This window comes from Podarcis muralis, chromosome 10 (genome assembly GCF_964188315.1).
Source record: "Podarcis muralis chromosome 10, rPodMur119.hap1.1, whole genome shotgun sequence".
NCBI classification, from domain to species: Eukaryota; Metazoa; Chordata; class Lepidosauria; order Squamata; family Lacertidae; genus Podarcis; species Podarcis muralis.
In genome coordinates this window covers 54,546,231-54,830,134 of record NC_135664.1, presented here as the reverse complement: position 1 = coordinate 54,830,134, position 283,904 = coordinate 54,546,231, and the positions used below count along the sequence as shown (strand labels likewise).

The following is a 283,904-nucleotide window of genomic DNA, read 5'->3' as shown; positions in this document are numbered from 1 at the left end:
GCTCTTGCTGCCCACTGACCCCCCACCCCCCGCTCCTTTTTCTCCCCCCTCTAGTCCCACCCCCCTTCTTCCGCTACGGGTCGCGGTTGGGGGCGGCCGGGTCGTCAGGGGCGACACGGCTCCCCCTCCCCTCCGCCCCCCTCCTTGTCCTCCTCCCCCCTCCTGCCCCCCTCCCCCTCCTCAGCGCTTCGATCCAAGATGGCGGCGCTGAGCAGCAGCAGCAGCGCCGAGGGGGCCTCGCTCTTCAACGGGGACATGGAGCCCGAGCCGCCGCCGCCCGGGGCCTGCTACGCGGGGGGCAGCGGCAGCGCAGGGGGAGACCCCGCCATCCCGGAGGAGGTGAGGCCCGGCCGTGTGGGGAGGGGGGTGGGAGGCCGGCCTGGCATCCTACGGCGCCCCCTTTCCCTCCTCGCCCGCTTCCCTGCGGAGGGTCCGGCGAGGGGCTCCTGCTGGAGACTTAGGCCCGGCATCGGGCAGTGGGAGGCAGGTCGGCTGGCTGGGAGACAGGTGGATCAGGGCCCCCGGGCCGCCTCCCCCCGTGCCAAGGCGACGGGGCCAAAGGGAAACCGCGAGGCCGGGCGGCGGGTTGAGGTTCGGGGGTGGCCAGCAAAAGCCGCCCCGGCCTCCTCCTCCTCCTCTGGCAGCAGGTGAAGTCCCCCCCCCCCCCCCGTCGCGGAGGAGAACCCGGCCCCCTTCGCCTCTCCAGCTGCAGCGCCGGCGGTGAGGTTGGCAGCCCCAGGAGGGATGGGGGGTGTTGAGGTCGACGGCGGGACTCCTAGCAGGGCGGCTCTCCCCGTCCCCCTCGGGCCCCCATCCCGTCCCAAATTCCCTTGGCGTGCCTCTGAGGCCTTGTCTGGTCGCTCCCTCGGTTTGCACAGGGGAGGCAGTGCCTGGGATTTCTCCTCCGCTTCTTTCTCTCCCTCCTCGTCTCTGCTTCTCCCGATCTGCACGGTCGTCAACAGCAGTTACCTGCCAAGGGTTAATGGAACTGGAGCAACACTTCGTCAGCTCTCCACCCCCCCCCCCTTCTCCCCACAAGTGCAATAGGGACTCCCTCGGGCCCCAGTTGCGTGGCCGCGGAAGGCCAAGGGAGTTAATTCCGCGAGTGCCGGGAGAAAACGGGGCACCTTTTGTTTGTTTTTATCTCGCTGTCTGTATCTGAGAGAAGGGGGGGGAGTTGGGCGCCTGTGCTTCGAGAGGGCCAATTTTGTAGAGCTGAATTATGAGGGTTGGGTTGCCACCCTTTAAGCCAAGCAGTATTAAAAGCTCCCAGCAGATTGCATCAATATTATTAAAAACAAACACGGTCACATGTGCTCTGTGAACAGCACCTTGGCACGGATGGGGTAGGGCTGTGGGTTTGCTAGGTTCTTGGCATTTGCATCCTTTTTGGGGGAGGTAGTGGCAGTGACAGATAATTTTCAGTACTCAGACTCCAGTATAGAAAAATGCACAAATCAGTGATGCTGCTTTTTTTAAAAAAAAAACCAAGTGTAAGTAAGTAAGACATGGTTCATGTCTTCTATAAGTAATTACTCCTAAAATAGCTGAATTTTTTTTTTTGGGGGGGAGGGATGTATTAGGAGTACACATGATTAGAAGATACATGCATACATGGCTTATTCAGTTTGCTAGGTAGTGCTTGCTTTCTGAGTACCTCTTTAGCGTGAATCCCACGTTCAATGCTTATCGGTCACTTTTGTGTTGTGTTACAGATTGGAAGCCATTTGAGGAGGACCAGTGTAGATTCTGTGTTGCATTGTCAGCTATGGTTGGCAAGACATAAGGATTAAGTTTAAGTCTGTATGTGCGATTTCTCCACAGTTATTGGAGTTTGAAGCTCATGTCCTCCCAACACAACAAACAAACAAACACCAGGCTGATGGTATGGTTCTGTAGGGCTAGATGATATATTCTTAAACTTGGCACAGTTTGTTAGGTATTGCAGCAATTTGCAGCTTTCTCTTACATACTTTATATAATTATTTGTTGTACACCTGGCATTTAGAGAAGACATCTCCTGTCGGACTTGTAGTGTTCAGTGGGCCAACCTCTGGTAAGTTGGTTTATGATTGCAGCCATCGGTGTCTCCTGTTGGCCACCATATCAATAAATTTTAGATAGTACAGATGGGCAACACACACCATGTTTTATTCTCTTTTTCTTTCTGTAACCGCAATGAATTTCTAAGGAAGATACAAATTTCTCTTCACTGGGGCAACCCGCTAGATCTGCTTGCAAACATAGTAAATAGAAAGAGCTGATTTAGTGTAGTGACCAAGATTGTATTCCCGCCCTTGCTAACCTGAGAGTAAGCCCCATTGAATTCAATAGGACTTAGCTCTGAATATCTATGGTTATTATTATACTGTAAGAGGCTGAGCTGTGAATCAGGATGACCCACTCTGTATCTCTCCCCTGCCATAGCTACCTTATATCATGGCCTCCCTTCACATGCAAATCCCCAAACTGTAACATAGTAATAGTAACTTACAACATCATTGTTGTAAGGATTCCAACAAGATAATGTATGTGAAATCCCTTAAACACTCTAAAATACTATCTAAATGCTAAGCATTACTATTAGCTTACTAGGCTTTGGAAATAAATCTGAAGCTTTCAAAAGGAAGGGTTGTAGCCCAGTGGTAAAGCACATGCTTTGCCGTCAAACAATCTCCGCTTCAATCGCTGGCATCTCCAGGTAGGGCAGAGAAAGACTTCTTTCTGGAACACTGATGAGCATCTGTCATTCATTGTTAAAAGTAGTACACTACATGGACCAGTGGTCTGACTTGGTATAAGGAAATGCCTTATATTGCACACGGAAAATAGCTCCTCTGAAGTAAGCGCTCTAATCCATGCATTAATATACTGTATGCATGAATGCAAGTAAATACTTGGCCATAGCAGTTTGCATACTGATGAATAGGTGCTCTGTTGCTGTTTAAGAAATAGGGCCTTTGCATATAAATATATATGGCTAGGTCAGATCAAAGGGCTTTATAGCCCAGTGCTATTCTGTCTCTGACAATGACCAATGGCTTGAGAATCTCTTAACATTAAGTAACAATAATTACTATTGTAATCCAGGATATTATGTCAGCAAATAAATATATTTAGAAAGAAAAAGGTGAGAATATACAGTAGTAGATTGATAGCAATCAATGCATCTATCTTTTGTGGCTATCTTCCTTTGTCTTGCACACTTTGCTGTTCAGCAGATCATCAGGAAAATATGCTTATTGCAGTCTAGTTGCAGTTCTTTTGAAACTCTGAGTTAAGGATAATTAAATGGAAATGCTGTGAATTTTCTGTCTCCTTACTTTGCCTTTCAAGAAAGTTCAGCTAAGCTTTTGTTTTGATGCTGGAGATGGATTGTTTGGACAGCGGGTAAGGATGCAGTTGTTGATTTTGATCATGCATATGATTCCAGCCGATTTTGTTCTCTCGATGAAAGTTTAGGCTTATGTTATGTGTCTGGAATTTGGCATGCTTAATCAATAGGGCGTCTTCGCTGGATAGCATGAAATGTAGTTTTAATCTGGCACTTTGGTTGTGGTCTATAAAGGTTAAAAAAAAAATCTGTGACAGACTCACATGGCTAATGATCCACCAGACTGCAGTCTTCAGTCACGTAATCCGGCCTGTCAAGTGGTTGCCATATTCCCCTTTTTCTGTACCCCCAAAGCCAGGCTTTGCTTATTAAGGCCTCTGCCCCCACTAAGCTGCTATACAGAGCTGGTAGACTTCATTCAATTTAGTGGGTTATAAATTGTTCAGGCAGCCTGGGTGTTGTGGTTACTTTTGATGCCTAAAAGAGAGTGCAACTGGAAATGGATCAATGGATGCAAACAGGCAAGTGTTGAAGATTGATAAACTCCCCGCAAGCAACCTGAAGAATGTTCGGGCACTCTAGCAAAGTTGTAAATTGAAAATGACATAGTTTGCCAACTCAGCTTGAAAAGGTAATGTAGGATTTTTTTGAAAGAAATGCAAGGTTAGTATAATCAATGTGGCTGGGGGGCTGGGAAGGTCCCTGCATATTTTCCCAATTAATTGCAGAGGTTTAGTAAATAATAATTAGAAAAAAGATGTACTGTTATGATGTACATGTTTATGCAGCGATAGCAGACAGGGAAAGTCTTCTTTACTAGTGAAAGAGTTGGACAGTGCTTAATAAAAAAAGAGTCTCAGTTTGCAGACTCTGAACAATTCAATTTTGTTCAGGTTTAAAATCAATCTTGTCAGTTAGAAATATAACCTAGTTCCCTGTAATAAAAAAATAGATGAGCTGTATCACTCACTGGCTCTACATTTTAATACAGAGAACAGAACATATATGAATACTAACACTTTTGGTCACTTTTAAATTGATCCAATTTTGGAAGGGAGGATTAGAGGTACGCAACTGATAGTATTCACTTGTGAATCTGCTCCGTGAATGCTTCCTAAGAATGGTGGCCACTGATTTTAATTGATCTCTTAAAAGTGAATACTTTCTTAGAATTCTATAAGAAAATGCTGTAAGTGGTGATTATGTTTGTATTATAGATGTTTATATTGTGTTTTTCTAGTTGCTGTAATTGAAATACTTGCATTCAGAATTTCTGACCCCTTTGTTTGAAGGAAGCATAGTTGGTCCGCAGAAAATAATTTTTTGTAGTTGTCTGTGAAACACTTCAGGTTTGTAATGGAATTGGGACTTAATCCAGACATGACAAAAGTGTTCTAGTGCTGCAAAAGTGCTGATCCAGTGGAAAGGTTCTAGCTTATATTGAGAAGGACTTGTGCTCTCTTGAAAAATCTGGTGCTCCTGGATACCTAGGGGCATGGATGTATGACCTAGAGTGTATGCTGATGTGCCAACTTTGCCACTTCCCCAAAAAGGCAGCAGGCTTGTGAGATTCTCAGACATTTATGTCATGTTGAGTTACTGTAACACACTCTACAAGGGACTGCTTTTGGAATGTGAAAACTTCAGCGGATGCAAAATACATGAGTTTCAATGGGACTGACTTCTGAGTTTATAAGCATAGTGGTGTTCTGCATTCTGTTGTGGGGTGTGCATGTGTTATGTCAGCACTTGCATATTCTACCCAGAAAGCCGTAGAGAGCTAAGGCATTGGTGTCCTGTCATGATTGCTGTGGGCAGTGCAGAAAACCCTCATCATGCCAGGTGTAAAGGTGTAAAGAATAAGAATGTGCAGAGGCTCAGTCTTACTGGCTGTCCTCTCCCTTTGTCGATAGTGAGTTTGAGCATCTTCATCAACCATTGTACGGTAAGTCCAGTTTTCTTGTTTTTGTTTTTTAGAATGGGGAGTTTAAAGACACAAGCTTTTTAAATGGTACAAGTTGGATTTGCAACAAAACTCTTAAACATATCACTGTCTTTTAACAGAAGTGCTGCTGTATATGTTGTATCCTCTGCTAGTCATATCCTCTGATATCTACCTTCCCTCTCTTAGTTTTCCACTTCATTTTGCACCTGATACTTGCCATTTCATGGCTGCTGAGCTTGCTCAGTCCTCATTGAGCTTACTCTCTTGGTTTTTGTTTTTGTTTTAAGAGTTTTTCTACTTCTCCAAACCAGGGTGTGCTGATGCCTTCCTTTTGTTTCTCAGTGGTCCTGCTTTGGCTCCCATTTGTCACCACCTGATTTTAGAAACACAGGAAGTAGCTTTATTAATCAAAGCTTTGTTCTATATTAGTATTGATTACCTTTTCACACACTTACCCCATAAGTAGTAACACTTGAGGTTAGCACCTGGCATGTAGGCCTGTAGGTGTAATCTTCTCACATGTTATTATACATAGAAGAGTGCATTTGAGACTAACTTTTCAAAAGCTTTTATAAAATGGCTTAAACCTCTGATGGTGACAGATAATGAGTTGGATCTGAAAGTAACATGGAAAAGTTAGTTAAAAGCTGACCTAAGAGTAAACATTATAAGGTTCTTAGAGTGACAGGTAATAGTGTTAAGTTATGTGGAATTTTTATAGTGGAAAAATAAATCATAATCTTTGTTAAGCCATTTGTTAATACTGTACAGTCAAATTTCTTTATAAACTCCTGTTCCACTGTTTCACATTCCATGCATCCTAAGAATGGTAACTCTTAAGGTCTGCAACTTAGGTCTGCAACTTAACATGTTCCTGAAGATTTAAATGATCACCCACTGGTTTCATAGCATTCTTGCTTCTCTAAGTATAATTTGTGCCCATTGAGCCTTGCCTTAAAAATGGACTCGTTCACAATATTACATAACAGCCTTCCTTAGGTCTTGCCAACATTTCACTATGAAGTTCAACAATGAATTCATGGGGTTTGCAGTATAAATATCTAGATCCTTGTAACTTACATGGAGAAAGCAGCTTTATAGAATGGAATTTATACTGCATTATTTGTGAGGGAAGAGTACTTAGGGGTCTCCCCAATGCTCTGTCTAAAGAACCCAAGCGTTCATAATTTAGTTCTGCAATATAAACTCGATGTAGAATTTCGCAGTGTAATAACGCTTAGATTTTGGTTACGGTTGAAGAGGGGGAAATCTTTTCAAGCAGTCATGTTGGTTCCTGGGTGAAGCTGACTAGCACTGTTTTCCACAGACAGATGGCTAAGTCTGGAGGTGATAAATGTACTGTAGCTTTTTTTTTTTTTTACAGGAGGAAGTATTTAAATTCTTAGGTGTTGACTTTTTGCTAACTGTTACTGTTACCCTTGTGTGTCTTCTATAAATAGTTTCATGCTTAGTACCAGAGTAGTGTAAACTTTTAATGATACCTTACTGGGAATCTCTGGGATGTGTTCACAGGCTTGTGTGTCATTTTGACAGGTTTGCACATGGGCCACCTGTCACACATTCATTTTGTGCGCTCTGTGGTGGGTGTGCACAGACCCGCACTCCACAGCCTGTTGTTCTTTGCTGGATTCATTTCTGCGAGCCAGCGGAAGGCAGGGTCGATGATGTGAATTGAGTGTTGCATGTGTCATGTTGTACCAGTAGGGACAGGTAGACTGCACCTTTGCCAGCAGAGAGGAGTGCTAATGTATCAAAGGTGAACTGACCTTCAATATTTCTCTGAGGTGTATCAACTATGGGCTTAAAACTTTCCAGCGTGCTTGTTCAGGCTTTTTTTTGAAACATATGCCTGTTTATTTTTAGGTGTGGAATATAAAACAAATGATTAAATTAACACAAGAACACATAGAAGCCCTGCTGGACAAGTTTGGAGGAGAGCATAATCCACCTTCTATATATCTGGAGGTAAGTGCTGAGTTGCAGGTGTTCCATATATGGTTATGAAATAATGTATCTATTGGTTAAGAGACTAGGAAATGTTTTTAGTTGTTTAAAGTATTTCTTAATGTAGTTTTGCTTACACACACACACACACACACGAGAATATCATCACCTGCTCTGTGAAAAATCGACACACCTTGTTATAAGAACATTTTGGTCGGTGGGATTTAAATCCATTGTCACACAGTCCGCATTGTAGCTGAAGAGCACCGTTGTACAGGTACTGCCTGCTTAAAAGGACTTTGCCTAGCTCTGTAAAGGAGAGGTCATGCTTAACAAATCTGATTATCTCCTTTAAGCAAGTGACAATGAAAGCTGACAAGGGTGAAGTAGTACACATAATCTATTTAAACATTCAAAAGGCTATTTTATATTATGTCTCAGAAGCGGACAACTCTGCAGCACTTTCTGGATGGTTGTGCAGGTTAGGACTGATAACATAATCTCAAATAGTGTTTGATTTTCTTCAGTCTTTAAAGAAAGAAAAAACTCCAGTGGGAGCATGTTTCCAGCAAAGAAGAAATGGAATCTCTCTCTCTCTCTCTCTCTCTCTCTCTCTCTCTCTCTCTCACACACACACACACACACACACACGGGGGGGGGGGGGGGAGAGAGAGAGAGAGAGTGTCCACTAAATCAGTGGCTAAAAGGATTGGAAATGTGCCGCACGTTCCGCCCTCTCCTTTCACATGAGGTTTTTCTCTTCATGTCCTCTTTAGCATCAGCCATAGTTTGTTCTGACATTTGAATCAGCAGACCATGGTTTCTGTTTCTAGTTTTGAGGACAAGTTTGTTGAGTTAAACATTTCTGCAAACTCTGGTTAGTGTTGGAACAGCTTAAGGAGAAAGAAGCTGTGAGAGGGAAGCATGGCGCATGTGAGTGGGTGGCTTATTTATGGTCTTTCAAACAATGGTTGCGAGGAGTGTCTGACTTGAACCATTGTAATGTTTGTTTGCAAGGGGGTGGGGGTGGGATTGTTATTCAATAATATGCTCCAAGGAGAACTTCCCTGGACTGTCACACAGGCTGCCCACAGAGTCAAATATGCTCTGGGGGTTTGTTCAACCCTCTAAAGTGGACTTGGGGAGGGGTGGTTCTGAGTGTTACCCAGGGAAGTAGTCCCACTAGTGCAAGGAATTTTGCCTGCACAATGGAACTTCATTTCCGCCCCGCCCCCCCAATCATCTGTTCTGGGTTTTACCTGCAGCCACCCAGAGGCAGTGTGGGGCAGGGGTGTGGAGAGGAGAGGCAGGGAAAGTTCCATTAGGCAAGTGGAAGTTCTTGTGCTAAGAGAAGTACTTAATTGGATCCTACCCTCTGTTTTGTGAGTGGAGGTTATTCGGCAGAACTTTGTTATATGCAGTACAACCCCATGTGTTGTCCTGTCTGCACAAGCAATACTCAGAAACATATCTTTTCTTTCCACCTGTTAGAAAACTAGAAACAACCCTTAGGTTAGCCATTTTAGGCATGCACAAGTCTTTTTTCACAATTACGTCTGAGATACTGTTTTTATTTTCTCGAGTTGTCTGATGTCCTGCTTTAGCATAAAGCAATTTCTTCTTCAACAAAATCAGTATAAGATTACAATAACTCCCTAGGCCTGTCTCCCTGTATTTTGCATAAGCCACTGGGTTTGTGATAGTGGTCAACAGCCAGGAAACAGAAGATACTGCACCTACAATTCTGAATATCCCTTTAGTGTTTCTGACAGTTTCTTCTGGTCTCTGGCCATTGATGTAACAGTCCAGGTTTTAAGGCCCTTCACTCCATAGGGATAAGCTAGAATGACCTGTACAGACAGACTCTGGCTGGTTGCTGGTAAACATACCAACCCATAGAAATGGCCCCTCTGATTTTAGATTTGAAGTGTTGTGGAAAGTATCTAAACTTGGTCTTGAAACTGGGTTAAAACATTGCACAAACATTTTGCAAAATACATATCAAGCCAAAAAGAAGAACATATGGGGAATAGGGAAAGGAATATTGACAAAATGACCATAATAGCTTGCTACTCTGCTTCTGATGTAATTGTCTTTCTTAATTACTGCATCGGTTCTGTGCTCACTTATGCATTCCTGCACACTTGTTATTTCAGAGAAACCTGAGCGTGCATACTTGGGTGCAGGATGACAACATTTTCATGAAAAGAAGAATGGGGAGAGAATCCTGTATTAGAATTAAAATACCACATTTAAAATATATGTTCAAAGTCAAATTCTGCCGTAAATCTATTTGGACATAACTCTCTTTTAGATATTCATATTCCTGTCACTTCTCTCAGTCTCTAAATTTCTGAACTCTTCCCCTGACCTCCTATTAATTCCTCATTGCAAATCTCTCTCCAGCCTTGAGTTATATTACGATGCCTTGTAAACATGTAGTTCTGCTGCAAAGAAGAAGTAGAGCTGTTTATTCATGATCCTTCATGGAATTTCCCTTGAAGGTTATCGTGACACATGTATGGACAGTGTGGGGGCAGAGGCTTAGTACTAAAACGGTTGTTGAATGAATAATATTGGTTCCATCATTTCCTTCTTTGTTAGAAACTGTGCTTTTTTCCCTAGAAAAATAAGTGCTGGCACTCACCATGAAGTTGTTACAGTAAGTGCCACACTTTTTAACAGCAACAAAAATGAGATGCCGGTACTGCATACCCTTGAGCACCCCTGAAAAAAAGCACTGGTCATAAATCATCCCTGAATGCGTTCTTTGGAAGGTTGGGTTGGGTACTGTCCCAGTGATCGTATTCACAGTGCTTAAGAGGCTATAAATATCTCAAAAGTGTACATCCAGGTTATCACTGTTTTAAATTAACTTTTTCCTTCTAAAGGCCTATGAAGAGTACACCAGCAAGTTAGATGCACTGCAACAGAGGGAGCAGCAGTTACTGGAATCCATGGGCAATGGAACTGATTTCTCTGTCTCCAGTTCAGCTTCAACAGATACCGTCACATCATCATCATCTTCTAGTCTCTCTGTAGCACCTTCTTCCCTCTCAGTTTATCAGAACCCTACAGATTTGTCACGGAATAACCCTAAATCTCCACAGAAGCCTACTGTTAGAGTCTTCCTTCCCAACAAACAGAGGACAGTGGTAAGCACATCTGTCAGAAATTTACTTTCTGTCCCCTTGTCAAAGGAAAGTGTGTTATTTAAAACAAGGGGAAAACAAAGAAAGGTATAGTATAATCCTTATACCGGGGTAGTCAACCTTTTTATACCTACCGCCCACTAATGCTTCTTTCTTGATGGTAAAATTTCCTTACCGCCCACCAGGGCTCGATGGAAGGAGGATTCAGCTTGTGCCGTAGAACCCCCTACCGCCCACCTAGAATCCTGAAATGCCCACTACTGGGCGGTAGGGACCAGGTTGGCAACCTCTGCCTTATACATTGCCACAGCATGATACACTAAGTAGTGGAGTGAGCAAAGTGTTTTATTTGAGGGATCCTGAATGCAGAGCTTGACTACAAATGCAATTGAAGAGTCGCAACACAGGCTTATTTTGCCGCTGTTGTTCTTGCGAGACGCAACCTCTTTTATGAGAGTGGGGGGGATTACTTCTGTTCAGTGGTTTTTAATGCCAAGTTTATGCCACATGCTGTACAGAATGTAGAAATGACTTGGAATGTGTTCGCGCTCTCCATGCGCAATGGGCTGGGTAGTTGGGCTGCAGCCATGTTGTGTGCACAGCAGTACACGATGGCACAGAAGAACCTGAAGCCATCTGTTCCTCCCTTTAGCACATGAAGTGTCTGAGGTTCCACTTATTTGCACCGTGCCTGCCAGGAGCAGAAATGAGGAATTGGGGGCCTTGTGGCTGAAGCTGTCATCGCTGAGTGGCAAACAAGAGGAGAATGCTGGCCCAGCAAACTCCTCCTCCTCCCAGCGCATGGGGTCTTTCTGCAAACAGAGCAGCTTTGCAGCCCATGCTTCTTCTCAAGGAGCCCAAGAAAGTCAAATGGAGGAGGAACATGGAAAGCAAATGCGTAGACAGGCAGTAAGAATTGGGCAGGGATCACCAGTGTTGGAGAATTCTTGAAGTTTGGTGGGGAGATGAGCTTTTGCATAGCGTGCAGGAAATTATTTTAGACAATAGGGTGCAGTATGGTGCGAGGGAGTCGAAAGAAGGGAGAGAGGTTCCTGGACACAGGTGAACTTTTAACAGAGCAAGTAAGACGGGTATACAGTTGTACCTTGGTTGACGAATGCCTTGCGATTCAAACGTTTTGGCTCCTGAACGCCGCAAACCCAGAAGCAAGTGTTCCGGCTTGCGAATGTTCTTTGGAACTCAAACGCCCGATGCAGCTTCAGCGGCATCCGATTGGCTGCAGGATCTTCCTGCAGCCAATCGGAAGCCGAGCCTTGGTTTCCGAACGCTTTGGAAGTCGAACAGACTTCTGGAACAGATTCCGTTTGACATCCGAGGTACCACTGTAGTAAGGTGAATTGAACAGGGTTATCCTTCTAGGGTCATGGGTGGCGGGGGAGAGTCATTTGCACACAATAAAATACTGTAGGCTTTTTTAAAAAAGATCCTAGACTTTGACACTGGACCTGCTTTTGGTACACAGAGAATGCACATTGCTAATCCATCCCCCTTTCTAGAAATTTTCTAGTGCACATTTAAGGCTTATTGTTGCCAAGGAGACCATGAAGGCTAGGAATGAGAGAAGAGTGAAGACGTGCTTCCTTTTGGGGGGGCAGGCTACATAAAAGATGTGAGGTGACAAGCTGAAACTGTAATTACCAGTGGTTCAGACAAGGAAAACAGTGGTATTTTAAGAGCGGAGACAAGACAAAAATGAAGGAGCAAAATAGAAGGGGCATGGCTGGGGGGAAAGGAAATTGAGTTTAGGGCCACTTAGAGTTTAATTTCAGTTATAGGGTAAAACCTAGTGAAGCCAAAGGACTTTTAGTTCTGATTGCTTTCAGTGAGAGATTTAAGCATGTGCTTAACTGCAATATTGTGTATGTCTAAGGCTGCAGTCTTCTGCTCTTAGTGAAACCAGTGGTACTTAGCAATCTTAATGGTGCAATCTAATATATGTCTGCTCAGAATTAAGGCTGAGTTCAGTGATAGTTATCCCAGCTATGTGATTACAAGATTGAAACCCCATTTTGACTGGTTTGACACCTGTTGGTTTTAATTTCTAATTTGACTGGTTTGACACCTGTTGGTAATTCATTCCTACATAGTACATTTTAACAAAATATTTCTAATTTAATATCAAGTGTCTCTTCTTTTAAACAATATGCTTGACTTTCTTTTTCTGGTTTCATTTTTTAATAGATAGGTTATAGCAAAGATGCTTTGTGGATTGCCTTAGTAACCTAACCTGCTTTCAAGAATATATTGCTTTTAAATATGAGAAGTATCCTAGTAGGGACATTAATAAAGTTGAGCAAGATTTGTTTGCAGAAGTCACTTTATGCATCTAAGAGCCTGTATGGCTCTTAGCTACTCATGCGGGAAATATTTTGCTGGTTGTGGGAAGTGTCAGAGTGTTATCTGGGGAATCGAAACCTTGTTTTCCAGTCCCTGGGAATCTTGCTCAGATCTGTCTCTGACTTCTGAGATTTGACTAGGCAACCATCACACACTACAGCTTCTGTACATCTGCTGAACTTCTATCTAATTGCAGACGTGCTTCAAAAGGTTCTGAGCAGCACACTGTCATAACATAAAGAGACTTTTTTCAAAAAATTAAGGCAATGAGGAAAGTTGGTCTCCTACGTTACGTTAATTAAAACACATGTGCCCAAAGAAATTACAGCTGGCTACACAGGGTGAGCTGAGGTTGCTGTGTAATTGCACTATGTAATAGACCTAACACTTCAGCATAGAAAAGCTTTGGGGAATATAGTTCATAAGGGAAAAAGTACATGCAACAACCCCTGTAGCACTGCCTCTTTAATATTGCATATATCCCTACTCTTGCTGCTGGTCCCAAGCCAGGATTCCCTCCTCCGAGGGGCGACCAGCTGGCCGTTGTTGTAGCAGCTGAATCATGAATTTGCAAGGGGCGGATGGTAAGAACAGAGCAAATGGAACACAGGATGGATACCTATCTCTGAGGGAAGTCCGTGAAGAAGAGTCCTGTTTTGCTATAGGAATCTATTTTCTAGGACCCAATTTTGATTTTCTAGCTTTCTAAGGTACAGTGGTACCTCAGATTACAAACACTTCGGGTTACAGACTCCGCTAACCCAGAAGTAGTACCTCGGGTTAAGAACTTTACCTCAAGATGGGAACAGAAATCACGCGGCAGCAGGGGGAGGCCCCATTAGCTAAAGTGGTACCTCAGGTTAAGAACGGTTTCAGGTTAAGAATGGACCTCCAGAATGAATTCAGTTCGTAATCAGAGGTATCACTGTTGTGTGCCTTTTCTGGTGCATACGCAGCCTGGTTTGGGTGGATGTAAACAGAGGGTGTGGAATGTACATATTCAAGACAGTCCCACAGAAGCTGTCTCAAGTAGCCGAAACTTCTTCCATCCTTTGTATTTGTTAACTGTCCTGTGCAGGATGGGTGATATCTGCAGCATGTGCTCCACACTTTACTTGCCTTGCCCAGTATTTGTATGCAATCCTCTCCCAGAGGTAGATTTCTGAAAGCCCACCAGACTGGAGACATTTCTCTTACATTGGACCTGTGCATCCTAAATAAACTTCTTACAGCTGGATCCTATGCGTGTTTTACGTGGAATAAAGGTAAAGGTACCCCTGCCCGTACGGGCCAGTCTTGACAGACTCTAGGGTTATGCGCCCATCTCACTCAAGAGGCCGGGGGCCAGCGCTGTCCGGAGACACTTCCGGGTCACGTGGCCAGCATGACATCGCTGCTCTGGCGAGCCAGAGCCGCACACGGAAACGCCGTTTACCTTCCCGCTAGTAAGCGGTCCCTATTTATCTACTTGCACCCGGAGGTGCTTTCGAACTGCTAGGTTGGCAGGCGCTGGGACCGAGCAACGGGAGCGCACCCCGCCGTGGGGATTCGAACCGCCGACCTTTCGATCGGCAAGCCCTAGGCGCTGAGGCTTTTACCCACAGCGCCACCCGCGTCCCATCAGGAGTGCTTACTTCCTTGTAAATATACATAGAATCGAAGCCTTAATTTTGAGATCCTCTCAGATTGGTGAATTTGCAGGCCAGGAACTTCTCCCCATGAGGTTTGCAGTTAGCACGTGCTACTGTGCGGTTTAGGCATCAGAGAATGGGGGAATTGAGGAGGGCATATTATCTCAACCACATATTTCCATCTCTAGTTTTCCTCCTCTAGAGATGGTTGTAGTCAGCAGAAGATTGCTGGGTGAGAGTTGGTCGAAATTCATCAGAGCATATCAGTCCAAAAGGGCCTATTGATGGAATGATGAAGTAAATGTAGCCTTGCAAGTTACTATCCTGCCATATTTAAATTTTAAAATGGCTTTGATGCGGGGAATTCTGGCCTCGGGCTTAAGAAAACACTGTTGTTGCTGTGTATGTTTAAAAAAGACCTCTTCTGGGATTGCAAAATAGCGTTTAGAAAAAGCCTAAAAGATGGGAACTTTTAAAAAAAGAAACCCCATGATGTTTCTTTGAAGCAGCACAAAGAAAAATACGGGGGGGGGGGGGACAAAGGAACTTTTTTTTCCTCACTTTCCTTCAGATTCTAATTGACCAAAGGCCAAACAAATTTCTTTTTGTCTAAACTGGCAGGCACCTATTTACAAGAAAGCTGTGCAGCACTTTGCAAGGATACATGCCTCCTCCCTTCTTTATGTTGAGCCAGGGTTTGCTAGAACTTAGGCTCAAGCCTTTATTTTTAACTGCCAGGGCTAAGTCCAAGAAGGACGAGCATTACTCAAGTTCCTCATTCTCTAATGGAATAGTCCAGTATATAGTCTGAAGGCATATGTAAAGCAATGTAGAACTGGGCCTGGATCAGTGACTGCCCGGGAGCCCCATGTGCACCAACAGGACATAAATGTAAAGATGACTATGGTTAATTTTACATAGTTCTCAGACTTCATACAAAGGCAATTTTGAGACTGTTTTCTCTTAATAAGATAGTTCAGACATGCTGCTGCTTAAGAAGATGCAACTAGCCAGTGAGCACATGAACACTTAGCTCTATGACTCAAGCTCGGAGCAAGGAAAATATAAACAGGAAGAGATAAGATCTCCTTCCGAAGAAACATGTGTCAAGCCTAACAATCTGCTAACTTAGCTTAATTTATTGAGTATTTATTAGGCACGGAAAGCATACAAGCAGCAGTACTCTCTTGCAAAAGGCTTTGCAAGAGGCTTCTGACTGGGCACTGACTAAGATGGGTAATTGCAAAGGCCAATCAATGCAGAAATGACCCATGTTTAGATGACTTTTTTTTTTTAAGTGTTGTACTTCTTGGGAATGTGGTATAAATAAGGGGCTCTGAGTCACCACATGGTTACCTGAGGACAGCTTCCAGTTGCCAGTGGTGACCAGGCTCCTTCTTAACAACAGTTGTCAGTACTTGGGTATAAACTGTTCTGCTGTCCCTTCATGACTTAAGAAGAAGAGAGGGCAGTGTGAGCTTACCTGAAAGGAATTTGAAAATAGTCACATTAAATGTCAACCGTACAACTTTTCTTCATGGGTGCACATTGGGAAGAGGCAAAGAACTTCGGAAAAATTGTATTTATGACCAATAACATTCATTTACTTATTGCAGAATACTTATATCCCATTTTATAACCCCCAAAGGTGATCTAAGCATTTTTTAAAAGATTATGAAAATAGAATACAGTGGTACCTTGGTTCTCAAACTTAATCTGTTCTGGGAGTCTGTTCGATTCCCAAACTGTTTGAAAACTAAGGTGCGGCTTCCGATTGGCTGCAAGAGCTTCCTGCACTCAAGCAGAAGCTGTATTGGACGTTTGGCTTCTTGTTTTTATCTGTAAGCCACCCATCAGGGGGAAAAGCAGGGTATGTAATTATTATTATTATTATTATTATATTAATATTATAATGGGGGTGCAGGTGGGGAGGACTCATCCTCTTTTCCTGGCAGTTTTGAGGCAGCAGCTAAACTCAGCCCACACCAAAAGGCAGGGCAGGAGTTAGAGAAGCATTCCTTCATGTATTACCCATGGAAACATGAATCCACTGCCCTAAAACGTGCTGATAACTACAACCTTAGATCCCTTGGAAAGGGTTTAGAGCAGAGCAGGAAGGGCAACCCGTGACCCTCCAGATGTTGCTCACCTCCAGCTCTCGTCAGCCCCAGCCAGCAGAGGCAACGTTCGGGGTGACAGGCATTGTTGTTGACCAAAAACATACAGAGGACCGCAGGTTCCCATCCCTGGTTTAGACTAATTCGTGAAGGGTCTATCAACAGCTGTGATAGCTAGATGGATGGTCCATATTTAGAGGCAGTATACCATTGAACATCAGCCAGTCGGGTTCAGTAGAGCTTTTATTTATTTACAGCATTGATTGAGGCTGCCCAATAACTGTCTCTGCATGATTTACAAAACCTTTCAAGACAAGACAGATTCACACCATGGCCAAAAATCACCAGCATATAAACAGCGGGTTACAATTCAAAACTTTAAAATCACAGGTTTTAGACTGCTAGGAGAATTTTTAAAAATACCTTATCTGGTGCCCAAAACAACCAGGTGAGTCTTGCTAGGGAGGATATTTCACAGCTGTGGTGCCGCAACTGAGAAGCCTCTCTTTCTCTCTTTCTCTCTTTCTCTCTCTCTCTTTCTGGTTGCCATGTCTCTTTATTTGATGTTAGGGGCGCCCAGAGCTGGACCTCTGAAGTAGATACTCACATGGATCCACTTGTAAACTGCAGCATGCTTTTAAGGCTTCAGAAATACATTAAGCTGAAGTAGTGCTAATGGTTTGATTTTGATTTCGCAGGTTCCAGCAAGATGTGGAGTTACAGTCCGTGACAGTTTAAAGAAAGCTTTGATGATGAGAGGTCTCATCCCAGAGTGCTGTGCGGTTTACCGAATACAGGATGGGTATGGTTTGTATGTAGTATGGCTTGGGTAGGGGTGGAAGAGGGAACGATTGCTAAAGTGATTGTTTCTGGGTGTTTTAAGTGCATGAATAATCAAGATAAAAACAATTCACTTCATATTTTAAACAAATTGGTTTCCAAAGCATAGGTTAAAATCTCACTCTACACCCCTTAGCAGTGGTTGTGGGTTGAGGGTCAGAGAGAATCCTTTGCTTTGTTCCTGCTAGTAGATTTGCTCCCAGTGCTCTATCTTCTATACCAGCAGCCTTGTACCTGGTGTTTCTCAGGGTTTCTAAGAAACCAAAAACATGTGTGCAGTTTTGAAAGGTTCAGTCCACCCTCTTGATTCAAAACAGTACCTGTTCGTATCCAAACATAGGAGAAAACCTGCTTCTTGATCTCAGAAATTATCATGCAATATTTGGTTATGGCATCTTAAGAGGTGTCCAAATGCATAGCAAACAAACAATTTCAGAAAATATATAGTAGATAGTTAGCAGCTTCCCAGTTGCTTCCCTTTGTTTTTTCTGTATAAACTGTGCCCTTCTCATTAACTAAACTTTTTGTAGACTTTTTAAATTGTGGAGGCAAATACCCAAGAAATATTCTTTACCTAGCAAAGCAATGAGGTTTACTTTAGGTTCTGGAGCTCAAGAGCCATCCATTCTTTAATGCTGTGTATCAGGGATGGGAGACTTGTGGTCCTCCAAATGTTGTTGGTCTCCAGCTTCTAGCACGCCTATCTAACATGACCAGCAGCAAGTGGGATGGGAGCTGTAGCCATACCAACATCTGCAGGGCAAAAAGTGCTTCATTCCTGCATTAGATCTTGTGATCTGAATTGCGGGAGAGAGTTAAGTCTCTATCTTGTAATTTGCAGCACAGTTAATTGTGATAAATCCATTCTAACTTCTTGCCATTTGAAGCTTCTAACGATGGAAGGCTTAAAAACAAATCCAAACTACTGTTCTCCACCCGCCCCCCCCCCCCCATATCTGCTCATGGAGTTCATTTGCACTGCAGGGAGAAAAAGCCCATTGGCTGGGATACAGACATTTCCTGGCTCACAGGCGAAGAACTGCATGTGGAAGTCTTGGAGAATGTACCTCTTACGACACACAACTTTGTAAGTATTTTCCTACAACGCCTGCTGGTGTTGCATCTGGTTTTATTAGGTTCTGAAAAGAAAAATTGGCAGCACGAGAACGGGCCTTTTCTGCAGTGGCTCCCCGTTTCTGGAATGCTCTCCCCAGGGAAGCTCGCCTAGTGCCTTCATTATGTATCTTTAGGTGCCAGGGGAAAACATTCCTCTTCTCCCAGGACTTTGGCTAATTAAACAGTCTATGGCCTTTAAAACAGTTATATATTTTTGTGTTTTTTTACTGTAAACTGCCTTGGAATTCTCTGTTGGAGGACAGTATATAAATTAAAAAAAATTAAAAAAAATTCACAGAATAAATAGCTGTGCCATGGGCATAGACAGCTGCTGCTTTTGAGCAGAATATTTGTGTTTTATACAACACATTTCCCCTTCGCTACAGCCACCTTCTTACATGTGTACACACCTGATAGCTATTTGTACATTTTAGCAAACTCAGTATTAAAAAAAAAAAAAACTTTCCCCCCATATACAAGTTTGTCTTCCTAGTCTCCTAGAGGCAATTCTCACTCACCACAGGCAAGCAGACAAGTATCTTCTTACAAGCCTGGTTAAGCCACATTGTGAAATGCAGGCTGGGGTGAATTGTATGCAACGTTGTACTTATTGCTGAGTGGAGGTTCTACCTCCAGATGAATCTACAGTACTTCTAGGTGAATAATGGTGAGACTATAAGCGTAATCTGTATGATGAGGGTAAATCAATGGCCCAAATGTATTTAGAATCTTGTTTTAAAGTAGGATCTGGACGAGATGACCTTTAGTTCATTTTGCATGCTTATTTTAATCATGCAGTCTGCTTCCATATCATTGTAATCTCAAGGCTGAAGCCATAATTGCAGGAAGAATTATGTAAATTGTCCATGATTGAGAGCAATTTACTTGTCATTAAATAAAGTGTGGCTCTTTAGAAATAGCAGCATTCTCATGGGGAATTTAATAAAATGCCTATGTGAACCAGATTTTTAAATACACCGGAGCATGAAAGAGCAGCAAAAATCTGCTTGTTATATATTATTGTGTTATGAAAAGAATGTGTTTGGTGATCTCCTGCTTGCTGCACACCAGCAGGCAACTAATAAACCTGTTACAGAGTTGTGCTGGTCACATCAGTGATGCCAGCGCTGAGAAACAACCTGACCTAAGGAATGACAATTTAAGTGGAATCTGGTGGAAGCAAATTATCTGGATGGCTTTTTCACCAAAGGACTTCTGTCTTAGGTTTATTATATGGAGAGGCATTCTTAAAAATACAGCTTTGGCACTTCATTTTTGTTTCATTCACTGGAACCCAAGGAGGATAGTTGCATAAAAATGCTCTGGATAGCATCCTCTTAAAGTATTTTGTCTATTTTATTTGCTTTAAGTAGAATTTGCTACCTAACCTGCCTTTCGCATTCTACCAATTTTAAATCTTCCCAGATTCTGCTAAATAAAATGTGCAGATCTCTAAACCTTTGATACAACTTTTCTACTAGAGTACTTCAGCTATAATTTTTAAAAGAAACACATCGTCATTTTATTGTTTGATAAAAAACAAAAGCAGTGCCCAGAGCTTAGATAGAACTTGGCAAATGTGCAAGTGTTAGTTGCTAGCTATGGTAGGTGGAACTATGCTAGAGCAGGGAGCTCCTCCCTCCCCTTGTGTAGCTAGAAATGGGGAGGCTTTGCCTGGTATGGTATTATATCATTTACATGGACCTTACTCTTCACAAGGGACGCGGGTGGTGCTGTGGGTTAAACCACAGAGCCCTGGGCTTGCCGATTGGAAGGTCGGTGGTTCGAGTCCCCGCGAGGGGGTGAGCTCCCGTTGTTCGGTTCCAGCTCCTGCCAACCTAGCAGTTCGAAAGCACGTCATAGTGCAAGTAGATAAATAGGCACCGCTCCGGCGGGAAGGTAAATGGCGTTTCCATGCGCTGCTGTGGTTCGCCAGAAGTGGCTTAGTCATGCTGGCCACATGACCTGGAAGCTTTACGCCGGCTCCCTCGGCCAATAAAGCGAGATGAGCGCTGCAACCCCAGAGTCGGCCACGACTGGACCTAATGCTCAGGGGTCCCTTTACCTTTACCTACTCTTCACAAACTGCTCCAGAAAGAAGACAGATTTCACTAGGTTACCTTGCATGTGTGATGGTTCTCTGTTTGAAAACTCAGGAGCCATTTTCTTTCATAAACTGTTTCTTGGTAAAATTGCCATAGAAACGTGAAATGTAAAGTTGCATGAAGGCAGGCGCAAAACAAGAAGGGGCAGATCTCCTGGCATCAATGAAAATTGAGTTACTGCTTTGTAAACACAAATGTGTATTAAAGGTTTTGTATTGCACTTAATATGCACTAAATTATTATTACACACAATAGAACTGTGGGGGTTCTTCTGTTAGTTAAATTAGCAAACCGTTTGTCAGGATTACAGCTCTCTTTTCGGTCGTAGGGCTTTTAGAGTAATACCTTCGATGTAACTTAAAAGGAGCTTGAATCGGCCCTTTTCTGACGAGATGACATTGCAGTTTTAGCGGGCGCGAGAGGGCCTTGTTTCTCATGCCTGCTTTCTTGATGGCGTAGGTACGAAAGACGTTCTTCACTTTAGCGTTCTGCGACTTCTGTCGAAAGCTGCTTTTCCAGGGGTTCCGTTGTCAGACCTGTGGATACAAATTTCACCAGCGTTGTAGTACAGAGGTGCCGTTGATGTGCGTGAATTACGATCAGCTTGAGTAAGTAATCAAAACTCCTCTGCGGTTTCAAATGCTCTTTCTCTGAAGCTGCACACATAAGTGGTCACAACAGCACACAAGTATATTGCCGCGGTGGCATCCTTTGTAGGCAAAGGAGACAACTCTCCACCTAGGCTGCCTCTTCCACAGAATTAGACAAATGTGACTAGTTTGTCCTGTGCCCATAAATGAAAGTTTTAAGCATGACCTACACAGTCGATGACAGTCACAGTTATCGCAGTATAATGTGCCTGTGCTTTAAATGCAGTGTAGGCCAAGTTATGCGTTAGGGTGTCTGCCCATGAGTCTTTTCACTGTAGCCACTGTTTTTCTTTGCTGGCACAATATGACCAAGCCATTGGTTGTCCCTTGAAGCTTTCTGTGTGAACGAGGATTACCTTTGGCAAAAGTAATTCAAAAGTTCAAGAAAGGAGTCTAAGGCAGTAAAAGTGTGGTGGGAGACCTCACGGGGTTTTGATTTGTTAAAGAATAAAATACAAGCTTTAAAAACCAGTTCAGCTACTGTACTTCGGTCCCAAAGGGGAAGGATTGTGCCTCAAATTCATATGTAGACTCTTGTACTTGACTATAGAAAATGAAATCAATTATCCTCATAAAGTAACTGACTATTTGTTTTGTTGCTGCCAAGTTGGAAAACAAAACTTTCAGTAGCGTTTTTTCTGCCCCATCTATAAACCATTTAACAAAAGATTTTCTACCTTTTGTTGGATACTGACTGTAGGGTAACCCACAAAGTCTCTCTTTTTGGCCTAGCAGCAGTGAAAATCCGGATGAGTTATTAAAGAGATTGCAGTCGACTGCTTTGAGGATGTTCTTATTTAGCCATAATTGTTCTTAATGGCTATTTTTTTAATCTGTATTAAATTTCACCCTTTCAACATGTGTTATATATACTGCATATATATACTTATTCAGAATTTTTAAGATGTAGGTGTTATACATGATTCTAGGTAGTAATGAGATTTTATGCAGTATTTTATACTACTGGTTTGTGTACTGTACCCAATCCACCTTATATGTGAACAGCCTATGGCCCAAGCATTGATAAACTGCTGCACAAGGCTTTTCTCTTATTTAGTGATCAGAGATTGGCGAAACCATTTAAAAAATGCTCATATGGCAAAGAGATCTTTGAGATGTATTGTTTCCGAACAGATTTGCTTCTTGCTTATCTCCATATTTTTGAGAAACGACTTCTGAATTGCTTGTCTGCATTTAGAAGCCGCTTCTTGATATGCTTGAATAGCATTTCAAAGAATTGACTGTATGTTAGTGTAGAATGTAGATGTTATGCTTTGGGCCACAGACCCAAAATGGCAGCCCTGTTTGAAGCCAGCCCCTTTTCCCCCTCCAAATAATCCGGCATACTTAGCCAGGTTGTGGTGATGTCACATTGTGTTCTCCTGATAGGAAGAGGAGGTGGGGAAATGCAGTTTTAAGTTTATTATAGTGGCAAATGTGCCAGAATGTTTTGGGGAGTACTGGAATAACTGGACAGGGAGCTGCCCCCCCCCCCTTTTTTATAGCAAAATCCCTGTTGGAAGTGAAGCATTGCAATACATGGAAAAGCAGGACACAGCTTAGACCTCACAGAAGTAAGTGTCCTGCCATTATATTACAATGCTAAGAACTGATCTAAATAAAATGTTTCAAATCTCTGACATTTGACTTTCCTGCTTTACTGTTACAAAACTGTAGTGTCACCTTTCAACGTCTTTTCTCTTGGAAACATGTAATTTAACCTATGGTGTTTTCTTCCTCGTACGTTTTACGTTGTGAAACTTCTGGGTCTTGCCCAAGTTAGGTTTTTCTTTGTTTTTGCCTCACAGTTTGCTGTTTGTCTCCAAGTTCTTTGAACATCACCCAATACCGCAAGAGGAGTCCTCCTTAGAGACGACCCCAGTATCCGGATCATACACTTCAGTGGCCCCCTCAGATTCACCAGGGTATGCTCTTAAATCCTGCTGTTCTAATAATAATGTGGGTTTGTAGTTTCTGAAAGGGAGGCTTGGGATTCAGGGGGAGGGGAACTGGGTGTCTACACCCATTTATATCAATATAATGAATAGAAATTAAGTGATTTTTATACAAGGGCTTAAGAAAATAACAATAATAATGAGGAAAACTTTGTGAAGCATTTATTCATCCTTACTCATCTGTTTGTTCTGGCCTCGGTTACAGTACTGCTGTTTACTGCTTGCTCTAGATGCTTCAGCTTAAACAGTTTGCTCAACAAAGGTCAGCTTTGGCATGAGAAACCTCTCTTTCTTTCAAGGGGATCTGATTTGTATAAGCAGAAGTTGTTGGGAGGTTGCTATTGTAGCATTCTACATTGGCCCAAAGTGGAGCTTGAGTGCTTTTCCTTCCCAAGTTTTGTTTGTGAGTAGATTGCTCCCCTGACACAATGGCTGTGTTCACAAATCACGGTTTAACATGACACGCATGAACCACTGGGAAGTTCAGGAATGCTTCACCTCTGCCGTCTACTCCTCCTCCTTAGCCAGGAGGACAATTTTGGAAGCATTTATTTCTGGTTTTAGTTAACCTCAATTCCAGATCCAGACACCACAGAAAACTGGTTTTAGCTTAGGTATGTACTTCTGTATGTGATAGGCCTGCCCTCTCATACAAACCTTTTGCAACTGTGTCTTTACTTAACATTTTGCATGTACCCTAATAGGGTCCATATTTGAGGTGCAGGGCTGATGCCATCATTCATCTTTCTAGTTCATCATTTTGGACACCTTGAATGGTGTTGTGTGTGTGTGTTTGTAGACTTATTTTGAGGTAAATTTCTATCCTACCTTTCCATTTCCAAAGAAGTGCTCAAGTTGACTCACCTAAATAATCAGTAAAACAATTTATAAAAAAGCACACTCAAGAGTAAAAAATAATTCTTCTATTTATTGTCTTTATCAGATTTATGTTCCACCCTTCCTCCCATTGGAGCCCAGGGCAGCAAACATGTCTGAAATAAAAATGTGGCTTAAAAAACAACAACAAAATATTTGAAACATTTAAAAACTGCTAAAAACAACAAAATACAATAGCACCTGTAACCAAGCATGCACTTCAATAAAAACAGAAACGTTTTAAGTAGATGTCTGGAAGAATACAGTGATGGGGCTTGCCTAATATCAGTTGGCAAGGTGTTTCCAAGCACTAAAGGCCTGACAGATGTAGAACAAAGATTGTGATGCACTTTTAGAAGCACAAGTTCTACGCATCAGAGTTATACCTGAAGTAAACTGGTCCCAACCTGTTAAGGGCTTTATATACCAATGGTAACCCCTTGAACTTGGACCAGTGGTGATCTGGCAACTAGTGCAGATCTTTGAGCACAGGGGTAATCTGCTGACACTCTCACTCCTATAAGTGATTGTATTGCAGCATGTTGCACTAACTTGCCGTTTCCAGACTGAGCACAAGGGGAGCCCCAGTAGAGTGGCATTGTAGTAGTCCCATCTTTAAGCTACCGATGCCTGAACCGCTGTGGTCATGCTGCCCCCAGTCCAGGAACAGTCACAGTTGTCTTCCTAGCTGAAGCCTGTGGGGAAAAAAGAAGTAACAAAACAAAGTTCTTACAAAGCATTTAAAGTAGTAGAGAGCCACAGATTTGGTCTCCAGCCGAGGACAAAATACAGGTGAAGAGAAGCCAACCAAGGAAGCCAGTTCCGTATTCTGTGATATCAGTCAGGGTTGGGGCAGGATTTGTAGCAGTTGTCGGAAGCGCAGACAGCCATGGCATGGCCACCATTTTAGATTTGCAGTGCTCTGTTACAGAATCAGTCTGGAAGACTGTGGATGTCTTAGCCTTGCACCAAGCAATATAAAAACTAATCCTAGGATGGGGGGGGGGGCAGAAAAGTGGGTAGGGACCATCTTATGCCAGGATCAGCACCCACCAGATCTTGGCAGCTGCCCAAAGTGTCAGATGCTGAGGCCAGGCTTACCTCAGAAGGTGGCAGGTGGCATGGAAGAGCCACACATTCTGATTACTGCAATAAATTATACATAGGGCTGCCTCTGAAGACTGCTTGGAAACTTCAGCTAATGCAGAATTAAGCAGCCAGGTTGCTCACTGGAACAAGACAGTTTGAGCATACTACACCAATCCTGGTCCAACTGCACTGGCTACCAATTAGTTTCCGGGCCCAATTCAAAGTGCTGGTTTTGACCTATAAAGCCTTTAAACGGCTAAGGATCGCAATACCTCAAGGACCGCCTCTTTCCATATGAACCTACGCAGACCCTGAGATCATCTTCTGAGATCCTCCTTTGTGTGCTGTCTCCTCGAGAGGTCCAGAGGGTGGCAACATGAGAACAGGCCTTCTCTACAGCGGCTCCCCATCTGTGGAATGCTCTCCCTAGGGACGTTCGCCTGGCACCTTCGTTATATACCTTTAGGCGCCAGGCAAAAACGTTCCTTTTTAACCAGGCCTTCGGTTGACCTGATTGACACCCTATACCCTTTTAAAATGCGGCTCTTTTTGGGGGGGGTGTTATTGGGTTATTGTTTTTATTTCAATTTTATATATTGTGATCTTTTCTGTGAACCGCCCTGAGACCTCCAGGTATAGGTTGGCACAGTGGTACCTCGCAAGACGAATGCCTCGGAAGACGAAAAACTCGCAAGACGAAAGAGTTTTTCGTTTTTTGAGTTGCTTCGCAAGACGAATTTCCCTATGGGCTTGCTTCGCAAGACGAAAACGTCTTGCAAGTTTGTTTCCTTTTTCTTAAAACCGCTTGAAGAGGTGCAGTTGCGACTTGACCGTGCTTCGCAAGACGAAAAATTCGCAAGACGAAAAAATTCGCAGAATGAATTAATTTCGTCTTGCGAGGCACCACTGTATATAAATTAAATAAATAAATCTCAGTGGGCAAATAGATTCAAGTGGGTGCAGATGGTCCCAGTTCCATCTTCTCTGCAGTAACTAGGGACCCTGGCAGACCTTAACCCTTTTTTTAATGCCTTTACTTTCTCAGCCCATCAGTTCTCCCTGGTCCTTCTCCTTCAAAATCCATTCCAATACCCCAGCCTTTCCGACCAGCAGACGAAGACCATCGGAATCAGTTTGGTCAACGAGACCGTTCCTCATCTGCCCCCAACGTGCACATCAATACTATAGAGCCCGTCAACATTGATGTAAGTTGCCGCCTAAGCTTGATCTTTAGAAGCCGAACGTTTCTTTTCCTTTGCTATGCTACTTGAGGAAGGGGTGGGCAAACAATGGGTCATAGGACTTGATAACCTGGAATAGTCCTTTCTCCCAGCTTATGTAGGAGAGTCTTCTTGCCACTACCACCTGTTCTTCCAAGGGTGGAGGAATAAGTGGGTGTATAGGGTTGGAAAGAGAATTAAGACTGTCTTTTAACTGTGTGTGTCCATTCTTGAACTCTTTGGAGGAGAAGGAAAGGGATATTTGTTAATCGGCTGCAGATTCTGAGCCATGCATTGCGTTATCTCTGACGATCAAACTCACATACACAGTGATGGATCTTAATACATCATGCTGCCTGAGTTTTCAGTCCCCATGTATAATATCAGGAATTGGTGTTATGGGCAAGTTCACATATTCTATTTAAGTGACAGCCAACCCTGTGATAGTCTGGCAGACTGTGTCCATGACTACATAAATGGGTGAGACGCTATTGTTTGTTACCCACCCAGAGCCTTCAGAATGGGGAGGGATAAATACAGAAAAAATAATCCTTTCCCAGCTTGGCTGCCATGGCTGGGTAAAAATAAACAATTACGATGTGATTTCACACTATGTGATTTCCAACTATTTCACACCCTTTGATTACAGCTTGGTGGTTGTTACTAAATGGAACAGGTGAATGTGTTCTAATGTGTTCTAATACATGCTGTGTGCATGTTCATGGCCTGAACAAATTTTTGACTGGAACATTTTGTCCCTAATTATTTAAATTTGTCTAATGCAAAGTCCAAGGTGGGTAGTGAGATCTTGTGTGTGCGGTCCACAAAAGCTAAAAATTACTGTGGATGACAGCCAACCATGGTGATCTAGTTTCACAATGGACTTCCCTTTCCACTCCTTCTACCTGCAGCACCCACATCCTCAAAATCTGCTTTGGGGGGTAGTGGGAGGAGAGGAAGGGCCATCACATCCACTGGCATGACGTTGAATATAGCCCTGAGCATACATGCGCCTGCAATCCATTGGTATTACCTCATGCTATTCTCCTAGGACATCCCAAAACAGAATTAGTTGCCACTTCTATTTTGCTTGATGAATCTGTATTAACTCAGAAGCTTGCTATTTGTTTGTAGTGGAATTGGTCCATAAACTTAACGCCTTGCCTATTTAACACTGCTAATTGATGATCATCGTTCTCCTTGTAGTGTCAATCAATAGTCTTCATTTTCCCTTGCTCTTTTAGAACAATATTTTAAGACTATCTGTTAGAGCAGAACATGACTCTGGCGTCATTCTCCCAGCTGCTTCTTGACCCTATTTGCTAATACATTTAGCTTGCCATACCCAGCAAAGTTCAAATGGCCCTATGCGTGGGCAGGTATTGGCAGGCAAGTGACCATTTTGTGTACAGGAGGAAACATATTCTCTATCTATGCAACTGTTGTCAGTTGACATTTCTTATATTTGTGTTACATCACCGTAATTATGACAAGCAACTGAAGTAATGCATTAATAAGATGCATACAGCTTTGTTTTTGATTTGTAGGAGTTGATTAGAGATCAAGGGTTGCGAGGAGAGGGAGGTAAGTGATTTTGTTCTCTTGCATAAAAAATGCATTGCTTTGCCCCCTCCCCTTTGTTCCACCTTCTTTTGCCAAATACAGACACAGAGAGAAATGTAAACAGAACAGTGAAATTGAGCTGCACTTGCTTGTCCCATGACCTTTGAGTTTGTTTGATGAAAAGTTTTAGTGGTTCACTCCCATTGTGGGCGAAGAGGAGGGGAGAACATCATGCAAAGTGGTAGCCAGTGTTTTTCTAAAGTGGGTTATCAGATGGGAATAGTAGGAGGTAACTGACCTTCAGTAAAGTTATCCTTCTTTACCTTCCTTTTATCTTAAAAAGGCCAAACGTGCCACCCATCTATCTTGATATACAACCAGAACACCTACACAACAAGGACTCTCTAGGGGCCTGTCAGCCAGCACAATTTGTGAGCAGAATACTGAGCACTGTTCCTCTCTAATTTTACAACATGGGAGCATCCTAGAAAAATCCCCATGGTATTCAGAACCACGAAGGGGCTTGATCTGTGTGACTGTTGAGAATGCAACAGTCCTTAGCATATCCATAACTTTCTTGGTGGTAGAATAGATCAGATGTACACATATTTTGATATATTTTTAAAACAAGCTCCCAATAAACAGGACACCTGGCTTTAATGTTACACACACACACACACACACACACACACCCCCTTACAAATGCAGCCTAAAGGAAGCATACCCTTCTATGTTGTGAGAGACAGAGTTGAGGAAGGAAGCCTTCTGCCATGACACATGTGCCTTGTCTGAGAGCAAGGTATGCTTTGGCCTATAGATTGATTGATTTTGTTCCCGATTGCATATTTATACCAATTTAAGATGGATGTCAGGGATGGGCAGGAGACTGAGGGACTGGGCAGAGGAGGAAGATGCAGGGTAAGCGGCCAGCGATTTCTGGGGTTCTGGGCCACGTGTGGCAGCAACCAGGGGAGGGGGAAGAGACGGGGACAGGGGAATAGGAGGCGGAGGAAGTTCTACAGGAGGTCTTGGGAGTCTGAAGAGCCCGCAACAGCCCCGAAGAAAGTTGTGCCTTTAGAATCCCCTCTGCTGTCTCCATTCTCAAGGAGGGGCTTGAAGTGACAAAGCTGCCATTAAGGAGGGGCTGTTGCACGAGTGCACCGCATCAGACAAGGGTGGAAGAAAGCAGGGGTGACAGGGCCACACTGCCACTCTCAACTGGGCCGCGGAGGGAGCTTGCCTAGGCAGCTATTTAAAAGGGAGTGGTGTGTATATCCAGTGCACCATAGGAGCGGATGTGCCAATACAGAACTAAACATCTAGCTGCTCCTCCTCAGTCTGGATGCATCCAAGACAACAGGTATGGTGGCTAAGATGCTCCCATGCAGTAAAAAAGTAAAGCAGCCTTGAATTGACTTCTCATAAATGGGTCCAACTCTTGAGAGTAAAAGCCAGCGCTGTGTGTTTATATCCTTTCCCCACCTTGTAACAAACGTGCTTATGGCAGCTGCAGCTGCTGCAAAACCTGTTTGGGTTAGAGCTCCATTTGCTAACTGGCTGCCAGGCTTCACATTAAGGCTTTGACTTGGCTCGTCATCATTTGAGTGCACAGTATGGGCTTTGCCATATAATGCAGGAGAGCATGTGTCCCTAATCAGCCAGCCTTTTCGCTTTCCATAGCTTCTTTTATGTCCCACCCACCCCCCACCACCTCCCTTTCTTTTTATCCCATTTGCAATTTACGACTTCAGCGTTCAAGACAAACCTTGTTTCAGCCAGGATTTTCTTCTTCTTCTTCTGTTGGTTCCATCTGACAAGCTGGCTACTACTTTGCAATTTTGAGTTCGGAGGTGTGAATTAATACCGTAAACCCCACCAGTTTAATTACATTGCCCGTTTTGACTATTGTGTATGTCCAGGTAGCTGTGGCTTTTGAACAGTTTTGCCCATTTTGTCCCAACATTTAAATGTTGTGTACTATGATGTCATTTTAAAACTCTGGTCAATAAGCTCTCTGCTGGGCATCTGAGAATATGTAGCAATTCCCTGCCATTTGAAAGTATGCTGTTCAGGGTTTTGTTTTTGGTTTTTTTGGTGTGTTTTTTAAAACAAAAAACAAAAAAAAGTAGAAATATGGGGTTCTCCCCTGCAAAGTCATAAACGATCTATGCCTAGGAGTCAAAGCACCTTAGTTATGTCCCATGACTTTCATTTCTTCTGTGTGTCTGTCTTCCTGTCTCTGCCTGCCCGTCTCTTTCTCTCTAACAGCCCCTATGAACCAGCTGATGCGCTGCCTTCGGAAATACCAATCCCGGACTCCCAGTCCCCTCCTCCATTCTGTCCCCAGTGAGATAGTGTTTGATTTTGAGCCTGGCCCAGTGTTCAGAGGTAGTTGGGCTCTTCTTTCTCGTTTTCACCCAAATCAAACTAAATAAAAACCACAGATGCTGTTTGTGCCTCACCCTCACAGCGTGTGTATGTAAGTGTGTGAGTTTATCAAAACACTGTCTTTTTTTGTTTTTGTTTTTTGGGTTTGTTTGTGTTTTTTTGGCTTGGCCTGGCTGGAATGCTTTGAATGTGCTTTTTCACCCATTTTCACTCACCCTTATTAAACTCACAAATTACTCTGCGTTGGATATAGAGCATTGTAGAGGCGATGTTTTTTCCATGCTGCCTTTCAAAAAGTGTTGCTTGTTGCAAGGGTCTCTAGTTGCAATGGAAATGAGGGTAGGAGAGGTCCTGCAAACGCTTAACATCTGTACAAACTATTTTGCACTCCAAGAGATTCCTCTATTAAAGGCTGCCAACTGACCTCACCCACCCCAAAGAAAACAGCCTAGCCTACTCCTGTACCTTTAACAATAGGTTGCATCTGCCAAAATTAACAGGTTAAGCCTTTTCTTGGCAACAGATCAGCCTGCTTTTAAAGTCACAAGAGCGAAGGTTGGTAGAAAAGTTGACAACCCTACCTGGGGTTCCAGCAGAACCATTCTTGTTGTCTGTCTGATGTTAAGGCTTTGCAGGATTTTGGAGGAGACTGATATTCCTAATTTCCTTGACTGTCAGTTTCAACTTAATGCTTGAGATAGAGCTCCTCAATTAATAATTGTCTTTCAGAGAACTGTTGCAAAGTACTAACAATTCTGCTGACAACTCACTTCAGTATATAATTAATTACCTTCTAGTATAATTTATCTCACTGATGATATGTTGGGGCTGTGACTAATCTGGATACTAATGGAATATATTACAGAACTCTGCAGACATCAGTTGAAATCAGGTTCGGTTTGTGTACTAAAGCACAAGCAAGTTCCATTTCGACTTAAGTCTGTAGATATTTGGCTGCCTCTAAACAAATTCTGCTAAGCAAAAGCATCAGGGCTGCAATCTAGCACAGAACTGGGCATGCTTAGTGATATTTTTCTCTCTCTACTAGATTGTGGCCCAGATGTTAAACTGAAGCATGATTCTGATGTGGCAGTGCACAGCCATAAAGCACATACAAAAATAGCGATACACAATTCTGAATGTTTCCAATTTGAAGCAATAGGCAGTTCAACTAGTAGTGCTCTGTAAATAATAATACTCCTATTTAATGCTTTTAGGATGGGGTGCTGCTTAAGGTAAATGAGATAGTGGAGCAGAAGGCATCTTCTGCTTGTATACCACTTTTGTGACAGCTCCTTCACAAGCCCAGCAGCAGAACAAACCATGCCCCCCACACTGTGTTATTGCAGGGCTCAGAATCCCTGAAGCCTCGTAGAGGATTCAGCACAAAATCCATTTGTGTGTGGCTTCCTTGCTTTTGTGTCCAGGCCAGTAACATCTTTTGCCCAGTTATAAGATACACTTCAGCCGCTTGAATTAGTTCCCTTTCAGGTGGCATTATAAAGTTGTGTAGATTTAGGCCTTTTTGTGGCTCTTGTGTTCATCTCTTTACATGAATATCTCCCTTCAGCTTCAAGAGCTGTTAGCTATGTAGCGTGTGGGGTGGGGGAAGCCTAACAATTGAGGAGGGGAAGCATTTCATAGACACTATTAGGTTCACAGAACTCACTTTACAGTTCTCTGGATCTTGGCCTCCCCTTTTAATATTCTTTCCATTGAGTCCAAGTTGGTTTCATGCCCAACTGTAGTCAGATTCTCCTAGGGCAGGGTTAGTGGTAGCAAGTCAGGAAAGCCAGCAGAATTAAACAAAATATAAAATAGTCTAAAGTTTCTCTTAAAAACAGGCAAACCAAGTGCACAAAAACGGTTTCACTTCGTATCTTAGCAGCTTAAAGAAAGGATGCGTGCAGCCCAGAACAATCTAAAATGTGCTTCAGGTTCTTTGATTAAGGTGGGCCTTAAATCTTTAAGCCCTTTAACTCCTTTTGCACTCATTTTAGAGGCCCAGTCCCCCTTTCACATTAGTTTAAATCCATAGTTGAATATGAATGAGCAACACGCAGGTCCACATTGCTCAAAAGTTCCCATGGTGCTACTTTCCCACTCCTGATTCTGCTCCATGGACCAAATAAGCCAGAATCTGGCTTGTCCAGTTGTCAAAACCCGGGCTCATGGTTTGTCTCCTCCAGACAAACCACAAGCTGTAATTGAGGCTTGCTCTTCACTTACGACTTGTGGTTTGTTTGCAGAAAACCAGTCACAAATCAGCGTTCAGACAAGATAACCGGTCAGACTCTTGATTGTTTCATCTTTGGAGTGGCAGGAGCAGGGGAGACGCTCTGGGGAAACTTGTGAGCATTGAGCAGCATGTTGCTGACTCGTAGTGCACCAAAGAGTGTTTTAAACTATGGCTTAATGTAACATGTGAGCTGGTCCAATAATTAAGCAACTAATTGCAACTGGGCAGTTTGCAGTGATTGCTGTTGAACAAGCTTGATCTTTCCTCTTTTGTGAATTAAAGGCACAATCCCACAGAAACCAGCAGATTTTTAAAAACTGAATTTAGTGTGCTAGGACTGCAACCTGAAAATGTATGTTAAGTGCACTTGTTTCGTAAGTCTTACCTCTTACTTTTAAATGCCTTTTATGTTTGGAAATATTGCATCTTAACTGCAGTTTCTGCACTTAACGATTGTGTGAAACAAGCCTAGCAGGGAATGTTTATGTCTTTAGAAATCCAGAAGTACTTTTGACTTTTAATCTCAAATACAGGCTCAACCACGGGTTTGTCTGCCACGCCACCTGCCTCCTTACCCGGGTCCCTCACCAATGTGAAAGCGTTGCAGAAATCCCCGGGGCCTCAGCGAGAGAGGAAGTCTTCCTCCTCTTCAGAAGACCGGAGCAGAATGGTAAGTCCAAAGCTGGTTTATTTAATTGGCAACCAGGCTTTACCACATTAGAGACTCAGTGTAGATGTTGTGCTGCCCAAACTTCTAACTGTGGTTAGAAAATCAGGAGTGCCCCAAACACTTGGGCACTTATTCCTCCCCCTCCTCCTATATGCCAATTCCCCCTCCCCTTCATTTGCAGAGGTAAACTTAGTGTAGCATTATGCACTATGGCTGCAAACTATGGGTTGTAACTACTTATGATTAGCAAAAACAAAATATGAAACACCAGTGTAGTTGTAAGGCTTTCTGTGTTAGGAAAACATATGGATGTATTACTAAGGTTGCTTTTCTTGCAGAAAACTCTTGGTCGGCGAGACTCAAGTGATGATTGGGAAATACCAGATGGCCAGATCACAGTTGGACAAAGGATAGGGTCTGGGTCATTTGGAACAGTCTATAAGGGAAAGTGGCATGGTATGTAATTCCTGCACCAAACCATTTTTTATTTATGAGTTGATTTTTTTTTCTATTTTAAAGCGTGTGACACCAAAACCTTAGCAGATTAAGCCAATCTCAGTTTTGTTAATGACTTTGAGGCCTCTTATTCTTTGTTGTCTATGTAAAAGCTCTCCCAAGTTTGTGTGCTAGAGTGAGAAGAGTGTCTTTTGAAGGAAAATGCAGTAGTTGGGGTCCAAATCCTGTGCAGCCAGTTCTATGCACCCAGTGGAGCTTTAGTCTTGCAGTTTTTTTGAACAGCAGTGTTCTACGCTGCATAGCAGATCTCTTTCGAAAAGGAGGGCTCAGGCATCGAAAAGCAGTTTGTGACACAGCATGACAATAGTAATCAAAAGGAAGAAAAGGCACATTTTGCACCTAGAGCACCACATAACAATATCTGAGTTTTGCATTCTGCTTTTTGAAAAGTTGAGCAGCTGTATTGTACAGCTGATATTCTTTAAAATTGCTTTTTCAGGTGATGTTGCAGTGAAAATGTTGAATGTTACAGCCCCCACCCCCCAGCAGTTACAAGCCTTTAAAAATGAAGTAGGAGTGCTCAGGTAAGGTTGTGTTAGTTGCATTTTGATGGCTTGACGTCCCTTGAGAAGCCAGTGAGCTTGAGCCGTTTGTTCAGAACACTGTGATCCTCCCAGTCCTTCTGCTGAAAGGCAGTTTGTGTTTTCCTGATATTTTCTGGTCCTGTGTTATCCCTTATAAACATGTCTTCATGCCCACACAGTGAGGGAATATTGGATGCTTCTGCATTGTCAATCCACGTTACCATGAGAGAGAAAGCAAATCTTTCCTGCACTTCCTTCTCAGCCTTCATGGATCCTTGTTTTCTCTGGCTCTGCTCTGCTTGATGACCTTTCCCCCATCGCTCCCTCTCATAGTAAATTCACGTGCTGAATGCCAAGAACTACATACCCAAAATGGAGTCATTGAGAAACAAGAGGGATGTATCGACATGCTTGGGAGAAGCCCAAGTACAAAAATAATTTTTTTAAAAAACCTATAGGGGCACTCCCCCCCCCCCCAAAAAAAAATAGCTGGATGAGCACTGAGTCTCCTCAGAAGCCCGAAGAATGCTAGGTGTCAGTAGAAAAGAACAGCAGCAAATCCCAGGTCAGGGAGAGAAAAGGTGACACGATGGTTCCCCGAAGAGGTTGTGGCTAACTGGAACTCTGAGCCAAAGCATTCCTGTCGTGAAGCAAGAATACCCTGTAACATTGCAGGTTCCCAGTGTCTTGTCAGATGCCAACTGTGAGCCTTCTAGGCACAGTCTGTGCTAATTCTTCAAAGTGTCTGTCACAGTAGACAGAAGTTTTACTCCATCTTTCAGACTTCAAGTCATTCAATTAAATTGATTGGCAGGAGAATCTGTACAGACAGCAATTATTTCATATGGGGTTGTATCCAGTTTTGCCTTTGCCTTTGCAGAAAGCACTTCTGCTTGCCCAAGTCATCTCCCTTGCTCCCTGAAAACCTGTTCTCAAGGTTTAGAAGACCTTTCATATCAGAACAGGATATTGGGCAGAGGGCTGCAGTAGATGGATAGGTGACAGTTGTGTACCCCAGCCTGAGTGTGTAGTGGCAGGGAGAGGTAATCTGAGGTCCTCTAAAGAGGATGGCCATCATCTTTGGTGATTTAGCTGTACAGCTGAGGGCAGATGGGAGTTGGAGTGTAACAACATCTGCAGGGCACTAAGGCTTAACCACCATTGAATGCAACCCATAATGCAAAACAGCAGCAACAACAATTTTATTATTTATACTCTGCCCATCTGGCTGGGTTTCCCCAGCCACTCTTGGTGGCGTACAGAATATATAATGCATTTAATGAAATAGTTGCTACAGGATGTGGCAGTGGTCACTAGCTTTAGATGGCTTTAAAGGGGATTCGATAATTTCAGCCATGATGTCCATATGGAATCTGCACTAGATGGACCTTGGTCAATCCAACAGGATTCATCATATAACAGGGCATTCATTGTTAGAGCCCTTCAATCCATCAAAAGTGTTTTCAGTGATTTTACGCACTCCTTTCTTTCCACAGGAAAACAAGACACGTGAATATATTGCTTTTCATGGGTTATTCAACAAAGCCGCAGTTGGCTATAGTTACGCAGTGGTGTGAAGGCTCCAGTCTTTACCACCATCTACACATCATTGAGACCAAATTTGAGATGATCAAGCTGATAGATATTGCACGGCAGACAGCACAAGGAATGGAGTAAGTATAGTACTATATACTCAATAGGAGAGAGGGAGGGAAAAGAGAGTTCTCCACACACTGAGCTTTGTCGGTGCATGTGGCAGGGATAGACAACCTGTGGCCCTCCAGATGTTGTTGGACTACAGCTCCCATCAGCCTCAGCCAGAATGGCCAGTGGTCAGTGATGATGGGAGTTGTAACTATCAGCATCTGGAGAGTTGCAGGTTCCCCATCCCTAACACATGAAGTTAATATGGCAGCGTCATAGAATCAGTGGGGAGGTATTCTCGTAAATTCCTCCAGATACTTTGTCTGGTGCCAGATACTTTGTCTGGTTTAAAGATTTTCATCATTTTTACTTTTTACTGAAGACAGCTAGAATAAAATCTCTTACATTTTTCCTCCAGCTAACTTTAGAGCATGATGTTTTACAAGGGCTGACACCAAGCCATCCGGTGTCTTGTCATAAAACACCGTAACAGCTGTAAAGACCGATCAGTAGCTGTATTTGGGTGACTATCACAGGAGAGAAGCTCTTACCAAGACATTTTAAATATAACTGTATTTGTTCTTAATGTATGGTGCTAAGGGAGTTTATACCCAAAGCACTGCTTTTCCGCGAGGGGGAAAAAATGAATAGGTTTAGCATTTTAATTCCCATTCCTGATAACACAGAAGGGCTAAGCTGGAAGGGCTTAGAATGGAAGCTCACATTTTTTTCTAGTGCTGCTTCCTGGCATATCTGCATAGAAACAAGTAACTGAGCTGCATTGCCTTCAGGCTTCCTCCAGCATGCATATGGCCTGCTGTGATATGCCCTCTTCCCCAAGTCAAGCCTTGCTGCAGATTGGCATTCATGTAATACCAGCAACAGTCTTCCCAGTAACAGGAACAATGAGTGTGTGATTTGTGTTGCTCTACAGTGTTCTGATATAAAGGAGAATGATTTCTCATCTTCCCTTTTCTCCTAAAACATTTCAAGTGGGTGTGAAGAAATTGGCAGCAGTGCCTCATGATACTAGAGGGGTGGAATATGATGGAACCATAAATGTCACTTAGGCTAATAAATATGAAGCTGTCTTATAGCTGATATGTTCCGGCTGCCCAATCCTAAGCTTGTCCACTTGGTTTGAATTGCATTAATTTCCAGGCAACTTACTGCCAAGTGATTTGTTTTTATATTTTTACCTGCTTTTCAGCCCGGATTGGCACCCAAAAACAGATTGCACTGAAAACCCACTATTAAAATGAAATTTACAATATATTAGATAGTAACCTTGGCAAAGCAATTTTTTGAACAAATTGTGGGGTACTCCCTAATAAGCAAAGGATTTTAGGTCTGCTGAAAACAGATCATTATTATTATCAGGCAAAAATGACAAATATTTAGTTGGGGGGGACGCAAGGGATGGGGCCACGGACCCCCTGGGTGCGTTCCGTGGACCCCCAGCAGTCCCCAAACCCCTGATTGGCAACCAGTGTATTAGAGAGATTAGGAGATGTTTGGGCCCTGACAAAGTCTAAGCTCCAGGCTGTTCCTCCCAAAGGGGAGTGGGCAGAAAGAGCTGCAGATTTGTGTATGGTGTGTAGGTTTGCAATTCAGTTGTCTTAAAAAGCCGGGGAGTTGCAGGTGCTGATAGGTGCAAGCTGACATAGCAAGCTGACTCCTTGAAGGAAGAATGGGAGACAGATGCAGTAAATAAACAAATGGCTTAGACACTATACAACTTAGAGACCACCTTTTGCCATATGTTTGTGTCATCTTTGAGATCATTCAGCTTCACACAGGCTCTTGGTAAGCAGAAATATATAGTCAACTTTCTATCTAATATTTTCTTGCTTTCCAGTTACTTGCATGCCAAGTCAATCATCCACAGAGACCTCAAGAGTAATAGTATCCTTTTTCTAAGAGACCTGACCTTTATTGTTCTTCCTCCCCTTCCCACATCCCTAAAGTGAGTATCTGTTCTAAAAACATGAGAGAAAAAAGTGTGGTTAGGTGAGATCAGCTGATGATCTGTGGGCAAGGTAGTTGTCCCACTCAAGGCTTTTTGAAGGGTTTATGCCTAACTGGGGGCAGTGGAGCCAGAAGTAAGGATGTACATCCTAATTCGTATCTTACTGAAAATGTGAAGTGTGAATAAATCCGTATCTGCATTCTGATTCATATTTTAGTTTATCCTTGTAATTACTAGTCCAGCAGGCAATATGCACATGGTTCTCCTTTCCTAAATCAGAGTGATTTGTTCTTTGTTGCATGATGACATCAAGCCAAAAACAAATCAAGTCTTGATTGAAGAAGCATCATGCACACAAGTGATGTAGTTTATTATGTGACACCATGGAAGCACTGTGCTGGCTTCCTCTCAAACCAACATTTGACATGCCAGAAACTCCCACTAGCCTTATCAGATTTTGAAGACTCCATACAGTCAACCCAGTTATAGAGACTCTTCCTTAGTTTGCTTATTGTTCTTACTATTAGATAATAGGAGCACTGTTCAAATTTCCGCTTAGAATCTATAGGTAGCAACTAGATAATAATGCAGGCTTATGATCTGGGCTTTTGTAGTAGTTGAATGGGCACAATATGTACTCTGATGGGAAATTCGGATTGCCTCTTTCCCTCCTTTTTTTCTTTACATCCTCTGTTCAGATATATTTCTTCATGAAGACCTCACAGTAAAAATAGGTGACTTTGGTCTAGCAACAGTGAAATCACGATGGAGCGGGTCCCATCAGTTTGAACAGTTGTCTGGATCTATTCTATGGATGGTAAATAAAGGGGGTATTCTCTGAACTATTTTTTGATCCACCCGATAGTTGACACCATCTCCTGTGTAGATGTATATTCATTGTGCCTCTAAGATAGGGATAGCAACATTTATAAGGCACCGTAATAGAGGACTGCACGCCGCTGCACATGGAACCTTCTGCTTTTTGTATGGTATTGCAAGGGAGCTGTCCTTTCTCCTCTTTCTGGAGGTGAAATCCCAATGCACAGGTCCCTTTCTGTACTTTATCCAATAGGAGGCTCTTATTTTGCAGTCAACTCTGTGTTCATACAAAATGTTAGCCCGGTAGATTTCCCTATTATCATCACTGAAAAGTGATAATAAAGGTAAAGGTACCCCTGCCTGTACGGGCCAGTCTTGACAGACTCTAGGGTTGTGCGCCCATCTCACTCAAGAGGCTGAGGGCCAGCGCTGTCCGGAGACACTTCCGGGTCATGTGGCCAGCGTGACAAAGCTGCATCTGGCGAGCCAGCGTAGCACACGGAAACGCCGTTTACCTTCCCGCCAGTAAGCGGTCCCTATTTATCTACTTGCACCCAGGGGTGCTTTCGAACTGCTAGGTTGGCAGGCGCTGGGACCGAGCAACGGGAGCGCACCCCGCCGCGGGGATTTGAACCGTCGACCTTTTGATTGGCAAGCGCTAGGCGCTGAGGCTTTTACCCACAGCGCCACCCGCGTCCCTGAAAAGTGATAATAACTCTACTTAAAGCAGTTTATTACCTGCATACCTGGGGAAATGATGGATTAATTTGTATTAATGAGTGCCAAATGAGTAGGCTAAATATGTGGCTATTATAGACATCTTACATCCATTAAAGGCTTTTATGTCTCCCTTTCAAGAAATGGAGTCTCCGGGGTTGGTGACGTAAGACATAAGAAAATAGCTTTTCAATGCAACAGAATAAAGCAGTTTTCTTCTCTTCTACATCACAGGCTCCAGAGGTAATTAGGATGCAAGATAAAAACCCATATAGCTTTCAGTCAGATGTGTATGCATTTGGGATTGTTCTTTATGAGCTGATGACTGGGCAGTTACCATATTCTAACATCAACAACAGGGACCAGGTAAGGCATTCATGGCTTTGGGGAAGCTTGGATTTTGTTGGTGCTTTCACATTCTCATCACTTGTCATTGTCTGAAATAATTAATGAGTGGTTTAAATTTGTAAAATGGTCTTTGGCATAAGTGCCTTTTTTCCTGCTTCAAGTAGACCCTAATTTTAAAAGGTCATATATCAAGAAGTAGAAAAATGCAGGAAGTGTTAAGGACATAGACTTGTGGTGTCTTCCCCTAGGCCCTCACTTAAGAGCCAGTGTTGTGCATTTGATAGTATTGGGCTTGGACCAGAGAGACATGGGCCATGTCACCTTGGACAAGTCATGCTTTGTCAGCCTAGCCAACCTCCCAGGTTTTGGGGGATACAATGGGATCACACCCACACACACACCCATGTACATTGACCTGAATTCCTCAGAGATAAGGTGGGAGATGACTGCAATAAAAAATAAACTTTGGCATCAGGTAAAATGAGTGAAGTGCTCTAGTAAGAAACCCAGAGGATGAAATGCCAAGTTCCTAATTTGATTTTCTTTTATCCATACCACATCCTTGAGTACTTCAATATTTGGGATATTTTTGCCCTTTTTGATGAGATCTGGTTCTGCACAATTGTGTATCACTTTACACTGAACAACTGGCAAGTGAGCAACGTTATGGTCAAGATTCAAAGAATAACACAAATAATTTAGGGCTGAGGGTCTTTGGGCTTGGGTGTTTTTTTCCCCCAACTAACAACCTCCATGGTTTTTGAAACTGAGAGGGCTTTCAGACTCAGCTTGTGTTGTGGCACCTAGTCTTCTTTTTAAGTAAGATTAAGAAATCCCACTGGGTGTGCTCAACCACATGGACATACCTAAAGTAGATCTTTGGATCCTGGCTATCCCTGCAGAACAGGGTGACTGGCTATTTCTTGAGTTTTGACAATATCCAGTGGGCTGGCAAACAGCTTGCACAGAACGAATATTAAAATTGAGTTGCACTATCTTAGATATTTAGTGACAAGTCTCGTACTTAACCCTCCCTTTACCTGAAAGGGGGCAGGACATAGGTCAATTTAGTGTCTACCTTTGGGTTGTCTAGCAGGCAGCATAATTTATTCAATACTGATGCCACATTGCAGATATGTGTGTATATCTGAGTAATATGTATTCATATTAATTCATTCCAATCAGAATATAACTGGGTACCAAGCTACCATTGATGAGTATGTTGCACACCTTAATGTGAAATTACTGTCACCCTCCAGTGTGAAAAGAATTTTAAATATGGCTTTAGAAAACCTTTGAAATACAGTATGGACTGAAAGATCACAAGTTCTGTGCAAGCCTGGAGTTCAGGGTTATTATTATTATTTTACATTAACACTTCCCCCTTGCCCAGTTTAATGTAGAAAGTAGATGTTTGCTGGAACCTTCTCATTCCCACTCTTCTTTTCCTCCCTGCAAACAAAGATCATTTTTATGGTGGGGCGAGGATACCTCTCTCCAGATCTCAGCAAAGTGCGAAGTAACTGTCCCAAAGCAATGAAGAGGCTAATGGCAGAATGCTTGAAAAAGAAAAGGGATGAACGACCCCTCTTCCCACAGGTAAGAAATATTCCTAATATTTGACTACATTCAAATTGGACACATTCCTTGCTAGGGTCAGCAAGCACCAGCTGAAAGGACTATGCCAAAATGACCTCCCCAGTGCAATTCATTGCATCCAAGGGCACAAGGCCATTTCTTAGGCTTTCGGGGGGCGGAGGATGAAATTGTTTGGGTAGTTTCATGGCCCAGGATGGGATGCTTCCTGTGGCTACAGTGCTGCTGCTTTTCTCCTCTCACTGTAAAAAAAGAAGAGCTGGCTGTTCTAACAGAAGCCTTATGTATTTAAAATATTTATTCCTCACTCTGGGACCAGCTTTCACATCAGTAAAGACAGCAAAGCCCCTGCCCTTGGGCTTACAAGGCACAACACAAAAAGAAAAAAGGGATGGGAAGGAAAGATGAAAACAAGCAAACTTAGTGTTACAAGTAGCTATAATAACCAGCTGCATGGAAGTAGATTGTTCGCCATTCAAAGACAGGCCTTGGCAGGGCCCTGAGGCCTGGTGACCTGGCCTTCCCAGAAGTGTCTGCAATTCGGCCAGAAGTTGTTGACCTCACAGTGTGAGGCCTTGTAGGCATAACTGGAGTCTGCTGGCTTCTTGTCATTCCTTCTGCAGCAGTTATGGGTCCCAGTGCCAAAAACCCCATAGCAGACGATCCTGTCGTTCTTCCTCACAGGGTAATTGCTTCCAAACATTCTTAGGGGTGACAGTGGAAGGAGGCCTTCTCTGCTCTGGTCACCCCATCTCTGTCCTGAACAGCTTGGAAGATGTTAGCAGTGCAATGGCGCTGGGTGATGCTAAGGTTGCAAGCATCGTTCAGGGGCCATTGTTCAGGGAAGTGAAGTGGCAGCCGAAGCAGAGAGCTCCGGCTGCCAAAATAAATGGAAAACCCACTGCTGCAGCAAGTGGCATGTTTTCCTGCTGCAAAAAGTAATTTTTAAAAGCCAGCACTACGTTGCTTTATTAAAGGTCCTTCTTCATCCACCCTCAAATCGTTCTCAGCCCTCACCGTGGTAGCTTTACCTTTGCAATAAAATGGGGAGGAGAAAATTCATATTTCATTTAGACTGGCTCTAAGGGAGTCTAAATGAGTTTCTTATCAGAAATGCATCTTCTTTTAGAGCAGAAAATGAATGGCTTGCCCTTTGGCATGTACCTGCCTTGGGAATCGCATAATGGTAATAATAGCCTGCTCTGCATGTGGAATAATAGAATTGTTGCTAGAGACGCACTGGTTTCTGCCTCTCTTTGTCTATGTGACTGTCTCCATGGAAGTATTAGCACCATGGGTCTTTTAAACATAGTCTGTGAAATAGCTGCAAGTTCCGTTTTCCTGCTGCAAAACACTTCACCATCACCGCCTTTGTTGGTTTTGATTTTTCATTCCTCAGGGCAGCTTCAGATGATTTTATCAATACACAACAACAGTTAGGGGACGTCCCTATTGTGCATATCATCAATACTGAATGATGCCCAACTCTTTCCAGTGACAAGAAATCAGTAGAGTTTCAGCATAAAGGCCCACTGGGTCCGTTTAGTCCAGCAGTTAGCTAGGAGAGAGTCTAAAGCCCTTTTTCAATCTGGGATTCGCTGTTAAGCCTAATCTGCATTGTGGGACCAACTTCTACCTTTTTAGCCTATTGTGTCTGCACTTCTTTCCCCCCTCTCCTCTCCCCAATCCCTTTCCAAAGGAAAACAAAACGGTGGGGCTAATGGTGTTACTGGTACAACTCGCATGAAATCTGGACATGAGTCAGGTGGATCACAACCTGCTGGCCGAAGACTAGTAAACAGGGAGATTGTACAATCCCAATAGAGAGCACGGCCCATCTCCCATGCTGTCAACCTTTCTGAGAAGATTGGGCAGGGGCTGGTACAAAACATGATGAGCAATTGCAGCATCAATGCTCTTAAGAATTTACTCCAGCACCATCATTTCAGTGCTTAAATGGCAGTGTTCCTGTTTTGCTTTCTAGTAGTGCTTAAAGCAGCAAGACATTTCTAAAGCCTTTAATTCCAGCATTGCCTCTTAAACAGAGAGTGCCAAATCAAGCAGTTGCACTGCCATCATTGTAGGAGGGTCATCTTTAAGTCCTGAAGGGCAGTTTCTCTCTCTTACTAGGTTTCTCAGTGAACATTGCATAGGTACGTAGGAAGCAATCTCTACTAAGTCAGATCATTGTTTCATCTAACCCAATATCGCCAACCGTGGCAGCAGCTCTCGGTGGTTCCAGACAGAATTCTTTTTCAGCCCCACCTGGAGACACAAGGGATGGAACCTGCATGCAAAACAGGCGTTCTACTACACAACGACAGCCATTCTCAGAATTGACAGAATTATAATTCGTTGAGAATTAATTTGTTCCAGTTTGGAACTGCTCTGTTGTCTTCGCTCCGCAACACCCACTCTCTCTTTTCTCTCTTTGTTTTCAGATCCTCGCCTCTATTGAGCTCCTGGCCCGGTCGTTGCCAAAAATTCACCGCAGTGCATCTGAGCCCTCCTTGAACCGAGCTGGTTTCCAGACAGAGGATTTTAGTCTGTATGCTTGCGCTTCTCCAAAAACACCCATCCAGGCAGGGGGATACGGTGGGTTTTCTGTAATCTGAAAAGCTGAAAGCATGTGCCTGTGTGCTTAGTGTGCCCCCCCCCCCCCCGCCTCCCTTCATGTGTGCATATGTTTCACATTCCAATGAGCTGGTTCGCTTTGTTTTTGGGGAAGGTGTACTGACTGAAAAAGAAACTCACCTTTTAAACTCAGTCTTGTATATATTCCCAGCATGGCATCTGTTGCTGGCGATGGATGGCCTGGCAATTGCCAACCATGAAAAGCTGCTCAGTAGAAAAGGGAAAAGGTCGTTGAAAGTAGCTAGCACTCTCTCACACACACACACACACAAATGCATCTCCATTTATGTTTGGATTGTAGGTCAAATTTCCTTCTCTTCTTTTGCCATCTCTGCTGCACAGGTAGCTGGTAGAGTTTTATTTTTGCGTTTTAAGCTGCCTGTTTTGTCCCTTCAGTCAGTGTCATGTGGTAGCAATCATGTTAGCGTCTCAAGTCGGCAGCGTTGCTGACAGTGGGCAAAAGTAAGACAAGATGAACTTGGATTTAAAAGGCCAGCTGCATCCACCCTCGTTTCAGTGAGCAAAGGTGAACAGAACATCAAAGACTTAGGCAGGGAGTGGCTTTTTTCTGAACTTCCTGCTCTGAAAATGGTTGCTTACTTGGAATTGGAAGTCTCTTTGTGTTTTTGTTTCATTTTATTCTTGGGTTTGTTTGTTTTTGTCCTTTCTTACTGCCTCTGTTCTGGCACTGCTCTTGCTTAACACCCCTTTTCGGCTGTTTAAAATCATTGCTGGACCCATGCCTTTGCGCCGGTCTGCTTCAGGCATGTTAATAAGCATTGCTCGACTTTTAACAGGTTAGAAGGGACATTTTTTAAAAAGTGAATATTGCTTTTTGTCTGTGTGGCCATGCTTGAAAGCAGTGATGCTCATAATAGGAGGAAATGGCCTTGTAAAAGCAAGAGTAGTAAACTTTAAAAGTTGTTTAAAGGTGGGGAAAGAAAATTTCGCCACCAGCTCTCTTACAAAGTCAATGGCTTGCTGCTAATGCTCAGCTTTACATGAGTTGATATTTCTACTCAGTTCTCCTTTATGTGGAGAAAACGTTTTATGCTTGTGTATAGAATTTGTCTGATTAGATCTCCAGTAAGGTAATGTGGATGCCAACCTAGCAGTTCGAAAGCATGTCAAAGTGCAAGTAGATAAATAGGTACCGCTCTGGCAGGAAGGTAAACGGCGTTTCCGTGTGCTGCTCTGGTTCGCCAGAAGCGGCTTAGTCATGCTGGCCACATGACCCGGAAGCTGTACGCTGGCTCCCTCGGCCAATAAAGAGATGAGCGCCGCAACCCCAGAGTCATCCGCGACTGGACCTAACAGTCAGGGGTCCCTTTACCTTTACCTAAGGTAATGTGGAAGTCAAGGACCCGGAAGTCAAGGACTTTTTACATTCCCAACCTTCCTTTTTTCCACATTGGGAGTATCTACCTTGAGCAGGTAAACCTGCTCTTCATTGCTTCGTGCTACATTCACCTCTGGTGACAAGTATTTAAATAATAACCTTCATCCATATCTATGTGTCAAGCTTTTTTGTCTAGGTGACAATGATCTTGCTTGCTCTGTTATTCCTGATCAATTGTAAACTGCTCAGCATGGTTAGTGTCTCAGACAAGCTGTGGGCGATTAGAAGTTTTCAGGAGTGTTCTTGCCATTCTTTGTTGTTAGATATATAGAAGTAGGGAAATTCCCCTGCAAGCTAGTACGCAGCTGATTGAGTTGAATGGTCACCATTTAAATTCCCTGAAAAGCCCGTAGGTAGCAGAAGTGCAGGGGCTGCTGCCTCAGCACTATGAGTGCCCATGGCTTATCTGAATCGACTTGCAGCGTCCAGTGTGAACTGATGAAGCCAAGGCTTGTGCCTGCTAGTCCATCATCGGTCACACGCCTGCACAACGTGAAGGCGACAGCTTGCCTAGCTCCTCCTTGTGACTTTCTCTGGTTTGTGGGTATCAGGCGTCCCTCGCCCTTGATCATTGCCCAGCAGTGGCTGCCTTTATACCTCCAGCAAGCTGCCTTGTGAGCAGTTGCAGGCTTTGCATCCAGGACAGGGCAGAAGGTTTTGATGGGCACCTTACTAGGTTATGTTGCTTCTGCATAGTGGCTCCGTGGAGGTTCTCCGTTGAGAGAATCAGAGAACTAAATAATTCTAAGCATTTGTTTTTCTGCTAGCTCACAGAATTTCAGGATACTACTGTCCTGATTGTTTACCACCACCGCCGCCTTAAATTTAAACTTTCAGATGTTTTGAACCTGATACCGATGACTGTGAATTCTAATACGTCTTAAAATGGGCTTAGGATTTTTTCCCTCTTTATGTTTTGCATAGCTTGGGGGTGAGGAAGACTCTGAGCGAATGCTCTTAGTCTATGGCTAGATGGAACGTCTAGCGGAGCCCTGCCTTTCCAAATTAACACATTTTTATCTTCACAATCCTGTGGCACCAATTAACACTCCAAATGATAAGCTGAATCAGGAAGACCAGAGGATCAGTGGGGATGTAATTTCTTATTTACAGACTAGCCAGCAATCAGTGTTAAATGGACTGAAGGTGGTAACCAAAGCCTGTAGTTTGGAATGGGTGAAAGAACATGAATGTTCTTAAAATTAGCCCCAGAGCACAAGGTTTTGCTTTTTCTGCTGCAACAAATGGTGAAGCTGTTAGTTCGCCCAGGGCCTTGCTAAGATAAGAGACCAGAGACCTGTGTAATAAGCTGGAGAAAGTAGAACCCAGCCGTACCTGCTTTTGACATCAGAGCACAAAATTTCTCATTTGGGTAGCGTTAATAGGGTGTACATATATGCTAATAGTATGGTATTTGGTTAGCCTGCTGCCCTGAAATAGAGCTTCTAGAAAGTCTACCTTTTAAAGTTTTCCAGAGTGTAGCTTCTTCAGATAAACTCTTTTAACTCAACCATGTGAAAGGAAATGGAAGCTCCATCCATTCCCTGTCTCCTAAATCAGTTAGGTAGCCGTGTTGGTCTGACGCAGTCAAAATATATTAAAAAATTAAATAATTGTCCAGTAGCACCTTAGAGACCAGCTAAGTTTGTTTTTGGTATGAGCTTTTGTGTGCATGCACATGAAAGCTTATACCAAGAACAAACTTAGTTGGTCTCCAAGGTGCTACTGGATTTTTTTCTTCTTCTTCTAGATATTCCTAAATCAGTATGGGGGTTTGGAGAGCAGAGAGCCATGCCAATAAATCCTTGCTTTTTTGACCCCAAGAGAGCAGCTGCCATTGTGTAAAACGTGTTGAGAATAATCTTACAAATGTGAACGATGATAAAACTTTACATTTGCACATTCTTCATGAGAGCATACGGGCTCTTAATACCCTGCCATATGGTCCAAGTTTGCTTTTTGCACCTTTTAAAAAACCCATAGTTAAGAGATTTGGGGAAAGTAACTTTGTCTTCTGTCTCTGCCAATGATATCCTTCTGTACATTTAATTATTAACAATTGCATTTCTCCTAACACCTGCTGCACCCGGTATATAGTGTCAAATTTATGCTGGATAACATTTCTGTCTTGCTGATGAATGAAACCCAACTTTTTTAAACTCAGCTCTTGTCCTCCCTCTACAGGCGAATTTGCAGCGTTCAAGTAGCCACGGCAACATTGGCAGCAAATCCACTCTCTCATTTTTTTTAAAAAAAAAAAGTCTTGTGTTCCTACGGTTTCTTTTTATAACATCCAGACTCTCTTCTGCCCCTCCAAAAAAAAAAAAAAAAAAAAAAAAAGGAAATTTAGAGGAAAGAGGTCTGTACACTTAGAGGAAAGCAGAATGGAATTACCAATCCAACTTTGGGTGGGAAGGGAAAATCCCTTGTTAAGAACCAGAATCTATGCTGCCTGTATGTTCACCTCCGGTCTAAACGCCATGTGCATTTGGAGACCCCCTTCCCCCACCCTGTGGCTGCCTGTTCCATTGGCATCATTCCCAGGAGAGAGGAGGGCTCGTGCTTTGACTTTCTGGTGCTCTGGCATGATGAGATTGGAACTCCTACTGCATCATTGGCTTGGGATGGTCTGCTGGTCGGCTTTCTCCCTCTAACAACGAGTTATCAAAGGCTGAACATCTGACGAGACAGAGCTAATCCAAACAATCATCCTCGGGTCTGATTTATTTTTTTGCTAGGGTTATGTGTGGTCTTTTTTTCCTGGTGTGCTTACCAATCAATGGGATAAATGCAGTATATCCTTTTCAGCTGAAGGAGCACCCGCTCTTTCGGGTAAAAAACACAACAACAGGAACATGGCCAAATTGGCAGATATGTGGAAGGGGGAGTCTGAGAAAGGATTCATTTGAAGGAAAAGGGGATGCTGCACCTTCTCTTTCCAGAATTGCTCTTATCTCTTGTTCAGAGTCACCCTTTCCCCTATCTTTCCTTTTTGTACACTTTCAGAAAGGGTTGGGAGGCTTTTTCCCCCTCTCTCGTCAGTCCAGCAACAAACGTTTTTACAAAATTACATCGAAGTGTTAAAACACGTAGCTTCTTTTCATTTTTTGCTGATATCATTTCACTCTGTATGTTTGTGTGTTGCCTTTTTTTTGGGGGGGGTATCCAAAAAGTCTAATGCAGACTATGAAAAACAAATGTACCTATTTTAAAAGGTGCAAGATAATGTCAGGTACCTAACGTTTCATAAACGGGAGTTCTCAGGTTGAACTGAATATGTTTTAAAAAGGAAAACCCATCCGCAGCCCCTCTCTGAAAGAATTACACATTCCAAAAATTGTGCTTTGGTACTTTTTGAAAAAGAACTTTAAAACATGTTAAATCTGCAAACTCAGCAAGTGTGTGTATGTTTTAATATGCAGTAAGTTGTCTTAAAGGGCAGTCTGCTAGGAAGGTTTTGTTAAGAAATGGGACTTCCTGGATCAACATTGACATTTTTGCTCACTCTTTGCCTATCCCCAACTTTTTCTATGTTACTCCTTTCTTGCCCTATGTCTTGTGGCTTAAAAATGGTGGCGATTGCATTTTGCTTTCTCTTTTTGTCTTGCTCTTAATCCTCATTTGCAAAATGGGTCCTAATTCTTATTTTTATCCAGAAAAGGGGGGGGGGGTCAAAGTTACCTCTAGTTGGAATCAGAATGCTGTCAGTTAGCAGAATTCTTTGCTGTGTTGATTAATATAACATAGATTTATTTTTATTTTATTTTATTTCTTTTTGTTAAAGAGGCAACTTAGATGCCACTAGAAAGAAGCTCATCGTCCACCAAAGCCTTGACATTTAGTGCATTTTTGCCCAGTTCCAGAAGATAGGAGGCTGGAGACAACCTCTCCTTCACTAAACATTTCTAGTGGAAGCTGGTCGTCTGATGAGAGAGTTTAAGCAGTGATTGATAAATACCTCAGCTCTGTTTTTAGGAAAGCTAAGAGAAAGGGAACTGTCTTTCTCGGAAAGAAGGTATGTTCATGGAAAGCAAGCATACCCTGTTGTGGTCCTTGTTCTTCAAAACCAAACAAGTGTCATTTCATTGGATTGTTAAATCTTGTTGAGCACCAGGGTGCGTAACAGAAATTAGACCAAGAAACAATTGAAATATGGGATATAATCCAGGTAGCAAGAGGAAGTGGTTAGAAGTCACTGGGTCACATTTCATGCCTTCTCGGCACAAGTGCTACTGAAGCTATGGAAGTTCTTGGGCAGTTCCTTTTCACTTCTGTGGCTGGTTGTGCTAGAGAGAATTCCAGTGGATGTGGGCAGTATAATGACAATAAAGCAGCTTGTGTGGGTGTACAAAGAGTGTGCCAGACCTACGATAACGCTAAACCAGAAAAGCACAATTTTGGTTTGCTGTGCTTATCTCAGCTGTCTTTGTGTGTGTTGGTGTGCAGATTTGGTTTGAGAGCAGTGTTTCTCAAACTTTCTGAATATGGACCATTCTTCCAGACTTACCTTGCCTCTTCTTATCACTACTGCCACCACCCAACCGCTGAACCTGGAGCGGCAAGAGGTCTGTTACAGAGATGAACTTAGGAGATCCTTGCAATTGCTCATGTGTGTGCCCACTACAATGCAGGGAGACTTTTGGAGTATGCTACTACTGGCATTAAGAGGAAAATAGCAGGACGTCTCCTATCATCTTAAAACCATGCAAGACAAATAAAAACCAAGCAGTAGCTCTTTGAGACCTGTACATTCCAAATCGCATTGGGGTAATGGGGCAGTGAATATGCAAGCACACCCATAAATCCAAGACGAATCAGTGCAAATTTCTGCCAGGGAACATTTAGTCCACCCACATCCTAATTGGTGGGGAGTGAAGGCACCATCTGCTTCCCATACTTTTTGGCTGTAGAATTTTCCTACATTAGTAAACCTCATTTTTGTTTCTCGGGACTTGAGTGCTGGCAAGAATGGGTCATTTAGAGATGTTTGGTAATTGCAAGAAAGAGGATGTGGGTTTCCCACATGCAGGTTGTAGTGCTTAACTTTCTGATGTGCAAGCGTCCTAGATCAGATTTAGAAAATGCCTAAGCATCCAGGTTGTTAGGGCTTTTAGAGATCTGTTGCTGCTGTTTAGGATGTGGGGATATTCCAGCACTAGCCTAGGCAAAACCTTAGAATCCTCTGGCATTTCCACTTGTTCTCCACAGTCTTGTAGTTCTGTTGCCCCTTCTGCCTAGCCTGATACTTGTTGAGCATGTGACATCTTTCATGCCCCTACAGTCATACCTCAGGTTAAAGTCGCTTTGGGTTAAATCTTTTCAGGTTGCGTCCTGCGGCGACCCGTAAGTAATGGAACGGGTTACTTCGAGATTTCACCGCATGCGCAGACGCTCAGAATGACGTCACGCGCATGCACAGACGCGGCAAATCGCGACCTGTGCATGTGCAGACGCGGGTTGCGTTCTGCTCATGATGCGAACGGGGCTCTGAAACGGATCCTGTTCGCATCCAGGGGTACCACTGTAGTTTTCTTCAGAGCAACCAGTCACTCTGGTGCCTATTCCCTCCCCCCCCCGCCCCCCAAATTACAGCTCGAATGTTGACTGCTGCCCAATCCATTGCACGTCACAGCTGGCCCACCCTTTCCTCTTCCTCCTGATGTTTGCAGCCATTGGCCCGTTTTGTACATCACATTAAACCATACTTGTATACCAAGTCTGCCTCAAACCTAGCCAGACTGTTGGTCCCTCTGCTCAGTATTTTTGATGCACTGACTGGCAAGGGCTCTCTAGGAATTCAGATGCAGGATGTTCCTAACCAAGACTTGCCTGCAAAATAGGTGCTCTGCCACTGAGGTATGGCCCTCCCTTATGCTCAAAAGACCATGCTTCTCTCCTCCTCTGCCTTTTTCAGCATACTGTGGAAGAAACATACCACACAACAACAACAACATACCCACAACAACATACCCTGCCCATCTAGCTGGGTTTCCCCAGCCACTCTGGGCGGATTCCAGCAAATTATAAAAATACAATAAAACGTCAAACATTAAAAACCTCCCATTAGAGGGCTGCCTTCAGATGTCTTCTAAAAGTTGTGCAGTTTTTTAAATCTCCTTGACATCTTTATCTCCTTGACATCGTGGCTAACAAGCCATGATGGTAAGCCAAGTTTTCTTCTTGACTTACCATCATACTTTGTTAGGAGTAAAATAAACAACAAGTTCCATTTCACACATAGTAGCAAGCCAGTGTCTGTTGTTTCCTTCCCAGGGCACTGAAGGAAGGAACAGCAAGAGCCTGTGGGGATCTTGTGAGCTGCTGTATTCCAGTATATTGCTCCTTAACTTAAAAGCATTGTTTTGCTTAAACTATGCTTTAAGGTGACGTGCAAACAAGGCCTATCCCATCTTTCATTGTTCCTGAACAGCAATAAGAAGTGCCCTGAAGCAACATGAGGAAGCAACAGCCCCTTTGCTGCTCTCCAAATATGCTGCCCTTCTAAGGTCTGCTAGTGCTAAGGCCAGCCCTGCTTCTCTGCCAAATTTTGAATCATTTACGGGAGACCAAATTATGCTAAGTTCTATCCTTACCTGCTTAGTTCATTGGAAATACTAACTGAAAATACACAATTCTCTTTGGGCTTTTAGAATGTGGAATGTGTGTGTATCCTGGATTGATTGTATTACAACTTCGTTATTCATTCATGTGCAGTAAGCTTTTTTTTTTTTTTAAATAATAAAAATATATAGATAAAGCAGTAGGAAAAGGGTCTTGTTCCCACAAAGCACTTTAGAATGAGCTACATACGCTTTGACTTTTCTCCACTTGCATCTGAACATACTGTAAGTCATGTGGCTACTGCTTCAGTAGGACATTTATGCTGAAGCTTCCTTTTTCTCCTTCTTGCTGTTGTCCCTGAGTCACCATAATCTGATGAAACATAGTGCAGGTCACTTTAATTCTGTGCTCTCACTTGCTTGAAATTGCCCTTAAATTTGAAAATGAAGAATCCGCCTTGAGCTCTCCTGAAAAGATAGGTAGATAGGCTCCAACAGCGGGTTTGTTTTTTCTTAGACGCTGTTGCCCCATGGTCTAACTGCTAAATTCCTCAACAAAGAAGGCAGCAATGCACACATGAGACTTGATGCCATCTTTGTACTGGCATGACACATTGTGCATTAGCACCATCCTTGCATTGGCACTGGGAATATTTATGCAAAAGTTGTTTTCAGTGCTGTGAGTTGCTTCGCCGCCTGGCTTGTTTGGCGGGTTTTTTCAATGCTGGGAGACAGTATGGGTAGCAGTTGACCCAAACCTAGTTTAAGATCCACCTTAACCTACACCCTGCTCATACCTGCTATAAGTGTCTGCTACTCTTTGTGAAGGGCATTCTTATACTGTAATTTCCACTGTGGAACATCGTTATGTTTTGATCTTCTGTGAGGGAGCAGTTGCTTCTGGTTTGGTTTGGGGGGGTTGTAGCAGAAGGCTTATTGAACGAGTTCTGGTATTGGGTATGTGTTTGCAGGTGTGTTACACTGAATTACTTTTTGGACCACGAGTGCAGCATGTGTAGCACAGACAGTTCATAGTACTGTAGCTAAGTAACTTTCCGTCCATTGGAAAAGAAAAGGAAAAATCTTGCCTGAAGGGAATGACCCCATTGAGCCTTGTGGATGTTCTGGATTCACTCTGAAACAACTTTGGCTAGGTTAGCTTTGAGATACGAAATTGCAATTTGCCAAATGATCTGTGCCTTTTGTGACTTTGAGGGAGATTCTAGAGATACCTGTGTAGGTGCTTTATCGAACTAGAGCAGTGGCTTTGCATTTCTTCCATTTTCAAATGTGGGTGGAACCGATTCATGGAACAGGATCTCCTGGCCACTGAAACAAATGGCACTAGTAGACCTGCAGCATAAACGTCATTTTATCTCAGTCGAGCTTTTTCTGGTAAGAAGAACACGTATCTTGTGTTTCCAAGTTGAAGTGTTCTCTCCCCAACACCCCCATATGTTGTTGAGTTGGAAAAAACACACCTTCAACTAATTATATAAAAAGAACCGATGGCATTTGTAAAGGAGGGAAAAAATGGAGACACCATTGCCTCTTCTGAGAGCCAAACATTTTAAAAAAGGAATTTTAGCATGAAGGTGAAGAAGAGTACCTTTTTGAGACTTCACTGTAAGGGGGGGGCGGGGGGGCGGACCTGTTTGATTGCTAATATTACTGGAAAAGGAGGGGGTGGTTATGCTTGTAACCATAAACAGGATTACAACCCAGGATTGCCAAGACCCTTTTCTCTGATTGAAAGAGGTGTCCGATCTTCTTCAGGCTTCCTATTGTTACAGGTAACCTGTCTATAAACCCCAACCAGTTTTGTCTGGCAGTTGAAAGATTATGGATAAATAGCAGAGAAGCCGTCAATGGACTAAAGTGCTGAAGTTGTATCTTCCATAGTGATGCTGTCTTCCATCCACCTGCCTAGGAAAAAAGTATGAGTTGGATTTTGAACTGGCTTTTCCAGTTTCTTTCCTACCCTTTAGGTTCTTTGGCCACTATTATGATTTATGTAGAAGCGGCATTAAGTGTATGAATTAGGATAGAAATGCAAAAGCCCAGATAGCCCTGAGATAGGTCCCTTTCTTAAAAGAGCACATGGGTAATAATAACACACGAAGCTGCTTTACAGTGAGTCAGAACATTTTGTCTGTCTTAGCAAGAATAGTCCAGTCTGACTGGCAGCCAGCCGTCCCAAGATTTCTCCAAAACCTGCAGCAAGGGATTCTGCAATTGAACCCTGGGCTTCCTGCCTGCTTAGCATGTACTGCACCACTGAGCTGGGGCCCATTCCATCCCTCCAAAAAAAATATTGTCTCATGCAACACAATCATATGCATAATTACACGGAAGCGAGTCCCACTCTGTTTACTCACAGCTAGACTTGTACAGGGTTGCAGCTTTAGTTGTCTATTTCAGACCCCGTTTTTGGCAGCTGGGGTGGGTTTGAGAGCATTCTGAAACTTTCTAGGCATTTATTTTGCAATTGCCAAAGCAATATCCATCTGTTCCATTCAGCCTCTGATATGTACTCTTTCTGCAATTACCTTGGAACCGTAATTAAACAGAATTACTCTACCTCCCCCTTTCTGAACTAGGGAAATGCAGAGCGGGAGACTGTGCCATTTTTCGGATTATGGATTTGTCTGGGGGTTTGTTTCTTTTTGACATCTAAGGTATTGTCCTTCATTTGTGCTCTGCCTAGTTAATACCCTTCCACTGGTTTTATGCTGTTTGGAGGATTCCAACAAGAGCGTTAGGACCTACAGGCTTATGGGCAGGGGAGGGTTGGAGGTTGGAAGGGCAAGCATTCATTTAGGCATGTATTGAAGTAGGAGGATAAAATGGACCAATGCAGGAAGGGGAGGGGAAATGTGGGAATTGTTGTTTAGGTTGAGAGTATAGGGCCGAGTCTGAATAACTTTTGATTTAATGATTAAATAAAAAACAAAAAACCTAAGTGCAATAAATGTACTCTGAAATTCAAAGCTGTGAAAGGTTCAAAGAAACACACCTCATTCCTTCCAGAGCCCAGCTTGCACGTATCCCGTAGATTTAGCCCCAACCCCCAAACCTTGGGCGGGTTCCCATGTTCAGTTTACACAACGACCAAACAGAAGCTCACCCTTGCCCCAGCTTTCTTTTTCATAACGTAGACCTGCAGTTTGTTAGAATTCTGTTATAATTGACCCGACAGCAATTTTACCCGTTTCATTCTCACAAAATAATTCCCTTGCCATGTGACTGATGTTGGCCAATGCTTATTTTGCTCCTAGCTCACGGCACCCTGCATTTTGAGTAGGGAGCACATGGGAGTATATTGTGACCGAAGAACGGAGTGCCAATTGAAAGCTGAGCATTGCTTGCCCATCCACTGGACTGCAATAGCCCTTCTAGCCTGAGTCGGAAGTTTATGTAACCAGCACCTCTCCTGGCTACTAGGGACCAGTGAAGGGCAAAACAGTTGTTTCTAAGCAGCTGAAAACAGTAGTCAACATCCTTGCTTTCTGTTCTCTCTGAAATACACACAGGCTTTTCCTTTCATTGCTCCCATTTCCTTTAGGAGATTTTATAACCACATTTGGTTACATGTGCTGTCCTTTTTCTCCTAGACCACACTACTACTTTCCAATGAGATTGGGAAAATGCACTGTAGTTGATCATTCTCTCCATTCCTTCAACAATAGCATTCCAATCTGTTATTTCATTGTAACACTAAGAACTAACAGGTGCCTACCCGCAAACAACTTCAAGGGTTTGGCTGTTGCAAGGGAATAGGCAGTTCGTAAGGTTGTTGCTTTTAATGGCCCCTATGCCCATCTTTCTCTGCTATAGCAACCAGGACTCTAGTTATCCCCTGCAATCATACTTGGTGTAAAGACAGATGAGACTGTTGATGCATTGTGGGGCGGGGGAAGCTGCCACTGGTATAAACTTGCTGTCATTGTGTGCTCCCCACCTTTATAGTGATGGGCAGAGTCTTTCGAGTAGAACTTGCCAACCCTAAGCACTGTACAGTTAGACCCAATGGAAGTGATTGCGCAAGTCAGATGACAAAAAAAAAATGTTTAAACAGTTACTCTAGAAAGGAGAAATGTGTATAGTGTTTTTAATTAGTGCAGTGAAATTCATATCCCAACCCAGCATTCCTTGAAGCTGTATTTGCCACAAGATGTTTTGAGCCTCCACAAGTCTGCAATTTTTAAAGTCTGTTCTTTCTTCAGAAGACAATTGATATCCATAGCTTACTTTTTAAAAATGACAATGGAGTAACTAAATGTTTAAAGGCCTGTATTTCTAAACTCATAGGAAAATGTTTATTTTCAGCTTTCTGTCTCATGGATCACTGCAGCTTTTCCTCCCTGCCTCCAATTTTTTTTTCCTTCTCCCCTGTTATTCACTGTAAATGCTGACACAGATTAATTTTGGTTGTTTTCCTCCCATGTTTAACCCCTTAGCCTAAACTCCCTTCATTTGTATTTTGGAGCTTTTTTCTCTCATGTAAATTTGTACAGTGGGAAATATTGTCCAGTTTGGTTTAGAAAGCATGGAGACATAAACTAAAGTTTGATAGCTGAAAACAGAGATTGAAGAACTATTTGTGTAAAGTTATTTAAAGAACTCTGTATTATATAAAAAGTTCTATGTATTTGATGTGAATACTGCTATAATAAAGATTGACTGCATGGAGTCTGTGCAAGAGTGTTAATAAAGGGGGCTAATTCGCAGCTGAAATCAGAATTGGATGGGTCCTTGTAAGCCACCTAGTCCAGCCCCTTACTCCAGGAGTGGAGAAGCTTTGCCCCTCCGGGTGTTGGTGAACTACAGCTTCTATCAGTACTATCAAGTGTGGCCAATGGCCAGGGATGATGGTAGTTTTGACTACCATCTGGAGAGCCAAAGGTTCCCCTCACTTGCTTTACTCTCCAGGAAACTCAGAGCTAGAGCATCTCCAACAGATGGCTGTCCAACCTCTGCTTTGAAGACCTTCAATTGAGGGCGAGTCCATCACCCCTCTAGGTCCCTGCTTCCATTATCAAATTGCTGTTACCATCAAGAGGATAATTCAGATTTCCAACTGAGATTTATCCTCCTGTAGCTTCAGCCCATTGGATCTAGTTCTGCCATTTGTGGCAGCGGAAAACATGTCTCAGCACTTCTTTAAAAGCTGAAGTCCGAAGAGGGCAATTATATTCTACCTACCTGTCTTATTTTAAGTATTCTATAGCACCTTTCATAAAGTCATCACATATTGTCTTACAACGAAAGTAACTGAAAATACATTCAAGTAAATTCAGCAGTGTTTCCTAAAGTCAGGACAAAAATTAATTTGAGATAACTGTTAACAGCAGATTTGTATGCAATGGGCAGCAAAAGCTGAGCACAAAGGAGTTTTTAGTAGGTGCCAGAACATAGTGAATCTCTTCTCTAAGCTACCTGTACCCAGTTTCTTCCATCTTTCTTTCCAGAATTGTTTTCCATACTTCTAAACATGTTCAAACTTGTCTGTATCCTTAGCATGCAGGACCCAGTACTGCTCTCAATTGTATATAGCTCAGCTGCAGCTGAAGAGTGCAAGTGAGGAGCAAGATGCAAACACCTCACATGTAACCAAATGGCTTTGCTCTACACGGGAAGGACCATAGCCCAGTGGTAGAACACCTATTTTTTTGTGTGCAGAAAGGCCCAATCCCTGGCATCTCCAGGTAGGGTTGGAAGGGACTCCTGCCTGAAACCCTGGAGAGCCATTGTGAGGCAGTGTAAACAATACTGAACAAGATGGGCTGGTAGTACAACTTGGTATAAGGCTGCTTCCTCTGTACAATCCCTTTCCTAGTCAAACCCCTAAATAAGTGTTTCTGGAAGAGAACATGCAGCCACACTAAGCCGCAGCAGACCCTTAGTTCTGACTGTTATTATCTAGAAGGTATATATGGAGGTCCGGGCTTTTACACAATTGAAGTTCTAGTACCAAATGCACATGAGTTTAAAGATACAATACGTTGTAAACACACACACACACCACCCCGCTTTGAAAACATCAGCACTTCCTCAAACAGCTGTGATCTGGTTAGCTAATTTTATTTACAACCTGAATTAAAGTCTCTGTAAAATGAAGCCATTTGTAGATCTCCCAGGAGCCTGCAAGCGGTAAGGACAGATGGTTAGTTGGGCTGATTTGCTTCAAAGTGCACAAATCTTAATAACTAGAAACAAGAAAAATAGGCCATGAACAAGGCAATCGCATCTTGCCACACTGAAGTTTCTTGCTGATTTTTCAATATAGAAAATGGGAAAGATTAATATTTCAACTGCATGGTGGGGGGGAGTGGTATTCAGTGCTGCACATACTGTTCACACAGTAGGACTTCCCTGCACACCTCAAAATCTGCTCCTGAGATGGACTTTGAGGGTGTGCAGGGGGCTGGAGAGATGAGCGGGAAATTCTGTTGTGCAGAACAGCTGTATTGGACAGGACCCAATGTCTGCTCTATGACCTTCACATAGCTTCATTAATTGCCAGTCAATTTCTACCATAAGTGAAAACTAATTTGTTAATCTAAGACAGCACCATCAGTTTACATAACATCTTGGATCCGGAGAAAAGCAAATCGTTTGTGAGTTCCTGGGGGGCCAGGAACCTAAAATGGATAATGGGGAAAACGGAGATAAAAGTGGGAAAGTGCAATGACATGTACCTCAAACATGCTTATACTGTAACTGGGGATGGGTATGAAGGGGGTAAGTGGCAGTATTCCAGAGCCACTTCATTAGTTTAGCCTAGGAAGTGATAGTCATGTAGAACGTCATGTAGAAGTGCCATCATACCTAAACTTACTTAGAACAAACTATTCAAGTTATTCATCATCATCAGGAGGGATTCCCAGCTCTTCATCTGTCCACTGAGAAGCATCTGGATAAGGAAAGTGACCCTGTTTGGGATGGGAAAAATAGAAAAGATTGAACACTTTACACCACCAAGGATAAAGAAATGTGTTTTGGGACAAAGTCTGCCAAACACTCTGGTTTCTATGTAAAGAGACAGATATAACTACAACAGAGTCTCAGCTAATGAGTAAATCTTTAAGCCAGGAGTACTTTAGGTATACTTAAAAGACTTTTATGTAACCTCTCTTCAGCAGCAGCCTTTAAAAATGGTTATGAATGAAACCTGATGTTCCAAAATAGGGCCACAATATCCTTACCTAGGACTTGGTCTTTCAATCATATTACACCTGTGCTATGTCAAATGTAGTGGCTTCCGGTCAGTTTCCAAACCCAATTTAAAATGCCAGTCTTAACCTTTAGAGACCATAATGGTTTGAAGCCAGGTCACCTAAAATATCACCTCCCATATATACCAAGATGCTCTTCAGAGGCCCTGCTCTGTGTGTCCCCAAGGGAAGCAAAGAGGGTGGCTATTAGGAAATGAGTCTTCTTGGAGCTGACACCCAATCTATGAAATATCTTCCCTAGAGAGGCCTGACTGGAACCTTCTTTGTGATCTTCTCAGCAGCAGGCTTTTTCTGTACAGTAATCTCAAATCTATCTCGTGCACACAGCTAGGTAACGGGACATTATTTTTCAATCACATTCAATACTTCTTCACCTCACTAGAGAAGATAACCCTGATGCTACTGCTCTATAGTCTTTCCCAGCCCATTCAAGCTCTCACCAGCACAACATCAGGATCATGCCAGAAGTTCCACAGGATCCAGAACCACATGAGCGCACTGAGCACTTCCCCCTTTATCTGATGGGCCGGCGGAGGCTCTACATAGTGGCGGTACTTGAAGACGTGCGCCTCTCCACTTGCGCTGCAGGACAAACACATGTACATAGAAGCAAGCAAGTGTCATAAACAATCAGGGCCAAAGAAGAGCAGAAATTGTGCAGAATACACTGGTACCTCTGGTTAAGAACTTAATTCGTTCTGGAGGTCCGTTCTTAACCTGTCTGTTCTTAACCTGAGGCGCCGCTTTAGCTAATGGGGCCTCCCACTGCCGTGGCGGCGCTGGAGAACGATTTCTGTTCTCATCCTGAAGCAAAGTTCTTAACCCGAGGTACTATTTCTGGGTTAGTGGAGTCTGTAACCTGAAGCGTCTGCAACCCGAGGTACCACTGTATGGTATTGGGATGCCAAATATGGCCTTACAAGCCACTCTATTTGTCCCCCAGAACTCTCTCCAGGGCACAAGCTCCTTGTGTGCTTTTGCCTCGTTGGAATGCGCACTTGAGCTGCCATAATGCCCCATGTTTGCCTGGAAGGAGGATGGCGAGATGCGGTTGTTCGCGCGCCTCTGCAGAAACCTCCGACTTTTGCACAAGGGTAGCATAGGATGTGGACAGGCTGCTTGGACGAGTGAAGCCAACCACCTGTCTCCTGGATCCTTGCCCATCCTGGCTTGTAAAAGCTAGCCAGGAAGGACTGGGCGATGGGCTTCGTGGGATGGTGAATGCTTCCCTCCGTGAGGGAGCCTTCCCAGACCCGCTGAAAGAGGCGGTTATTAAACCGCTTCTTAAAAAACCATCTTTAGATGCGGCCACGATGGCCAATTATCGCTCAGTCTCAAATCTACCATTCTTGGGCAAGGTGATTGAGCGAGTGGTTGCTCCAGGCATGCCTGGAAGAAGCGGACCATTTGGATCCCTTCCAGTCGGGATTCAGGCCTCATCATGGGACTGAAACTGCCTTGGTCGCACTGGTTGATGATCTCCGGCGGGCTAGGGACAAAGGTGAGAGCTGTTTCCTAGTTCTGCTGGATCTCTCAGCGGTGTTTGATACCATCGACCATAACATCCTTCTGGACCGTCTTGAGGGGCTGGGAGCTGGGGGCACTGTCATACAGTGGTTCCGCTCCTTCCTCCTGGGCCGTGTTCAGAAAGTGGTGGTGGGGGATGAGTGTTCAGACCCCTGGGCTCTCACTTGTGGGGTGCCTCAGGGTTCTGTCCTCTCCCCCATGCTTTTCAACATTTACATGCAGCCACTGGGAGAGATCATCAGGAGGTTTGGGCTGGGTGTTCATCAGTATGCGGATGATACCCAGCTCTACCTCTCTTTTAAATCAGAACCAGTGAAGGCGGTGAAGGTCCTGTGTGAGTGTCTGGAAGCGGTTGGAGGATGGATGGCGGCTAACAGATTGAGGTTGAATCCTGACAAGACAGAAGTACTGTTTTGGGGGGACAGGAGGCGGGCAGGTGTGGAGGATTCCCTGGTCCTGAATGGGGTAACTGTGCCCCTGAAGGACCAGGTGCGCAGCCTGGGAGTCATTTTGGACTCACAGCTGTCCACGGAGGCACAGGTCAAATCTGTATCCAGGGCAGCTGTTTACCAGCTCCATCTGGTACGTAGGCTGAGACCCTATCTGCCTGCAGACTGTCTCGCCAGAGTGGTACATGCTCTGGTTATCTCCCGCTTGGACTACTGCAATGCACTCTACGTGGGGCTACCTTTGAAGGTGACCCGGAAACTACAACTAATCCAGAATGCGGCAGCTAGACTGGTGACTGGGAGCGGCCGCCGAGACCATATAACACCGGTCTTGAAAGACCTACATTGGCTCCCAGTACGTTTCCGAGCACAATTCAAAGTGTTGGTGCTGACCTTTAAAGCCCTAAACGGCCTCGGTCCAGTATATCTGAAGGAGCGTCTCCTCCCCCATCGTTCTGCCCGGACACTGAGGTCCAGCTCCGAGGGCCTTCTGGCGGTTCCCTCACTGCGAGAGGCCAAGTTACAGGGAACAAGGCAGAGGGCCTTCTCGGTAGTGGCGCCCGCCATGTGGAACGCCCTCCCAGATGTCAAAGCGATAAACATCTACCTGACATTCAGAAGACATCTGAAGGCAGCCCTGTTCAGGGAAGTTTTTAATATGTGAAATTTTAGTGTATCTTTCATCTTTGTTGGAAGCCGCCCAGAGTGGCTGGGGAAACCCAGCCAGATGGGCGGGGTACAAATAATAAATTATTATTATTATTATTATCTATTATCTATTGTATGAGTCGCACCTACAGATCGGGCCCAGGCCACCTCTGGCGCGCGGCCCCCAGGAATACCTCTACTCAATGTTTTAGTGATGTATGGAAGTGAGAGCTGGACCATAAAGAAGGCTGAAGGCCAAAGAATTGATGCTTTTGAATTATGGTGCTGGAGAAGACTCTAGAGAGTCCCATGGACTGCAAGAAGATCAAATCTATCCATTCTTAAGGAAATTAGTCCTGAGTGCTCACTGGAAGGACAGATCCTGAAGCTGAGGCTCCAATACTAGGGCCACCTCATGAGAAGAGAAGACTCCCTGGAAAAGACCCTGATGTTGGGAAAGATGGAGGGCACAAGGAGAAGGGGATGACAGAGGATGAGATGGTTGGATAGCGTTCTCGAAGCTACAAACATGAGTTTGACCAAACAGCGGGAGGCAGTGGAAGACAGGAGTGCCTGGCGTGCTCTGGTCCATGGGGTCACGAAAAGTCGGACATGACTAAACAACATGTAATGTTTGTTTAGAACCGGGCTGCAGGCTGCACGTATTACTGGGGCGACCCTATGTTGCGACGAGCCTACCATGCGGGGTTGTTGCGTCTTGTAGCTCCAGAGGAAGAGTCCCCGAACATTCCATCCCTCCGTTCCACTGCTTTGCATAATTTGTCCCGCCCCCTGGCACGCGCGGTGCGCCGCCCCCGCCCTCCCCCCCCCCCCCCCCCCGCTTACCGCCGGACTCCCGTAGTCGCGCCAGAACCGCTTTGGGCACGTAGGACCCGGGCGGCCAAGCGCAACCTGCCGCCCATCCGCCACAGAGACCCCGCCATCCTGGCTGCCGCCGGCGGAGCCCTTCAACCCGCCACAATGTCACTCTCCGCTACCGGGTAGGCCTCGGCTCCCAATAAACCGCGCTCTGATTGGCTGCCGTAGCTCCGGCTCTCTTTGGCGCGTTCCAATTCTAGTCACGGAGAGGGGGAGAAGCAAAAGGAATCACCGTTAAAATATTCCCGCTAGAGAGGGTCAACATACATTTCCCGCTTCTTTTCCCGCGGATATATATTTTGAAAAGCTGAAGAGAAGCGCGAGTTGTCCTTCCAGAGCGCCCTACACCTTTCAAGCGATGCTTTCCCCCCCTTCCGTAGAATGGACCAGCCTGGAAAGTACCAAAGCTTTTGGCTAGGGGAGGGGTGTGTACGTGGTTCGTGGCTGTTTTCTCCCACAGAGCAGTGGGCTTGTTTCTCACATCCGAGACGCAACAGACATGCCCCTGTCAGGAAATGTAAGGCCTTTCATATTATTTGAGGGCTTCGTAAATGAAAATAAGAGTTTCCTTCTCATCCCCCCTATTCAGGTGTTGAAGATGGTTCCGTCTGTGGTATCTGGTTGCCTGGCAACAGGCTGAGACTTCAGTATCCTACAGGAGAAGGAGGGGGGGTCAGGTGAGATGCGGGAGAACAAGACGAAGTGCGGGGCGGGGGGAGAAATAATGTATCCTATGCGGGAGGAGAAATAACAGTCAGTCCCACTGAGGTCTTGCAGCTTCCACATGGGACACTCCCTGAAATGCTTAGAATTGCAGCCTCAGTAATTCGCTAAGGCTGCTTTAGTAGTTCCTGGTTATTTATTGCATGAAAGTTCAAAACACTGAAAAAGATCAAAAGTTTATATGTCCCTGAGCCAGTAAACTTTGGCACACGATGTCTAATATCATAAGCAACAATAACCAACTTTGGCATTGTGTTCTCATTCCCAAGGAGCCCCCGAATCCGAACCCAGTGCTAGTTCTGCTCAGTGTAATCAACTCACTAAAATGACTAGCCATTGCTGACTTCACCCCATTAATTTCAATGGCTCTACTCGGAGTAAAACTTAGCTGCATGCACACACTGATCTAGAGCTCTGCCTCTCCCTCACTAGTGCTGCCAGAAGTTATTATTACCATAATTATTACCGTTATATACCCCAGTTAGAAGAATTAAGGGTCTGCTGAGCAGAAGGTGCCCCAAACACAACTAGGCTGGCTTATCACATATTGAAGTGTGTAAAGTAGTAACCATAGTAATAATGATGCTGGTGCTGTTGTTGTTTGTTATTCAGAAATGTCCAGAATGTCCCATCGCTGTTCTAGTACATTACCCTTGTTGGCTGACATCCACGAGCAGAATGTGGCCTTTGTGCTTTGCACCTCAGAAACTGAGACCACTGGCCTATGTATCTTGAAAGAACTCCTCATAAAGACTCTTTTTTCGCTGGCTCACAAACCAACAGATTCCATGTTTGGCATTGTCAGCTGTGCCAACCAGCAGGTAATGGAAAAATTATCAATCAAGTGGTATAGAAAAACCATGCCAATATAGGTATCTGTGACTCTTCCCAAGGATATTGAACGCCAAATTGCCATCAACCCTGGCCAGCATTCCCATTGGAGTCCAACAACCTATGGAGGGCCTCAGGTTCTGCATACCTGTTCTAGGGGTACTTTCCACAAGCAGCTTTGTGAGCAATTGACACTCTGAATCAGAACAACAATAATAAGTACACCACATATGGACTCCTGGAAATGTGGGTGGGTGGACTCCCGGAAGTGTGCAACCTTCTTAATTGTACTTCAGCCTTTGTTTTCAACCTTTCATTTCCCCTCCAGGTGTTAAAATGGCAGAAAAGTTTGGTAGAATGTTCCCTCCGCAGTGTCACTGAAGCAGCTGCCTGGATCAGAGCCCTTCAGAGCAGCAGTGGGGCCAGTCCTGTGATGGCTGTGGCAGCAGCGCTGGAAGACCCCTTTTGCCAAGCAGTGTACCTGTTCACCAGTGGGCTACCTGAGCATGCTGTGAAGGAAATCAGTAGTCATCTTAAGAAGGCAGAACAAGCGCACCCAGTGCACATAGTATACTTGGTAGGAAGCAGAGGGGGAAATGAACACAGGACACAAGAAATAATGGAGGAAGTGGCCAAGGCGTCTGGTGGTTCCTTTCAAGCAATCGGCCTCAGCTCTGATGAGGTAAATGAAAATTGGATGAAGCAACGTTGACTCTGAGGGCTCATTCATACATGCCTGGGCACCGCTTGATTTTTCATCACTTGATGTGTCAGTCTTCAGTTAGCCAAATGTGTGAGCTAGTCTCTATTGGAAAAAAGTGCACTCAGAAATACTGCATAGATCTTTTTGTGGCTTTAGATCTATGATGACTCCTTTAGACATGCAAGTCATCACTTGATATGTTAACGGTCAAATGATGGACATACATGTGCGAATCAAGAGAATCAAATTGTTGGAAAGGATGGCATGATGTCCTAACAATGCAAGTAATTGTAACAGATCTTTCAGATCCCTTACTACTTTGTGATTCTGTATTTCCGCAATTTTCTAGGATATTCCTGGCTGCAGTGAAAGCATTTGCCACTCTGATTGTATGTGCAAGCAGCCCTGTTCCTCTCTGCTGATAGGCCATCATGCTACAGCACGGTAAGTTTAAGGACTGTGGATCTTTTAGGTTAATAAGTCCTTAGAATGGCAACTGAATCCGTATTGGCTTCCATGTTTCTTCAGCCTTGATTTGCATAAGTCTGAGTGATCCTAATCATCTAAAAGCAAAGTTATATGTAAAAAGTAAAGGTGCCAGTGCTGGTCCAAGAAAAAGTTCAAAATCCATCGTTGGGCAGTACGAACCTTTTTATTAGGGCAACCAAAATGTCACAAAATAATGAGTAAACTTTTGGGTTCTGCAGAACCCTTCGTCAATCTTGTCCCGGCACATGTTAGTTTTCTATACCCGCAGATTTCCTTCGGATGCTTGGAGCCCAGTAAAGGAGGATTTTGTTGACTGGTCTCCAGAGGTTTACAATTTGCAGAGGGGGGTTCAAGTCCTCGCCAGAAGAGAGACAGATGGGTTTTACTATCTGGGTCACATTGTCCAAGAGGTTAAGGTGAGCTCATTTAACTAAAGTAGTGCTTCTCAAACTGGGTTTTAGTAGATAGTTTTGCTCACTCCCTTCTAACCTTATTCTCTAGAATCTAGATGTCATGCTTAAATGCTGCCTGCTATATATAAAATAATAATGTTAACTAGTGAAGTGGTATCCTTGCATTTTCTGTTGGGGGTGGGGGAGTGGAGTGGAATGGGGCTCAAAAGATAAAGTAAGATTACAAGCAGTGAGTTTTTTGTGATGGTGCTCACCAGTACCATGTCTGGTTGCCCTCAAGACCACGAGAAGGGGAAGTTTAACTATTTCTTTATCTATGCCATCATATGAGATCCTTATTTCTGTGCCTCCTCCACGAGAGGGCCAGAGGGTGGCAACACAAGAAAAGGTCTTTTTGGTGGTGGCTCCCCATTTATAGAATGTTCCCCCCAGGCAGGTTTGGCTGACACCTTCCTTATACACCTTTAGGTACCAGGTGAAAATGTTCCTTCTTCAACCAGGCCTTTGGCTAATTAAACAATCTATGGCCTTTTAAAGTGTGTGTTACTATATTATGTGTTTATATATATATATATATCTCCTTGGATGAAAGGTGGTATAGAAATTTAATAAATGAATGAATACGTGGCAACATTGCTGGCTTAATCTTGCAGGGCTCCAGAGAACACGTTCTGATTGAGTTCCAAAGATCTCGGCAGTCCCGGAAAGGCAAGATCCTGTGTCAGATGCAAGAAACACCCCTTTACGATGTCATCCATTATGAGGATGCCAGGTGGCAGCCCTTAGCTCCAGGAGATGCAGTCCTGGCTCCGTGGGACAAGAAAGGTGAACGATACGGTCCAGGCGTGATCCTTCAGGTTGCAGAGGCTGGGCCTTCTCATTCAGGTGCTGCTTGTTTTGCGCCCTTTCCTTTTCCTTTCCTTTTAATTTAAACCTTTTATTAATGACAAAACACAACAAAAGAAACATCTGGCAAAAGAAACATCCAAGTCTGAAAAAGAGCTAACTCACAATAAAGGAAAACATATCTCAGGAATATACAACTATTTATTAGAATGGGAAGTGAAAGAAGAGCAAGTTAAAGTTGTAATGGTGAGATGGGCACAAGATATTGGATATAATAGCCACATGGAACAATGGGAAAGATTATGGAGAAAGCATATAAAATTCACGGCGTGCTATAATCTTAGGGAGAATGTAAAGAAAATGCTTTATAGATGGCACCACACTCCAGCAAAACTTGCTAAAGGTAGATCACCAATGTGCTGGAGGTGCGAAAAAGAGACAGGGGCATACTTACACATGTGGTGGAATTGCACAGTCATCCAGGAATTTTGGGACAAATTATATAATGAATTCCAAAAGCTATTCAGATTTACATTCAGAAAAAGACCCAAAGCCTTCCTCCTAGGAATAATGTCAGCGGAAATCAGAAAAGATATAAGACCATTGTTTATGTACGGAACAACAGCAGCTAGAATATTAGTGGCAAGAAATTGGAAAAATGAAACAGCACCCACGATAATAGAATGACAGACTCTTATGATTGAATACCTTGAACTGGCAAAGATGACGGAGAAAGTAAGGGGGCTCTCAAACCAGAAAGTATACAAAGAATGGAAAATATTTAAAGATTACCTAAAAACATATTGTCCATAAGCTCCTGCAGCCAATCAAAAGCCGTGCCTTGGTTTGGTTTGGGGAATACAACTGCTGTCCCAGCAGAGTGGCATACATTGTGCTTGCTTCTAAAATATGGTTTCATATGTATTTCTGTTTACAGCCTTTAAAAACAGCAAAGTGCTGGTGAATTTCTGGAATGGGCAGACTAAGAACATGTCTGCAGATGTTGCTCTGAAGATCCCTCCTTCTTTGAGTGAACGCATCGTCCTTGAGCTTCAGATGCCATTAACCGCCAGGCAGATGTTAGTGGAACAGAATCCAGATTATCCCTATGTTGTGCCACCTGGATACAGAGCTTCAGGGCCTTGCCAGCGGAGCTATTTAGGTGAGATGCACTGGCAAGATACTCCAAAGGACTGCTGTGTTGGTGCTGGCTGCAGCTCTGCCCATCACCCGCTTTGCCACTGCTGCTTCCAGGCTTGGGAGTCCTTTAGGTCTCCCATTTGCACAGTGCAACGAGATGATGCCTTGATCCCCGGAACCCAACTGACAAAGGAAGAACTGAGCAGGAAGATAGAGGAGCAGCTTTTAAAGGGAAGGCTTCCTATTTCAGGAAGTAATGAGAAGGAAGAGAGCAAGAAGCTGAAGGAAGCAGATGATGTTGCAGATTTAAAATCACGGGAAGAGATGGAAAGCAAGTTTACAAAACCAAACAAGGTATGTTGTCATGTCTATGACGGCTGCAAAAGTATTATAGTCCTTGGTCCCTTAATCTTGGGTAAGGATTTGTTTTCCCCCAGAGTCTGGTCACACAATGTTATAAACATTGTTGAAAAGACCAAGGATTCACTATCATAGATCACAGGCAAATTTCCAGGTGAATGTTGCCTTTATAATGTGCTATGTACCTATGTGATGATGCTGTAGAAACTCAGCACAGTACAGTAAGCTTTCCCAGCCCAACCACACAAAGTCAATTAGTGTTTCAATCACTGTCACTCTCCTGTGTGCTCTTTAGCTTTTTATTCTTTATTGATTTTACAGGACCATTCGAGAGAGGAAGTGTCAGAAGCTTCACAGGAAGGCCCTGGCACCAGGGTTGATGTAGCCGTCAACACAGACAAATGCTTAACTCAGCATAAACAGCAAAGACGAAGAGGTAGGCAGCTGTGATGAAGGCAATCTGGGGTCTCACAGTGACTTTCCAATAGGTATTGAAATATAAGTGTATCAGCCGGCAGATTGACATAATCAGATTTATTGTTGGCACATCACATGCTCCTTCCTCTTTCCTGTTTGCCAACTCCCAGGCTGCTCCTTGATACACAAACCAGCAAGTGCGCATTCAGCTTCCTCCTGCTAACAACCAGAAGAGCCCTCCTGCACCAGTCAAAGGCTGGTCTAGCCTGGCATCTTGTTTCCCACAATGATTGACTAGTCACTTTCAGGTTTCTGTAGATTCAAGCATTTTCTTGAATGTGTCTCATCAGATCAAAGTCTTCTTATATCTGTGCCGTTATTTTTAATGACTTGCCTCACTCTAACATGGACTTTTTCCCCATACGGTAGCCCGTTCCCAGTTCAACAAAACCCCACTTTCTGCCCAGCCATGCCAAAGGAGTCCTTCTCGGAAGACGTACGCCGCAGATCCTTCCCAGCTCCAGGCAATCTTTAACTGGGTGGACCAGTCACTGAAGGAAGACTATTCTGCTGTGAAATCGGTTTTGCCCATAAGAAGAAGCCACAGTGCACCTCCCATACAGGTGAGGACACCCCTCTGTCTCGGCCTTTCTATGCAAATGACCAGACCTGACTTACCTGAAGCAGCATTTCAGTGTTAGTTTGGAACAAAAGCCAATAAGAGATTAGTCCACTCCAGAGAAACCCATCCCAATATGATGGAATCCCTCATTCCCTTTCAGAGAATAGGGACAAAAGCGGTGACTCGAGATGGTCCAAGAGAGATGGGCATCAACACAGCCAGGATGGAGTTCAAACGTCAGAAGATGGAGCAGAGGAGGCTTAAGGAGGAGCAGAGGCGGGAGGAGAAGAACCTCAGAAGAGAACTGCTGCTTGACAACAAGAGGTAATGAAAGGAAAGGGTTAAGGGAACCTCTTCCATCCTAGAGGGGCCCCAGAAGCGACTTCAGTCCACATTGCTTAAAATTTTGGGGCCTAAGGTAAAGGTAAAGGTACCCCTGCCCGTACGGGCCAGTCTTGACAGACTCTGGGGTTGTGCGCCCATCTCACTCAAGAGGCCGGGGGCCAGCGCTGTCCGGAGACACTTCCGGGTCACGTGGCCAGCGTGACAAAGCTGCATCTGGCGAGCCAGCGCAGCACACGGAAACGCCATTTACCTTCCCGCCAGTAAGCGGTCCCTATTTATCTACTTGCACCCATGGGTGCTTTCGAACTGCTAGGTTGGCAGGCGCTGGGACCGAGCAACGGGAGCGCACCCCACCGCGGGGATTCGAACCGCCGACCTTTTGATTGGCAAGCCCTAGGCGCTGAGGCTTTTACCCACAGCGCCACCTGCGTCCCATATATTTCAACAATCCCAACATTTGAGAGTCAGTAGCACAGTTGATGTAAAGGTGTTGAAGTACCGTGGTACAGCAATTTTAAGCAAAATCCGAGATGTAGTAGTAAATTTGTTTTTAAAATGTGGTAATCTGTTGTGGAACCCTATTGAAGAAGATGACAGTGGGTTACCCAGACCTCATTGCTGGTCACAAAGCCCCCCACCCTGTAACAGTCCAAGCTTCAGGGCCCCCAAAATGTAGGTCCGCCACTCCTTTAGGCAGATCCTCTGTTTTATGTAACAGGCTGAGCATGACAGACTAAATGGCACTTTACTTTCTCTGGAACTTCTTAAAAATAGGCAGAGGTCACTCCAGCGAACCTTGGAAGGCTCTCAAAAGCAGCAGGAGAACATTGGGAGCTGGACCAAGTGGCATACAAAGAAGCAGCTGCAGGCTGCAAGAGCAGAGACAGGGAGAGGGGAATCCCGCTTCCAGGAAGACCTAAAGAACAAAGAGGAACAAAGGCTGGAGTTCTTAAAGGCACAGCGCAAGCAGAGGGAAAAGCGGCTGGCAGAACACCAGGAAAGAATTGATGAGCATGAGAAAAAAAGACTGGTGAGGGCTGTTTTTTTCAGTTTCTCAAAATATTCTAATCACATGGAGCGAGATGACGAGCAGGGCAGGTTTACCTGCGCATCCAGAAAATCCACCTTCTGAGCCAAGGAAAACCTGACTCTGCACTCAGATAAATTAGGTCAAGCAAATGTATCTTCAGAACTGCTTTATTTGCACAGTGTACGTATTTTGACTGCAAATACGCTGTAAGGGGGGAAAGAGCTTAAAGTCCCTTTTTTGTGTCCTTTTCTGCAGGAGCTGCTCAGGAACAGAATGAAATCCATGCAAAACAACTTGGAAGCCGCAGCTCAGGAGCAGGACACACAGAGGAAAGAGAAGGCGGCTGCCAAACTGCAAAAGCTCCGAAATCAGGACCGGATGTCCCAGCAGGTGGAGAAAGAGGAGCAGAAACACAAAGACCTCCAACAGTATCTCAGAGAACAGTCTCTCCTGGTGCTGCGTGCCTCACTGTTGCCATAAAAACATTGTCGTCTGAATAAGCCCACTTCTGGAACAAAGCTGCTGTTACTAATGTTTGTAGGTGCAAGGCAGTGTGATGTTGAGTGCCGTAGAAATGGCCCATAACTGCTTGCAGGACACAGTTTTTTGGTGTCGTATCCACTTGCGATTTAACTGGTTCATAGTGGGTCTGCGTCGTGCTTCTGGCTGTTCCTGGACAGAGGATCAGCTGGTCCCACACCAGGGATCACTAACCTTTTCAGACCAGTGGGCAGATGTCAATTTTGGGGAGAGCTGTGGGTACCAGTCACTAAATGTGGGCATGGCGTAATGCAAAATTAGAGAAAGCCACCCCAACCACCTTATGCTTAGCACAGGAAGCCTATTTCCAATGCTATTTCTGTTTCCAATGCTGTGCAAGCTGGAATGTGTGCAGAGGAAACCAAGCCTTATGACGAATGGTTGAGGGAGCTGGGTGTGTTTAGCCTGGGGAGGGAAGGAGTCTGAGAGGAGATATGATAGCCATCTTCAAATATCTAAAGGGCTGTCACATGGAGGATGGAACAAGCTTGTTTTCTCTTGCTCTGAAGGGTAGGACTCAAACCAGTGGATTCAAGTTACAAGACAGGAGATTCCAACTAAACATACGGAAAAACTTTCTGACAATAAGAGCTGCTCAACAATGGAATGGACTCCCTTGGGAGGTTGTGGACTCTCCTTCCTAGTTTTTTTTTTAAAGCATTTGTCATGGATGCTTTCGTTCAGATTCCTGCACTGAAGAAGAATTTGGCTTTGATATCCCGCTTTATCACTACCCGAAGGAGTCTCAAAGCGGCTAACATTCTCCTTTCCCTTCCTCCCCCACAACAAACACTCTGTGAGGTGAGTGGGGCTGAGAGACTTCAGAGAAGTGTGACTGGCCCAAGGTCACCGAGCAGCTGCATGTGGAGGAGCAGGGAAGCGAACCTGGTTCCCCAGATTACGAGTCTACCGCTCTTAACCACTACACCAGACTGGCTCTCCTAGATTAAACTAGATGACCCTCGGGGTCCAACACTACAATTCTATGACTCTGTGATTCTAATTGAAGTCTGGAGTTTCTCAGTGTCAAAAGTAAGCAGAGACCAGCAGAGCTGGCTCCCGGTTTTGAGGAGCAGCATCTTGGGCAAAATGCCCCGTAGCACCCACTAACCATGCTGCCACCTGTTGCAACAGCAGCTCCTCCTCAACAGCACAGGACCAGGAGTGCTAACTGCATGGGGTGCCCAGTGCTGCCACCATCTAGGAAAGAAAGGATGGCTGCCTTGTTGCACTCAGGTCAGTATCAGGCTTTCCCAGGGCTCTGAGGCCTCAGCAGCTGCCCAAGGACACCAGCCTCTAAGGCCAGCCCTGCAGACCAGGTGGAGCAGACGCAGAACAGTTTCTACTACAGACCTGTCAAGTGGGTAGTCCATCATATCAACATGGTGCAACAAGCTCAAGTTCAGCAGCAATGTTCAGGCGTCTTTCTCTGGCTCATTGGCAAGTCCATTGTGTGTGCCGTGCCACAAGCAATACGTCACGGAAAAGCAGTGTGAGGGGCTGCCATCCTCTTCATCTAAGCAATGCTGAACCACACAAAGGGCCTCTTCCCATTCAAAACTGTTTATTCATAAACCCGGTTTCCCCAGTATCAAAGGTGACATTTAGAACCAAGTCGATCCATTTGTAAAAACAAGTATTTTTTTAATTCCCCATGTGGACAGAAGCAGCTGCTTAGCAGCATAAGAGCAAAGAGCAAGATGGAATTTCAAACATGTCATGTTCCAAACACATTTTAGACAAATTTAACAGAAGATAGGCAAGATTCTTATCATGCACCATACCAATATTAAATGAAGAGTGTTTGCTTTTCATACTGAAAATACAGTTTGATGCATAAGCTGCCTTTACCTTTCCAGTTCTTGGCAATGGAGCAAGGCAAGTGCTGAGGCTGTAAACAGGCATGATGTCCTTAAAGCTTGCAATATTGGGGAGAGGGGAACAGTCTCTGGTAGGCTCACCTATCTAGAGGTGACTTGATAGGGAGCCCAACCCACGCAGGGCTGTAATTTCCTTTGAACTACAGGAGAACCGCATTCCCTAAAACCACCTGTGGCTCCTTCCAGACCTTGCTGTACCCCAAGTCCCATTAGTCCCAGGCCAGCACAACCAATGGTCAGAGATAATGGGAGTTGTAGTCAAGCAATGCCTGGAGGGCTACAGTTCCCCCAACCCCTTGCCGTAATGGGAATAGATATCAATTATCACAATGCAAATGGAGATGTTTCAGCCCCTGAACACTTCTGGTCTCAATGTGGATAAACTGAACAGCAGTTCTCAGCCAAGTCTTCCGGTTTTAAACGTAGAGGTTGAAAGCCACCTGACTAGTAGCAAATGAGCAGTTCTTTAATGAAAGGGCCTCAAAAGACCACCCTAACCAGTGTCCGTCACTGTGCCAGGAGGGGACTTGGAGCTTTGATTAGAAAAGGTTTAGCTGCCTTGAGGATATCCAGTTCAGGGTCCAGTGAGCGTCCAAGGCCTTCCAAAACCATAATGGCAAAGACCACAGAGGCAAAGTTGCTCTCCAGCTTTACCTGGAAGCACAAAAGACAGCAAGAAGGTAAAAGTGGATCATTGCTATTTGGAAATCAGTACCAAGTCTTATTTGCTCTGCAAGGCAAGAAAGAGATTACAGTTTATGTGCCCACATATTGAGATCCCTAACAATGCAAATATTTTTTTCCCTGTTGCTTTCATTGATTATTCTCATATGTTCACTGATAAACACTTCTAACATTTAAACCTAGTATCCTTATACATTCTGTTCAATCCAGCTGGCTGTGTAGAATTTCCAGTGTGTGTGTGGATGGGGAAGAGGAGCAAGGAAATTCAATTTAACTTACACTTCTGGATTTCAATGCACAACATAGCAGCTTCTGAGCACAACACTGACTCATTTTTAAGGCTTTTTGGCGCTTTTGAATTTTAGACTAGAATTAGAATATGCAATCTTTCAAGTTTTTTGTTCCATTAAATTTCCCATTCCAAGTAAACTCTGGTTAAACATCCTTCAGGTGACATGGCCTGGTGCAGCTGTGAAGAAGAATAAACCTAACACAGAGATGATCTCACCTGATGCGTCATCAGTAACTTGAAAACACTGGACAGCAGGCTTGCTACTTGGAACTAGAATGAAAAGGGGTTTAAAATGTCATTCATTTCATTCATCCAGACACTGTAACTGCAATAAATGGTCTATTGGCCTGATCCAGGCTCTCATTATTACATCTTGTTGTCTGTGATACAAAGATATAAAAATCTAGATATATTGCATTTATTAATTTATTCATATATTTGCACTGTATACTCATATTAGAATATTTAGAATTATATATAGTGTCGGTTTAACAAGAGAAGAAACAGTAATTGTTTTTCATTGTTTTAATTTTTGGAATTTGTTGCATGCATAATAAAATTATATATATCAGTGTGTGACACATGCATATCAGAAATTGTACACCTAGAGGTGGGATTATCACTTACGGTAGACTTGAGCAATCTGTAGAATAAAGCATTTTCTACTTTGAATTATCGCGCAGCAACTCGAGAGAGAAGACCAAGCTTTGATGTGGGCTACTGACCTTTCCCAAAGCTACAGTGCTGTCCCTGGCCTTTGTCACCAGCTCTGCCATGTCAGCTTTGAATCTCTCCACATCCTTGCACCGGTTAGCTCTGGAGTGGTGAAGGATTAACTCTGCCACTCTCTCCCCCTGCGGAATAAATCAGGAAGCCTATTCAACTAAGCAAGACTCAGGTGCTCTTCCTCACTGAGCAAAATTTACAGAGACAGAGCTTCTAGTCTAGTTAAAATAGGGCTGAGCTTGAAAATTATTGCAAAGGAAGCTATTCTGTGAGGATACAATTGGAAATGTTTTGTTTTGTTTTACAACCTACATTGGCTCCCAGTACATTTCCAAGCACAATTCAAAGTGTTGGTGCTGACCTTTAAAGCCCTAAATGGCCTTGGCCCAGTATACCTCAAGGAGCGTCTCCACCCCCATTGTTTGGCCTGGACACTGAGGTCCAGTGCCAAGGGCCTTCTGGCGGTTCCCTCACTGCACGAAGCCAAGTTACAGGGAACCAGGCAGAGGGCCTTCTCAGTAGTGGCACCCGCCCTGTGGAACGCCCTCCCACCAGATGTCAAAGAGAACAACTACCAGACTTTTAGAAGACATATGAAGGCAGCCCTTTTTAGGGAAGCTTTTAATGTTTGATGCATTACTGTGTTTTAATATTTTGTTGGAAGCCACCCAGAGTGGCTGGGGAAGCCCAGCCAGATGGGCAGGGTATAAATAATAAATTATTATTATTATTATTAGATTATTACAATCAAGCGGTTTACCAATTTTATGGCATAAACAAATAAGAAAGAAATATACTCTGGGTGGAATTCAACACAGCGCTAAGGAGATTGTTCAATCAGCACAAGCATTTCTGCTTGCCCAATGGAAGCATTTTCCTTCTCCCCAATCATGCTGTTTTGTGAGATCTCCAAAGCCTCTAGAGTGAATTATGGGGTGGAGGAAGCCCCACTGCATCAGCAAGAGTCCCTGCTCTGGCTTCTGCTAGCAGAACAGAGTAGCTGAATCCAGCCCTAGAAGCTGCCATGTCCAGCCCAAAGCCGAACAGGATCTCCATTACCAGCTGCTATGAGAAATGGTTGAAAAGAGCTAATACCTGCCCTAATACCACAGCCGTGAAGACCGCCCGGAAGTTCTTGAGATCTGGACCCTGCAGCTCTGCTATGATTCCCGCATCCAGAAGCACCAGGCGAAGTGGGGGGCGAGAAGGCTGCACTTCCAGAATGAGTGTGTCCAACAGGTCCACAATGGTGGTCCGGTCCTCGGGATGATCACGGAAGCCCTCTGCGCCCTGGACCAGGATATTCCCAGGGTGCAGGTCAGCATGGACAAAGTTATCAACAAACACCTGAAGGAATGAAAAATCACAACTTGGCTGAAAAAATGGCAACCCGAGAGCTTCTCAAATCAATGAACTAATTTGTTAAGAGGGCAGGCTCTTGGTGAGTAGTAGGATATTTTGCTCTGCACATTTAACTCCTGGGTTTAATCTCTGGGATCACCATATCAAGGCTGCCAGGAAGTAACAGGGCTGGGAGATACCCACTACCAGACAGGGGAGACACTGTATTGAACTGGGCAAGCAGGAGCTGCATTAAAATGTTGCTGCGTGGAATGCTTCTGTTTGCAGTTCAGCTATTCACTCCTCTACAATCCTCCATTCCATTTCTCCCACCCAGTTTTCTAGGTCTACTCACCACACAACATGCCAGCAGCATTTCTTGAACTGTTTTGGGGTTCCCTCCCCCCTTAGGCTTTTCCTACTAAAGGCTTTGCTTATTTTTTTACTTCCACCACCTTCAGGGTTGCCAAAAAGCCCCTCTCTTGTGACTGGGTGTTGTCATTTGGGCTCGTGTAACTGAGGGGCTTTCTGATCAAAAACTTGAAAATTCATACAACAGATTCTTTGCCTTGCAGGCTGACTGCAGAGGCAAGTCAATCCTAAATTGCAAACCAACCAACAGAGGCCTCTTACCATCTTTAGAATCATGTCCATACCCATCTGAGCTATTTTCCAGCGCAGCTCCTTTGTGGCCTCAGTCTGCAGGTACTGGGCTATGGGCGTGCTCTCCTGAAGCAGAAAGAACCTAAATCAGGAAAGCCCTTTGAGCTTGTCAGGGGCACATTAATAAGCCTTTTGGAGGACAATGGGGATACTTTTTAAGGGGGGAAGGAGACCAAAGGGGAAGAGTATACTCTGTTGCTGACCACCTGACATGATCAAGCTTTCTCCTCCTACTGTCATTCATGAGTTTTTAAGGCTGCAAAGTCTCAGCCCCTCGTGCTAGTCCTGCACAACATAGAAATGTTATTAGGGTTTTTTAAAGACTATTTACAGAAATATTGCAAAATTAATGAATGTTAGAATGATGTTGGATTGAAATTAAGTGGTTTCTAGCTGTAATGGTATAAAAGAATATGAAAAAATGGTTTTTCAATAGGTAAAAATTTAATGCTATAATAATTTAAGATTAAAGATCAAGATAAAATAAAGAGGAAAAGGAATTGCTGAACTAATAAATTGAACTGGAATACAAAAAAGGGAGGTATGAGGAGGTCCGGGAAACAAGTAAATGAAAAATAAGTGATGAAAAGATTGAATTGTTTTTAACTATTTTTATTTTGTATTTTTTCTTTTTTCTTTTTCATTTTGTAATATGTAAAAACCTTAATAAAAATTTGTTTTTTTAAAAAAATGTTATTAGGGTTTTGTAGCCTTCTGAGGCCGGAACACTTTTGTCAAGAGTGATGATCGGCAGAAGTGACACTGCTCTGTGCACCCCCTTTTTCACACCCAAACTGCTGTGAGGGTGTCAACTTTATTAGGCAGCCCAGCTGCTCACAAAGGGGTCTGCTTGCTAGGCCAAAGAAACCTCCTGCTCTCCTGCAGCTGTCCGGACAAAAGGTAAGCCAGCTCTCCCTGTCCTGCACATTCCACATTCTCACCTCATATGTTTCCACGAGGATGTTTCTTGTCACGAAAGGGCGAAGAGGAACTGGGAACTTCACATAATCCACAGCCTGGAAGTTAAGACGGAAGCGTTCCAGGTTCCTTGCTTCATAGCGCAAGTCAATCTAAAGAAACAAACTGCAGAGAATCAAGAGCAGTGGTGTCCATTGGGGCCAAAGACAGGGAGTGAGGACCCAGGCAGAGACAACTATTTCTAGTTTTGTGCCCATCCTCTTCCCTGCTGAGTTGTACAAGGACAACACAGGGATGGAGGAGGAGGAAGCTAACAAGGCAGGGCTAGTAAGAAGTCAGGCAAGTGGGAGCTGGCCGAGGGTAGGCAGAAATTAAGGTGCAGAGCCCCATGAACCAGCCTCCACTGATCAAGCAGACCCCAAACCAAAGTTCTTCCCACCTGCTGAATCATTAGTTTCTCAAACTCCTCCACAATCTCCGTCAGGCTGAGCCACTTGACCCCCGGGAGAAGCTCAAGGAGTCGACTGCCAGTCTTCATCAGAAACAGATCCATTTGGACCTGGTCAGCTAATCCGGGGTGCAGCACCTATGCAAACGACAAAAGGTAGCTGGATAATTCCTGATTACATGCAATCGTCAAGCCAGTCAGGATGGGTAACCTGTGCCCCTCCAGATGTTGCTAGACTACAGCTCCCATCATCCCCAACTACTAGCCGTGCTGGCTGGGGCTGATGGGAGTTGGAGTGCAACAACATCTGGAGGACCCCAAGTTCCACACTCCTGTTTTACAGGGATAAGGTGACCAGACTGAACTGAACAGAAGATTCACAAGAGCAAGGGGGAACTTGCTAGTGGATCATGCACCTCATATTATGAGCTGCCATTGGCTGCCACCAGTGGGGAATCCAGCTGATGCTTGAGAAAGGCCAAAGCTCAGTAGAGCACAGAAGGTCCCATGTCTGATCTCTGCCATCTCCAGGTAGGTCTGAGACAGATTCCTGCCTTAAATCCTGGAGGGTTACTGCCAGTCAATGTTGACAATACTGACCAATGGTCGGACTTAGGGAGCATATTATATATCATATCATATCATATCATATCATATCATATTATATTTCTATACTGCCCTTCAAGGGTCACAGGGTAGCTTACAATATAAAAACAAAAAATACAGATCATAATAACAAACAAAAACAATAACACCCACCACCACCCACCCACAGTTTAAAAGGCCATAAATTGAATTATCCAAAGGCTTAGGAGAAGAGGAATGTTTTTGCCTGGTGCCTAAGGATATATAATGAAGGCAGTAGGCTAGCCTCCCTGGGGAGAGCAGTCCACAAACAGGGAGCCACTGCAGAAGAGGCCTGTTTTAATGTCGTCACCCTCCAGACCTCTCATGGAGGGGTTCACACGAAGAAGGGCCTCAGATTATGATTGCAGTGTCTGGGTCAGTTCATAAGGGGAGAGGCAGTCCTTGAGGTAAATCCATCTTGTCAACCTTTTCCTAATCACCACTACCATTTTGGACCTTTTCCTTCCAAGAATATGAAATGGTTTGAGTATCTGTTAAGTCAAATGGATAGCTTAGTTGGGTAGAGCATGGTGCCAAAATACCAACTTTGCAGGTTTAGTCCCCATAAGGGACACCTGCCTATTCCTGCATTGCATGGGGTTGAACTAAGATGATCCTCCGGGTCCCTTCCAGCCCTATGATATCTAAGTCAGAAGTCAGTCATACTAAGTGCAATAGGACTAACTCCGAGCTAAGGAAGCACAGAATTGTGGTCTTACTTTAATGGCTACTGGAACAAGGCGGTCCCTCTTGGGACAGGATAAAGCTGTGTCCAGATATCCAGAAACAGAATTCTGCTTAACGTGTCCATCAAAGCCATTATTGGGAAGCAACCGACGGACACCACCTCCTTCAGAAATGCTTCCATCCTTCCTCTTCCAAAGCCACCTGAGGACTCCCTTAAGACCAGACACCTGCCAGGCTTCCAGAGCAGACTCCACCGCAGTGCCCTTGGAGAGTTCCTTCAGCACCGGCTGTCCAAGAGCGGAGATGTCCATGTAAGCTTTGTACACCTGGGCGATGCAGCCAGACCCAACGGGTTCCTGGCTGTCAAAGGTGAAGACCTTTTCCCAGCCTTCCCCCAGATATTTCCCCAAAGAACGTTGGGTGTAGCCCCAAGGGTGAGGGACCACCTTGATGTGGAGCTTGGAGAACCTGGCGCAGAACTCTTCGGAGAAGAGGTCCCTCCTTGTGCTGGCCCACTGCCCCAGTTTGATGTAGGTGGGGCCCGAAGACTCCGTCGCCTTGAGCAGAAGGCGGAGCCAGAGCGATGCAAAACCCGGGGAGATGTAGCTCAAGGGGTAAAGCCAAATCAAAGGCCCGAACTTCAGCAGGAGGACGCAGGCTCGGATCGCGAGGGAAAAGGCTAGTCCTAAACACTGGAGGAAACCAGCTGGAGAAAGGCCTCCTGTGTTGAGACAGGCATCTCCTTTTATTTGGGCTCCTCCATTGGGTGCCCCTTCGCACCTTGCACCCCAAGGTAATCCCGCAGCCCCCCAGCACACCAGAGAGGTCTTTACCAAGGCTTTGCATGGAAAGCATCTTGGAGCATCGCCAGTGAAGAACCGGACAGGAGGCCCCTTACCCCATGTCCTTCCTGTACACAGAGAGCTTCTCACAGTGAGGATTCTGGCATTAGAAAGGAAAATCCGGACAGTGGAATAGCAATACCATGTAGTCATAGTCCTGGAAACATCAAGGAGCAGGAGGGAGATGCCTGGAGGGGGCGCTGCTTAGGTTCCCGGCCCCCACTTTGGAAAGCATTTGAGAATAGGCTGCAGAACGAGTTTACAAACAGGCAATCGGCAATCTTGAAACAGAGGCGGTTGCTTCGTCGCAAAAGGGAGACTCCCGCCTACTCCCTAAGCATTTCAGCACCTGAAAATCTGCTTTTACATCATTTAATCCCAGGCATGAGCGGGCGTGGTGGCATCATCATCCCACGGCCTTTCACCCATCAGCGATCCTGGAATCCATCAGCCCGAATTTCATGCAGGGTTAACGAGAATCTGGAGATGCAGAGGTCACTGGATCCACTACCGGGGCGTGACCAACGAAGACCCGCGTTGCCACGGGTTCGTCTGGATTTCACTCATCACGAGTTAGCCTCCCTTTTTGTGCGCTTGGTCTTCTTCCGCGGGAACCCGCTCATTTATCCGCTGCTCCTCGTCGGTGTCGTGAAGAGCAGAAAGAGGAGGTGGAAATACTCAGCATCATCAAATCGCAACTGTGAATCTGAGCTGGACCCACAGCCGGCGGACAGAAGACTCCATCCGTAGAACTTCCACGTGCTCTTCGGCCGGCTTTGCCTCGCGTGGGAGCGGATAGAACCAAAACGATACACAGCGTTCTAGTTCCAGGGACTTCCGCAAAGGCAGAATTGCGGGGCGGAGACTCCGCCTCTTAAAGATACAGCGCAGATGCAGCTGGCCAGAGCTTGGGAGGCGGCCACAGTAAATCCCTGCAGAAGCAACGCGATGAGGGGAAAAAGCAGCGGCATTCTGGAAGAAAGGAATGTCTCTCGTTTTAAAATAAAAGCAGTGCACCTGATCATATGCATGTCCGCTTACAACTAGAGTTTTCCAATAAATTTGAGTCTTACTGCTTAGGCCCCAACCGAGATCGCAGTTTTCCACTGCTGGCATTTCATATTAGCGCAGCAAACTAGGAAGATTGTATCATCGCCAATTGTTGCTGTGGCGAATGGCCAAAGAGCCTTGCATAAACTTTCGCTTACGGTAATCGGTTTTTCATTCTACTGTAGTTACCCTGATTTATGACTCTTGCATACGCCTTCTCTCCTAGCCAGCTGTCGCGTGCTTCCACAGGCCGTGTATGGAATTATTTAAAATACTGTTTTCATTTGAATGGGTGCTACTACAACCTTCACAGACTATACGTGCGACGGAATACGGCATTGGTCACTGGGGGTGGGGGGATCTCTCCTTATTAGAGAAATGCGGTCTATGATCGTTGCATAGGAGCCAACTCTAAGGGGGCCGAGGTCCCTTCGCCCCCCATCCCAATAAAATATTTGAGGGGGTCTGGCCCCACCACCAAAGTTGATGGGCATTGCCATTCAAATAGTGTGTGCACCGTGTCATGTGATCGATTAGGCGAAATGGGACTTACCTGCCCCCCCCCCATTTTATTCAAATTGGCCCCGCGGGATGGTTGTAAGTTTAAGCAACCGAGCCATAGGATGAGCGTTTTTGTCCGTTTCAGATGCCCTTCCTTCCAGCTCGTATGTTTGCAGGGCGTTCTCTGGTGTGATGCAATGCTTTGAAACTCCTTGTTGACGTTATGTATTTCCTTTGTCACTCAAGCCTGGAAGTATCTAGAGTCAGCCGCTGCTGCCCACTGAGCCACATCTCTTTCTACAGGGAGAATTGGGATCTGGTTTTGGCCCCTTGCCTTCAACACCCGAAAAGTACTACTGTACTGTCAGTCAGTGCAAACGACTGCTTTAAAAAACGGTGTTGTACAATAGATGTATGGCCACTAGATGGAAGCATATGCAGCCTTTTGAATTGTAGGACTGGTTTTGTTTCCAGGTGCTGAATTGTTCTGATCAGTTAGACCTCCAGGGTTAATTTGCCCCCCTCTAATGAAAAAAGTGGGGACGTGGGTGGTGCTGTGGGTTAAACCACAGAGCCTAGGACTTGCTGATCAGAAGGCCGGCAGTTTGAATCCCCACGACGGAGTGAGCTCCCGTTGCTCTGTCCCTGCTCCTGCCAACCTAGCAGTTCTAAAGCACGTCAAAGTGCAAGTAGATAAATAGGTACCACTGCGGCGGGAAGGTAAACGGCGTTTCTGTGTGCTGCTCTGGTTCGCCAGAAGCAGCTTAGTCATGCTGGTCACATGACCTGGAAGCTGTCTGTGGACAAACGCCGGCTCCCTCGGCCAATAAAGCGAGATGAGCGCCGCAACCCCAGAGTTGGCCACGACTGGACCTCAAGGTCAGGGGTGCCTTTACCTTTTTAATGAAAAAAGTATCTTAGCTTGGGGGCTTCCCACCCTCCCACATCCCACTGTAGGGACAACACACCTGCTGCCCTTGCTGCCTGGAGCTGATAAGACTTGTAGTTTCAAAGGCTGCAAAACAGCCACAGTTTTTTGAAGGGACGATAGTTTCAAGGATGCAGAAAATCCTGAATCTCTCAGGCAACAGAAGAACTTTTCTGGCTCCTGCGAGTCAAAACTGAGATGCCAGTTGTTCAACATAATATACTGCCTTTCGTAATGTTTCCCAGCAGCAATCATTCAGGGCAGGTTCCAGCAATGGGCCAGTGGGCCGAGGAACTCAGACAGACCCCTCACTGGCCCCAGCCCAATCCTGCCGACCGTGGGAGAATCGGTGGAGCAGCCTGGGCCCTGTGCTTTATGAGGCCCCCATGCTGATAATTGCCACTGCTGGATTGGTGCAGCTGCCGCTACCTAGAAGCAGGGAACCTCTGAAAACTGATTGCATGGAATGAACTGGAGGTGCAATAACTTACTGGTAAATCAAGCTAGTTGCTCAGTTAGTTAGAGCATGGTGCTGATAAGGCCAAGGTTGCAGGTTTGAACCCCGTAAGGGAGAGCTGCATATTCCTGCATCACAGGGGGTTGACTAGATGATCCTCAGGGACCCTTTCAATTCTAAGATTCAAGCTAAATCTCAGTTACCTTGTTCTGGAATATAACCTTGCTGGTGCCCAAAATTATTTATTCACATTATGACCAGACCATTTCCTGATTAAAAATATTGGGAATCAGAAAAAGATCAGCAGCAAGATGACAAGTTCAATGCACAATATATTTTGTTTCCTCTACAGGGTTCAGCGGTCATTTATTTTCTCTATTTTATTTCTGTTTCTCTATAGCAATATATATTTCTATATTGTCTCGTATTTACACTGCCTTAGTTGGTGGCGCTGTGGGTAAAAGCCTCAGCGCCTAGGGCTTGCCGATCGAATGGTCGGCGGTTCGAATCCCCGCGGCAGGGTGCGCTCCCGTTGCTCGGTCCCAGCGCCTGCCAACCTAGCAGTTCGAAAGCACCCCCGGGTGCAAGTAGATAAATAGGGACCGCTTACTTGCGGGAAGGTAAACGGCGTTTCCGTGTGCGGCTCTGGCTCGCCAGAGCAGCGATGTCACGCTGGCCACGTGACCCAGAAGTGTCTGCGGACAGCGCTGGCTCCCGGCCTCTTGAGTGAGATGGGCGCACAACCCTAGAGTCTGTCAAGACTGGCCCGTACGGGCAGGGGTACCTTTACCTTTACCTTTAGTTGTATTCAGAGTTGACCTGTTGAATTGATACTTAGTAATTTAAATTCATTTATTTTAATAGACCTACTCTGAGTAAGACATATTTGGCTATCACTCCAATTATTAAACACACCAGCACACAAAACCACCAAAAAAGCTAACCAGAGAGAGAGCTAAAATGCTAGTTTCACATTGAAAAAACTAAACAGCTGTGGAGCTCCAGAGCAGATTCTGGGAGTGTTCCAGGGGAGGAAAGAAAAGTGGCCTTTAATAAGCATATAAGGTATTAAAAATGAGAAATGACTCTCCACAAATGCTGCTGATTTACAGCCATCACCTACAGTTAGTGTAATAGAGGCTGTCTTCTTTCTTGTGCTTATATCTGCCAGCAAAATACAGAAAAAGAACAGGCTTTCCCAAAGAACTTGCTTCTGTGTTGTGTCAAAGGCTAGTCGATGCTCCTTTTGTAAAGCACAAAGGCCCTGGGGGTGAAAACTATACTCTGTATTGTCAGACACAATGGGGTCTTTGTCTGTGATGTTTGGGTCTCTTGGACACAGCTCTATAAAATAGGTCTAGAATGCTGCTACACAGAGCTTGGATTCATATAGGCATGGAGAAATGCCATCATCTTCCAGCAACATGATGGACACAATCCACCAGAAATGTATCCTGTGCCAAGAATGGGAATTCCTCTGGGTTGCTCAGTGAAATAATTTCTAGACACTTACCAAAGGTGGGGGGGGGGAGGGGAGAGGGTGACTGTTTAGATGGTAATGTGTATTACTTCAGCATATTTGTTGTATCCTAATTCTCACACCAAGGAAATTTGCACAAACCCCATCCTGGTCCTCTCAGAGGCTTAAAGAAGTCCTGGCCTTTTCTGGCCTCTGAGGCCCCCAAGCCATAATAAATGCTGCCATGGAAAAATAATGACACTCAAAAACAAAATAAAGCACACAAAAAATAAGAAGAGTGAAACACAAATTGGGGTTTTTTTTAATAATAATTAAAAAATAACCAAATGCTTTTCTCGCCTTTTTCTGTTGAAATACATTACTTGTTAAGGGAAAATCTTGCTTTCCTGCAATGTCAAAGTTGATATTAAGCATATGATAACCTGCATCAGTTAACAAAAAAGTTCTCTTTTAGCAAATCACATCTCTTATTTGCTTAAATTTGTAGCTCCGGATTGAGAGGATACCCCAGTTTGATCTGCTACACATAAAAACAAAGGGATGCAGGTGGTGCTGTGGTCTGAACCACAGAGCCTAGGGCTTGCCAATCAGAAAGTTGGCGGTTCGAATCCTTTTACCTTTACATAAAAACAAGTTGCAGAACTAATCAAATGCCAAAAAAGTTAAGAAGTGTCTAAATTTGAGGGTCTGTTTGAGGCCCAGGATCCAAATTGCCCTTCTGCCCCCCAGCCATTGACCCTGGCCCCACCCCCAACTGTTACACACTGTTATTGAAAGCTCTGTTCTGCCTTTCCTCTGTAATACTTCTGTCCTCCACTGATTGAAAAACCAGGAAGGTTTTATTTTGAAGTATGCTAGAAAAGTAGAATAATCTTACCACTGGTTATCAGTGGGGTAGAAAATACCCAGCAGCTGTGTTTACAATGGCACACTGTGCATTGTGCAATGCCTATGTGCTTGTGTGTTTGGAGACAATATATATATATTCCTTCCCTACTCAGAGATTTCAGTTGCAATCCTGAACACATTTAACCAGGAATAATTTAGCCATGGCGAAGACAAATACATAGGAGAGTGAGATCAAAACAGGCATGATGTTAAACCCCAAAGCTTGCAGTTTCCAACATTCTTAAAACAAAATGCAGTCTTAGGCTGAAATCCTGTTCCCACTTACATTGACTTAAATACTTCCAAGTCACTTCTGAGTAGACATGTATAGGATGGTGTTAGATTCTGCCAGGTGCAAAGCCGATTTCAGGTTGCGCTGAGGTCTGGTGTTCCCCTATCAGGGATGACGGGAGTGTGTTCAGCAACGACTGGAGGGTCAAAGGCTCCCCACAGCTGTGCAAGGGCGACAAAGCCCATTAAACTACTTTAATGGCATAAGCCTAAAGTTCTATTATAAGCTAGAATCTCTCCTGCAGAAGAGTGATAGGCTGAAAGCACCCTGTATTGAATAGAAGTACTGTACAGTATCCTGGAGTTGTGACTAGTTCCAGTAGATGGCGATCATAGAACCTTATGTAGGGTTTGATATGTCATTAAGCCCCAGCAGAAGTATAGTAACAGCACTGGTGCTTTATCTTCAGTTTGTGAAGATCAGTAGGACAGCGTCACTCCTAGCCAATTGTTTCCATGCCAGAAGCCTTGATTTAGGGAAGGGAGGAATGCAGAAGAAATGCAGAAGAGCCCGATGCCTTTAACATTGCTAAAATTAGTTAATTGTTTAATTAATTCAATTTAATCAATGAGGCAGGAAACAGTACAATTCAAGCCACAGGTTTCAGGATTGAATTTACTGATAAGCTGTAATTTGGCACTTTCATATTGGAGTCTCCCTTTTTATTTTTTTGAAATAATTTGTATTAAAAGATTTCTATGAACTACAAAGAATGTGCAATCTCTCTCTCTCTCTCTCTCAGATTATAAAGTCTTTTGGTTGCGTTCAATGAAAAATGTAAAACAATATGATATCCAAAGGTAGGGGAAGAGGGCAGAGGACAAAGGGTGGGTGGTCAACTTACACATTATCTTGCCATTTTGTCAGCTTGGTATATATGTGGGGGTTTTAGGTCAGTGCCAATCCCTTCTGAAGTTCAGTTGTTCAGGTTGGCAACAAAGGGCACTTGGAGGTGAAAAGTTACCCTACTGGTTCTTGAATAATTTCATTTTCTGAAAGGTTGTGGCATAATAAATTTAAGACTTCAAGGTACAACAAGACACTTCCCCACCCCCAAACCTTCTTGACTGCAATAGGAACCTAGGAAGCTGTCATTGGCCCATTGAACTTAGTATTGTTGACACGGGCTGGCAGTGGTTGTTTCAAGCAGGAGTTTCTCTCAGCCCTACCTGCAGACACCTGGGACCTTTTGCATCTGCTCTATCCCCAGGTTAGGCCAACATGGCTGCCCATTGCAATGTTAGTTTTTATGACATTGTACGGTAGGCTATGACCCCAAAGGTGGCATGTAAATGATTTTATAGATGAATACCCTAGTGGAAATTATAACCAGAGAGATGGAGTATGCGAGAGAGATGAGGTGCTGTGTATTTAAAGCCCCCCCCCCCCAATCCTTAGAACTGAAGTTTATCCTGCACAGAGCTACAATCCCAAACCGCTTTTACTAGCTATAGTTCCCAGGATTCTTTGCGGGATGGGTGGCAAATGTGTTTTAAATGCATGGTGTCTGTGCCGCCAGAGACAGTGAGAAAACCACTTAACGCATTTTGTAACGGAACCACATTAATTGTAGTGTTTTCTAACTGCCTGTATTCACCTAATCAAAAATATGGGGATGCCGTCTCGCTGCTTGGCAGGATATCACCACCAGCTTTCCAAATGGTTATATGTACCTTGTGATGAATTACAGCTTGGCAAATGGCAATCTGATATGTTTATCCAGGAAGGGACCTGGAATATATCAAGAGTGCACCACTTTTAAGATCTCTTCCCAGTAAACCACCAGCGCAATTCCCCAATATCTCCAGGGCGCGTTGCCCCTCATCTCCCCACCCCCACCCCAAGAAATCTGGGCATGCTTCCATTTCTGTGGAGCCACAGTCCTTATGCCATACATAAACAGTTCCTGAAGAAATGAATTATTTCACTCCTCTTATGGCTGTGTGTGTGTGTGTGTGTGTGTGTGTGTGTGTGTGTGTTTACGGCTATATATGTGGCTACATCATTTTCAAGGTAAATAATCTGAGAATAAGTGTTCTCCAGCATGGATCTTTAGCAGCAGGGGAAACATTAATTTTGATAAAAGTCCTCTGAGCAACTTTGCAAAGCAGCTTTGGCTTGGGATGCACTTGAAACGTGATAATAATAGTAATAAATTGGTTTTTTATGATTTTTTTTATGGCAGAAGTGGAGGAACTGAAACGGATAGCCCCCTTCCGTAGTTCCCCACCACACCCTGACCCCCAAATGTTGTCCCCCAGCAGGTCCTGTTTGCGGCCCTCCCCACCCCGTAAATCCTCGAGTATTTTGGGTTGCCATGGCAATGCGGCCTGCTCTTCAGCCAGCTGCAGATTAGCTCACTGGGAAAGAGTCAGGATGGGTCAGGCTAGGGAAGGGTGGGAAGAAAGACACAGGAGGAGGAGAAAAGAAAAGAGGGGGAGGGGAAAAAGAAAGGAGGTGGTATTAGGATTTGGAGGGGGAAGGAAGAGAGAGACCGCCATAAAGTCAGGAAAAGAAGCGGTCGGGATGGGGGGCGGGGAGAAAAGCAGCTGATGGGTTTTTTTTGAGGGGGGGGGAGAGAATTGCAGCAGCGACAGCAAGAGGAGGGAAAGGGAAACTTGGGAAGATTTCGCCGTGGAAGAAGCTGATCCTTTCTAATGGAGCAGACGGGGTTGCAAAGAGAGAGGGAAATCCTTTAAAAATCCGTGAGGGGGCTCTGTTAACAAAAGGGAGGAACTACGGCGGGGGCGAGCAGAGCAGAGCAAAGGGAACTATGCAAGCAGAGGCTGCTTCGGTCGCTGCTGCTGTTGCTGCTGCTGCTGGAGTCGCCAGGCTGGAGTTTCCCAAGATGAGAACAGAAGGCAGATGGGGGGACAGGCCGGCTACTGCCATTGAGCAAGGTAGGTAGGCGGGGGGGGGGGTTTCTTTTTTTAGGGGGGGGGGTCTGGCTTCATGTGCCAAATCCTGCAGCTTGTGGTGGGAGGGGGGTAGGGGAAGGCTCTGTCTTGGGATCCCTTCAAGGTTTGCGCGGTGGGGGGAGGGGATCTGCTTGTGCAAAATGACCGGGTCGCTTTTGGCTTGCGGGGGGGGGGGAGGTGACACCCCGTGGTTAGTTGGTGTGGTGGTGGGCGGGCAGGACGGTGGTGTGGGGCAGGAGCCCCCTTCAGCAGGAAGGCACTGCTCCCCACTCTCCGCAGCTGGGCTGGCGGACCGCATGGGGAACTACAGTACAGTACGTGAAGAAATGCATGTGAGCATCCGAAGAACACCCCTTTTTGCGAAGATCCTTAAATCCAGAGGGTTTTTTTTAAAAAAAGTAGTGCCTAACTGCACCGCTGCTGCCCGTAGTTGACTAATGGTCTCTAAGCTTTTGGCTTAGAAGAGGAGGATCGAAAAGGAGGAGAGCGGGTCGGGTTGCCCTCTGGAAATCTGCGCGTGAATTCCTAGTGGCGGGATCGTTTGGAAGTGATCTGCAGGGTTATCCATTGGGATTTATGGAGACCTGGCGGTATTCTGACTCGCTTGAAGGCGGGAGACGTTTCCACAGTGGAGAAAGGGTGACTTATTGCGAAAAGCTGTGAATCGTCATGGAAATGGCTACCTCAAAAGCACGGGTTTCAAAATGCCACAGAATCTTGTTGGATTACCCCCCCCCCGCCCCCATCAAAGAAGGGAAAGTCTCCTTACCAAATCCACAGGCTTGGCTAAGAGGAATTGTGTGGGTCACACCAGTTGGGCGTGGGGAAACCCTCCTCCCTTTTCGGCTACATTTTCGGTGCTCTTAGGAATGCAGATAAAACTTTCTGGCATAAAAGCTGCTGAGTTTGCCTTTCCGTTTTCAGGAGCAGCAGATAAAAGGTTCATCCTAGCTGATTCCAGGTCTGTTCAATCTTACTGCAGTGTGCTTTAGTTTTATTAACTTTTAAACCCTATTTAGAGAATTGAGTCCAATTAGATGTTTCATATCACACTGTTCTGTAAGGTTTTTTTCTCTTTCGATGGAAGGTAAACTGAAGTGATGAGTAAATCCTTGCATGGAAATAATCCATCTTCTCTCCGTTCATCTTGTTAAAAAGAGAGAGGCTTGGCGAAGGTCTTCACAAGCCTGCTATAAAAAATAGGGATAACTTGTTTTTTTAAAAAAAGATTGTAAAAAAATAATGGGGGGACTGCAGGAAAAAACCTCAAGTGTAATTCACTAGGTTTTAAAAAACGGAATGGTTGTGTAATAACCCCCAAATTTCTCAATTCACTTGGAAAGCAAAGTTACACCCTGGGATTGATGAACAGTTTGTACAATGCCATTTTAACTTCCTGGCGTAGGGCCCATCCATCCAATCTCTTCCCCTCCATCCCCCCCCCCCCCCAAAAAATACACATTTCTTCTAAGGACGACACCAGAACTTGCTGTAGTTCAGTGGACAATGCTCTAATTTTACACAAATGGATTGTTTAGTCTCCAAGTTAATCCATGGCCATTCCTACCATTGGACAATGTGAGGTGACCTGCCTCAAGCAGGTTTTGTACAGTATTGTTTTAAAGGGCAGCAAAATATCATTTTGTTCATTTTTAAAATAAATTATACAATTTATTTTTTACCATGGAGGCATACCTTGGATCTTCTGCCCCCAAGTGACTCGGTGTTTAGAGTAGAGTAATCTGTGGCCTTTAGATCCAACCACAGTATGGGATCAATTGACTACCATAGAGGGGAGTGGGATTGTATGGCTGTAAAGTATTTTACCCACTCAAAAAAAAATTAAAAAAAAAAATTACGCATGTATATAGTAGCAAATGGCACATTTCCATTGTCTAGAAAATTGCGACGGTGGTGCTTGCATCACAACAGAGCTTCGTCTTGGATGTAGCTATGAAATGTTCCATATTTTTTTGAGAAGCTTTAAATTTCCAGCACCAGATTCCAAAGTGGAACAACTGAGACAGACACATTTTTTTCTGCCCAAATTATAGAGAGGGAAAGTAGTAATAATTTTGTTTTGGGGTGGGGCAGGGGGTCTCTTGGAGCTGAGGGCTGTAGTAGTGGCTGATTTTCATCCTTCTCATAGTATAAACTTCAATCCAAAGTCAACACAATATCATATTCCCTTAATCTTAACATACATGCTTGGTGCTTTTTGGCAAGCTGGAAATGAACATTGCTTCTCATTGGTGGCACTAGATAATTGATGGGTGTGACTGAACTTAGTTACTATTACTTTTTTAAATATCCATGTGCTGTACAAATTGAAGGAAAAAGAAGAAACTCCTCTGTGTGTGCGTTCTGAATAATCTTCAATAGTTGTTTCAACATGGGGCATATACTATGAAATATTTTCCGTGGCACTTGGGATTTGGTTGTGGTTGGTAAGCCCATTAGCTTCCCAGCTAATTGTGCCCTTTAAATGATGGCCATTAACTAGCTGCCTTGTCCTTGCATTGGCTTGGGTGGATTAAGAACCCAGGAGAGTTGCTGTCGTCATGCTTTTGACGCTGATGTGTTGGTCCAGCATCAACTCCTTGCTTGTAACCCTGGTGAAACTGCCCACATATTAGTAGGCCTAGGGAAGACAGGTGCCAGGATAAAGTTGGGTGTGCTTCCAGCCATCGTTGAGCCTTTATTTTATGTGGTGCAATGGATAGTCAGAAACATTCTTTTAGGTAGCATCACTAGTTTGCTGCAATGCTTTTGCAGCAGGAGGGGGGCCGCTATTACATTCTCCAGATGTTGTGGGGCTGCAGCTCCCATGAATCTTGTCCTCTATATATTTCTACCTTTGGCCATGCTGGTTGGGGATGTTGGTAGTTGAAGTCTAACAGCATCTGGAAGACATCACATTGGCATTGCTTGTGTTAGAAACTCCATGGTGAGGAAGGACTGTCTCCTGTCTAGGCACTTACCTGGATAAAATCTGTTTTTCTTTAATTGCATCACAGACGCTTAAACCATTCCCTGTACTTTTTTTGTGGCATTCATCTGGGTGTTAAGAGTTAAAGAAGATATGACTGGGCAGAGCCATGCTCCTTTTATTAATATGTCTTTCCCATTCACATATAAACTGTGGAGGCATCTACAACAAAAGGAGTGAACTGATTATGGTAGCCAAACCCTCACTGCACCTTGCCTCCCTTGCAATCTGTTGCAGAAAGTGCCCCGTGGAAGCGATTGATTGAACAAACCTTCTGTGATGCTTCCTTCGTGGCCTAAGATCTGGCACTGTATTTTTCAGAGACCAAAGCTTTTATTCATGGTTGCCTGTTCCCTTGTTTGGCAAGGTCCGTTGAAGGAGCACACTGCCCTGGGCAAGACCCAGCTGCTTGCGGCGATGTAGCAATTCCTCTCTGCCAATTTGTGGATGGCGTTTTGGCTTTTTCCAGTGTGACATCTAGACCACTTTGCTAAGAAAAAAATGGAGAGGGCAGTGATTTTTTCCAGTCAGTATTAGTGCAAAATACCTAACAAGTTTTAGTTTTGGTTCAATGTGCAATCTCTGTAAGTAAGAGAAAATTAACTTTAAAGCAAAAGGCATCATCATACTTTCAGGATGCGCTCCAGCCAATCCCCAAAGCATTTGCAGGTGCAGAGCAGGGCCAGCGGGTGGTCTGGCCTTCAGACGGCCTGTAGAGATTCCCAAGGGCCAGATAGAGGCCTGGAAGCTGCATTTGGCCCCTGGGACTGAGATGCCTCACCCCTGATTTACAGGATGGAATGGTGGTGGATACTGTTGTACTGTCTCCTTTTCCCTCCCCAAGAATCCTGGTTCTTATTTGGTGAGCATGCTGAAACTTTCTGTTAGAGATCAACAGAATTCCAGTTCCCAGGGTTCCCTTGGGAGGCAAATTGACTCTTTGAACCAGTTTAAGTCTCTAGTGCGCTATAGATATACCTTGAAAGTTTCTGTGCCAGGGTGATAAACCACAAAAAAGTGCTACACTTTAGTACTGGCCAATGACAGGTTAACAAATCTTTGTTTATACTCCTGCGGTAAGTCCATGTGGCTCTTTTGCTGTGTGAGGGTTACTGAGTGTGCTTGGGACGGGTTTTGTTTTTATTGTCCTAGTAAAACTTTGTGGCTGCTTTCCTTGAACCGCCAAGGAATTTAGCAACTGATGGAGTAACACAATTGCAAGTTGGCGTGGAACCGGCTACATTTTCAGGACCTGCCAACCCTTATTGCTTATTTACTAATTTGTGTTTATTACTTGAGCTTTTGTTTAAAACCTTTGGCTATTGATGACAAAAACATACAGAAGATACATACATTGTATTCCATTTCTGTGCTGGTTTCAAAGGAAGGGAGATAATTTTATTATTTATAAAGACTTTAATAGACTTCCTTAGGTGACTGCAAAAGTATGCAATTTTCAGTTTCAAAGACTGCATTATGAAATAGATGTAAGCTCCATCAAATACAATTAAGCATACTTCTGAGGAAATACAAATTGGATTGTGCTGTACAGGTCTGAAAGCTGGCATATTCCTGCACCTATATTGGCACTCATTTTATCTATTTGTATCTCCTGTAATTGGATTGGACAGAAGTTTTGTAGTGTGTTACATTACTTTGTGAGTTGTTCCCAAGTAAGTGTTCACAGAATTGCAGCCTCACAGCAGAAGCTTGTGCATGTTTACTCAGAAGTAGGACTCTTTCTCATTGGTGGTTCCCCACCTGTTGCAGAATTCCTTCCTCAGTAACATTCATTTGGCACCTGTGTTGTTCTGTTGTCTTTGGGTGCCAAGCTTAGACATGTCGTGATTTTAAACGAAATGAATTTCTACCACTGAGTCATGGCCCTTCCACGTTCCTCCTTCTCTGGTGTAGTGGAGTACAGTTTTGTGCTTTGTAATAATAATAATAATATAATAATAATATATCATTTGTACCCCGCCTATCTGGCTGGGCCTCCCCGGCCACTCTGGGCAGCTCCCAAGAGAGATTAAAAATACATTAAAACATCATTCCTTAAAAACTTCCCTAAACAGGGCTGCCTTCAGATGTCTTCTAAACCTCAGGTAGTTGTTTATCTCTTTAGATTTTCAAAAACAACAATATTAGATAGCAGCCTTCCCCCATTTCAGCTTCAGACCAAGATACAGGTGTGAAGATCAATCTCATAGCAAGAAAAACAAGTATTTCCTGATTAAGTTCCCTGTGTATACTCACTTGAGTGAAAAATGTTCCATCTCCTGTTGCCTGGATTTCCACTGACTGATCAGAATCTAAGAGGAGCAACCAGTTCCAAAGAGCGCTAAGGTAGGAGGAAATTGTGTGTTAGACTATTACTCCTCTGAATGGAATTTTTCCTTGCACACGCTACATCTCTCCCCATCGATTTACTTTAGGAGCTGAATTTCCGCCTCTCCGAAGCCTCACCCACCCAGCATGTGGGAGCTTGCCAAAACGCATGTAGACAACCACTTCAGCCACTAGCAATGAACTTTTCCTATTGGAAAGGAATGAAAATGACAACTTTTCCTCCATGTGCGCGCGCGCGCACACACACACACACACACACACTCCAACATTATAAATAGCCAATTTAGGCTTTTCAAGTCTGAATATTGATAGCTTGGTTGCAGCTTAGAAATTATAAGAGAGTGAAGTGGAACCAGCTGCAGTTGACTCCTCTGCAAATGTATTTGTGAATTTAAGCGATAGGATTGATTTGGAGATATGTGTGGTGCTCAGTGCATAGGCTGTTTATTTTCTGTGGAAGAGCTTCTGGAGCGGGGAAGATGGTTCATGTGATATGTGTCCTGATAATGGTGAACAATATCATGCCAACGGAGATCTTCATAGACAATAGATGCAACTTTCTGATGGCAACTCCAGTGATTGCAGTCTTTCAGCCACTGCGATGGCACAGTCCCAGGAAATCCTGTTCAGCTGCAGTTGTATCAATGGGCGACTTGATTCACAAGTGACTGTTCCTCATGCAGCTTGGTCTTGGAATAAGGACAGTCAGGGTCGTAGTGTGGAAGATTCCTGGAAGGTGCGCAGATTCTGCTGAGGTCCAGTAAGGTGAAATGTGGCCACAGTGGAACGTTGTGCCATCTCTACTTGTGGGTGCAGAAGGCAGGAGTGGGGTTGATGTGAACAGATGCATAAGATTTGGGCGCCATTGTGGGGGAATGACTTGGGACTGATTGGATAGGCCTGAGAAAAGGAAGTGGTGATGCAGCGAACATGTTGCTTTGTTCACCAGACACTGAAGGGCTGAGCTCACTGCTGCTTTGCTTGGAGCAAGAGATTTCCAGGCTATCCAAACAGCTGTAAAAGTTCTTGCTCTGCAGTAGTCTTGCAAGCTGGGGAGAGGGGAGGGGGTGACGTTTATGTGATGGAAAGGAGCAGAAAATTGCTTTTCCCGAATGATTTCTTCTCTCTTGTGCATTGGCTACCGGCCAACCATGCTGGAAACTCTGCTCACATGACAGGAGGAGAGTGGGTGTGAGGAAAGAGGCCCACAACAAGAGAAAATGGGGATGAGGCGGTGGAAAAACAAAAAGCAAGTGAATATCTGGCCAGGCTGAGCTTTGAATCTGTACTGTAGTTCATGCTGGGAATGCTCTAGGTCCTAGAGCACTCACACGTGGGTAATTCTAAGTGGGCTACTTTTGGAAGATGGAGCATTAATCCTTCCAAACCCAGAATCTAATTGAGGGAGCAGGAAACATAGGCAGCTCCTATGACTGTGTTCATAAGTCATGATTCAACCATGGTTTATCGCAATGGGAACAAGCCCAGCCAGCCTCCCTTCCCCAGGCCTGCACATCCCCCCCCCTCCTTCTCCACTTCCAGCATGGCTGAGAGGAGCAGTTCAAAAGGTTTGCTTCCTTTTTGTTTGACTGCAGCTTCTCACATTTGTAAGAGCTCCCCAAAATGTGGATAATCTTAACTATGGTTTGTTTGAAACAAGTCAACTTCAATATGTCATTGATGAAGCTGGCTTGTTTCAGCAAACAGTAGTGAGGATTTCATCACAGTTTAGGGCTCCGATGTATCACTAAACTGAGGTTAATCAAAATGGGAAGCAAAGGCTCCTGATCACCTCATCACAGTCACACCAGAGGAGAAAAGAGGGGGAGGCTAGGCTAGTTCCCATCATGATGAATGGTTTATTTACTCTTCAAGTGATAAGCTATGACAGTGCCTGTTCTTTTGGTTAGAGACATATACCATGGGTAGGCAAACTAAGGCCCAGGGGCCGGATCCGGCCCAATCGCCTTCTAAATCTGGCCCGTGGATGGCCCGGGAATCAGCATGTTTTTACATGAGTAGAATGTGTCCTTTTATTTAAAATGCATCTCTGGGTTATTTGTGGGGCATAGGAATTCATTCATTCCCCCCAAAAAAATATAGTCCGGCCTCCCACAAGGTCTGAGGGACAGTGGACCAGCCCCCTGCTGAAAAAGTTTGCTGACCCCTGACATATACAGTCGTACCTTGGTTCTTGAACGCCTTGCAACTCGAACGTTTTGGCTCCTGAACTTCAAACATGGAAGTGAGTGTTCCGGTTTGTGAATGTTCTTTGGAACCCGAACGTCCAACATGGCTTTCACAGCTTCTGACTGAGTGCAGGAAGCTCCTGCAGCCAACCGAAAGCTGCACCTTGGTTTTCAAACATTTTCAGAAGTGGAATGGACTTCCGGAACGGATTCCATTTGACAACCAAGGTACGACTGTAATAGGAAAGCATAATTGCCTTTGCCTAATAGTTCACGGAGGGACGCGGGTGGCGCTGTGGGTAAAAGCCTCAGCGCCTAGGGCTAGTCGATCGAAAGGTCAGCGGTTCGAATCCCCGCGGCGGGGTGCGCTCCCGTTGCTCGGTCCCAGCGCCTGCCAACCTAGCAGTTCGAAAGCACCTCCGGGTGCAAGTAGATAAATAGGGACCGCTTACTAGCGGGAAGGTAAACGGCGTTTCCGTGTGCGGCTCTGGCTCGCCAGAGCAGCGATGTCACGCTGGCCACGTGACCCGGAAGTGTCTCCGGACAGCGCTGGCCCCCGGCCTCTTGAGTGAGATGGGCGCACAACCCTAGAGTCTGTCAAGACTGGCCCGTACAGGCAGGGGTACCTTTACCTTTACCTTTAATAGTTCACGGGTGGCGCTGTGGGTTAAACCACAGAGCCTAGGACTTGCCGATCAAAAGGTCGGTGGTTCGAATCCCTGCGATGGGGTGAGCTCCTGTTGCTCGGCCCCTGCTCCTGCCAACCTAGCAGTTTGAAAGCATGTCAAAGTGCAAGTAGATAAATAGGTACCACTCCGGTGGGAAGGTAAACGGTGTTTCCGTGCACTGCTCTGGTTCGCCAGAAGCGGCTTAGTCATGCTGGCCACATGACCCGGAAGCTGTACGCCGGCTCCCTTGGCCAATAAAACGAGATGAGCGCCGCAACCCCAGAGTCAGCCACGACTGGATCTAATGGTCAGGGGTCCCTTTACCTTTAACAGTTCAAGATGATCTTTGTTGCCATGTGAAATCGCAGGCTGTGCACTACATGGTGCCTTAGCATAGATGTGCATGTATCTGCAGGTATGCACACTAGGGATAAGGTGGATCTGGGTCCAAGATTTCTCTTCAGGAGCTGGACCTCTAAGGAATGATCAATCTAGCTCAACTAACAGAATTTTAACATGCCCCTCCAAAGGCAAAAATGGGGACAGATTTACCAGGTACAAGATCCAGGATGTTGTGACTGCCTCTGGTAAATAGGGGCAACTGGAGCATACATGTCTGTGAACCAGCCCTCCATCTGTCAAAGATTTGGTGAGTTCCATGAGATCATGCTTTCTTGCAACTAAATCATGTCTGAAGCCAAGGTTAGTTAGGATTGATAGCTCTGGGCCAGATGAAGCATTGGCCTGGCTTAGGCGTATATTCCTTATCTTCTCAGTTGTGTGCCTTTTTAATGAACTGCATTTACAAAGCCATGAAATCATCAGAGTTAACCTCCCCATTTCCTTCCTACAATCTTGGCTGACAAACTGCATTACTGCAAGCAGCTCAGGCAAGAGCGATAATTGCGCTGCTCCTCTGCCAGGACTGAGGATGAATAGGCTTGCATATAGCAATGATTACATCAGCCTGATAGCATGTTGGAATAAGAGAGTGCTGGCAGGTCCATAGCACCTCTTTAGGAGGGAAGTTGATTCTATTAGGGCTCATCCACTTCTGGTTTTGTGCAGCAGCATCCTCTCTTCTTTTTCTTTCTGGTGGTATCATCTAAAGTTATTGTTTAGCAAGCACCAACAACATAGTGGACATTGAAATTCCCAGCCAGTGCCTCCGTTTTGACCAGTGCAGGTGCACCCACCTGCGCATGTCTGTTTGAGCAGCCTGTTGTAATTATTTATGTGCATCGTCCGCACAGGGCAAACACCACCTTGTCCTTTTTCAGGTGTCACTTGGCAGCTGTGGTCAGTAAGGACATGAATAGTGGCCTGTTCCCTACTCCCCTGGCCCTGGCTAGCAGTTGAGGGATGTTGCTGGGAGCTACAGGGTGCCTGTGCAGATGCAGCTGTTGGTTACACTCCCTAAGCAATAATGTTTGCAATTAGGACAAGCTTTGCAAAAATTGAGCTGCTAGATCAAATCCCGGAGGCCTGGCGAGAGTTCAGGTGTTAGTTGTAACTGACTTGTTGAGTAGCCTTTGAACTCTGCAAGAGGCACCCAACTAACAATTAAGATTAAAATTTAAAGGGAAAAGAACACATCTCTTAAAAAGAAAACCATTTAAAATCTGCTGATTATCCTTAATGTATCACAATAACACATGCCTGTGATATTGTTGTGTTGTTATATTTTTTAAAAAAGAGAGATCCTTTTTTCATTTTCATCCAAGGTGTCTGTCTTTCCCTGATAGGTTTGCCTGATGGGGCAAAAGTGCCATAAGCTGTTGCAAACATTTGTAGTCTACACGCAAAGCCAGTCTGGAGTTTGGCTTAAGGGGAAATAATGAGTGCCAAGAGAGGTGGAAAGGGCACCAGTTGCGGTTTTGAGCTAACTTGAAAGACATTTCTAAGGACCTAACAAAACATTTAACATACAAAGACACATTGCATGCTTCTAGCAAACCCCTGACAAAGACTGTTATTTTTGTTTAGAGTAAGCAGATGTCTAAAAACCCAAGGTGGAGGTGTGGGTTGGCAATTAGGAGCATAATTTGGGGGTACAGAAACCAATGGGCAGTGAAAAGGATTAGACACTCACAACCCACTTAAAGTGGTTTTGCTTTGCTTTGCTTTGCTTTCCTTTCCCTTTCTTTATTTTCCTTTTGGGGGGGAGGGAGAGTAATCAGAATGTTGTGTTCATGTTTAGTAGTGTTTAGCGGGACACACAAAATAGGTAAGCTGTGATGTTATTATCCAAATGGTACCATCCAATTAAGAAAATCTAGTCCGTTAATCAGATTGGCACATGAATGCAATTTCTGACGAAGAAGTAAATGCATATGGCAGGAGGAATACTTAATACCATTAACATGTGATGATGGCGCTTTGCAAAGTTCCATGCCCTGAGCTGTATACCATTTCAAATTCAACATACAGGAGTTAACAGAGGATGGAGCTGGAAATGGAATAGGGTAAACAGAACGCTGGGTTGAGGTGAGACAATGGAAGAGGAGGCTATTCTAGTCCAGGTGAGAGGCGATCAGGGTGTGAACTTGGTTTTTTGCCGAGAGTGTTCATATTTTTGTAAAGAGAGGGTAATATGACTTGGCAGCGGACTTGATATGGTGAGTGAGGAGTCAGAGTTGAAGACAAGGCTTTGTTACATGTTCAGCAGGATGGATAAAGACTAAACACCCAGCCTTAATAAGTGAAATGGTTGCAATTACATTCTGATATCTTGAAAAGGCTTTCAGCTGGGCAGGAATTGTGGGTGGTGAGGATGAGCATAACAGGATGGTTGCGTAGGCCCAGGGTGTGGCTTCTGCGTTAGGGGGATACGAAGCTCGTACTAAGGTATAAGCGCTAAAGTTGTTCTGGAAGAGAAGAGGAGGGCAGACCCTCCCTCTCCTTTGCAGATGTTCAGCTGGTTTCTCGCCAAGCAATAGTTTTGTAGCAGCCAAGAGAGGAGTATGCAGTGCACGCCTCTGTGTATACACGATATAACAAAGCAGGAAGGGTGGAAGTCCTCTGGGTAATCAGCCTCTTGGGATTCCTCCTCCTTTTTAAAAAAAAAAGGGAACAAAATCCAGGTTGTTGTTGTTTTCATTTATGGAGCAGAATGATGCAAACTTCATGGGACAATACTGGTGTTTCTAAGCAGCTTCTTTAATAGCCAGCCTCAGCCAAACATTACTTTATAAGGTGCTAGAAATGTTCCAGTTCCTAGCCAGAGGAATTCCTGCTCATTTGTTGGAATTTTCCTTTCTTTGGAGGGGGGGGGTATCCTGAAAGGGAACCATCATCTTAAAATCGAGGTGAATCCAAACACTCACATAGTCAATGATCATTATAAGCCAATGAAAGCCTTCATCTTTCCCCCCTAAATGGAGAGGATGACTTAAATCGGGGGAAATAGCATGAGACTGATGGTGGACACGCATACATAATACTTTTAAACAAGAGTCCACATTTCCTCTTGGGTATTGGGCTGTGTGCTGATGGGACCTGTCACAGCCTCTTAGCAAAATGGCAGATCACCTCCTGAAATATCGTTGAGATGTGGCCTTAGCTACCTATTTTGTTTTGTGGTTCAAGTGTTGAACTTAGGCCAGGGAGACCTGGACTTGGCTATGAAGCTTGCCAAGTGTTGTTGGGACAGTCACTGTCTCAGCCTACCTTACCGCGCAGGGCTGTGTGAGGATAAAATTGGAGGAAGGGACTATGTGCACTAACTTGAATAGCTCCTTGGAGAAAAGGTTGGGCATAAATTTAGTAAAACGATTGAGTGAGTGAATGGATAAGTCTGTGTGCCTTAAGTATTATCTGACCTTTAATCTGTCCACGGATGGGGGCGGGGGGGGGGGGAATCACCAGTGAGGAAGAGAGAACCTTTGTTCTCTTGTCTATTCCCAAGCATATTCAGCTGGCTTGGTTGCTCATAAGCTACTTGGGCTATTGAAATAAATTTGTTGATCTTATTTGTTTGCATTTTTAAACACTTTAGTAATGTTTTTTTTTAAAAAAAAAATAATAATAAAAATGTTGCATGTGATAGCAAAGTGGTTCATTTTTTGGTTTTCTTTCCTGGTTTCTATTTGTTTTCATGGATGTGTTTTCTTTCTGTATTATTGGCTGGAGGGAATGTACTGATTAGGAATGGGAGACCAGCAGCAGTTTCCTAAATAGATAGGTCTTGGTTATTCTCTCTGACATATGCTCAGTTCCATTAAGTGTCTGTAGATATTTGGGGAAGTTAATCTTTGTGGGATTCTAAATTCTTTACATGCCTGGATGTAGAGGCTCTGGTTTGCATATTGTGCTTACCCGCCCCCCGCCCCACTCTCTGTCCCTTACTACCTTGCTCACAATTGGCTTTGTTCTATCTCCAGAGTTGGAGGCAGTGATGCTTCTGAGTACCACTTGCTGGAAACCACAGGAAGGCGGGGTGGAGAGTGCTCTTGTGCTCAGGCCCTGCTTGCAGGCGTCCCATGGGCATCCTGTTGGCAGATGACTAGATGGTCCACTGCCTGGGTCCAGCAGTGCTGCTCTTATGTTCCTGTAATTTTATTTTATGTGTGGTAATCTCTTTCTCTTAAATACTGATCGCCACCTTTCCCCAAGTTTCCAAGTACAGTGGTACCTCGGTTTACGAACTTAATCCTTTCCGGAAGTCCGTTCTTAAACAGAAACCGTTCTTAAACCGAGGCGTGCTTTCCCTAATGAGGGCTCCCGCCGCCGGTGCCCTTCCACCATTCAGATTCTGTTCTTAGACCGAGGTAAAGTTCTCAAACCAGGACACTATTTCTGGTTTTGTGGAGTTTGTAAACCAAATCATTCTTAAGCAGGACTGTTCTTAAACCGAGGTACCACTGTATAACTTTTAGTAAGAAAAGAACTTTGTATAGAGGTGTTGAGTGATTTCCCACTCAAGTATAAGCACGTTTTTTTCTCTTTAATACCAACAAGTATCTACTAATATCTACACACACACACACACATTTGGGATAGTGGTGTTTGTCTTTCCATGATAGTCATAGGTTTATTTATTTACTGCATTTTCTACAGAGTTGTGCTCACAACAGTTTGCAAAATAACAGTCTAAATGCACCAACATATCTGAAAAACCAACTCCTTCCCTGCAGACCACCGCAGGTGTTAAGATCAGCAGAGGGGACCGTCTTGGTAGCTCCACCTCCCTCAGAAGTTCAGCAGTGGTGGCGGCGGCCCAGGAGAAGGAATTCTCTGTGTCAGTCCCTAAGTTGTGGAATTCCCTCCCCATAGAGGGGTGTCTGGCTTCTTCAACATAGAGCTTTTGGGTTTGGCACCTGAGATATTGTGTTTTCAGGACTCACCCTAATCTCGTGGATATAAAACATTAAAACTGTTTTTAATTCTGAATTTGAAATTGTTATAACCTGCCCTGATACCAGCTGGTGAAGGATGGTTGATGATGAAATACTGTATTCATTGTATTGTATTGTATTGTATTGTATTGTATTGTATTGTCACTATAATATAACTAGGACACCCATCGGCAAGTAATAATTCATTTAAAACAGATCGAAGAAAATTATTGGGCATAAAGCTTGCCAATAGTTCAGTTAATATCCCTAAGTAAAGCTAATGTCAATGGTTAACTAACAATGCACAGACATCCTTTTATCTAAACTCAAAAGTGAAGAACTGCCTTGCAATTCTTCCATTGGCAGCTCCCTTATGAAGCCTCGTGGGATTTGTTGGGTGGGGTATGGCAGATACCAGCAGCCATGCCCTAATGGCAAAACATTAGCCATGTTAATGGCTTCACACTTATCATCGCAGTAAGCCAAAGAATGACTTGCTGGAGCCATGCAAATGTTCTACAGCTCCCAGAGAGGAGCTCACACATCCCTTTGTTCCTTCCCCATTCCTTTAGCACAGGGCAGCTTGGCTTCACTTGCTGTCCAAAGCTGCAGTTGTGGTTAAGGTCTCCTCCTAAACTCTAATCTGTGGCCATGGTTTGTCCTGTGGTTACAGATCCTTGTAAAGGAGGAGGGATGCTGTTAAACCGTGATTCCGGCTTCAAACAGCACATGATCCCAAGCCTCATCTTAGCAGCTGCGCCGCTCTGAGTGAAAAGGTCCAGGGAGGAGTAGAGTGGGTGCAGGCTCCTCTCTGGAAGCCAACAGGCTTGTAAGCCATAGTTTGATAGATCCATGACATGTGAAATACACCTCAGTCCTGAGCATCATGGGACCATAGAATCATAGAGTTGGAAGAGACCACAAGGGCCATTGAGTCCAACCCCCTGCCAAGCAGGAAACAAGGGATGGTCAAAGCACTTTCTTTTTGGGATGCTGCAATATCTTGGAAGTACAGAAATATCCCTGCAGTTCTGCAAAGGTGGAAAATAAGAGGCTTCTGAAAAATAGCATACCAGATGTAGGACCCTCCTGTTCCCCTCACTGTGGTGTTTTAAAACATACATTTCAGTGGCTTAAAGAAAACCAAAAACCTCTTTCTCTCCAGGCCATACCGTTCTTTGCTTCCGAAAGTTGCATTTGCAAATTTCAAGGGCTTTGCATCTTCAGTTCCTTATATTGGTTTTGTTTTTGAGAATAGCGCTGTGAATCTATGACACTGTGTGGGCACACCTATGCATGGGGGAGGCTAAAAGAGAGAGATGCGTGAAAGGAGGAGGAAAGACCTCTCTCTCTCCTCCTCCTCTAGCACGTTCTTTTTAGGCTGCTGTGTTTTGCTTTTGTCTTATTGGCCATCAGTACAATGACCCAGTTAACTGCGGCATCACAGTGTGCTCCCTCCCCCACACTTCCTTTCCCCTGGCAGGACTCGGCACTCTCAAATTTCCCTCCCTAGTTCAGGAGGAATGGTGCTTCTCAGAGCTACATTCCTTTGGAAAAGCAAAGCGGGGAACGTGCTCCCTTTGGCCGTAGTAGCAGATGGCCGACTGTGACTAGAGGCAGCTATAGCACAATGCCGACACACTCGGTATCTGAATGCATGCACCAGTGCTGCTTCTCATTTTCCAAAGCGACCTCGGTTCAGGGGTGAACAAAAAAGGCAGACCTTTAAAAGTGCCCCTTTGCCTTCTGATAATGACGTCAGCTTTTTCGTTTCGTCTTAAAATCATAAGCTCCCTCACCTCCGTCTTCACGTTCAATGTTATAAAAAGGTGCAGCAAGAGATGGCAAACCTAGATCTAGCTTATTCCTGACTTTCTCCATTATCTTTTAGATATCTCTAGTAATGGAGTTTGAATTTATGATTGTGAGGCTCTTACTATGCCAGCAGGTGTTCTTTATCTTAGTAGATTTCCCAGTTGGTTCTCTCTGTATGACTGTTGAATTCTCAAACCATACTCTCAAATGTCTCTAAAGGTAAAGGGTAAAGGGATCCCTGACCATGAGGTCCAGTCGTGGCCGACTCTGGGGTTGCGGCACTCATCTCACTTTATTGGCCGAGGGAGCCGGCGTACAGCTTCCGGGTCATGTGGCCAGCATGACTAAGCCGCTTCTGGTGAACCAGAGCAGCGCACGGAAACGCCATTTGCCTTCCCGCCGGAGCCTTACCTATTTATCTACTTGCACTTTGACGTGCTTTCGAACAGCTAGGTTGGCAGGAGCAGGGACCGAGCAACGGGAGCTCACCCCGTCGCGGGGATTCGAACTGCTGACCTTCTGATCAGCAAGTCCTAGGCTCTGTGGTTTAACCCACAGCGCCACCCGCGTCTCTACATACCCACATATGTCTCTACATACCCACATATGAATAAAGTTTTGTGTGAAGTGCTCCTTTCTTACAGTTTTCTCCTTTGACCACACTATCATATTGATTTGTTTTTGTGTGTGTGAACATACAAAGCTACCGTATGCCGAATCTGACTATTGGTCTTAGCATGAAAGCATCTTCTAGGATCAGCAGTGCAGATTAGAAATATCTCAGGCAGACGTCTTTTCCTAAACTGCTTTTTACGTGAGGATGCTAGGGACTGAACAGACAACTCCCCATTTGCACGGGGGTTACGTTCCAAGGCACCACAAGTTTACATACAATATTGCATATTTGAATCACCATCGGAAAAGCCTGCAAACACCCTCTGAACCTCCTGAAACCCTTAAAAAAACCCTTTTAAAACCAGCAGCACTTACCAGATGCCAAACTCCACCACAATTGCTCCATCCAAACCTCCTTGCTCAAACTCCCAACTCTCCACAGGCCTCAACGGTCAGTACAAGGGTTCCTGGGATTGCATTTGCAAAGGCTTGTAGGATTGTTAGGTGCTGCTTTTGTGGGGGTTTTTTGCCCTTTCTGGACTCTTAGGGCTGTTTTTGCCATTTTTGAAGTCACTTCTGGTTTTGGCATGATTGCCGCATGCACAGTCTTGCTTCAGTTGGATGCTGAATTGGTTGTTGCCTGTATATACAAATATGTGCTGTACCACAGAGTTATGGCCACTGCATTTGTCTATCTAGTTCCATCAGTACATTGGTACCTTATAAGAGTAGCAAAAGACAATTCACTGCCCTGAGGATCTATCTTACAATCTAAATTTCAACAGAGAAAGAGACATTTGAGGAGGGGAAAGTAGGAAGGGGGGCAAGACAAGGTTAACAAAGCAGCAGAGAGAGGGCAAGAATGGACAAGATAACCAGGATTAGAGATTAATGTGCTGCAAATGCGGCTCTGTGCTTAGCTTTGTTTACCATGGGATGTGAACTGAGACCAAGTCAAAGACCTCATGGAAGAGGTGGGTTTCAGGGAGGCTGATGTTCCAACCTGAAAGAATTCTACGTTCGTGTTCTGGAGATTCTGCCTGGATTCAGGGAATTGGATGGCTTTCAAGTTCCCACTACACTGATATATATGGTGCGATCCATTCTTCACTAGGCTTTGTATTTAGTTCATAAAGAAATGGGAGTCATATATACACTGCATTCACATGTTGTACCCTTTTGAAATACAGTGGTACCTCGGGTTACATACGCTTCAGTTTACCTACGCTTCAGGTTACAGACTCGGCTAACCGAGAAATAGTACCTCAGGTTAAGAACTTTGCTTCAGGATGAGAACAGAAATCGTGTTCCGGCGGCGCGGCGGCAGCAGGAGGCCCCATTAGCTAAAGTGGTGCTTCAGGTTAAGAACAGTTTCAGGTTAAGAACGGACCTCCGGAACGAATTAAGTACTTAATCCGAGGTACCACTGTATTATATTTGACTGTGATATATGTCACTCACCCTTTACAGAGCATCACCTTAATAGAACTGGATAAATAAGGGTTTGGGTATTTCTCTCCCCTCCATATGTACAGTGGTACCTCGGGTTACATATGCTTCAGGTTACAGACTCCGCTAACCCAGAAATAATACCTCGGGTTAAGAACTTTGCTTCAGGATGAGAACAGAAATCGTGCTCCCGCAGCGGGAGGCCCCATTAGCTAAAGTGGTGCTTCAGGTTAAGAACAGTTTCAGGTTAAGAACGGACCTCCGGAACGAATTAAGTACTTAACCCGAGGTACCACTGTACTTGGCTATCCCTGCTGCCAACATGGTGCCCTCCAGATGCCACAGACTCCCAGCTCCCATCATCTCTGACTATTGCCCATTCTTGTTGGGGCCGATGTGAATTGGAACCCAGAAACTTTGGAACTTTTATGTAGCACCTCATCAGCAAGTTCCAACCTTTACACACATACGTTAGTTGAACAGATGCTGTGTATTTTCTTTCGCCCCCGACCCTAAATCCTGCCACTTTTCTAGTTTGCTAGAACATTATTTGCTTATTTGGGGAACTTCCTCTCCATCTTTTCTGATTCTATACAATGTAGGTCAAGCTTCTTTTTTGCTGAGATCCCGGAGGAAATGAATCTTTCTGACCTGTGTGGAAGAATGGGGGACCCAGCTTCTGCACACAGGCCATAGCAGGGCTTTTGTGTCTCTGCTTCCTTGTCACAGGAAATGCTGTAAATAGAGAAAAGGATGGGGTGGAAGGAGTTTAGGGCTACCAGATGAGAGCTGAGCACCACTCCTGGTTTTCCTGTTAGCGTTTTGTCTTCTGCACATCCGTCTTCTACATATAAACTTATTGTTGTCTCGAATGTCACTTTTTGTGTTTTGCGTAGTCTGATAACCTTGAAGCTTTGTTTTGTTTTGCTTTGTTTAAATTCCCTCTAGGAATCCTAAACGGTGACACAGTGTGTCTTTCCTTAAGCATTTTGAAGTGGCTCAAACCTAAACAATGTATTATCTAAGCCTGTGGCTGTGGTTAGATATCTAAACACACATCCACTTATGACTGAGGAAGAGGATGCCATTTTCTTAACAAGTGAGTGGCATCAATTTGATACTTAACAAGGAGTAAAACTAGGAACGATGCCATCTTTTTGAAAGTGTGTGGGGTCTTCTATGTTGGATTTTGAAAATTCCCAAATAAATGGCTCTAATGTAATCCAAAGGTGAATAAACTGGTTATATTTCACACAAAAGAGTTCTTGGAAGGTTTAATTGAGAGGCTGCATTGTGCAGCTGTAAAACAGGAAAAATTCAAACAAGGAATTGGGTAAGAGAATAAGGATAAACCTCAATGCCATTATACAATCTCTGTTGCATCATGGCTTTATCTAACATGCTAAGTATGGCTGTAGCTGCTGCCCCTCCATCCAAAAAATGCAAGATTGTGGGGAGATACAGAAATAGTGGTTTGGAGCATTTATTTTTTGGGTGGGGGGGGGGGTCAGCTGGGGAAATGGACATAGTTTTATAAAATGTTGCAGAGATAGCACCTAATGGAAAGAGATGATTCTACCATTAATGAAAACAAACTATTTCTAAGCAAGACCTTACCTGGATATTAATTTTAATGGCAATGCTTGGAAATAGTTAATGGTGCAGTAAAGGAACTGCTAGGAGGATGCTCTCAGCGAACACCAAGGCATGTCTACAATAGCATCCCTACACTGAATCAGGCCACCAATCTAACCGTTTTTACAAGAGCAATCAAACTGCAAAACAATCTTTTGCATATTTACTTAGAAGTAGGTCCCACTGTGTTCAATGGTTTTATTCCCGAGGAGAACAGGCACACCTTTAACAAAGGTACTGAATGACAGACACATGAATAGTGTTGTAAATAAAAATATATGCCCTTTTTCCTTATGGGGTATCCAAGAGCCCATATAGAGTCCTTACATAGGTTCCCTATTGGTAGGAGAAAATAACAGAGGCCAACCAGAGAATATTGAGAAGCAAAGCAGCTAGTAAGCTTGATCTTTATTGATCTGTTGCAACAGGGTACTCCCTCACACGCAGGAGAGGAGGAGGACCCAGAAAGATGGTGTGCAAGACCTTATAAAGACTTTTGAAATTCCCATTCTCTAGATCAAGACCACCCCCAGAAACATTATGCCTACATCACAGAAGGGGTGTAACCTAAGACCACCCCTCAGATACATCCCACCTACATCACAGAAATTTAAATATTGTTTTTCTCCTGTTGTTGTTTATCTCCTGTCTGGCAAGTTACTTGATTGGATTTCCTGGGGAGCCTGGCCATTCTTTTGTAGTGGTAAATTACTTATTTCCTGGGCCAGGTCACAGGCTCACACCTTATTCAACAGACCCTTATTCAAACAGACGTATCCTTGAGACAGAATTTGTGAGGAAAGAGACAATGGGGAGGCTTTTCCAGTTTAACCTTGCAGAGAAACATTTGCTCAGTTTAGGAATCAAAATGGTTCCAGGTTGGCTTTCCTGTGTTGATCTATGTATGTGCAGTTATGAACATTACCATATATCTAAGACCATAAAATTCCTATCACATTATCCCCCCTTTGGGGCTAGAATTTTTCTTAAAAATTTTTGCCCCACAAATAATAACATCGTATGTTGTAAATGGATGTCTTTGGATGTCTTTGTATAAATATATCATATAAAAATAACACATGTTGCATTTTGCTACTAAATTACTTGTGGCATTCTAACACTTTGGGAGAGACTATTTACTCAATAGTGTTCTATGCTTTACACCTAGCAGGAAGGTCCACTAATGACTGAAAAATGCAGTTGGTGTTTTGTCCTTCGCCATTTTTGTGTGTTTCTCAGGTGTCAAGCTAGCTCTTCTGTGGTCTCACACTGACATAGTGCTACAGCAACACATCCTGTCTGTTGAATCCCCTCGGGGCTTTCATTTAACCATGTCGCCTGGCATTCACCATAGCTGGCACAGGTTTGGACATCTCGTGAGGGAGATGCCTTGGCCTTGGCCTTTCTATGGGATTTTATTATAGGCTGTTGTCTTGCACCCATGGGAAGTTGCTCACTTGCACTTAAAGGACCAAAAAGCTAATTGCAGCCTGGATACACTTGCCCAATTCAAACTGAGTCCAATTTGAATTTTTCTTGCCCCATGGTTCTCAACTCTTCAAACCAATCTGTTAAAAGAAAACCATTCTTAACAAGGGCAGTTGTCCAAATAAGTCAATTTAAGTCTATAAGGGATCATTCCTGCTAAACCAAAGCATATCCACCTTCATGTTTCTTAGAAGCTTCTCCTTGGTAAAGCAAGTTTTGGCACTTTTTTTTAAAATGGGTAGGGAAGGTTGGCATAGTGCCAGGTAGAACAATGAAATGTGGTTATAAATTGATCTAAACATTGGACTACACAATAGTGTGAGTTATTAGAAAGTATAAAATGTATGAGAATCCTCCACTGGGGTGTAAGGAATAAGACATTAAACATAAAACCAATTACACACAAAAATAGCCCCCCCCCCTTTGTGTAAATCACACTGTCAGACACATTTCAACATTCCTACGTAATAACACATAATACACAACAAACTAATTACATATCAGATACATATCTTGAGACAATTGTGATCTTTTACGTATGTATCTCAAAAGTGAGAAAATGTCTTTGCAATTCAACTCCTCCCCCCTTTGTCAGCCCCACTCCCCCGTCAGTCTGTATCCTTTGAAAGAGATAGCTGTGGGCACTTTGTTGCAGGTCTTGTGATGGTGAAGAACTCTGAGTTGAGGGGTTGTTGCTGCTTTTTAATCATCGCACATCTGTAGAAGTGATATCCTGTAAGGGGGCAGGGTTTTGGGGGGACTTAAAAGACAGAGTTAGGAAAAGGAAGGAGCAAAAGCCCCCTCCCCAAGAAAATCTCCTTGAGTTATTAGCTGCAAATAATAAAATCTTAGCATGTTAAGCATTTTACTCATTTTAATATTATTATCACATTTCCAGATAATTACTGTTATTATCTGCTAAGTTTGTTTGCTTTCCTTCATTTAGTTTTTGTTGGGGTTTTTTTCAAATTATTAAATAAAAAATTACTCCACATGTATAGTAAGAAAACTGTAAACAATACAAGAAAGACATCAGATTCAGAAAAGAATTATTATTAAATAATACAAAGATATTATCTAAACCACACAGATTACTACTGGACTAAAAAATGGGAAAACAATGGAAAAAGGCTTAAAATTCAGCATGTGCTGTCTGATAAGTAGAACTTGATAAAAATGACTTTCAACATGTGATGGACATGTCCCAAAAGTAACACGCACACGCACATGCACACAATGACCTATGAGGAACCAAAAATAATTAAATGCTAAGACACACATTATTTTTTAAAAAAAACAACCTGAAGTAACCTGAAGTAATCTGTTTTGGCATTCTAACAACCCAATGAAAAACTGATTAATAAATGAAAAACAGATTATTTGTAACCTAAAAAAGTGTCAGAGATAGAGGAAAATCAACTAATATAGCAGGGATTCAGACTTGTTTTGCTGAACAGAAAGAAAGTGACTGTTTGGCTTTAAGGGAAGAAAGACAAAAGAAATACAAATGCAATTACTTTTTTTAGAGTATTTAAATCACTGTTTGCATCCCCTCATTATCATTTGTGCTGTGGGAGAAAAGAAGGGACAAATACTTTGTTAATGGGGTTCACATATCCTGTTAAAAGAGAAAATTATTTCATGTGAGAAGTCTGCCAGGAAATGCTGTTCCTAAAATGCATAGACATATACACAAACAAACAAAAAAAACTGTTAAATCCCCATTGGGGAGGCAAACTACTCAAGAGAGGAACTCACAGTGGGAGTGCTTTGAACTCCCTGCAGCCCACCTCTCCAAACCTCCTCTCTCCCCCCTCCTTTCTCTCTTTGTAAGCTGATCTAGCCTCTGTGCATGTGCAGAGTTCATGTCTCAGCAAACCTTTTATACTATTGAAAATGTTGCATCTTTTGGCTAAATTAGAATTTGAATAAGGGAAGGGAAGGGTAAGGAGTAGATTTTTAAAATAGGGTTAGATTTTTAAAACAAAAAAGAGAAACTCAGCAATTCAAGTATTCAAAATAATAGACAAAATGATAAACACTGTAATCACTCAAATGCCTGATATCACCAGTTCTGCTTCAAAACATCACAGCTTTCACCTCTCACCTTTAAAAACAAAGAGCAAATCTGGGCTGAATTTCAACTCATCAGCCACAAATTGGGAAAGTTGAAAGGGACCTGGGGTCATCTAGTCCAACCCCAAAATACAGGGTTCATAGCAAGATTTGTACTACCAGAAACACACACATTCTTATGTACACAGACACAACTGGGGAAGAGACCACAAGCCATGCACCTATCACAAGCCATGCGCATATCATGTACTAATGAAGAGGAAAATAAAAGTACCCAACTTATACAGAACCCTTTTAGCAGATCTTGAAGCTAGTTTGAGTGAGAGTTTACTTCCTTAGACTAATGAGTGCAAGTTCCTAGAGAAAGTATCTTTAAAGGAAGATTGAAGTGAACATTTTTCCTAAGATAGGGAGAGGATCCCTTATAAAGCAAAGTTAATTCAATTGATATAACCACTCACAAATAATTAAAACAGCCATAGATTTGATTTAAAAGGAATACAAAAGTGAACAAATTTTCCTGAACTTGCAGAGGAATAGTAAGCCTAATCTATGCCCCCCCCCTTGCAGTTTCCTTTAAAGGAAGCTTACTCGGGAGTAAATTTACTTGGCACAGAAGTAAGAAGGAGAAGAAAAGAGAAAAAAAATATGAGAGAGACAGAATGAAACAAGGGGGGGCATTTTCTAAGAAAGAGGCCAGGAAGTCTTATAGAGACTGATATTTGGACTGGACTCATAGAATTTTGCTGGCCATGGAAGCCTCTACATTTAATAACAATTTTCTTAGAAAGAACACCATACTTTCATAGGCATGTGCTTAATGAAATACATACACTGCATTTTAGCTTGAGACAGCAATTTTGCTCAACTAGGCTTTTGCAGCAGAAACATTAGGTTAACTTCACATTCCAGAATAGACTGGAACACAGGTGTACTCACAAACTCAAAAGTTACAACACAACATCATTTACCATTAGATAGACTTAAAATCACCCTCCTCACTTAATCTAGAGGAAGGAGGTGGGGTAATCCTTTCAGAACACAAGTAGCACGTATACAGGATTTTACCACTTGGGAGGAAAACTCTCTTTTAGAGACTCTCTCAAATAACAAACATTTGCACACTTCATTCTCAATTTTTGTCTTGTTTAAGATTGATAAGGTTCAACATGGCTTTCTTAGATTTAGAACTTGGAGCAAGCTTGCATTTTTATTTTAGATGGCACATTTAAGATAAGCAGCTGCTGGATGTTACCTAAGTACAATTTAAACACAGGAAAAACGTTTCTTAAACACAAATTGAAGGGGACTGTCAGAGTCCAGGCGGGAAGTAAGCACCAACTGGGCTTCTTTCCCAGCAGGAGTCTGTGGGTTCATTTCTTTTGATTGAGGTGCACCCATTTTATTAAGAATTTTAATAGTGCTAGCTTTTACTTTTATACTGCAGTCGGGGTTTTATCCCCACTTTTCAGGAAACACAATAAATAACCCACAGTAGACTCAATTTGGACAACTCCGAGAATTAGTACTGTGACACACCGCCGTTCGTCTGGCCTGACTTACTAGGCTGGTACAGCTGTTGGCCTTTCCTGGCTACTAAGCTAACAGTGCGGTCAGCGATCTCAACCCCCCCTATGGTCATTTCTCAGCCAGGGAGCCCACAGCAACCTCCTGCCTCTTACAATCTAACCTGAGAGTTCCCTACTGGACGCTTGCGTAGCGCAGTGCCAGATTGGGACTCAGAAATGACAAAGAAGGAAAGGAATCAGGTGCCCTTGCTTTCTCTGCTCACAGGTCATCTCTAACAAAGATCGCCATGGCAGAGGTGCGGCTGCACCTGGGAGTTATAGTTTTCAGTGCAGAAGAAATTGCACAACCTTTCTGGGCAAAACTCCGAAGGAATAGGTTGGCATATAGACTGTAGAAGGAAAATGAAAGAAGTTTCCCTGGGCATACTCCGAAGGGTTAGGGCTGGTGTTGAGATCGAGGGGACAGAAAGGAGAAGGCAATTTTTAGATGAGGAAAAAAGTAGAAATTTTAGAATTGAGGGGAAAAGGAAGAATTAAAGAATTTTGGTTGCTGTGGTTTAGAGAACCCAACCCACTACCAGTGTTTCCTACTTAATACTCACTTCCGCATGCGCTGTTCCTGGTGATCCCACGATCTCTTGACTGGTTGTTTAAGGCCGGCCTGATCAAGCGTTGCTTCCTCTGGTTAGCCCCGCTGAACCTCCAGTTATTTCCAGACCCTGGGATCGATGGAAGACTGGTTATTCCTCCTGGCAAACTGCCTGGTGCGCGCTGGATAACCAGTCCTTCCTCGCTTCCAGAATCCGGGTAACCAAAAGTCCCTTCGTGCGTGGTCGCCATCTGTTGTAAATAAAAATATATGCCCTTTTCCCTTATGGGGTATCCAAGAGCCCATATAGAGTCCTTACATAGGTTCCCTATTGGTAGGAGAAAATAACAGAGGCCAACCAGAGAATATTGAGAAGCAAAGCAGCTAGTAAGCTTGATCTTTATTGATCTGTTGCAACAGGGTACTCCCTCACACGCAGGAGAGGAGGAGGACCCAGAAAGATGGTGTGCAAGACCTTATAAAGACTTTTGAAATTCCCATTCTCTAGATCAAGACCACCCCCAGAAACATTATGCCTACATCACAGAAGGGGTGTAACCTAAGACCACCCCTCAGATACATCCCACCTACATCACAGAAATTTAAATATTGTTTTTCTCCTGTTGTTGTTTATCTCCTGTCTGGCAAGTTACTTGATTGGATTTCCTGGGGAGCCTGGCCATTCTTTTGTAGTGGTAAATTACTTATTTCCTGGGCCAGGTCACAGGCTCACACCTTATTCAACAGACCCTTATTCAAACAGACGTATCCTTGAGACAGAATTTGTGAGGAAAGAGACAATGGGGAGGCTTTTCCAGTTTAACCTTGCAGAGAAACATTTGCTCAGTTTAGGAATCAAAATGGTTCCAGGTTGGCTTTCCTGTGTTGATCTATGTATGTGCAGTTATGAACATTACCATATATCTAAGACCATAAAATTCCTATCACAATAGCAGAATGCTCCATTCATATAATTCACATTCAGTTTCAGTAACATTTTGGTTATACTTTGAAGATATGTACCCTAACCTCTTGGTATTCTTACCTCTCTATTTGTTGAGTAAAACTATTTGCATTCCCAACTAACCGTCAGTATGCTGTGCTGCTGTAACTATGACACCAGTAAAAACCTCTGTTTTGTAAGATGGGGAAAACTTAAAACCTGCAATCTTAGTTTCTCCAGGTGTCTTTACTACTATTTATCTAGTGACTCATTTCTTCCTTTAGCTCAGTCACACACTACTGGCTTGTCTAACTGATCATTTTTTATAAGGATTATTGTGTGCATGTGAAATGCATGACCACGTATGGAGAACAGTATTAGTATAAATATGGAGGAGGAGAGGAAGATTTCTGCAGTGAATACTGTGTTGACCATTTAGATCAGACCATCTAGAATAAAAGAATAAGCTGCTGTAATTTGAGGTTGCAAGACGTACAGCTTGTAAGAGTGTGGTTTCATTTCTGAAAATCTGCTTCATATTTGGACTTTTGCATATTATGCGGGTATGTTCCTTTCATTATGACTTTCTGCCCCTACTTCCCTGTCCTATTAACTTTGGGGTGGGGAATCCTTATATGAACTTAAGTTCAGAAAATGTAACTGCACTGGCTTCATTGAAAATTTAAGTGCAGAATCCACCCAGAATTTCCTTTGAATTGTTCCCAGTGTTACTTTGCGTTACTTTGGATTACTTTGCACAAATAGAAGAAGAGAGAGCTCTTCCCCCAATATCTAGCCACATTTGATTTCTGAGAAACTTGGTGCAATTTGATGTACACAGATTCCTGCCTAATGAATTGCAGGCATTCACTTGGCCTGTCCTGGTTCCCCAAAAGTCCAGTTGTCCATCTTGATAGCAACCTGTTGCAAGTGTTTCTGTTGCAGATCTAACCTTGGAGTCGTAGAGCTTCTTTTTGACATAGCCTCCTGATTAGGGGAAAACCCTGTGTGGTTTGACTTTCTTTTTTCAGTGGCTCCTGTGGATTGCGGGGGTGGTGTGTGTGTGTGTTGCGTATGTCAGGATAGGAAGAAAGGAAGGAAGGGGGAACTGAAATTAGAAAAGGAGCCAAAGAGCGGCTGCTGGTGAAAGATGATTACAGCTCATTTCAAGGCCACTTCCTGCATGCCTATGATAGGACAGTAAACAAACGCCTCTTCGGAAGCACAGAAACGGGCAGGAACTAATGTGTGGAAGAGAAGGGTCACGGCAGGGTCTAACTTGGCCTGGCAAGAGGAAGCTCCCGGTCACATGGCCCTGGGAATCTGTAGCCTTGTGTGCATGTGAGAGAGAGTTGAGCCGTTTTTTTTTTTTCATCCTTTCTACCATCCACCCTATAGATAAGCGATCCCGTTTCTTCTCCTGCCCCCTTCCTCCCCTCCCCTTTGGACAGTTGTGTGACAGTATCAGATGGCTGCTTTGTCCCCTTCCACATCCCTCCCAAGAATGCTTTGGGCATTCCTAAGGTCATTGTAATGGCGAGGGGCCTCCAGCCGGGACTTGACATCCTGCCCTCTCCCACTGCCAATTTATGGCCCATGAAAGTTAACCACAAGGCAAAACTCCGCTCCTGCTGTTTCTGGATCTCCCCAGGATGGTGGGTGTCTCTGCCTTTCTCCTTCCGCCCTGGGCAGAGTTCTCCTTCTTTCCCCGCCCTGCCAAACCCTCAGTCTCCTTCGGAAGATTTGTTACTTGAAGGCCCTTGGTCTTGTTTCAGAGCTTATACTCTTTAAAAACACCAGAGGCACATGCACTCTCAAAATGGTGCTAGGTTCAGTGCTAAAGAGCTGGCGGAAATTATGCCTTGTGCATAGCAAATACCTTATCTCATTGGTTAAGGTTTTAGAGCTGCCTTCCCCAACCTGGTGCCCTCTGGATGCTTTGGACCACAATTCCCAGCCTGGCAGGTAGTTAAGGATGAGTGGTAGTCCAAAACATCTGGAGGACATCCTGTTGGAGAAGCTTGTTTTAGAGACGGCAGAGATGGAGAAGTTAATGAAGAGTATCTAGTGGGGGAATGGGCAGTCACTCCCCATTACAATGATGGAACGTGAAGTCCCATCACACTTCATACTAACAAGAAACGTTTTCTCATAATTTTCCTTGCATTTCCAAGACGTAATGTTAAAACGCTCCATCCCATTGATGATCCCTTTTCACACATTGGAACAAAGCAGTTTGGGAGCTGCTACCCTCTCATACTGTTGGAGAGTATGTGGGGTGTGAATGAAGAAATATTGTGGGCCCTGCCTTTGTCCCAGCTGACTGTCAACTGTTTGAAGATGGGTCAGATGGTGGTGGGGAGAGAACCATGTCATTGGTCCCTCAGGTGTAGTAGCTTCATTCTTATATCCTCTCCAACTGGGGTCACTCCACAAGGAAGTGAATCATACACCACTTACATGCATGGAGGAGTTTCTGGGGCATCATGACAGAAATTGAACAAAACTGAAAGCTTCCTCTTTCAGTTTGGAGATGGTGTGTCCCTGACGTGGTCATTCATTGTTTGCAGACTGCTCCATGGGTGTTGCTATGTCCCAGGTGCTTGTTGTACCTTATGTAGAATCATAGAATTGTAGAGTTGGAATGTATCCCAAGAGCCATCTGGACCAGCCCCCTGCAATGCAGAAACTATAATAATAATATAATAATAATTTATTATTTATACCCCGCCCATCTGGCTGAGTTTCCACAGCCGCTACAGCTGAAGAACCCCTGACGGATGGCCGTTCAACCTCTGTTTAAAAGCCTCCAATGAAGGAGAGCCCACCATCTTCCAAGGTAGCCCATTCCATGGTTGAAGAGCTCTTACTGTCAGACAGTTCTTCCTCTTCCTCTTCTTCCCAACTTCCGTTTCTTTCAGTGCATCTAGGCAGCACAGGTTCCAAGTAGACTGGGCTTTTGAATGGGTGAGAATAATCTGCTTGGAACCTCCTTTGCTTGATGGGGCTAGTACAGTGGTACCTCGGGTTAAGTCCTTAATTCGTTCCGGAGGTCCGCTCTTGAGAATAATCTGCTTGGGTCCTCCTTTGCTTGATGGGGCTAGTACAGTGGTACCTCGGGTTAAGTCCTTAATTCGTTCCGGAGGTCCGCTCTTAACTTGAAGCTGTTGTTAACCTGAAGCACCACTTTAGCTAATGGGGCCTCCCACTGCTGCCGTGCTGCCAGAGCACGATTTCTGTTCTCATCCTGAAGCAAAGTTCTTAACCCGAGGTACAGTGGTACCTCGCAAGATGAATGCCTCGCAAGACAAAAAACTCGCAAGACGAAAGGGTTTTTTGTTTTTTGAGCTGCTTCGCAAGACGATTTTCCCTATGGGCTTGCTTCGCAAGACGGAAACGTCTTGCAAGTTTGTTTCCTTTTTCTTAACACCGTTAATACAGTTGCGACTTGACTTCGAGGAGCAACTCATAGAACGCGGTGTGGTAGCCTTTTTTGAGGTTTTTTTAAGACTTTGGTGATTTTTGAAGCTTTTCCAAAACTTTCCCAACACCGTGCTTCGCAAGATGAAAAGAATCGCAAGACGACAAACTCGTGGAACGAATTAATTTCGTCTTGCGAGGCACCACTGTACTATTTCTGGGTTAGCGGAGTCTGTCACCTGAAGCGTATGTAACCTGAAGTGTATGTAACCTGATGTACCACTGTATAGTGGCCGGAGAAACTGAGCTGTCAATTAGGAAGTCCCTGATTCAGAGCTCACCTCTAGTGTGTGATCCCTAGGTGGCTTTAGGCATACCGTTCCCCTCTCAGCCTTAACCACCTCCATTTGTTACACTGGGAGATAATAATATTAACTTGCCTTGCAGGGTTGTTGTAAAGATTACAACAAGACAACACACGTGAAACATGCTGAATGCTTGAAAATACACCACACAAGTGTTAAGTTATTGTTACGTTGATCTGGTGCCCAGTGTCATAGCCCAGTGGTAGAGCACCTGCTTTGCATTCAGAAGTCCCAGATTCAATCCCTGGCATTTCCAGATAGGGTTGGGAATGTCTGCTGTGTTAAACCTAGAGAACTGCTGACAGTCAGTGTAAAGGTAAATGACCCCTGGACGGTTAAGTCCAGTCAAAGGCGACTATGGGGTTGCGGTGCTCAGTGGTGAAGCGGTGGGAATGGCGTACATCTGGGGGCATGGCTGGCGTGCATCCCAGGGGGCGTGGCGTGCCACTTGCGGGGGCCGTGGCGCGTGTCAAGCGGTGAGCGTCCTGGGACATGAGCGGTCAGTGTCCCAGCAGCGAGTGCCGAGAGTCCCGGGGGCGGGGGTGACCATGATGGCACCCCCTGATGGCACTCAGGATGGACCGCCTCCCCCACCTTCGTCCGCCAGTGGCAGTGCTCATCTCGCTTTCCGGCCAAGGGAGCCAGGGTTTGTCCACAAACAGCTTTCCGGATCATGTGTCCAGCATGACTAAACCGCTTCTGGTGCGACGGAACACCATGACAGAAACCAGAGTGCATGGAAATGCTGTTTACCTTCCCGCCACAGCGGTACCTATTTATCTACTTGCCCTGGTGTGCTTTCGAACTCCTGGGGTGGGCAGAAGCTGGGACAGAGCCAACAGGAGCTCACCCCGACGTGGGGATTCGAACCACAGACCTTCTGATAGGCAAGCTCAAGAGGCTCAGTGGTTTAGACCACATAACCAACTGAGCTACATCCCTCGAAATTCTTTTTCTCCTTATCCTCTTCCCCAACCCCCATCCCAAATCTTGGACTCCCATAAATGAAGCTGCTATTTCTGTTGTATACACATAAGCGAGAAGAACTGCTAACTATACTTCTTTTTTTCCTGCCAGGCTCTGTCCATGGCAGGAAAAATTTCCAAAGTGGACAGACTCCAGAGGCTTTGGGTTATTTCTTTCTTTCTTTCTTTCTCTTTTTTAACAAGTATTGTGTAAGAGACAATGAGCTCCCCCCCCCCCGAAAACTTTCTTTTCTTTTTTCTTTAGCTCACTGGCTTTGTATAATGCTGTCTTCAGAAGTAATGAGAGAGCAGGGGGTGGGAGAGAGAAGAGGGGCTTCTTAAAGACCCAGAGCTACTTTTCAGAGCAAGTAAATTCTCCTTTCCCCACAATTGCATTGAATATAGTATAGAAGCACACTCACCTGCAGGACAGCCCCCCCCCCCCAAAAAAAAAACTTCTCTGAAACTACTTTAGAAAGAAAAATGAACAGTGACCTGAACAGCCCTTCATTAGAAGATCCTTCTTAGAGGCCATATTCATTCTTGGCCTGAACAGCCCTGTGGCTGATGCTCTGTTGCCCTGGGAATGTGTTTGGCTCATTAGGAGCCTTTCTGCCTGATCAGTCTGCTGTGTGATTAAATGTGTGTTAATTCCTCCTAGTTGGCAGCAGGTCACCAGAGGGCTTTCCTCCCACTTGTGGTGCTGCACTTCCAAAGCACGATCTTTTTGTATACCTGGAGTGGGGAGCCCTGGCTTAGAGAATTGGTTTGCTTCAGCTCTATGGAGTGAAGAAGTGCATTTGCACCAAAGCCTTGAGCACCAAATGGTTAGGGTTGGCGTTGCAATTAGAGGCAGGCAATGCCGCAGCTACCCCTGTTGTTTTAAGAGTTTTTAAATGTTACTTTCTGTTAAGTTGTGGGTGAACATATCAGATGACACAGCGATTTCTCCAAAGCAGCTCTTTATTTGTAAGCTGGAACAGAACTGAACTGAAGGGCTCAGCCAGCCCGATCACACAGAGCTCCAGTACCTTGCCACTGTAGCAACTTTCTAAAACCATCCAATCACTGAACGTCACTTTCGATCCTTCATTTGCATAACTATCTACAGTATCCCCCGCTGGCCCAGGGTGAGAACTTCAGTACACAACACTTTCAATGGCTTGGGGACCTGTGCCTTCCTCTTATGGTGTCCATATGAGCAAGTGTTGCATAATAGTTAGAGGGTTGCACCAGGATGGGAGAGACCCGGATTCAAAACCTTTGCCATTAAGCCCGCTACGTTGCTATTGGGCCAGCCACTCGCTCTCAGCCAAACCTCCCTTGCAGGGATGTTGTGGCGATAAAGTGGGTGAGAGGAAGAGAACCGCGTGTGTCATCTTGAGCTCCTTGGAGGAAAGACGAATAGAAATGTAACCAATTATTTTACTTCTCCTGCTTACGATTTCTAAGTGGAAGCAAACATCTGGACTTTTATTTTGCTTCCCTGGCCCTAATCCAACAGCGCTCATAGCATTTTGTATGAACTTTTTTTTTTTAAAGGCATTTTAAAAATTCGGTGGGTTTTTAAATCGGCGTGCTCACTCTCTGCACTACTTCCAATCAAAGAAAAACGTGGGGCAACCAACAAAAGTTAAATGTGAGCCCTGCAGCTTTTTCCATCCCCTCCTGACTCAGTCACTAAAATGCACTTGTGTCCTACTTTCAGCCATCAAAGCAGAAAGGCTTCAGGAGCTATATTTATGCTGAGAGCGACATTTGGATGTCGAAGGATGTCAAAGCATTGCTGTGGTTTGAATGCATACTACCGCTTGGACAGATAGTATTCCTTGAGTCTACGGTATTTTAATGGGTTTACTTGGCAAGGCAAGCTATGCAAATGTTGGCAACATGTGAAGAATATGTAGACTCCTCCGGGTAACTAATTCTGGATTTATCCCTGGAAGAATCGTGTTGTTGCTTTAGTGCTACAACTACTTCTATCTTTTAAATTTAGCTTATTCTAAAGTTTTTCAACAAAAGCTTGTTCATTTAGTGGCTTTGTCTGGGATCATCATCTGGCTTTCCATTTACTGAAACATTTGCTTCCCTTTGTCCAAGCAAGCTAAAAGCACTGAAATAAAAAATAAAAGCTAAACCATTAATTGGCCACTTGTTCATTGCAGCCAGACTGACATTGCCCAAACACTGGAGAGACTTATAATGTGTGCTATTGGACTACAGGTGTGATATTTAGCCCTTGTGGAAATAGTGACCCAAAATGATATTTCTTCATGGTATTAAAAAAATCAAATAAATTTGTTTTGACTTGGCACTCGCGTATTTTTTATGTTAGCAATAAGGACCAGAGTAAGAATCCATTGTCCTGTTATGCTAGAATTTGGAATGCATGGCGCTGTATTTTTTTTATTATTATTTACACACACACACACACACACACACACACACACACACACACAACTTTATTGCGGTCCATAGACCCATTATGACTGTACTTGATGTGTTTTTCTGATTTCCCCCCCCCCTCCTAGGTAGACTGCAGCCATGCCATGTGCTGACACAATGACAGCGAACACAGTCGCCGGCGTGAGCATCAAGCCTAAGACCAGTGTTTGCAACGCTATTGAGAGGTGGGTAATTTTAAATGTCCCTTTCAAAGTGACTTCCAAGGAGTGTAAGGAAAGAAATGATGACGTTTCATCGGTTCTAAATTGCGCTTCTGAAATGAGAACAATTTGAGTAGTTGCCCCTCACTTCCCAGCTTTTCTGAACTGGAGACAAGCAGTGTGAGCCTAAATGCATGTAGCTGGCAGTAAGACCTCTGCACTTAGCTCAGTGGTAACACATCTGCTTTGCATGAAGAAAACTCAGGGCGAAGTTTTGAACTGGGGTAGAAGATGAAAAACTTTGCCTAGCCACTTCCGCAATTGTCATGGCAGGTTGTTGTATCTACAGATGCTGGGGATTGGACCAGAGATCTTCTGCTTGCAAAACGAATGTCCTACCACTGAGCTTTGGTCCTGGTTTGCTGCATCCCTCCTTCGTAGGTGTACTAGATGTCAAATGTTTTGTTTTGGTTTTTTAATTACATGCACTTTTCACTGACATGTTCTGTTGACTTGACTTCTGTTTATAAAGTGGGTGGTGGTTAATTTTAGTATCTCTCAGTGATGGTAGCTGCTTCCCATGTTTATTGTCTTATTGCCGCTGTAAATAGCCATGGAGATACCACTATGGAGGTGAAAAGTTGGGTAGAAAGGTTTTTTATAAGTAAAATACTTGGCAAGAATAGTTGGGAGAGAGGAAGCAGCTGGTTCATAATGTGTATATGGCCTGCTGTACCCCTTAAGCTAGGGACGCGGGTGGCGCTGTGGGTTAAACCACAGAGCCTAGGGCTTGCCGATTGGAAGGTCTGTGGTTTGAATCCCCGCGACGGGGTGAGCTCCCGTTGCTCGGTCCATGCTCCTCCCAACCTAGCAGTTCTAAAGGAAGTGCAAGTAGATAAATAGGTACCACTCTGGCGGGAAGGTAAACGTCGTTTCCGTGCTGCTCTGGTTCGCCAGAAGCAGCTTAGTCATGCTGGCCACATGACCTGGAAGCTGTACGCCGGCTCCCTCGGCCAGTAAAGCGAGATGATTGCCGCAACTCCAGAGTCGGCCATGACTGGACCTAATGGTCAGGGGTCCCTTTACCTTTACCCCTTAAGCTAGCTGCACACAGTGTACTGCTATAGCAATACCTTTTTTTTTTAAGCAAGCTTGTGGAAAGGTTTTGAACATGCGCTACACAAAATGGGATTCTGTTGATCTGAAGAACCCACTTAAAGTCTCAAAACACAGTCTCACATTAGTGCAGAGATAAGGGGAGGGAGATGCAGAATGAAATTGGATGATTAAGATTTTTAGATGAGTGAGGTAAAGATGCAGCTGGATTTACTGCAGCCTGGCACTCTCCAGATGTTTTGTACTTTTGCAACCCTCATCAGCTTCAGGCAGCACAGCTGTGCTTGCTTGGGCTAATGGGAGTTGTTGTCCAAAACATTTGGAGGATGCCAGGTCGACAGAGGTTGTTTTAGTGAGGAAAAGGGGGTTGGGTACACAAGTATGCCTCTTTCAAGGGAAAAGTAAAGGCAGAGGGAGGAGAGCAAACCTATGAAGACTGCAGGAAGGTTAAAAGTTATACTATAAGCTCATGACCAATCAGAGAGCAAGGAACATGGAGGTAAAGTTCCTCTGCCAATTTTTCTACCTTCATTTCATAGGAGCAGGTTTAAAAGTCTAAATAATACAACCACAAAGGCAGAACTTTGGTGCAGGCCTTCAAAGAGGAAGTGCTTGGAGACTGTTACCACCACGCCCAAACTGGTACAGAAAGCAGAGCCATCTCCTGTGGTAGAGAGCACACTGAAGGCACTGGAGAACTTGATGTTGGATCCGAGAATAGACTGCATTCAGCAGAACATGCTCAGTCCCAAGATGATCATTGGCGACCCTTCTGTAGAACTAAACATCCGAGAAAGCAGCAAGATTATAAGGAAGCAACTGGGAGGTGCTCCAAGCCTGCGGGCTGTTGGGAAAGCAAGTTTGAAAAGCAAGCCTTCGAGCATCAAGGACAAGATTTCGGAGTGGGAAGGCAAGAAGGAAGCTCTGTCTCCTGCGTTGGCGTGGAAGGAGGAAGAGCAAGGAGTTAAAGAGGAGCTCAGTTCGTTTTTGGGCGCGGTGGAGAAGATGACCAGGGGAAATGCAGCGGTGAGGGACGTGGACGCCAAGAGGCTTGTAAACTGGCAGCTGGAATGCAAAGGCGCAAGCAAGGAGAACGAGAGGAGAATCGGGGTGCTGAAATGTGTTGGGGAGAAGAAAGCAGACATGAAGCTCAAGGAAGATGAACCCTCTTCCAACACTGGCAGGAGCACCGAGTTGAAGGAAGGGAAGACGGAGGTCCAGAAGGAGAACGTGTCTGTCCTGAGTCAGGTCAAGAAGCTGGAGCAGGCCTTGAAAGGAGGAGCATCGGCAGAGCTGCAGCCCCAGTTGCCAGGTACTTACTATTCCCCGCACTGCCTGCAAGAGAAGGCAGACGAGGGGCAGAGTCCCTCTGAAGGCCAGGAAAGCCGGACGGAGCTCGGGAAACGGCTTCTCAGCTGGGACTCCGAAGCTGGTGAGCCTATCTTTGGGACTCTGGAAGAGGTGAAAGCGTCCCGTGCAAAATGCAAGCCCGGGAATGAGGAAAATGTCTACACAGAGCCAGGATTGCTTGATAAGAAGCCTTTTATCAATCCGCTGCCCAAGCCTCGGCGGACTTTCAAGCACGAGGGCGAAGAGGGGTGGATTCCGCCAGTTAGGAATAAGCGGAATTTGCCCCCTCTGCCTTCTATTCCACCTCCTCCCCTCCCTTCTTCACCCCCTCCTTCGGCCGTCAGCAGAAGACTGAGGAATGGGAAGCATAAGGCGAACACGGATCACAGGTATCATTCCTACTTTTTGTTCTAAACTGCTGTATATGGAATTCTTCATATAACTCCTACATCCAATGCTATGTTGATTCCTTTCAAACTGTTGGCCAGGTATGTGTGGATCGTATTTTCCTCATTTGATAACGGCCAGCATTTTGATGTGGCTCGATGCAGCCAAAAAGCTTGGGGTTCAGTTCTGGTCAGAATTGGCTTGCTGCGTGCCAAGACTGATTTTCTGCTAGACTTCACTGTGTGCAAGAAAACTTACATGGGGGAGAGAGAGGGAGGGAAATAGAGCATAAATTGGAGAACCAGTTTATATGGTGAATCGCTAGTTTGCTTTGAGGGAGAGTTTGGCAAGGGACTGAGTGGCACACACTCTGCTTTTGTTTGTAAACAGATGGAAAGAGAGGACTCAATGCGTTCTTCCCTCTTTGAAGTTTCATGCATATGAACTTCTCAAGCAGCGGTGGTTGATCTGTGACCCTCCAGATGTTGCTGGACTCCCAGCTTCCATCAGCCCCAATAGTCAGCAATGATAGGAGTTTCATTCCAACAAGATCTGGAGGGCAACAGGGTTAGTCCAATGCCCCCAAACCCAAGGTGACTATCTAGCCTGGCATTGACTGGCAGAGGCTGCCCAAGGATTTAGGCCAGGTATGGGAAACATTTGCTCATCTAGAGGTTGCTGAGCTGCAGCTGTGATCTTCCCTGGCCCTTGGCCACACTTGCTGGGGCTGATGGGAGTTGTAGTTCAGCAACATCTAGGACCAAAAGAATCCTACACCTGTCTTAGCAGAACGGTGCAGAGACCTCTCTCTGCCTATCTGAGATCCAGCCTACATGTGAACTTAACCCCCTTGAGTGCTGGAGATGTGTTGGTTAACCCTTCCTTTTCTAGCTGCTCCCTCCTTGCTCCCACCACCTAAACCCCAGACCCCAGTGTAACTTGCAGACACAAATCCTGCTGAAACCAGTTCATTGGGGGAGGGGGTGATTTCCAGCGTGGGATTGGGGAGGGAAGCAGTTGGCAAGGGAAGGGCTATTTATAGTGGGTAACTAGTCAGTAGAGCCTGAGACTTAATTTCAGGGCCCTGGATTTGAGCCCCACATTGGGCATTGCAGGGGGTTGAACCAGATGATCCTTGTGGTCCTTTCAAATTCTGTGATTATATTCTATTACCTATTATGTGCAACAAAAGGGCTATAGTTAACATGATGGTCGAGGTTGCAATCTGTAATTTTGCCTTCAGCCTGGAAGGGTTGAGGGCCTCTAAACTAGGCCACTCCTAGAAGTAAGGAACCATTTAACTCCATGGCTCTCCAACAGTTAAGCAGGTTTTTGTAAAGAGGTGCAAGCTCCTCCCTGACCTTTCCTGATCCAGTATTGGCCTGCATCGCAGCTAAAGCACGGAGCAGACTCAAGTGCATCAAATTGACCTATGTTCGTTTTATGTTAGCTTGCCCATCAACATACATGGCACTTCACTAAAGTACCAAGAGGATGGGTCCCGTCCCTGAGGAGTTAGCAGTCTAAATATTGACACCTAGGAGGCAACAGAGAGGGAAGAAATGGAGGCAGAGTAAATAGACAAGCCAAGTGGATGTATTTCAGTGAGTATGCAGACTAATGTACCAAAGGCTTCAAGACACATTTAGATTTGGGGAAGTGACTTGAAGGAATGGAAAGAAGTGGCATCATGCAGGTGTTCTGAGAGGCAGTTCCAAGTGCCTAGAAGAGCAAGGGAGAAGGGGCAGAATCTTTTGGGTGAACAAGAGATCTTTGAATGGTGGAGCTCAAGGAGGAAAGATGTGCCAGGATATAAGAATGGAGAGATGTGGCGATCATGGGTGGCTCATAATTATCAACCCACCCTTCATCCTAGGACAGGTTACAACAGTTAAAACACAAGAACAGTTTATAACAATTTAAGATCACAGAATTGAGATCTACAGTATCGGGGGGGGGGGGGACCTTTACAGTCGTGGTTTAACATGAGACAAATGTGTGAAGATGCAGTTCCTACCCTGCTGACTAAACCTGTAAATAGCATTTCATATGTCAACTTATTAAAAGCTGTGCTTCTCTCTCTACCCCACAAATGCCACAGGAAGTCCTATGAGTTTGAAGATTTGTTGCAGTCCTCTTCCGAGAATGGCCGGGTAGATTGGTATGCCCAGACCAAGCTGGCCCTAACGCGCACTTTATCAGAGGAAAATGTCTATGAAGATATTTTAGGTAGGCATTTGGGTAGCAGAGGCAGGTGATGGCCAACCTTGAGTGACGGGCAGCCTGATATTTAAGACCTAAGTAGTTAAATCTCAGTTCATTTGCTCTCCTAACTTTATGTTAAAGTCTATTTTAGAGCAGCCAGAATTTAGGGCAGTGTTTTGTTAGAAGTAGTTGTTTTGTGTGTTACGAGTGGGGGGGGGGGTGTTGGGCGGGGGGACGAGACGAGGTTCCTGTTGATGCTCAGAATTGCCTTGCCAGCAGAAATAATGTACATTACAAAATTACGGGCATTATATTTCGACTAGTAACAGAAAAGTAGTAAGAGCTGAAGAATATATACTGACAATTATAACATTGCATGTACATAACATATCTAAAAGGGTATATGCACGCGCGCACACAGCATAGATTATGTTGGATGTTTATGTTACTCCCCAGCTAAAAGATGATCCAAAAGTGATTCATTAGATCTGAGGCTGTTGGAGAATAGTTAATGGGGTTTGAGTGAATTGTTAATGTTTGTCTTGCATTATTTGAAGTACAGGCCACAATCCAAGGCAGAGGAGTGGGGATTAATAGACTTAAGCACACATGACTCTCTGTGTTGGATTGTGGCCATAGTATATTGAAGCATTGGACTTCAATGCTTCCAGGATGTTTGTACAGTTGCTCAACATAGACAAATTCAGCAGGTGAAGATTTTCCATGCATAGAGTTTAAGCAATGGCGGGGGAGAAGCTTCACATACTTTGCAACATGCTAAACCGTCCAATGATAAATCTTCCGGTTGCCCGTAGTCGGCGGGAAAAGACTAGCTGGACCTCGATCTTAAAAGCGCTGATCTGGTAAAGGCAGCACCCAAGTTCTCCTTGAGCTGCTGAAAGGCTCACAGTGTTGTGTACTGATTATCTGCTGCCTCTGACTTCCTATTCCAGATCCACCAGCAAAAGAGAACCCCTATGAAGATATTGAGACAAATAGCCGCTGCTTGGGGAAGAAATGTGTCCTGAACTTCCAAGCGTCTCCTTCATCTTCGGTCCCTGGCACACCCACAAAGGTATCCTGGTCTAACCAGTGCGACTTGAAAACCCAGTGCCCCAAAGTTATATGTTTTGGCTGGCATTGTGGAGGCAGAGTGGTGAGAAAATGGATGCCCTGCAGGGAACAAGATTACTGATTCGCCCTCTGATGTGGTTTCCTGTCTTGGATTAACTCCCTGGTGTAGTTTACTTCATGCCCAACGAGTTCTGTGATGTTAAGAGAGAGAGAATTCTGTGTCACTTGAATCCTGGTGGGTTCTGGGATGGTGCATTCTGGATTCCGTCTCACTGTGGGGCTTAATTGGCAGCCCTTGGCAGCCCACAGCCAAAGGCATGCAAGAACACTACAAGATCATATAAGAGACTGTGTTAATGTGGTTGGGAAGGAATGGTGCTAGGAAAATGGGACACAACCCCCCCCCTCCTTTTTTTAAACCTGTCGGCATTTCTCTTTGGCTACAAGCTGCCTAGCATCGATCTGGAATCTCTAGGCTTGTAAGTACTTTGTTACAAAGCTGTGGGTTGTTTGCTCCTTTTTGTCCTTTTTGGTGGGTATCATCCTATTTCTGCATTCTAATTCTACTGCTGTCTCAATTCTTACTCCTGTGACACTGCCATCTTTAATTTTTCTACACTGCCTCACCAACATCCTGGGGTTGTTATTGGTGGTGGTTGTTTTCTTTCTCTTTTTTAACTATTGGCAAAATGTTGTTGTTTAGTCGTTTAGTTGTGTCCGACTCTTCGTGACCCCATGGACCAGAGCACGCCAGGCACTCCTGTCTTCCACTGCCTCCCACAGTTTGGTCAAACTCATGCTGGTAGCTTCGAGAACACTGTCCAACCATCTTGTCCTCTGTCCCCTTCTCCTCGTGCCCTCAATCTTTCCCAACATCAGGGTCTTTTCCAGGGAGTCTTCTCTTCTCATGAGGTGGCCAAAATATTGGAGCCTCAGCTTCACAATCTGTCCTTCCAGTGAGCACTCAGGGCTGATTTCCTTAAGAATGGATAGGTCTGATCTTCTTGCAGTCCATGGGACTCTCAAGAGTATCCTCCAGCACCATAATTCAAAAGCATCAATTTTTCGGCGATCAGCCTTCTTTATGGTCCAGCTCTCACTTCCATACATCACTACTGGGAAAACTATCGGCAAAATAATGGGCATAAAAGAGGAGTGGGCAGAAGGTGAATTGGGTTCTACTGGTAGATACCAGGGTGTGACTTACAGCAGATAAGCGAGAATTTCTGCAACCTCATTGTTTAACCATAGCAATGACACAAATTACCCCTTCCTTTATCATGCTGAAATACCAAAAGGGAGGGTCATCATTTTTGTGTGGAAGGACTGTGAGGAAAGGTCACTTCTGGGACTCAGGGCAAATTCCCAAGCTCATAATTTTAACATTTTATGCACATATCTTTTGCTCCTGGCTCTGGCTGGCGGATCTCCGGCTTCTTATAAAAACAAAAGCAGAAGTAGATTTCACAAAGCTGAAGCCTGGCCGCCCTTGCCATAAAGTAGTAAAATGAATGACCGACAGTAGAGCAAAAATGTGGGAAACCTTCCATTGGTACAGACAGCATAAGGGCACTTGGGAGCTGCCCTTGAACTGTTGAGTAGCAAGAGAGTCATGCTCTGCTGCAGCTGTGCTATTGCACTGACTTTTCTGGGAGTCCAGGAAATATGGGCACACAGGACACACCTGGGTGGAGTGTCTTGGAGCACATCCCAATAAGTTGTTGTCATCTAGGGAGCAAACTCTGTGTTGGGACGTGTCCTAATTCATACCTGTTCTGTGGGTGATATATAGGAGTTGAACAGGGAAATGCAGACCTTCCTAGCTGCATGAGGAGAGGCATTCTGTTTCTTTTTAGGAATGAGCTGGCAATCAGTCTCTGGTTTTGTTAAGTCTGGAGAAGAGACTCTGTTGAGCTCACTGCCAATTGCAGGCTTGGGGTGGGGGGTGAGCTGCTGAGGAAACTGACTATGGCGCCTAGCTCAGTGTCATTAACTTAGGGAGCTCCAGACTCCAGGCATGTGGATCAGATCTAGAAACTGGACCCTGGATGAGTCAAAATAGAGAGGTGCGGGTTGCCGGATGCCTTGCAACATGGTTGTACATGGGAGTGCAGCGGACACGCATAGTCTTTTCCAAAGTGTTTTACTCTTGCACTGAAGATGAGGCTGAAGGCACAACCAGCAGGGAGAAGTGGTGAGAAATTGGGAGACCATCTCTGTTGCGAGCTTGTAAAAAGAGGCATTGCAATAGTGGTACTATTAATTGTTACATATATGGATATGTGGTTCAAAGGAGTGGGAAGAGATGATTCCATAGAAAATGTTTTCAAAGACCTGCCTTTCTTTAGCCTGAAAATGTCACCCATTGGATTGCAAAACAATCTTGTTATTGCAAAAAGGTATTGCTATTTCCCCAAAATGTTGAAAAAGTAGTCTTTTGTTTGTTTGTTTGTTTGTTTGTTTGTTTGTTTGTTTGCATTAACAAAGAAACCGAGCTTAAGTACCCATTGCATTCATTGAGGTTTTTTCTGGTTTGGCTGTCAGCTTATAATAATTCTTCCCCACTGCTGTTCCCCAGATTAAGATGAGGCTGGCTGTTCCCTCGGGGTTTGGGGTTTTGAGAATGGAAAGGAATAATTTCTGGAGCAGTTACCAGTACACAGAGAGCTTATTTATGCTCACACCAACCTTTCAACAGTTCCAAAGGTCTCTGAGTAAGTTTCATGGCTAAGCCAGGATTCCCATTTGGGTTTCCCATGTCGAAACCCAGGACTTGAACATCAGAAGACCCACGAACAGGTGCCAGACCACTCTATTATTACTGGGTAGAATCAATCGCTAAATGACAGGGTTAGGGAATGTAGCAATCCCTAAATATGCAACTTCAGGGCTGCTTAAACTTTTCTCTGAAGCAATTGTTAAACAGCCACAGCCTGACAGACTACTAGCCCATGTTACTTTTGGTCCGATGTGGTACAGTAGCTCTTTCATTCTCCCATACAAATGGCTTTGGTTGCTTGGTTTTGCTGGCTTTTTTGTTGCTGCAGCTACAAGGCTTGCCAGCCTGGGTTTCACAAGCAACAAGAGTTCTTTCTCTTATGAGGACGAGACTCCGCTGTGAGTTTGTCACGATGTGGAATCAGAGTCTCTCCTATTATCTTGCTGGGCCTTCCTGTGAAAATCAAAGTATCTGCTGAAATTTATTAGGCCAGAGATAACTTGCGAAGAAGTATTGTAACTAACGTTTCTGCTTTGCCCGCTTGGGGTGGGAGTTACTTCTGCCATGGAGAAATGCAACATCTCTGATTAAATGCTGCCGTCTGTTTTTCCCCTGTTCCTGTCTGGCCTATGCAGCTGCTCTCCAAGCCCATCTTCTTTCGGCAGAATTCGGAACGGCGGAGTTTCAAGTTATTAGACATACGGAAATCAAACCGAGACGGGACATGTTCTCCTTCCAGAATCAGTCCCCCTTCCACCCCTAGTAGCCCTGACGATACTTTCTTCTCCTTGGGTGATACTCAAAATGGCAAGAGGAGGAGAAAAATTCCTAAGGTAACCCACACAGATATTCTCTCTCTCTCTCGGTTGTTGTTTTTTTAGGGGAGGGGCAGGCAGATAGTGAAGACTGAGAATAAGCATATGGATATGATGTCATCAACCTTAACAGGATATGCTGAAGGGCTTGGAATTTTAATTTCTGTTCGCTCCGTACGGGCCCAGCCAAAAACTTTATGGATCATTGTGAGATGAAGTTGTAAATTTAAGTTGTCTGCTATTGAAATAACCACCTATTGTGGATGTAAAATGGATCACATGTTTCCCCTCCCCGCTTTGGGTTGAACCAGTCTTGTGAAAGGATGTATGACTGATGTACCTAAGTCAGAAGGTGGAGAACTGGTGGCTCTCCAGATTTTGGTGGGCTCCAATTCATATCAACTCCAGACAGCATGGCCAATGGTCAGGGAGGTTGGGAATTGTTCTCGGGCAACATCTGGAGAGCAACAAGTTCCCCATACCAGACCTAAGGTAAGAATCGAAGTTTGTGATGTGTAAAGAAGGCCCTTGATCCATTACTTTAAGTCTAAATGGGAAGAAAAATACCTCCGAAGTAATAGCACATTCCAAATTATCTATGCAGGTTAAATGTACATTAAATAGTATGTGCAGGAAGGTAAAATATACATGTTAAATGCACCTGGTAAGCCTACCTTCACCAAACCGGAGAGAGTCAGTTTCACATCCCAAATTTACAGATTAATGGTATTTTACAAATTAGCTGTGTGGATTAAATGTTTTTCTAAAATTTGCTTAACTTGCACACTACTTTAAGAAAAATAAAAAATGCAGAATTGTGGAAGATTCTCACCAAGAGAAAGAATACTTGGAGCAGAAGGCTAGAAAGGGCCAAAGGAAAATAATTGTGAGGAATTAGCAGGAAGGGAGAAAGGATTTTCAGTTATCTTGACTTGTGGATGGAGAAAACGCTGACTTTTCTTCTCTATGTTAAGCAGCTGGTGTTAAAAATCAATGCCATCTATGAAGCACGAAGAGGGAAGAAGCGAGTCAAGAGGTTGTCACAGTCCACAGAGAGCAGCTCAGGAAGAGGTAAAGAGGAAGTTTGTAGAGAAGGGACAGAAAGGCTTTGGGGTGTTTGCTTGAACTGTGTTTGGGGGTTCATTGTGGTTTTGTTCCTGTCCCCCCTGCACCACACCGCCAGCACACTTTCTAATATTAAATAGCTGAAAGGGCTGAACAAATCTGTCTTATTTCTCAAGGTGCATTCATGCACTGAGCCTGCCAGCTCTGTATCTGTGGATGGGGGCAGCCTGCACATAAGTGCCCATGTGCATTGGGGATAAACAAAGGTCGTGAGTGCTCAAGGCGTTGGCATGTGTTCAAGTGAACACAAGTGGAAGCTCCCTGCGGATCTTCTCCACTCATCACTGGGATGGTCGGGAACTAATAAGGGGTGTGATGCATGTAAGGGTGTTGGGGTCAGGGCTTGTGTGAGTGTGTGGTGTAGTGGTTAAGAGCGGTAGTCTCGTAATCTGGGGAACCGGGTTCGCGTCTCCGCTCCTCCACATGCAGCTGCTGGGTGACCTTGGACCAGTCACACTTCTTTGAAGTCTCTCAGCCCCACTCACCTCACAGAGTGTTTGTTGTGGGGGAGGAAGGGAAAGGAGAATGTTAGCCGCTTTGAGACTCCTTAAAGGGAGTGAAAGGCAGGATATCAAATCCAAACTCTTCTTCTTCTTCTTCTCACTCCCCCCCCCCCCCTTTGACTGTATGCCCGTTCTGGCAAACACTCAAACACACCTTCAGTTTCTCAGTTTTCTAATCGTAACTTCAGGTCTGCACTTTTCTGCATCAGTTTTTGATTTATTTGTTTTAAGGAAGTCCTTCTCAATATATACATTTTTGTGTGCAATTACTGCCTAGCATACACCTTTTTTGTGAGCCATTTCTCCTAATGTGTTTTTCTGTATGTTATTTTCACTTCTATGTGCATCTTTATGCACACTTTAATATTACAAGTTTTGTACACATTATTTGGAAGGAGGGCTGCACCACAAAATTGAGGGAAATGAGTGTCTTGAAGGGCATCTGCGTTTTGGTTTAGGAAGCAGTTACTATTTTTGTTTGTAAAGTGTAGAAGATCTTGATTCTCTTCCTCTCTATTTTCTGCTAGTTACAGATGAGAATAGCGAATCGGACAGCGACACTGAAGAGAAGCTTAAAGGTAAGAAAGCAAGAGTGTGAGCAAAAGAGAGACAGATTTTTGCAATGGAAGTTATGGGTTTGAGGAATGATTTACACCCAAGACTCTTTCTTTCCCAAAGGCACCAAGATTTCTTTTTGTGCTTGCATAGACATTCAGATACTGTAAAAAGGAACATGCCATTTACCTAGCTTTCTGAGAGCTACACAGCCGATGCTGCTCTCCAGAATCACAGTTTGCAGAGAAGCTCATTATCTTTGCAACTCATGTGTAGTGCATCCCTGTGCAGGTCTAATGAGAAATAAGTCTTAAAATATTCCCTGGGTTCTACTCCCTCCTGAGTGCATGCATTCAGGTTTACAACCTTGATAAGGTGGAAATAAGGTTCTACCTTAATATTTTGGATTTGGACTTAATTTTCTTTTCTGTATGCATGCACACATGTAATGAAGTGGGGGAGGGACCTGCCAAAGGATCAGAGCGTGGGGAAATCACATTTGGGTGGGGGTGTTTAATATGCCTGTTTTATTTAATAATTTGTAGACTTAATGGGTTGGGTCAGGCTAAGTGACTTGCATGTAGGTCCCACTGAAATCAATGTGAAAAGTAAGTTGTAATTAAGGTCCATTGATTGCAATATTAACAACTAACTGCAGTGAACATAGTTCGGATCCAACCAATTTTTAAAAATTAATGGTACCATTAAACCAACACAGAAAATATTTTTAGCCTTTTATATTTTTCTTTTCAGAAAATGATCTTGAATTATGCAGTTAAATATATACATGCTCAACTCCTGACATGCTTTGACTTCTCCGACTGTATGTCACTTTGCTCTCTCTCTCTCCCGTTGTACCACAAAGCTCATGGTACAATGACTTCTAATATTACATTTCATCTTTGCCCTCCATATAATGTCGCTTTGTAGTTCTATGGCATAGTTTGGACATTTTTCTGTCCTCATCATGGCATGAAGTAATACCAAACCCTTTAGATCATGGAGAATACATTGAGAAAAGGGGTGGAGGGACTGCAAAGCATTATGGGAATACTAAGTATGCAAAACAGTGACACAGACCTGACTTCCTTTGCCTGTCTTTGTATAGCTCACAGCCAGCGCCTGGTCCATGTGAAGTCTCGCCTGAAACAAGCCCCCAGATACCAAACCTTGGAGCGGGATCTCATCGAGTACCAAGAAAGGCAACTCTTTGAGTACTTCGTAGTGGTCTCGTTGCACAAGAAGCAGGCTTGTGCCCCGTATGTCCCTGAAGTCACCCAGCAGTTTCCATTAAAGGTGGGCCATGTGAGTGAAGGTGCTCTTGCAGACCTTGGCCACCTCAAGTTGGTAGCTGGACAGAGGATTTTATTTTTCCTGGGGTGAGAAGTACTTGCTTCAGAGATATGGTTGGAAATATCCAAGGAGGGGATGATCCAATAAAGCCACACATACTTCGCATGTAAGGGGTCCTTGCAGTGCCAAGCTATATAAGCTAAACAAGCTATACAGTAGCTTAGAGCCCCTCTCTCTTGGGGCCCCCCAAAAAATTTAAAGGAAAGAAACTGGATGTACATTTCCAAAATATAAGATAAGTTCAACAATTACTTTGATAAAATACATATTTGTTATATGCAAATGGCTTTAGATACCTATTAGGTCCATAAATTACCATATAGCATATATTCAACACAAAAAACAGTGGCAATTTTTTGTTGACAAAGGACAGCTGGACATATAAAGGGCCCCATTACCTTCAGTCGCTTAGGGCCTCATCAAACCTAAATCCGGCCCTGGGTCCTTGTTTCAATCCTTTGTCTCCAGTTAAAGAGAATGAGGTAGCAGGTGATGGGAAAGTCCTCTGACTGAGGCCTTTAGAAAGCTGGTACTCCTTAGAGAAAACAGCACTGGACACAGAGGACCAACAGTCTTTACCTGGTGTAAGGCAGGTCCCTCTGTTCTTAGATCACCAAGCACCCTAACTGAAGGTATGGCTTTTAAAATGTTAGCATTACCTCTGATGGTGTGGTAGGGATGGCGCCAAGGAACTTGATGCATTTTGAAGCTGACTGCATGGAAGAATCCATAAGCTTTGGTTGGCAACTGGAGGGGAAAATATGTGAAGATCAGGTATGCTAGACAAGCAGCTGTCCAGGCAGAAGCTCAGTCTCTGCCATCACCTCTTTGTTTTATCTCAGAGCTGGGCAGAGAGGACAGTCCTTCAAGCTGTTTCACTCTCTTCTTCACTAATCTGAAACTAATCTCCTTTTTCCTCTAGCTTGAACGTTCCTTCAAATTCATGAGGGAAGCAGAGGACCAGCTAAAAGCCATCCCTCAGTTTTGCTTCCCTGACGCTAAAGACTGGACACCCGTCTGCCAGTTTAGCAGGCAAGTTGCATCATAGGTTTTTCCTTCTTCTGCTCTCTCTCTCTCTCTCCCACCAATAGCACCTTCCCACCATCCAAAATAGTGCTGCCCAGTGGGGAACAGTGAGGCTCAAACAGAAGAAACCAGCTGGAGAAGCAAGCTCACTTTATGTAAGGCCAAGGAGAGAAAACCAAAACAATTGTCTTGTCCCAGATTCAGGTTAGAAGACCACCTAATCTAGCACAACCAAGTGGCCAACCTTTAGGAAGCTTGCAGGTGGGCGTGGTACAGATGGCCAACCTGGAACCTTTATCCCCTGAGTTGTGTAGTGGTTAGAGCAGGGATGGGGAACCTGTGGCCCTCTAGATGTTGCCACCAGACTACAACTCCCATCATCCCTTGCTGTTGGCCATGCTGGCTGGCGGTTGATGGCGATGGAGACCAATAACCTCTGGATAGCCATCATATGCCCATCGCAGGGTGACAGTTTCAGGCTTGGAGATGCAGGCTAAAATCCCCCACTCATGCCTGATGATTGCTGGGTGTCTATGAGCCAGTCTCGATCTTTCAGCCTCACCTACTTCATAGAGTTGTTGTGAAGATAAGCTGGGTCCCGTTTATGCTGCCCTAACCGACAAGATACCCATGTACACTCCTTCTACCGACCTAGCATTCAAACATAGAGCTCCCTTCTAGCAATCTGCAGGGCAGTTTCAGAAATTCCCATAACTCCCATCAGCCCCAGCAAGCAGGGCTAAGGACGATGGGAGTTGTAGTTTGGCAACATCTGGAGGGCCAAAGGTTTCCCAACTCTCCTACTAAAGTACAGTGGTACCTCGGGTTAAGTACTTAATTCGTTCCGGAGGTTCGTACTTAACCTGAAATTGTTCTTAACCTGAAGCACCACTTTAGCTAATGGGGCCTCCCGCTGCTGCCGCACCGCCGGAGCATGATTTCTGTTCTCATCCTGAAGCAAAGTTCTTAACCTGAAGCACTATTTCTGGGTTAGCGGCGTATGTAACCTGAAGCGTATGTAACCCGAGGTACCACTGTATGTGTAAAAGAAAGCCTTGTCAAGGCAGAAGTCATTTTTATCTTCTATTTATCTCTGTCCTTTCAGTGAGACTTTCTCATTTGTCTTGACTAGTGAAGATGGCAGTCGAAGGTTTGGATACTGCAGAAGGCTACTGGTAACTATCTTTAAGAATAATAAAAAGAAAACCCTTCTAAAAACAGCATGGTATCAAAAAAAGGTAGCAACACTCACCTCTTTTCCAAAGTGAAAAAGGTAACTGAACAAATCTGCCCGCAGAATGGCTGTGTTTAGATGTAAAAATAGGCCAAAGTTTATTTTGGTGGCGCTGTGGTCTAAACCACTGAGCCCCTTGGGCTTGCCGATTAAAAGGTTGGAGGTTTGAATCTCCGCAACGGGCTGAGCTCCTGTTGCTCTGTCCTAGCTTCTGCCAACCTAGCAGTTTGAAAACACACCAGTGTGAGTAGATAAATAGGTACCACTATGGCAGGAAGGTAAACGGTGTTTCCGTGCGCTCTGGCTTTTGTCATGGTGTCCCATTGCGCTAGAAGCCATTTAGTCATGCTGGCCACATGACCTGGAAAGCTGTCTGTGGACAAACGCCAGCTCCCTCGGCCTGAAGCGAGATGAGTGTCGCACCCCACAGTCGCCTTTGATTGGACTTTATCATCTAGGGGTCCTTTACCTTTTTACTTTATTCCCCCCACCCTCTCCTTTTCTGGTGCAGCAAGGAGGAGTTGGGAAGCTCTTGTTTCTACTTTTGGTTAGCCACAGCTCATCGTGGCATCCAAACCCAAACAAACTTGGCAGTGTTTAGTTTGAAACAAGCCAATGTTACTTCACTGACTGCGTTTTCAAAGACTCTCAAAAGAAATCCTTCTGGATCACACAGAAGTTTACACCCAGTAACATCCTTTATTAAAATTACCATAGTTTTAAAAAAAACTTTCTATAAGTTTACACTACCACCAAATGTACCTGGAATCTGTCTCCTTTTTAATCTAAAATGAAGTTGATCTGCTATATATTTTAGGGTGTAAACCTTTTTGAGAAAACAGAAACCATTTTTCCAGATTTATCAGTGGTGCATGGAATATAAGTTTTTTTTTATTTCTTGGAATCAGCTTCCAAGGTTCATTCCTCACCTCAACCTCTGCCCAATGGCCTCAATGGAGCAGCAGGGCAACACTCGCACCCATGCCCCTGCCATGTACACCAGCCAGATTAGAAGGCAAGAGGAGGAATCTTCAGTTACTGCTGCTGCTGCAATCCAGCCCGACACAAGCATATCACAGCTTCTCCCCACCCCCAGAACTGCTGTGAAATCTGATGCAAAAAGAGTTTGAATTGCACCCTAATTTTGGATTATTTTGGGGTGTGTGTGAGAAAAGCCATCAGATTCCTTGAACCAATTAAACACAGGGTCCTATTCATTGTTAGTCATACTCTTGAGTACAGCCATTGGCACTAATAGACATGACTAATTTAGGTCCATTAAATTCAGTGAGTCAGCTCTTGAGAAGAACTTGGTTGGATACAACCCATTGTAATTGTTCCGTCCTAGGTTAAGCTAGACACACTCTGTTCCAGCCAAGTATCAAAACCACCAATTGCTCCTGCTGCTTGATACTGTGCTATAAATCTAGTGTTGGTGATGATAAGGAAATGTCCAGAACAAACTGTTCATATGTTTATCTCACACTTTTATTATTGTTGTTATTATAATAGCTTTCAGTATTTCATCACAGTACCACAATTTCCTTTTTGCAACCAGACCCAAGTAACCACATATCTTTAAGATGCTACGAACTCTCAATATTCAGTATCATTTAGTTGGAGAAGTAATGAGATTTCTAGAAAACATGAATAATGTTTCTTTCATACTTTCAAGCTTTCGGAAGGGGAATTAGTTTGGGGGAAGCTGACTTCTGTGCTGAACACCGGCTTGTTTCTCCTTGTTAACTACTGTGCATCTGTGTGGGTGTGTTTTTTTCTGTCTCTCTTGAAAGCCCAGTGGGAAAGGGAAGCGACTTCCTGAAGTTTACTGCATTGTGAGCCGTCTTGGATGTTTCAACCTCTTCTCTAAGGTAGATGGAGAAGGAGATGAACGATGTGGGCTATACATAAAGATGGATGAAGATGATGGTTTATGCTTCTGGGACATCATTTAGAGCAGGGTGGAGAATAGAGACTTGTCCTCACCTGTGTTCTGATTCCATGAGAACGTTTATCTGGATTATCTCTCTCGATAGCCCAGTGGTCCTGGACGTCGATTCGCAAAGAAACAAGTACAGTGGTACCTTGGTTCTCAAACTTAATCCATTCCGGAAGTCTGTTCCAAAACCAAAGCGTTCCAAAACCAAGGCGTGCTTTCCCATAGAAAGTAATGCAAAATGGATTAATCCATTCCAGACTTTTAAAAACAACCCCTAAAATAATTAGCAAACACAGACAGATCTCAGCGTAGCACTCAGAAAGGAAGTGTGGCACTCAAATCCGAACTGTAACACTTCGGCTTCCGAAAAGAGTTTGCAAACTGGAACACTTAATTCCAGGTTTGCAGCGTTTGGGTTCCAAGTTGTTTGACAACTAAGCCATTCGAGAACCAAGGTACCACTGTACGTCTGTTAAGTCTTATGTGGATAACCTTGCTGTAGTTATTAGCAAGCAGTGGCGTAGCGTGGGTTGTCAGCACCCGGGGCAAGGCAAGTAATTTGCGCCCCCTAACCCGTGGATTTGCGCCCCCTAACCTGTGAATTTGCCCTAACCCCAGATGTTGCGCCCGGTGCGGCCGGCCCCCCCTGCACCCCCCACGCTACGCCACTGTTAGCAAGTATGAAATAAGGACTTTTTCCAAAGTTCTTAAGATTCACCAGCTTTTTTTGTGGTTTAATTCTTAAGTATATCTAAGAGACAGCTCTTGAAATATGTTATGAATCCTCTCCCCTCTATTCCTCTTTTTTAAAAACACAAACAAACAAGAAATCATTGGATTAGAATCTCCCAAAGTTAGATTTTTTTTTTAAAGAAAGAATGTCTTGTTGCATCCTAGAGAGAGAGGAAAAACTGGAAGAGAAGTGGGAACTCAGTAAGAGGAGAGGACAAACGGATATGTCTTTTGTAGAAGATATTAATTTGTTATACTTACCAGCTTTTCTGCCTTTTTAGATCTTGGATGAGGTTGAGAAAAGGCGTGGGATTTCCCCTGCTTTGGTACAGCCCCTTATGAGAAGCGTGATGGAGGCGCCTTTTCCAGCTCTGGGACGAACCATCAGCATCAAGAACTTCCTACCTGGCTCTGGGACAGAAGTAAGCTCAAAACCAGAGTGAGGCAGCAAGCAGAGTGGTAGTCCAAAGAGAAGTCAATGTTAGCAGGCAGAGATGGCTCCTTAAGTACCTCGGGTGAGATTTTAGGCACCAGACTTTTGCCATCATAGGAAGCTGCCTTTATACCAAGCCAGACCATTGGTCCACCAAGCTCAGTATGGTCTGCACTGACTGAAAGCAGACCTCCAGTGTGTTTCAGAGAGAGGACACTGCTAGCCCTACCTGGAGATGTTGGGGGTTGAACCTGGGGCTTTCAATGCACAAAACAGACTCTCTCTGCATTAGCTTCATTCTTCATCCTTTTCAGGTGATAGAGCTGCGCCGACCACTTGACTCGAGGCTCGAGCACGTTGACTTTGAGTCCCTGTTCTCCTCGCTTAGCATCCGGCACTTAAGCAGAGTCTTTGCTTCCCTGCTGCTAGAGAGGAGGGTGATATTTATAGCAGACAAACTCAGGTAACAGGTTTTTGCTGCTTTTTTCTGTGCCTCACATTGTATAGAAAATTTACTATCTGTTCTGCTTGGGTTCCCCCTTTCTGATGTCCATTCATTCATTCATTCATTCATTCATTCTCACATCTCCATTCTTGAACCCAGTATTCCAATGGGGCCTAGATATCAAGAGAGCCAGCTTACTCCCATCTTTCCGGACATAAGAGGGAGAAATGAAGCTGCAAAACAATACCTCTTCAGCTCAGATTTCCGGGGTGCATATTTCCTTTCCATCGGCTCCAACTCAAGCTGGGTTCACATGCTGCCTTCTCTCTACTACCAACCACTGCTGCCTTATTTCAGGCAGCCTTTCTGTACAAGCAGGTATTTCCACACCTCCTCCACTAAGTTGTGCTCATTGCAGGAGTAGGAAACTTCAGGCTTGGGGGCCAGCTGGGGCTCCCTCCCTCCAGGCCCCACCTTTTATCAGCCTTTACCCTGCGCCTTTCTTTGAGTGCCTTTGCTAATCAGGAATGTGTCCTTGAACTGTGATGCTGCCAATCGCTTGCCTGGTGTTATGGGTTGGTTGGATACGGAGGAATGGTGGGAGGAACCAGCTGGTGATCCACCCGGAGAAGGCGGCTCAGAGGCAGGGGAGTGGTGGTAGGACGACAGTGAGTGGTCAGAAGGAGAAGACTGAGAAGAGGAGGTGTTGGAAGCTTGGAGGGGCAGTGAGCTGGGAGTCTGTAGCAGAGAGAAGTCCAGAGGCTGAAGCAGGAGGGAGGCCAAGAGGCAGAGATGAGTCAGGCTGGGGAAGAGTCATGGGTGTCTCCCCCTCCTGCTGCAACAAGCTCCCCCCCCCCCCCCGATCTCCCAGAACCAGAAGAGGCATACCTGTCAACCGTCCCTTATTTGGCAGAAAACTCCCTTATCCCAGCGCTGTGTCTCGCTGCTGTCCCTTATTGATGATGTCCCTTAAATTTCCCGGGTTTCATGCTCGCCGGGCTCGGGAGGGAAACAGCAGCTCGAGGTCCTCCACTGCGAGAGAGAGCGTGCGCTGGCGCCGTTGTCCTGGCGCAAGGAGTTCCATCGGGCCTTCCCCGCCTGGGAGAGGGGAGGGGAGGGAGGGAGACTCTCGCCCATGCTGCCCGCGAGCCCGGAGGCGGCAGCGGTGGTGGCAGCTGAGGAGGCGGCCTGAGGGAGGAGGAAGAGGAGGGGATGCAGAGGGATGCAGAAGGGCAGCACTTCAGCTGTGGCGGCGGTGCCACAACCGCCTCATGCCAGATTGACAGCATCTGTCAATCCTACCAATGTATGCAACTCTTTACAATAGCAAAATCCCTTATTTTGGCGGCTGATCCCTTATTTTCGAGGCTGCTGGTCCCTTATTTTCAAATCTGTAAGTTGACAGCTATGAGAAGAGGCATGAAAAGGAAGGAGGAGAGGTGACGCATGGATGCAGTCTCTGATTGCTTGGGGAAACCCCTGGAGAGGAGGAGACTTAGGCAGTTGTGGGGAGATGGGGACCTTCAGCCTCGGCAACGGCTTCTCGGAGGCAAGACATACTGGGGATGAGTTGTGTTCATGATTCTCGGCCACGTCTGTGCAGATACTGTTTTTGCTAATCACCTCAACTGGCCAGGCAAAAACGTTCCTCTTTAACCAGGCCTTTGGTTGACTGACATTCAATGCCCTTTTAAAATGTGTGTGTGTGTGGAGGGGGTTATTGGGTTGTTCTTGTTTTTATTTTGATTATGTATTCTGTGATTTTATATTGTGGTTTTATCCTGTGAACCTGTAACCTGAAGCATCTGTAACCTGAGGTACCAATGTACAATTGTTGTTGTTGTTAATAACTGGCACGGTGTCATTTACTGCCAGCTCGCTCCTAGAGAGAGATGTGTATAGGAACCTGTGGCTTCTTGCGTGGCAGGAATGTACCCTACCTTAGAAAGGTTAGGTGTTACAGCTGTTGCTCCGCCCACTTTAACCTCAGATCCCGCCCACCACAGATGTCCTCTCCATCCACCTCCACCCCCACCCCGGTCGCTTGCCTATGAGGTAATGGAGACCTTAGGCAGAAAAAGGTTACCACCCCCGACTTACTGGTTTCTAGTCCATTTCAGGGATATCTCAGGGATTTTGCTTTTCCAGTTGTTCAAAGGACAATACGTTGCACAATTTTGTTTTTTAAAAATTGTTGGGAAGCCTTTCAGTTCACCCACAGCTGTGCATAACCTGCATGGGTGTGTGGGACATCTTGGCCGAGCCTTCTGTGAATGGGTGTGGAGCAAGATTGCTTTCTCCTTGCAGGCAGACACATCCCCATCCCTTATTTATCACTGAAATGTCATCTTAGTGGTGTCTGTACTGCATCATGGTTGAGAGATAATTGAGATTACCCTGTCAGTGGTTATGTGTGAAGGCTTATATGGCTTTAACTAAAATTAAATGTGTGGTGTTTTTTAAAGTATTAAGACAGATTTGAGGAGAATAGGAATGTCAGCATCTATTCAACATAACAACTAACAGAAAATTTCATATTTTAAAAGCCTCCAGTGTAACACCCCTCAGAACCTGGGGATGTGTAGCATCAGATGCTCACCCCTTTCGCGTCCTATTTGTGAGCTTTTCAAAGCTAGCCACTGCTTGAGAAGATTCGCTGAATTTGATGGACCTTGGTCTAATGTGGCAATGCAATTCTTAGCATTCTTACCACTAGCTTAGGTGGCTGTTAGTTTATTGTCCGCAAGCGATCCAAGCAAAACTTTTTCCACCCACACGTTACAGGGGGGAGAAAGGGGGGGCAGATTTCTTTAAGATTTTCTTCAGCTGGTGCTTGGCACACGGCCATTTCTTAAACACTTGAGGATGGAGGGAGTTGAGTTCTCTCTTCAAGCCAGCAAGGCAAAACTTAACAGATGAGTAATGACGCTTATAAGCTCAAGATCAGCTTTCAACAGCCTGTCTGTTTTCACAATTCCCAGAAAGTCCTGCTGCATCCATGGGGCTGAGAGAAGGAAGGGAAAAGCTGTAGAGGTCTCTGCCATAAGGGGAGCCAAAAATTAATTCATCCACCACATTTGGGTGGGTTGTTTTTTTTTAAGGTGGACCAGAACAACATTCAGGCAAGCTATGGGAAAATAGAGTAGAGAATGACAGAGTACAGTGGTACCTCGGGTTACAGACGCTTCAGGTTACAGACCCAGAAATAGTATCAAGGGTTAAGAACTTTATTTCAGGATGAGAACAGAAATCGCGGTGTGATATGCAAGCATTAAACAAAATAAGTAGTAAAACTAATAGATCTCCTAAGACCATGGCTGAAAAAAAAGATTTTCACCTGGTTGGAGCCAAAAAGGAAGCCAGGACACCATCTCAGGTGTGGTGATAGTTGTTATTGGAGTCATTACATATTTAGTGGTGGGACTCCAGCTTTGAAATGCTCTTCCCAGAGTGGAGGGGATGAACAGCCTTGTGGCTTGTTGTTGTTGTTACAATATTTTTATTATTATTTGTAAACACCCCCACCTATCATCTGACTGGGTTGCCCTAGCCACTCTGGACGGCTTCCAACAAATATAAAAGCATAATAAAACATCAAACATTAACAACTTCTCTATACAGGGCTGCCTTCAGGTATCTTCCAAAGATGCCTTAAAGGCTGACATCTTTATTAAGGCATAAGCTTCCACTGACTGCAGCCCACTTAATCTCAGTCGCTAGAAAGGTTTGACTGGCATCCACTCAGAAATATTTCTGGCACCAGCCAAAATCATGTGTCCCCCCCCCCCCATTAACTTTTTTAAAGATGATCTGTTTTATTCTGCCATGTATATTAATTTTGTTTTTATAGATTTGCTGCATTCAGCTTATTTTTATGTACTTGTTTTATTGTGTTTAAAACTGTATAGTTTACTGAGGGCCCTGATAATTTGAGAGAAGGATGGCACATCAGTCCGAGAGCATAAGTAACAAATTCGCAGATGATGATTATTTGGGAAAGAGGGGGTTGTTTTACATTTCTGAAGAAAGAAATTTAAGATCTCTGTGCAGCAAGTTTCTTGTTTTACTTTTCTCTCTCTCTCTCTCTCTCTTTAAGCTAAGGCAGCTGCTTGAAGTTGCTCAGAGGTTTGGAATGCTAGATGTAATTCAGCAGAGGTTATTTAATGAGCCTGTGCAGGTGAAGAAAGGCATATGATAGATCGTATTTATCACGCTCCTCCGCAGTTGATCACACAGATGCCCTCGGTGCGTGAATCATTTGTGTATCTGCACACATCTCGTGTGTGGACAATGCAAAGGGGTGTGCGCGCTTGTGTGATTTGTTACATCTCTCCACTGCTGCAAAAATTGGCTGTCTGAGGGCCTCCTGCCAAACGCTGTTTTTCTTTCCTCCTTTTCTATCCTTTTCTGTAAAGATCTGTCATTCCAAAAACCTTGCCAGCAGAAAAGGAAAGAAAGTCTTGATCCTTTGCCCCTCCCCCTCCCCCTTACCATAGTAACTATAGTAAACATCCCTTTTCAACTCGGGAAAATAACTTAATTTATTCAATCCAGTCTATTAATCTTTCTGTTAGACTTGCAAATGATGCACAAGCTCTGAGCAGGGAAATATTCCAATAATTTGTGACTGAAATAAATTGTGGAGGCCAAAGTAGTTCTTTTTTTCTTTTTCTTCTCTTTGGCTGCAACCCTATATCCACTTCCCTGGAAGTAAGCCACGCTGAGTTCAATGGGACTTCCTTCTTAGAAGACATGAATAGGGTGGTGCTGCAGATCAGACAGCCATAGGCATGTAGAGTGGGAAGGGGGGACCCCAGCGGTCATCTAGTCCAACCCCCTGCAATGCAGAAATCTCAGCTCATGCATCCAGGAGAGATGGCCGTCCAACCTCTGCTTGAAAACCTCCAAGGAAGGAGAGCCCACAAGATGATATCAAATAATCAGTAAAGGCGTCAGAGTGGCAAGCAGGGTGATGTCCTCAGTGAATCTTGCTTTGGGGCTGAAAGAAGAAGCCAAGTGAACCTGTTTGGTTTTAATTTTAAAAATTGTGTCCCATTTCAGTGGTCAGCTCAGCTAACATCTTTGCAAAATACAGGGGATTATAAAAGTACAGTCGTACCTTGGATCCTGAACACCTTGCAAGTTGAACGTTTTGGCTCCCAAACGCCGCAAACCCAGAAGTGACTATTTCGGTTTGCAACGTTTTGGAAGTTGAATGGACTTCCAGATCAGATTCCATTCAACTTCAGAGGTACAACTGTACTTTTTTTAAAAAAAGGTTTCAAATGCAGCTGTTACGTTCAGAAGTTTTCACTGCTTTGTTTTGTTTCCTCTTAACATGGTCCATACAGTGGGTTGTACCTGTTCCAATCATGCAATAGATTTCAGTTTGCAAAAGGGGACCTTCCTCATCTCCTCTCCTGCCTCATGCAGCAACCAGAACATCCTCTGGAGCAGATCCTCAGGGGCTGGAGAGGAGAGGAAGAGGAAGTTCTTTGGGATACAGGCTACTGCCAGACCCCCAAAAGAGGTTTCCTAGTGAGCAAGTGGGCACCTGCAAAAATAAAACGAAACGAAAGCCAGTTGAGTGGAGAGAGTAAGCCTCTTCTTCTCCCTCCCCAATCCCTCCTTGATTGCCGTGGTGGTTTGAAGAAAACTCGTTCTGCCTGGCCTCTCACTATCTCTGTAGGATTCAGTGGTGCAGAATTGTACTCAGAAGTGCCCTGCGGGACTCATTCTGTCAAAGCGCTATTTCTCCTTCATCCCCAAGGCTGAATTTAGCAGCAAGTAGCCCAGGAGTGGAGAACCATGGGCCAAATATGGCCCAAGAGACTCTTCAGTCCAGGCCACACTCTTCACTGCCCCAGCTTCACAGTCTGTTCGGGTGTTTGCCTTATCTGGAATGTGCCCTCAAACTCTGATGAAATTTGCTGGTCTGGATTCAGGATAAGAGTAGTTTGCGTGTGGGTGTGCCTACTGCAGAAAGACACAATTGCATTTATTGCTCCATCCAGGCCTTGGGGCCAGAAAGGATTTCCCACCTAGGGAAGCCAGGCTCAGGGGCGGCAGTTCAAGCATTCCCTTACTGCTGCCAATTGGGCACAAGTCTGTTTCCCTATGTGTGGAGTACCCAAATCATGCCAGTGTGATTACAAAACCCTTGAGTGCCTGCAGTGTCTTCTCAACAATTTAATTTTCAGTCATGAGGACTAGAAACCTCCTTTAAAAAACAAAAGCAAGAGAACTTGAAAGATTCCTGGGAAGCCGGAATTTCTTGCAACTCAGCATGTGTACTAAATATAAACAGTCCTGTTTTGGTTTTTTAAAAGTAAGTTCATACTCAGCAAGCATCCTTTCCATTTCCCTTGTAAAACTGCAGAAGCTGTTGCCAGGCCTGGGGTATTTTTACACACACACACACACACACACACACACACACACACACACACTTCCCCTTCTCCTCTCGCTCAGTGTATATTCCCTCATGGTGCTTAACTCAAGCCAGCTGTGAGTGGTTTCCTGGCCATATGATTCCTTCAGGCTGCACGGTCTCCCTCCCTCCCTCTCTCCCATTCAAGATTTGGCTCATAAAACCCAATGACGTGATGCGCATGGCTTAGTAACATACCAGCCCTCCCCCAGATGCTCGGAGGAGTTTGCAGTCCTACATAGCTGATGAGTTACCAGTGGCCTTTACCTGCCTCTGAGGGTGGTGTGTGCTGCTTGGCTTTTGTTTTCGTGTGAAAACAGCGTTGCTTGATTCTACTTCATGCCGCAGAAGTGAAGGCTCCATGGCAGAATCTTTCTTGAAAATCTACATCTGCCAGCGAGGCATTTGTAGTCGCATCCGTTTCTCGTTATTGGAAAGCAACATCGTCCTTCGCCCAAATTCCACGCATGCACACATACACATGCATTTACATCATTTTATTTTCCCTCCTTTTCCCAATCGTTTGTTAGGAGCCGCCAGTAGGTGTGTGATCAGATATGGGTATCCTGTATCATCTCCCTCTTGGTAGGAAGGCAAGAAGCGTGAGAGAGCCTGAAAGGGAGGGGGAGTGCAGTCCAAAGGGAAAGCACACACATGTGGGCACATGCCCACACCAGCCCACATGGCTGAGTTTCGCCTAAGCCACGGGGAGATTGGTCACACATCTCCTGCCGTCTTGCCTAGTCAGGTGGCAGTCAGTTCTTCAGAGGCCTCTTTCAAAGCATTGGGCAAAATAGCACTCTGAAAAGGATGTCTGGTGTCATTCTGTAGAACTTTGTCTGGGTGTGGGGAGATGAGTCTGGCCCCCTGGCTTAGAGAACCACATTTTACCTACATTTGAGCTCCAGACCTCCAGGTCTGTGGCTCCTCACCCCTGTTCTAGCTCATAGGACCACAGCGGCATCTTTGCTTCCAGACTTGAGCTTCTCAAACGCCTGGGCATTCCAAGCCAAGGAATGAAACAGCAAGCACCTCCATGTTTGTTGCTCTCTAAGGCAGCCTTTCTCAACCTTGGGTTGTTGTTGGGACTACGACTCCCATCATTCCTAGCCAGCATGGCCAGTGCCTTAGGAATTATTGGGAGTTGTAGTTCAAGAACACCTGGGGACCCAAGGTTGAGAAAGGCTGATCTTAAGGGACGGGGGACCTGTGGTCCTCCAGAATTTTGTTGGACTCCAATTGGCCTGGCCAGCACAGCCAATGACCAGGGATGATGGGAGTTGTAATCCAATAATATATGGAGGGCCGCAAGTCCCCCAAGTCTGTTTTACACCATGACTGCTGCTTTTCCATGTGAACTTGCGATTATCACTTGATGGGAGTGGCAGAGTCCTCAGGTAGGTGCAGGTAATGGACCGATTGAATTATCAGGTCCCTCACTCATGAACACATGGGTGGCGCTGTGGGTTAAACCACAGAGCCTAGGACTTGCCGATCTGAAGGTCGGCGGTTCGAATCCCCGCAACAGGGTGAGCTCCCATTGCTCGGTCCCTGCTCCTGCCAACCTAGCAGTTCGAAAGCACATCAAAGTGCAAGTAGATAAATAGGTACCGCTCCAGCGGGAAGGTAAACGGCGTTTCCGTGTGCTGCTCTGGTTCGCCAGAAGCGGCTTAGTCATGCTGGCCACATGACCCAGAAGCTGTACGCCGGCTCCCTCGGCCAATAAAATGAGATGAGCGCCACAACCCCAGAGTCGGCCACGACTGGACCTAATGGTCAGGGGTCCCTTTACCCTTTACCCTTACACTCATGAAGCCATGAGGGTAGCTGAGAAGAGCCTGCTGTCTGACTATGCCCTGAGCCGTATGTCTGCTCTTTGGTTTCCTCTCTCTTTTTGTTCCTTTCTGGTGCCGTCTTCCCATGCAGAGATGACCTCAGCAGAGGTATATGCTTGGCTTTTCTAGCAGATTGCTTAGCTAGCAGGAAAAAAGGAGGAATTCTGGGACTGTTCCACACCTTCCCATATTTAAGAGACCACAGTGTGAAAGAGAGACTCTCCATTAATCCCATGACTCCAGGAGTCCATGCGCTGGCTGTGTCTGTTTGGAGGGAAGCATGTGCAAGAACTATGCGAGCCCCACAACACGCTTTTGAGAGAGAGCTCCAGGCTAAACTGTGGCCACTCAAACTGAAGGATGCAGCTCACATTATATCTTTGACAGGGTTGGGGACATTCCATGTGGCAAACTGTACTGCAGATGCAATCTGCACAGTCTATAGAGAAGGGCAGTTTCTTGAGTTCAAAAGAAACCATGCAAGGTAAATTTACATGCACAAAAATACCGGTTTGCCAAAAATATTCCTGCAAATTTGTATGCCTCCTGAAGTAAGGGAGAAAAGACCTGTGGGTGATGGAGGAGGAATCATCAGATCTAAAAACTTGGATGGAGGCGGTAGGGGGGAGAAGAATGACCTCAACAACGCTCCTATGTACCTTCCTGACCTTGAAATACTAAATTTAGTAGATGGTTGGCCTCCATCTGTCTCTGGAGACAGTGTAGGAGTGCAACTTTAGGGGTGAGGTCAAACTGTTGGAAGGTTTCAGCGCCAGCTGTGGCTGTAGAGACTGATGCAGGAGCGACATGTTTTGTTGCAGCTGGGGCAGAGGAAGGAGTCCTGTTGTGCTGTTGCAGATGTCCCATGGCGTTTCTTCTCTCTGTGCTCCTCCCAGCAGTCATTCCTCCTCCGGTCACTGCTGCGGATACACAACCTGACTGACTGTCTCTAGGCACTTCGATCATCTGCAGGGGACAGATTCCAGTTCGCCTCTTTGCAGTCGTGAGGACTATTAATTTGATTTCTCCTTTTAACCTTAGGTTCTTGGAAAGCCTGGCATGGTCCCAGGATAAAACCTGGCCAGGTGTCAATGTGTGTGGCCAGCTGTCTCCCCCCCCCCTCAGTTACCACCTATTAATTTATGTCTCTTATCTCAAAGAGGCCCTGAGAGTTTCAGACTGACCCTTGTGCCTGTTTCCTCCTCCTAGCACCTTGTCGAAATGCTGCCATGCCATGGTGGCCCTTCTCTACCCCTTCACATGGCAGCACACCTACATCCCTGTGCTTCCCCCTTCAATGATTGACATTGTGTGCTCGCCAACCCCCTTTCTGATCGGCCTGCTCTCCAGTTCGCTGTCCCGCCTCAAGGAGCTGCCCGTGGAAGAGGTGAGGCCCAGAGTATGGGAAAGGGAGGGCGGCAGAATGGATATTGTTTGATGCAAGAGTGCTGGGTTCAAGAAAGCACCGTCCTCACAGGACACAGGTTTTGGGGTGTGTGAGGAGGACAAGCTTTGGGGCCAGGGGTTTATTCATGGCAGATCCTGCTAGGCTGAACAACTCTGGAGAAAGGGCCAAGTGGCTGCGATGTGAAACACTTGCTGGCATCTTTCCTCAGCAGTTGCTTATTAACAGCACATGGCGTTGAGAGTGCCTCTGTGACTTCTGTTTTAACCATGGTACATCCGTATGGAAGATGATCCGGGGCAGGTGGGCTTAGGGATGATATGATATCTCGAATTCATTACCTCTAACTTAGATGTAGAGAGCATCTGAGCTGGAGATTGGGTGTGTGGAACAGAAGAGAAGAGACCCTATTCTCCTTCACCATCCCTATGGCTTTTGGTGATGGCAAACGCAAGGACTGGATGGAGCAGCCCCCATCAGCCAGTGGGAAGAGACTGGGGTGGGCCACTTCAGCCACAGTACTGGGTTCAAGCCCCACATGGGCAGGGCGATAACTCTAACCTATACAAAGGTAGCCCTACAATGAGATCCACAAAGAAGAGTTGCCAGAATAAGACCAGGAAATCTACAAACCCAGGAACACTTGGATCTATTTTGGCTTAATTGTCTCATCCTTAGCATTTGGGGTTGTTGTTTCTTTACCTCCAAGCACCAAAATATCTTTGTTTTAAAGTCCAAGGCTTGCTCTTCCAGGCTATAAGTTGCTGGTACCATACTTGCATTGAATATCTCTTTTTTTTTAAGTGCTAGATAAGAGCATGCTCCTATCTCTGATTCCCCACCCAATTATTGCTTCTTCCCTGTTGTGTGGAATAACTTGTGTGGTTTCTCAGTCAGGGAAAGGAGGGGAAAGTGTGTGTAAGAGACTCAAGAGCAACAGCTTCCCTATGTTTAAAGTTGTCATTCTGTGGTTTGTGGTAAAAGTCATAAAAACCACCCTGGGATTGGGCTGGTTTTCATATCTCTTTGAGGCTCAGTGGAATTGGGGTAGGGCAGGGCCTTTGGGAGCCTTTCTGGGCCGAAGAGAAGAGTAAAAACGCTTCAGATAAATAAGGCCGGGCCCTTCTGCCCCACCCCAAAAAACTGTATACAAGGCCGCCATTTTCCCAAGGAGGCTGATGACCATTCCCAGTAATGTTGTTCTCCCCTTTTTCTTTCTGTGTATTTCTGTCCGAGCAGGTCCTTGTGGTTGACCTTGTGAATAACCGGTTTCTCAGGCAGGTAAGAACAACTTGCTTCCAGTCATGTTCATTTAATCTCTGGTGTGGGGAACCTTTGGCCCTGTAGATGTTGCTAAACTACAGCTCCCGTCAGCCCTAGCAAGCATGGTCATTGGCCTGAGTGCAACTTGTGGGGAGCCAAATGTTCCCCACACTGGTTCTATCTGTGGGAGGGAGGAATAGGAAAGAATAAGAACAAGGAAGTCTGCTCTGTTTCATTGCTGGATGCTCAGCAGCGCTTTTTTCAGCCATAACTCACCTGAACTCAGTTCTGGCACTGAGACGGGCGCCATTGCCATTATAAGAGAACAAGGGACCAGTAGCACTAGAAAAGTAGCACTGAAGAGGGTGATGGTAAATGGAGCCTGAAGACAAATGGTCATTGAGAGAGTTGGAAATCATTTGCAAGAGGCTTTGATTTCCATGGTGTTTGTGCATATGTTTCTTCACGTCTTTCCTCCGTCCTCTAGTCAAAGGGTTCTGCAGGTTTTTGAAACTTCTGAAACCCTATTAACCAGGGGTCAAAGGAGGGTAGGTGGGTATATCATAAGCAGCAAAAAAAATGCACGAATGATTCTCTCCCTGCCCCTGTTTTCACAAATAAGTGTATGTCCGCAGAGCTGCCATTCTCTCAAGTTCTGCTTCAGTATTAGTACAAAAGTGAAGATACAGGAAAGGTGACTGCGATGAGGGAATGCTGTGGATGAGGAGAACTCCAACTCTCTGCAAAACTGAAAGGAGATGGTGGTTGTGCCAGTGGGCATCCCACCTTGGATTCAGGCAAGACACACTTTTGCTTCCTAAGTCCAATGCTTTGGGACATCCATGCCTACATCATTCTTTAGGGGCAGTACGTACATCAGAGGTGCAGGGCACACTTTGTACGCATGAGGTCTCTGTTTCAAAGACACACTGCATCAAGATCTGCTCAGCATGCAGACCATGAGCTATAGTTAATGCAGTGAGTCTCTTGCAAGGCCCAACATCTGCACCTTTGGGTTCCACTTTCTGTTGTCTCCCTGTGTGCCAGCAGACTTCTCCTCCTTCCAGTATTTGTGGCTACCAGGTGTGTACATTATGACCATCGCAAAAGGGTCACCTCAGTCGTTGCTCCATGCCAAGACTGTACTGTGTGCTAGTTCTCTGCTCGGCTTTGGCAGATTTGACGGCACCATTGCAAAGTTTCCGCTCCAGCCCTCTGAAGCAGCTGCCACACCGCCGCCTTCCAAGGTGCAATGACCATTTGCAAGGGTTTAAAAGTGGATCCTTTAGAGGGGTCTAGCCTTTAACCCTCCAGGTGCTGGTGTGCTACCTTGACTATTGGCCATGCTGTCTTGGGAGTTGAGGTCTAATAACATCTGGAGGGTCACCGGCTGGCCAAGCTTGCTTTTAGAGTGTTTATCCCAGAGTGTGGGACGCGGGTGGCGCTGTGGGTTAAACCACAGAGCCTCTTGGGCTTGCCAATCAGAAGTTCAGTGGTTCAAATCCCGACAACAGAGTGAGCTCCCGTTGCTCAGTTCCAGATCCTGCCAGCCTAGCAGTTTGAAAGCACGAAGTGCAAGTAGATAAATAGGTACCACTCCAGGGGGAAGATAAACAGCGTTTCCGTGCGCTGCTCTGGTTTCGCCAGAAGTGGCTTAGTCATGCTGGCCACATGACCCGGAAAAACTGTTTGCGGACAAACGCCAGCTCCCTCAGCCAGTAAAGCAATTAGAGTGCAGCAACCCCAGAGTCGTCCGTGACTGGACCTAACAGTCAGGGGTCCCTTTACCTTTACCTTTTATCCCAGAGTGTGCAGTTTGGTCTCACCCTATACCTAAGAACATGCCCTCTCTCTTTTTAAGATGGAAGATGAGGACTCTATTTTACCTCGGAAGTTGCAAGCAGCGCTCGAACACATCCTGGAGCAAAGGAACGAGCTGGCAAGTGACAAGGAAGAGGCCGCTCCCAACGGCAAGCAAGGTAAGGTTTAAAACCTCTCACCTTTTTATTTTTCGCTGGGAAAAATTGCACCAAGCTTTTATAAACCTCTACCATGTCCTCCCTTAGTCATTCCCCTTCCAAAAATTAAAAAGGTCAAAGATTTTTAGCCTTTCCTCTGAGCAAAGGTGCTTCATCACGTGGGTTGCCCTTTCCCAACTCTCAGCATCCTCCTTTAAAAAGAAAATATTTTATTTAAGATTTTCTTGTGTTACAAAACAAACAAATAAACAAGGTAAAGTACACGTAGCATCTCCATTTTTGATTCATAGTCATTTTCACAGTTCGTTTACATATACTGTGTGAGACATTATCGTCATAGACATCATGCAGTTGGGGGTCAAGAGAGAGGAGAGAGGTGGGAGGGTAGCCTTCCTTCGTTCTATATTCTGCATAGTGTTTGTGTGGTGTATGGTGTCAGCATCACTTGGGTAGGTCCTTCATTTGTACATTTATTTATTTCTATTGTCATTGTGAGAGATTGGACGGTTCAGAGCCAGGTATCCTTTTTTTATATGAGATGACTGTAATATACCAAATATTTCATGATGTCCACTTCATAGCCCCTCTACGTGGGTGTGGAGATGCCACAAGGATGGGCTTAACCATGTGGCTGAACCTGTGTATGAAACCTTCCTTATGTCAAGTCAGAAAATTTGTTCACCTGGCTCGGTGTTGGGGAAGATGCACAGCTCTGGGAGAGCACCTGCCCTAGGTTCAATCCCCAGCAACTCTAGGTAGGGCTGGGAGAGAACCTGTCTGGAATCCCCAAGAGCTGCTGCCAGTTGGGGTGGACAGTACTAATCTAGATGGAACAATGGTCTGGCTCTAAATATGGCAGCTTCCAAGTGTCTGTGTCCACAACACTGGCTGCAACTTTGCAGGGTTCCAGGCTGAAGCCTTTCCCAAACCTTCCTGGAGATGCCAGGAATTGAACTCTGGTCTTCCTGTGTGCACAGCAGGTGTTCTGCTACTGAGCTACGGTCCTCCCATCCCAAATCTACACCCCAGCGAGTTCAAAGGACAGGACTGGAAGAGAGCAGGTTAAGGCCAGGTCTCCCGCTAACCAATGTTTTCCCTGCTCCTTTTGCCTCCCCCATCCAGAGTCCAGCCCCTTGAACGAAGTGGTGTCGGAAGCGTTCGTCCGCTTCTTTGTGGAGATTGTGGGGCACTACTCCCTCTTCCTGACTCCCTCCGAGAGGGAAGAGAGGACCCTGCAGCGGGAGGCCTTCCGGAAGTCAGTCTCTTCCAAGAGCCTTCGGCGTTTCTTGGAGGTCTTCATGGAGACGCAAATGTTTGGAGGCTTCATTCAGGAGCGAGAGTTGCGGAAACAGGGTGCTAAAGGTGAGAGAGCAGGAAAACTGTGAAAGGGGCATGCAATTAATTAAGTGTGTTTTTCATCAGGGTTTTTTCCTGCTTTGGCCCTTTCATCACATAAGAGCTGTTCAGGTGGCATCTGTGGGAATGCCGAGGATAGTGTAAAGGTAAAGGACCCCTGACAGTTAAGTCCAGTTGTGGACGACTCTGGGGTTGTGGCGCTCATCTCACTTTACTGGCCGAGGGAGCCAACGTTTGTCTGCAGACAGTTTTTTGGGGTCATGTGGCCAGCATGACTAAGCCACTTCTGGCTTAACCAGAGCAGTGCACGGAAATGCCATTTACCTTCCCGCCGGAGCGGTACCTATTTATCTACTTGCACTTTGACGTGCTTTTGAACTGCTAGGTTGGCAGGAGCTGGGACTGAACAATGGGAGCTCACCCCATCGCAGGGATTCGAACCAGAGAGGATATATGGATTAAATATTATCCTTCCTCACTCACGCTAGTAGCAGAGCGCATTCCCTTGTGCATAGCAGAAAGCTAGTTGGTAGATTCTTTAGAACCATTTGAGTTAAGCAATCCAGCCTGGCTTGTCCAGATTGGATTGTTCCTGGTAAATCCCCTTTTGTTCCCTTTTAAAAACAACAGTGACACAGCAGTCTTCTTTTAGAAAGTAATGATAAGGTTTACTTACATTCAGTTCACAGTATGATCCTGAAGGCAGGCTTTACCTTTTAGTTACAGAGAAAAGTGTGGGCTCCTCCTCTTGTGAGGGATGAGCCCATGTGCTGCTGGCTGAGAGCCCACACACAGCAAAAGAGCAGTAGCAAAAGAGAGTTAGATGGAGAAGAGGAAGATGGCTGCATGACTGGCCCCTTTATAGGGTCTGCCAGGGTCACGCCCATCTACCTGGTCACACACAGGGGGAAGATGCTCCAGACCAGGTGTGACAGGAAGTCCTCCTGGCTGGAGGAACATCCCCCTGTGTGTCCACTCTGGGCAAACAGGAAATGTTGTATTCGACTGCTTTTGTGATGTTACATCCCACAGCATCCGCAACTGGAACTCACCAGGTTTTTCTTTCTGCATTCTGTTTTCCACCCCTTTGTAGGTTTGTTTGAGGTACGTGCCCAAGAGTACCTAGAAACCCTTCCCAGTGGAGAGCAGAGTGGAGTCAATAAATTCCTGAAAGGGTTAGGTAAGAGATCCTGGCTGCTGCTTTGGGTTGCAGTGTGCTTTTATATCCTATTGCGTGTCCTAAAGTCAAATCACAATGCGTGTGGGTTTATTTGCAATATAAGCACCATCACTGCTGTATTTATGTTATGCACAGTAATAAAAGAAATAGGGCAGGTCCGTACCCCAAGGACACTGCATTCTAAATGTAATTTCTGATGGGTGAGGAAAGGTTTACTGTGGATGGGAGTGATAGCAGGGGATGAACGTGAGGAAATGCATTTTGGGTATGTTTTAACTGGGGATGAGGGCTTACAGGTATTAGATGTAAATGAGGGATGGCTATCCTTCCAGTTTGAAGGTTATTGCCTCTTTTATAGTTCTGTAGAAGAGGGAGCTGCTTCTTCTCATAGGGCAGTGTTGCAAAGGCTTGAAAGGGTCTCTTCCCATGCCTGGCAAAATCTCCTCGTTTTGCGGGTATAAAGGAACAGTTTATGGAATTGAGAGTTCTTGTGTCAGGTATTGCTTCCATTGCTGGGAATATTGGGCTTTTAAAGCAAAATCCCCAGCTGCTGGGGAAACGCAGTTAACTTGTAAGCAAAGCACGCTGCTACTTTTCGTATGTTTTACCATCTGCGTTGTGGCTCCATAAATGTCATCAACAGTCTTTGGATGGGATCTATGTCATGGCTATGTTGTGTAAATTTTGCAACGTGCCATTTTGCAAACTTTATGGTGTGTATAGTGAGGAGCCTGGGCATTGTACTTGTTTATAAATACTAGGCCGTGTAGAATGCAGGTGGGGAAATGTGGTGAGGTTGTGCACTGGTTGGTTTTTAATCTGTTTTCTGGAGACGGGGGGACTTTAATCCAATCCCATTGTGCCAAAATCACATGGTTTCTATATCTTTCTTTCTTTCTTTCTTGCCTCCCACCCACCCATCCATCAATCCCTTCCAGGTAGCAGAATGAAATTTCTCCACAAGAAGTGAGACCTTAGAGTGCCACTGTTGCAGGGAGAAGTGATTTCTTTCACAGCAGACGGAAAATGGACCAATTTTTCCCCCATTCCCATTTTGCCTGCTCCCAAGGAGGGGAAAGCCCAACCCAGGAAGCAGGGTGTCCGGGAGTTGTGCTTAGATGAAGAGCTGGCCTCTGGCCTCCTAGAATGGCGCTAAGGGGGACACAGACGAAGAGGCTGCTGGGAGGGGACTCTCAGCTTCTACCAAGAACATGCACTGGACAAAGCATTCTCGAGACTCTCTCCATTGGCGCTTTGCAGATTTCACAGTGGTTTGGGGTTTGTTTTTTCCCCTATTTCTTAGCTATTAAACATTTTGAAATGTTGTTTTTTATTTATATTGAGGTTAAGAAGAGTATTAGCCAATGACACTTGCCCCGGGCTCCTCTCTCAAATGGCAGCAAGGAGGTTGCTGGATGGAAGCTGCATTAACCTGGACTCTGAGATACTGACGGGGACCACATGATGAAAAGGGGGCGAAGCAGGAGGCAGTTAGAGGGAAGGTGAGGCAGGGGAACCACTGAAGCTGCTGAGAATTTGATACCCACTCCAGCAACCACTATGGGATGGAAGATTTGCCCTCCCTCCTAGTGGGCATCCTTTCTCGGAGTAAGCTGAGAGGCTGATGCGATGTAATTAAAAGTGAGTGATGTTAAAGAAAACGTGTCCAGTCGTTCTTACCATTCACAAGTAAGTGTTTTGTGGGTTTGACCTGACTTTGTTCTTTTCCTCTTCCGTTTCTCTCCGCTCCAAACAGTTTTGCATGAAAGGGAGAGCCTCCAGATGTCCTTTTTATTGTGCGTTCAGCACTATTTGGGCTTGTGATGGTACTTAGGGTTGTTTTACACAATCCTTTCAATTCAGTTTGCCCCTGCAAACATTTCAGGACAGAGTTATTATCTATTAAATATGTATACCGCCCTTTCTTTGCAGATCTCAGGGCAGTTCCACAGAGCTCGTGTTCCATAGTTGCCTGCTGAAATGCAACTCTTCATATCGCAAATGTTCTGCAGTTTTCTTTGTACGGCAAAAGTGGCCCCTCCAGGTGGCAATAATGTGGGGACACCATAAGTGGAGTGATGTGTAGACAGTTCAGTATAAAGCCATTAATGCACTATGGCAATGTTCTGCAACATTCATATATAAAAACAACAACAGCCCGGGCTGGTCCAAAGAGATAACGTTGGGAACTGTTATCAGAATAATATTGATGTTGTTGTTATGGGGTCTTAGGCCCCCTGGTGGCCAAAAAAGTGTAAATCAGTTGCTTTCTCATGTGGATCTTGCAACACAGGCTTGCACATCACTTGGTTTCTCTAAGCTTGCCTATGCTTAGTGCAGAGCTTTCCAAACTGTGTGTCATGACACATTAGTGTGTCAGCTGCAGTGTGTAGGTGTGTCACGTGAACACTCCTCCCATGGGGGCTGGAAAGGGGTTAGTTTAACCTCCCATTTTGCTAGTAAAACTGAATTACCATGTCGCGAAATGTTGCTTTCTAAAAAGTGTGACACCCGTATGAAAAGTTTGGAAAGCTCTGGCTTAGTGACTGCTGAGTGTGTGAAGCCACTCTGCTGAAAAGTACTGTATTTGTGGTGGCACAAAAATTGCATCGATGATTTGAAGCCTGTGGTGATTTGTTCATGCACTCACCGAGCGATGAGCCTTTTCCATTATGTTTTCTACTTTCATGGACAGCCCCAGTTAAGAGGCCCCTCCAGTTACTCTGTTGGGTGGAAGATGTCCTACTGAAAACTCATCAGTAGGCCAGAACCTTATGTCACACCTGTGCTTAACAATGGGGATGGGGGAGTACTGGCCGTGGAAATAGTAACGGTACCCTGGGAGGGAATTCAATCAATTGGGGGGGGGGACACACCTGTAGCTCAGTTCCTTTGCCCACAGAGGGCCTTGGGTTCAATTCCTGGCATCTCCAGGTAGGGCTGGGAATATCTCCTGCATGGAGAGCTGCTGCCAATCAATGTAGACCATACTGAGCTAGATGGACCAATGATCCAACTTTATATAAAGCAGCTTCCTACAACAGTAAAATTTGGGACCTAAAATCTCACTCAAGGTGCTTAAGGAGCCACCTCTGCTGTTTTGTGTTGGCAGAGGTTTTGTCAAAAATTCACCAAAAGGCTCCATTTTTGTTAGCTTCCATGTTTCTCACACAAATAAGATGTGGCAGAGGTTTGCTTCCTGACGTCTCCCCCCAGAGCACATCTCGACTTTGTATCAAAAGGAAGCTCCTATTTTATCCTCCGGCTCATGGCGGATTCAAAACGGAAGGTCGTGTCCCCCCCCCCCCCGCCCCAGCCCTTCTGTCTGTTGTCAGTGCTGAGAATGAAAATTGGCTGTAGGAACACTGTGAGTTGCCTTCTGCCAGCTCAGACTACTTGCCCATCTAGCCCTGTATTGTTTACTGTGACTGGCAGAAGCTCTCCATCATCTCAGCCAGCAAAAGGTCTCTCCTATTACCTGCTACTTAATCCTTTGAAGTGGATATACAAGGGAATGACTGGGACCGGCTGCTTTCAGGTGACTCTTACCAGTGAGCGATGATCCCTTCCTAGGGGCACACCGTGTCCGTAAGGAAACCTGTCTGTTTTGCAAGCTGTTTGTCTTCTCAGGGTCCATTCCCCAGGACTTTTTTAAAGCTTGCATTGGTCCGTGCACACCTTGTGCCTTTTCCTTTCACACCTGGGCCCTGGGACAGAGGCCAGTGCTGACTTACATGTTGTAGCGTAAACTTAGGATCCTGTACCCTGTTGCCAAAGTTTGAACATATCAAGGTTTTCTGCCCAGCTGCAAGATCACAACTGGTGCCCTTGTGCCAGAGTAGACCTGGACCCTGAGACAAGTTGCAGCAGCAGCAGCCATAGTTCTTGGGTTTTTCCAGGGAATGAGGAGACAAAAAAGCTCTATCTCTTTGCTCATTCATCTTCAAGCTGAGAAGGGATCCCTGAAAGTCCCTTCTCATAGGAGGTGCAGATGGGGTAACCGAAATCAAAACAGTCAAAATAAACTGAAAGTCCTTCTTTATTAAGAGATTGTATCAGTTTAGATAATGTGAGCAAACGTAACTTGCAACGTTTGAACAGAATGCCACTTAAAATCAGTTTTTTTAATTCTCTCTCTCTCCCTCCCCCAAATTGTACAGCTTTAGAAGCATGAACACCTGTTGGGGTTTGTTGGCAGCTCCTTTTTTAAAAGTCTGACAGGAACTCAGTGTCTTTTATCTGTTCTGGATATTCTGGAAGAAACCACCTGTGGGAGAGAGCAGACAGACAAATCATCAGGGAACTTTCCTTGATGAGGCGCCAACCTCAATATCTTCCTACAAACAGACATCGATTATCTGAGGTATCCATTAAATAAAATATCCATTTATCAATGTACTACTACCTTCTACTTTTTTTAAAAAAAAGCGCACATAGATGAGCCAAAAGGTTAGACCTGTGTTATCAAAGAGCACAGAGGAAGTTTGGTAAGTGAGGTATCTGAATGCATTCAGTAGGAAATCACAACTGGCTTAATACTTGAATCTTGGTGGCGGAGATATTAAGTGCAATGACAGATCCAAAGTTTGCCTCCGTAACATAGTAGGTAGCCAGCACAATCCGTTTTATAGCTGAGTGTGACTTGAACGGAGTAACATGCAAGGATTCTACTGCCCTACGTTCCAATCCCTGTCCTCAGTACTTCCTTTCAGTATGCACTCTGGTCAGTGACCAAAATAAATCGATTCGTTCATTCATACCTTTCAGTATGGCTCAGTAATGCTACCTTGTCATTTCCCATTTCATTCATTTCTAGTACAATGGGGCCCGATGCCAGACCTTGTAGCAACAATGTCAATACTGCAGTTTAAAAGGTTTGTGTGGCATGGAGGGAGACGTGCAGATTGTGGGTGGGAACACCCTAAATCTGTTGTTTCCTTATTTTGTGGCTGCAGTGCCTCCTGCTGGCTAACAGTGGGTGCCACATGGTGTCCTTGTTTCAAAAACATTGTTTGAGAACCACATCTCTTCCTGTGACTGATAAGCTAGTTTCTAGACTTTTATCACCACAGGTAGGCTCAGATGATGAAATGCTCCTCTGTATATTTAAAACATCTATACCCTCAGCATATAAAGGTAAAGGGACCCCTGACCATTAGGTCCAGTCGTGACCGACTCTGGGGTTGCAGTGCTCATCTCACTTTATTAGCCAAGGGAGCCGGCATACAGCTTCTGGGTCATGTGGCCAGCATGACTAAGCCACTTCTGGTGAACCAGAGAAGCACACAAACACCATTTATCTTCCCGCTGGAGCGGTACCTATTTACCTACTTGCACTTTGACGTGCTTTCGAACTGCTAGGTTGGCAGGAGCAGGGACCGAGAGATGGGAGCTCACCCCGTAGTGGGGATTCAAACCGCCGACCTTCTGATCGGCAAGCCCTAGGCTCTGTGGTTTAACCCACATCGCCACCCTCGTCCCCTCCGCATATAGAAAGCAACATTTTAAGGAGGAGAATGTTTGGCTAGAACCCTTCCGACTGCTATTTAGTTTTCTATTTTATTTTTGCAAGGAGGATTCAAAATATATGACACACTTCCCTTGCACACAGAAACACTTAAAGTGGTGCAGCCCCAGATACAGAATTAGCTCCACAATAAGAGCTTGACCTTTTATTGGGAACTTTCACACAAAGGAGATTTCTTTCCAACAGAAGCCAGCCACTCCCTTTCACCTGTCTTAGGCTTTCTGCTGTGTTTTATGTATTACCTGTTTCACGGGAAACTGCTTTCAGGTCGCACTTCCCTCTCGGCAGCTTGCAGGTATAGAGGCCCAGGCAGCCATCGCAGTCTGAGGGTTTTCTGCAGGCCTTTGACTGAATCCCAGGACAGGAATACTGAGAAGGACAGGAAAGAGAATCCCTTTAGGCACCAGTGCTAAAGGCATTAAGAAGAGCTTGGCCTGCTGCATCTAGCACTATCTTCTCACATTGCAGCAGCACACTGCCTGCCTGTGATTCCCAGAAATTTAGACATAAGACTGTCTTTGATCCTGGAGATGTCTGTCTGTCTGTTTAAAAGTCTTTATGAACCACTTAATGGTTCAAAAGCCTCTGGGTGGTGCAGAGTGCAAAAACCAACAATATATTCATTTATTATCTGCACACAGAAGGCCTCAAGTTCAGTCCCTGGCATCTCAAGATAGAACTGGAAACCACTTCCCGTCAGACGGACCCAGTGCTCTGATTTGGTTCAAGGCTGCTTTCTCTGTACCTCTAAGGCAGGGTTGGAGAACGTGTGGCTCTCTAGCTCTTGTTGGACTACAGAGCCCAGTCGTAGTTCAGCAATATCTGGAGGGCCCTAGCCCCCACTGCCATAAGGAGGGCTTTTACTCACCGTATCCGTGTTAAATTTCCCATGTCCTTTCAAGTAGTTCTGAAGTCCTGGGCTCATACTTCTTGGAGGGGACAGCTGGGGAATCTGCTTCTTGCCGCTGGCCTTCTGTTTGACATGTCCCGGTTGGGGTTTGCTTGCCGCTCTGCTGTGGGCTCTGCCACCTGCTCCAGCTCCTGCCTCCATCTTCCGCATCCTGGCAGAAGGCAGTCTTTGGGCTTCCGCCTCTCTGTCTCCTTCACGGGGTGCGTGGAGAGGCTTCTTGGCTCCTCCAGCCCCAGCTGGGTCCACCAGCCCTTTCCCAGCCCATTTCCCACGGACTTGAGCCAGGGTGCAAAACTGAACGGAAAGCACCGCAAAGGTAGCCACTGCGGAAACCCTCATCCTCTCTTCCTGCCTGGGTTTTCTCTCTGGGCAAAGGGCTGCTGTTGCCTTGGAGCTTGCCGGAGAGATTAAAACCAGCCACACATGCATGTGGGTGATGTCTCTGCATCAAGAGTGGGAGCCCTTTTATGCGTCTGGATTCCCAGCTTAACCCCCACCCCACCCCCTTTCCCCCCTTTTTGTGATACTGAAATTCTAGCTCGCGCCTCCTGCTTGGAAAATCCTCCCTCCCTCTTTCCTTTACGCCCCCACCCCGCAGCAGCAGCAACACCCAACTCCTTTGTAAAACGCAAGCATGTCCTTCCCGCTCAATGCCACCTTTCCCCATTGTGGTCATGGAACAATTTGATTTTTATTATTTTAGCTAAGCAGGTGCTGCAAGGTACTGAGTGAGCTGTGCTGGTTTAAAAAAAAAAAGCTTTCCTAGGCTGGGCAAAAGTGTGTCACCTGTGTGCACAGATTAAAGCTGTCTGTGGACAAACTGGTTCCCTCGGCCTGAAAGCGAGATGAGCGCCGCAACCCCATAGTCGCCTTTGACTGGACTTAACCATCCAGGGGTCCTTTACCTTTACCTTACAGATTAAAGGTACTTTCTTGCACTCAATGCCTTATTTTAGATGTATTGATCAGTCCTGTTTGTCACCCCCCTTGCAACTCATTTTGTTCTACTGGCTAGGACTGTTGGCTGTGAAGCATCTTCAGATCACAGGCACTACCCTAAACCGAGCTCTGATCTAAGCTTGGTGGCAGAAGTTTCAGCCCCCCTAAGGAGGCTGGCCTGGAGTTTTAGCCTACCACTGTGCCTGGCGCAGTATCTTGGAGAGGAAAACCACAACGGCCCTTTGACGTTTCCTTTGAGCCATCTTGTGTGCTGCTGAACAAATCCTTCCCCCAGCTGCAAGCATTGGAGCAGAGACACTGCATGCCTATGGCTCTCTTGAGTCACCACCGTGACATGTAACTTGGGGCAATGCCCACACTAGGGTCCCTTTTGCCACACTGCTGTTCCCAGCAGCCTCTGTGACACCACAAGAGCGCCTAGTCCAGGAATGCAATTTGGTTGGCACACCCCACCTTTGAGAAAATGGGTTCAAACCATCACTTGCAGAAAACAGCCTAAGGCAGGGGTGGCCAATGTGGTATGTTTCAAATGTTGTTGACTGCATCCCCCACCATCCTTGACTGATAGCCACACTGCCTAGGGCGGATGGGAGTCATAGGTCAAAACAAGATGCTGCATATCTGTGATAAAGTACAGAGTTGGAGGGCAACCCGTTAGGCCGCCACACTGGGTGCCGCACCATAGGGGTCTCCACACCAATGTTGTAGAATGCAGCATGAGAGATGGGGGGATTTTAGCGTCACACAGGGTGCTGCTGAAATTTGGGAGCCCAAAGTCCGCCACCGCTTAAATGAGTTAAAACACATTTGGGCCCACCTCCCACATACATAATTCAGAGTCACGTAACATGATAGAGGTAGCAGTGTCTTGAATGTGTAACCAGGCTAAATGCTGCCTTTTGGCTTGAAGGTAAAATTTGAATTAAAGTAAAATTAAAATTGTTACATTCAGTTTCAAAATGAGCTTCTTGCATCTACTACTAACACTGCACCATCTGTTTTTTATTTCCAATAGTTCTTCATGGGGGACAGGTTGCCTAATTCAATTTTCTTGGTGCAGGGTTTCCATTTTTTAAATTTTTAGGTCATAGGCCTAGCCAGTGCTTTTTTTCCCTGGGGGTATGCAGCGGTACGCATACCCCTAAACATTTTATGAATCTTTGTAGTTTTGTCCACTTTATTTTTCCCAATTTGAACTATAAAATGGTGATTTTCTTGAGTCAGAATGAGAGTACCCTTAAACGGTTTTTTAGAAAAAAAGCACTGGGCCTAGCAGTAAAGAATGGTGAAGGGAGAAAGGGAAGATGGAGAGACCCAGCCAGCCAGCCTCCCTTCCTCTTCTCCTCATGCAATCACAGAGCCCACTTGATTCAGTTCAAAAGCAGGCCCAGGTAGGAGAGAGAGATGTTGGTGCATCTGCCCATTTCAGGGCGCAGAAGGGGCTGCCCAACTCTTAAGTCAACTTCCAGCGCTTCGCCACAGGCCACTGCTGAGCCTTGAGCCTTGCCACATTCACGCTGGTGGCACTGATGTCTGGCGAAACTGGCTCATAAGTACGGAGGGAGAAGCTGGCGGACAAGAGGCCCATCCGGACACAATCATCCATGTCTTCTCCAGCAAGCAGCCCGGCGAGGATTCCAGCCATTAAGCTGAAGAGAGAAGAGGCCAACTCAGCTTACCAAAGGAAAAAGACTAAGCTCTTCAGCAACTGAATTTCACCGTTTATGGTGGTTTTATTTTAGTGTTCTCATCCTGCACCCCAGTATAAACCCCTTGTCCCTCTCTCAGACCCACATTTCCCTGGCATCAGAGGATGACTGTCGTGCTGGCACCTCCATGAGTAGTTCATGGAGAACCTTTTGAGACGTCAAGGTCTTGAAGGCTCCCATTTCAGCAAAGCCCGGCTGCCCCACTAAGAGGCTCCAGGTGCTTTTTACAATTGCGGCGTCTGGAGGCACGTGGAGCAAAGATGTCAATGTCTTGTTGAGACTTAATTGCCTCCATTTCTCTCCCTTTCATATAAAGGCTCAGGAAAATGACAGCTCACAATAAACCTTCCCGTTTCTCTCACCACCTCCGGATAAATATTTGGACTAGCGATTCCTTAGCAATGCCGCGTACATGCAGGCACTGTTATGTTGTCACAGCAACCAGGGGGGCAGGGGCCAAGGAGAGGAAGGTGGAGGAGCCTGATGCTGTGGCAGGAACCTCTCTGGGCAGCTGGCAACATACCTGTCACCTGCTCCAGAGACATTGACTATCTCCTCCGCGGGGACAGGGATCGCTGGGTAGTGAACAGCACACAGCTCATCTGCAGCAGTGGACTGCAAGGTGAGATAGGAGAGAGAATGGGGGAAACACTCTGAACCTGGTGAACTGTAAGACAAATTCCAGCTCCTTTTATACACTGTCAGGTGAATGCTAGAGGTAGAAAAGACCCTAGAGGTGGGGAGCCAGAGACCCAACCGAACTACGCATGGAGTAGGCATGAGAAGGGAACTTCTTATTCATTTCAGGAGAAGCCAGTGCGGTGAAGAGGTTAGCATGCGGGACCAGGACATGAGAGTCCAGGGTTCAAATCCCCACTTGGGTCACGAAGCTCACTGGCTGGCCTTGGGCCATTCATGGTTGCTCAGCCTATTGCAACCTCATAGGGTTTTGATGGTAAAATGGAGATGAGAATGAAGTTCAGTCATACCTTGGTATTCAAACAGCTTAGTTCTCGAAGTTTTGGCTCCTGAACGCTGCAAACCCGGAAGTGACTGTTCCGGTTTGTGAACTATTTTTGGAAGCCAAATGTCTGATGGGGCTTCCACGGCTTCCGATTCACTGCAGGAAGCTCCTGCAGACAATCAGAAGCCGCGTTTTGGTTTCCGAACATTTTGGAAGTCGAACGGATTTCCGGAACAGATTCCATTCAGCTTCCAAGGTACAAATGTACACTTCCTAGATCTATTTGGAATAAAGATGAGAGAGAAATGTAACAGTAGTAGGGCAGGTAATAAGCTCTGCTTGATAAAAGATTGTGTCATACTAGTAAGCAGTTATTACCCCAGGGATCAGGTTAGGAGTACCTCCACAAGTGAAGCTAATTTCTATTTTAGGAGTGATACCCTAAAAAAATTCATTCTCAAATGTCATACTTGCAAATGAACATCCAGAAATCTATTTGAAAATATGTGCTAAGTTTCCCCCCCCCCACACACACACATTTCGATGGGTACCACACAATAACAAAAGTTCTCCGGGGGTTTGCAAGTCAACAATTAAAACCATAAAACAAAGATGAAATCTTGTCCAGAATAAAACCAGCAGCTGACAGTAGAGTCAGTACAACAGATCTAAAAAGTACTGAAATAAGATTGAAAAGTTCCCTTCATCAAATAGCTGAACAGTGGTATTTCTGGATTTATTTGTTTTTTAAGGGGTATACATATGTACTCTGCTTCATGAATGCTTTGTTGGACTGAAACTGGTCCATAAGAGCAATATTGACTACTCTGAAAATCTCAGGTTATCAATTTTTTCTGAGAAAAGTTACTGGTCCTCATGTTCGCAAAGATTGAGTCCTGCCAGATCAGACCAATGGTCCTTCTAGTCCAGAATCCTGTTCTCACAGCAACCAGGCAAGATGCCTGTGGGAAGCCTGACAGCAGGACCCAAGTACAGCAGCGCTCTTTCCAACTTGTGACTCCCAGCAGCTGGTCTTCAGAGGCATACTCTGACCAGCAGTGAAGGCACAGCACTGCAGTGGGTTGGTAAGGTAGCTGGTGATAGCCTTTGTCTTATTCTCCCTTAAAGCCATCCAAGTTGGTGGCCATCATTGCCTTGTCTGGAAGCAAACTCCATAGTTTTAACTATGCACTGTGTGAAGAAGTCCATTCTTTTATCCTTCCTGAATTTTCCTACATTCAGCTTCATGGGACATCCACGAGTTCTAGTGTTATGAAAGACAGATAAAAACTTCCCTTTGCCTACACAATCTACTGAAAACTCAAAAACCAAAGTGAGGATGGGACAACATTTTTAATAGCTTCCATTTTTCTGCAATATTTGAATTCCGTCTCCCAGCCTACATTGACATTATAGATAGATGATAGAGAGATAGAGAGATTTCTTATTAAATTTTATATCTATCTGTGTTACAATTTAGAATACTCATTTAATCATTCTTAAAATACCAATGACTTCCCTTCTTCTCTTGCCATGGTTCATTTTGCCGATCATAAATCCCTGCATATTTTACATACACTAAACCATTCAGTACTCCATTATTACATCGCATCAAAACTTATTTACACTGCTGAATTTATATTAATGCTGCCAACGTTTTCAAGTGTAAACAATTCCCCCCCATATATTCAATATACATTTTCCAATCTTCTCTAAACGTATGTTCTTCTTGTTCTCTTATTCTATATGTTAAATCCGCAAGCTGCACATCAGCTTAAGTTGCCACAATATCCCTAGATTTTTAATGCTTAACTGTCAAGATTTCCTCCCAAAAAACTCTGGGAAATGGTACTTGATGTAGAATTTTGTGTCAGACATCCCTTTTCTTTATATTTCCCTGCCTGCCAAGTACCTTTTACCTGTAGCTCATGCCTCCCGCCTTCACTGTTTTTATCCCTTCACGTTTGCTGCCTTGTGCTCCTACCTTGTTGAAAGTTCCAGGGCGAAGAGACAGCCTCCCATTCATGTTCCGGCTGCAAACCAGGACGCCATGTTGGCCAAGTGTCACAACTACAAAGTACAACTCTCCCAGTAAGGGCCGGGCCAGGGTCACAGAGGTTTTGAGAGCATCTTCCAATGTAGATGGCATATCTTTAAGAGTGGAGGAAAATTAGTCACAGAGCATCAATGCCACCCATAGGGTTGGGACCCCTAGAGTCATCTAGTCCAAACCCCTGCAATGCAGGAATCCTGCCTGCAGCTATCCCTGGCTGGGCTCCAATCACCAACCTCCTGGTTAACAGCCAGACGCGCTGAGCCATTGTGTCACAGAGTTTTGCTGTAAACCGCTTTGATATATTTTATGAAATGGAGGCAAACAAGTATTTTTATATATAAAATTGTCGGCATTGTCTTGTCATTCTGTGCTACAAGTGGGGAACCTTTTTCCTAGGTAGGGTCATGGTAGGAAAAGTCAGCTGGAAGGGACTAATGGTGGTGGTGGACAGATGGTGATCCAGTGACAGATGTGTTTGCAAGACTGCATGGTTCTACATCAATAATGGGGAACCTGTGGCCCTCCAGGTGTTAAAGGTAAAGGGACCGCTGCTCATTAGGTCCAGTCATGGCCGACTCGGGTTGCGGTGCTCATCTCGCTTTACTGGCCAAGGGAGCCGGCGTACAGCTTCCGGGTCATGTGGCCAGCATGACTAAGCCGCTTCTGGCAAACCAGAGCAGCGCACGGAAATGCTGTTTACTTTTCTGCCGGAGCGGTACCTATTTATCTACTTGCACTTTGACATGCTTTCGAACAGCTAGGTTGGCAGGAGCAGGGACCGAGCAATGGGAGCTCACCCCGTTGCGGGGATTTGAACCGCCGACCTTCTGATCGGCAAGTCCTAGGCTCTGTGGTTTAACCCACAGCGCTACTGGACTACAATTCCCACCATCCCCAGACAGCATGGCCAATGATCAGGGCTGATGGCAGGTGTAGCCCAGAGCACACAGGTTCCCAACCTGGACAAACAACGCTAAGATAGTTTGGCCACAGTCTGACTCAGCATATAAAGCAAATGCAGTATATTCCTAGCTTTGATGGAGGGGACAAAAGATTCCTGGCCTCCACTCTCAACAGTGCCTCACCTGCCGAAACAGGATGTCCCAGGGTCCGGTTGATTGCTCTTAGTTCCCGTAGATTGGGAGATATGCAGGCCAGGGCTCTCCAGCTTTCTGAAAGGAATGGCTTAGAAGCCTTGTCCACATCTGTCGGCTCGTAACACACTTCAGAAGAGCATCAAATGGGGTTAGTCGATCTGACCCGACAAACGTGAATCATACGTATTCAATGATGCATCTGTCTAGTTTACAAACATTGTCTTTCTATTAAAATGTCCAGGGCAGTACCAATGCTATAAATCTGGTTGGCTGCTGAGAAAAGCACCAGGACACACACACAAAGCCAGCTTGGACATAGAGCTTTAAAGTCCAGACCTGTGCCTAGAAACACAGCACAAAAGGAAGCCCGGATGAGCCCTCCACTGACATTTACAGATGTCACTATTCAAATACAATGGTTCATATTCACTTGAGATTTCATCACATTGCATTCTTAAAATGTCGATTTACTGTACAAGAGCTAAATGCAAAGAAAAAATATATATCATTGTCATCAAGATTCTATTTATATGCCACCCTCTCTCAGAACACAGGGCGTTGAGCGTAATAGTTTTCCTGCGGTCTGGAAATAAGCAGCAAAATAAGCCAGAGTGAGATGATGCCGGGAACATTCCCTTACTAGGAGAAGGTGGAAAGGGATGTAGCTCAGTGATAGAGCAGCTGCTTTGCATGCAGAAGGTCACAGGTAATATCCACGATGTTGCCACATACGGCTGAGAGAGGCCCATGATTGAAACTCGAGAGCCACTGCCAGTCAGTGTGGACAATACTGAGGTAGATAGACAAAAGTCTGACTCTGTATAAGCCACTTCCTTTGTTAACACAGTGCATTTTAGGTTGTGCTTTGTGAGTGTCCCTTCTTACCTGCTAGGTGATGTTCCCTGGCAATCTGACAGACATACTGAATAGTGGACACGGGCACATTCCCATCAATGCACACAAGTGGGGCCAAGCAGAGAGTCTCCTTGAATGTGGACACCTGGAGGAAATTGCATGAGAGACAGAGACAATATTGGCAATTGGAAATCCATGTTTATTCCAGGAATGAGATGTTCCTCTTTTCCTAAAGTAAAAGAAGGAAGTTCTTGGCTGGGCATATGCCACTTGGCCAGGGTCTTCTGGCTGCTCCCAGTGACATCACTCTGCTGCAGATCCACCATCAGCAACAGACCCAGGTCCCTTGCAGAAGCATGCAGCTCCAAGTGCATCACACTCAAAGGGAGTCCCACAAGCGAGTGTTGCCACGACTCAGCTTCAAATTCTGGTGGGATGGGTGGGACCAGCTGCTGAGTCATCTCCATATCTTTAGTCCTGGTCTCAGAACCTGATGTCATTCTTGAACTCTACAGCTATGCCTTAAGATGATCTGTACCTGTAGCCTGAGTTATGCCATTGTAAGCCTTGGAAAAAAAGCTTACTTACTTACTCACATGTAAGAAGCTTTGGGACTGGAGCTAGGACAAAAATGAACTTTTTGTGGATAGGAAAGTGATGGGGAAACACTATAAAAATGTGGGATGATGCTGAGACGGCATATAGCCAACCTGCAAACACATCAGGATGCTTAGTAAGGAGCAGATATTGAGCCATCTTTGCACAAGCAATTCAGGATGCTCCATGACCAGGTCATCTGGCGGAGCCTCAGAAGGAGGTCTCCAAGGTCTAGACCAGGCTTCCTCAACCTCGGTCCTCCAGATGTCTTTGGCCTACAACTCCCATGATCCCTAGCTAGCAGGACCAGTGGTCAGGGATGATAGGAATTGTAGTCTCAAAATATCTGGAGGGCCGAGGTTGAGGAAGCCTGGTCTAGGCAGATGCCTTCCCCACAAACCAATAGGGCTTAGTTCTCAACAAACATGAACAGGATCCAACAAATCCAAGACATTCACATTATTTTAAAACAAGCAGTAGAATCATATGGTTACTTAGAAGTAAGGCCTGTTGGTTTCAGTGGGACATACCACTTGGTAAGTAGGCATAGGATTGCAGTCCCAACCCTACTATATGAGTTAACTAGTGTAGACCTAGCTTAACGTTTTGCCCAGCATCCTAGTCAGGGGTGGGAAACCTCTGATCATACAGAGGTTGCTGGCTTGCCATTCCTATCATCCCTGGCCCCACTGGCTCAGGCTGATGGGATTTGTAGTCCAGCAGGCTCCCCACTCCTGCTCCAACAGCCTCTTGCATTCACTGAAGGCGACATTGCAATCAGCATCCATCAACAGGTAGAAGCCGGCAGAAATTCTGAGGCGCTTTTGTTGCTGTGTTATTCTGTGTGAATCCAAGGGAATCATATATCGTTTAATAGCTGTGCCTCCTTTTTTCCTTCCTTTAATAATGAAATGGGGATTGGAAAAAGGTAGTGAGAGGGTGGGAACAATGACCACTTTTTTCTTTCCAGGAGCTAAGCTTCAGTCTTTTAAGGGTCTTGTTGATAAGTGGATTACTGGCAGGCATTCATACCTTCTTAACCAAACAGTATCAGCTGTTAAGTGCAGACTTGGGTCCCCCCCCCCCACAGGCTTTTTTTATTAATAGGGGGAAAGGGTGGGGTTGCACTTGAATCACTCCTAATCACCCCTTCCATTAAGTGTCCCAAAAATACAACTCAGCCACCAAGGTGGCTATGTTTATCTGTGTTTCTACAGCTCGGCACGTCCTAAAAACACAGAGTCTGGAAGGAGTTGTGGGTGGAGGCGGCAGTGGCAGAAAGGTGGCTTTCAGCACTCCATCACAATGCCGCCTTCCAGAATTACCCAGTTCTGGATTTCCCCTTTGTTTCCTTCCTAGGTACCCTGAGAAAACATCCTCTGCCCCTTAGGAAAGCAGAGGGCACCATGAGCAGAAAAGAGGCAGTGAGATTTCACGCTGTACGCAGAAGGGTCTTACGTATTGCTCGGTGATCTGCTGGTGGATGTCCATGTCTCCCAAGCCCAGGGAGAGCTCTCCGCTGCCTGTGAATACGGAACAATAGGTGGCTGTGTTGTGCCCTTCCAGTCGCAAGACACCTCTCATGTCCTCAAAGTAAGGTAGGGGGAGAAAGACAAATTTAGTGTTCTGTTCTCTGTAGCTCATTCGGAGCAAAATGTGCACCAGCGCCTGCCCAGCTAGTGAATGTGCTTCATCATCTGCATGATGAATCTGGCCTCCAGTTCAAGGAGACCTGGAATAACACCATGAAGCAAATGTTAATCCAGGAAGCATCACATAGGAGCAGACTGGGACAGGTAGGCACATCCCAGGTGCACCTGGGTCTCACTGATATCCATGGCCCTGGAGCATGCAGGCCTCTCAACTTTTCCCAGCTCATTTCTGTTGCCTTCTAAATCTGCTGCCTCAATTCCACATTCTCTTTAGCTTAAAAGAGGGGTGATGAATCATTCTAGGCCAGAGAGCCGCATTCCCTTCTGGACATCCTTCTGAGGGTCCCATTCCACTGGTGGGTGGAGACTGACACAACAGTGGGCAGAAAAAGGAATGTAAAATTTACACCTTTTGTACAGCCGGCTGCTTTCTATATACACGCCCCTCTTGGTCCTCCATCCAGACAAGGAAGAGCCATTATCAGAGTTCAAAGACACATTCCAGCCAGGCCTTGCTTACTCAGGGCTGTGACCTGGAGCGAGGCAGATGTAGTCTGGGGAGAGTTTGGCGGGTCAGGTGGATCTGAGATTCCCCTCCTCTAACTTCCCTGCTATGGAAAGGCTGTAGCTCAGTGGCAGAGCATCTGATTTGCCTGCAGAAGGTCCCTGCTTCAATCCCTGGCATCTCCAGTTAAGACTTAGACGCCCTAGAGAGCTTCTCCCAGTCAATGCAGACAATACTGAGCCGCACAGAGTGGCTAGGGAAATCCAGCCAGATGGGTGGGGTATAAATAATAACATTATTATTGTTATTATATTATTATTATATATGGACCTCACCTCTGACTAGTTATGAGGCAGCTTCCTGTGTCCCTAAAATGAAGGGCTCCCACAAGGAATCTCATAGTAAGCAGAGAGTGGGTACCTGGGACTTGAATGATGAAATTTTGTGAAAAACAGCCACCCTGCTACGGATTAGTTTAGAATAACCATAAGCTGTGAGCTACCATATGCTTGCAGTAGCGTAGGACGGACTCTGAATGCTCATCCTTCCCCATGACAGAGATAAAGAACGGGGTCTTCCCAAGACGACTTAAGCAATCTGAAAATGAAAGAGAAATGGAACAAAGCTGGATTATCTGCCAACAACCCTAGAATCTGAAAGTCAAGGTAGAAGCATTCTGGGGTCATCAGTCAGTGAAATATCTACTGCACTCTTTTTAATTTATATAGGAAAGTGCCTTTTACCAGGCCAAACTATCCATCTGGCTCAGGATCAATAACCTGTCTTTTGAACAACTAGGAAATAGCTGAGAGATGCCCTTTCCCTGCTCCTTACTGAGGATGATGCAATCTAGGTCTTCATGTGAGGAGAGGTTGCAGTTTGAGATGGAGACTAAGAGAGATGTAACACTCTCAGATTCATTATGTTTTGGTGGGATTCAAGCACATACTGACAGATTCAAGTTGCACAAATGTTGTTGGTTGGGAGGTCTTGCACAACAAATCCACTTCCCCAAAAGATTGAACTTTTTGCAGTAAATAACACACCCTGTGAAGTGTGGGATAACACTTCATTTAATGCAATATCTTCAAACCTCCCCACAAACAAATCAGAATGGATCCTCTTTAAATATCCAACATTGTCTAATCTGCTTGCAAACAAATGAGGACGAATGCTGAATAAACAGGTCATGTGGAAGTGCCAGAAGAGAGTGTTTTGGGGTGCTAGCTGTCTCCCTTGAGATCTGGGAGCAATGGACTGTTCCCACATTAGATCTCCAACTATGCTCAACCTGTATATTTGTAAATAAAAAGCAAATATCAAAAAAGCACCAGACAAGCCCATCCAATGACCTCCTTTCCAACAAACCTGGGGAGAGTTGAGACCCTGGAACTTTCTAGCTCAATGATGTGGAGGCTGAGCATAGCAATATGCTGGAGAGCAAAATTTGCAGAGAGCAAAATTAGAATGAATTACCTGCTAGATTTCTCCCTACACCTCCAAACGACTGTCTCACTGTTGATGGATTTGTCTGTCCTCCACCCTGCAAATCCAGAGAAATCCACAAAACAGGGCAAAAATTAGATATGCCTTGATTTTCCCAGATGGTACCATAATGCTACTGCTGTCAACACTGGCTCCAGTTAAACCCAAGTTCTATGGAGACTATTCCACTTTATGTGATCTCATGGGACTGGAACACAGGAAGCTGCCAAGTTTAGACTATTGATCCATCTAGTTAGCATTGTCTACTTTGACTGGCAGCACCTCTTCAGGATTTCAGGAAGGAGCTTTTTCCAGCCCGATAAGAAGACACTAGGGATTGAGCCTCAAAACGTCTGTATGCAAGGCAGGTGCTGTAACAATCACCTATGGTCTTTCCCCATCCAAAATGAGCTAGGCTACAGCCATTCCTTACAATAAACTTATTTCTGTCATCTGCTGAGGTTCCCATATTTCTTCTAGAAATGGAAAATCTATAAAATCCAATCATCCACTAGGCCAACATTCATCATGGTTTGTACTTTTCTTCTCTGTCTCCAAGGATTAAGAAGTGTTTTCTTAGTTAATTGTTAATTAAACAATCATCACACTCTTCCATTTCTGTCTTCATCCACTTGTCAGCTATTCAGAAAGGTGGCCAGACATTTGGCTAGGGAACTCTGCTCACTTTTACCAAAGAGGTGTGTCGCATCACTTGGCATCAGATGTTCCACTAGATGACATAGGGTGAACAACTCTATTTATCAGCTTTAAACCCTCTTCTTTTTCCGCACTCCACAGAGTTTTCATCACTTATTATGGAACGTTTTTATTTCTCTTAGCTCATGGGTCCATGTGTATGATGATGACAACCATCATTTTTATCATAGCAACACCTGTGACCCATAAGAAGTGGTTGGGAGGCAAGTTGTACCACACCTAGGCACCACAAGGCAGTGTTAAGCTGCTGCTGCTGCTGCTGCTACCTGCCTATGGAAGAACGCTCCCTTCTTTCCTCCTGTAGGGCGCTGGCATCTCTGGCAGCAGGAAACAAGTAGCTTACTCTCTGCACCACTGTAGTAAATTGCCATACAAACTACTGCATTACAGTGACACTGCTACATGTGGCCAAAGGGTGGTATTGCAGCTTAGCACAAATCAGGCGGAAAAAAGGGACCAATAGGCTTTTGCCTGATCCTGTAAACCTTTTGCCTCTGAACCAGTTTCTCAGTTTAATCCAGCCTTCACCAATCTGGTGCCCTCCAGATGTTTTGGACTACAATTCCCATCAGTCCTCACCAACATGGCCATGTAGTCCAAAACATCTGGAGGGCACCAGATTGGTGAAGCAACGTGTCACTCAAGTACATATTCCCAAACACCAACTTTTTAGGCATGTGTTCCAAAACTGCTGGTTTTACTTATATTTCAATAAATCTTAGATCTACCTGTTTCTAAAGTTATATTTTAATGGTATGCTTCTTATGGATATTTCGTATTGTTATGTAAACCACATAAAGGTTTTTGTTGATTAGGTGAGTTATAAATCTTGTTAAATAAATGAATTATTGAGCTGCTCTTGTGGGGCAGACAGATGTACCTGGAAAAAATAGTGAGCTTGGGCTTTTCTATTGCACCCAGAAGACTGCTTCCCCTACCTTCATTTCTCTGATGACACAAATTCAGCTTTCACATCAACATCATGTACATCTGTATAAATCAGGCATAGGCAAACTTGGCCCTCCAGATGTTTTGGGACTACAACTCCCATCATCCCTAGCTAACAGGACCAGTGGTCAGGGATGGTGGGAATCGTAGTCTCAAAACATCTGGAGGGCTGAGTTTGCCTATGCCTGGTATAAATCCTCAGATGGCCCATTTCTATCTGCCCAGATCAGCCCATTTCTAACCACCTATATACCTGTTTGCCTGCCTAACACCTTTTAGGCTTGGTTACCTGCCTAGGCAGTACCTGCTTGCCTCCAGACTGCCAGCCCTTATACTTCCTAATAGTCTGGAAAGGTGACATGTGAGCTCCTTGCATCCGGTGAGCTTTACAGCAACAGGTTAGGGTAAGGAAAATTGAGCTTAAATATTGCTAAGTGCAATTACCACTATTGTTGCATCTCTTGCCTTGGCTATGAAATCGACGTTGATACCACCAATGACCACCTGAAAGGAAAACAAGAGGTCGGTGGGTCAGAGGGAGGGAGAATCCATCAGCAGAGGTCTCTTCCAGAGCCCTTCTTCCAGGACATGCCCACAAAGCCAAGGCTGAGGAACCTGCAGCTGTCCAGACATCATTGAACACCCGTTTCCATCAACTCTGACCTTTGACCATGGGGATTGGTTCTTAGGGGTGCTGGGGTCTAACGCCATCTGGAGGACCACAGTCTCCCCAGTCCTGCTCAAAGCAGAAGACAACCACAGTTTTTGCAGTGCCACCAAGGCAGTAGAAACAAAGGAAGGTTATTGAGTCCTTGGTGGGCTAATAATGATCAACACTTGGCTTGGTGGATCAGAAGTTGCGCAGAAGCTGATCTAGATACACCCCTCATATTAATGAAAGCTTGGTGTGCAGTAGTTATCAGACAAGAGAAGGAGGAGACATGTTTCAAGCAGATGCCTGAAAGTAGTAAATTCACAGAAATGACAGACAATGTGGTGGCATGTGTTGTGTATATTGTGGACTACAACTTCCATCAGCCTCAGCCAACATGACCAATGGTAAAGGTTGGTGGGAGTTGTAGTCCATAACATGGGGACACCTTGTTATCTATATGTGCCTCACATTATGTTGCATTTTCAAAGTCTTCCATAGGCCACCTTGAGAGGGTTCCCTGAAAGGCAGTGGGAGCAAATAAATCAACTTTGTCCACAGAAGAATGGTCAGTGCTTTTCAACCAAAAGGTTTTCCTTAGGAGCAGTAAAACAAAGTACATATTGAAAAAAGTAAATAAATGTAAAGACCTAATGCAAACTGTAAACAAACAACCTCCAGAGAGAAAGTAGAAAATGATTGTTAAATTGCATTTTTAAAAACTCTCAAGATAGTCACTGTCCAACATTCATGCAACATCAGACAGCTGATAAACTCAGCATGTTTGCTGGAGGTTATGTTTGAGTATCCATTTTAAAATGGATGTGTTAGTTTGTGTTAGTGCCCCTGTGGATGGCCTGTGGTTGAAAATGCATTAGGCATTCCTACCAAAATAAGTTACTGCTTTTAAAAGCACTTCCTTGAGGCACGCCTCTTTGCTCTTCTTGTTCGATGACTGCAACATTTGCGTTTCCAAGCAAGCATCATTGTGACAAAAGAGACATTCTGTTTTCATACATGATTGGTGTACATACATCATAAACTGGCATCAGTGAGGAGTTTGACTAGATGACTTTTAAGATCTTTTCATTTCAACTCCACATTTGTGACTTTTTGTGATATTTTCCTACACTGAGATTATCTCCATTTGGGAAAAAATATTTTGCAGGGAAGCACTGCTAGTCTTCGAGAAGGCAAAAGTGGTGGCTGACCTAAAGACCCTCATTTAACATAGTCTAACCACCAGGTAAGCTTTGTGCAAAGAAATCCGGATGAATGCTCAACCATCACATTGCCTGGAGGAGCCTGAGGCCAAGACCGCAAGGTTAAGGCGATGTGCAAATGAGCTGTAGCAGCCAAGCTGTTTCTTTCTGAGAGAGTGGCAACCCTTATGGAGCAGGCCACTCACCGGTCTTGGTACAGGAGATACTTTTTCATTTTGAGCCAAGTCGTCTCTCCAGCCCTGGGCTCTTTGGATCTTGTTCAGGGCTACAGCTATGCGGCTGCCCACCTTGGCGTTGTTCTTGATCAAGGCAATATCTGATATGGGGAAGGGTATGATGAAAGGAAAATAAAAGCAGAAGAACCCGAGAACTAAAAGAAAAGTAGGTGTAAGAAATTGGTGCAAAGATTCCCCTCTATTTTAATTTCCCAGAATGCTGCCAGTATAATGTTGCGCTGGAGCAGTGTAAGATTTCCAGAAAGTATGGAGAACATGGGGGGGGGGGGAATTATGCAATTGGATTTTGAGGAGGGGAAGTAAGAAGCGAGCATTTTCAGGAAAGGATACTGGATCTAAGTGACTCCCCACTAGATAACTTGTTTAGCTTCTGCAGCAAGAAGGGTGTAAGCTCCTTTCCTGTAATCCCCTTTTCCCTGCAAATATAACAAGAGCAATCTGGATGAGAACCAGTAGTTTTATATTTCTATATGAGAAGAGCACAAATAAATCATCTTTCTATCTATAAAAGGGGGGAAACACATCAGGTGGCCCTATCTATACTACAAACTTAATAAATATATGCATTGATTATCCAAGGTGAGCTCAGCTCAGGCTTTTAAGTGGAGGAACTTGATTGGAGAAAATCTGCCCCTAGAGGGCACCCACTGGCTGGAGCTTGGGTGTCAGAGGCGGCAGGGATCTGTGGACAACTGCCCCCCTCCCTCTGGCTGGTGCTCTGGCAGACAAAAGGAAGACAAACAAAACAAACCCAGAACTTTTGTGTTATGAAAATTTACGGGATTTCAGCAGCAGCTTACCGAGCCTCTCTCAAAGCCTGCTGGATTGCTTCTTCAATAAGCTGTCCTGAAGCAGCTTGATCCTCAGGGCAGGGCACTGCAATCAGCACTCCACTGCCCAACTGCAAATTCAGGGACCTGGCTGAGGAAGAAAGGCCATTAACTGTGTTTCTCTGCTGAATAACTCTGTCAACAGGTGGCAAAGGTAGCATCACAAATTTCATCGCTTATAGATGATGCATGTGCATGCAATTTATTTCTTCATCCCAGTAGCCTCTGGTGTCAACTGCTTTGCACCCAACGAAGTTTAATGCAGCCGTCCAGACGTTTTGGACTACAACTCCCATCAGCCCCAGTGAGTGCATAGATACGTGGGGGCAGCCATCCTTTTTTTCTGTACAATTTCCCTGGAAACAGGCGGCACGTTATGACATACAGTCACTTTCTGGACCATTCTGAAAGAGATTTTAACAGTGTAGCATCCTGCTACTTAGCAGCTCCAAGTCACAACAGAATGTTTAAAAAAGAAAAATTATAAATAATAATTATTTTGCTTACGTTACATTCCTTTGAAGGTGACCCGGAAACTACAACTAATCCAGAATGCGGCAGCTAGACTGGTGACTGGGGGTGGCCGCCGAGACCACATAACACCGGTCTTGAAAGGCCTACATTGGCTCCCAGTATATTTCCAAGCACAATTCAAAGTGCTGGTGCTGACCTTTAAAGCCCTAAACAGCCTCGGCCCAGTATACCTCAAGGAGTGTCTCCACCCCCATCATTCTGGCGGTTCCCTCATTGCAAGAAGCAAAGCTACAGGGAACCAGGCAGAGGGCCTTCTCGGTAGTAGCACCCGCCCTGTAGAACGCCCTCCCATCAGATGTCAAAGAGATCTTCTGACATTCAGAAGACATCTTAAGGCAGCCCTGTTCAGGGAAGTTTTTAATGTGTGACATCTTATTGTATTTTTGGTCTTTGTGGAAGCCGCCCATCTGGCTGGGGAAACCCAGCCAGATGGGCGGGGTACAAATAAATTATTATTATTATTATTATTATTATTATTATTATTATTATTATTCCAATCCACGCGCAGAGCCAAGACAGTGAAACAGGCATATTCACTCTAAAGAGCAGGTTGAAACAAGGTGGCCACCCATCACTAATTTCAGTAGGTCCAGTGCAGGAACCCCCACCTTTTTTAGACAGACACCCCTAAGCTGTTGAGTAGGCTCTTGTCACTTGGGGTGTAAGAGGTTGCCAGGGCCGCTGCCCCTGCCAAGTCTCAACACCAGGATACTGAAAACAAGAGAAGATATCCAAGGATGGAAAGGAGCACGTGGGACAGATTTGTCCTGCTCCCATGCGCATTTCTTCAAAAGTAAACCCAACGGACTACAATAGGCTTTGTCCCCCACTATGTGGGCAATGAACTTCCGCCTCAGGGAAACTGAGAAGCTCATTGGTTTGAACTCAAACCCTCCATTCTCAAAAAGCGCTTTGTTCCACAGACAGCTCACCAATCAGCTGTGCAGCATCCTCCTCGTTCTGCACATGATATGGGGCCTGGAAGCCACTCTGATGGCAGAAGAAGGCTGGGAACTCTCTGGAGTCTCCAAAGGTGGCCACACAGACACCTTGAGTCTCCTGCAGAGGTGAAGAGCGGGGGCAAAATCAAAATACTGTACTATACGTGGTATGAAAGCAAAAACCATCTTTGCTGGGTTATGGACCAAATCACTTACCACACTACAGAATCAAATGAAATTTCCATGATCCCAGGTCAGACCATTGGTCCAGCTAGCTCTTCGCTGTCTGCTGCAATGGGCAGGTGTCTTTCTTAGATTGACTAGCTGAGGGCCCTGCTGCCTGGAGATGTCAGAACTTAGGGACTTTTGCATCCGTGACACAAGCTGTATCACTGAGGTACAGCCCCTCCCCAAACAGGAAACCCTTACTGCTCTCACACAAAAGGATAAAATACAAGCCCTTTCCTCCAGCTCCATGGACTTGATAGAATCCGATCTCATGAACTAGATGCAGCAAGCCCAATAAATCTCTTTCTTGTTTTGTCTTTGAACTGTGTCTACAACCTCAAAATATATACATTTTAATTGCTATAATCGCTATAATGCATGTGGGCTGCCTGTGGCTCATGGATGTATTCATTGCAGCCCACTGTGGGTGCACAAGCCACCCAACTACTTTTAAAATAAATTAGGTAAGAATGTTTCTGTGTTAGAAACTTAGGCCAGTTTCAAATCAATTTAATACTTTGGTTGCATAGAAACATTCTTTCAAATCAATTTAATACTTTGGTTGCATAGAAACATTCTTATAACCAGATAATTTGCCCCCTTCACTACACTCAAAAGAGGGATAGGCATATCTGTCAGTTTCAGTTTCTTCTTTTCCCAATGTTAAGTTCAGTTTTCCACATTTCCACATAAGTTTGAACTTTTTAAAGTTCTCATGAAAGTTACTAAGCATTTTAGTGTAAATTATATTCACATGCAATTTTGCCTAATATAGATTTTTTTTTTGCAAAGCAAAAAATTTTGTAGGTTCTTTTCACTAGCATATGCATACTTTGCCCCAGTATATGCTTTTTTGTACACAATACTTGGCCAGAGAACCGGATTGCAAAATTCAGAGAACTGAAAATTCAGAAAGCTGGCTGTGTTTTGGTTTGCATATCGCTTTGGAAAGTATAAATTACAGGGGCTTGCCTTTAAATGTGAACTTTATCAAATTCTCCACTATCCCTACTTCAGAATATCAGAGTTCTGAGCAGGACAGCCATGACAGTACAACTATCCATTGAAATATGGGAGTAAATTCTACGTGAAGCTGGAACGACAGAACTGAGAAAGGCCAGATTAACCAGCCTTCTGTCTCTTGTTGCTTCCCTCTGCACTGCATTTGTGGCTCCTTACCAGATATTCCAATGTCCTGCCAATATCCAGTATAGACTTCACACCTGCGGAAATCACGGCAACTGGAGTACGGCCTAATTCTGTCAGGTCCGCACTCACATCCAAAGCTGAAAAGGACAGGGAGAAAAGACTGAAAAGACAGTGGCCCTGCCAAATTTCATAGCCACCAAAATGGTCAAACTGGTGGGGGTGGGAACCATCATAATTCTGTGTTAAGGTAACATATGAAGTTGCCTTATAATGAGTCAGACCATGAGCTCATCTTGCCAGTACCATCTAATTGGCTGTGGCTTTCTACAGTCTGAGGGTCAAACAAGATGCAACTTCAGCAGAAGAATCCAAGAGTGGTGCATTCCATGTTGCCACCAGAGATGAAACAGGAAAGTGCCACCCTGCCCTTTCGCCGCCACCGTCCCTGCTGAAGCCTCCCTTACCTGGGTTGTTTGGCAGCATCCACAAAATGGCAGTGGCAGGATCTCATGGACCAAATGAGAATTCATGAGATTTTGTGGTATTTCAGTGCATAGCTGTCAACCTTCCTGTTTTTTTGCGGGAAATTCCCTTATTCCAGCGCCATTTCCCACTGCTTCCTGCTGCTATCCCGGATTGTTAGCTATACCGTAGACTGTCCCCAGGATAGGTGAGGCTGCTGATCCCTTATTTTTGAGGCTGCTGATCCCTTATTTTCAAATCTGAAAGTTGACAGCTATGTTTCGGTGAGATCTCGGTACTACTGCTTCTCCATCAGTGGCAGAGGGGGTGGGGTGGGGAGGGGAGGGCAGCGTGCCTGCAGAGGCACTGCCTCGTGGGCTTCTGCTGCCTGAGGCGGCTGCCTCAGCCCACCTCATGAGTTGGCCAGCCCTGGATTAATCCTACTCCAAAAATAAGTCGTGTTGGTTTCAGTGAAGTGAACCCATTGCTTTTTTGGGGGGGGGACGAAGGGGTACACATACCCCTAAACATTTTGTGAATCTTTGTCCATTTACTGTCTTTATTTTTCCTGATTTGAACTATGAAATGGTGATTTTCTTGAGTCAAAATGAGAGTACCCCTAACCATTTTTTAAAGGGAAAAAAAGCACTGAGTGTACCCCATGGCAAGTGTGTATAGGATCGTAGCCCTAAACGAGTGAATGCATTTAACCCGATGTGTTTCGAAGTAGCAACTGCAAGGTGTGTGGGATGGATCAGTTTCGAGACTGTGCTGTATATGAATTGGGGAGGGTGTCCTGGTTCTCACCTCTAGAACAGAGAGGAACCAGGGTAGGGAGGGAAGAATGTGAAGAAATGCCATTAACTCAGATGTAGCCCATGTGGTGCCCTGCAGATGCTGCTGGACTATAACTCCCATCATCTTTGTAGGCTGAGCTTATGGGAATTAGCATCCAAAAGCATCTGAAAGGCTCCAAGTTTTCCATTCCTAGAGGAGTTCCATAAAATGGTAGGTGGTTATAGGCCTAGAATTCATATACTGTATGTGTATATATATATATATATATATATATATATATATATATATATATGCTTTCGTAGATTTTCACGGGTACAGGAATGCAGGTTTTGGTGTCCTCGGGTATCTTCCCGTGTAAAAGTTGGGGTGTCTAGGCGACGTTTCGACGAGGTCTCACTCGTCATCTTCAGGCTGGTGCTTTCGGCTTCTTGTTACTGGAACAGAGCAGGATCTCAGTGTTTGAGTTCCTATAAATACTGTAGAGGAGGTATGGTGTATAGCCTCCAATGTTCTTGGCTTGGCTTCGTGTATACAGATAAATTACAGACACCATCCAGTAGCCAAACCATGGTGGCACCTCCGGATGCTGCACCCCCCTGCAATCCCTACACAGATCTGGCTGGCACAGGCCACAAAACCACAGCTCGCCCCTATACACGAAGCCAAGCCAGAGCACAACTAAATGTAGTACACCCATCTTCTCAGAAAAACTCTTCACAAAGTTCAAGAGGTCAAGACACAAAGGCTTTAGCAACTAATCCACACCTAATGACCCACCTAAGTGGTACTCAGGATATCACTCAAGAAATCACTCAAGATATCCCTCAAGCAATTAAGGAACAAAAGAAGAAAAGGCACACTAGCCTGGGAACTTCCTCTCTGCCCAGAACATTGGAGGCTATACACCATACCTCCTCTACAGTATTTATAGGAACTCAAACACTGAGATCCTGCTCTGTTCCAGTAACAAGAAGCCGAAAGCACCAGCCTGAAGATGACGAGTGAGACCTCGTCGAAACGTCGCCTAGACACCCCAACTTTTACACGGGAAGATACCCGAGGACACCAAAACCTGCATTCCTGTACCCGTGAAAATCTACGAAAGCAAATATATATATATATATATATATATATATATATATATGCAGGTTTTGGTGTCCTCGGGTATCTTCCCGTGTAAAAGTTGGGGTGTCTAGGCGACGTTTCGACAAGATAAATTACAGATAAATTACAGACACCATCCAGTAGCCAAACCATGGTGGCACCTCCGGATGCTGCACCCCCCTGCAATCCCTACACAGATCTGGCTGGCACAGGCCACAAAACCACAGCTCGCCCCTATACACGAAGCCAAGCCAGAGCACAACTAAATGTAGTACACCCATCTTCTCAGAAAAACTCTTCACAAAGTTCAAGAGGTCAAGACACAAAGGCTTTAGCAACTAATCCACACCTAATGACCCACCTAAGTGGTACTCAGGATATCACTCAAGAAATCACTCAAGATATCCCTCAAGCAATTAAGGAACAAAAGAAGAAAAGGCACACTAGCCTGGGAACTTCCTCTCTGCCCAGAACCTCCTCAACAGTATTTATAGGAACTCAAACACTGAGATCCTGCTCTGTTCCAGTAACAAGAAGCCGAAAGCACCAGCCTGAAGATGACGAGTGAGACCTCGTCGAAACGTCGCCTAGACACCCCAACTTTTACACGGGAAGATACCCGAGGACACCAAAACCTGCATTCCTGTACCCGTGAAAATCTACGAAAGCATATATATATACACACACACACACACACACACACACACACAGTATTTAGCACTTAACCTCTGGTTATAAAATTAAAACAACATTTAGAATTTAATTTTTAGTTATAAAATTAATTCTCTTACTCTTCTCTCCTCCGCGGTGAACCCCTCCAATTCCTCCTGTCACAAATACAGGGATCTTTGCTTTGTGTGCCACAATCATGGTTCCAGCCACAGTTGTACCACCAGACAAGCCCTGTGTGGAACAGCCAGTCATAATCTAGATTGCATAAGACCCTCAGCAAGGAGTGCCTAGATTCCAGCCCTCTCACATCGTTCCACCACTGGGCAAAATACAGCAATGTAAGCCAACCTGGGTGGCTCGAAAAGGAGACTAGGCAAATTAATGGAGACAAGGCTATCCATGGCTACTGGTCATAAGAACTGTAAACTACAGAGGTGGGGAACCTGGACCTAATTAAGCTTACTAGGTCACCCCATTTGGCCCGCAAGTAACTGCTTTGGTCACCCTGCATGATGACCTCCGCTGGGAGAGATTCAGGGGAAATATGTATGTTAATTTTCCTTGACCTCCCAGCAGCTTTCAATACTATCAAGCACTGTATCCTTCTGGGGTGGCTGTTTGAGTTGGGAGTAGGTGGCACTGCTTTGCAGTGGTTCCAATCCTACTGATCCAGCAGGGTCTTCTCATGTTCTTAGGTTATGTTCAGAGATTATGTGTGCTCTATAGAGATTTGAACCAGGGGAACATAAAAGAAAACAAACCACCACCCCCCGAGAATTCAGTCCAATACCTGACTGAGAACGTAGGGAAGATCCCTCCGAGACACCTTTATTGCATTTTTGCTCTTGGCCAAAGTCTCAAGCTGTTCATTCCGGAGACCCACGTGGATGCGACCACTTAAAATGCCGATAGTTGCTGGCACAGACCCATTTGCTCTTATTATTTCTTCTACCTCTCTGGCCATGCTGGTGCATTGCAAGCAACGCAAAAGAAAAAGAAGGCAAAATAAGTTGCCATGGTATTAAAAACTGTTCTCCTCTCCCAATCCCACACCACACCCTCATTTACATTTCATTTCCTTCCCCTGTGGCTCCTCTACATAATCTTGGGTTAGTTTTAATGGCGATGAGGTCCTTGCGTTATCAATTTATGGCCAGATTGTCAGCACAGGGATAAATCAGATATGGGGAACCCTTGGCCTTTCAGGTGTTGTTGGGAGTACAGTTTCCATCACCTCTGACCATTCTGCAATGCTGACTGAGGCTGATGGGAGTTGGAGTCCAACAACATCTAGAGTGCCACAGGTTCCCCAATCCCTGCTCAAAAATGTAGGTGGCAATCTGGGATCCCCACTGTCCTAATAGCCCTGCCTTTAGCCAACATAAAGCCTATTCTCTAGTATGTCAAGGTTATTGACCAGTGCTATCTTTCTAGAAAAAGAGGTGCCGGAACGCACCATGACCCACTCCCCTGTTCTCTTATAATGGCAATGGAGCCCACCTGAGAGGTGCCAGGACTGAGTTCCGGTGAGCTCCGGCTGAAAAAAATGCCCTGGTTTTATCTATTCTGAATGGCAATCTGCATAGAGAGAAATCATTTGGTGTAGCCTTCCTCAGATTGTACACATTCCCTTATGCACTGCTTTTCTCATTGCAATGAACTTTTTTCCACCCAGAGGAGTGTTCAAGCATGCAATTCCCTCACTTGCAATCTGCAGTGGTACCTTAATCCTAAAGAGACTGTGCCATCTGTTCATTTGCTGTGCAAAGACTGCCCCAGATAGGCTTATCAAGCTTCACTACCATCAAAAATGTATGGTTATAGGAATACGAAACAGGCTTAAGTGGATCCTACCCTGCATGTATATGTTTATTACTTGGTGACTGCAACTTCAGGCGATAGCTAGAACTTGTGAAGCAGCCATCAAAGGTCAAATGTAATTGACAGAGCTGTCATTTTTCCTGATGACCTCAGCATTGTTATGGGGTTGCCAGGGGCGGGGCTCTTGTGGTGGGTACCATATTTTCTGCCACTTCCATTTTCTTAAAATTTTCCCCAAAAGCCACTCACCCAGTGGCTGGGTACAATGCAAAATGAATTACTGGTGAAGACCCCTGCCACTCAGCCACCACCTCAACCTCCCAGGGTTGTCTACATTAATTAGCATATGCAAATTCTATGTAGATTTGTGTCAGGGGCCTCTGCCCCAAGTCCTTTAAATACCTAGCAATGCCCCTGACCTGGTGACCCCAGAAATAGTCCTTTTCAATGAAGGCAGTTCATGAGTTCAGTTTAGCTGCAGATCAACAAGCAATGAGATGTCATGAGGTGCATGCATGTGTGCATCAGTCTCTGGCCTAGCCCAGCTTGCAGCTTTCGCTGTGCAAGAAAATTACAGTCTCTGCCTACCTCAGATTCTGGGGATATGGCATGCCGTGCGTAATGATGGTGCTCTCCAAGGCAACGACAGGCCTCCTGCTGTCCAGGGCCTCCCTCACCAAAGGGTGGATGCAGAAGTCGCTGCCTAGAACAAAATACAAACACTGTCGATATCTAACGGGAAAGTGTGACAATCTGGGCAGGACTTTGGGGCAGGAGTCCAGGGCCTCAAAGAGCAGAAGGGCTCCAAACACAGCAGGGCTTTGCTTGCATTTTGAAATGTAAGTGAAGTGACACACATGATCTTTTAAAGAGGGAGCCCCTGTAAGGCCATTAAGGGTGCAATCCAAACTCTGGTGAACAGCAGCTGGGCTTAACAGAATGTGGGAACCACTGCCACATCTGTATCCCCCACCGCTTGCGCCATCCAAAACAGAAGGCAAGGTGGAGGAGGAGTGGAAAATTTTGTATTTTTACTAGACCTGCGCAAGGCTGCCATAGCAGAAAACTCTAGATTGGGGCCATTGCTACAACTTGCCAGTAGCTTGGGATCCAGTGGGTCCTTGGCTAGCTGAGATCCACCCCCTGCCCTCCTCCCACTCCTGAAATGCCCCATGGGGTGGGGGACACATGCACCAGCTACCACCTGTGGAAAACCTCAGTGGCAGCTGCTGCCAATGTGTTGTTTTTGTCAGGAGTTCAGCCTACACTGGAGTAGGACCCTGGCAGAGACACATGCCCGACTGGCATGTTCCCTCCCTCCTGGTCGATCGTTCGGGAGCTTCATAAGCTTTCTTCAGCCCAAACATCACAGCGACTGATGCCAACAGACATTGGCACACTTAGGGATCTGCAGAGTCTTCGCAGCTTTGCGTAACAGACCTCAGCAACTCAGCATTTTGGCTAATCTACTTTATTTACATATAAACACACACAGAGCACTGCAACATGGTTCCCTCTCTCTCTAGCATCAGACAGCAAAGAGAAAAAGAACAAAGGACAATAGTCCCACTTCACAGAACTCAGAAACACAAACATCCTGTCTCCATCACTTCCCACTCTGTGGAGTCAAAATATATACCATCATGTGAAAGACAACAATCCCATGACTGCAATCATAGATCAGGAACTCTAACAGTTTTTGCGGGTGCAGTTGGGGCTTCTGAGGCAACAGAGCCACTCCACTGGCACAGCCCAGCACAGCCAAACAGAGGGGGACAGAGGGACACTGTGGCCTCATCTAAACCCCCTCCAGTGCAGTAGACTTAAAAATACCTAACTATACAACTGCTCATGATGTGTATTCTGAACTACAAAAAGCCTGGGTTCTGAAAGCAGATTTGTTGCATTAGAACAGTGGCAGACTTTGGGCTCTCAAATTCAAGCAGCACCCTGTACAACCCTAAAATTTGGTGTGCGCTTCCCCTTCGTTCTACAGCGCTGTTGTGGTGCCCCCTGCAGTGTGGTGCTCCATGCGGCCAAACTAGTCGCGCTACCCTAACACTGCTTCTGAACTAGGGTGACAGAGAGCATCAATCCACTACAAATGCACAAATTAAATGCTCCAGTGTGCACTTGAATCCACCCTGCAAAATAATGGCAGTCTGAAGGAACCCTAACTGGTGATGAGTTATCAGGTGATGTACATGTATGCACGAACCAGCCTTAATACTGCACACAAGGGTGGCATAAAAAAGAGTGCAATCTCTTCAAGAAACACTCACCATTCAAGTAACTTCTTATTTGGAGAACACGACAAGCCACAGAAGCCACACGGCCTCCCAAGGTAAAGGCAGGTTTCAAAATCATTCTTTGATTGAAGAGAAGGCCAATTCATGAAGACCAATGCTGTCAAAAAGTGTGTCTGAAAGGAGCAAAGTTTGTGTCTGTTCTCAGACTTTCATTGACTTGCAAGCTGGTCCCTTCCTTATCATTTATTTAGGCATTTATGTTGTTGTATCATCACACCATGCCCCTCAAAAGTGGCTTCGAATGTGTAGTCAAAGACCACAAATCAACCCATCAGTTTATAAAACTGCATAATATTCATGATAAAAGGGAAACTAAGGGAGAATGGAAATGAAACAGAGAACCTCAGATTAAACCTCAAATTTCCTTTTTCAAAGTTTTCCAGCCCAAATGGAATCTCACGGGAAGAGCATCTGCCTGGCATGCGGAAGGTCTCTGGTCCAACCCTCAGCATCTCATAGGAGGGCTGGGAGAGGTTCCTACCCAGAATCCTCAAGAGCTGCTGCCAGTCAGTGGTCTGACAGAGTATAAGGCAGCTTCCTACATTTCTAACTATAACAGAATTACAAAAGACACCAGCTAAATATTCAGGTAACTAGTCCAGGACCAACCACACAATTTAGTGCTCTCGGCCTTGCATTCCAGGATCACTATAATTAGAGTTCCTAGAACAATTTATCCAAAATTAGAGTGATTTCTCCATTCGAGTTAAGGACTGAGTTACATGGTGAGGTTTATACTGCTCAGCTTAGTTAGCTCAGCACCAAGTATACTATTTACGTATATTGTTTTAAAGGCATACAAATTGCTGCTGGCATTGCACACAGGAAATTTTGTGTGTTAGCCACCCTGATGTGAAATACTAAAAACTAAATATCAACTAAGTTTACCTTTCAGGCAAATGCAGTTTGGTTTCACTATGAGTCCTTTTAAAAACTGTCTACACTTTGTTGAAACTAAGCAAGAGTCACCAATGTATTTTTAAAAATTATCTTACGCTACTCTCCTGAGCAAACCCTGCATTCTTAATGATAGGACCCTCATTTTTTTTTCAGGTTTCACCCAGCTGCACCTCTGATTCTTCCCACCCTCTTAGCAATCTGGTATTTAACTAGCATTGGCCTTTGACAGCAGAAGAAGGTGGCAATGTGTCTGGTTCCTTACCTCTACGAGCGCTCCTTGTTTCCACCATATGCTCGCCGAACTTTCCGTATGACCAGCGCTGCAAGAAGATGAGCCTGTTGGGAATTGCAACAGACTGATCTTGGCTCCAGCTGTCCTACATTCCAGCCATGGACTCCACGCCAAGCAAGTCCATTTATCATTAACAGGATAAAGCAGCTGGCATTCTGGAACTACTCTCTGCCTTGGGGAAAGGGAAGGCTGTTGTCAAATTGGAGAAAACATCTGTGATCTCCATGACTTTTGGTGCTTTTCCATGCTCAGCACCGTCAGTTTCATGCATCTCTCTGGAGAAGTCAAAGCCAGTTTTGGATAATATTTCAGAGTTCCTATGGTGCTTTTAGGCAAGAGCACAAAACATGCAATACAGCAGGAAAATAGTGGTTTTGCCATTTGCCACCCAAAATCAGGTAAATCTGATAAGTGGGGAAGGGGTGGAATCTGAGATTAACACAGGCTGCACTCTTTGAAACTGCCATAGCTATCAACTGTACTAGCTCTGATTGAAATGAGCCCCTTTCCCCTAAACATTGCTCAGCTGCTGAGCTGTTATGCAATGTTTATGAACTCCTCAGTTTTGTTTCATGAAAAAACAAACAAACTGTGCATGCCTAAGTCTCAGGGACAGATGGGGCTGTGTTGTGTTCAAGGGTCGCAATTCAGAATAGGCAGAAAGCTGTACTGAAAATATGACCAAACAATGTACTGCTTACATAATCTTGACCTAGCTTTTGTTTTGTATCTGACCTCTTACTGTAAATAAGTTTGCTATAGTGGTGGTGTATATTTTATGTTTGAAAACAAAAAAGTAACATTATATTTTTAAAATTAAAAAAAAGCAAGCAAGAATTTTACTAAGAAGTTTGAGTCTATCAATTTGGCATTAAATGTGAAAATGCTTTCTTCTCCCACTATAGATGTTCAGTTGTATAGTAAAGCTAGGTTGGTTGTTTAATCTTCCATTATCGCTGATGTGAATGGTGATTGTGCGTTATTCTGTGTACATTAAAACTTTACACAGAAAGACTCTGTCCCCCCAAACCTTCTCTATATACTTGCGTGTAAATCAGCTTCTAACCCTGTTAACATATAATATCTCTGGTCAGAGTCCTGCATTCGTTGCTGATTTGCGACCAGGCCAAGTTCTAGGCGTTACTATTGTGAAGAAATGATGTGAAACTATGTAGCTTGCAATCTGAGCAAGGCCACAGGCGGACATGTGGAATGCCTAATGTTTATGCGACCTGATAGTTGCGAGAAGGATGGGAAGGGAGGCTGAAGATAAGCAGGAGGAGCTGCTCTCAAGGCCATGGAACAGAGTCTACTTCAAAGGAACCCTGATAGACTAGGAATGTAGCCACTGATAAGTGTACATGAGCAATGTATGAAAACGGCAACAAAATGTAACGAAATAGCTTCAAGTTCTTTGTTTGAGGATACATTGCCAGGGCAATTCTTGCCTCCATCTTTCTTGGCCATCAGATCACCCTCCCAGGTACTTTTGCATTTAGATTTGGTCTCTATTTGTATAGTCCCACTTGGATAACACACACTGTGTTAGGATGTGAGATTTCCCACAACACTATTAGTATGCAAAGCCCTTAACAGTTTGGGACCAGATTACTTGCAATATCTTCTTACCCGCTGACTGCTTCAGTTTGAGGAAACGGCATTGTTGCAGAATGCCACTTTTGTTTCATACTTTGGAACTCGCTGTCTATAGGTGTCAGGCAGGTGCTTTCACCATACCATTTCGCGCGCCTGCTCAAAACACCTACGTTTAGACAAGCCTATCCGGACAATGTCAACATGCATTGCAATCTGGTTTTCAGCTTAGCAGTGATTTTTAAATTTCTTTTAATGTTTTATATAGTGGTTCCTAAGCTTTCTTCCAATAATTTATTGTTTTGTGTAAACCGCTTTTAGGTTTTATTACAATCAAGCAAGCGTATAAATCTAAAATAAATAAAAGTAAATCAAGAAATGTATTGTGATAGTAACAATTGGAAGCTGAAATAGAACGCTTTAGGCCTCTAACTGAAGTGGGTTCTTCTTATGCCAAATTAAATTATGTTCGTCTTTAGGATGCCACAAAAAGACTCGTCCATGTTCCCGGTGTGTATTTGGGCTTTGAGACCCCAAAGCTTCGCCCCGTAACCGAGCGAGCTCCCCATGGAGCCGCGACAGAGAAAAGGAACCCAAAACTCCATAGACCTCTGTCGCCAACCGCCGCTCGCGCGAAGTGAAGCCCGACGCGCGTTTGCAGGCGGTTCCCCCGCCCAAGCCCCGCCTCCGGGTCTGGCGTCACAACTCCCCCACGTCCGTCTAACCCAGTGGGCGCGGCTTCACGAACGGCTACACCAATCAGAACCTTCGCTCTCGACCTCGTGCTTCCCCCCCTCCCACCCCATTCTCTCCCTTTCTCTGTCGGCCCGCTTGTCCTCTTCTCCCAAAGCGAAGCGGGGGAGGGGGGTAAGGTAAGCCACGCCCACCCCTCTTCCTTTCTCCTTCCTCCCCCTCCTTCTCCCCCGTCCATCAGCTTTTGCCCCGCCCTCCTGTCCAGCAGGCCGGAAGGATGAGCTCCCGGAAGTTCCGGCGGGGCCGTCGCTGTGTGGGGTAAACAGTAATGGCGGAGGCTGCGGTGGCCCCCGGTGGTGGCGGAGCCGCGGCAGCGACAGCCGCGGCAGCTGGAGCAGCGGCTGTCGCGGCCCCCAGCCCCTCCGCCGCCGGCGCCGCCGCCGCCACCATCTCCGCCGCCACCGCCACGGCCCCCAGCCTCCCCACAGCCGAGCCTCAGCCGCCGCCGGCCGGAGCCGGAGGGGGAAGCAGCGGCGGTTGGACTAAGCAAGTCGCCTGCAGGTAACGTGCAGAGGCGGTGGCGGGTGATGGCGCCCGTGCCTCCCCCCTCCCTCCCGTCCCCAACCGCCCTCGGAGCCCCGCTCGGGCTCCTCGGACCTTCGAGCCCCCCTGCCTCCCTCGGGTCCTTTATCCTCCACTGGCAGAACAAGCGCGCACCGATCCTGGCCGGGATCCTTCCTTCTTCCGAAGCAGAAACAGGGGTCGGGGTGGTGGTGTGTGTGTATGTGTGTGTCGGTATGTCACCATTGTTGCCCACTGCCCCCGTCTGTCTCTTATCTTCTTTTTTTAGAAGCCGGGTAGGTTTTCTTGTCACGTGTCCTCCGAGATGTTTTGGTTTTGGGGGTTTTTCCGTCTCCTCCGCCGCTAGTCCTCCATGCGCCCTTTGTAAAATGCTGCCTGGATCCTTTGTTTACTACTCGCTCCACATCCATCCTAAGTACTATTAGTTTTCATTTTCCTAGACGCAGATCTCTTTCTCTCTCGCCCCCACCCACCCCAGTATGATGACAGCAATGTATTCCTCCGTGTGCTTCCCAATTAACACCCAACGCAACCCTTTCTGCTCACCGGGTTCACTTCACTTGCTTGTTCCCCTTGGTGATGCTCGCCTGTGACTAAAGGTGGCACTGATCTGTATGTACACGTAAGCCTTCCGAGTCCTGCTTAACTGCAGGCTGATAACATAAGATGTGTATGTGGGAGCAAAATGAAAAGGATTCTCTGGCAGCAGTGTTTGAAGTCCTAGGCTGAAACAAACTTAGATTGCAGTCCTTTACTAGGGAGTTGCTTTGAAGTAAACTTAATTAGGGCTACACTGCATGTCTTCTGGTTTGATCTACTGTAATTCTTTGCTAGATTAGTTTACTTAATTCCTCAGCAGTGGTCTGGGATGGAAGTGTATTTCGTTGCATAGGCCCTGAGCCCCTTTTACAGGGGCTGAGACATTAGAACAGCCTTCCCCAACACCAGACCTTTCAGAGGTTGTTTGATTGCAACTCCCTTCAGCCCAAGCCAGCATAATTAATGGTCAGGGATGATGCTAATTGTAGCCCCACAATTTGTGTAGGCACCTTGTTTTAAAAGCAAGTTTTAAAATAAATATAGGGCATTGTAAATAAGTAGGAAGCACACACGTTTGGGCAAACATGGGGCCTTGTATACAAACCCCATGTGTTTTATTAGTATAGATATTTTTCTTGTTCATATGGTTTGGAAACAGTTTTCTCATGAGTGAAGCTGGATAAAAATTTCCCAGGATGGGATTCAAGTTGACCATCTCTGATCAGATCAAGTAAGTGACATCACTGTTTTAATTCTTAATGCTGTGTTCTGTGCCAGATGCTGTAGTGAACACATAGAAGTGGCATAGTTCTTGTCCAGAGGTCTTCGTTTTGTTTCTGGTCACTTTACAGATCCTAATAGAAATAATTCTCAAAACAATGAATATTTCTTTTGTGAGTTTTGAACTTGAGTGGCTTCTGTAAATTTGTAGAACTTGAATTTTAGCATTATTCTCAGTTCTGTTCCAAGGTAATGTTGAGTGCTTTCTGAGTTCCAGCTCTTCCTTTACCTTGAAACTACTCTATCCTGGTCTGTTCTCTTTTGCAAATGGAAGAGTACTGTAGTTATAATAGTGATAGCTGCAGTTATAATTATTTAAGTGGCATGCTTAGAAATAAATGTGTGGGACAGTAGAAATAGCTTCAGTACTTTCAGTCCTTGAATTAAGTCTAGCATTTAGATTTGGTTATCTGAAGAGGTATCTGTGTAATCTTGGACACACCTGATTGTTTGTGTATGTGTGTTGCTGCACATTGCACCTTTATAGAGTTGTGTAGGCAATTGAAATAGGTCTTTGTTTCCCAAGAATTATACAATCGAAAATAGAGGGGGAAAGCAGTGGGGAAATGTGGACAGATACCATTAATCCATCTGTATAAACAAAGAGGTACCCTAAGAGGTACATGGAGCTTGTAAAACACATTGACATCTTTGAGTAATGAGCATTGCGGATGATGTAGTGAAATGTGTGACAGGACAACGCTGATGGCTTCCAAGTTTTCAAGGGCTAGATAAAAAAAATCGATCATAGCCAGTGTGGTGTAGTGGTTAAGAGCAGTAGACTCATAATCTGGGGAACTGGGTTCGCGTCTCCGCTCCTCCACATGCAGCTGCTGGGTGACCTTGGGCTAGTCACACTTCTTTGAAGTCTCTCAGCCCCACTCACCTCACAGAGTGTTTGTTGTGGGGGTGGAATGGAAAGGAGAATGTTAGCCGCTTTGAGTCTCCTTCGGGTAGTGATAAAGCGGGATATCAAATCCAAACTCTACTTCTCTTCTTTAAGTAGAGTACAAAGAAAAACAACAAATACTGAGCCTGTCGTGTTTCCCTTCATTATTTGCAATTGAATCATAATATTTTGTTGTTGGAGATGTATCATAACACCATACCTATATCTTAAATTATTTTCATGCAGTGCAAGTTCCTGAGGTTCACAGTTGTCCTCAAGTTATCTAAGAAAATGCCCACAGGTGCACAGGAGGCATGAATGTAGTTGCCATCTCCCAAAGTGGGTGTATTTAGTACCCACTGCACCATCTTCCAGTCAGTGAAGTATGAGATCTCATCTTTTGTTCCCTATATAAGGAAACAAGATTGAGTCCTCATTATTTGAAAATGGCTTTATTTCCCTGGGTCCTTTCAATTGTAGTCCTTTAGATCATTCTTGGACCAATGTAACTTAGACTGACTTCTTGCCTACCTATCGGTCAGATTGTTCTCAGTCAAACCTAAGAATTACCCAGTTATTGTTTTCCTCGCTATATTAGGGCTTATTGGAAGTTTTTACGATTATTTTCTTGTTGCAGGAAATCTAGGGCAGTTTGAGAGATGTAACCTGTAGCTTCTGAGAACATAAGGGAACAGAGACAAGAGATTGCCTGGGAAGTGCAGAACTTTGGAGAGCAGGGTAGAAAAGTGGATAGGAAACAATTTCTAGCTAATACAGTGGTATCTCGGGTTACAGACGCTTCAGGTTACGGACGCTTCAGGTTGCAGACTCCGCTAACCCAGAAGTAGTACCTCGGGTTAAGAACTTTGCTTCAGGATGAGAACAGAAATCGTGCAGCAGCGGCGCGGTAGCAGCAGGAGGCCCCATTAGCTAAAGTGGTGCTTCAGGTTAAAAACAATTTCAAATTAAGAACGGACCTCCAGAACCAGTTAAATACTTAACCCGAGGTACCACTGTATACGTTCTTGCTACATATTTATGTAAGTTAGAGGATGTCAGTCTATCCGTTAATATAATTATGCTTTTGAACTGCTGCTCTGGTGGTTTACGTCCACAACTAGTGAATAACAACCATCAGTGTGCTTTTGTCCATCCAGAGGACTTTGTTGCATGGGTGGTATATACATATTTAAAATAAAATAATTATGATAGGAAGGCCATCTGGAAATTAGCATCCATGTAAGATGATGATATGGAATGAACACAACAGTGTCTCCTTAATTTGAAAAAAATAGTAAACAGTATTATGATTGTATGCAGACTGTCACAGAAGATGCAAGGCTTTAATTGATCTTGTACCTGTTCCAAACACTTTTCACCAGTGATGCATAGAAATAAAAGATCATCCTGCTGCTGAAATATGTAGTTCAGAAAACTTCATAGCCCTCTCTTCTATTTATGCATTTTCATGCAATTTGTGCATACCATGTACCTATGCCAAGTAAAAAGTCTGTATAATCAGTGATGATTTGTGCAGTACTGTGTCACAACAAAACTTTCAATGCTTATCAAGGTTTCATATTGTTCTTTGGAATGTAAGAGACAACAGATGCTTCATATGTATCCTTCTTAGTTTGAGGTGTGGGACATGCACAGAAGAGTAATATCTGGGTTTTTCAGTGCTATGTGCAGCTAGAAAGCCATTTCCAATTCATAGGAACATACACTAACTTATAGGAGCTTGGGCAGCCAGGCAAAGCATTAGGAATTTCCTCATTCCAGTTTTTATGTAAACTACATTTTTAAAATGTCAAGCTGAGAAATAAAAGTTGACTATTTTGGAAAATAGCAAGCACCATAGCAAACTAGCAAACTAATTGAATCTAATAAAAGAGGTGATACTAAGCTCCTTCAGTGGCATGTTTGTCCTCACCCTCGGTCATGATTTAGGGACTTCCCCTGCATGCAAAGACAACCTCTGGCAGTTTGAGTGGACAAGACCAATAGTGGGTCCAATGGTCAAGAAGGTGGTTTCTGCATGTGCTGTAGAGGAAAGTGAGAGGTAGATGGAGTTGTCAGCCTGGGAAGGTAGTCTGTCTAGGAAAACTCTGATTCTAAACCTCCACTGCCTTTTGGAATATCTGTGGGAGGCTGAGGAGTAAACCCTACACAAATCCTATGACTGTTGGATAGCATCTTGTACACCTCCCTCTGGCAACTCCAGCAGCCAGGCTGGTGTGAAACATTTGGCTCTGCTTTCCTTTGGACCATATCAGCGACGGTGAGGGGGGGAGGGTCTAGTCATCTGGGCAGCACAGGACATCCATACTCACTGCCTAGGCTTGCGCCCCAGGGAGGTCACTTCGGTGCTGCTAATTCAGCGGTTTGACTTCACCCCTGGAGGCGCACTCTCTTTGTCTCTTGAGACAGACAGATGCTAATAAAATTTTCTGGTAATGGGCACCTCCAGGTTTATGCCTGCCCAGTTCATTCTGAAGGAACATTATAGTTTCCCCTGTTATGAGTAACCCTTGACTGGCATGATAGATTAATTATCTCCCCTCCATACTGCTGGATCACATAAGGACTAAGCCATGGTGTGCCCACCAGGTAGCAATCGTCTTCTAACTTCTGAAGCTTATTCTCCCTATTGTGTTGATTCCTCACAAGTTGTCCTCAGGTGCTTGCTAGTAGTTTGTTGAACTTGAATGATGCCATCTGAGTTGGAGTGTGAATCTGCAACAGAATGTAGCAGAAAAGTCATGAGGTTTCACATAAGGTTTCACATATGACCCTTGAACAAAAGCCCGTAGTGTTGTTTGTTGCAGAGCAAATGGGGCACAGTTCTTTAGTGTAGGTTACAATGCAGTCTTTCCTCTTCTGGGGCCTCACAGCAAAGATATTCTCAGTCATTTGTGCTTTTCTTAATTCTGAAGAGTGAACAGTTGAGTGACAGTCATGTTATCTAAAATAGCAACAGCTAATTAAAGGGTGTGGGTACTGTAGAATCCACTTGATATCACTCGTAAACTCTTTTTTTTAAAAGAGCCAATTTTAAAAAGAGAATGTCAGGCAGAATGTGTGCTATTTGGAAAAATGACTTCACATAATGAACAGAATGGGTTACCGTATTTTTCGCACTATAGGACGCACTTTTTCCCCTCCAAAAATGAAGGGGAAATGTGTGTGCGTCCTATGGTGCGAATGCAGGCTTTTGCTGAAGCCTGGAGAGCGAGAGGGGTCCGTGCGCACCGACCCCTCTCGCTCTCCAGGCTTCAGGAAGCTATCCCAAGTCTTGCAAGCCCGGCGGGATGTCCCGCGGGCTCGCAAGGCTTGCGGGCAGCAGCCTGCACCCAAAAGCTGGGGACAGCGGGGAGGCGCAGAGCCGCCACCCCGCTATTCCCCGACCTGATCTGGAGGCTGGCGGGGGGAGAAGCAAGCCTGCTTCTCCCCCCCCAGCCCCACAAGCTCGGGGGATAGGGGGATGGCGAAGCGCCGCCATCCCGCTATTCCCCGACCTGATCTGGAGGCTGGGGGTGAGAGAAGCAAGCCTGCTTCTCCCCCCCACCATCCCCACAACCTCCAGATCAGGTCGGGGAATAGCGGGATGGCGGCGCTCCGCCATCCCGCTATTCCCCGACCTGATCTGGAGGCTGGGGGTGGGAGGAGCAAGCCTGCTTCTCCCCCCCCCCCAGCCCCACAACTTCCAGATCAGGTCGGGGAATAGCGGGATGGCGGCGCTCCGCCATCCCGCTATTCCCCGACCTGATCTGGAGGCTGGGGGTGGGAGGAGCAAGCCTGCTTCTCCCCCCCCCCAGCCCCACAACTTCCAGATCAGGTCGGGGAATAGCGGGATGGTGGCGCTCCGCCATCCCGCTATTCCCCGACCTGATCTGGAGGCTGGGGGTGGGAGAAGCAAGCCTGCTTCTCCCCCCCCCCAGCCCCACAACCTCCAGATCAGGTCGGGGAATAGCGGGATGGCGGCGCTCCGCCATCCCGCTATTTCCCGACCTGATCTGGAGGCTGGGGGTGGGAGGAGCAAGCCTGCTTCTCCCCCCCCCCCCAGCCCCACAACCTCCAGATCAGGTCGGGGAATAGCGGGATGGCGGCGCTCCGCCATCCCGCTATTCCCCGACCTGATCTGGAGGCTGGGGGTGGGAGAAGCAAGCCTGCTTCTCCCCCCCCCCCCAGCCCCACAACCTCCAGATCAGGTCGTGGAATAGCGGGATGGCGGCGCTCCGCCATCCCGCTATTCCCCGACCTGATCTGGAGGCTGGGGGTGGGAGAAGCAAGCCTGCTTCTCCCCCCCACCAGCCCCACAACCTCCAGGCTTCAGGAGAGCCCCACCCCCAGCCCCACAAGCTCGGGGGACAGCGGGAGAGGCGCAGCGCGCCCTTCCCGCTGTCCCCCGACTTGGCTAGAAGGCTGGCGGGGGGAGAAGCCTGCTCCTCCCCGTTGCCAGCCCCGCAAACTCGGGGGACAGCGGGAGAGGCGCAGCGCGCCCTTCCCGCTGTCCCCCGACTTGGTTAGAAGGCTGGCCCAGCCCCGCAAACTCGGGGGACAGCGGGAGAGGCGCAGCGCGCCATCCCGCTGTCTCCCGACATGGTTTGGAGGCTGGCGGAAGGCTTCCTCCTCCCCCAGCCCCGCAAGCTCCCAGAGCGATGCCAAAGCTGCGCGCAGCTTCGGCATGGCTCTGGGTCCCGTTCTGGGGGAGGGGGAAGCTCGGGCTTCCCCGCCCCAGCCCCGCGCCTGGCGGGGGGGGGAATAAATTTTTTTGCCTTTATTTCCCCCCCCAAATCTAGGTGCGTCCTATGGACCGGTGCGTCCAATAGTCCGAAAAATACGGTAAGTAAATACAGAGAGGATGAGAGACAGGTTAATTAGGGTATACAGCCTTAGGCTGAGGATGTTCCAAACTATGATATTGCTAAAAACTTCAGGCTTGGCTATATTATGGGTTCATTCCAGGTTATTTCTAAATTGAATTGGATTTACCCAGCTGGCTGAAAGCATCTTTTCTGAATACATGATTAAATTTTGTGTGGGGGTGTTGAAGTGAAAATTGTGCTGATTATATGGTGTTGCAAAGACGACACAGTTTTAAAAGATTCAATAATGAATTTTATAGTGATATTGTTGACCTAGGTGGTTGGTCTTTGTGTGGTTCATTCCTGATATAAATTGGTGCCAAATTGCAGTACAGGCAACTCCCCACTTACACGGGTGTTACGTTCTGGGCCCCTGTATGCATAAGTGAAATGCACATAAGTGAGGAGCACCCTGGAGAGTCCTTGTGGCTTGTAAGGAGACCCTCCTCAGAGCCTGAAGAGGACATCCTCCAGGGAGGTTCTACTTGCAAGCCGGAGGTACAACAGGGCTTTGTTGAGGCTGCTCAGTCTCCCTGCCTAACAACTGACATGCAGGGTAGTGTCAGCTGGGCAGCCTGCAGCTCGCAAGGAGACCCCTCCGGCAACCTGAAGAGGATGTCCTTGTGAGCTACCCACCGGGTTCCTAGTGCTGCGCTCAAGTGGGGAGTTGCATGTACTGTGCATAGCCATTTTGACTATTAGCCATTGATAGCCTTATCTTCTATGCATTAGTCTAATTGTCTTTTAAAGGCATCCCAAATGCTGGCATTTACTGTGTCCGTGGAAGTGAATTCAGTTGTTAACTATGTACTGAGTGCAAAAGAACTTTTTTTCATCTGTCCTGAATCTTGCAGCATTCTGCTTCATGGGATGTCCCTGAGTTCTAGTTTTATGGGAGAAGGAGAAAACCTTTTCTCTATCCACTTTCTATGTGCCATTCGTGATTCTATACACTTCTATCTTATTATCTCTTATTCACATTTTCTCTAAACTTCAAAGCCCCAAATACTGCAGCCTGTCTCCATTGGGAAGTTGCTCCATCTCCTTGATCATTTATTTTGCTTGAGCTCTTTGAACCTTTCCAACTTAACAGTATGTTTTTGTGAGATGAGGTGGCCAGAATTGTACACAGTATGTATTCCAAATGTGGTTGCACCATAAATTTGTACAATGGCATTATGATATCAGCAGTTTTAATGAACCCTAGCATGGAATTTCCCTATTCACAACTCCCACGCAATGGGTCAGCATCTTCACCCCAAGATCTCATTCTTTGTCAGACACTCCACTAGTTCAGACCACATGAGCATTCACGTTAAATTAAGATTTTATTTTTTTTGCCCTTTATCTATTGCTATGCACTTGTTACATTGAACTGCATTTCATGGTCAGGTCCAGGAGCAGTATATTGTGTGTTCTGCTTTCCCCCCTTTCTCTACATAAACTGAACTTGCATCTGTATTCTAGTGGGGTGGTGGTGGCAGTTCTGTGGCGCGCGCGCGCGCACACACACACACACACACACACACGAACTCTTGCATTAGAAGCTTACTAAATTTAGGACTGCATTTCCAAATTTGAAAGTGGCAGTTTGGGCTGCCAAAAGAGATTCCTACAGAAAAATATTTTGTCTTGAGTACATGTGAGATACATCCACCTCTGGACTAAAGTGGTCTGGTTCTTTTTCTCTCTTTGTGTGAACAGCTCTTTTCCACACAAAAAGGAAGGTGTAGGTCATATGCTTCTAGATCAGCATTTGCCGACCTTGTGCCCTCCAGATGTTTTGGATGACAGATCCTATCAGTCCTATGCCGATGGGAGTTGTCTTTTAAACATATGGAGGGCACTGGGTTGGCAAATGCTATTTTTTAAATGGATTTATTGATTTTCCACTATCACAGTAGGTATTTGTGGGGCACCCCTGCTGCTTTTGGCACCATTAATGGTGGTGTAGTTCAAACTTGGAAGGCTTAGGGTTGTATCTAGTATTAGGCGTACTCAGTTATGTCCATTAATGGATCTACTGTAACTTAAGTACATTAATTTCAGTCTGTCTACTCTGAGTAGAAAGTCTATGTAACCATTATAGTCTAAGGCTGGCCAAGCTGACTGATGCTTCCAATTCAGTTGAACCGATATCTAAACCCAGTCTAGGGCACATAGGAGACGTCAAGTTCATTTTTCAAGTTTATCACATAGCAGCATTCCTCATGCTCTATTGAGAGCCAGATTAATAGTGTAAAATAAAACCAGGTGGTGCAACAGGGGTAAAGGTCTAGGAATTGTAACATTGGGGCATTGGGTGTATTTGAAGAAATGTTTGTATTTTTAAAGACTAATTTACTTTGATTCTAAAATTACGAGAAGATGTCTGAGGAATATTCAGCATGTCAGACTCTGCTCTTAAGATCGTATGATGACAGAAAGGCTTTAATTCATGAAACGCTTACTGGCTGAAATGAGCAAATCTTCTGTTTTTCTTCTATTTTTAGAGGGATAAAGCTTTTGGGGTCATTGGGTGCTGATAGCATGATTTTCATTAGGAGAACATTATTTTCCTTTCCTTTAATGATTGGTATCATTTATTTTATTTTTTGCTTCAGGCTAGACTTCTTCTGACAAAGAACTCACTCTTGTACTTGAAGCTTTCATTCTAGTGTTACAGTAGTAGTGTTTTTAGTTAAATTGTTTTTCATCCAGTGGCAATGGATTTGAGTTTAAGAAAATGCATTGCAAAACAACAACAACATGGGTATGAAATGCTGAAAGCAGTTGAAGGCACAACTTAGCATTTAATAAACAAAAGCTGTTAATTCATTTTAGCTGGAAAACACAACTTCAACATCTTTTTTTTGTTTCCTGTTACAATAATATGCTGGAATCAAAATGGCTTCAATAGTAAGCAAATGTGTTCTTAATTTATAGCCCCAAATTAAAATGTGGTGCCACCATTAATCAACTAAAGCAGCCTTCACCAACTTGGTGCTCTTCAGATGTTTTAGGCTAAAGCTTTTTCAACTCTGAACATTGGCCATGCTGTGACTGGAGCTGATGGGAGCTGGAGTCTAACAGCTTTTGGGGGAGGGCACCAAGTTGGTGAAGGGGGCAGCTAAAGCTTTAGGTAGATTAATCATTCAGTAAACCAATCAAAGCTTGCAGCCCTGATTAAAACATGAGTCCTCTTTCATTTCCACAGAACTTCCCTTTAAGTCAACATGCTTAGAATGTCACCGCCCCTTTAAGTGCTTCTTCTTTTTTTGCTATTTTTTTTAAAATTAAACATTCTTTATAAAATAAACTCAATGCAGCTTACAGAAATGTTTATAAACAACAACAACAGATGACTAAAATCAGTTTCATGCAGTAAAATCAAGAGAACGATAAAACAGATCAGCATAAAAGTAGGGTTCCAGAACCTACCCAAAAGCTTGGGCAGAATTAAAAGGCATTGTAGGAGTATGATCAGCGAAGCAGGCTCCAGAAATTAGTCTGGTTGCCACATTTTGCACAAGCTAAATTCGCAAACATTTTGCAGAGAAGCATGTTACAGTGATTTGTCTGGAAGTGGCCAGGACTTGTGGTACTGTGACCAGGGGCCCAGCTATACAGCTGCAAATAAAACGCTTTGAATGTGTTGTAAAGTGCAGTATACAATTGTGACACAATTGTGAGCTACAGCAAATTCAACGCATTTTTCAAAACGATTTTTCAAAAAAGCATTTTCACAACGTTTTTAACATGTGTGTAGATTCCACCTCTGTCTGCTTTATTCCAGGGAATTACCCGAAGTTGTACAAAACACTCCTTCACAGGCACCACCAGAGCATCCAGGAACATTTCCAAGTTGCAAACTTGGTCTTTCAAGGGGAGTGCAACCCTGTCCAGAACAGGACTTTTCAGTACTCCAGGTTCTGTTCTCCTGCTGACTGATGGCACATTTGTCTTGTCTGGATTAAATTTCATCTTATTAGCCCACATAAAAAAATATGCTACTGCACTCAAACACTGGTCCAAAACTTCCACTGCTTCCTTGGCATCAAGACAATAAACTGAAAGCCGCTAAGAGGCACACCAGAACCAACAGCTCCCCCTCTGGTTCCTGGTGCAGGTCATCCACGAAGGCAGTTTTGGTTGCAAACTGGGACTGTATGCAGTGGAGATTGGGATAGTAAGTGAATTAGTGCTCCAGTTGCACCCTTTGCTTAAATAGTCCAGGTTGTTCTTCCCAGCACTGTGGAGCAGTGCAAAAAAAAACAACAACAGATAACACCCTGTTTGCATCCTCTTTCACATTTTTTTGTCTGAAGACAACTGGGATCTCTGCACTTAACTGGCAAAGAAAATTAAAATGTTAAAAGTGGCCTTTTCCAGAGATGAATAAGATGTTAAAATAAGAATATAAGATGAGCCCTGCCAGGTCAGACCAACAACCTATATAGTTCACCTTCTTGTTTCCAACAGTAGCCAACTGGATGCTTCCAGGAAGTCCATATTCAGGTCATAAAGGCAACAGTCTCCCCCCACACACACACAGTTGCCCCCAAGCTACTGGTTAGGAATTCATTGAACACAGAGACTTTTAGGTTGCCATAGCCAGTAGTTGCTGGTGGGTCTGTTCTTCTCCATTAATTTGTCTAATCTCATTTCAAGACTGTCTGTGTCAGCGGCTATTACCAAATCTCGTGGCAATGAATTCTATAAATAGTGCTTAATCTACGGCTCATCAATTTTGTTGAATGGTCTCGAGTTCTAGAATTATGGAAGAGGGAGAAAGGTATCTCTCCTTACACAGTAGAGAAACTGCATAATTTAATATTTGCAGGGACTGCCCATTTGCCATGATGGCTGGTGCTCATTGGTGTTGTGGCTTGATCATTTTGATCGTCCTTCTCTGCCATCTTTTCCATGTCTGGTATCTTAATATGTTAACTGTTTTTTTATTTTACTTTACAAAGTTGGGGGAGGAAATTATCCAGTGAAATTTAAAGGCAGCAGGTTCAGGATAGAAAAAAGAAAATACCGTATTTTTCGCACCATAGGACGCAGTTTTTCCGTCTTAAAAACTAAGGGGAAATGTGTGTGCGTCCTATGGAGCGAATGCAGGCTCCCTGGCTTCAGCGATAGCAAGGCAAAGCCTCCGAAGCCTGCGCTCCGGAGGCTTCCCGTTGCTTCCGCTGAAGCCAGGAGAGTCTGCTCTTTGAGGCTGGCGGTGGAAAAGCAGCGCTTCCCCCATCGCCAGCCCCAGAGGATGGGGGGCAGCAGGAAGGCGCGCAACGCCTTCCCGCTACTCTCCAACCCTCCTGTGGGCTTTTGCGGGAGATGGGGGAATTCCCCAACCTCCCGCAAAAGCAGGCAAAAGCCGCGCGCTCTTTAAAGAGGCTCCGTGGCTTCTGCTGGCTTTTCTAGGAGGTGGGGGAATTCCCCCATCTCCCGCAAAAGCCCGCAGGAGCCGCGCACCCTTTAAAGAGCGAGCGGCTCTTGGGGGCTTTTCCCCAAGGAGGGAGAAGGGACTGACTGGCTGAGTCAGTCCCTTCTCCCTCCTGCGCGCTTTTGCGGGAGATGGGGGAATTCCCCCACCTCCCGCAAAAGCAGGCAAAAGCCGTGCGCTCTTTAAAGGGGCTGCGCGGCTTTGCTGGCTTTTCTAGGAGGTGGGGGAATTCCCCCACCTCGCAGAAAAGCCTGCAGGAGCCGCGCACCCTTTAAAGAGCGAGCGGCTCTTGGGGGCTTTTCCCCAAGGAGGGAGAAGGGACTGACTGGCTGAGTCAGTCCCTTCTCCCTCCCGCCGCCTTTTGCGGGAGATGGGGGAATTCCCCCACCTCCCGCAAAAGCAGGCAAAAGCCGTGCGCTCTTTAAAGGGGCTGCGCGGCTTTGCTGGCTTTTCTAGGAGGTGGGGGGATTCCCCCACCTCGCAGAAAAGCCTGCAAGAGCCGCGCAGCCTTTACAGAGCGCGCAGCTCTTGGGGGCTTTTCCCCAAGGAGGGAGAAGGGACTGACTGGCCGAGTCAGTCCCTTCTCCCTCCTGCGGGCTTTTGCGGGAGATGGGGGAATTCCGCCACCTCCCGCAAAAGCAGGCAAAAGCTGTGCGCTCTTTAAAGGGGCTGCACGGCTTTGCTGGCTTTTCTAGGAGGTGGGGGGATTCCCCCACCTCGCAGAAAAGCCTGCAAGAGCCGCGCAGCCTTTACAGAGCGCGCAGCTCTTGGGGGCTTTTCCCCAAGGAGGGAGAAGGGACTGACTGGCCGAGTCAGTCCCTTCTCCCTCCTGCGGGCTTTTGCGGGAGATGGGGGAATTCCGCCACCTCCCGCAAAAGCAGTGAGAAGGTCTTGGAGTAGCGCACAGGCTGCGTGCAGCCTGTCCACTGCTCCCAGAACTGGGGGGGGGGGGAATCATATTTTTTCCTTGATTTCCCCCCCTGAAAACTAGGTGCGTCCTATGGTCCGGTGCGTCCAATCGTGCGAAAAATACGGCACTTATTCACATGATGTGTATTTGTGGAATTTGCAGTTATAAAATGTAGTGATGGTCATGGTTTAGATGGATTTAAAATGGGATTATATTAATTGATGGAAGAAAAGGACGAGTTTATTAATGGCTATTAGTACTAGTATTAGTATGATGCTTTAGAACTTTTAAGAGGATTATTCAGCATTGGTTTATTATTTATTTGCATCAAGCAGAATGAAATGCCTTTAGAACTCTTACAGGATGTTGATGTTTTTGCTTGAGCCATATTTGCAATGCTCTGTCTTTCAGGTATTTCATGCATGGCGTTTGCAAGGAGGGAGACAACTGCCGTTACTCCCATGATCTCTACACTAGTCAGTCTGCCATGGTGTGCAGGTATTTTCAGCGAGGATGCTGTGCTTACGGAGATCGTTGCAGGTATAGAAATGCTGCTGAATGTTTTAGCCTTGAACTAACAGCCAATTCCATTTCTTCGTGACCATTACCCTCAGTGACTTCCCTCCCTGTCTCTTATATGATTGGGGAGGTCTCAGTCCAATGGATGTGATCATCCGTGGGGCACTCGCATCTTGAACACTCTCCTTTCTACAGTTGTCAAACACCATTATGGATGTAATAATCACCGTGCTCATGGCTCAGCATGAATAAGTTTATCACTCCCTCTTTGCTCCTCCTTCAGCAGGAGCAACAAGCCACAGTCCTTAGCTTAGCATTACACCGGAACTGGAAATTGTGGTGTGGCTTCAGGTCATAGTTTGTTTGGGGCAATTTTCAAAAAATGGTAATGGCTGATGTGCAGAGCCGATTTATGAGGGGTTTTAGAGGGAATAGTGATGTAGGGAAATGGGAATGTGTGGTTGAGGCTATTGTTTAAGTTCATATAAGAATTTATATGGAGCATGATCATCAGTCAAACCCCTCCACCTCAATCTTGTAACCTGTAAATGAGCTTATTCTGCCAACATAGTCATTCCTGATTTTTTTTTTGGCCTAAAAACAAACCTGCCTTTTAAGAATTTAAATACCTTAATGCATAGGGTGTGATCTTGAACAGAAGTCTTGACATTAAAGCACAGTAACGTGTACAGGGTAGATCTGATGTCAGGGAGTGACTGGAAGGCCAATCCTGGTACAGGGAGACTCTGGTTCATGGCTCAGGCCACAAAACTCCCTGGTTGGCCTTGGACCACTCTCAGTCGCTCAGCCTAATTTACCTCACAGGGTTGTGAGGATAAAATGGGCAGGGAGTCATGGTCACTGCCTTTAGCTACTCAGAAGAAAGACCAGGTGTAAATGTAACAAATGTGTGTATATCAAATGTAAGTGTAATGGTTCTAGGGGTTGCTTGTGCGTAAATCGGCGCCACCCTTGGTTGGTTGCCTTAGTGAACCCTTTCTGTCTGGACAGCCACGCGCCCGTGGCTGTCTCAGTCGCTGACAGAATCCGTTAGTGGGCGTTTCTTGAACTTCTTCCAGCATAAAAGTTCTTTGACGCCTAGTCTCCGCCTACTTTCCCTGCGCGGAAGCCTTCTGCGCAGGGAGGGTGTGGGCATCAGAGGACCCGTGCTCTCCCCACTGGTCCCCGGCGAGGAGTCTTGGAGCCACCTCGCCGATTCCCCCATCTGCCCCCCTTCTCCACTGGTGCTACACTGATTTCCTTCGCCAGAAGACGTGCTGCTTCTCTCCCTCCCGGGATGCTCTCTGGCATCCCTCTGGAGCCCTCCCTCTCCCTCTGGCTCCGATGGCAGTTCCCTGACAGTAAGTTTTATCATAAGGTTAATTCTAAAAAGCTACAGGGGAAAATAACCTCATTATCAACCACCTTATGAGAACTAGCTGCATTCCTGTTCTGCATGATGTTGGATGTCCTGCACTAAACAATTTGAGCCGTAGTGTGTGGAATTTTAGACCAACTAGACGACAGCTATATCCTCCAGTTGACTTTGAATGCCTCAGATTGAATATTATTTTAGTGAGATTAGAGTAGCGGTGTGGTGTAGCAAATAGAATGTTAGCCTTGGGCCAGGAAGACTTTGGTTCAAAAGCTCTGCGCCCAGACCAGCTATGAAGCTGACAGGCTGCTGTGGGCAAGTTGTGAGGATAAAATGTGATGATCCCATGTTTGCCACCCTGTGCTCTTCGGCTAAACGATGGGATACACATGTGAAAGGTGAGTTGGTCATCAGCCATTTGGTAACGAGTTACGTTTGTAAGTGTGCTTAAAATGAAGCTATTGGGAACAGGGAAGCAGACAGACTTTCTGCTACCTTGTTTTTTTTTTGAAAGGGACCTTGGATCTCATGCTAGTGCCAGAGGTACAAAATACTTCGCCTTCTCAAGCTTAACAGATAGGCACACACTTGACAACTATGCTGTGGGCTCTGCATGGCAAAAAATTTCAACCACAAGTTCCTCATTTATAGCAGCAGAATCGCTTTCCATTCCATATCATGCTCCTGTTGCCAGCAGTTTCTTAGGAAAAGGTCCACATTTAGTGCAATGTCTATGTATGTCATTATTCTTCCTCGGGGAGGAAAGTAAAATTCTGACTTTCCTTACCAGATACGAACATACCAAGCCATTGAAAAGGGAAGAAGTGACTACTGTGAGTCCAGCTATAAAAACCTACCCTTCAGCTTCCACAGAAGTGAGCCCGTCCCCTGGAACACTTGAAGTGAGCACTGGTGAAACTGAAGTTGAAGACAAAGACCTGGCAGCCGCCGGAGCTAGGGCTGAAGATTGGGTGAATGCTGTGGAGTTTGTCCCTGGGCAGCCATACTGTGGCCGTGGTAAGTGGACTTACTACAGCAGTGATAAACGTCAGTCAGCACTGACGCTTCATGTTCTTATTGTCTCATTAAGAGTAGTGTTTCAGTAAAGAACTATATTGATGTGAACGTGGTTCTTTTATGCTAGGAACATAGGAAACTGCCTTATAGTGAGTGGAGAAGAGTCATAGTTTAGCGGTAAAGCATCTTCTTTGCTTGCAGGAGGTCTGGGTTCAATCCCTGGCATCTCCAGGCAGGGCTGCAAATGTCCCCTGTCTGAAACCCTGGAGAGGCACAGCTAGTCACCTGGGAGCAGGGTCCACTGAAATGGAGGCTTACTTCCAAGTAAACATGGATGCAATCAGGCTGAGGAAGTGTGTGATCACGCCGTAGGGAATTTATCTGGCAAAATACTAGCTGCAAGCCTCTAGTAGCTATCCATTATCTATAAAATGGGATCATCTCAACTTCCAGGTCCATTTGGAAGACCTATGAGCCCGATTTATGTGGTTGTGTTTTTCTTAAGCATTCTGCAAATAACAGAGAGCTTGACAACTTTCATTGTGCTGCCACACTTTTTGCAGCAACTATCAGACTTCTGAGCTAGGACTTTCTTTCCATCATTTGCCCTTCACTCGGTTTCTCTCCTCTTTTCTTCTCTAAGGGAAATGGAGCAAGGGGGTGGGGTGAGGTTAGAGACAAATAGATATAAAAAGGACACAGAACAATCTCTCTGTCTGGATAAGTAATTTGCTGGTTTGCGTTGAAAACTTATTTTTAAATGTCCCTGGAGATGGAAATGAAAACTGCCCATGAGTATTAGTGGGGAAATTCAAAAAATTAACATATGTGGGATTGGGCAGCACTGTGTCAACTCCACCTCCGAGAGAAGAACCCCCAAGGCAGCAGCAAAGATAAGAGGTTTTCTAATTCAGGACTTGTTTAATTTAAAATATTTTAAAAATAGTCCTAATGCAGGATCCAAAGCAAATGTAGTTTATTGTCCTCATTTGGCAGGCTGGAGGGAACTGTGGCCAGGAGAGAGTGGTTTATGATGGTTCTCAGAGTTTACAACAACTCTTCAGTATTGTCCATGGGAATTGAACCCATTGCAGTCAGTTTGAGGGTTGCGTTGAAGCTAATATTGCTGCATGCAACTGCCCTGTAAAGCTCTCCAAAGCTGTTACTGCCACATTTCAGGTTGGGCTGCAAGGGTAATATACAGCAGCCCAGATGTGCAGTTCACTAAATAATATCCCTATTACAGGTTGGTGAATGTTAGTGAGACAGAGCAGCTTACAACAGTTCTACACTATTAATACCTTGTGTCAGAGGTGGACTTGAAGCTGGTTTGGATTCCCACTCAAAATTCCCCCAGGCCTTTTGGGTTATAGCAATGCTCAATCTGTTCCTCCCATATTTGCACTTGGAGATTGGGTGGATGCTGTGGAGTTTGTTCCTGGGCAATTGTCCTGTGGCCATGGTGACTTGCTACAACAAGGGGTGGCTAATCCCTGTCCTATCCAGTAGACCAGTGTTTCCCAACCTTGTGCCTCCAGCTGTTTTTGAACTACAACTCCCATCTTCCCTGACTAGCAAGACCAGTGGCAAGGGATGATGGGAATTGTAGTCCAAAAACAGCTGGAGGCACAAGGTTGGGAAACACTGCAGTAGACAGAGTGCTATGGTGTCTTGAAAAAAGAAAGTAGACGGTGTCCACTCTGATGATGAAGATGCCAATCATCCCTTCCCAGTCATCAGATTGATGAGCAGGGAAGGGGCAATAACCCCCCTCCTCAGGCTTTGTGTGTGAGTGTGGGGTAGTCATACCCACTTCGGAAATGTAATCCTAAGAGCAGGCTTACTCAACCTCGGCCCTCCAGATGTTTTGAGACTACAATTCCCATCACCCCTGACCACTGGTCCTACTAGCTAGGGATCATGGGGGTTGTAGGCCAAAAACATCTGGAGGGCCGAGTTTGAGGAAGCCTGCCTAAGAGAAATAGTCAAGGGTGAACAATGTCCTCAAGCCAAAAAAGTTAGCTACCCTTGTGCTCTAATGCAGCTCTGCCCCTCGGCCACAAGCTTAAGAAGCACATTCAAGTCACAAGGAGTAGAGGCTTGGAAAAGGCTCTTTTCTTAATTAATTTCCTTTTATATTGTGTTGATTCCTGAGTTTTCTTACTCTGTCTTGCAGCTGATTAAAATCTGCCATGATTTAGCTGGCTGAAGACTTATTTTCCTTGCCACTGGTCTGCAGATCTTATTGAATGCCCTTTGCTCGAGTAACTCCAATCCCCATTCCATCCAAGTGCTTGATTAGTAACTGCCACTCTGTTCCCAAGTACATGACTTCCTTCTAAGAGAGTTCTGATGAAGTCAACATATAACACGGTTTTTAAAAGGGTACAGACAGCCAAATGTGCCTAACCCAGTAAATGAAATTACCATTCCTCCTGCCCATGACTGTCTAGCTAAACATGAGTGTGGCCCAGGCTATAGACCTGGTGTGAGCCAGCAGCCATTTCTGTGCCTGTAGCTGCTGGTGAAAGTGCTGTTGTGCAGACCTGTTCATGCTGACCTGTTCTCACATGGCCATGGATCAACAGCCACAATCATGTGACGGAATCAGCAGAGTGAAACAGCCCTTACTTTTCTAGGGATCTCGTTTGTGTCATTGTGATCAAGGTGCCGCATGTCAGCATTTGATGGCTGGGAAGAGGTGGCCGCAACGTCTAGAATGAGCTTTGTCGGCCGGTCTGCCAGCACCTGATTCTGAGTTTTGAAGATGGCCTTGCAGTGGCAGTCCCCATATTCTGTAGAAGCCACCAAAATACGCCTAGCCATGGCAGTGCTGCATGTCTCAGGTGTAACTTGGCATGCCAGCTTGTGTTCATGCAACATTTGTGGCCACATGCTGGCAAGCGGGGTGAGTTCCCTTTCAAGGGTTTCGCCTGTTGCACAGAGCAACAAAATGAATTGCAACAAAATAAGTATAGTGGTACCTCGGTTTTCAAACGTCTCAGTTGACAAACGTTTCGAAACTCAAACACCTTAAACCCAGAAGCAAATGCTTTGGTTTTTCAGCATGCCTTGGTAGTCGAAACAGAAATGTGGTTTCCATATTGAGATTTCTGTTTTGAGGCTTCCATTTTGAGTTTTTGGTTTTTGAACGTTTCGGAACTCATTCTTCTAGAACCGATTATGTTTGAAAACAGAGGTACGGCTGTACTTAGTTTGTGGTGGCCTTCATAGTTTTGAGTTAAGTATTTTCTGGTGCAAAATAATGGCAAGATGGTAGCAGTTTTATGTTGGGGACAAGCAGCATCAAGGCAAGAGTCTTAACCATCTGCAATTGTTTTCCTTAGTTGCGCAGATGATTACATGCAAACTTTAAGAGTAGCATTCTGCATTCTGATGTTTTCCAGCTGCTCCATCCTGCACTGAAACTCCCATGCAGAGAATGGTAATTGAAGAGGAATATGAAAAACAGCACACCAACCTGGAGATGAAGAAACAATTATGTCCCTATGCCGCAGTGGGAGAATGCCGCTATGGAGAAAACTGTGTTTATATCCATGGAGATGTGTGTGACATGTGTGGCTTGCAGGTCCTCCATCCCGCTGATGCCGCACAGAGATCTTTGCACATAAAGGTAAGGTGGGGAAAATGGGCAAAATAACTAGCTGACCCAACAAAAGATCAAACTTTTAAGCCCTTGCAAGCTTGCTTGACCCCACAAGTCCTTCAAACAAGTTGTTACAGGTCCAGACTGTTGGCTGATGGCCTGGGTGTGCTACTCTATGGACCTTGTTCAGAACAGCCAAGTGGTAATAGACATTGCCCAAGAGAATGGCTAAAATGTGCAGTTTTCAGAAACAATATATAAAGTTTTAAAAAAATGTAGCAGAATGTACCATAATGTTAGATTAGGCTTCCTTCTGTCTTTGGGTTCTCAAGAGAATTTGTGAGTCTCCCCAAGGCAAGAAGGCAACCATTCAATCCTTGGTATTCCAGACACCTTGGCAGTTCTTACCTTCCAGCCGAGATGGAAAGTAGATCAAGGAACATGATGTGAGTGAGGGGAGATGCATGGCATGTTTTAAAGCAGGGATGGGAAACTTGTAACCCTCCCAGTGTTGGACTGCAACTCCCGCTGTCCATGACTGTTGGCCTTGTACATAGTTGGGACTCCCACTATATCCGGAGGGCACCAGGTTCCCCATCCTTGCCTTAAGGTTCCAGTACTAAGGCACCATTCTCCCTCCAACAGTGGAGGGAAAACTTAGCCTCCAATAGCCTGTACCTTCCATGAATTTGTCTGAACCTGTTTCAAAGCCATCAAGGTTGGTGGTAGTTACAACATCTTGCAGTAGCATATTCCAGAGTTTAACTGTGTGTTGTAGGAAGAAGTAATTTTGTCTATCCTGAATCTGCCCATTTTTCGCTTCATTGAGTAGCCCTGGTTTCTAGCATTATAAGAGGGAGAAAAACTTATCTCCCATAATTTTCACACCTTGCTTAAGATTCCTTGTAAAGAGAACCTTTTATATGTGAACCCCTGGAAGATCATGTATATATTATATTTTTCGAGTTTTCAAGCAGAAGAGTTTGTTGCATTGAGTTCCCATTGACAAGAGTGAGGCAAGGTTGGTCCTCCAAAGTTAACCTTGTATTTGGAAGACGTTGTCTGTCATTTTCTTCCTCTTTCCCTTGCAGTCTTGCATCGAGGCTCACGAGAAGGACATGGAGCTCTCCTTTGCCGTCCAGCGTAGCAAAGACATGGTGTGTGGCATCTGCATGGAGGTGGTGTATGAAAAAGCCAACCCCAGCGAGCGTCGCTTTGGGATCCTCTCCAACTGCAATCACACTTACTGTCTCAAGTGCATCCGCAAGTGGAGGAGCGCTAAACAATTTGAGAGCAAGATCATAAAGTGAGGCACTTCCCCATGTCCGTTGTGCTTTGTTTCTTGGGAAGATGTTAGTATGTTGTGTGAACTTGCAACATCGCCCCTCTTTCGTCCTAAGACTGCGTTTAATACATAAGTAACGTTATTCAGAATTGAGGGTTTTATTGGATATTCTTCTGACCTTGGTACTCGTGACTGGTCAGCAAGATCCATTTAGTTTGAATGTTAAGTCATAACTTCTTTTTGTTGAATGGTGGCAACATGCTGTCCTATTGGTTACCATACAAAATCATTTGGGTTCAGATGGTGAAAAGAGACCGATCAGTTCCAAATGTGTGTTTCCTAAACCTTCGCTCTTCTAGTTCATTATTGAGCCAGTGACCCATCCCTCTTTAAAGTCTGCTTGGAAAAATCAAACCCAAACCAATATGGACTTCCAAGAAAGCAAAGTTACAAAAATAAATTTATTTATATCTAAAGAAAAATGAGTCTGTGTGTGAAATGTTTTTTTTTTAACCCCCATTGCTCTTAAGAAACGGACAAGCTGCAAAATTTAGAACCTCAGGAAAAGTTGGGGTTTGGGGGTGGGGAGAGCTTTTAGGTTGTGAAAGAACCGCGGTGCAAAGATTCTGAGGTGCGATAGACTGCTTTTAAAAGGTGGGCATATACCATGGTATGTCTGTAGCTGGAGATAGCGCCCCTGTCATGTGGAATTTTGCAGTGCAGTCTGTTCGTTCCCCAGGTCCTGCCCAGAATGCCGGATCACATCTAACTTTGTCATTCCAAGTGAGTACTGGGTGGAGGAGAAGGAAGAGAAGCAGAAACTCATTCAGAAATACAAGGAGGCAATGAGGTATGAGCCCTGCAGCCTCGGGCCAAGTTTGACTGCAGACATTAAGGGCGTACACGGAGAAAAGCACGATGTTACCTAAAGCCCTCATACCTCCTTCCTACCCCTTTCTGTGTGTGAAATGCATCTTTATCTAACCACTGGTAGATGCATGCAGACCACACAAGCTACTTGGTCACTCTTTTGCGCCAGACAACCTCACGTGCTCTTCCCTTGTCTACCCAACCACAACCTTGCCTTAAAATGACAGCACAGGCTAATACAGATGTTCTCCTCTGCATGCACCTACCCATGCGCACACCCTTTGAGTATGCACATCGATGTAATCCATTGTGTACATGTGTTGATTGCTTTTAAATGGCTTTGGCGGCAAGCAATACCTCTTCTTTTGTTTAAAGAAAAGAAAACAAAATCACCTGGATTATAAAGCAAATGCAGTACTGAATTCTGATTGGCTATGCTGTGAGTAAGGGTTGCGATATTTTCCTTTCCAGCAACAAGCCATGCAGGTATTTTGATGAAGGCCGTGGGAGCTGCCCATTTGGAGGGAACTGTTTTTACAAACACGCATATCCCGATGGCCGCCGAGAGGAGCCCCAGAGGCAGAAAGTGGGAACTTCGAGTAGATACAGAGTAAGTCCCACAGCTTTTGATGATTCATTTTTTAAAAAAAGATGTTGGAAGATGTGTGTGCAAAAGTGCAGGAAAATTAGGACAGTGCCTTCTTTTCACTCACAAAATGTTGGGGATCAAAAGGGCAAGGTTGGGGGAGGCAAGATTAAATATATGCATATGAACCTACCTGGTCCCTGAGATCATCTTCTGAGACCCTCCTTCGTGTGTCGCCTCCTCAAGAGGTCCAGAGGGTGGCAACACGAGAACAGGCCTTCTCTGCAGTGGCTGCCTGTCTGTGGAATGCTCTCCCCAGGGAAATTTGCCTGGCGCCTTCACTATACACCTTTATGCGCCAGGCAAAAAGATTCCTTTTTAACCAGGCCTTTGATCTGATAGACACCCAACACCCTTTTAGAATGTGGGTGGGGGGGGGATGTTATTGGGTTACTGCTTTTTGTTTGATTTTATATATTGTGGTCTTGTTGTGAACCACCCTGAGGCCTCTAGGTATAGGGCGGGGTATAAGTTGAAATAATAATAATAATAATAATAATAATAATAATAATAATAATAATAATAATAATGTGTGTATTTGTGTGCACACGCACATATGCACGCTAATGGATGCTGCTTTTTCCAATCTGCAACTTGGGTGCTATTTTTAAAAATGGACTTCTTCCTGACATGATCCCAGCCAATCAGGCATCATTTAGACCACAAAATGGCATCACATAGCCAGTCAGACTTGGCTATTTGATAGCCCAAAGCCAAATTGGAATAAGGGCCAATGCTTCCTGCCTTTGCTCTAAATGAGCATCCATGAAAAATTGTAAAATGGGGTGGCGATGAGAGTTGATGCAGTTTGCAGGGAGAGAGGTTTTTTGTGCAACTTCCTACTGCAATCTCCTTTTTAACCCTAACCAAAATACTATTTCAGATTTTCTTTGCCCAGGGAGCAGCTTCAACTGAGTTATTTTAAAGCAGTGGAAAGAAAATAATGCAAAACTCCATCTAATTTGGGAAGAGAAGGAGTGTGTTGACATGGTAGTCCTACTGCCTTGAACATAATCACACTTGTATATAGATAGAGCACATCCTTCCTTCCTGAGTTGGAAATGCTGAGTTGGTTCCTCCATCAGAAATACATTATGCAGATCTGAACTACTAGTGATCCATCGAGCCAAATTGCAGCCAACCTGCTGTGTATCGTCCACTGTTTTATTGCTGCCTTTGGAGTGATGATAACATCATCATCATCATCATCATCATTATTATTATTATTAGTGTCTTCTGCTTGGTGGATCACAGGTTTTGCAGGCCTGTTGCAACTGGTGGCATTCCTGCAATGACTTTGTCTAACTGTACACACTACTTAAACAATTTGATGTTGAAGAGGCACAAGAAATATTGTAAATTACCCTTTAATCCTCAGGTGTATAGAATTTTAATGATTAATAATACAGTGGTACCTCGGGTTAAGTACTTAATTCATTCCGGAGGTCCGTTCTTAACCTGAAACTGTACTTAACCTGAAGCACCACTTTAGTTAATGGGGCCTCCTGCTGCCACTGCGCCGCACGATTTCTGTTCTCTTCCTGAAGCAAAGTTCTTAACCTGAAGTACTATTTCTGGGTTAACGGAGTGTGTAACCTGAAGCGTATGTAACCCGAGGTACCACTGTAATAACATCCAATAAAATAAGATGGTACAAAGCTGCTCAGTCAAGCTGCCTCACAGTGAGCCAGATTGTGGGTCTATCTAACTCCATTATTCTCAACACTGACTGTCAGCATCTCTCCCACGTTTCATGCAGGCATCTTTCCGAGCCATATCTGGAGATGCCAGGGACTGAACTTGGGAGCATTTGCAAACAAAGCATGCACTCTGCCACCAAGCTATTGCCTTCCCCATGTCCCTCAGACTGCCATTGTGTGCTGGCTGGGATCAGCACAACAGTCTGCCTCTGCGGCTTGCGGGATCAGTAGCGCTCAGCCAGCATACCAGGCACCCAAAATCTCTCTGCCTAGAGGTGCCCTGAATGTTACCAGTTTTGCCCAGGGTTTGGTAGAGGAACATGGGAGAGAGAGAGAGATGTGCCTTTGCGCTGCCTTACAAGAAAGAGTATGGAAAATGTGAGACACCTGAGGGCATCTCTTATGCTTCCCTTGCAGGCCCAACGGAGAAACCGGTTTTGGGAGTTCATCGAGGACAGGGAGGGCAGCGATCCCTTTGAGAACGATGAGGACGAGGTGGTGACCTTTGAGCTGGGCGAGATGCTTCTCATGCTGTTGGCAGCAGGAGGCGACGATGACCTGACAGACTCAGAGGACGAATGGGACTTGTTTCACGATGAGCTGGAAGACTATTACGACTTGGCTCTATAGCACCTCTTTGTGGAGTTTTGGACTGCCTGCTCCAGTTTTCAGGCAGTAGCTCTTTTTCCTGTGGTGTTGTGGCAGTGCCTGTGTTTTTTTCTCCTCCTAGGCAGGCCTATCCATTCCAGGTGCTGCTGTTGTAATAACTTTTTACCCAGGGTCTGTCTCCTCCTCTCCCCGAACCCCACCCCGCCCTCCTTTCTCCCGGCCTCAAAGCTCCCCCAACCCCAGGAGTGTGTGTTTTTTTCTTCTCTGTTAAACAAATGACATGTAATAAACCTTTAAAACGTTAGGGGTTTTTTTTTTGTAAAAAAAAAAAAAGGAATTTAACTGTCAGACAGTTAGATTAGACTTGTTGCTTCATATCTGTGTTCCTGTCGGGGATTCACCCAGTTCCAAGGTTCAAGTGTTTACAGGACTTCCACACTCATCTTGAAGAGCCCAGAGACAAATGTGAGAGCGGCGGTTGTGCGGCAGGGGCAGGGATGGGCAGGAGTTGGCCAATGGCCTCTTTCCATTACGGACTTCGGAAGCATTTATTTTTTACTACTTCAGATTTCGGGCCAGCGGTGTCGTCTGTTCGTTCTTTTCCCTTGGCCGGCTTCAGTTCCATTCCAGACCCGACTCCCACCCCATGTACACGTGTTCATTTGTGGTTTTGGTCACTTGTTTACTTGCACATTACTATTTACTACTGTGTAACCAGAACCAGGCGCGAATGTTCCGGGTTTTTACTGTTCGGCATGAGAGGGAAATGTGGTTTTTTTGTGTGTGAAAGGAGAACTTTCTATGTATGTATATACAAATAAAATGCAGAGTTGTATCCCAAGGGCTGGGCAACTTAGTATATGTGTGTATTAAACCCTTTCGCTTCTCTCTTCTTTTCTCTTTCACCATCACCCACTTTAGACCCCACCACCACCCCTTTTCTTGGCGCATGAAGTCTGAAGTCCCTGCGAGCTTTGAAGCAGCCGTGGTCTCAACCAAGTTTTTTGGGGGAAGTGGTCTCGAAACCAGCTCATTTAACTTGGTGATAGGCATCTCCTTAATGACACCAGCACTCTTATATCTTCCCAGCCACCTTTACACTCCTTTTGGGCTGCACAGGCACGGGGATATGGTTAGCCAAAGAGGGTTCTGACCAGCCTAGTACCCAGTTAGGGCACCAGCATCTTAGAATCCCTGTATTTCCTTCCTCTTAGACATGTTTGAGATCATCATTAGCAATCACTCAAGAGTTTTATCCAGGAAAACACTTCTATCTCTTTCTTTCTTTCTTTCTCTCTCTCTCTCTCTCTCTCTCTCTGTTTAAAAGAACCCACCTCTTGGCTGTACCCATCAAACAAGCAGCCGCGCAATCAGGCTCCAGTTCTGCTAAGAAAAAACTCCAGATGCCCCCAGCCCATCTACCCTTTTCTCCCTCTTCCCACTGTCTCTTTAATGGAATTTTCACTTTCCATTTACATTTAATGCTGCTGGATTGTCCTTAAAACTGTTCTGCTGCTTATGTCCTTTGGATTGCGTCTCCTTTCACTTTTAAATGGAATCGGAAACTGTTGCTGAAGTCTGTGTTACTTTGCAGCTGCCTTTTGTAAGAAGCACTTTTCCCAAATAATAATAAAAAAACAACCGAAAAGCAAATTCGTTTTCAACTTTTGGAACTCCTATATTTTAGTTACGTTCCCATGTGCTCTCGATTTTGTCGTAATAGCGGTTTTCTCAAATGTGGGCTGCAAAAAACCTTTTGCAAAATTTAGGATGAAAATGTGTTTCCTGACCTCTGCATCCAGTTTTGAGTCACCAGTAGCAATTGATCATCTGGATATTTCCATCCCCCTCATGCTTAATATCAGCATATAGATTCAACTAATTGCAATGTTATAGAGAAGAGAGAAGCTTTGTATGAGAGAGACACAAAAAAAATTATTTTTTTTTGAGTAATGGCATGAGACCTATGCTTTAATCCTTGCCACTGAATTGGGAGTAAAACGTGTAACGTCAGGTTGTCACTTTGTAGCCAATGAGACCTAACTGCCTTAAATCAGGAAATGCTGACCTAATCTGTGTTTCAAAGGCAGGTGCTACTATCAAAATGAGTGAGATTCATGAAGATGTCGGGTAAAATGTTTCCCCTAGGTTGAGGCATGTGTTCAGACACACAAGATAAATATGGTGGTATAAACTATTGAAATTAGTACAGTGCTATCTGTTGACATGCTGTATTCCTTTTCATAGGCATTTTGTGCCTCAGTACACCTTTCAGATTATGTGGTCATCCGTAGTAGTTGCATGAGAGTGCCTTGGAAGGATGAGAGAAACAGCCTTATTTCAGGCGTTAACCCAAAAAACACTCCCAGAACAGCATACAGATTGCTAAAAAAAGACTCGCTCTACCCTCAGGCTGAAAACAGTCAAAGTGGTTGCAATTCAGTTCACATGTATGCACAAACTGAGTCATGAGAAGTGGTGGTGGGGTGAACAGCAATTGCCTAATTTATTTCTTTTCTCTCCCCCTCCCCATTGATGTCGGCAGCACTTTTTACAACTTATCAGCAACAGTAAAAACTAATTTTTTTGCCAGTTCACAGATTTTCATATCCACTGTAGCCCAAGCATTATGCACATGCATAAACTATAGAGGCAGAAGCATGAGCTAGCTGTCCTGTTTATTTGGGGACTTTGCTAATGTGGAAATAATTAGGTGGATACAAGTGGCTGTCACTGTTGCTGGCTAGGAGGGCCTTGAGCTACTCCAGCAATTCTGTGTGGGGCTCCCTTCACGTGTGGGATAACCAGTCTCATTCTTATTTAACCAACATGCTTAAGTCTTAAGTAATGCATGAAGGGGTTAAGACCATAGAGCAAGATATCCTGTCAGGCTTAGCCTAGGTCGTTCCCCTTCACCTTGGGAGGAGGTCTACCTGAGAAGCTCAATGTGTGAGGTCCGAACTGGTTTCTCCAGTTCAGACCGCGTGGCTCTCTCAAGCCACTCTTGAGTTCCTAAACCAATAATTATTACCAATAATAACTTTCACCACCTTGCAACTAAACTAAGAAAGGCCTGTGCAGCCTTTCTGACTGATGTATGCAAAAGCATGTGAATCTGACCTTTGGAGAGTTTGTAAGTAAACCATTTTTAACGTACTAAACATGGTCTTTTCCTATGCTGGGAGAAGAGGCAACTATTTTGGAACTCACATAGAAAGACATATTTTTAAAGTCTTAACAGCCTTTATTTCCATGCCTTATGTTGCTGCATTGCTTTGTGGTTTTAAATCTCTGCTGGGGTTCTCTCACCAATGAGCCCCAAACTTGGATCTTGCAATCCAGGAATTCTCCTTTCTATATACTTATTTATTCCTGAGCCAACATCATGCACTGATAACGGACAGAGATTTCCGTTCCTCATAAGAAGAGACCTCAAGGTCACAGCATGAAGTTGAGACTCCATTGCTTCCGGACAGACAGAAAGAAAGGGAAGTACTATTTAACACATCATTGTATAGAATCCACTGCCACAGGATGTGGTTGTGGCTCCTGTCTTAGATTTTATCCTCCTACATTACTCTATGCAGATGCCCAGTGCATGAGAAGGACAATGGCTGATGTATTTCAGGCCCTATGGACAAACTTGCTTGAGGCAACTGCCTGGCAAGAGAATGCTAGACTAAATCACAGGTCACCAATGTGGCTTCTGTGGAACCCACAAAACCCGAGCCCTCCCCCCTTGGTCATGAGATGCTTAGGGTGAGTACCATTTTCTCCCTTAGTAAGTGCATAGGAGGAAGTTGGAAGAGTCATGTTCTTTGCCACTTCCTCTTTCAGATCTATGGGCTTTCCATGACTCAAATTCTACTGAATCCAACTTTCACCCACATCCCACGAAAAGTGAATTGTGTGCAGATGTGCTCTCTTCCACTGGCTCTTTGTGCGGGGGGGTGGGGGGATGACACCCACCGGACTCGCTAAAAACTCCAAATGTGCCACAAGGCTTTAAAAGATGCTGGTGACCTGTGGACCAGATGCCCTCTTAGGCTAAACCAGGGATGTTCTTTGATAAAACTTGTAGTAGATGTAAAACAATATTACACATAGTTGGAAAACTCTGGTGTAACAACTTCAGTCGATTCAAATTTCCAAAAGGGAACATCATATGAACGCTTTTTACTTTGAATTGTTTGCCATCAATTGGAGTGAGTAAAAGAAACAGGCACATAAAAATCCCCCCTTAAACATCTTCATAAAGGCTAGCCATTGATGGCAAGGAGAGGTTGGGAGAATCCTAAGAAAACTGACAAAAAAGGCCAGTCAAGTTTCTGAGATTGCTACAAAAGCACTGGGTCGCTTGGTAAAGGAGTCATCTGGGATGCAACCATTCAAAGCCATTCTTTTAACATTTCACTACACGGGCTGCCAATGGTTGTCAAAGGCACCACCAATTAGAAGCTAACATATACAAGAAGAGATTGTAGTTACTGGCAAGTAAACACACCATTATTTTCCACAGCCATTGGTAGAAACAAACAGACACCTGACTGGGCAAAAAATAGTTAACTGTCCACTTAAGCAAATGGTTTCCCATAGACCTTCCTTCTCTTCAACTGAAAAGGTAGCACTGCCAGTCTCAGCCACTGCAACCCGTCAGAACAAAGGGTGGCCTCTGCTTCTGAAGAACGACACGAAGTCGAAGTTGCCTGGCTGAAATGTTATCAGGGTGGCAAAATGAGGCTAGCAGGGGGATTCTCATAACAAAAGCAGGCCCCAGGAATCGCCCCTGGTTGCTTCTTCTCCTTGAAGCACCTCATCAACATGAGCAGTTGGACTTCTCATCATCCCAATTAGAAACCACTGGCCTGCTGTCCAGATGGATGGTATCTGAATAGGCAGCCTCGCCATGCAGCTGCAAGGTGTTCCTGGCCATCAGCTCTTTAGCCATGAGGATGAAGACTTCGTCAACATTCTGGGCCTCTTTGGCAGATGTCTCCAATACAGCAAGGATGCCATGCTTCTCCGCTAGAGTGCAAGCATCTTCAAACAGGACTTGGCGCTTCTCTGCTTCATCTGACTTGTTCCCTTTGAAATGGATTAAGAAGGTTTCAGTGACATGTTGGATACATACATCAAGCAGCGTGGGTCGTGGTTTATTTATGTACTTCAGTATGTTTCTGAGCACAATTCAAAGTGTTGGTGTTGGCCTTTAAAGCCCTAAATGGCCTCGGCCCAGTATACCTGAAGGAGTGTCTCCACCCCCATCGTTCTGCCTGGACACTGAGGTTCAGCGCCAAGGGCCTTCTGGTGGTTCGCTCATTGCGAGAAGCAAAGCTACAGGGAACCAGGCAGAGGGCCTTCTCGGTAGTGGCGCCCGCCCTGTGGAACGCCCTCCCCTCAGATGTCAAAGAGATAAACAACTACCTGACATTCAGAAGACATCTGAAGGCAGCTCTGTTTAGGGAAGTTTTTAATATGTGGCATCTTAGTGTATTTTTGGTCTTTGTGGAAGCCGCCCAGAGTGGCTGGGGAAACCCAGCCAGATGGGCGGGGTACAAATAATAAATTATTTATTTATTTATTTATTATTATTATTATTATTATTATTATTATTAAACCATTTGCGTGCCACTCAACCACAGCTGTCTGTAAGCATCGTAAAGGAGACATGCTGCAACAAGATTAAAACTGAGTTACGGCTATCAAATCAAAGTCAGTCCCCCATGATATCCTTGTGAGGTAGCTGGTAAAATGTGAGTTGTGAGTTGGACGAGGTAACTGTTAGGTGGATTTGTAGTGGTTTGAACCTAAATAGGACTCATTAATAATTTCTTGTCATCCTGGAAAAAAGCAACAAGTGGGATGCTGCGGGGGCATTTAGTTCCATGGGATTTACCTACTCGCAAGTATTATCTCCTAACTTATAACTGGATCCTTAATGCAGTCAGTTGAGTCTATTCTGACAAATGGGAAAGTCAGAAGTGATCACCAGGGCCAAATATCTCTGGTCATAAAAGATCTGCATTGGCTGCCAGTACATTTTTGAGCACAGTGATTGTGCTGACCTTTAAAGCCCTAAATGGCCTCAGCCCTGTATACCTGAAAGAGCGTCTCCACCCTCAGCGTTTAGCCCAGACACGGAGGTCCAGCTCTGAGGGCCTTCTGGTGGTTCCCTCACTGCAAAAAGTAAGGTCACAGGGAACCAGGCAGAGGGCCTTTTTTGTAGTCGTGCCCGTCCTATGGAACGCCCACCCATCAGATGTCAAACAAATTAACAACTACACAACTTTCCGAAGACATCAAAAGGCAGCCCTGTATTGGGAAGCTTTTAATGTTTGACATTTTGCTGTGTTTTTATTATGTTGGAAGCCACCCAGAGTGGCTGGGCCACCCCAGCTAGATGGGTGGGGGGGTATAAGTAATAAATTAAGGTAAAGGTAAAGGTACCCCTGCCCATACGGGCCAGTCTTGCCAGACTCTAGGGTTGTGCGCTCATCTCACTCTATAGGCCGGGAGCCAGCGCTGTCCGCAGACACTTCCGGGTCACGTGGCCAGCGTGACAAGCTGCATCTGGCGAGCCAGCGCAGCACACATGGAACGCCGTTTACCTTCCCGCTGATAAGCGGTCCCTATTTATCTACTTGCACCCAGGGGTGCTTTCAAACTGCTAGGTTGGCAGGCGCTGGGACCGAACGACAGGAGCGCACCCCGCCGCGGGGATTCAAACCGCCGACCTTTCGATCGGCAAGTCCTGGGCGCTGAGGCTTTTACCCACAGCGCCACCCGCGTCCCATTAGTAATAAATTAGTAGTAGGTAAAGGTAAAGGACCCCTGGACGGTTAAGTCTAGTCAAAGGCAGCTATGGGGTTGCGACACTCATCTCACTTTCAGGCCGAGGGATCTGGTTTTTGTCCACAGAGAGCTTTCCAGGTCATGTGGCCAGCATGACTATAAACCACTTCTGGCGCAACAGGACACCATGACGGAAACCAGAGAGCATGGAAACACCATTTACCTTCCCGCCGCTGCAGTACCTGTTAATCTACTTGCACTGGTGTGCTTTCAAACTGCTAGGTTGGCAGAAGCTGGGACAGAGCAATGGGAGCTCACCCCATAACGGGGATTCGAACCACCAACCTTCCAATCAGCAAGCCCAAGAAGCTCAGTGGTTTAGACCACTGTGCCACCCATGTCCCTTAGTAGTAGTATCCTTCTGAGCTCATCCATTTCTCTTGGTTCTTTCTTCCCAGTTCAGAAAAAAGGACTATGCATGCTTGCTTCAGCTTTAAAAATAAATTTCAAAATTAAAGACCCAGAAAAAGTAGATAAGTTTAAACTCATGCTATTGGTGGTAGAATTTATCACCTACCAATCAACATCAGGACCAGGTTGGCAGCACCATATTTTTCAATCTCATGAATCCAGCGAGGAATTGACTCAAAAGTAGACCTCCTGGTCATATCATAGGCAAGAATAGCCCCATGGGCACTGCGATAATAACTCTGGGTTATAGTCTGGAAGCGTTCTTGACCTGCTGTGTCCCACACCTGTATCTGAAAGGTAGAGTGGGGGTGGGGGTGGAGAAGATACAGTGAAATAACATTAACTTTCTCCCAGAGACTGATCCTTCAAGTCACTCTAAGTTTACTGAACAGAAAGAGCAGTGAGTTGAAATATAGTCTCCAGACTGCAGTCATATTTATCCACAAACACATTTAGCCCACAGTCAACTTGCAACTATCCTAGGCATTGCCATCCAAATCTCCAGTTGATCACCTTCTTAATCTATTTACAGTGCAATCCTGTGGGTCTAATCAGAAGTAAGGCCCATGTGTGCTCAGAAGGACTTGCTCTCAGGTAAGCAGGTAGTCTAAAGTTATAGCCTAAATGATGTTTAAGTTGATCAACATGAATTTCATTATTTCCAGGACTTCCATTTATTTCAGCCTCCTTGGGAAATGAAGACGCCATTTAAGATGCAACAATCAGCTTATCGCTTACTCTTTGCACAACTGTGCGTCCTGCTTCACATTTTGCTAATTCAGAGCTGGGGACCTCTATTGAGACCCACCAGGCCTCCTGTTTGGCCTGTGAGGCTGTCTTGGGCAAGCCATGCCCACCTGCCCACACCCACTAGTGGAGAAAGGAGACTGTGCCACTCACCTTCACTTTCTTGCTGTCAATCTCCAGCGAACGTACCGTGAAGTCCACTCCAATAGTGTTCTGCTGCTTTGCGTGGTATTGCCCAGACTTGAAGCGATGGACCACGCACGTCTTCCCCACGTTGGAGTCTCCAATCAGAATGATCTTGAACAAGTAGTCAAAAGCCTCGTCCATGTCAGAACCGGAGAAAGCCATGATTTTCTGGAGCCCTGAGCGACTTGGCCCTAGAATAGTGTGAGCAAGAATGAGTGCAAAGAACAGCCAGACTCCAAATACCATTTAATTAGTAGAAGCTTACGTTCTTCCTGATCATGTTGTACCCCTCAGCAGAGATACTGGGCTGGCGGAAGTACTTCGCACTACATTTCATTGTTGCACTCCCTCTTCCTACTGTTTGTTTGTCTGTTTATGTATTTATATGCTGCACTTTCATTAAAAAAATAAATATCAAGCCAGTATGCAGCATATGAAAATAAAATCAACAGAAAGCATCCATAAAAACATGAACAAATACCAATCAGTTGAAAAGGGAAAAATCATATTGCAAAGTCATTTTGAAGTAATACATTATTCAAAAGACATCTGCAAGAAGGGAACGATGGTTGCTGCCAAACCTCCAGTGGCAGGGTGTCCCACAGGGCCTGCTGAACCAAAGGCTTGGTCAACCAAACCAGAGGAGCGTGAGGAAGCACCTGGAGTGGCCCAACAGAGAGCTCACTGATCAAGATGGAGCATAAGGAGACAGCCCTTGAGGTACTTTGGTCCCTAGTTGTTATTGTTATTTGCAGCTACTGTTAAAGACAATGGAAAAATTCGCCTAACTACTGAGTGGCAAAGGAGTGTGTGGAGTGTGCTAGAGTGCTTTCATTCTACCTCCAGCAGGGCAGGTTTTCGTAATGACAGGGTTTCAAGTGGCAGCCTGGCTCTGTCCAGTTCAGCCCCATCTTGTTTAGTAATAAACTTGTAAAGGCCACTGGAGCAGCGTAACAGGGAAATCATAGGTTTAAAGCTGAAGCTGGCAATGTAGCCTGCAATCCTATCAGGGCTGGCCCTGCCATTAGGCAGAGAGAGGCAATCATCTCAGGCGGTAAATGCTGATGCACAGCAGAAGGCAGCCTGCCCCGCTAGCTTCATTCTGAGCCCCTCAGCCATTCCTCATTGTCAAAATCAGAAAAACCTTGCTTTCTCCATTGTTTCTCATTCAGACATCTTTCCATCCATGGCTGAAGACCTTAATTTCCCGAGCTCTCATGTCCTCCTCTAACCCTTAATTAATTACGCTCAACTTTTCAGCATTTCCTACCCACTTACTGAACAAAAAGCAAAACACCAGCATAACACTGGACTACACTTCAGGGTTGTCGTACACTACTCTAACTCCCCCTTGCCCTGCAGCGAAGTGGGAGTAGCAGCATTGGGCAACCCACTCTCTCCATTTAAATCCCATTCAACACACATTTAAAACACATGCCTTTCCCAAAAACTACACTCCCCAAGATGCTTTGGGGGGATCCATACAGTTGATATGTGTGCTGAATGGGCTTTGAAGGGATGGTGTGCATTTGTTGTCAGCCCACAGCTCCAATATGGGTATAATAATAACAACAGACATCATCTGCATTGGCAGGGTAAACTTTAATCCTGCTGCCTGTTATCTTTTGAACTGGAGGTGTTGGGTGTTCTGCATGATGTGCCTACATAAATCTGGGGCCAGGACAAAACAGAGTGATATGCAGTAGATTTGCAAGGGTTTCTGTCTCCCAGTTGTTTAGCAATGGCAAACAAAGGTCTAAAATGCTGTGTCATTTTTCTTTTTCTTTTATATGCAGGTCATTCTAGCACAAGGATTTTAAAATGCAGCTAGTTTTCAAATTATTGGGTTGGGGTGGGCAGATGGGGGTCCCACTCTCTTAGGTACTGTGTACAAGCGGGGAATTGGGCAGAAGTTGTGGTGATCAGGGTTGAGGCTTGTGGATTTCATAAAGGCCCTTCTACTTCTCCCCACACCACCCCAAATAATTAGAGCATTGGATGCACTCGGCAGGTAGCTCATCCCCCTAAATCACCACTTTATACCTAGTTGCCCCAGCTGACCCCAAACCGCCATTTTGCACCCTCACAGTTGCTTCACCTCAGGGGTTTTTTTTATAGTAAAAACTAACACAGATCACACAAGCCTGAGATCTACTTCTACCTATGCTAGATGAATCACCCGATAGCATGGAGCAACCTCTTTATCATGACACTCTTGAGAAAGCACGATCCATATAATCCACAGTACTGAGAGGTCAGCTTTTGCTGGGAGAAAAATTAGAACAAGTAGGCACTGTCTTGTCAGCACTACTGTCACAAAGAAGCTATTCTCTCATGGTGAGCAGATATCTTTTTACACCCAAGGACAACAGGTAGAAAGTGTGCATTTATAAGTCATTAGGACCGGCATGAGCGGCAGAGAGAAAGAGCAGTTTTTCCAGCCCACACACTCCTGTATTTTCCCTTCCTCGGTTTATCAGTAACAAAGAGAAACCTTTCTTTCCAGCGCCTGCCCCCTTGCAGAACTGCTTCCTCGTTATCACAGCGAGCGTAACTTCGAAGCCACCATCAGTTCCCCTTTCCACAATTCCTCCTTTCAACTCTTGCTCCAGCAAAAAATTCCCTTCCTCAGACCACAGAAGGGACAGTCATTGCTCAATGCAGTAAAACATTAAAACCCTCTGCAATATCTTAAAGCAGTAGTAAACCTCGACACCAACTTTTGTTCACCTGTTGTTCACCCTTTTCTCTTACCTGCACGGCCAGGTATAGCTCTCTTTGTATTCCCCTCCCACCTTTCCTGGGCTTGCTTGCAGCCTGATGGGAAATGTAGTTCTACAAGTTCAACGTCTTCAGGCTATTCTGTTTATAAAATGAATCTTACCCAGCTCAGTCCTTGAGCTTTTCTTTAACTACTTCGTTGAAGCACCAACCCCCAGAGAAGCACTCGTATACAGCTGTATATGAAAGCCACTTCCTAACTCAGTGCAAAGGAAGTGTTGTATTTCTCTGAATGACATGAATGCTGGAAAGTGAATCATTGTCAGGCAGTCATAAAGAAACCAACAGCAACATTCTGCACTTGGCCACTAAGAGGTAAGTGCCACTGTTTTTCAAGGGATGGGGAAGCTTACCCCTAGGTAAGTGGATCCAATACAGTGGTACCTCGGGTTAAGTACTTAATTCGTTCTGGAGGTCTGTTCTTCACCTGAAGCACCACTTTAGCTCATGGGGCCTACTGCTGCTGCCGCGCTGCCAGAGCACGATTTCTGTTCTCAACCTGAAGCAAAGTTCTTAACCCGAGGTACTATTTCTGGGTTAGCGGAGTCTGTAACCTGAAGCGTATGTAACCTGAAGCGTATGTAATCCGAGGTACCACTGTATAGGACTGCAGCCTTGGGCATTTGCAGGATTGCACTACACAAAGAGTTTAAGTCTGCACAACTTTCTGAAACAGGATCAAAAGTGAGAAGCCACTTGTGTTGAAAGTAAAAAGGTAAAGGTAAAGGTACCCCTGCCCATACGGGCCAGTCTTGACAGACTCTAGGACTGTGCGCCCATCTCACTCTAGAGGCCGGGGGCCAGCGCTGTCCGGAGACACTTCCGGGTCACGTGGCCAGCGTGACATCGCTGCTCTGGCGAGCCAGAGCCGCACACGGAAACGCCGTTTACCTTCCCGCTAGAAAGCGGTCCCTATTTATCTACTTGCACCCGGGAGTGCTTTCGAACTGCTAGGTTGGCAGGTGCTGGGACCGAACAACGTGTTGAGAGTACAGAGAAGTAAAGCACAGGCCTGATATCTTAAAAGAAAAAACTCAACTTCCTCGTTAATTATCCAGTCCAATCCTATACATGTTGAGTCAGAATTGCTATTGTAGTCAGTAGCATGTGCTTTCAGGTCCATAGAGCCTTGCTTTGGTAACGATGCTTCTTGCATTATTAAGCCTAATTTACTACTAACATCAAATATGCATCTGGTTTGGCTATACATTTAAGAATAACAATATTCCCCCTGCAAACTGCACTGAGAATTTTTCTCCCACAGCAGTCAAGTAACCGATACAGGTCTCTAGACTCCAAGAGAGAAGCAAGCTGTCAAATAATTAATAAGTTATGCAGAAGAGAACCATTGTTCAAATCTAGCAGCAGAAAGAAACTATGATATCCACCTTTTCTTCCTGCTCTGCAAATTCTGTGGGTTTTTCCTCATACACCTATGGGCTATGCCTACTGAGGTTCTCACTATCTAAAAATGGACTGAAGCTCTGTCAGGTGGAGGCTGGAGCCATTCCTTTTGCTGCATGTCCATGTCAGGAAAAAGCTGTGCCAGTTGAAATTCTGCCTTTCATATCACTGTTAGGAGCACAGAAGCCTTGCAGGGGTGGGGGAATGGGACTGTGGTATCCCCCTAGGATGAGCTGTTTAATCTCAAAAGGTAAAATCCCTTCTAGCGCAATAACTGCAGAAACCGGTAAGAGGTTTGTGTGTGTGTGTTTTTAACAGTCCATTCACTGGCTCCATTTCCACTCCTATTGGTAAAGATTTCTGTGCAACTGGAAAGTTTGCACCTCTCAGAGATGCATAGCAGAAGGCAGGCATTCCACAGGTAGAGATGCAGAGATGGAGACTACTTTAAATGTTGTGAGGATCCTATGCTCTTAAATGGAGGGTGTGTGTGTGTTATTGGGTTGTTGTTTTTATTTTGATTATGTATTTTGCGGTTTTATATTTTTATCGTATTCTGTGAACCGCCCTGAGACCTCCGGGTATACGGCAGTAAATAAATTCAATCAATAATAATAATAATAACAATAACAACAACAACTTGGTGGATTTCTAAGTGATAGGCAGCTACTGAAACGCACAGCAGTTTTTAAAAGTTTGTTGGAAATATATCTCTTATTAAATGCCTATTCTTACTCCCGGGTAAATGAGCAAGATTTGGCGAGGCGCCCTCGCCCTCCCAGCTTCTGGACAGTGGCAAAACGACGGCCCGATCCTATGCATGTTTACTCTGAAGTCAGTCGTCTTCAGTTCAACGGGGTTTGAGATGGTGGTGGTTGTTTTGTAGTTAATCGCTGCTTTGCTCCCCGAAGGAAACAGGCAAAGGCTTTTCCAGCCTCGCAGGGGCACTGCGCGGCCCGATCCCACGACGCCACAACGCAGCCCATCGAAAGCAACTTAGTGAGCTGCCGGCTCCGGCGGCAGCAGCTTCACCGCCGCCCTCGCGAGCTTAAGAAGCACGAGGCAGCAGGGAGGAGAAGGAGGACTACGACTCCCAGAGTGCACCGCGACGGCGAGGTGGGCGGGGCCGCGGCCCGAGCTGGCGAGGGAGCGGGAGAGGTGGCGCGCGAGCGGCGCCGGCTCGGAAGAGGAGGCTCTCACGTGACTTCCTGGAAGTTGCCTTGGAAATGCGGGCAGGTGAGCGGTGTTTACGTGGAGGCTCCCGGGGGCTGCGAGGAGGGAAGGGAAGGAGCCCCGGCGTGGTCGGGGGACGAGGGCTGGGGAAGGCGAGGGAGGCAGGGGCGGCTCAAGCCCACGCTCACGGCCGGGTTTGCGAGGTTTCTTGAGTCATTGTCCTTGAATGTGATTTTTAAAAATTATTATTATTATTCGAAAGCAAGGAGGAAAGACTCCTGCTTTCGGGTCAGGCCGGATTCAGACGTGCCCTGGGACACGCGGGTCCGCCTTGCCGTGGCTTCAGCGGGAAATGGCCCGAAGCTGCTGTTGCTTGTTGTGCTGGCCCTGGGTGCCTTTTAACCTCCTGCCACGTAGCCGTTTGAGCAGGTGGAGTCCTATTTCCTTGTCGGGACTAGGTTTGCAAGGCATGCTAAGGTTAAGGAGGGAATGCTGCTCTGGAGGCATGTGAGTTAAAAGCCGGAGGAAAGCAAACAAGTCTGGGATTTCTGTATTTATTCTCGAATTAAACAGACAAAAGAGGGTTTTTAGCCTAAGCCTGGTCAAGTTGTAATCCCGCCAGCAATTTACAAGTGTTTCGGTTGGTGTTGGGCATTTATTTCAAGGGAATGTTTTCTGTTATTTGGAATGCTGCTGCTCTTGAGTGGCGAGGAAGCAAGAGTACCTCAAGTATTTCCTGGCAAAAAGGGGCAGCTAATTCTTGGGGTGCTTTAAGACATGTCCAGTCAGTCTTATCAATCAGATCTTTGTTCCCAGATGGGACCAGGATCATTTTGGGGGATATTAGCTACTTGCTGGCACCAATCTGGTTCAAGTAATAGTACGGAGATTGGAGGTGCACCGCAGGCCTTTGTGGTTCCTTTCTGCTGCCAACTTCCCTCTTTTGTATGAATTCCTGCCTCCCTTCTTCGGCTTGCTGTAACCATAGTTTGGTTCTTTTGTTATTTTTCCATGCAGTCACCCCTTGTCTTGTGTAGTATTTTGTCTGATGAAGAACTTGCCACCCTAAAAAAACAAAAAACTTTTTGGTAGTTTCCAATAAAGGTAATGCCACTCTGTGGATTTAATAGTTAAGTTCTGCATTGGGGGCTAACTGCAGTGAAGACAACCCGAGACATTGGTTTGCAAGCTGGTACCAAACCATTATTTTACTTAATGGATTGGAAGCAATCCTGTTAGCTTTAACCTCAGTTAACCTTGATGCGGCCATAACATGGAAATATGGTTACAGCAAGCTCTGGAAGGGAGGAGGGAAAATGAGTTGCAGGGGAGCATCTACTGGATAAATATTTCATGTCTTAATCAAGTTAATAAGGCAGTGTGTGATGAGATGGAAGGCAATACCTTCAAGCTCTTATGAACCCTTCCCAATTTTCATGGGCTGTGGAGCAACATGCTGTAGTGGAGTCGTGCAAATGTGAATCTGTGTTTGATAATGTTGGGTGCTGTACAATTCTCAGAAAAGTATACAGTAGCTTTCCATATAAGTATTGAAGGGGATATTCTTCAGCTGTTCGTTCCTGGCAGAATTTTTGCCTCCTGCAAGCTTTTTGTGCTTGAGAAAATCCAGGCCTAACCCAGTAAGTGCTTTGTGATCGCCAGAGCTGCTGACGCCTTCTGCGTCTTGACTGCTCTTAGCTGGTTGTTTCCAAATGCTCCTGTGTCAAATCTAGTTAATTCCCACAACGTCCTACTGCCAAAGTGAGTAGGAAGCAAAATGGAACTCCTTTAATCAGTCCTACCTAACTCCTTGATATTCTTTGCTTTTATAGTTTTTCTGTCAATGTTACTGGAGTAGAACTGATTTCAGCAAGGTTCCTCTGTTGACTAGCAAGAGAAGGAACACAGGAAGCTATCCAACTCAATCAGACCATTGGCCCATCTAGCTCAGTATTGTCTACGCAAACTGGCAGCAGCTCTCAGGCAGGGGTCTCTCCCAGCCCTACCTGGAGATGCCAAGAACTGAACCTGAGACCTTCTGTATGTAAGGAATATGCTTTACCACTGAGCCATAGATCTTCTAAGGACCACCCCATCTTTCAGAGTGAAGCCAACCTTCACATTATAATTAGTGGTGACTATCTAGCCCATGCTTCAGAAGCTTAGCCTTCTTTCTCCACCCCAATCTGTTGAGGCTCTTTCTCTCTCCTTTATGGCCCTTGGCTCAGAAGAAGGGAAGCTTAGAAGCTCTGGATTTGTCCCATGATAGCCCTAAAGAGCAACTCAGACCTGAATAGCACATGTCACCTCAGTAATCCTTAAGAATATTGGGCAAGATGGTGAATCTTTAACAAGAGCTCTGTAAGGTAGGATGATTGTGTTATTTCCGGATTAGTGATTTGAGGGGGCACACTGAGGTTGGGAGAATAGTAGTTTGCCTAAGGCAGAGGTGGCTGACCTTTGGCCTTCCAGATGTTGCTGGACTACAACCCCCATCATCTCTGACCACTGGGGGGGTGATGTAATCCAACATCTGGAGGGCCACAGATCCAGGGGCAGTCTGTGGCTTATCTCCTCGAAGATCTCTTCCTAGCAGCTCATTTTCCTTCTCCCCCTCCCAACTTCTAGGAAAAAACAGCCAACTAAAGGACAGATAAGATAAGCCTAGACAAATAACAGTTGCCTCCTCCAGCTTTCTCCCTGTCTGTCTCTCTCTAGGAGACTCCAGCCATAGGGCAGGGGGTGGTTTTGAAGCTGCTGTGTCTCAAGCAGTGAATGTAATCTGTAGCCAGGGACACAGATGTAGCCCTATTTGGGAGTTCTCTTTCTGTGTACAGTACAACATACATGCAAAAGAGAGTGGGGACGAAGGTGGATAAAAATCAAGGTTTTTTTAAAAAAATATTAAATGGATTTTTTTTATTTAAATCAGATTTTTTTTATTTAAATCAGATTTTTAAAATAAAATGCTTTTGGAGGAAAAATATTTCTAAAGATAGTTTTCTGTTTAAGTTATATTATAGTCCAAAGGCTATTCATCAGGAAATAAGGATTTGTTTTAAGTTTTTCATGTGTGCTAAAACTCAGTCTAAGTTTTTTTTTTTAAGTTTAACCATATCAGTTAACAAACATGGATACATGTGCTATAATGTTACTGCTTTAGTTAAATAAATTGTTATTAAGGAAATGATTATTTTTCTCCTTCCAATAAAGCACAGCAGAAAGGTTCTCCAAATATAAACAGTTAACTTATTATGTTCAGTTTCTGTTAATTGGTTCTCGTGGGAAACTTGCAGATTCTAGCTTCGCACAATTAACTCAGGCTGGTGTCAATTTACTCTTGGCAGAAAGCCCAGGTCTGCTTGACCTAGAAACTACTTACTCTGATTGGTTAACGACCAGCACTCAACTCTGTTATCTAGGTTTGCTAGCTCAGTTTGAAGTGAGGTGTTGTTAGGAGTAGAAGTGCTGTGTATGGTTTTGAGAGAGAGAAAGAGAGGATTTATTTTGTATTGTATTTGTATGCAGAAACTCTGCTGGTTTTATTTTCTCCTTTTTAATAAATCCTGTAAATAGTTATTCTGAGTCTAGCTGACTTGTCATTACTGCCGCAACTAGCTTCTTCGCTGTGCAGGAAAACTCTGCTACGTTTGGGCTAAAGCCAATAGGGCTATGCCTGACACTCCAAAGTTCCATGATATTAAACCTCACAATAATTTCATAATTATCTGTCTATGTATTTCTAATAGTATAACCAAAATTGTCTCTGAAAATTTATTATGCCAAAAATGAAACCTTCATCTGGTTGTAAATATTAAGATTATACCAGCAAGAATGAGTCTTTCTGTTAAAAAAATGATTTAAATCAAGTCTTACTGACTAGTGATTTAAATCATGATTTAAATCAAATCCACCCTCCTCTGTTGTTCTCAAGATCATGGAAGGTGTTTCTGATTGCGGGAGCCTCCTATACTCATGGGGATTCCCTGCATGATTTAGAGCCCTGCCTGTCCGGAGCCTCCATGAGTTCTTGAATCTTCCCGCTTCAAACCTTCAGCCTCTAAGAATTGGAATGTAATGGGGATGGCAGTGGGACAGCGCACTCATCCTTATCTGGGTTACACATTCGAGCAGAATGCCTGGACGGGGCTAGTTGCATCTGCTTGCTTTTGGAAACACAATAGACATGAGGGCCAGTGCTCCTGTGTGCTCTGCTCCGGTATTGTGGCTGCATTTATTTCAGAGTTTTTATACTCTGTCCTTCCTATATCAGTAATATAAACTATAAAGCAGAAGAAATTCACTCACCCAGTATAAAAACAGCAGTACAAAGCCTTTACTCTAACCAGCCTCAACATTGGATTCGAAACGCAAATAAGTTTTCATCTCTTGTGTAGAAATAGCCAGTATCTCACGTGGGAGGGAGCTCCAGAAACAGAGCACAGCTACCAACTATGCCTTGTCTCATATCGCCATTTTGCACTAGGACTTTGGGGCAGATCTTGAGACTCGGGGTGGCAGGTATTGGGAAAGACATATTACTAGTGAGTCCATTGCTTTCATACAAATATACATAAATGTACCGTATTTGGCCTCTTATAGCGTTGGGACAGGACCCTAAGTTCATTAAGCTTTCAGAGTGCCTCTCCCTATATGAAACTACCCAGATTTTTTAATCTTCATTTGAGGCTCTCCTCTGGGTTCCTTTAGTTGAGATTCCTGCATTGCAGGAGATTGGGCTAATGACACTTGGGGTCCCTTCCAACTCTATAGTTCTAAGGGTTGCAGCAAGAGACAGGGCCTTTACAGTTGTGTTTCCCTGCTTGTGGAATGCTCTCCCTTGTAAGATCCATGTGGCACCATCAATTAACTTTCTCTTGGTGCCAGATGAAAACTTCTTCCAGGCATTTGACGGGCTATGATGATTTTGCTGTCTATTGATGTTATTTTCTCTGCTATTCTATTTTACTGCATCTGTTTTATGCATGATTTTTATTGTATTTTCCGGTTTTTCATTATGCTTTATGCACTTAAAATTTTGCAAGTTATTTGGACACACTCCTGTGTGCAAAGGGACTCATCAGTGGGAGAAAATAATAATTTTCTAAGCCAGTTTTCTCATAAGTAAGTTCCACTGAGTTCTATGAAACTTTTTAATTTTATTCATAAAACAGTTTATATGACACTGCGTCATTAAAAAAAATCTCACATTGATTTACAAAAAAATGGAAACATAAAACCAGACAATAAAATCACAAAAAGTTAAAAGCAAGTTAAGTGCAAAAAGAAATTGGAAACAAACAGCAATAGACCATTGTGGGAAATGTTTTCTTAATTGCCCGCAAAGGCCTGGCAGAACAGAAAAGTTTTCAGTAGAAATCGGCACAAAAGGCGCCCGTTGAATATCTATTGGCGGAATGGGCCGATAACACAAAAGGTTTGATTTCTCATTGTCAAACAAACCAGACCATCCAACTCTGGGAATGTCCAAAGACTCTGAGGATTGCAATAATAAAATGCTTTTGATTATATTGCCTCTTCTTACTTTTTCCTCTCTTTTATTATTAAGGGAGAAGAGAAATGACCTAATCTACGTTCTACCCTGAAAGGGCGAAAGGGGGTTGGGGAGGGAAGTTGGGGAAGCCAGAAGGAGAGCTATGCCTGGGGTTCGGAGGAGGCCGCCTGCAAACAGGACCCTCACATCGCAGTGCACACACCATCATGTCGCCGTGTTCCTGCTCACGTTCTTCAGGTAGGTTGTTGCAACTGAGTCTGTACGATAGCCATTTTGTGGGGTTTGTGGATGGTTGAGCAAGTTGAAGGTGGAGAGACGGATAAGAAGCTCATTCTGGATGGAGATGCTTGCTTGATATTTGCTTGGATGTTCTTATTCTCGAACAGGTGTTCTCCTCGTTGCCTGTGGTGAGAAACTAGTGGCTACAACTCCTGTCATTCTTGACCGTTGACTATGCTGGCTGGGGCCAATGGGAGTAGTACTCTTAATAACAGCAGGAAGGCTACAGGTTCCCAATCCCCTGCCCCAACTCCTCTTCTATTCATTTTAGTTTCTGGTTTGGCTTTTGGGAGGTTCTGTTCTTCTACAATGTACATGCAAAAAGCGGTCTTCCCAAGACCAGCTTTTAAAATCCTTCCCCACTCTAACCAATATTGTACTTGCCAGTGACAAGGGAGGGCCAGATTTCATCCAAAATGATCCCTACACAGGAATATAACTCAGCAGATTGTCGTCCACATAACCTCCAGGTAAAGGCAGAGATAAACCTGCCTTTAATTATGAAAGCACAACACATAAGGGAGGGCAGTATATCGCCCCCTAAAAGGAAAACCACCCCCAAGGAGATCTCTCTGGGCTTTTGGACTAAAATGAGATATGTAGATGAGGAGGAACTAGGTTTCCGCCAGACAGAACATCCTCCGGAGGAGGCCTCGCAAAACAAAGGTCCTATGACTACTAATGTGAGCATCTTACATCCACCATCCGAAATCATTGAATGCCTGGGCAGCTCCCCGTGTAAGGATACCACCAGAATAAATGACAACCAGTTGCCACAAAAAATGGCAAGCTCCAAAAGTTCTTTGGAAGTGACAAGGGCAGCACCTCTCAGGAAATCAGATAGCAATTCTTGTAGGTATGAGAAAATAACCTGTGTGTGATATTCCTTCTTTCTCTCTCTCTCTCTCTCTCTCTCTCCCCTCCTCCCCACCCCCTTAATTTTCCCAGCTACTCTTTGCTCCATGCCTCCCGGAAGACGTTTAGCAATGTCAAGGTCAGCATATCCAACCAGTGGACCCCCTTTCCCCATAACAACACCTCCCCCAGCCTCCAGCCAAATGAGGTAAGTTAGTCATATCCATCCATTTCAATGGCTTTAGTTTGAATAGGGCTAACCTAGGATATAAAATTCATATTACAGGTCTGCAGGTTGCCCCCAAAAGGGATGCTTTTCTATCCACCAGGGAGTTGTGGGCCCAACAGCTATTACTTGTGAAGTGGTAGCTCATCTCACAAAGTTGGTCACCTGGAAGGGGAAGCTCCCTTCTCCATTGTGGGAGCCAAAACAAATCATCTGTGCTTTCTTTGGGTACCATCCAAGCACTACATCCTGTTGTCGCAGGAGAGAGATCTATTGGAGGAAGTTTCCATGGGACTGATTTCACTGCATTGTGTCCCACGTGACATCTGTATAGGAGCAGTGATGTGAAAGAATGGCTGGGGGGGGGCACACCTTGCTCTCTCCTGCTTGTGTGAGTTCAGCCTGGTTTCTCAATAAGCAGAATGCACAAGATTTCTGACGTAGGTAATCTTGACTCCATTAAATATTGACTTTGGCCAGTGTTGGATGTATTCATCCAAACCGCCAAAAGCAAGGGGAAAGGGAGACTCTGTGACGTTCTCTTTTTCAGCACTCTAGGCTTTCTAAGATTTCACCCAGCTCTGTAACGCCTGGAATTTTCCTTTAATGGAAGCAAGAGAGGCAAATGACTGTCGTCCTTTAGCAGCTGCAGCAGCAATGGCTCTAAGGAAGACCCTATAGAAATGGGTGGGACTTGCCTCCAGATAAACCTGAATAGGATAACACTATAATTTTTTTGCGCCAGCTTCTGTATTCTTGGGTTGCTCCCTTTCCCCCAGACTGTGAGTGAGACAGTGGCAGATGTGTATTTTGCCAGCCAAACGGGCTCCTTTCTCAGAAGCGGGCAAGTACTGTCTGCCAATCATGGTGTCGGAGCTGTGGAGAACAAGTGCTCAGGAATAGTTGGGGTGCCACATAACAAAATGCTTACAAGGTGGAGGGAGACATTTTTCTCTTCCATGCACATGAAATGGTGGGGGAACATTTTTAGCATGCTTATAATAGAAGTGAGTCGGGCTGCCAAGAACCAGATCAAATTGCTCTGGGGGCCTAGATTTTACTTACGGGCCAACAGTTGGCCATACCTAACTCGACATAAAACTAAAGTTGGCTGTCTGCAAGTTGCCGTAAGGCTGCGATCCTCTGCATTCTTACTCTGGAGTAAGGCAATTGCATTCAGTGATTCTTGAGTAGAAGAAGAAGAAGAGGAGTTTGGATTTGATATCCCGCTTTATCACTACCCGGAGGAGTCTCAAAGCGGCTAACATTCTCCTTTCCCTTCCTCCCCCACAACAAACACTCTGTGAGGTGAGTGGGGCTGAGAGACTTCAGAGAAGTGTGGCTGGCCCAAGGTCACCCAGCAGCTGTGGAGGAGCGGAGACGCGAACCCAGTTCCCCAGATTACGAATCTACCGCTCTTAACCACTACACCACACTGGCATGCAGTAGCTCAGGTTGCCTCCCTTTCTGATTCAGGGCAACTCCACACAACTCCACACTTAACCTATACCCTTGTCCCTTAGTCCTTTCAAAAGGCTGTGTGTGGTGTAACAATACAATCATCAGCACTCTTGATTTATGCCTTTAGGTAGTGTCAGAAGACTAATGTATCCCTTGCTTTTAGAGATTTGTGCTCCAGATAACCATATGGAAAATGGCTTGGCTGTTTGCAAGTTGTCACTTGGAAGCAGCGATATAATCTGTCATTGCACATTGTTTTGTTTGTAACGGCACAGTAAGGGCCACAAACATGGTGCCTCTGGGCAGAGATGTGCCCACAGAGAGCTTCCTTTGTGCCTTAAAATTTTAGCCCCTTCCTCTTTCCATGCTCCCTGGTTAAGTTCATCTTGAAAGAAGTGCTTCCCCCCAAGCCCTAATGGTTGCAGTGTGTATGTGTGTCTTCCTACAGATTTCAGGTGGGGAAAAAAGCTGATCTCTCAGCCCACACAGTAGGCGCAGGGGGGATCCCAACCCCCCCATTTTAATTACTGGTTTGGAGGGGGGAAGAGAGTGTGCATTGTATTGTGTACATAAATATGGCTGCTTTGCATGCATAGTGTCTGCAGTAGCTTCTCCAGTTTGAATATGTGCCCCATGCCCCCAAAGAGCTGATGGTTACATTCAAAAAGTTGTGTTCAAAGTAAAAAGTTGCTTAACATCATGACACGGCGCAGATCTGGGGTCTGCCAACCAGTCGACACTCAGTGGAGAACTGCATCCGAATCATGGTGTCAACGTCTTCCCCAACAAAAAAAAGTTAAGAGTAAGTGTCAAACGTGAAGCAGCCCTTTCTGGGTAATTCCAGGTGGGGTGTGTTCGTACTTTGAAAAGTAAGACAGTGTAGGACCTCTTCAGTAGAGCCCTTAGGAATAAAAACATTAACATCTTTATCTAAAGTGCAAAAGGGACTGACCTCTAGTGGTTGGAGTCAGTGTTACAGTACTGAGATTGCTTCGTGCTTCTGATGAAGGCTGGGGCATTGAAGATGCATCGTGCTGGTTATCCCTGGTCATTTTTAAGTTGGTGTTAGGCTCGGTTATCCCATCAGCACATTTGAGATCCCTATTTTGGGGTGATTTTTGCTTCTCTCTGCAGCTCTGGAACAATAGCCATATATTTCCCGATACTAGGAAAGCCACACTCTTCCTTGGAACTTTGGACACCATCTTCCTGTTCTCGTACGCTGTGGTGAGTGAAACCTTTTCCCCATCAAACTCTAAAAGCCTGTCTAAAAGAGAGAGAGAAAGAAGATCACAACCCCCTCAGGTCTGGTGTGTGTGGGGTGTGTGTGTACGTTTGTAGGATCTTAAGAACCTAGGAAGCTGCCTTACCCCGAGTGACATCTTTGGTCCATCTGACTCAGTATTGCCTACGTGGACTGACAGTAGACTGCCATGGTTTCAGACAGGAGTCCAGCTGCCCTTCCTCAAGATGCCAGGGTTGATGCTGGGACATTCTGTGGATAAGGCTGATGCTCCGCCACCCAGCTACAATCCTTCCCAGTGAATTAAGCTCTGGATCCACCAAATACTTGTGTGGCTTTGCAGAAGCCAGGGCATGGATGAATTCCTGCCTTCCCTAACTTGGTGCCCTTCAGAGGTTTGAACTCTTCTAGAATACAATATAGAATTCTAGAATACAATATAGCCTCTTCTAGAATGCAAACCACAAAGAATAGTGCGATACCTTGAAGCCTACTGTGTTGAAAGCATTCATAGTTCAAAGATTACATCATATTGTTAAATGGTAACATTTCCCTCTTTTTTTTAAGGGTCTTTTTATCAGTGGTATTGTTGGGGATCGTCTGAATATGCGCTGGGTCCTGTCATTCGGCATGTGTTCCTCTGCAGTCGTGGTAAGCTGGGAAATCTCAGCTCAAGTTGGGAAGAGATATGCAGTTCCTACAATACTTGGTTTTTGACATGGAAAATTTCATTGTAGTCAGACTTATTCCTGAGGCAATGAGTTGTCTAGGATTTTCAGCATCTTTTGATTTTGTGTATGGTAAATTTGTATCCTCTGGCCAAGGGGAGTTGTTAGATTCATGAAAAAATCCTCAATACTGCACATGTTCAGATACTGCAAGGCTTCAGCTGGTTAAACACAACCAAGCTAGTAAAGAAAAGACATGAAACCTGACTGCAGTGCATATTGTTCATGCAGGCTTTTGCGAACCCACTCTGGAGTGAGATCTTTTTTGGCCTTTCCAAATTAAGCTGGTTCAACTGGGATCTCAGTTCCATTGCTTGCACATGTCTGTATGCTTCAGGTCTTAGTTGGTAATTCAGTCAAGAGATTGGGAAGCGCCGGGTTATTATAGCATCTAGAAATAATTGGCTGGAATTACTTGTTTTCAGCCTTAGTAATTAGGTTTACATTCCTTCTGAATGCAGCCTAGATTGATTTTGACCTACTAGGTCTGTGTGGCTCACCTGAGTGGTTCTCTCTGTCCTCGACATTCCTCCTTCCTTTTAAACTGGTTCATTTCTTCCACCTTCCATTGTCTTTTATCAGCCCCAAAACGTCTATTCTTTTAACCCACGGTCTTGTAAATTAGTGCCCTCTTTGCTTTGTCTCCTGTAGTGAGCAAGGATCAGCTCCAGGTGATCCTAATCAGGGAAATATTTTACAGAAGTGTTGCTACTTCTTTTCTTTTAGTTCACAAGTGATTAACACAGTGGGCCAGTGAGTTTTGTAGGCTTATTTGCAAGGCTGCTTTCACCTTGCTGTTAACGGCGTCACCTTCTTTCCTCCCAGGTGTTTGTTTTTGGCACTGTCACTGAATGGCTGCATTTCTACAACAAGTGGTTCTATTGCTTCCTGTGGATTGTGAACGGCTTGCTGCAGTCAACTGGCTGGCCCTGTGTCGTAGCTGTCATGGGAAACTGGTTTGGCAAAGCCGGGTATGTTTGTTCCTCCTCAGTCACTTCCTATTCATTTGTGCCTTGTCTCTCCTCTGTGTGTGCATTTTGCAATGTACCTGTGGTGCTCTCAGATGTTGCTGAACTACAGTTCCCACCATCCTTAGCCATTGGCCATGCTGGCAAGGGCTCATGGGAGTTTGAGTCCAACAACTTGGGGGGGGGGCACAAGTTCCCCATCCCTGTGATATGCACTGGAGTAGATCTTCAAACTTAACAAAAACACTAATGAATAAATACACATATACAGTGGTACCTCAGGTTAAGTACTTAATTCGTTCCGGAGGTCCGTTCTTAACCTGAAACTGTTCTTAACCTGAAGCACCACTTTAGCTGTGCCGTCGGAGCACGATTTCTGTTCTCATCCTGAAGCAAAGTTCTTAACCCAAGGTACTATTTCTGGGTTAGCGGAGTCTGTAACCTGAAGCGTATGTAACCCGAGGTACCACTGTACATATATAAATAATATGTGTTTGCATGAGCTGCAGTCCTGAGGTAATTTCTGAATCTTCCTCAAGTTTCTGTGTAAACAGAATCATTGTTTTGTTAGAAGCTCTTGGTTTGCCTTAATTTTCATTGTAAGTAGAGACAAGGGTTAAATGGCAGCATTATCTCTGGTGTGCAGCATTGGGTAAAGTGCCCAGTTCACTGAAAGCAGACCTCTTGGGCCAGTATTTCTAGGAAGCCTGGAATCCAAGAATGATTGGCTGACACACACAGAGCATCTCTCTGCTAGCAATGTTGGTATTCCCAATGAAGTGGACAGACCCGTGAAGGCTTAACCATGCATGCAAAGTCTGTTAAGGGAGTGTGGAGAGGAGTGTTTCACTGGGTGTGCCTCATAAATTGGACTCTTCTCTGTCTTCATTTTCAGCAGGTAACCAATTTTTTCTTTCTCTCTTGGACACTCAGGAGGGGGCTTGTGTTTGGTCTCTGGAGTGCTTGTGCCTCGGTGGGCAACATCTTTGGAGCTTTCCTTGCCTCTTCAGTTCTGCAGTATGGCTACGAAGTGAGTGGAGCTGCTTGCTGTTTGCCTTCCACATGGACTAGAGCTAGTCTTGAGATGCAAGACTGAAAACCATGGGTCCCCCTGCTGGAGCTCATTTTCGAGGGAGATTGCTGTCTCCAGCTTTGTCTTAATATTTACATGAAACCACTGGTTGGGTTGTTCATGGTGGGCAGCTGTGGCTCTGCTGATGGGAATGTCTGTTTGTCCCCTCCAACCCAAAGAGAATGTTCTTAACGTAGGCCTATTCCTGGGTCTGGACCTTCTCCTGGATGCCCAGATTGGAGCTGTGGCCAAGAAGGAAGTTCTGTTGGTTTTGGCTGATTCTTTAACCATTACCTTCCTAGAAAAGAAGCACCTAATATCAGGGTGCATAGCCTGGTAGCCTCTAATCTGGAGTACTACAAATCAGTCTACATGGGGCTCTCGTTGAAAGCTGCCAGGAAACCACTCGCTCCAAAACATGGCAACTAAACTAGTATTTGGGATTAGCTATGCCACTGTTCTCTGTTAACGTCAGCTGCTGCAGATTTGCTCCTATTCATACTGCTACCACTTGCTTCTAAACCCTTAATTGTCTAGGTCAAGGATATTTGAGTTCCTTCTTCCATAGGAAACTTCCTAATCACTAAGAGATGGGTATAAGTACCTTCTTGTGATCCTACAGACAGAATGGGCCTTTTTGGTGATGGCCCCTAAGCTTCAAAATCGTCTTAAGAATTAGGGTTTTTTGTTGTTTTTCTATTTTACTTCATGTCTCTACTTGTAATTTAAGTTGTATTGTTTAAAACCTGTTAATTGTGAATCTGATAGGATTGGAAAGTGGGCTGAAAGGCAGTCTAAATAAATACACAAACACAAAACTCCATTTATTATTTTGTCCATTTTTTTGGCCACACCAAACCAAGTAGTTCTTTTAAAGTTTTTCCATTGTGTTTATTTGTGCCATTTTTCATGTTCTGTACATCTCTTACATTTTGATGGTTTTAAGGAACTTGTAAATCTGTTTTACTGGCATGAAGTGTTGAAAAAGGAGGTGCTGTTTACTTAATTTAAGATGAAGAGACTAAAAATACATGTGTAAGAGCTCTGCATTTGTTTCCCCTCTTTCAGTATGCCTTCCTGGTGACAGCTTCAGTCCAGTTTGCTGGAGGAATCATTGTCTTCTTTGGCCTGGTGATTTCCCCCAAGGAAGTAGGTGAGTAGCAGTGAGGTCACCACATCCTCTGACTTTTCTACTTGCAACCCAATTTCCTTTTATTGCATTAAGTGTATAGCTTGTGGATGATAGTGGTTCAGTTCACATTCCACCAACTCTGTACTGGCTACACAGCTGCCTATTCATTTCCAGATCCTACTCAAAACACTTTTTGGCCTTTAAAGCCCTTAAAAAAAAAAAAAAAGAGGCCAGGTTATCTCAGGGACAGAGTGTTAAGATCAGCCTCAGAGGCCCTGCTCTGCCCTGCAGGTAAGGACTGCAAGGTTCGCATCAGGAACGAGGCCTTTTCAGTGCTTGCCCCACACCTTTGGAACTCTAGCCCTGGGGAAGTCCACCTGGCTTCATTTCTGCTGCTTTTTAAATGAAACTTGAAGACTTTTTTTTAAAGCTGTCCTTGGACTTGGAAAAAGTTTTAGTTGCTGCTGTTTTGATTTTGGTTAATGGATAGCTTTGATGTAATTTGTTGCATTTATTGTTTTTTGTTTCATGACAATGTCATGTGCACTAAACTGTTTGTAAACCATCGAGTGAAACCATTCAGCCCTAAAAGGTGGGTTAGACATTGCTCTAATATGTTGTTAAAACTCCAAAACTTTTTCTGCATGTGCTCAGCTCCTGCTATTATTATAAACTGCATCTTAGGCAGTGGCACTGAGAACCAGCAGGAGCTATTTATTTAAACCATTTACATACCCCATTTCTCACAAAGTCAAGTCAATTAGCCAGGCAAAAGCAGGGCAGTAGAGAGAGATGAAAACACAAATATGCCACAAAACGCTAGCAGGAAAACTGAGCACAGAGGCAGGTGGAGAGCTACGCAAGTAGCAATGGTTCAATACAAGCAGGAGGCAAGCCCTGTTTTGTTTTGATTTTTCCCTTTTTTATTTTTGTTTCCAATCAAACGTCCGTTTGCAAAGAGTGTCTAGAACAGGGTTTCCCAAATTCGGATCCCCAGCTGTTTATGGACTACAGTTTCCCATCATCCCTGACCACTGGCTCCTGCTAGTCCAAAAATAGACCCAAGTTTTGGAAACCCTGACCTAGGACAACTGTATGGCCCTCTGTCATGGATGCATATTTGTTGAGATTCCTACATTGCAGGGGTAGAAACTGGTGACTGCAGAACACCCATCTTAGAAGAGTTTCTAAGCCAAAGCGTTGTAACCAGATAGAATGGCTGCTGATGGAGAAATATGAGTGAGGCTATTCTTATATTCTCCCAACATTCTTGTTCCCTGAAGCTGCTAAGCCTTTCCAAGGTTAGGAGCTTCCAAGTTCAATGATGAGATTGGGGTGGGATACCCATGTATGCACACGTGTGTGTGTGTCTGCTAAGGGCAGAGGAAGTTGTAGAGGCAGGGCAGATTTGGAGACAGGTTAACATTGGATGTGTGGCAAACTAACTCAAGTAGCTCCTTAGCAAGCCTACAGCACAGTCTTCCTCCCTGTTCCTTCGCTAGAACTGCTGCTGAGAGACTTAAAGTATCTCCTGCTTTTTGAGTAGCAGCAGCACCGTCAGCAGTGCAGAACTTGCACTTTGGGGACATTCAGCCGCAGCCATATAGGGAATGCACTAATTTGTTGTGTCTTCCAACTAATGGCCAGACACTCAAAGCAGAGAGAGCCGACGCCAGGATCAGACAGGATACTTTCGAGTGCTCTAGAAGACCAGGGGTAGAAACTGGCGACTCTGCAGAACACCATCTAGAAGAGTTTCTAAGCCAAAGGAGGAGGACTGAGGTATGGGAGAGCAAGCGAGCCAATCAGAAGGGAGGAGAAAATGACCCGAAAGAGCGATCGCTGGGAGAGGGGATGGTGTTGTCCTTTCTTTTTGATTTGCGGCCCCTTCTGCTCTTCTAGGCCTCCCTGACGTTGGCGAAGAGGGCGATGGTTCTGCGGAAGAAGATGTCAGTGAGCCATTGATTGGTAGCAGTGACGACGACAACGACGATCAGAATTACTCCATTCAGGCAGCTGATCTGAGCAACAGTGGCAGCAGCAGCAACGCACGCCAGCCCAAGGCTATTGGATTTTTTCAGGCTTGTTGTCTACCTGGGGTTATATTGGTAAGGGCTCCTGATGTTGTTAGGAATATGTGGCACCCTGGTCTGTGTACTCCATAAGGATCTCTACAGCTTTCCCTGACTTGGTGCCCTCCAGATGTTGTCAAGACTCCAGCCCCCATGAGCCTTGGGCCAAGGATGAAAGGCAACAACATCTGGAAGAAACCTGCTTGAAGGACAACCATCTAGTGAGGGCAACCAGCATCTTTTAATCTGGGGTCTCTGAGACTTCAAAAAATTCCTTCTATTTATACATACATACATACATACATACATACATACATACATACATACCCCGTCCATCTGGCTGGGTTTCCCCAGCCACTCTGGAAGGCTCCCAACAGAATATTAAAAGCGCAATCAAACATCAAACTTTTAAAACTTCCCTAAATGGGTCGGCCTTCAGATGTCTTCTAAAAGTCTGCTTTCTTGAGGCTTCCCTTTTTGTCTTCACAATAGCAAAGCCGGTTGGGCAGAGAGATGCGACACAAGGTAGCTTAGCTGATTAGAGCCTGGTGCTGATAACACCAAAGTTGCAGGTTCAGTCCCCGTAAGGAACAGCTGCATATTCCTGCATTGCAGGGGATTGGACTGGGTGGTCATCGGGGTCCCTTCCAACTCTGTGATTCTATAAGACTTCACCTAAAGCCCACCCAGTGAACCTTGTGGCAGAGCTGGGCATTTGAACCCAGCCCTCCTTCCTCCTGGCCCATTATGGTGTGCTTGCTATGCTCGCATTGCTTCAGTTCTAACAGCTTTCCATTGGGTTGTGTTTCTTTCAGTATTCCTTGGCCTATGCCTGCTTAAAGCTAGTGAACTACTCCTTTTTCTTCTGGCTGCCTTTGTACCTCTACGACAATTTTGGATGGAAGGAGGCGGAAGCTGATGAGCTGTCGATCTGGTATGATGTCGGAGGGATTATAGGTATGCAGAGCAACATGCAATTGCTCCCTCCCCCCTTTTTTCCTTCCTTGAGTATAGATTTGGGTGGGAGGGAAAAAGCAGCCACCATTTTTGTACCGGCTCAGTGGTTTAAATTGCTTTCCATTTGCCTGTTATTTATGATATGTTTTGCTGCATTTAGGATATACTTATTAAGACCTAGTATGAGAGTGAACTCAGGAGGCAGAGGTCTGGGATGGGATGAGAGACTAGAATGGAGAAGCTTTGGCCCCCCACAAGATGTTGGGTTATATCTCCCATTGACACTGCTGGCTAGGACTGGGGGGAGTTGGGAGTCCAGCAACATCTGTGGGGTGACGTGTTCTTCCACATCTGGAATCTGGGCATGAATTCAGAGACAACGAGGAGACCCATGAAGCTGTACAGGACGGTCAGGCCTCAATGTCTAGGCCACATTGCTTTTAAACAGTGGCAGCCAATCCTCTTTGTGTTGTATTTTGCTTGTAGTAAACTATAGCCTGCGTTACCATTGAAGGCACATCAGTGAGTGTCTTCTGCACTTCTACCCAGAAGGCCCTGTGCCACTTTTATTTCTGCAGGTGGCACCATCCAAGGCTTCATCTCTGACAAGCTGCAAAAGAGAGCCCCGGTGTTAGCCGTTAGCCTCATCTTGGCTATTGCATCTCTCTTGGGATACAGCCGTGAGTACTTCTAAGCTTGGTACGGGGTTTAATAGTGTGGGGTCATGTGTAACTTGCACGTTGTCTTCTCTAGTTGAACACATGGTGTGGCTTCAATGATACGTAATCAAGGAGACAGCTGAAATGTGTTATGACTGTGCTTCATGTTTAATAAGGCAAGGGTTTGGGGTCACCTTGAGTTCAGATGAAGTATACCAGAAGAGCTTGCTGGATGATCAGACCCAGGGGTCCCAACAGTGGTCAGCCCTTTGGGGAAGCCCCCAAACAAAAGCATTGCATGTTTCTTTTTTTGGGGTGAGCGAGAAAAAGGGCATATAGGGTGGCCTGCATGGATGAAACACCATTGTGTGTTGCGTTTGTACACAGGCATATCTGCATCCATTTGTGCATTCCATGTGCCACATCAACCTCCTTTAAAGTGGGGTAGGTGAGAGTTTTGTAGCCATCAGAAGTAGTTTCCACCGTGGCTCAGATCAGTGAGCAAGCCAGACTTGGAGACTTTTTTGTAGGGATCAGGTACTGTTACCACTCTAGCTTACTGAGCTTTTCTTGCTGCGTTGTCGGATCTCCCTGTAAGTTTTTCATCTGGCCAGAAAGGATTGATGCTATGTACAAATAGAATCTCCCCCCACCACCACTGATAATAATTTTTATTAGTTTTCAGTTACAATAATCCAATAATAGCCTCATTATAACAATGCCAAATTATAATACAATTACTAATACCAATCATTCAGATGCCAAATTACATAATTTAGATGCCCCCCATGTGCTAGAATTGATGGTTTGATGATTTACTTTATTTCTGCGTTCCAAACTCTTATTAATTTCAATTGCACCCCAGTCAAATGTAACAATCCCTTATGCAACAACTTAACGACTGCCATTTGTATTGACACATTAAATGGTTAATAACTCTACAGGTGAAGCATTCAAACCACATCCTTGTTCTTCCTGTGTGCTGCAATTATTTTGTCTGTGGTGTTTCTTCCTGTCCTTGTAAAATACCATGTTTATCTTTTCCCGGTTGTTGCTGTTCTCCATCATGCCTTGGGTGGAGCTAATATCCCATAGCTGTTTCAGAAGTTCTCCATTGCTCCTTCCCGTGCCTCATTGTTTTGCAACTTTTAACAGCAGCTGCAGAAACCACACAGATAGAATCTTCATCCTGACCCCACTCCTTTAGGATCTAGCTCAAGGACCATCTGTTGCATCCCACAGATTGCAAGACAAACTGTTTAAAATGTCTTTCGTTGCATGCAGATATTGCAGGCATAGGATTATGCAGTCTGCTCTTGTGAGTTACACCAAACCCTTTAATGGGCAGAATTCTGCACCTTAAGAGTGCTGTGTAACTGGCCATCTTCTTCTGGCAAGAGAGAGATCAGCTTTCCTCCTTCTTGCATGTTTCTCAAGTGAATGCCATGGTACCAATAAGAGCAGGTGGTGATGCATTTCAAATTTTATGCCAGCTAGATGGCAGTGAAAAGTAGCAGTATTGCTCCTGCTTACTGTGCTGAGGCAGGTATTGTGGAGCGGCTTCCTGGGTTTGGGAATAATTGCTCCAGGCATGCAATGGGTGATTGTGGAAATTCTTCCATTCTCAGTCTGAGAAACTGCATAAATTAGCAGCGGGAAACCTCCAGCCCCAGGGTTTGCAAACTTGGGTCTCCAACCTGTTGTTGGACTACAACTCCCATCATCCCTAGCTAGCAGGACCAGTGGGTCAGGGATTATGGGAACTGTCCTCCCAAAACAGCTGGAGACCCCAGTTTGGGAAACCCTGCTCCAGCCTATTAGGCCTGCAAAGGCTGTTTTAAGAGTATAAGTCCTGCTGAATCAGGACAAAGACCCATCTAGTCCTGCATCCTGTTCTTACATGGCAAACCAGATGCCTGTGGGAAGTACAGAATTGCATCTTACAGCGCACTCTCCATCAGGGATTCCTGCGAAGTGGCATTCATAGGCCCTCTGCCTCAAGACAGTGCAGGCAGTAGAGACTAGTAGCAGTTAGCGTTTCGTTGGAGTGAATTCCATGGTATAACTACATACTGTGTGGGAAAAGGGCTTGTTGTCCTGTTTGTTCCCACATTCAGCTCCCTTAGAGTTCTAGTATTAGGAGAAAGGGAGGAAAGCTTACCTGCGATCACTTTCTCCACAATATGCATAATTGCATGCATCTCTGTCATGCCCTCTTTTACTCGCCATTTTTTCCTCCAAACTAAAAAGCCCCAGTTTTTCTTCTCCCTTGATCATTTTGGTTCCCCTTTTTGTGTAGCCTTTTCCGCTCTACAATATCCTTACTGAGATGAGGAGGCCAGAGCTGTGCATAGTATGCAGAGTGCAAGTGCCCCGTAGATTTTTATAACACTGCTATGATACTGATTGTTTTGGTTTCAAGTCCTTCTCTTAAAAAAATAATTTTTTTTTTTGCTCGTTTTCTAAGTAGGCTGTTAAAAAGTAAATAAACTTACAAGATGCCAAAACATTTGTATCCTTAGAGTTATCCAGAAGACTTAAACAAAAGAAAACAGAAACATGTGCTTGTTTCAGAGTCCTTCCTAATGGTTCTGTTCTTCAGAATTCATCCAAAACAGCCAGTCGTTTGAGGTGTTTTGGGGACCCAAGTTCGCTATGGATCATTCCATGTATCTGCATATCATTTTCAATCCCTTTCCTAATGATCAAAAGAACTGATGTGATTCCAGCAGTTCACTGGCCCATACCCATACAGTGTTACCTTGGTTCTCGAACTTAATCTGTTCTGGGAGTCTGTTTGACTCCCAAAACCATTCAAAAACCAAGGCGCAGCTTCTGATGGGCTGCAGGACCTTCTTGCACTCAATCGGAAGCTGTGGAAGCCATGTTGGACATTCGGCTTCTGAAAAACGTTTGCAAACTGGAACACTTACTTCCGTGTTTGCAGCGTTTGTTTGACAACTAAGCCGTTCAGGAACCCAAGTGCCACTGTACTAGCCTTGTATTCAATGTAGTGTCCCATCGCCTTGACCAGGTTGAGTTTTTGGTTGGTTATGAGGACATAAGAAGAGCGCTGCTGGGTCAGTCTAGTTTCCCAGATAGCTTTGGTGAAGCAGCTTTAATGATCAGCTTCTCATTCCTTCCAGATCTTTTCAGACTCGCGTCAAAGGGTAGTTACGAACTTGAAGCATTTCTTTCTTCTCTTAATCTCAGTGGTCGCAGGTCCTAGCCCCATGTTGGGCAAAAGATCCCTGCATTGCAGGGGGTTGGCCCAGATGATCCTCATGGTCTCTTCCAACTCTACAATTCAGTGATTCTATGATTCCTTTCTTTTTATAGGTTCACCAAACGACAAACTTATCAATGCGGTTCTCATGGCAATAACAGGTAAGGGGGAAGTGCTATGGCTGGACACAAGGCAGATCTCTTCCTGCCATCCGTGTTGGAGTAAAAGTGTGATTTGTTAGGTTTCTAGGGCATTGCAATTCTCACCTGGCCATAGCTAGAAGGGGATGGTGCATATTCTCTTCTCCTTTCCTCTCATGGAGATGGACCAGATGGGCTGGAGCAGGGATAGCCAACATGACATTTTCCAGATGTTGCTGCATCACAGTTCTCTTCATCCTTGACCATTGGCCAGGCTGGAGGACATCACATAGGGAGACATTGCATTGGCTTACCTGTAAGCCAGCCTTTCCTGGCTGATTTGTGCATACACAAACCTGCCAACGTGGGATAAAGGTTTGTGCCTGCAGTGAAGGGGACTTTAATCCACGAGAGTTTATGCCGTAATAAATGCTTCATTCTTTAAGGTGCTGCAAGGTTCTTTGATTTGTGAAGGAGCCATCAAAAATAACACACAATTTTTGCATAATCGTGGAACTCCCTGCTTTTCAATTGAGTCATTTCGATTAAAGATGCCTTCGTGGGTATTTGTAGGGTATATGGCAGGGTTAACGAGACGAAAAACGTTCTGGCTTCCTAACAGAGAGCGGGCCCATCCTTTGCAGTGGTCTCAATTCTTTTCTTTAATCTCTTTTGATGGTCCTTAGGCTTTTTCATCGGAGGCCCTTCCAATATGATCAGTTCCGCCATTTCTGCAGACCTGGGGCGTCAGGAGATGGTGAAAGGAAGCAGCGAGGCCCTGGCGACTGTGACGGGGATTGTGGATGGCACTGGGAGCATTGGAGCAGCTGTGGGCCAGGTGAGATTCAGAAGGGTTCAGAAGCACCTCTTGAAATTTCAAAGAGCAGAAGGCTCTGATATTCCACATTTTTAAAGGGTGAAATGGGCTGCCAGAGGGTTTTAAAAATCTAGCCACCATGAAGATCTTCCTTCCGGTAACATTTCACTGCATCGATCCTGATAATAAAGATTGTACGGCTAGAAAAGCGCAGCCAAAAAGTTCAAGGGACTGGGGCTATTCCACCTACAAGGAAAAGTTACAAAGTTAGGAGGGTTTTTTTAAAGTATAGGACAAATAGGTGAGTGAAAGGTGGATATATGAGAGATGTATAAAATTATCCATGGTGAAAGTGGTTAGGGAGAATCATCGTATCATAGCATTGTAGCATTGAGAGGGATCCTGAGAGTCAGGAAGGTTCCAATGGTGTTGCCCTCCTGAGAGACTCCTTAAAATTATGTAGAAACCAGAGGCACTTTGATGTGTCTGTGGTGGTGTTACTGACACCCTGCGTAACAGGAGCAGATGAGTGCAAGCCAAAGAGAACACAGGGCAAACTGGGGAAACGTCCGTATGGCACGAGACTGCAGCTAACATTCTGGCAAAGGTAACCATTACGGTTTCCGTAATGGAGTGCCAAGGAGCCCGCTGGGGCCGGAGTTCACGTCTTTGTTTGTAAGTAGGTTTTGAATTGGCCCCAGGGAGCATTCCAGCAACTTATCAGTAGCGCTGATCTGTGGGAGGGGGAAGGAAATTCCCTCTTGGCTTTGCGCTGCCTCTGGAGTGCCTTTCCCTTCAGAAGCGGACGCCTCTCCTCTCCGATCAAGGCAGCGTGAGGATTCTCAGATGATTCTCTTGCCTGAAGATCACAATGGCAAGGATCCTCTTTAGAATTCCAGTTCTTTAACCCCGCCGCTCTCCAGTTTTTGAACTTGAACCCGTTCCTGAAGGAACCGGGCCGGGTGTGTGTGTGCTTTTTGTGTCTGATGAATCGCATCCTCCGCTTCTTTCTCTACCTGAGGTTGCCGTTATCTCTTGACAATGCATCTCCATAGCAACCGGCTGAGATTCCGCAAGCGGGGCTGTCTTCCATAGTGGGAAGCTAACAGCAGGAGTATGTCAAACATCTTGGAAAAGAGAGAGGCTTAAAGGCTGCATGTGAGGCGCATGACCTTTCCCACCCGCCCGCCCCAGTGCGCGCATCCCGTCGAACGTGTGGGGGTGCACGGCGATGTAAAAGACATACTTTGGGGCAGAATCTCAGTATAAGCACTTGGTTTCATTTCTGAAGAGGGATGAAGCTGCTCTACTCTGCTTCTAGGCCAAGGAAAAATGTTCTGCCCGCCTAAAACAGGAGTGAGGAACCTTTTTCAGCCCAAGGACCACACTGCCTTCCGGGGGAGGGGGCACATGACGGTGGTGGTTGAGGCCAGAGGCAAAAGGAAGCAAAGCAACAATAGCAAATGTTGCTTTTGCAGAGTGGACGTGTCTCCACACACACTCACACCCTCTCTCCCCACTGTCCAGGCATTGCCAGTGTTGAAGGACACGTTCCAGTGGGATGGGTGAAGGGTGTGACCTGGGGAGAGGAGGTGGGCCTGGAGAGGGTCCCAAGAGTCAGATAGATACAGTGGTAGCTCGGGTTACAGACGCTTCAGGTTACAGATGCTTCAGGTTAGACTCCTAACCCAGAAATAGTACTGTGAGGCAGCTTGATTGCGCAGCTTTGTACCATCTTATTTTATTGGATGTTATTACAGTGGTACCTCGGGTTACATACGCTTCAGGTTACATACTCCGTTAACCCAGAAATAGTGCTTCAGGTTAAGAACTTTGCTTCAGGATGAGAACAGAAATCCCGTGGCGGTGGCAGCGGGAGGCCCCATTACCTAAAGTGGTACCTCAGGTTGAGAACAGTTTCAGGTTAAGACCCCCAGGACGAATTAAGTTCTTAACCTGAGGTACCACTGTAGGCCTTGGATGGGGTGTATTTGGGCCCTGAGCCAGACGCTGCTGCCCCTGCCCTGCTGTTGGCCCCTCTGAGTTCCCTTTAAGAGAAAAGCAGGGTAGAAAATGTTCGAGATGAATGAATAAATATCAGGCAGCTTTATATCCTTACTAAATGGAGACTCTTAATCTCAGGGTTGTGGGTTCAAGCTCCACGTTGGGCAAAAGATTCCTCCATTGCAGGGGGTTGGTTCCCTTCCAATTCTATGAGTCTAAATGAAGATGTATCTGTTTGTACCATGTCAACTTTTCTGCCACTTCTGTTAGTTTTATTATACTGAGAAGAGGGAAGGAAAGAGTCCCTCGGTTCTTCAGGGGTTCTTCTTCCCATTTGCTACAGCCTCTGGTTAACCCTGAATTGTGGCAGTAACTCAGACGTTAGAGCAAATTTGAAAGGTTATATTTAGGGATTATCATGTTTAAGGATTGATACCTGTTTTTGCTTGTTTTTCCTTCCACCCGCCTTCCGCACAGCAAATTTGAAAGGTTCCTGGCACATTTCCACCCCTCTACATCTTGTCTGTTAGATTTTCAACCTGCAGGCAGAGACTGTGCTGTTTTTTAAATCACTCTGCAGCACCTACAAAATTGTAGGTACTGTATAAATGATTGATAAATAATAATGTCAACAGGCCTTTGGGGGATAGCAGCAAAGTTCGTAAGATGAAACCTGACAGCTTTGGAAGCAAGGAGTAGCCACATGAGGAGGTGCTGGGTTGTGTTTTGAATAAGGAAAAGCAAGAGGGACATAACATATGGGGTGGAGGAGAGAGTCTCTTTGTGTTCTCCACCCCTTGACAGCCTTAATAGCTCTCATATTTTCTTCCCTTTTCAGTCACTGGTATCTTTGATTCACGATAAATTGGAATGGATGTCGGTTTTCTATTTCTTCAGCCTGATGGTAAGAGCCCTGGTTGCTGTTTCTTATTTTTACTTGAAAACTGATGCAACGTTGGATTTTTAGATTAAAGATACTAAACATTTGTACTGCGCTTTCAAGTGTTCAGATACGCTTCACGTAACACTTCATGTATCTTCTCTGCTTCACGCACAAACTGCTATAAATTTACAGCAACCAAATGAGGTAGGTGAGCATCAGTATGAGAACAATGCATGTGGAGGCTGACAGTGTTTGGGTGGGGTGGGGAAAAGGGGGCAGGTATGATGGACTGCCCCACCTGTTCTTTTTATTCATCCCCCTTCATTGCTTTCCACAAAGCCATTGGAAAAATGCAAATTTACTTAAGACAGGTTGATATAAGTCAGAGAGTCTTATGCTCATCTAGAGAAGTTAGGCATGGTGGGAGAGATTCCCACAGTCGCTGTTTCAAGACTGTTCTACCAAACCACACAGTCGCCTTACCTTAACTGATTCGCACAGGAACCTGGCAGTTAATTCTGACGCATAATTTTTGCCACAGTGCAGTTCTCTCACACAGATTGTTTCCCCTCCATTTCACACGTGGAGTCATTTCTGTGAATGAGCCCCCAAGGTGAGCAGAAATGGCAACTTGACTTCATTGGCATTTAAGCCCCTCAGCTCTCAAAATGTGGTCATTGGTCAGGTTTCTTCCACTGCCTCCTGCCCACATGGCACATGTTGTTTCATCCTAAACATTCCTCATGTGAAATTGGGATGCTACTTTTTTGTGTTTGAGTTGTATCCTGTGCAGCAGTAATGTGAAAATTTGTTCCTCAGAAAGTTGGTTGACTAGAAACCTTGGCCTGTAATCGATCTACCGCTGCCGCTATTATTTATTGCATTCGTTGGTAGCTTTCTATGCCCCCCCCCCCCCAAAAAATATCTAAGTAACATAGCACAATAAAATACAGTGAATGTGTTTGAAGGCCTTACTACGTGCTCAGGCTGAAATCCTCTACAGGCTTACAAGTCTCATTGAACATTGTGGGGCTGGTGTCTTGGGTCCATTCACACAAAATTGTGCTGTACAAACATTTTAGGGTGTCTGGGGAAAAAGAGGGAAGTGGATGAAATGCAGGTGTGACAAATGCACACACCATACAAGCACACTCTCCATGGAGCCATCCCTATATGAGTGTTTCACTTACGGGGAATAGCTCAGTGGCAAAGCATATTCTTCATCTGCAAAAGTCTCAGCTCCATCCCTGGCGTTGCCAGTTCAAAGGGATCACATACGTGATAGGGAAAGTCTTTGCCGAAGAGCTGCTGCCAGTCCAGAATGGCCAGCCCTGGATTTAGACAGACCTGGTACAAGGCAGATTCCTTGTTTTCACCCCTGTGTGTGAAATGGGGAGCAAATGCCACGATGGCGTTGAACCAGTGTGCAGCCATGCTGACATCCTTAACCCCTTTTCTTCTCGCAGATCGGTTTAACGGTGCTCTTCATCACGCCTTTAATAGTAAATGAAATCAAGATGCTGCGGGCAGAGAGACGTTTGCGCAGGTTGGCTGGCTGACCTTCCCCTTCTCTGCGCCACTCAACGGAACTGTCCAAGGAAGGACCACTAAGTGGAAGGGAGTTTCAGGACATCAAGCAGCTAATGTTTACTTTGTCACTTACATCCGCGGTTGATGGCCACTTGCTGCTGCGAAGTTTGGGTCTGAATGCCCTAATACCATCTGAAGATACGCTTCAGCCGCCTGCAACCTGGAGGTGTCTGTATGTTTATAGTGGGCTTGCAGAACTGGCCAGAGAGACATCCCCCCCCCCCCCCCCAGTTCTTGGAGCCAGTTTCGGCAATCACCAGGATCAGATCTTAAAACTCATCTCCCACTCCCCTGCTCGGACTACAACATTTTGGGCTGCAGGTGGGTGATCTCAGCTTTGAATACGCCCTCCACAAAATAAATCTTGCGGGTAGAAAATGAGCAAATCCAAGAGAGGAGTTCAAATCTGCTGTCTTCCTATTATGCTAATTGTCTCAGTGGAGGGAATTTTAGCGGCGGACGTAGGAATCATATAAATGTGCAACCCCCCCCCCCCACCTGCAGCCTGAGATGGAACAATCTGGGGCATGCCTCTCCACTTGATGCTGATAACTTTATAAACTGGCTCTTATCAGTCGCTTGTAAATTGCATCTGGACACCCGACAGCAGCCAGATCGCTACAACTGACACCCCCTTTTTGCAGCTTTTTTTATAGCAAAGTCAGGGGAAAGCTGTTTCATTACTTGACACTATAAATCAGGCTTGGGCCAGTCCAGTGCTGGGTTTTGGTGTGTGTGTGTGTATGTATGTGTGTGTGTGTTGTAAACGCGTTGTGCCAAGCACCTGCCTCCTGGTTTCTACCTGGCCCTGTATTTACAAAATACACAGCAGGAACCTTTGGAAGCAGCCCAGATCCTTAGCCCGCTCTTGTATAAAGAATGGTGGTTGTGTTTTTATTTTGATTTATGAATGTTTGTCCTGTCCAGGTTGCCTGTGTTAATTTAACCTGTCCGTGTCTTAACAGTGCAGTTGCATTCCATACTTGATTTATTCTTCTCTTAACTGCCTGATGTGTGAGAATGAGGCTGCGTCTCTGGGAGAGGTGCAAAGCCAAATAATTCACAGAGGAGGGTGATCATCAAAAGTTTTACCGGAGTCCTTAAAATTTAGGATGTTAGGAGTTTGAATGGGCTTATGAGCAATCAAAAGGGAAGGGGTAATCATCTGATATTGTCCTTCTCCAATCAGCTGGGGTGATTTATACTTTTCAGTATCCTGCGAGAGAAGTCAAGACCTAATTTCTCGTTAGGGAGGCATCCAAGTCACAACCCTGACGGAGTGATCTGAGTGATCCTTGGGCCTGCACCAAAGGCATTACAAGGACAGAAAAGAGCGCAGACTTTCTAGGTTGAGGTCTTCCTTTCTCCATAATCTCTAGCTCAACTAGGTTAGCATCCTGATGTTTTCACACTGAGCCTTGCTAGCAGCAACCAGCACTCTGGAAGGAGAGCAGGGAAGTGCTCAGTTTAGCGGTGCCGGGGCTTGAGGCAAATTGATCTAGATGTTACAGCAGGGAAGAGGAGAGCTCAGCTGGTTTTGGCATGTTCTTTTGCTTAAGGTCTAGGTCTGCCCTGGAAGTTCATGGCATGGGAGTAGCAGGCCACTAGGCTCTGGGTGATACCTGTCGCCAAATCCGGTGCCGTGTCTGCCTTGTTATCTGACATCAACCCAGGGCATCTGCATGTAAAAGTCAATGTACATAGGCTCGTTTCAAGCAGCGACTTCCCCAGGTTTTGTTTAGCAAAGCAGTATGCTGTCCATTCCCATGTGTCTTAAGAGTTTTGCCCAAATAACCTCTGCTCATTATGCCCGTGGGATAATGGGCACCTATGGGATTAGATCTGTGGGTTTCTCTGGTTTGATCCAGCTCACTGCTTGCTACCTTACCTGTTCTTTGATTGGATTTGGTGGCAGGGAAACGGGTCAGCCTAGATTGCAAAAAGGAGAGATTATTTATTTAAATTGGATCTAAAAAATGCACCACAAAATTCTTTGAGTCACTTGGGACTGTCAAACCCTCAGCCCACCTCAGAAAACCTTACTTACTCTGTGTCTGCTGACTTGCATGTCTCCTTGCCAATGAATTTTCACCTCAGTTTTCTTTGTGTGCTGCTGAGACCGAAGGGGAAGAAACACTTAATTGTTAAGGCATGAATTTGGGGAAAGGGATTTTTTTTCTGTTCTTTTTCTAATAATGCCTTTATAGAAACTTAATGTACAGTGATACCTTTTTTAAAAAAGAAAAAAATGTTTTTATTTATGAATGTCCTTGTTGAATCATGTTACGGCTACCTTAAAGGCCTCTCCTTGACTTGTGGCGCTCAACTGCTCTGTACGCCTTCCCAGCAGTGTGTTGCTCAGTTCCACCATCTTCAGTATGTGGTGGCTTGATTCCTAGGCGTCTCCTTAAAAAAAAGAAAAGACTTCTTTCCTCCCCTCTCCCACATTTTAAAACATTATTTCCCCTTTTCCGTCCTATCCATCAGAACAGCTTTCTCCACCCTGGTGACAGCCACACGTGTAGAAAAGATTTTATATGCCCTGAAGAGAAACCAGAGTGTACCTCCAAACACCTAGGACTACCGATCCCATCAGCCCCTGCCAGCGCTGTGGTGGCTGGGACTGAAGGGGGTTGTAGTCCAAAACATCTGGGTACCTGCACGTTGGCAAAGGCTGTGTGAGAGGTAAGAAGGCCTTGCTCCTTCCCCCTTGGCTGCAGCATCAGGCAGTCTGTGGTACTTCATGCTTCCACTTTTGCTTTTATCCCTGAGGTACTTTTTAGAAGACGCTGACGTGGCCTAGTAGGAAAGCCACAAGCTCCAATGTTTGAGCCAACATGGCGCCCTGCAGACACTGCTGGATGGTGTCTGTCAGCATCATTGTCTCTTTGCCGTGCCGGCTGGAGCTGAAGGGAGTCTAGCGACATCTGTAGGCCACCATGTTGGCGCAACCTCCATTTTTTTATTTTACCTTTTCCAAGTTTCAGGATGTACCACACACACTGCCATTCTCTTCCCCCCCCCCCCCAAAAAAAAGATATTCGGTAGCTTGATTGAGGAGATCCACAAGAGCAGGGTCTTTGACGTAGATCTAGTACTTCAGTGGTTCTCAACCTGTGGGTCCCCAGATGTTGTTGGACTACAGCTCCCATCATCCCTGAGCTTTGGCCTTGCTAGCTAGGGGTGATGGGAGTTGTAGTTCAACAACATCTGGGGACCCACAGGTTGAGAAAGGCTGCAGTACTTCGTTCTGCTTCCTGCATTGCACAGCGTGGCGGGGGGGGGGGGAGCAGTTGTGTGAGAACCGACTCAGAAATTCAAGATGGTCACCCACATGGTTTTGGCTTACTAGGGGTGGAGACAGATAGCATCACTAATCTGTGGGGGAAGTGATTTTGACACAGGCCCTTACTTGATCCCTGTCATGTAATGGAGAAATGGGGGTCGTGGTCCTTGGCCACACTGCCTCCAGCCCCTCACTGTTGCCCCTCCCACAGCCTTCGCACGCGGTGAAGGCTGAATATCTCTGTCGGGGAGACTGACGTGCGCATGCCAGATCCCCGCATAATTTGGAAACCCCGGAAGAGTAGAAAGGACTCTCCTCTTTGAAAGATGCTCCTTCCATCTTGGGGAGTGCGGCAGGGTGGGTTAGGGCTGAGATAGCATGCTTGTCTTTGCATCCCTGGCTAAGGCTATATTCCAAGGAAGTAAGTGTGCCCAATCCACTTCTGCCACACTGTGAAGGTCTGCCTTGAGCCTGCATAGCTGTAAGCTTCAGCACAAGCGGTTGGGCTCCACGCTGCATTAGTCCTCTTGCAAGGCAGTCCTTTTCAAAGACTTGATGCCTGGCTGTTCCAGGGGTGCTTCGAAACACACTGCCCTTGCTTAACTGACAACGTTAGACACTTTACCTCTCCCCCCCCCCCCAGCTCCAGTATTTCTGTTTGTTACACTCTGCTTTGTGTCAATTGGGGAAACGCTGTCAACTTTCCAAATCGGTTTTCACATGAATAAATTATTTTTTGGCAAATTGGAAGAAATCTGTTTGTTTACATTCTGTTTAGATTGCACCAAATTATGCAACCGTTTCAGAGGTCGGTGTTGTGACAGGATGCGATGAAGACTGTGAAGTACAGCATGTTTTTGCAGCAATCAGTTGTCCTGTACAGACTTTTTTTCTTCCGTTCGCAGTGGGGAATTACATGTGAGCCTCCTCTCTCTGTGCACGTGATGTCAAGTTGGCTATCATATTTGTAGGATTTGACTGTGGGGATAGGACCTGGGGTGGGAAGCTCAGTGAGTGACCTTGGATCAGTCACAGTCCCTTAGCCTAACCTGCCACACAGGCTTGCGATTATAACAGGGGAAGTAGGAGAGAACCATGTACATCACCCTTGAGATCTTTGGAAGAAAAAGTGGCATATAAATGTAATATAGCCCATACAAATAGCTTTATGTATGTATCAACCAGCCTTTTAAAAAAGTCCAAAGGAATTAATAAATGCAGTATATATGAGGGTTGGGGGGGGGGAATAAAAGAAAAGAATGACAGCTATCAACCAAAGTTGTAACTAAAACGACTACCAATCACAAAGGTGTTCTTAAAAGGTATAGGGCTAATTACATTTTATGGTGCACAGATGTTGCTGTTTTGGACGTGTCTCTCTCTGCATCTACATGTGTACCAGAACGGGTTACTTCCGGGTTTTGGCACTTGCGCATGCACAGAAGCACCAAATTGCAACCCACGCAGACGTGGCGCTGCGGGTTGCGAACACTGCAGGTTGCGAACGTGCCTCCCACACGGATCACGTTCGCAGCCCGAGCATCCACTATACAGCTACAAATAAAGCGCACTAGCCTATTAAAATACAGATATATATTTACAATTGGGTGGATCGAGGTAGATGCCAAGATAGTGGGTATCTAAAGGCATTGTGGTAGTTATGCCACACTGGTCACTGAATTCCAGGATAGTTGCTGCAAAATTGTGGATGGGCAACAATATGCAATCCTTTGCTAAGGCATGATATTTTTGCCATTGCTCAGCCTATAAAGTAGGAACTTGCAAAAGAGCTAAAGACCTCAGGCAAAGTGTGGGCTGTGCATCTATATTTCTGTTGCCCCCATAAAACAAACTGCACCGAGGAGAACTGGATTTTAGCCCTCATCCTCACCAGATGTTTGATCAGTGTGTTTGCGGGGGTTTTTGTTTCTTTTAACAAGAGTGGCCCACATGTCCTTGGTTCGGGAACTTTTGTCTTTTCGCCTTGATGGGAGTTGCTGCCAGGCAAAGGTTTCTGTAGTTTGGCTCGGATCCAAAGAGCTCTGCAGTGAGTTAGCACATTGCACCCAGGGGGACAAAGTTTCACACTTTCCTGAATAGCAGTCCTTATGTGCCAAAGGGCAGAGAGCTGCTGAAATGCAGGACACTTTGGGGAGTATGTGTGTTGCAGAGGGGAGGATTCTAGAGGGCGTTCTTGGGAAGGCTGAACTGCATTCTAGATTGGGATAGCCAATATGGTTCCCTCCACAAACGGTTGGACTATAGTGTGGTGTAGTGGTCAGAGTGTTAGACTAGGAACTGGGAGGTAAGGTAAAGGTAAAGGAACCCCTGACCATTAGGTCCAGTCGTGGCCAACTCTGGGGTTGCGGTGCTCATCTCGCTTTATTGGTCAAGGGAGCCAGCATACAGCTTCCGGGTCATGTGGCCAGCATGACTAAGCCACTTCTGGCGAACCAGACCAGTGCACGGAAACGCTGTTTACCTTCCCGCCAGAGTGGTACCTATTTATCTACTTGCACTTTGGCGTGCTTTCGAACTGCTAGGTTGGCAGGAACTGGGACCGAGCAACGGGAGCTCACCCCGTCATGGGGATTCGAACCGCCGACCTTCTGATCAGCAAAAGTCCTAGGCTCTGTGATTTAACCCACAGCGCCACCCACGTCCCAGGAACCTGGGAGACTAGGGTTCAAATCCGCACTCAGCCTAACCTACCTTGCTGAGTTGTTATGAGAACAAAATGTAGAGGGGGAAGTGTGTTTGTCAGCTTGGAAACCCATGCTGGCTGAGGCTGATGGGAGCTGGTGTCCGATAACTGAAGGGCATTCCCTTTCGTAGATCATGTTCAGAATAGGCCCCTTTTAAAAACAAGCACATGGAACCATCCCTCCTTTTATTGCTGTGTGCTAGATACTTCACTGTTAGCCTTTGTATTGGAACTTGCGGGATTATGGAGCACATTTTGAACTGATCATCTAGATAAGCCTTCACCTTTTCTGTTTCCCTCCCCCGTTCTCAGAGTCCGGTAGCCTTGCAACCCAGTCATTATCTTGCCGCTTGTTGATCTGGCAGATTTCCTGCTCTGTTTCATAAGTTTGCTTTACTTAGGAACAGAGGCCGTTGTGATTAATGGTTTCTGATAAGGCAGCCCAAACACATCTGATACTCTTGCCCCGGCCCCCATGTTTATCTGAGCTTGCAAATCGCTCCACTTCTGTTTCTTCATTTGTTAAGCTATTCCTCCATGCATCCTCCAAGCATGCGCCTTGGTCTCAGAAATGTGTTGCTGGAGAGCTTGCTCATCACTCTATCTATGTATCTACTGTATCTATGTTTAGAATGGGAGAGAAGATTGCCTTAATGTTTTTAGAGGCAGTTAATTCATGCCCATTACTTAGTAAAGAAAGCTCGCCTCTCCGGTAATTCCTCTTCTCAGAAAGCAGTCATAATATATTACATCTCTTGGGACTTGCACAGAAGCCAGAACAGCTTAGCACTCTGAACTTTCTAACATATCATTCTGGCTGTATTTACTCTTTTGTTGACAAGGCGGTGTGCTGTAGCCATGAGCATGGCTGAGGAGACCCAGGTTCAAATCTCCCCTAAGCCATGACATTTGTTGGGTAACCTAAGGCCAGGCATTGCCTCTTAGCTTAAGCTACTCTACAGGGGGGGTCATGAGAATAAGATGTAAGGGAGCCACTTAGGTATAATACCTGTCCATAATGGCATTTGTGTTGAAAGTATTCATTTTATTTATATGATGCCTGAAGTTGCCTGATTTTTGTCTGTTTGACTTCATTTGTGTATACATAGTGTACCTTTTTTGCATGCTTTGAAAATGATTAGCATAAAGAGAAAAAATAGAATTACAGTACAGTGGTACCTCAGGTTACATACGCTTCAGGTTACATACGCTTCAGGTAACAGACTCCGCTAACCCAGAAATAGTGCTTCAGGTTAAGAACTTTGCTTCAGGATGAGAACAGAAATCAGGCTCTGGCGGCGCGGCAGCAGCAGGAGGCCCCATTAGCTAAAGTGGTGCTTCAGGTTAGGAACAGTTTCAGGTTAAGTACGGACCTCCGGAACGAATTAAATACTTAACCCGAGGTACCACTGTACTTGGCAGGTGAAAAGGTTTTCAGCAGTGCCTGCAGCCCTGACTGAGCACCGAAGTTTTATCTCTTGGCAAAGCACGCAGTTCCCCTGCTTCTACGGAGCAGCAATGAAAGGAAGAATCGCAGGGGCTGCATCTGATCGCTTGGATTGCTTCCACCCAGCAGCAACCTGGGTGGGCCAGCGTATGCTCCCAGTGCATCGCAAGACTTATTCAGAATCATTTCTATAGGCACAGAAATAAAACCCTCCATCAAGGGAAGTTAAAAACGCGGGTGGCGTGGAGTACTTCCTGTGGTTGCTTTTAATGTTCTTGTGTGTTGCCTTGAAAAGATCGTATTCCTGGGTACATGCAAAAGTACCTTTGAGAGGGGGTGGGCATTCTCTTTAGTAGGGAGAGGCCCTTTACCCAGAAGTGTTGAAACTGGCCTTTTCTGCCTCCTCCTGCCAGCCACAGGGTCAGTACACGAGGAGGGCTACCAAAACTGGTCTTGTGTCCTCCCACTCCCCATAGATCAGCACTCACAGTCCACGGACAGCACTTGACACACTTTGCAGCTGCTCTGGGCACAAGCTAGCATGAGGTTGCTGGGCCCCAAAGACTGCTGGGCTGACTCAGCCGAGAAAAAGAAAAGGAAAAAAGAAACGATTGAGGTCGGAATTCCAACTCCCATCAGCCTCAGCAAGCATGGCAAATGTCCAGGCCTGGTGGGACTTGTAGTCTACTGTTATAAGAAAAGTACTGCTCCTTTTCCCTTATCCAAGAGTCTGTATAGAGTCGTTAAGTAGGTCCCCTGTCAAAAGGATGAAATAACAGAGGCCAACCAGAGAATATTGAGAAGCAAGGCAGCTAGTAAGCCTGATCTTTATTAACTGTTGCAACAGGGTGCTCACTCGCCACATGCAGGAGGCAGGAGGGACCCAGAACAATGGTGCACAAGCCCTTATACAGTGGTACCTCTAGTAGCATTCCGCTCTTGTTACGGACTATCAGCTTACGAACGCGGCAAACCCGGAAGTGTTTACTTCTGGGTTTGCCACGCATGCATGCGCAGAAGCGATTTGTGTGCTTCACGCATGTGCAAAAGCGATTGCGCGCTTCGTGCATGTGCAGAAGCACTCAATCGCGCCACGCACATGCACAGAAGAGGCGCTCTATTTGCGGACTTTTCAGGGTACAAACAGCACCCCAAAACGGATTAAGTCCACAACTAGATGTACCACTGTATAGACTTTTGAAATTGCCCACCCAGTAGCCAGAGACCACCCCCAAAACATCATACATACATCACAGAAAGAAGCAGTCTACAGCAGAAACCCTATCTTCCAGGATACCTGATAATGGTCACTGATTGCATTACCCGGACAGCCCGGCCATTCTTTTGTTGATGGTAAATACTTCAATTCCTGAATCCAGGTCGCAGGCTCACCCTATTCATACACACATATGCCCTTAACACAGGTAAGAAAAAGACAATGGAGAGGCTTTCCTATTCCCTTCCTCTTTGCAGAGAAATATCCGAGGTCAGTTTGGGAGAATCAAAATGGTTTCAGGATTGCTCTCCTGTACTATTTCAGACACGTGGTTTATATACTTATGTATGTGTTTGCCTTGTAAATTTATGAACGTTATATATATATATATGAGAGACCTTAGAATTCCTATAACACTACCCATCTCTGGAGTTTCCTGGGGAGAGGGATTGATTGCAAAACCACTCTGGAAATCATAGCTCTGTGGGGAGAATGGGATCTCCTAAAAGCTCCCAGCAACCTTAACAAGCAACAGATCCCAGGATTCCTTAGAGGAAGCTATGACTGTTTAAAGTGGTATTGTCGTGTTTTAAATGTATGGTGTGGATGTAGCCTGAGACTTTCCTCTTGATCGGAGCACATGGACGAAACTCATTTAGGCTGCAATCCTAGACACACTTGCCCATGAGTAAGCCCTCTTGAATGTCATAGTACTTACGGTACTTTCAGACAAAAACATCCATAGGGTTGTGCTGACAGGAACTGGAGAGTGGAGTATAATTTAACTTGGGAAATTAACATAGAATGAAATATTATCTGTAGAGCTAATCCCTAACTAGCACTTTAACCTTTGTTCCAGCTCTTACAAATGGCTGGATATCTCTCGCAGCAAGCCAAGGATGCAGTAATTCGACCTCGACTCAGTAGCAAGCTTTAATTCCCAAAATTCTGTAACTAATAGTTAGACCCTGTGCACATTCACTGATCGTTTGCTCATGCCATATGGTTGAGGAAGGAGTTTTGGCAAACAGGTGTTTGCAGGTGTAATGAATCTTGTGGTCACATTGACGTTACACCCTCAAATTAATTAAGGAGTCGTTCCCTCGCCTCCGGGGGAACCTGGAATCTAGTTATGAAAAGGGTGTGTGGAGTAACACCTGGACTCCACCTGCACAATACATTTAAAGCAATATTTAAACATTTGTGGCTTCTGCTAAATAATCCCAGGAACTATAGTCAGAGCATCAGTCATCATAGCTAGTAGCCACTGTAGCCTTCTCCAGGATTTGTCTCATTCTCTTTTCAAGCCATCTTAAGTTGCTAGCCATCACTGCCTCATGTGGGAGTGAGTTCCACAGTTCAATTAAGCGCTGTGTGAAGGACTGCTTTCTTACACTCAGTATCAGAAGCAGCATGGCTCTGGATGCTATTCCACAAGTGGAAGAGGGGTCATGTTATGCTCATGGTCTTCATGGAGATATTTGGTTAGCTACAGGATGTGAGCGTAGATAGGTCTTTGGTTTGATCCAGCACTGCCGGCTCATCATATGCTATTACCTCACCTTGCTCCACTTAGCCTTCATTTGCTTCTTTCTCTAGATGCTGGCCTTTCTTAATAATGCACCTGTTAGCCAGTTTCTTCTCATCTCTACTACTCTTAACTTAAAGAAAACAAAAGAGATTGTTGTGGACTTTAGGAAATGTAAATTGAATATTCAGCCACTTATTATTGAAGGGAAGTGTGTGGAACAGGTCTCGGTGTTTTGATTTCTGGGAATGGAGTTGAGAGATGACCTAACCTGGGGAGAAAACAGCAAAGATCTGATGAAGAGAGCACAGCAGAGGTTATATTTCTGAGAATCCTCCAGAAAAATAATCTCTCAAAGGAACTGTTGATGGCATTTTACCAATGTACTGTGGAGAGTGTATTAACATATGGTCTGTGTGTGTGTGGTTTGGGAGCTGCACCATCAGGGAAAAACAATGCTGTCCAGGGTTGTAGAGACTGTGGAGAGAATAACTGGGTGCACTCTTCCCACATTGGATCAAATCTACGCTTCCAGATGTCATAAGAAAGCTGCAGAGATAGTGCAGGATATGATCTCTTTCAGCTTCTGCCTTCTGGAGGAAGGTACGGGGTTATAAAGACTAGGACTAGCTGCCTGAGAAACAGTTTCTATCCAAATGCGATTTTGGTTTTAAATGCAGTGTAAGGTAGTCTCTGTGGGAGCATATTGTATTCAATTATGGGGTATCAGAGTTTTTAGGGGGTTAACCAGGCTGGGATAGCTGAGATAGCAGGCTTGTGGGTTTTTGAATGTCAGATGTAGATTTTTTCAATTTCGTTGTTCTGTATGGGACAATGACAATAAAGATTATCCTATCGTATCTTAACCTAATTGCGTTGCTTCTAAATGCCACTGAAATTGGTGACAATTGTTGTCGGGCGAGAACGGCCCACTCTGTTTCCATACAGGGTGATTTTGTCACAAATCATTTTGTGTTCCCAGTGTGTTGAATTTGCAGACATTGCAGGGGGCCATGTTGTCTGGGAAGCGGGTGGGGTTTGATTCCCCTCATCACTGCTGCCATTACCAAGTGTGGTTGACATATTTGCTGTGCGCTTGACTAAAGCAAAGGCGTCAGATGGTTTGGCTGTGTCAGCGTGACCCGGGTTGCCATGGCGCCAGGAGAAACCACCCATCCTTGCCTGTTGTTGTTTGTGCCAAGGCTCTGGAGAATGCCTTAAAATGCCCAACGGCAATGCTGGGTTTTAGGGGAGGCTACAGCTACCAAAACACCAAAAAGGAGTTTGCAGGTGGCAGAGAAAAATATGTTACATCGGACTATGCAGTGTTTTTAATTGTTGTGAAATAGAATTTGGAATCTAAGAGGTGGTTCTTCAAGCATGTTGCTCATGGGGCTTCAGGGGTGAGGTGGGCATGCAAAAACTGCTCTCTGGCAGGCATGCCGACTTATTGAGCTGGGTGGCTGGGGAGTGGCCATTTAAATTTCCCACAATGCCCCAGGGTGGTGCTATAGGGGAGCATTGTGGGAAATTAAAATGCTGGCTAGATCCAGTCAGGGATCTGCTGCTGCCCAGTGTGCCAGACAGGTCCATGAAGAAGTAAAATTAAAGGAGGGCCCACAGCAGGCCTCAACGGTTGGCCCTCCCAAGGTACCTACCTGGGGACCCTGGCAGCTATTCAGGGATGCCAGGTGCTGATGCCAGCCCTTGGCATTCGAAGCCATAGGGCAGTTGGGTCAGTGGGGAGTCCTCCCTACAGTCCCAGGTTAAGTTGTGGGTCTCCACGTGGTCTGAGGCTAGTAAGAAGCAGGTCCTTATTTTTAAGAGAGTTGAAAATTCAGTTGAGGCTTCACAGCCTTTAATGTAGAATCTAAGTAAGGATGGGGGAGAAATCCGATTCACTTCTCATTTCAAGGCAGACTTACCTAATTTTCCTCTTGCGAAACACAAGCATCGTTCAAAATTCACACTTTCAGAATTTGGCCGTGCAGTTCTCACGCCAAGTAACGTTTAGAAAAATGCATACACTGGGATAAAGTGCCCATAAGTGTGTGTGTGTGTGTGTGTGTGTAAGGTCCCTGGTTCAATCCTGGAGAGCCTCTGCCAGTCAACACAGACAGTACAAAGCTAGATGCACCAATGGTGAGACTTTAATACGAGGCAGCTTCATGTGTTCAGTGCTAAGACAAAGAATCAGGGAGCAGCCCTAGCCAGTGGTGAGCGCAGCCCATCCCTGCTTCCCCAACTCGCTGCTCCCTTCTTTTTGAAATCTTGTTCTGACTAGCTCCTCTTGGTACAGCGCCAGCGTAAGCCAGGCAAGCAATGGCATTTGATTAAGCTATTTATGCACTGTAGATACACAACCAAATATTTTATTTAGCAATGCTTTTGATTCTCTGCCAGAGCAAACGAGGAAATAAACCCTGTATGCAAATGTGGGTGTGGATTAGCAAGATAAGAAGGGAAAGGGGTGGAGGAGCTCTTTTCAGTGACTGGGAGTGTGATCATCAAAGGGCCAAATGCTCCCTCCCAAAAAGAAAGGAATAAATCTAATCCCACAAACTCTTCGGTTACTAGGGCAGATCCCAAAAGAGTAAACAACATACTACACAGTGGTACCTCGGGTTACAGACGCTTCAGGTTATAGACGCTTCAGGTTACAGACTCCACTAACCCAGAAATAGTACCTCTGGTTTAAGAACTTTGCTTCAGGATGAGAACAGAAATTGCGTGGCAGTGGGAGGTCCCATTAGCTAAAGTGGTACCTCAGGTTAAGAACAGTTTCAGGTTAAGAACAGACCTCCAGAACGAATTAAGTTCTTAACCCGAGGTACCACTGTACTGTGGTTCTAAATCGATTTATATGGGAGCAAACTCAGTTGGTGATGTCAATTTACTTGCAAAGGATCGTGAAGCTCACTGGGTGACCTTGGGCCACTCACTCTCTTTCAGTCTGATCCTACCACACAGGGTTGTTGTGAAGGAAATGTGGAGATAACACTGTACCTCACCCTTCTCTATATGAATTGTCTTTTTTTGTGACGCAAGAAAACCAAACCAAACAGGAGCATTTACAAAAAGAAGAAATGCAAGACAAAGGAGGAAGCAGGTTTGCATATCGTTTCACGTATACTTATTTATATGTATAGATGCAAAAATGTGAATAGGATCTAGAAAAGTAGAATCACAGAATTGCAGAGTTGGAAGAGACCCCGAGGGTCATCTAGTCCAACCCACTGCAATGCAGGAATCTCGGCTAAAGCATCCATGACAGATGGCCATCTAACCTCTGCTTAAAAACCTCCAAGGAAGTAGATTCTATAAAATGCAGCAAGTGGAGTGAGACTGGAGACCCAATCTGAAGGCTTTGCTTCCACCATCGCTGAATCGGGAAGCACCCACGACATTAGCCATACTGCAGACTCAGCTACATTGGCAAAGAAAAAGCGCTTTATAGGCGTTGTATGTGCATTATAACACTGGGACACCAGATGGCGCTGTGGAGTTCCATTTTTCCCAACCCGATTTCTCATGCAAAGCTTATGATGCATTTAAGTGAATTGCTTCTTTGATGCATTTAAGTGAATTGCTTCTTTGCAACTCATTACCAAACTTAAAACCATGGAGAGACCTGGTCTGAACAAAGACATTGGATTCTTATCTCATTATACATGACAAAGCCATTTTTCACCTTCTCACCCCTTGCTTTTTCCTGTAAGACCTATTGCAGTCGTTAAGAGTCGTCAACAGGCTCATCACAGCTATCTGCCAATCACCCATTCCCACCACCCTTCTGAGTAATACCCCTCCCCACCTTCTCACTATATAGAAGGATCTGGCAACTTCTGTTTCAGTGTATCTGAAGAAGTGTGCATGCACACGAAAGCTCATACCAAGAACTAACTTAGTTGGTCTTTAAGGTGCTACTGGAAGGAATTTTTTTTGCTTCTTTGATGTGTTTGATGCAGCCTGTGTATCTATACCATCACTTCTTCTGAAATGCTGCCCTTCCCTCCAAACCAGCTTCGATCCGAATTGAGGGGGAAAGAACGACCTGTGTTTTAAGCCAGCAGCGTGTCCACAGCCTAAGTGACTTCCCTAATGCCAATCTGCATTACGAGAGTAAATTCAATTGCTGCTGGCTCTGCGCGCAGGCCATAAAAACGTTTGGCCTCTTTGCAAATTGTGTTATGTGGGATCTGTAATTGGGAGTACAGGAAAGGAGGTGAGGGAGATGGCCAATTATGAGGGCGAACCCAGCAGCATCTAACTGAAGCACGCATGTCTGCAACTGTAGACAGCCGTTGTGTCGTTTTTTTAGGTAGACCATCAGAGAGGACATAAATGGGGATTAAACATTTATTTAGGCGCTTGGAAGGAGGTGAGGGAACAGGGCCTAATCTCCTCCATTAAAGTGGAGGCAGCTTTGGGGCAGCTCACCTTAATGGGGCCTTTGATGTCTGAAAAATACCTTTCTAGCTCGCAGGTTGGTTTCTGTCACATCCTTATAAACCTGCCTCTTGAGGAGAGTCCTGGCTGAGGGGGGAGTGAGGGGTGGTTGGCGGGAGCCACTGATGCCGACCAGGACTGTTTTTATAAAGTAGGTGATAAATGTTGTCTGCTGGTCTTGGGTTTGTTTAACTTTGGAGCTTACACAAGAAGAGACAATGACAGGAAGGTTGTTTGTCTGCAGCCAGATTAGAGGCTTGGACACTGACCCCAGACCAGTCTGAAATGATAAAGACGTTTGGTGGCGTTTCATAAAAAAGATCTAGAGTTATGGGTGAGCAGTGAGCCGGTCAAGTTTGCTGACGATACTAATTTTTTCAGGGTGGCAGGGAAAAATAGATATTCAGAAGGGCTCCAAAACCACCTCTCCAAACTGAGTGAATGGGTGGTAAAATACCAAATGCAATTCAGTGTAGGCAAGTGTAAAGTGAGGCATACTGGGGCACAGTGGCGTAGCGTGGGTTGTCAGCACCCGGGGCAAGGCAAGTAATTTGCGCCCCCTAACCCGTGGGTTTGCGCCCCCTAACCCTAACCCCCAGATGTTGCGGCCGGCCCCCCCTGCACCCCCCATGCTACGCCACTGCTGGGGCAAAAAAAATAATAATCTTAATTTCACATGTATACTCAGGGAGTCTGAACTGGCACTGATTGACCAGGAATGAGTTATTGGGGTTGTAGCTGAATGAATAGGTCAGGGGTCAGCAACCTTTTTCAGCCGTGGGCCAGTCCACCGTCCCTCAGACCATGTGGTGGACCAGACTATATTTTTTGGGGGGAAATGAACGAATTCCTATGCCCCACAAATAACCCAGAGATGCATTTTAAATAAAAGCACACATTCTACTCATGTAAAAACACCAAGCAGGCCCCACAAATAACCCAGTGATGCATTTTAAATATGTCTATAATTTTTATTAAATTTTCAAGTTTTACATTCCAAATTAAACATCTTTTATTATACCAAACATTCATTGACTTCTCTCCCTCCCCTTCCAAGGTTCATTTAACTTATCCAGTATTCCTGCATATTTAATAAATCCATCTAATTCAATTTACCTTTCTTACATCACTTCAAAATATGTTATACTGTTGAATTACTTCAACACTGCCAGCATTTTTCACTGTGCACAATTATTTTCAATGTACTCAATGAAGATTTTCCACTCCTCTTTAAATACATGTTCTGTTAGTTCTCCTATTCTGCTTCTTAGATCTGCTAACTCTGCATATCTTAAATTGCCAATCCTACTTACTAGAGACCTCTCTCACTTTCCATTTTTGGGTGAACAAAATTTGAGCTCCTGTTGTTGCATACATAAATATTTTTTTCTGACTACTGAGAACCTCTGTCTGAACAATTTCTAACAGAAATGCCTCTGGTTGTTTTGTTTTTTGGGTGGGGAGTTATTTTAAACTTTTTTTTATCTCATTATATATCATTTCCAAATATTCTTTAACTTTTTTGCATGCCCACCACATATGTAAAAGGTTCCTTCTACTTCTCTACATTTCCAACACAAGTTTGATTCCACATTATACATCTTGGCCAGTCTCCTCAGGGTTAAATACCATCTATGAATCATTTTCATGTAATTCTCTTTCAGTTTGTAGCATGCAGTGAATTTCAAATCATTCTTCCAAAGTTTCTCCCAGAGGTTTAATTCTATATTGTATCCTATATCTATTGCCCAGTTGGTCATTGATGCTTTAACCAACTCATCTTTTGTTTCCCATTCCAATAATAATTTGTATATTTTAGACAATCATTTTTCCTTATTCAGCAGTAGCTCTTTTTTCAAATTGTGAGCTTTGGTCCAAAACCCCCCAAAACATTTTCCCCACCTCTATTCCTTTAATTTCCCTATTTCCCCTTCTATTATGTAATAATAATTCCAGCATCAAAATTAACAACAGTGGGGATAATAGGCAGCCTTGTCTAGTCCTTTTACTTATTGGGCATTTGTCTGAGATATTATTATTTAATAATATATTTGCAGATAAAGGTAAAGGTAAAGGTACCCCTGCCCGTACGGGCCAGTCTTGACAGACTCCAAGGTTGTGCGCCCATCTCACTCAGAGGCTGGGGGCCAGCGCTGTCCGGAGACACTTCCGGGTCACGTGGCCAGCGTGACAAAGCTGCATCTGGCGAGCCAGCGCAGCACACGGAACGCCGTTTACCTTCCCGCTGGTAAGCGGTCCCTATTTATCTACTTGCACCCAGGGGTGCTTTCGAACTGCTAGGTTGGCAGGCGCTGGGACCGAGCAGCGGGAGCGCACCCCGCTGCAGGGATTCAAACCGCCAACCTTTCGATCAGCAAGCCCTAGGCGCTGAGGCTTTTACCCACAGCGCCACCCGCGTCCCATATTTGCAGATAGTTCAGTATAAATTGCTTTAATTCCTGCTAGGAAAGAGTCACCAATCTCCATCCTCTTTAGGACCTTATTATGAAAGCCTTTCTCAGCATCTAAAAAAATTTATGCTGCTTGTTTTTCATTTCTTACTTCCAGATATTCAATCAAATTAATTACATTCCTTGTGTTATTTTTCAATTGACGTCCTGGAAGGAAACCTGTTTGGTCTCTGTGAATACATTTGCTTAAAACTCTTTTCAACCCATTGTTTTTTTTCTGGGGGAGGACACAGGGACATGCATACCCCTAAACATTTTGGGAATCTTTGTACTTTTGTCCATTTACTGTATTTAATTTTCCTGATTTGAACTATAAAATGGTGATTTTCTTGAGTCAAAATGAGAGTACCCCTAAACATTTTTTAAAGAAAAAAAGCACTGAGTGTATCCCATGGCAAGTGTGTATAGGATTGTAGCCCCAAACGAGTGAATGCATTTAACCCGATGTGTTTCAAAGTAGCAACTGCACTGTTTCAATCTATTAGCTAAAATTGCAGCAAATACCTGTCGTTTATAGTCACAAGTAAAGAAATCAGTCTATAGTTTTTAGTCCTCATTAAATTACAGTCTTGTTTCAGAATCAGGGTGATAAATGCATTTTTCCACGATTCAGGCACCTCTCCTGTCACCAAAATTCTATTCATAGTGCCCTTAAGTGGTTCAATTAATGCATTTTGATTTTATATATATATAATAAATTGCAGAAATTCCATCTGGATCAGGTGCATGACCTGTTTTCATTTGGCTAAATTTCCAGCTTCAGTTCCAACATTGATATGGGTGCATTTAAAGTCTTAAAGTCTTCCTTAGCAACTTTGGATATATTGCAATTATTCAAATAAGTTTCCATTTTCTCTGGGTCTTCCTTCTCACGCCGATATAATGCTGTGTAGAATTTTACAAAGGCTTTTCCTATCTCTTTCGAATTTGTTAAACGTTTCCCTTTGTCAATAACCTTGTTTATGATCTTGTCCTTCCTTTCAACTGCTGATATCATGATGCCATTTTGCAAATCTGTGGTGCAGCCACATTAGGAATACTGTGTGTACAGTTCTGGTTGCCTCACCTCAGAAAGGATATTGCAGAGTTGGAAAGTTTCAAAAATGGGCAAGCAAAATGATTTAAAACTCTGCTAAGTTATAGAACTTGCTAGCGCAAGTTAGGAAGGATATTAATAAACAATATATCCTCTCCTGCCTCCCTGAACATTCCCACATCTGTGAGGAAAGGTGGAAGCATTTGGGACTCTTTAGTTTAAAGAAAAGGCATGTCAGAGGCAACATGATAGAAGTGAATAAAGGAAATTCTCCGCGCTCTTTCATAACACTAGAACTCATTGACATCCCATGAGGCTGATCATTTGAGAATCCAGGAAACGCCTAGTAAGATAAAACAAGCACTGGCACATCAAAAAGACCTGGAAAAAGAAAAGAAGATGCATTCCCCTGACAACAAGGTTGTTGCCAGATAAGCTTCTTTGGAGAGGGAATTCCATCTTTCTATACATTTTGAGAGCCAGTATGGCATAGCGTTAAAAATGCCAGACTGCAACTAAGGAGGCACAGAAGACAGCCCCCTATTCCAAGGCATCCTCTCTTTCAGGTGTGTGTGGAAATTTGGTCCTCCAGATGTTGTAGAACTCCAGCTCCCATCTGTCCCTTCAAGTATGAGCAATGGCCAGGGATGATGGGAGTTGTAGTTCAGCAGCCTCAGGAGGGCTAAAGGTTCTGCACACCAGCTCTGCTTCAAGGTCTGGCTGTCTGGTCCAAGTTGCCCATCAGTGCTTAACGCCTAGACAGAAGACTGAGCAGGCACACAGGTCCTAAGGGACACATTAGCACCACGCACTTAAAGCACTATGGGTCTGGCTTCCCCAAGGAATTCTGGGAGCTGTAGTTCAATAATAATAATAATAATAATAATAATAATAATAATAATAATAATAAAAAATTTTATTTATATCCCGCCCTCCCCAGCTGAAGCCGGGCTCAGAGCGGCTAACATCAAATGTATAACATATAAGGGGCCTGAGAATTGCTAGGAAACCCCAATTCCCCTCACAGAGCTACAATTCTCAGCTGCAATCCCTCTTCCCAGAGACCCCTGGCAATTTTAGCTCTTCGATGGGGTTGTTGTTTAGTCGTTTAGTCGTGTCTGACTCTTCATGACCCATGGACCAGAGCACGCCAGGCACTCCTGTCTTCCACTGCCTCCCACAGTTTGGTCAAACTCATGCTGGTAGCTTCAAGAACACTGTCCAACCATCTCGTCCTCTGTCGTCCCCTCCATCTTTCCCAACATCAGGGTATTTTCCAGGGAGTCTTCTCTTCTCATGAGGTGGCCAAAGTATTGGAGCCTCAGCTTCGGGATCTGTCCTTCCAGTGAGCACTCAGGGCTGATTTCTTTCAGAATGGATAGGTTTGAACATCTTGCAGTCCATGGGACTCTCAAGAGTCTCCTCCAGCACCATAATTCTAAAGCATCAATTCTTTGGCGATCAGCCTTCTTTATGGTCCAGCTCTCACTTCCATACATAACTACTGGGAAAACCATAGCTTTAATTATACGAACCTTTGTTAGCAAGGTGATGTCTCTGCTTTTTAAGATGCTGTCTAGGTTTGTCATTGCTTTTCTCCCAAGAAGCAGGCGTCTTTTAATTTCGTGACTGCTGTCACCATCTGCAGTGATCATGGAGCCCAAGAAAGTAAAATCGCTCACTGCCTCCATTTCTTCGCCTTCTATTTACCAGGAGGTTAGGGGTCTCTAAAACAGCACCCTTAACCATGGAAAGCTCCCAGAATTCTTTGGGGGAAGCCACGACTGCCTAAATGGCATCGTTGTCCCTTAAAAGCATGTTGTGAGTGTGACCCTGGTCGCCGTCTTCTCCACTGTGGCAAAATATATTTCTACCCAGATTACAGTCATTACTTCTAAATTTGCATGTGTGCATTGATTTAGCATAAGCAAATTGTTGTCCTCTTTGGGGTGATATGTTTCCTTTGTTGTTGTTGATGATGATGTATAAAGTGACTGCCTTTGAGAAGGACCCTGTATACTGCCTTGAGGAAAGGTAGGATATGAATGTAATAAATAGAGACAGAGATTTGAGTTCTCCCCCTCCCCCTCGCGTTTTAATACAGCTGCAAAAAGTACAGATTGCCTCCAGCTCTCTTTAACAGAGCAGGAGAGTGCCAGGCTTACATCCTCGGAGGATTTCGCCTTCTTTCTTTCCAGAGAGATAGTTCACGGCCTTGCTTTCATACCACGGTAAGGTCTTCGCTTCCCTGAATGCTCTGTTATTGAAGTGAGGCAACCTGTCTTAACTCAGGCGGTCTTCTTCATCATGTAGACAGATCCACCCAAGTAAAAAGAGAGAAAGGGGAAAGAGGAGTGGGTGTGGCAGAATGCCTTCCTTGGCAATAAAAGCATGAGGGAGTAATACTACGCCAACGTGTCCTACCTTCATTACTATCTATCTCCCTTTTTCAAAATAGTCATTACTCGCCGTCTGGCAGAGAACTTAACAGCCCCTGCAGTGAGACAAGGCCTGGGAGTTACAGACAAGGCACAAACCCAAGACGAGAGACCATTTATCTTCCGAGGTTTTGCTAAATGGATCAGGCAGACAAAGTCAAGGGAATGAAGGCCGTTACCTGTCCAATATGGGAGCAAAGCTGTATTTTAACCAACGCTGAGCATTCGCTCCAGCTGTTGAATCAAGGACCCTGGTTGAGAGGGGAAGGAGGGGGCTAAAGGTCACACACACATCCCAGAATGCCCAGGTGTAGCTGAATTGCTTCCAAGATAACCAGACATACACACATGGTGTTATGTACTGAGTCTGATTGGTCCTAGAACAATAGGATTCAGAATACAGCAGTCTGATTGGTAATAATAATAATAATTTATTATTTATACCCCGCCCATCTGGCTGAGTTTCCCCAGCCACTCTGGGCGGCTCCCAATCAGTGTTAAAAACTGGTCTGCAGAAGCCACCTAATCCAGCTCCAGGTGGAAGTAAATCCGCAACCTGATTGGCCTACAGGAGAATCCCAGAATTAGCCAATCACGTGGGGCCCATTGTGTAAATAATGTATATAAAGCAGACATTTCGGGGGAACTGGCATTCTTCACTACTATGAGCTGAATAAAGAGCATGAAATCCACACTCGACTCTGAGTATATTTCACTGGCGACGAGGATGGGATTCCACTGAGCTGACCGCCACACATAGCACTGCAGCAAAAAAAACCCTACTGTTTTGGTCAAGGAAAATTGATAAAGAAGAGGAAGAGGTGCAGCCAGTTTTCTAGGACCTGCCAACTAAGTGTGGAGCTTCGCTATGGAGAGCGAGGCGAGCTGAGAGCTGATGTTTGGAGAAAGGAGGGAGACAGAGATGAGGTTGAGAGGGAAGTGGCCAAGCCCTGCCTGGTGAGCTTTGCATTCATTCACCATTATATAATATTCATGAAGCTGTGCACTTTCAGTGCTATCTCCAGGTAGGCGTTTCATAGAATCGTAGAACTGGAAGAGTCTTTGTCCCACCATGGGGCTCAAACCCATGAACCTGAGATTAAGAGTCTTATGCTCTACCAGGTGAGCCATCCAGGTTGTTGGTGAACCCACTGGTGAAGAGTCCTGTCCTGAACCCTGGCAAGTCACTGCCAGTTGACAAGGCAATCCTGAACTGTGACGGGTCCATGCGCCAACTCAGGATGGAGCACTTCCTACCTTCAGAGATTCTTATCTCTATGTGGGGAAAATGTAACCAGCGAAGCAGCAAGTAGCCTCAGGATGTTTGCTTTTCCAGGTCACTGGTGGGGACAGCAACCTCTTCCTGACTCTCTTTTAAAGGCCTGGAGTGTTTAATGATCAAATTAGCGGTCTCGTTTGTCTGACACATACCGGGGCTGGTACCTTGGAGGCGTTTACTTTGTAACATGACCTGTGGCTTTGCCATTCAGAACTGTCACCCAACCCTAATCGTACACGGAAACACCCCAGGGGACACAGTTCAGCTCTCAGCAGCTTCAGTTGAAAAACAGTCAAAAGCAACTCCCATACATACATCTGAACACACACACACACACACACACACACACACACACACACACACACAATGTAAATTGAGCATCCTGCATTTTCAGACTTGAGCCCTCAGAATGCTGATACCCCAAGGACAGATTCACACCAAACATTTAAGGGCCACCCAATGCACTTTTAAAGCATTTGCCTACTGCTATTCATAAAAATGATGGTGACAGCAGCCACGAAATTAAAAGATGCCTGCTTCTTGGGAGAAGGGCAATGACAGGCCTAGACAGCATCTTGAGAAGTAGAGACGTCACCTTGCCAACTAAGGTCCGTATAGTTAAAGCCATGGTTTTCCCAGTAGTGATGTATGGAAGTGAGAGCTGGACCATAAAGAAGGCTGATCGCCGAAGAATTGATGCTTTTGAATTATGGTGCTGGAGAAGACTCTTGAGAGTCCCATGGACTGCAAGAAGATCAAACACATCCATTCTTAAGGAAATCAGCCCTGAGTGCTCACTGGAAGGACAGATCGTGAAGCTGAGGCTCCAGTACTTTGGCCACCTCATGAGAAGAGAAGACTCCCTGGAGAAGACACTGATGCTGGGAAAGATGGAGGGCACAAGGAGAAGGGGGCGACAGAGGACGAGATGGTTGGATAGTGTTTTCGAGGTTACCAGCATGAGTTTGACCAAACTGCGGGAAGTAGTGGAGGACAGAGGTGCCTGGCGTGCTCTGGTCCATGGGGTCACGAAGAGTCGGACACGACTAAACGACTAAACAACAACAACAATTCATAAAAAGAAATATTGACGTGGTTTACAGCAAACTTACCTTGACATGAAGGGCAGGATCACTGCTTGTTGTTCTGCCCCTGGACCTAGATCAGGGTTTCCCAAACTTGGGCCCCAGCTGTTATTGGACTACAAGTCCCATTGTTATAAGAATGTTAAGGTCATATATAAAAAAATTCATAACTATAAACCACATGTCTGAAACACCACAGATTAGGTCCTGAACAAATTGACCTCAAATATTTATCTGCAAGGTCAAAGTGGGAAACCTCCCCATTGTCTCTTTCCTTACAAATCCTGTCTTAAGGGCACATTCAAGATATGAACAGGGTGTGAGCCTGTGACCTGTGACCTAGATTCAGGAATTAAGTAGTTCTAATAACAAAAGAGTGGCCAAAATCCAGATAATGCAGTAAGGTAACTTGCCAGTTCAGGAATTAAGTAGTTCTAATAACAAAGGGACGCGGGTGGCGCTGTGGGTAAAAGCCTCAGCGCCTAGGGCTTGCTGATCGAAAGGTCGGCGGTTTGAATCCCCGCGGTGGGGTGCGCTCCCGTTGCTCAGTCCCAGCGCCTGCCAACCTAGCAGTTCGAAAGCACCTCTGGGTGCAAGTAGATAAATAGGGACCGCTTACTAGCGGGAAGGTAAACGGCGTTTCCGTGTGTGGCTCTGGCTAGCCAGATGCAGCTTTGTCACGCTGGCCACGTGACCCGGAAGTGTCTCCGGACAGCGCTGGCCCCCGGCCTCTTGAGTGAGATGGGCGCACAACCCTAGAGTCTGTCAAGACTGGCCCGTACGGGCAGGGGTACCTTTACCTTTAATAACAAAAGAGTGGCCAAAATCCAGATAATGCAATCAGGTAACTTGCCAGACAGGAGATAAACAACACACTCAGATTTCTGTTTTAGACCGCCTTTTCTGTAATATACGTATGATGTATCTGGGGGGTGGTCTTGGGCTACACCCCTTCTGTGATGTATGTATGATGTTTCTGGGGGTGGACTCCAGGGCGGGCAATTTAAAATGTCTATATAAGGGCTTGCACACCATTGTTCTGGGTTCCTCCTCCCTCCTGTGTGTGGTGAGTGAGGTACTAGTTGCAACAGTTAATCAAGATCAGGCTTACTAGCTGCTTTGCTTCTCAATATTCTCTGGTTGGTCTCTGTTATTTTCTCCTACCGATACAGAACCTACAGAAGGACTCTATATGGGCTCTTGGGTACCCCAGAAGGGAAAAGGAGCAGGTTTTTTTTTTACTTATATCACCATCATCCCTAGCTAGCAGGAGCAGTTGTCAGGGATGATGGGAACTGTAGTCCCATAGCAGCTGGAGACCCAAGTTTGGCAAACCCTGATCTAGAGCAACCTTCTCTAACCTAGTGCCCTCCAAGGTGATGCTGTACAGCTCCTTATTGAGCTTCTTGGTGCTCCAGATCTGCTCTGCTCCTGTAGTAGGTATTGCTCATGGACACAAATGTCAGCTGGGCACTGGACTAAGCATTGCAATGGCACAATGACCTGTGATAACCCTATTCCCAGAGAGACCAAGATCTCTGTAGAAACACAGACATAAGCAAATTCCGTTTACAAATCCTGCGGTCCCTAATAAACCAAGTACAACCATCTCTATCTATCTATCTAGTTAATTTTTTTGTGAAGTCAGGTCTGCTAGAGGCAACTATAAGTCGCTCAATCTTTCACTAGGCCTTGATATCCCCCGTTCTCTTTGTAAGTGCCATGCAAATCCATATCTATTCAAGTCTGCTGTAGGCCAGACAAGGGGGAGAAATGCAACATGCAAAGCTAATGAAGTGCGACTGCATTTTTGTCAACAGGTCCCGGCAGATTTTAGATATCTTCATTATTTACAGGGGAGTACAGTTTCATGCTTGAAACCACAGCCGCTTCATCCATGAAATGCTTAGAAGGAGATGCAGCTGAGTTTCTATTTAACTGCTGAGTGATTCCCTCTCAGGGACGCGGGGGGCGCTCTGTGTTAAACCACAGAGCCTAGGGCTTGCCGATCAGAAGGTTGGTGGTTCAAATCCCCGCAACAGGGTGAGTTCCCGTTGTTCGGTCCCTGCTCTTGCCCACCTAGCAGTTCGAAAGCACATCAAAGTCAAGTAGATAAATAGGTACCACTCTGGTGGGAAGGTAAACGACATTTCCGTGTGCTGCTCTGGTTCTCCAGAAGCGGCTTAGTCATGCTGGTCACATGACCCGGAAGCTGTAGGCCGGCTCCTTTGGCCAATAAAGTGAGAGGAGCACTGCAAACCCAGAGTCGTCCGTGACTGGACCTAATGGTCAGGGGTCCCTTTACCTTTTTAATTCCCTCTCACAAAAGAGAAATGAAACACACTGTGAACTATTCGTTAAATTATGAGGGTTGTACCCCACTGGCCTTCCTGTTGCACTTTCCCTGCTGCCTCCCCAGATTGACAAGCCCCATTTGCCCCTCACTTCCCTCTCTACAGAATGTGCAGAAACTGCCTTCTTGTCCTTTGGACCCACTATTAGTCTTGTCCACTCAGTCTGCTGGAGTTGTCTGTGTTTTATTTTGAATTATGGTGTTGGAGGAGACTCTTGAGATTCCCATAGACTTCAAGAAGGTCAAACCGATCCATTCTTAAGGAAATCAGCCCTGAGTGCTCACTGGAAGGACAGATCCTGAAGCTGAGGCTCCAATACTTTGGCCACCTCATGAGAAGAGAAGACTCCCTGGAAAAGACCCTGATGTTGGGAAAGATGGAGGGCACAAGAAGGGGATGACAGAGGATGGGATGGTTGGACAGTGTTCTTGAAGCTACTAGCATGAGTTTGACCAAACTTCGGGAGGCAGTGGAAGACAGGAGTGCCTGGCGTGCTCTGGTCCATGGGGTCACGAAGAGTCGGACACAACTAAACGACTAAACAACAACAACAAAGTTTTCAAATTGGGCCTCCCATTTCTTGTACAGATATTAAACGATACTAAACGATTAAACAACAACAAGATACATATGCATGTTGGGTCATGTGTGAACACGGATTAAAAACGCCTTGCAGAAAATGCACAGGAACATGAACACAGCCTTCATGCAGACAGTCCTAGATTGATCTCTGAATTTGTATTCGACAAGTTCCTAGTTAGCCATAGAATTATATCATTAAGAGTTTTTCTCTTGCAATTGAAAAGGGGGGGGAAACAACAACTCTATGGATTAAGTGTCCCCTGGGCTTTAAAGCTGCCGTTGTTGTTGCCCGCCTAATTGCAGGCTGGATAATTGGTGCATCGTGTGAAATATTACTAAAATCATAGTCCTTAGTGGG

General features: G+C 45.0%; 9 protein-coding genes across 23 annotated transcripts; 5 read left to right on the top strand and 4 right to left on the bottom strand.

Moving 5' to 3' along the window:
• Positions 1–61: 61 nt before the first annotated feature.
• Positions 62–52,110, top strand: BRAF (B-Raf proto-oncogene, serine/threonine kinase). Of its 3 annotated transcripts, XM_028745548.2 has the most exons (20): positions 64–339; positions 7,164–7,265; positions 10,136–10,399; positions 17,201–17,304; positions 18,327–18,429; positions 21,023–21,171; positions 23,022–23,138; positions 26,179–26,338; positions 27,901–27,937; positions 30,185–30,304; positions 33,077–33,213; positions 33,552–33,669; positions 34,169–34,253; positions 35,750–35,926; positions 37,756–37,802; positions 38,565–38,683; positions 39,637–39,768; positions 41,215–41,349; positions 43,788–43,941; positions 47,564–47,724. In XM_028745548.2, exons 1-20 carry the CDS (start codon positions 199–201, stop codon positions 47,584–47,586), a joined length of 2,424 nt encoding a protein of 807 aa, XP_028601381.2. In that variant the 5' UTR covers positions 64–198; the 3' UTR covers positions 47,587–47,724. The 3 variants fall into 3 exon arrangements, with proteins under 3 accessions (XP_077791190.1, XP_028601381.2, XP_028601380.2); XM_028745547.2 differs by lacking the exon at positions 30,185–30,304 and having other exon boundaries at positions 65–339; XM_077935064.1 differs by lacking the exons at positions 30,185–30,304; positions 43,788–43,941 and having other exon boundaries at positions 62–339; positions 47,564–52,110.
• Positions 52,111–58,007: 5,897 nt separating this feature from the next.
• NDUFB2 (NADH:ubiquinone oxidoreductase subunit B2) lies at positions 58,008–62,818 on the bottom strand. The gene is made up of 4 exons (XM_028745614.2): positions 62,648–62,818; positions 59,618–59,759; positions 58,771–58,874; positions 58,008–58,083 (listed from the first exon to the last, which is right to left on the bottom strand). The coding sequence occupies exons 1-3, from the start codon at positions 62,743–62,745 to the stop codon at positions 58,800–58,802; spliced, it is 315 nt and encodes a 104-aa protein (XP_028601447.2). The 5' UTR covers positions 62,746–62,818; the 3' UTR covers positions 58,008–58,083; positions 58,771–58,799.
• A 135-nt stretch (positions 62,819–62,953) lies between these two features.
• LOC114604963 (uncharacterized) lies at positions 62,954–72,288 on the top strand. Its single transcript, XM_028745612.2, has 12 exons — positions 62,954–63,357; positions 64,016–64,224; positions 64,563–64,916; positions 65,287–65,381; positions 65,695–65,842; positions 66,493–66,724; positions 67,623–68,179; positions 68,507–68,621; positions 69,032–69,225; positions 69,385–69,548; positions 70,344–70,599; positions 70,855–72,288. Exons 2-12 carry the CDS (start codon positions 64,018–64,020, stop codon positions 71,077–71,079), a joined length of 2,547 nt encoding a protein of 848 aa, XP_028601445.2. The 5' UTR covers positions 62,954–63,357; positions 64,016–64,017; the 3' UTR covers positions 71,080–72,288.
• Positions 72,289–72,758: 470 nt separating this feature from the next.
• On the bottom strand, positions 72,759–81,107 carry ADCK2 (aarF domain containing kinase 2). The gene is made up of 8 exons (XM_028746675.2): positions 79,438–81,107; positions 78,083–78,229; positions 77,667–77,795; positions 76,696–76,791; positions 75,817–76,068; positions 74,721–74,849; positions 74,212–74,265; positions 72,759–73,673 (listed from the first exon to the last, which is right to left on the bottom strand). The coding sequence occupies exons 1-8, from the start codon at positions 80,398–80,400 to the stop codon at positions 73,527–73,529; spliced, it is 1,917 nt and encodes a 638-aa protein (XP_028602508.2). The 5' UTR covers positions 80,401–81,107; the 3' UTR covers positions 72,759–73,526.
• Positions 81,108–88,379: 7,272 nt separating this feature from the next.
• DENND2A (DENN domain containing 2A) lies at positions 88,380–157,907 on the top strand. Of its 4 annotated transcripts, none has more exons than XM_077935056.1 (20): positions 88,380–88,747; positions 121,717–121,811; positions 123,443–124,642; positions 126,742–126,869; positions 127,799–127,920; positions 131,274–131,471; positions 132,428–132,524; positions 133,609–133,659; positions 134,745–134,941; positions 135,912–136,021; positions 137,121–137,190; positions 139,043–139,120; positions 140,202–140,342; positions 140,668–140,816; positions 150,273–150,450; positions 151,708–151,749; positions 153,593–153,710; positions 154,833–155,072; positions 156,160–156,246; positions 157,185–157,907. In XM_077935056.1, the coding sequence occupies exons 2-20, from the start codon at positions 121,726–121,728 to the stop codon at positions 157,214–157,216; spliced, it is 3,324 nt and encodes a 1,107-aa protein (XP_077791182.1). In that variant the 5' UTR covers positions 88,380–88,747; positions 121,717–121,725; the 3' UTR covers positions 157,217–157,907. The 4 variants fall into 4 exon arrangements, with proteins under 4 accessions (XP_077791182.1, XP_077791183.1, XP_077791184.1 ...); XM_077935057.1 differs by having other exon boundaries at positions 88,381–88,747; positions 132,431–132,524; XM_077935058.1 differs by having other exon boundaries at positions 88,381–88,747; positions 134,745–134,932.
• A 2,360-nt stretch (positions 157,908–160,267) lies between these two features.
• Positions 160,268–190,522, bottom strand: LOC114605551 (uncharacterized). Of its 5 annotated transcripts, none has more exons than XM_077935061.1 (21): positions 190,350–190,522; positions 189,161–189,300; positions 187,467–187,581; positions 185,848–186,022; positions 185,177–185,288; positions 182,052–182,158; positions 180,636–180,762; positions 179,140–179,260; positions 178,670–178,755; positions 178,289–178,419; positions 176,694–176,732; positions 174,555–174,621; positions 173,581–173,675; positions 172,380–172,508; positions 170,355–170,469; positions 169,458–169,595; positions 168,301–168,467; positions 165,876–165,967; positions 162,642–162,834; positions 162,016–162,142; positions 160,268–160,513 (listed from the first exon to the last, which is right to left on the bottom strand). In XM_077935061.1, the coding sequence occupies exons 2-21, from the start codon at positions 189,243–189,245 to the stop codon at positions 160,482–160,484; spliced, it is 2,253 nt and encodes a 750-aa protein (XP_077791187.1). In that variant the 5' UTR covers positions 189,246–189,300; positions 190,350–190,522; the 3' UTR covers positions 160,268–160,481. The 5 variants fall into 5 exon arrangements, with proteins under 5 accessions (XP_077791187.1, XP_077791186.1, XP_028602773.2 ...); XM_077935060.1 differs by having other exon boundaries at positions 176,673–176,732; positions 190,350–190,518; XM_028746940.2 differs by lacking the exons at positions 160,268–160,513; positions 162,016–162,142; positions 162,642–162,834 and adding an exon at positions 163,432–165,292 and having other exon boundaries at positions 176,673–176,732; positions 190,350–190,508.
• A 2,383-nt stretch (positions 190,523–192,905) lies between these two features.
• Positions 192,906–219,131, top strand: MKRN1 (makorin ring finger protein 1). Of its 2 annotated transcripts, XM_028747146.2 has the most exons (8): positions 192,921–193,226; positions 207,074–207,202; positions 209,347–209,573; positions 212,981–213,207; positions 214,272–214,486; positions 215,205–215,315; positions 215,807–215,945; positions 218,099–219,131. In XM_028747146.2, exons 1-8 carry the CDS (start codon positions 192,994–192,996, stop codon positions 218,309–218,311), a joined length of 1,494 nt encoding a protein of 497 aa, XP_028602979.1. In that variant the 5' UTR covers positions 192,921–192,993; the 3' UTR covers positions 218,312–219,131. The 2 variants fall into 2 exon arrangements, with proteins under 2 accessions (XP_028602980.1, XP_028602979.1); XM_028747147.2 differs by lacking the exon at positions 207,074–207,202 and having other exon boundaries at positions 192,906–193,226.
• A 3,319-nt stretch (positions 219,132–222,450) lies between these two features.
• On the bottom strand, positions 222,451–231,700 carry RAB19 (RAB19, member RAS oncogene family). Of its 5 annotated transcripts, none has more exons than XM_028747150.2 (4): positions 231,500–231,700; positions 226,454–226,677; positions 225,660–225,843; positions 222,451–223,375 (listed from the first exon to the last, which is right to left on the bottom strand). In XM_028747150.2, exons 2-4 carry the CDS (start codon positions 226,646–226,648, stop codon positions 223,107–223,109), a joined length of 648 nt encoding a protein of 215 aa, XP_028602983.2. In that variant the 5' UTR covers positions 226,649–226,677; positions 231,500–231,700; the 3' UTR covers positions 222,451–223,106. The 5 variants fall into 5 exon arrangements, with proteins under 5 accessions (XP_028602983.2, XP_028602984.2, XP_028602985.2 ...); XM_028747151.2 differs by having other exon boundaries at positions 231,407–231,682; XM_028747152.2 differs by lacking the exon at positions 231,500–231,700 and adding an exon at positions 229,371–229,491.
• Positions 231,701–231,802: 102 nt separating this feature from the next.
• SLC37A3 (solute carrier family 37 member 3) lies at positions 231,803–261,711 on the top strand. Its single transcript, XM_028747145.2, has 15 exons — positions 231,803–231,907; positions 237,414–237,596; positions 238,587–238,701; positions 241,315–241,407; positions 241,991–242,074; positions 242,977–243,122; positions 244,053–244,149; positions 245,260–245,344; positions 247,226–247,431; positions 248,211–248,352; positions 248,931–249,032; positions 252,351–252,398; positions 253,064–253,215; positions 256,037–256,102; positions 257,548–261,711. Exons 2-15 carry the CDS (start codon positions 237,502–237,504, stop codon positions 257,638–257,640), a joined length of 1,524 nt encoding a protein of 507 aa, XP_028602978.2. The 5' UTR covers positions 231,803–231,907; positions 237,414–237,501; the 3' UTR covers positions 257,641–261,711.
• The last annotated feature ends 22,193 nt before the right edge of the window (positions 261,712–283,904 follow it).

Excerpts from the sequence above, each read along its gene's own strand:
- BRAF (XM_028745548.2), top strand. The coding sequence starts at position 199 with ATGGCGGCGCTGAGCAGCAGCAGCAGCGCCGAGGGGGCCTCGCTCTTC. Across the intron at positions 33,214-33,551 it reads CAGAAGACCGGAGCAGAATG|AAAACTCTTGGTCGGCGAGA; the intron begins GTAAGTCCAAAG and ends CTTTTCTTGCAG. Across the intron at positions 38,684-39,636 it reads CTGGATCTATTCTATGGATG|GCTCCAGAGGTAATTAGGAT; the intron begins GTAAATAAAGGG and ends TCTACATCACAG.
- NDUFB2 (XM_028745614.2), bottom strand. The coding sequence starts at position 62,745 with ATGGCGGGGTCTCTGTGGCGGATGGGCGGCAGGTTGCGCTTGGCCGCC. Across the intron at positions 59,760-62,647 it reads GCGACTACGGGAGTCCGGCG|CGCAAGTGGAGAGGCGCACG; the intron begins GTAAGCGGGGGG and ends TTTGTCCTGCAG. Across the intron at positions 58,875-59,617 it reads ATGATCCTGATGTTGTGCTG|GGTCACTTTCCTTATCCAGA; the intron begins GTGAGAGCTTGA and ends CATCCCAAACAG.
- LOC114604963 (XM_028745612.2), top strand. The coding sequence starts at position 64,018 with ATGTCCAGAATGTCCCATCGCTGTTCTAGTACATTACCCTTGTTGGCT. Across the intron at positions 68,180-68,506 it reads AGTTTACAAAACCAAACAAG|GACCATTCGAGAGAGGAAGT; the intron begins GTATGTTGTCAT and ends TTGATTTTACAG. Across the intron at positions 69,226-69,384 it reads ACAGTGCACCTCCCATACAG|AGAATAGGGACAAAAGCGGT; the intron begins GTGAGGACACCC and ends ATTCCCTTTCAG.
- ADCK2 (XM_028746675.2), bottom strand. The coding sequence starts at position 80,400 with ATGACTACATGGTATTGCTATTCCACTGTCCGGATTTTCCTTTCTAAT. Across the intron at positions 77,796-78,082 it reads AGAAACTAATGATTCAGCAG|ATTGACTTGCGCTATGAAGC; the intron begins GTGGGAAGAACT and ends TTGTTTCTTTAG. Across the intron at positions 76,792-77,666 it reads TCCTCGTGGAAACATATGAG|GAGAGCACGCCCATAGCCCA; the intron begins GTGAGAATGTGG and ends TTTCTGCTTCAG.
- DENND2A (XM_077935056.1), top strand. The coding sequence starts at position 121,726 with ATGCCATGTGCTGACACAATGACAGCGAACACAGTCGCCGGCGTGAGC. Across the intron at positions 121,812-123,442 it reads GTTTGCAACGCTATTGAGAG|GAGCAGGTTTAAAAGTCTAA; the intron begins GTGGGTAATTTT and ends TTCATTTCATAG. Across the intron at positions 133,660-134,744 it reads CACTGAAGAGAAGCTTAAAG|CTCACAGCCAGCGCCTGGTC; the intron begins GTAAGAAAGCAA and ends GTCTTTGTATAG.
- LOC114605551 (XM_077935060.1), bottom strand. The coding sequence starts at position 189,245 with ATGATTTTGAAACCTGCCTTTACCTTGGGAGGCCGTGTGGCTTCTGTG. Across the intron at positions 187,582-189,160 it reads AATAAGAAGTTACTTGAATG|GCAGCGACTTCTGCATCCAC; the intron begins GTGAGTGTTTCT and ends ATTTTGTTCTAG. Across the intron at positions 185,289-185,847 it reads TTCCCTACGTTCTCAGTCAG|GGCTTGTCTGGTGGTACAAC; the intron begins GTATTGGACTGA and ends TGTTCCACACAG.
- MKRN1 (XM_028747146.2), top strand. The coding sequence starts at position 192,994 with ATGGCGGAGGCTGCGGTGGCCCCCGGTGGTGGCGGAGCCGCGGCAGCG. Across the intron at positions 207,203-209,346 it reads GCTTACGGAGATCGTTGCAG|ATACGAACATACCAAGCCAT; the intron begins GTATAGAAATGC and ends TTTCCTTACCAG. Across the intron at positions 213,208-214,271 it reads AGAGATCTTTGCACATAAAG|TCTTGCATCGAGGCTCACGA; the intron begins GTAAGGTGGGGA and ends TTTCCCTTGCAG.
- RAB19 (XM_028747150.2), bottom strand. The coding sequence starts at position 226,648 with ATGGCTTTCTCCGGTTCTGACATGGACGAGGCTTTTGACTACTTGTTC. Across the intron at positions 225,844-226,453 it reads TTGACAGCAAGAAAGTGAAG|ATACAGGTGTGGGACACAGC; the intron begins GTGAGTGGCACA and ends TCTACCTTTCAG. Across the intron at positions 223,376-225,659 it reads CCTGGTCCTGATGTTGATTG|GGAACAAGTCAGATGAAGCA; the intron begins GTAGGTGATAAA and ends TCCATTTCAAAG.
- SLC37A3 (XM_028747145.2), top strand. The coding sequence starts at position 237,502 with ATGCCTGGGGTTCGGAGGAGGCCGCCTGCAAACAGGACCCTCACATCG. Across the intron at positions 248,353-248,930 it reads TGATGTCGGAGGGATTATAG|GTGGCACCATCCAAGGCTTC; the intron begins GTATGCAGAGCA and ends TTATTTCTGCAG. Across the intron at positions 253,216-256,036 it reads TTGGAGCAGCTGTGGGCCAG|TCACTGGTATCTTTGATTCA; the intron begins GTGAGATTCAGA and ends TTCCCTTTTCAG.